Here is a 288,358-nt window from a genome sequence, read left to right as displayed (position 1 = left end):
CACTATTCCTCAGAGATGCGCCAGGCAGAAGGGGAGCTGGTTTTATTCAAGGAGAGCCAGCGGAGTTATTTTGAAGAGCAAGGGTACAATTTAACCAGAGCTTAGTTTAAACATTTCTGAAATGGACGGGGGGGACACAAAGACCCCAAGTGACACCTGCTCTTTAACCCTTCGGCTGCTGATTTCCCGAGCCCTGATTCAGCAGAGCACTCAAGCACATCAAATCAGTGGGTCTCAAGCACGTGTTTAAGCACTTTGCTGAATAGGGGTGGTTTGCTTTAGATTTGAGGCAATGCATTCCCCACCACCAGCACCACCAGTAGCCTCATGCTGTCCACTAGCCTCTCTCTGTTGCTAGCCCTCCCCAATCTCTTCTGCTCCATGCCAGTTCCTCACACACCCCTACCATGACTTCCCAACATGACTTCTCTCCCTACTCTGCTGGCTCCCAGACTAGGGGCAGTTCAGGAAACAGCAGCAAGGAGAAAAAAGGTCACATCAGAAGGGAAGGTGCAGGGAAAAGAGAGGGGCTTCCCAGCAAAGAGAGATGGTGAATAGAATCAGGATTGGGTCCTCCAAAACCCCCCTAGCCACCAGAAATCCACCTCTCCTCCTCTGGCACAATGCCCTCCGATGATTCATAAAGTGACATAGGCCAAGGAATTACCCAGCCCTCAAGGGTTAAAGCAATTCCTGTAGCCAGCCCCAGAGAAATGTTCCTTTAACAGTGGGAAAAGTTTACCAGGCAGTGCCTTGGCTAGAAAGGCCTGAAACAATCTCTTCAAACTCCTGCTGCCATTCTGAAACGGTCCCGCTCTCCCCCTCGATTGTATCTGGGGGCCAGCCACCCCCAGAAACCGGAGCCTGCAGCTGTGAGTTCCAAGCACAAGGACAGACCTTCACCCCCCATCCTCTTCCTGCAGCTTCTTGCTAGGCCTCCTCATTGGCATTTCTGAAGGGCAGATTTCTACCCAAGAGCTATCAAAGGAGCCGCCTAGACACAGTGAAACAACTCGTGCAGCGGGTCTCAGCACCCGGGAAACGGGCGCAGCAAGCCAGCAATCAAACGGCCGTCTCTGCTTGCCAGCTTTTCTCAGGATGTTCCCTAACTGGCCCAGCTGAATAATCTCACATGCCGCTGCACCAATGGCTCAGCCAGAGCGATTATCTCGGCTGTAATTGCCGATCATGAGACTGCGGAGTTTAGTATCTAAAGCCCAAGGAGCAGGAGCCAATAGGGTCTGTTGACTAACAAAGTGACCTTAGGGAAGCCACTCATGGGGGTCCAGGGCTTGATTGTCTACACTGCAATTCGCAGCCCCGCAGCCCAAGCCCGAGCCCGAGTCAGCTTACTCAGGCCAGCCACCAGCCATGGGTCTTTTACTGCAGTGTCTAGTGGTCTCCTTGCACTTCAGTCAATCCCACTGTACAGATGGGCAAAGGCAAGCCTCTCCCTGGAAGACAGATGCTGCCTCCGAGCTGAGCTTTCGTGGGAAAAGAAACAACAAACCTATAAACATGCCTCCCTGTGGCAGCTTTTTAGTCACTTCGCTCACACTCAGGCCAACGGCATCAGTGTGATCCTATGATTTTAGGGCTCACATAGCAAAATCTGATTATGTGGTGAGCTAGTCTGGCCAGACTCCTGTTACGTTGTTCTCTGGGTACCAGGCAAATCATTAAAACCAGAGAGGGCCAAGCACTGTGGTTATTTGCGATCACAATAATCCAGGCTGCCTGAAGCATGGAAAAGTCCACATGTCCCTCTGTTCTGGCCTCAGATTTTGGGACTCGCTCATCTCCATTCAGTGAGCACTCTCTTCTTCTGCTGCACTGAGCACTAAGGAAAAATGCCTTCTCCACACCGACTCACGAAGGAGCTGCACACCCATTTTACTTTGGCTCCTCTGGGACCCCTTCTCCATCATCAGATTTTAATTCGATCTCGGCTAGTATGTATCCAAAACGAGCTTTTATAAATCAAAGTGCAATGCTCTATCACATTTACAACCCCTGGGCCTCCCTGCTCGCAGAGGCAAGTTTGGATGAAGCTGTGTGATCACAGAAGGCACGAGTTTATTAATAACATAAAATGTATTCTTCTGGGATCCAGTGGCATAATCCTGAGCCTGATCCTGCTTCTGTGAAGTCAGTGGCTGAACTCCTGCAAAGGGACCGGGGGCAGGGCCCATTTAACCCGGCCCTGCATAGTCAGCAGCAGTAAAAATAAAGATCTCAAAACCTGAGTGGGTGGTCTCTGCACAGGATTTACATGGCAAAAGTAGGGGTTGTGGCCTTGGCTTGCTGCTAAGAAATGTGAGTTGTTTACCTCACGGTAACGACTACTTGCGATGAGCCATCCTGAGTTAAAAACACAGCACGGACAAGTTTGTGTTTTACCTCAGGTCAACAGCCCTACACCCAGTGTCAGCTTAACGCATAAGCTAACAAAGCTAAAGTTTAGGGCCTCGCAATATGAGGGGCCTCTAAAAAAGAAAAAAAAATGACTTCATTCAAATTTTATCAAAATCGGTTGATAAATAAAGGAGATATGGGAAAAAAATTCTCTCTAAATATAGACATTTTCGTTCAAATATGTCAAAAATATACACATCTGGCTACACAAATACCCTTACCCTACCCTTACCTTTCACTAATTATTCATTATTGACAGGCAGGAGGCCAGGGCTCAGAAAAAAAAGGATAATTGCACTTGTAAAATTAGTATTTCCATGGCAAAGTCTGCTATCAGTCTTCTAAGGCAGCGTTTTGTTGGCCAGCTGCTACTGGTAAAATTCTGACCATGCCTTCAGGACATTTAAATAAATAAATAAATCAAATCAATCAATCATCTCACGGCCGATGAAATCAGGAAAAACGCGAGGTCGGAGACGGCAGTGTTGTGAAGCCATCCTGCCAAGCTCATACTCATATGGGACTCGTCCTTGGAGTGACATCATGTATAGCACCCCCCTTGGCTGATAATAGCCAGAAGGCCGCCATCTTTTGTTTACGGTCTAGCACGCTCAGTCTTTTAGTGCCTTTGCTCCTGTTTTTCTTCATTTTCTTAAGTATCCATGTTTCTTTCTTCTTTTGATCTGTACATACGGACAATTGTGTATTTTAGTGCCCACTCCGCTTTCTGTTTCATGCGCTATCCATGCTTCACATGACTGAGTTTGCAGGTGATCGTCTTACGGACTTGGGTCGAGTGGCTCTTGAGGAGGATAAATTTGTGTTGGCTTCCCTCTGTCAGTTTGTTGTCTCTCTGTGTGCCCAAGATGTTTACTCGAGATTAATTAGTGGTCCTAGGGGAGACAGAGGATAGAGAAGTGAACACAAAGAGAGATGTCTGCCTAGAAAGAAGACTGAGATTTTCTGCTCAGCGGGTTTGGAGCACACAAGATAATATTTTATTATAGGTAATATGCTATGTACAAATTCTTATATATCCTTATAAATCACATATCATATGCATAATACATTGTATTTTTATAGTATGGCAAAAGAAAAATCCCAACAATTCATTGTTCCAAAGCAACAATTAAATAGGAATAAACATTTGTAAATATATTTTATATATCGTCTGGATAAACTTTGTATTTCCCGAACAAAATTAATCAAACAGTTTTTCATTTATTCATATGAAAAGAAGGATAATTTTCCTTATTCATGGTGTAAAAAAACATAATATATCCTCTCTTGTTTTCCTAGACAAAATAGCACTAACTTGCACAGAAATATCCTGGTAACATAACACAGGGTTTCGGCATATTATATTATTTGTTGTTGTATAGAAATATAAAGCTCAATATTTATAATATAAAATTAAATTTTTTGTTGTTTTGTAAAAGCAATTTTGCAGCTTTTTTTTTATCTAATGGTAACAAACTGCTCAGGAGAAAGGTCATTTTCGCCACTGAAATATATCAAGAATGAACTGCGGACAACAATGCTGCCAGAAAAGCTATCTGCCCTAAGCGTTCTGTGCATCAAAAGTGACAAACTCCAGAGCTTATCATTTGAGGACATCATCAATGCCTTTGCTCTCCAAAAATCACAAAAGAAAATGTTTTAAATTTCAGTATTAACATTAATGTGATGGGCAAACAGACATACTGCAGGTTGTACTGCTTCCATTAAAGTAAGCTTGTCTGTGTAACAGTAACTGCTTTTGTGTCGCTGTCGATATAAAGTTTTCATATTTACGAATTAAGAAATCAGATGAAAATCTGTTAATTTGAAGCTATTTTATAATGCAAACAGGCATATTGCAAGATGTGTTTTAGTTAGATTATTATTCTATTTTTACAGCTTTACCTTTGTATATAGGCAAATATAAAGCTTTCGTGTTTATATATTCAGTGTCCTTTCTGTGAAAATAATAAATTCTTTTTTTTAAAGATATGGGGCCTCTTACACTTGACATAGCTTAGGACCTCAGAATGTCATCATCCAGCCCTGTCTACACCACCTGCTGGGGTTGACCCCAGGGAGTTTACCTCTCAGTCAAAGCCTGCTTGTTCTTCACTGGGTGTTTACCTCAGGATAGCTCACTCCAAGGTGACAAGTACAACTTTTTTTAGCAGGGATGACAAGGCCTTAGTGAATCTCACACCCCACCCCACCCCACCCGCCCCGAGCTTCCTGTTTCCTGCCAAACCACAGCAAGCGATTCCGTCAAACTGATCTCAAGTCAGCAGGGCCCAAAGCAGCATTTGGCTCAGCTGCAAACGCTGGAGCAAAGTGCCATGCACATTCCAAGTGTAAATACATGCTCGTCTTCATAGGCATTGCCCAAAGCCCATGTACAGGCACATACTGCCCAGAGGGTCACACTTATCTTAGCCCAGGCTAAATCCTTGCCCATGATCTACCCAGTGCTCTCAGGGAGGGTTTTGAGAAGAGGGTTTAGTGGTTAAGGCACTAGATTGGGACTCAGGAGATCTCAGTGCAGTGCCTGGCTCTGCCAGACTCCCTGTGTGACCGTAAGCAAGTCGCTACAACTCTCTGTGCCTCAGTTTCCCATCTGTAAAAAAGAGAATGATTCTACCTGCATGGATTGTACACTCTTTAGGGCCGGGCCTGTCTCTTACAATACTTAGTACAATAGGGCCATGACCCTGAGCACAATAATACAAATACATTTGAATTAATTTTATAATTAAGCTTTTGCCCAATCTGCTGTCATGAGCTATCCTGCTTGTGGCCCTTGGCAGTCTCTGGAGATTCAGCTCTCTGGGGACATCTGTTCCTAGGAGGAGGCAGAGGTTGAACGGCGGGCCTGAATCACTGCTGATGTCAGGCGTTATTGTCTGTGGATTAACTTATGCTGGAAGAGAAACGAACTTGAATCATGAGTAAGAAATGGTAACGCTCTGAAGAGCTGGCTAGTTCTCCGTGCTCATGGGCTTATTGGGAGCAGTTCCTCACAGCAGGGGAGTGGGGGGAAGGCAGCAGAGAGAAGTCAAAGGCAACGAATGACTAAAGTATTCCCAAAAGGTGCGGAGCTGGATGCCAAAAATGGATTTCTTCCACACGGCGATGATGAACTCCCTCCTCGGGAGGGGATTTAAAAAACGCCCTGTGTGATGTAACACTGCCCTGGACTTTGAGCTCCCCCCATGCAATTAGAGTTATATTCTTGTAATGTCTGGAGTAGTCTTTGCTCTGTGTTTGTACAGCACCTGGCACGTGGGACCCTGGTCCATCATGAGGCGCTAGTGTAATAACAATAAAGAACGCTGCAGTACAAGTGAAAGCCCCAATCCTGCTCCAGGTGGTGCACCCGCGCCAAGCCCCACTGCTGTCCCTGGGGACTCCCTGCAGGACTAAGGCCCCGATTCCAACCCCAATCTCAGAACTCCTCAGCCCCACGTGTTTACAGCAGAAATCTGGGCCCTAGCATTTATTTCTTGCTTGGTTATGGCTCAGGTCAGACGTCACCCTTGGACCCAGATTGCCTTTTAAAATACATTACCACTTAAATATGGCAGGTTCCAACAGAACTTCTCGTACTGCAGGGGGCTGCTTTTCTGGAGGCCTGCGAGTCACGAAAGCAGTGCAATCCTGCCAGCCAGCTCACCTCCATGGCCTGCCGCCAACAAACAGGGCAGAGGCTCCTTTGGGCATGACCATGCAGCCCTCTCGGGGGGAAGGTCCTGCTTAGAACACGCAGCAGGTTAGAACTCAGCCACATGCAGGGGGACACGCCTCGGCTGCTTTCAGAGTTGCCAGGGATTTCTCCCAGCACAGCACACTTGTCTGTTTTCAGAGCCTGCACCATAAACAGCACGGCTGTTCAGCAGCCTGTCTGAACTCTGCAGGCTGCTCACCCACGCCCCTTCCCACAGCTACAGTTCTGTCTCAGGTGCAATTTAACGTTTGCTGTTGGAGACTGCAGAACGTGCCAAGAACAGGAGCTCTGAGCAGAAGATCCAAGGGACTAGAGGCCTGGAGGGGACACGGATCTTCAGGACATTTGCCTTTGTGATGTGAATCAGTTTTCAAATCTTCAAAGGGCAGTGCTGCTCAGCCTCTGGGTCTGCTTGTGTCTCCACGGCTATGTTCACAGCACACAAACAGAGAAGTTAGATGAAAAAAAAACATCAAACACTTTTGCTGGGAGGCTGCAATGTAACACAACTTATTCTCAGAATCCAGAACGATATCACACAGGAATCTAAAAGAGAGAGAGACAAAGCAGGCTGCTCCCTAAGGCAGAGGCACAATTCACTCCACCTTGCTTGAGGCTGGCTCTTTGCAGACTGCTGAAGAAAGACGCAGATCACATGATTACCTCTAGCCTGCAAGCAGGAACAGGAAACACCCCCCATCACACACACACACTTTTAAAATAATAGCTTGTAATTCCATCAGAGTCCTCAGTACGCAACAAGCACAGGGAAGGCTCTCTCACTTTCAAAGCCCTGACACTCCCTGCTATCTGTAAATCAGCATTAGAAGCTTTTTGGATCCATTTAACCTCCAAAGCAAGTGTTTTTCCGAGTCTTTTGTGGCTGATCCAGGCCTTTCTTAGCTGGCTTTTGTGTTTCTTTAGTGTTCCTTGTATAAGGAAATTATAAGGGAAGTTTAAACTAATAAGAGACAAGGATTTTTCATGGGAATATTTACTTGGAACTGTCTTTAGAGAAAGAGAACATCGGGCCAGGAGTTGCTCTAGTCTGCAGCCCAGGGAGGAGACAGGCAGGCATTCTCTGTGCTGGAAGCAGCTGGCATCAACAATTTAAGCATCCAATACATCCCGCACTAGGGCAGAAAATACTAAATGGGAACAAACTCAGAAAAGTGCATCCTAATGCAGCAGGGGCGCAATGATCCTAGACAAACAGAGCTCGGGGACACAGCCCTGGGATGGAGCAACGCTGCAGGACAGCTGGGGGCAAGGGTAGGCAGAGAAATAGACTAGAGTTTGCAATGCAATATGGCTGCCATGAAAAAAAGCCATCATGCTGCAGGGTCATAGTCCTTCTCTACACAGCTGTGAGGGGGACTGCACCTGGAATAGTGCACGCAGCCTGGGGCACCAGGACCTTGGTCCTTGGCTGTGACCCTAAAGCTGGTTTAATTGGACCTGGGGAATCACCCTATTGTACGTGCTCCTCCGGGAGCCCAGAGCTGGTGCGGTCACTCCCATACCAGCCCTATCCCTGGAGCTGCTATGGCGAGACAAAGGTGGATATGACTAGGGTTTCTTTCCACCCACCTATCAGCTGCTGTCCAGGGTCAATTAGAACAGCCTGCAGGTGGCTCTGAGTCTTGCCAGGGGCCCAGCCCAGGATCAAGGGAGCACACCAGTGGTATAAAGCTGCATCACCCCCCGTCTGAGCTGTGGTGTGTGGTGCACTCCTGGGCCACAGCCAAGGAGCAGGGGGCCACGCGGCTAGAAACAGGCTGTCAGGCTTGGGAAGGGTGAGGGGGTTCAGCGAAGAGCAGCAAGAGCAATCAGGGGTTGGGAGCGTTAAAGGAGCGGGGGATGAGTAGATGATGACTGGGCCTGGGGGAAGCGAGGAGGTGACAACCCACAAACCCCTGGAGGGCATCAAGCCCAAGGAGAGAGGAGTTGTCGGGGGCACTACAAGGAGGTGCGTTACTAAGGTGCGAGGACAGAGTTCGGAAAGGGAAACCTAAAGCTGGATATTAAAAGCAGCTTCCTGATGGGAACCAGATGGGGGGAATCATCCCAGGAATCATCCGCCAGGAATCATCCCCCAAGGAAAGGGGGCTGGGAGTCAAGTAAATGTCCTGTAGGGAACATTCCTGTATTGGTCAGGAAGGGGCTTGACGCTCTAAGAGACTTTTCCCTCTGTCTTGTTGGGTTTCTAAGGAAGTTGTTCCGGGGAATCCACCACTGAGATTAACACTGGACGGCCCAATCCTGCCACAGCTCCGGGCCCCATTCACTGTGATAAAGCAATTGCAGTGCAAATGTCTGCAGTCACTCTCATTCATGACTGACCTTTCAGCTCCCAGGGCAAATATGCCTTGTAAACAGCTTAGTGTATACCCCAGCCTTGCACATGAGCTCAGTTAGCAGAACTCCTGGGCTAGAAAGCAGCCACAGGAGTCAGGTGGTCTTGTCATCCATTCGTCTCCTTTCCGACTGCTGGGACGGGGAATCTGAACGAGAAGCATAGCTCTCAGGCAGCAGCGAGGACACAAAGAAAGTGACTGAGGGTAACTTGTTCTCTCTTTGGGTCCACAGCCAGTCCATCCCGCCTCACAGCGATAGTGTGCCTGTGGGAGGATTTCCTAAAGCAATAAAGTAAAGAAACAGCCACATCTCTCTGTGCCAAGCAAGCCAGGGAGGAGCTCTCCGTGCCCTGACAACGGCAGGAGTTATTAAGCACTCAAAGAATGCATCTTCTTTCTGCAACGTTGTATAAACCTGTTTCTGCCTGAGGAAGCACAAGCGAACTGCCCTTTGTGCGAGAAACAGCAGATGGTGAGGGCAGGGGAAGATGCAACAGTCATTTCCTGCTTACCCGGTGGGGTATTGTTAGAGAGCTTATTCCTTCACTCTCCCACTTCACTGGTCCTTCTCGCATGAACAGAGAGCAACAATACCCGAAGTCCGAAGGTGCAAACAATTCGATGTTTATTGGGGTGAACTTCCAGCAAGCTTAAATACAAGTTCCTTTTTCCTTATTTTCGAATCCCAACTTACTTCCTGTTTGCCCTTAATTTATATAGTAATATTCTTAGCTATACCTTAACCAATCATTCTACTGAAATTTAACTAACCAATCCTAACATATTGTAACATGATTAGCTAACCAATTATATCCCACCACAATAATTAGATTACACCCAGCAAAATTAATTATACAGCAGACAGAAACAATCACAGAACCAGACAGAGATTATACAGACAAACAATAGCAAAGTGGGAACTATAATGACAAAACAATACAGAAGTGAGGATTTCACATCCCAGCTATTGATAAGTGAGTTCTTGCCAGACAGGATGCTATCAAACTAAGTTTCCTTTTACATTTTTTAGGCACTTCCCTTTCTCTGGAGGTGATAGGAATACAATCCTGTCCTGATAGTGCCTGACAGCCCAATAGCACCTTATTTCAATGTGACTAGTTTGGAATGTGAGGATGTGACCGGTCGCTTCCTAGCTTATGGCTGCCTCTGCTTCTTAGCCAAAGGCCTTAGCCTAAGAACAGGGCCTCAGACTGTCACAGTAAGAGAAGGACCTTACACTGGCAGACAGTGATTTTGATTCTTTCTTTTATACCTCTAGAACTAGCCAAGTGATAAGAATATCCCTAAATTCTTAAAGTACAGGCCTTTGCAGACAGGCCTGAATATCTATATCCTAACAGGTATTAATTTCTGTTAGCACTGAGGACTAGGGCTATGGGTACGAGACATCCTACAGTGCACATGAAAGCTATTTGCAAAACTGTGTATTAAGACGAGCTCCCAGATCTGTCGGTTACTTTCATTGTCTAGGCGACTTCTCCCATATGCATCACAAGTCAACAATCTAGATACCATCTGACCACTGCATCATCAAGGGTAGTAAGACATCACAGTCCACCCTCTAATCTTCTAATTGTGCACTCCTCCACCACACATCTGACTGGCTGCCTCTCTACCCCGCAGTCATGCTGCAAAGATTGAGCTAAGCCAGTGGTTCCGAAACTGGGGTTCATGAAATGTTACAGGGGGTTCTCGGGAAAAAATTCCCTAATGGCGGACAGAGCTGTCCCTAGGGACCCCAGCACAGGGCCAGCAGCCCAGAGCCCCTGGACTTCCAAGAGCTAAGCAGATCAAAGCAGACACATCTATCACACTGAGGAGATTTAAACTTCAAGACTCAAAAGAAATGGAAAGGGAGGTGGATATTTTTTGCTGTTTTTAAAATTAAACAGGCAGCTGGTATTGTTTTAAAATTATTATGAAGAACAAGTTTAAGCTTTGTTGTAACGTGCGTGGTTTGCCTGGACTGCTCAAGACCTGAATGCGTGTGTAGGAGGAACTCTTTGAGTTGCCTTCTTCAATCCCTTCCTGCTGTTTCACATCTGATACTCCTTGATGAACCATCGGAGCCTTGTCTTATAACAGGCTTCTTCAAAGTGATACAAGCTACAAAAATGAGATCTTGGAAGAGAGTTGCCATTTTCATAATGTAATAAAAATACTGTAATGACAAATAATAATTAATAATAAATAGTGTGTAATAAGCATGTCATAAACAAATTTTGTATTTCCAAGATCACTGTTTTTATAATTTATACTCAGGTAAAGGAGAAAATCCATGGAAATATTCATTTTTAGGAGGGGGTTTGCGAGACTGGACATTTTAGTGAAAGGGGTTCACAGGTTGTTAAAGTTTGGGAACCACGGGCTAAGCCAAACTTCCACACTGGGATGGGCTGGGTCTAGACTCATGGACAGAGACATACTGGGGCAGCACTGAAGGCAAAAGTCACCCTGCAGTCACAGGTGCCTCTTGGCTTTGGAGAGAAGAGACAGTGAAAGACCTTGGGGTGTGGAGCGGTATCTAAAAAGTGACTGGGTTGGCTGACATGCGTCCCAGCTTTGCCATTTTCCTAACAAACTAACAGCTGCACAAATAAATAGAAACTGGCAACATTCTGTCCTGACAATAGCTACATTTCACCTACATCAGAGATTGCCCATTTAGTCCAGGGTGGAAGTTCACCAGTGTTCCCAATGGAAACCTGCCTTTTGGCACTTCACAAGTGTGTCCTAAATGGGTGAATTGTCTTGAAAATTTCTACTTTTGCTTTCAACGTTTCTTGATTGAAAAAAAATCTTTTTTCACCCAAGTGTCTATTCATCTCATGCTTGGGAAGAAAAGGCAATGGGGCTGCCGTCAGATTCTCTAAAAGAAAAGGAGTACTTATGGCACCTTAGAGACTAACCAATTTATTTGAGCATGAGCTTTCGTGAGCTACAGCTCACTTCATCGGATGCATACCGTGGAAACTGCAGCAGACTTTATATATACACAGAGAATATGAAACAATACCTCCTCCCACCCCACTGTCCTGCTGGTAATAGCTTATCTAAAGTGATCATCAGGTTGGGCCATTTCCAGCACAAATCCAGGTTTTCTCACTCTCCACCCCCCCACACAAATTCAGATTCTCTGTCTTTCCTGACCGTCATTCCTAGATGGGTTTGGCGGAGGAGCCAGGATATGCTTTCAGACAGCGTAAAATTAAAATCATTTCATGAGCCATGCTGAATACCTTACCACATCCTCATTCATTGCTACAGTTTGTCAATGCACTTTTGTTGCAGAGGCTAAAATGCATTAATAGCTTTGCATTGGTAACTACTTAGCTAGCTATCACCAGTAGCAAACTGCTCACCATCAATCTGTCAGTGGTGGTTGGATAGTTTCCCGTCAGGAATTCCATACACAGACACAGGCATATCAGCTCAGCTTTGGCATTCAACATTCTCCCTTTCAAGCGAGGCACATAAGCAGTATAGGATGCCGTCCTCATTGGAGAAGCCTGGCTGTAACAGAGCTTTAGACTGCACACAAGCAGCTTGCGATTTCAGTGTCTCTCACTTCATCATTTTGCAAGTTCCATGCTATTCTTCTGCTTCAATTTATTAGGGCTCCCCTCCCTGTTGAAAAACAAACCATGGGATCTTCAGTCAAGTGGCCTGGATTTCGTTTGCATTGATTTGTCAAATTTTTCTTGCCCTCCCCCACCCCCTGGCCCTTAAAAAACACCATAAAGATCAAGTAGTTATGGCAGTGACCTGGGAACTCGGGAAATGTGGGGTCAGTTCCCAGCTCTGTCAGACTCTCTGGGTCACTTTGGGCTAGCCACTCAACCTATTCTGTGCTTCAGTTCTGCATTTGTAAAGTGGGGATAATACTTCCTTCCTCCCACCCTTTGTCTGGTTAGATTGGAAGCTCCTTGGGGAAGTGACTGACTGACAAAAGGAAGAAAGGAGAGCAGCAGAATATGGATCCAGGACTTCAGAAAAGCAGACTTTGACTCCCTCAGGGAACTGATGGGCAGGATCCCCTGGGAGGGGGAAAGGAGTCCAGGAGAGCTGTCTGTATTTTAAAGAAGCCTTATTGAGGGCGCAGGAACAAACCATCCCGATGTGCAGAAAGAACAGCAAATATGGCAGGTGACCAGCTTGGCTTAACAGAGAAATCTTCAGTGAGCTTAAACACAAAAAGGAAGCTTACAAGAAGTGGAAACTTGGACGGATGACTAGGCAGGAGTATAAAAATATTGCTTGAGCATGCAGGGGTGTCATTAGGAAGGCCAAGGCACAATTGGAGTTGCAGCTAGAAAGGGATGTGAAGGGTCACAAGAAGGGTTTCTACAGGTATGTTAGCAACAAGAAGATGATCAGGGAAAGTGTGGGACCCTTACTGAATGGGGGAGGCAACTTAATGACAAATGATATTGAAAAGGCTGAAGTACTCAATGCTTTTTTTGCCTCGGTCTTCACAGACAAGATCAGCTCCCAGACTGCTGCACTGGGCAGCACAGTATGGGGAGGAGGTGAGCAGCCCTCAGTGTTGAAAGAACAGGTTAAGGACTCTTTAGAAAAGCTGGACATGCACAAGTCCATGGGGCCAGATCGAATGCATCCGAGGGTGCTGAGGGAGTTGGCTGATGTGATTGCAGAGCCATTGGCCATTACCTTTGAAAACTTATGGAGATCGGGGAAAGTCCCGGACAATTGGAGAAAGGCAAATATAGTGCCCATCTTTAAAAAAGGAAAGAAGGAGAATCCAGGGAACTACAGCCCGGTCAGCCTCACTTCAGTCCCCAGAAAAATCATGGAGCAGGTCCTCAAGGAATCCATTCTGAAGCACTTGGAGGAGAGGAAGGTGATCAGGAACAGTCAACATGGATTCACCAAGGACAAGTCATGCCTGACAAACCTGATTGCTTTCTATGATGAGATAACTGGCTCTGTGGATATGGGGATGTGATATACCTTGACTTTAGCAAAGCTTTTGATACAGTCTCCCACAGTATTCCTGCCAGCAAATTAAAGAAGTATGGGCTGGATGAACGGACTATAAGGTGGATAGAAAGCTGGCTAGATCATTGGACTCAACAGGTAGTGATCAATGGCTCCATGTCTAGTTGGCAGCCGGTATCAACCGGAGCGCCCCAGGGGCCGGTTTTGTTCAACATCTTCATTAATGATCTGGAGGATGGTGTGGATTTCACCCTCAGCAAGTTTGCATATGACACTAAACTGGGGGGAGAGGTAGATACGCTGGAAGGTAGGGAAAGGGTCCTGAGTGACCTAGACAAATTAGAGGATTGGGCCAAAAGAAATCTGATGAGGTTCAGCAAGGACAAGTGCAGAGTCCTGCACTTAGGACGGAAGAATCCCACGCACCGCTACAGACTGGGGACTGACTGGCTAAGCAGCAGTTCTGCAGAAAAGGACCTGGGGATTACAGTGGACGAGAAGCTGGATAGGAGTCAGCAGTGTGCCCTTGTTGCCAAGAAGGCTAATGGCATATCGGGCTCCATTAGTAGGAGCATTGCCAGCAGATGGAGGGAAGTGATTATTCCCCTCTATTCGGCACTGGTGAGGCCACAGCTGGAGTATTGCATCCAGTTTTGGGTCCCCCACTACAGGAGGTTGTGGACAAATTGGAGAGAGTCCAGTGGAGGCAATGAAAATGATTAGGGGGCTGGGGCACATGACTTACGAAGAGAGGCTGAGGGAACTGCGCTTATTTAGTCTGCAGAAGAGAAGAATGAGGGGGGATTTGATAGCAGCCTTCAACTACCTGAAAGGGGGTTCCAAAGAGGATGGATCTAGACTGTTCTCAGTGGTGGCAGATGACAGAACAAGGAGCAATGGTCTCAAGTTGCAGTGGGGGAGGTTTAGGTTGGATATTAGGAAACACTATTTCACGAGGAGGGTGGTGAAGCACTGGAATGGGTTCCCTAGGGAGGTGGTGGAATCTCCATCCTTAATGGTTTTTAAGGCCTGGCTTGACAAAGCCCTGGCTGGGATGATTTAGTTGGGGATGGGTCCTGCTTTGAGCAGAGGGTGGACTAGATGGCCTCCTGAGGTCTCTTCCAACCCTGATCTTCTATGATTCCATGATTCTTGCTATGTCTTAGTACAGCACCTCGCACAATGGGGCTCTGGCTGGGCTGGAGCTTGTGGGTGGTACCACAACACAAGTTGTATCAATAGTAACCAGTATCTTCACCACATGGTGCTAAACCACCTAGCTGATGAGACGCTATGCTAGCACCCTGCCACGGATATGTATCCCAGCCCTGCCACAAGCAGAATTCACAGCACTAGATCCTCATTTGTGGGTGCTCAGGCAAGGCTGTGTCTGCTGAAAGTAAACCATAAAAACAACTAGCAGGCTCAGTTCATGGTGTGGAACTAAAAGAGCCATTTCTCAGATGACCAAAGTGAAGCCCACAGATTGCATGAACATGTCAATGACGGCCGAGACCATCCACTTCCCACACAGAGACATGGCATGACCATTTTAATTACACACATTTATAAAGTTCCCGTCACCACAGCACAAAGATGCCCGTTACATGATTTAGTATGAAAGCAAATAGCACGTTCCAATCAAGACAGCAAACACGACTGCAATCTGTAGCCTCTCTGAGGCACGCCCCTTTATTAAAAGATAAGCCTGGCTGTATTCGGCTCCATATCATTCGTTATGGCCCTCAGGCTACTGGCAAGTTGTCAGTAAAATTGTCAGATGAACACAGTTCCAAACCCCGTGCTGTGCTGATCTAGCCAAGACAGCCTGACCTAGCGTCACCAATCAGCGGCAGTCACAAATCAGGTCAGGTTAGCACCTCCCAGTTCTATACTTAGTTCTGATCTTTACACAGTGAAGTAAATTGATTTTTAGGAAGCTGATCAAAGATAAGAGACCGGTAAGGAAAAACAAGAGAGATCAGGATTGAGACAGTAACTGACGACTTTCTTCTACTGGAGGGGGAAATCTATGCCCTGGGAAAATGGCTGCAGATACTGTGGTGCAAGCATGAAAGTCACTCCAGTGTTTAATTAATTAGGCTAAGTATATATGAGCAGCAGAGACTCAGAATTCATATTCCAACGAGTGAAGTTAATGGGCAGGGCCAGTGCTCCAACTATCTGAAACGTGATTATTTGCATTTGTATCCAAGCACCATCACAGCACATTACATTGTGTGCTATGCACTTTGTCAGCCTGCTTCAAGCCAGATGAGTCAGAGATTTAATACAACAATTAGAACCACAAGCTCAGCAGGCCCCGCCATGGCGAGGGGCCACTTCCCTGCTTACCTCCTGGGAAAGCTCCCTTTCCTTGCCTGGCACTTTCTATTATTTACTATTTGCTTTGTGGCAGAACCTAGAGGCCCCAGTGTCCCCCGTGTTCTGGGCACTGGACAAACATGACAAAGAGACGGTCCCTGCCCCAAAGAGCTTGCCGCCTAAGTAGTGCTAATATACATCCCCGCGACTAAAGCATTCTCCGAACACGGCGTGGGAGGGTTAGAGCAGGTGTAGAGCACCTCAGTTCACAACCAGAGGCAGCCTCCTCCCCCACAGAGAAGAGGTGGGCGAGGGGAGAGAGGCCAGGAATGCCCAGGCCTGGCCAGGAGGTGAGACAGAGAGAGGTGATGGTCCCGAGGCAGGGCGAGAGAGGGACAGTCACTCAGGAAGGGGGTGCCACCTTCTGTGTTCTCTCATTTCAGGGAGCACAGCCTAGCCTCATGCCATCTCATCGCCTACTGATGAATCAGTGACATCTGTCTTTCTAGATCGGGGTGGCCAAGCTGAGCCTGAGAAGGAGCCAGAATTGACCAATGTACGTGGCCAAAGAGCCCCAGTAATACGTCAGCAGCCCCCCTTCAGCTCCCCCGCCCCACACCTCCCACCCACCGGCAGCCACGCCAATCAGCACCTCCCCCTCCCTCCCTGCACCAACTGATCAGCTGTTTCGAGGCGTGCAGGAGGCTCTGGGGGGGAGGAGCACGGCAGGCTCAGGGGAGGGGGCGAGAAGGGGTGGAGTGGGGGCAGAGCCAGGGGTGGAGCAGTCAGCGCCCCCCGGCACATTGGAAAGCTGGCGCCTGTCGCTCCAGCCCCGGAGTCGGTGACTAGACGAGGAGCCGCCTAGTAACTTCTGAAGAGCCGCACGTGGCTCTGGAGACACAGGTTGGCCACCCCGATCTAGATTCTTACCCTGGTGATAGACACGAAGACTTAAATGAGGCAATGCATCCCAGTGGGGGCTGTCCAAGACTCACTTGACTGGAGTGCCCTAGATCATCACGTGGTGCGGTGCCTAGAACACATCTGGGCTTTTAGAAGAGAACAGCTGGAGAACGAGCACCGGTGGCTGCAGTACCATGGCTAGGAGGCACACGCATTATGAAGCCAGCTGGCCGAGGGCATGAGCAGGGGACATCTGCGAATGGCATTAGGTGCACTCCGTCACGGCCTGGCTCGCATGTTCAGCGGCCCCAGGGTTATGAGCTGTAACAAATTACAGCCTGGTCCGAGCTAGTATTGGGCAGCAATTTAATTCAGTCTGTGACAGCACATCAACGCCAGCCTATCCACCGCCAGAGCTCTCTTTCAAATCTTAAGATGGACAGCGATGCTCTGGGGGAGTTTACGCAAGGCCAGCACCCCGCTTACCTCAGTTTGTGCCTGCATCATCTCCAGGTTCACTCTAGAGCGCCGTGAAATTCAGATCACTTGTACAATCATGCAGCCGGCCTTCCTTCAAACTCTGATTGCCCGGGAATGCCGTGTCCAATTATCTACCACGCAGCCTGCCCACCGGTCACATGGCACAGTTAGACGTGTGGTCAGGGCCTGGGAACCAGGAACTCCTGTGTTTTAGTTCTGGCTCTGCCACTCAAGTCTCAACCTCTCAGGGACTCAGGGAACATCTACACCGTAAAATAAAACAAACAAAAAAACCCCACCGCAGCAAGTCTCAGAGCCTCTCCCCTTACAGGGTCCTAGAGCCCAGGCTGCAGCCCGAGCATCGACACCGCAATTGAACAGCCCAGCTGGCCTGCGCCCCGAAAGCCCCAGTCCACTGGCACAGGCCAGCTGCAGGTTTTTACCTTCAGTGTAGACAGACGCTGTGTCCCCATTGATAAGCTAGGGCTATGGGCACACGGGCCTCCTGCATTTGGGGAGGCTGGCCCGAGTGCGGGAAGCTCCCCCAGCACCCAGACAGTGGCTCCACCCTGAGGCCTCACCCCCACTCAGCCTCCTCCCCCGAAGGCACCGCCTTCTCCCATAGGCTCCCCCGCCCGCCGAGTCCCGCCTCTCCTCCACACCCCTCCCCGGTGAGGCCCCCACCACTCGCATCCCTCCTCTTCTCCACGCCATCTTCTCCCAAGACTCCCGCCACTCACCCTCTCCACCCCTCCCCCGAGCCAAGCACTCCCCCCGCCCAACTTGAACAAGTGCAAAAACTTGGGGGGAGCATTCACTGGGGGAAGGGCCACAGCAGGGACGGGAAGAGGCGGAGCATAGGCGGGGGCACCATGCCCAGGTGTCCACACTGAAAGGTGGTGGGTCGGCAGCTGTGTCACAGGGGAGGCTTAGCCTCCCCGGCCTATTATACCCACTGCCTAGGGGTATGCCTAGGGTAGGACAAGAATACTCACGTCCCTCACAGGGCCCCTGTGGGTTTAACTGATGTACAGAGAACACTGGGAGATTAAAGAGCCATCAGGGTGCTAGGTATTATTATTTACATCTGGCTATTTGTAACAGGCAGGGCTCTCTCTAGCCAAGGCCAGAAGAAATGCATGAGATCAGCACCCTTCCCAAGAACATGGGCATTCTCGGATCTCCTCTCCATTGTGCAAAGAGCATTCGCACACATCTCTCTTTGCACACAGAGTGGTGACACGAGCACTGGTGCTGACATTGTGGTTTATTCACGCAACAGTTATGCAGCTCAGGTTCATAAGGTCACAAACACACGCTCTCATGACAATCAGGAGCCAGCAGGTCCCGGAGTTTCATGCCTCCTGCTGAACTGGGCTACCTCTGGGGGTGCAGCTGAACTGCACTCTGGGCCGCCTGTTGGCCCTCTGCCCTCCCCGCTGCCAGGCCTAGTCTAGGGGCTTGGAAGTGCTCAACGCCCATTGAAAGCCATTCAGAGACTGAGGAGTTGGCCATCCATACGATACTCAATCCCGATTCCATCAAGAAGGTAGTCGCAGATGAGAATCAGGATCACAGCAAGGTAAATGGAGAAGATCGTCGGAGCAATGACACAGCCCTGCTGGACACCCGTGGAATGGTGAATGGTTCTGTCTCTGAGCTGTTGCACAGCATGGTGGCCATCATCCCACCATGGAGTAGTCTGATGATGGAAATGACTTTCTGGGGACAGCGAAACCTACACAGCACCTTCCATAGGGCAGCACGATTGATAGAGTCAAAGGCCTTGGTTAGGTCGATGAATGCCATGAATGAGGTTTAGGTAACGCCACAAGGCAAGCAATAAATTGTGAGCTTTTAAGGATGTCCACTGCATGTAAATTAAACAAGCACATACATACTAACCCATTTTTCTGTTCACAAAGGGCCTGATCTTCTAAGTAAATCACTGAGCGTTTTACCACTGCCTTCAATGGAGCACAATCAAGCCCTTCATGACAAATGGTCTATATTTCTACAACCTTGATGCCCCAGGTAAAAAGCCCTCACTCCTAACATAAAACTGTATCCATCCAAAAGGACATGCCACAGAAAAAAATTAAGCGACAGAAGACAAACCCCCAAATATACAATTATCCCCTGGAGCTGCCTCTTTATTAATGTCTATAAAGCACAGTCCTGTCATGTTAGTATTTTTGATACATTCACACATGGTTCTGAACTGTTAAGTCATGGAATTTGCAAGTTAATTTATCACAGGCAGTCATATGAGCAGAGTCCAATTCCAGCCCTTAGCATATGGGAAAGACACCTCTCTCCATCCATCCTGGCACTAAGTAAAGCAATTGTCACCTATTTTTGTACTCTCCCTGTGTTTCAGCAATGGAAAAAAAAATCACACAGCATGATGAAATGTGGCTTTCCTCATATTTTGTAGTCTAAGCTCCTGAAATTCTTCCCCAAAAGACATATTCCAACCTAACCTGTCACATTTCTGGCATTCACAATTCACTTAAGCCACAGCCATAGTGACAGAAAAGCATCTGGTAAATTCTACAGAATAGTTTGGACTGCATGAGTTTTAGTCTGTATTCCTGAGCTGCCACGTGTAGGGAAATTAAAAGCTCCATTGTGGGCTAAACTGAAAGTCTATGATCTCTTTTCTTTGCTTTAACTGACTGAAAGTGAAAGGGTACATTAACCATAACAGCAGAGATTAACTGCTATGGCAAAGGATCAGAAATATGACATGACAAAGCCATTCAAATTAGCGTCACTAGGAGACAATGCTGCTGTTGCTTGAAGGGAATGTATGTGAATGAGCCACCTGCCAGCGTAGACTTTGATCTGAGTCCAAATGTAACATATTTGCCATTCCTGAAACATTCGCAATAGGTCTCTCAAATACTGTTTGCTCAGTCTTAACACCTGCATCCCACTAAACTAGTTTTTCTTTCATTTTTAATTTCAACTTATACCAAACAAGTGAAGAACGAGAGAGTTCTGGAAGAATTTAAACCAACGTACTGCAGTGAGTTGGGCCACATTTCTCCAATAAGGGCTTGTCAACACTACAAAATTAAGTTAACTTCTGTCAACCTACAGCCCCAGCAGTAATTAAAGCAACTTTTCACGTCCACACTATGCTCCTTCTGTCAGTGGTGCATGTCCTCACCAGAAGCACTTCCAGGAACAGAAGTGGAGCACTGACAGCTGGAGCCCTCCCCACCCTGGGGCTGACAGCCCGACCTGTCAGCCTGGCATGGGGCTCATAGCCGGAGTGTGGGGCTGGCAGGTTACCTGCAACATAGCAGCCAACCTGCAAGTGCCCAGCTGGAGGTAGGATTCTGAGGGCTGACAGGCTCTCCACACCGCAGCAGCAGCCCTAAGAGTCCCATCTGCAGGGGCTGCTAGGTTCCCAGCACCAGGACAGGGAGCCTACAAGCAATGAAATTGACATTCTTGTCAGTTTCATGGTTGCTACTATTCCTTCTCCAGCTCTGGCTGTCAGCCCTGGGGCAGTGGGGCTCCAGCTATGAGCCCCACATGGACTGACAGCTAACAGGCAATATAAGTAATTCAGTGTCTACAGGGACACTGCGTTGCCCTAACTACATTGACATAAATGCTACACCTCTCGCGGAGGTGGAGTTAAGTCGATGTAGTGGGTGACTTACAGTCAGTGGGAGCTACATTTTAGTGTAGACATTTACAGAGTTAGGTCGATGTAAGCTGCCTTACGTCAGCCGAACTCTGCTGTGTAGATCAGGCCTGAAACTTTTAGTAACCCATCCACAAGCTATTTGTCTAGCCCAACAGAGTTGGTGTACAAACAGGTACCAAGACTCGTTTGTCTTGCCCAACAGGTTATTATTTATATCTTTGTTGAGCTCATAGTGTATAGTCATTAAATGATCAACAATCATGCAAAAACCACCCTAAGCTAGAACCATGTATTAATGATAGTATTACTTTCTAATAAAGCCAAAGCACGAGGGACAGGGCCACTTGTTGCCCACAGATAAATATCCAGGCAGTTAGAACCTGCTGCGGCTTCCACTGAAATCAGACACTACGTTCACATTGACATCAGTGATGCGGATCAGGGCCTTAAAGATGGGAAGTGAGTTTTAGTTTCTTTGGAGAAATGATTCATTCATCAATGCATTTGGAGCTAAGTTGTCAGTAAAGAGCAAACTGACAAAACATTCAAAATAAATATGAATCAGACTGTGTTCAAATTCAACCAAATAACTCTCTCAGCATTAAAAGCTAACACCATTTTAAAAATATCCATGCAACAGCCATTTTTGAAGGACAAACACTCTGGCCTCTAAGTCCTTCACCCACCTGCACTACAAATTTTTTCTACATTTTAAAAATAAATCGCAACAATGCTGAAAAGTAATAGTGCCATGTCTTTGCATTGGTGTGCACACCCATATATACATAGAGACACAGTGTTTTTCACTTATATGCATCCTGTTTTATAAATCGTTTTCCAGGAAATCATAGAAATGTAGGAGTGGAAGGGACCTCAAGAGGTCACCTAAAAATGCTATAATTGATTTACGTACAGGGAACAGACGAATGTGAAATCTGCGTTCATTATTAGTGCCTGGTGTAAAGACTATTTTTTATAAAATTCATGACAGTGTAAATGGCAAAGTACTGAACATCATAGAGTTTGCACAGAATGAATTTTACAATTAAGTTTAGTCAATTTAAAAGGGAGGGGGTGAATTTTACAAGTAAATTTAGTCAATATTAACATTACTTGTAAAATTCATTCCCTCCTTGAACTTGACTAACTAAAGTAAACTTTGCTGTTAAAGGTTTTGTTGTGGCCTTTTTCCTTTTTAAAATAAAATATTTAGAAGATCGTGGTTTGTGGGCATTCTCAGGATTTCCCCGCCCTCTGTGAAATCATGATTTACACAGCACCCTATTCATTATAGCTCCCCTTTGTTTCAACACACCAGACCCGAAGACATAGATACAAAGACCAGGTCCACACCCACAAGAGTTTACAATCTCCAAATTAGCCAATACTTGATTAAAGAATCTTGTTTTTCATTTGTGTTTTAGTGGGTCCCTGGGGTCTAAATCAGGGGTCAGCACCCCATTGTGCTAGAGACTGTACAAACATGTAATTAAAATAATGTCCCTGCCCCCCAAAAACTTACCATCGAATATGAGAGGGAACAAACAGATGCAACTGTCAGCTGTGGGAAGCACTAAGGTAACAATGAGACAGATTTCTCTGCATAGCATCCTGCTGCGAGATTTTTATTATGAAGTTGTTGAGCAACTAGTAACAGCAGGCCCCAGCATGGTAAGGAACCATTAAGCCTAAGGAGGACCAGAAGACCCCCTTCCAGGGATGTCGGTGTAAGCACAGGCTTAAAAAGCAGCAGAAAGGGGAAGAAGTGGTGGTAGTCCCAGGAAGTTAGCAGTGGGATGGGATGATCCCAGGATACTGTCACTTTAAGGGCCCAGGATCAGGAGCCTTGTAGTATAGTATAGGGTACGGCAGGGTTCCTAATCCCGGACCCTTAAAGTGAGTGTCCTGGGATCTTCCCATCCCACTGCTAATTCCCGGGGACAACCTCCTTTCTTCCTGGTTCGTCCAGTTTCTGAGCCAACCTGGCCACCCAGCCAATCAGGATCGGCTTTCACAAGGAGGGTAATCTGTACGTCACTTTTCCTCTCAAAACAGGGAGCAGGCTGAAGAGGTAGGAAGCCTAAGCTAAAACTCAGCTAACCTGCTGAGCAGAATAAGGTCTGGGGGGGTGACACCATTGGAGTTAGATATGAACTATGGGCTTAGTATGATGGACCTTGTCTTTGGGATACTGGAGTGTATTTTGAATGACTTTGGGCTACAGACCCAGTTTCAGGGGAGGGCTGAGGATAGCCTACAAGGGATTCCCAAGGGTCCCTGAGGAGAGGGAGTAGAGGGAGCTCTTTGGAAATTCCTCAGGCCCTAAGCAGGTGCCTGGCAAATGGCAACTCCACTATGGCAGTAAAATGTGAAAAATATAAAACCTACCTACTTTAAACACTGCTGGAAATCTACAGAAGAAGGTATTTGATATATTCTATTTTTACATTTTACTTCAAGATTTCACAGTGGGGATTTCATAATGACACTTGAAGCATTGACACCCCCTTCTACCCAACCCACCAGAATAGAAATAAAAGTTACCCTGTGACAATCAACCTTTAAAAAAAAAATTCCTTTTGAAAGATCAGAACCAAAATCCACTCCTGGCAGATCCAGAAAAGAAGGGACTAGAGCAGAGTGGAGGCAGGGTGGGTGGAGTTCCAGCTGGGGTATACGTGACATTGCACTCCATATAAACATATTTTTATAAAGCATAAGTGTGAATATGATGTAACTGGAATATGCTTCATGCAAAAAGTCTCTTGTAAGGTATCATTACAAAGCTTATGATCCCCTGAGTGTGGTCATCCTATTTGTATGAATGTATCATTCTTGACACTAAAACTAGAAATATGAAGTATTACTCTGAAGTCCTATTGTAATTATGCAAAGTGTGGGCCATTAATGGTGGCTTGGAATCTTGAGGCTCCCATTAACTAGGATAATTGGTTGTGAATGGCTCTGTTTACTTGCAAAACTTCCTGGGTACGGGCCAGCCTTGGAAGAATGGAGACTAGGGGTCTCACAGGACATGTGACCATGTCACCTGATACTGGAGTCCATCTTTGTGCTGGAAATGGCCCAACTTGATTATCATACACATTGTAAGGAGAGTGATCACTTTAGATAAGCTATTGCCAGCAGGAGGATGGGGTGGGGGGAGGTATTTTTTCATGTTTTATGTGTATAAAAGATCTTCTACACTTTCCACAGTATGCATCCGATGAAGTGAGCTGTAGCTCACGAAAGCTTATGCTCAAATAAATTGGTTAGTCTCTAAGGTGCCACAAGTCCTCCTTTTCTTTTTGCGAATACAGACTAACATGGCTGTTACTCTGAAACCCATCTTAAACCTGGTGCTTTTCCATGTAGGAGGGGTGAGAACCCAGAAAGAGACAAAGGATTCCCGCCTTGTGCCAAAGCTATAAAAGGGGGTGGAACAGAACAAAGGGGTCCCTGTCATATGGAATCCCCTGCTTTTTACCTAAGATGCCTCCTGAAATTAACAAGGTCTGTACCAGGGGAAAGGATTGGGCCCAGACTAAGGAGGAGTCTAGTCTGTGAAAGAAGTTTATTGGAACATCTGAGTGAGATTTGCCTGTATTCAGTTTCCTGATGTATTAGGCTTAGACTTGCGTGTTTTGTTTTATTTTGCTTGGTAACTTACTTTGTTCTGTCTGTTATTACTTTTTGAACCACTTAAATCCTACTTTTTATACTTTATAAAATCACTTTTGTTTATTAATTAACCCAGAGTAAGTGATTAATACCTGGCGGAGCAAACAGCTGTATATCTCTCTCCATCAGTGTTATAGAGGGCAGACAATTTATGAATTTACCCCACATAAGCTTTATACAGAGTAAAACGGATTTATTTGGGGTTTGGATTTCATTGGGAGCTGGGTGTCTGGGTGCTGGAGACAGGAGTATTTGCTAAGCCATTTTCAGTTTAGTCTGCAGCTTTGGGGAGTGGTTCAGACCCTGGGTCTGTGTTGGAGCTGGCTAATGTGTCTGGCTGAACAAGGCAGGGTTCTGGAAGCCCAAACTGGCAGAGAAAACAGGCTCAGAGGTAGTCTCAGCACATCAGGTGACAGTCCCAAGGGGTCTCTGTGACTGAACCCGTCACAGTTATATTGACTGTGGGTTGTAAAAACACTCATGAAAGTTTGAGACTGCTGGTTGAGGAACAGCGGGGATGTCTGCCTGCTCTGTCATCAGGGCATCTTGGTCTTCATAGTGCTTGGCATTATTTCCAACCTGACAGACAACGTACACAAATGGTTCATGGCACTAACTCCCAGTAAGCCCAATCCTGTGAGGTGCTGAATACTGGAAACTGAGGGTACCTGGCACCTCATATGATTGGCCCCACAACCAACCCCAGGTCAGCAGAGCACTGAAGCACATGTTTAGTTTTAAGCATGTCTTAAGTGCTTTGTTGACTTAAGCATACACACAAGCGCTTTAATGAATCAGTGCCTGTCAATAAAAATGTTGTCAGATTGAATTCATTGTGTGACCCAGAATTGGACCAAGGCTTCCAAAAAACAAAACAAAAACACAACCCAAAAACAAAAGCAGGTCCACCATTTTAATTCCTTCCTCTGCTCTCAGTGTAATTCTTCATTAAACTAAAGTCCAGAAAGTAATCTTGCTAAGCAGACATATTCTTATTGCTTTCACAAGTCACATTGTGTCTTAAGCTTTGCATTTTCTCCAATACCTATTACCAAGATGGCATAAAACCAACAGCATCACCTACTGCATAAAATAAGGGTATTGAAATGAAAGTGAGGGCATTCTCAGTGAGGGCACCCGCCAACTGGAAGTTTATGAAAAGCAACTACAAGCAAGGGCCTTGTACATTCAATTAAACATTGCCATCATGGTTTAGCATTGGAACGAGAAGTTACAAGAACAAGATCATATCCTTTAAAAATAGACACTGCTGTAATTGGATTGGCTGGATTTTAATTTCTTCACTAATCTGGCTGTTGTTGGACTGGACACAGGCACTTAATGGGCAGGCGGCTTCATTAAATGCTGATCGTTTAAAAAGGGAGCCAGAAAAAACAGCAGGGACAACACTCTAAGGCTTGGGGTGGGAAATGGGATTATTCTGGGTGGCAGAATCATGTATGTATTAATTACCATTGGCTGGCGGAAATACTGAGAGTTTTTTAAACATTGCTAATCTTTAGCTGTGACTTCACCTTATAAAGTAAAAACAGCTGATGATCCCAAGTCATTAACAGACCACTCGTATATTTCAGTTACAAATATATTTTAAAGCTGCCCTACAAGTTATTGTGTCTGTTTTGTTTTGTAAAGATTTACCATGACCTAAATTCATTCGTGCATTTGTTCAGCTACTTGTAGCATCAAACGTTGTAGAGGAGCTGCATTGCTGTGTGCTCATGAGGTCAGCAGGTATAGTGAGGGAAATAAAGCCAGAAGGGTCCTGGTAGGTAAATGAAAAAGGAACTAATTTAAAGTAAGCTTAAACATTAAAATGTGTGTTTGTGTTTAAACCTACACAAATACAGTCTGCTGTTAATGATGTGGATTGTTAGGAATTGATTGTAAATTTTTAATATTTCACCTCACCTTTAAATGTAAAGTTTGAACCTGTTTCGAGAGTAGAGTTGTTAAAGCGATATGAACGGATTATAAAATCAAAGACAAGCAATGCCATCTACAGGAGACAGAGGAACAGCCGTGTTAGTCTGTATTCGCAAAAAGAAAAGGAGGACTTGTGGCACCTTAGAGACTAACCAATTTATTTGAGCATGAGCTTTCGTGAGCTACAGCTCACTTCATCGGATGCATACCGTGGAAACTGCAGCAGACTTTATATACACACAGAGAATATGAAACAATACCTCCTCCCACCCCACTGTCCTGCTGGTAATAGCTTATCTAAAGTGATCATCAGGTGGGCCATTTCCAGCACAAATCCAGGTTTTCTCACCCTCCACCCCCCCACACAAATTCACTCTCCTGCTGGTGCTAGCCCATCCAAAGTGACAACTCTTTACATAATCAAGTCGGGCTATTTCCTGCACAAATCCAGGTTTTCTCACATCCCCCCCACCCCCATACACACACAAACTCACTCTCCTGCTGGTAATAGCTCATCCAAACTGACCACTCTCCAAGTTTAAATCCAAGTTAAACCAGAACATCTGGGGGGGGGGTAGGAAAAAACAAGAGGAAACAGGCTACCTTGCATAATGACTTAGCCACTCCCAGTCTCTATTTAAGCCTAAATTAATAGTATCCAATTTGCAAATGAATTCCAATTCAGCAGTTTCTCACTGGAGTCTGGATTTGAACTTTTTTTGTTTTAAGATAGCGACCTTCATGTCTGTGATTGCGTGACCAGAGAGATTGAAGTGTTCTCCGACTGGTTTATGAATGTTATAATTCTTGACATCTGATTTGTGTCCATTTATTCTTTTACGTAGAGACTGTCCAGTTTGACCAATGTACATGGCAGAGGGGCATTGCTGGCACATGATGGCATATATCACATTGGTAGATGTGCAGGTGAACGAGCCTCTGATAGTGTGGCTGATGTTATTAGGCCCTGTGATGGTGTCCCCTGAATAGATATGTGGGCACAATTGGCAACGGGCTTTGTTGCAAGGATAAGTTCCTGGGTTAGTGGTTCTGTTGTGTGGTATGTGGTTGTTGGTGAGTATTTGCTTCAGGTTGCGGGGCTGTCTGTAGGCAAGGACTGGCCTGTCTCCCAAGACTTGTGAGAGTGTTGGGTCATCCTTTAGGATAGGTTGTAGATCCTTAATAATGCGTTGGAGGGGTTTTAGTTGGGGGCTGAAGGTGACTGCTAGTGGCGTTCTGTTATTTTCTTTGTTAGGCCCGTCCTGTAGTAGGTAACTTCTGGGAACTCTTCTGGCTCTATCAATCTGTTTCTTTACTTCTGCAGGTGGGTATTGTAGTTGTAAGCCTCCAGCTTTCACCCTGACCACACCACACGATCCATCGTCTACAGCCAAGCTCTGCGATACAACCGCATTTGCTCCAACCCCTCAGACAGAGACAAACACCTACAAGATCTCTGTCAAGCTTTCTTACAACTACATTGTTTCATATTCTCTGTGTATATATAAAGTCTGCTGCAGTTTCCACGGTATGCATCCGATGAAGTGAGCTGTAGCTCACGAAAGCTCATGCTCAAATAAATTGGTTAGTCTCTAAGGTGCCACAAGTACTCCTTTTCTATCTACAGGAGAAGCATTGTCTTACAGAAAATCACTATCCAATCAGTGGCCCAGTCTCAAAGAAGAGGTGCAGTGCATGTAAAAGGATTGTATTTTGGGTTTACACTTTATTGAAATGCACAGTACCATTCTGAGGGTAAACAAATCAGAGTCTCTCTCCATGACTCAAACATTTACAATCCGATGCATATTATCTTGTTGCAAAGGATGTTGATAGCTACGCTAAAGCTATTGCTTTTACACTGTAAAATTATGCATCCAGCCACTGCTTTAGATCTAAGTATATTAAAGATTTGCCCATCAACAGTAGCTAGAGGCACAATTTTAGGCCAGCCCAGTTGTTTGGCAAGATGCTGAGTGGATGGACACTTGAGTTTGAGCTGTGGGATTTCAGATTAGAGGAAATACTGTACTGGCTCCTATCTGCTGTGGAGCAGACTCTCAGCCTCATGGTGAGTAAAGGATGGAGGTGAGTGTTCACGTTGTCTGCGTTCTTTCATAGGCAGCATAGATGAATGTCTTGCCATCAGTTCAAAAACTAGAGACCAAACTTGACTACTTCACACCAATAAAACATGCAATGGAATGGAGGGGTCAGTAGTAAGCAAGCTCCATGTCAGCAACAATATAAACTCTTCCGCTTCCCACAAAGGTTTAATGTCCTTTCACCCATGTGGAACAGGGGCCAACTTAGACTCTTGATTATGATCATCTACCTTTTTATCCTCTTGGTGTAGGGAAGAATCCATATTTACAAGCACTGTGGGAATCATCCAATAGGCACCTTCCTCTCATCTTACCTGAGATATCACACTTGTTTCCAGCAGATTGAACTGACACTGCACTAGTAAAAATGGGTCCAGCCACTGCAGTCCTGCCTACAGCTGAACTGGTAGACGAGACCTAGAATATACAAGGTGCCCTTGCCAGCAGTGAGACACGTTTTACCATTGTGTCAATTAAACCTGCTGAAAGTGAGTTTCAAGAAAGGGAATGCAGCACAAATGAGTCTGCCTTTCTGGGGAACCAGAAGCAAGAGCCAGCCAACAACAGCAGAGTTACCAGTCTCCCACGCCACAGTTGCCGAAACAAGGCAACAACCAGCTGCCTTTTAGGGGGTATACTTTTCCGCCCCCTCTTGAGAGGTGCCTTTCTGAAAGCATCACCCCCAACTCATCTCTCCAGGAGGCAGGAGTTGGGAATAAAACAGCATTACGTCTAAGACTGGTCATTGACTCCAGATAGGTTAAAAAGTTTCCTCTACACAAAACTGAAGGAGTGTCAAGAAGCCATGCAAAGTAGCTGAGTTTTAACATCTCCCCCTCTTCCTGGGTGGAATCAGCTGTAGGTTACTATTTAAATAGCGTGGGGAGTATGAAAGGGCTTTCCCACTCTCCTTAAAGGAGCACAACTCGGATATTAGAAACACACAGCTAAAAGAGTCCTGGTAGTGAAAAGAAGGTAAGTGGACAGGTGGATTATAATTTACAGTAGCCACCGTAGTTCCTCCTAATAAAATTTTTAAAAAGCTGAACTCTTGTGATAAGAAAAATATTGAAAGTTTAAATCTCAAAGTCAAGAAGTTTGGTTACTTTACAGATACCCATGGTTGTTGGAAATATCGCTCCAAGGCCTACATTAGCAATGGAAACTCATTAGCCTGACAAATTACAGGGTGGCTGTGATGACTGAATACTTCTATGGGAGGCAAGGACACGGAAGAAGCAACTATTCCTTCCCCCAACAATCGCTTCCCCGTTAGCCTAGCCAGAGTAGGGAGGATTTTCACAGTGACTTAATTCTGCCCCCACTCAGCTCAATGGGAGCTTAAGGGTTTGTCTACACAAGAAAAATTTCCAGCATAGTTATTTATACTATAAAACTGCCCATGTCAATGCTTATTCTAGAAAAAGAGCGTTCACACAGAAAGTTATCAGTATAACTATAGTGGTATAATTATGTTGGTAGATTTCCCCATGTAGGTAAAACTGAAAAGTTACGAAATTCCTTGCACTAGAGGTTAACACAACAATTACATCTCAAGGGCAAACTCACAATTGCCTATTAAAACAAGAGTACAATCCATGTGGGCCATGCTTCAGAGCCAAAGACAACAAAGCCACAGTGAAGTGCAAGGTTTACAAGGAATGCTATGAAGGGGCATTAAACAGAAGCCACAGTGCCAGAATTTAACAAACTGACTCAATAAATGCCTTGCCCTGTATTGTTATACCTTAATCCCTACAAAGTAATCCATGGCTGGGGTTTAAGTAATGTTCACTGGCACCAAACATATAAGCTTTTGAAGTTTGAAATATTGCCACATTTTGTAATATGTAACCAATATAAAATTATGGGACACACTCCATACCTTATTCAAGTAGTCCCGCTGATCTCAAAGCAACCCCTCATAGATACAAGATGACACAATCTCGCCATATCTGATTAAACTATGGCACAGATGCAAGAAAAGGTTTTCTACCAAAATTAAATTTCATTAAATATTCATTTAGATGGACTGTAGCAATCAAAGCTGACCTGACTAGGGTATTACAAGGACTATTTTAAACTCACCAGAAAGTCAGATTTTGACATTTCAATTACTAACATTGGAAATAAATATACATACGGAGTTAAGGAGAACAATCTAGCATAGGTCAGGGGCCATCTTGTTGTTTGGGGTTTGCATCGTGCCTAGCACAATGGGGTGCTGGTGTATCACTGGGGCACTCGGAGACACCACTGCCATACAAATAATAATGTACAAACTGTAGCCAAGGATAAAAGGTATCCGGTATATTTAGTATACAGAAGTGAAATAAGTACTAATTAATATTGTAACACAAGGCCTACATGCCTCAGGCCTGTAAAATATTTAGCTTAGCCAAATTAGGCCTTAGGATAAGTTAATAATAAACGTGCTGAGCTTGTGTCTAGGTTTGTGATATGCTGATGTTTTGAAAATAACTGCTGAGTGATAAAGTGAGGTAAATGCTAATGAGTAGGAGAGGAATTTACAAGTTAGCCTCTGCAAAGCAGGGAACCCCAAACACAGTGAGATGTGGAAATGCAAATAAGGAAAAGGGGTTAAAATCTTCATAAATACATCTGAACGCTAGTGGACATCAGCCTATCACGTCAGAAAAGCTGTCTCCTGGCTCATGCGCCTTGGTGGGGGAAGACAACAAAATGATGACCACTAGTGGTGGTGATGATAGCGAGGATGAAGGCTAACACTTCAGACTTTTCCGCAAGGCCTAATGTGGGTAATGCAAATACCATCATTCTGGATTGGTTGGTCTCTCCTTTACCAGACAGCAGTGTGTGTATTGTTTGGTTAGCTAATAGAAGTAATTAGTATAGAAAAATCACTGTTGCATCTCTGTTGTGCACTATGGGGCAGGCTCTCTTCTACGGATAACCACTCTACTATAGTCAATCTTGGGGGCTCAACTATCCAAGATTAAAGTAGGTGTAAACACCCACCTTGAGGTGGGTAATTAGTTAAAGTAACCCATAACTATAGAGAAGGCTTCAAAACTGCATGCAGAACAAAAGCTAACCAAGAACCATCTCAAGTACAAACTCTTTATGAAATATACATAGACATCTGCTCTTAAATTAAGGCGAAATTCAAGGCAAAATAAGGAGTTTCCTCTTCGGGAAAAGTGGGTGACCTTCAGCTTCCTGCATGCCCTTCTGTTCAGACGGGCTTTGTTATGGAACGCTCGGATCTGATTTATTTGACGCTGTGACACTGATTCACCAGTGTGGCCCTCCCATCTATACAGATGGCCCATGCAGATGAATGGAACATGACATCAATCTAGGTTACATTTCAGTCCCATTTTTAGCTCTCTCTTGGTGAGGCTGCTTTGTCAATATTAAAAAATCGAGTTTGTCCTCTAAGGCGGATACTGATTGTGATTCTATAGCGACTGACCCACTTTCTTCTTATGTCTCATCCCCAATCCGCCATCTAGAAGAATTCTGTAGATGAGCCATGAACAGCTTTGGAGACAGGCTCTTTGAGTTAATTGATACTCTCTCTCTTCTCTCCAGAGGATCAGTTAACATGGTCAAAGATCTCACGATGGGAAATTCTGTTAAAAAAAGATTTAAAACCTCAAACACGGGCTTTTAAATGGCCCACTTGTATTTAAACACTAGCTCTGGATATGTTCTGTCACTACTCTCTGCACAATATATTCTCCATATTACATCATATAGAAAGAACATGATCTAGCTAACATGAACAAAGTCTCCAAGGACCTGATCCATAGACCAGTGTCAGTGCTAGGCTGTGCATTAGAATGTTTGTCACTGCAACAAGTTTAACATAAAACTGTATTGAGTTCCTTCCCCTGACTCCTATGCTTCGCAAATGTCAGACAAATGCAGATGGTCTTAAGCATTATTCCTAAAGGGAACATCATGAAACTCATGGTAATGACTAGCTCTAATAGGTAATTCCAAGTTAGAAACCACGTATCCTTAAAGTTTCAAGTTCAATGTTGTTACACCTAAGATATCCAACAGTAACTCAATTGTACCACTGAGCAAAACAACATCCCCATATCAACTATTCGTTTTTCTGTAGTGCTTTTTGGAGATGCACCCTTTTTTGAAGAGTTTAAGCAGTTTGCCCTTTTCCGATCTCCACTTTAAATGCTGGACCTATTGGTGTAAGTGTACAAAAGGCCTAATTTCACACAGCCTTGTGACACTTTTCTGTTTCCAGCACTGAAGAAAGAGCAGGCGGCTAGGGCTCTGTTTCTGTAGGATACTTTTATCAAGTTGGAATTTGCTAGGTTTTGCAGTAAGAGATTACAAGATAGCATTTCAGAGGACAGACATTTTCAGGAGCTATAATGAAACTAGACTGTCTTATAGTTCACCATAAAAGCATCTGTACTATGCTTTTCAAGCTAAGTAAAATGTGGAAGATATTAACTAAAGCATTTTATTCCATGAGCGAACAACTCGGGGTTTGCCAGCTATTTTTTTCTTCCAAACAATAAAGAGACAACTTTACCATAAATCATAGGACTGGAAGGGACCTCTAGAGGCCATCTAGTCAAGTCCCCGGCACTTACGGCTGGACTAAGTATCATCCAGAAGACCATCCCTGACAGGTGTTTGTCTAACCTGCTGCTCTTAAAAATCTCCAGAGGTTAAGAAGAACAATTTTTCTCCCTCTTCTTTGTAACAACCTTGTATGTACTTGAAAAGATATCATGTCCCCTCTCAGTCTTCTCTTCTCCAGACTAAACAAACCCAATTTTTTCAATCTTCCCCCAGAGGTCATGTTTTCTAGACCTTTAATCATTTTTGTTGCTCTTCTCTGGACTTTCTCCAATTTGTCCACATCCTTCCTGAAATGTGGTGCCTAGAACTGGACACAATACTCCAGTTGAGGCCTAATCAGCGCAGAGTAGAGCGGAAGAATTACTTCTTGTGTCTTGCTTATAACACACCTGCTAATACATCCCAGAATGACGTTCGCTTATTTTGCAAGTGTAACACTTTTGACTCATATTTAGCTTGTGGTCCACTATGACCCCCCAGATCCCTTTCCGCAGTACTCCTTCCTACGCAGTCATTTCCCATTTTGTGTATGTGCAACTGACTGTTCCTTCCTAAATGGAATACTCTGCATTTGTCCTTATTGAATTTCATCCTATTTACTTCAGACCATTTCTCCAGTTTATCCAGATCATTTTGAATTTTAATCCTATCCTCCAAAGCACCTGCAACCCCTACCAGCTTGGTATCATCCACAAATTTTGTAAGATGAAGATATTGAACAGAACCGGACCAAGGACAAATCCCTGCAGGACCCCACTGATAAGCCCTTCCAACTTGATTGTGAACCACTGATCAACTACTCTCTGGGAACAGTTTTCCAACCAGTTATGCCTATCATCTTATAGTAGCTCCATCTAGGTTGTATTTCCCTAGTTTGTTTATGAGAAAGTCATGGGAGACAGTATCAAAAGTCAAGCTATAACACATCTATCGCTTCCTCCCATCCACAAGGCTTATTACCCTGTCAAAGAAACCTACTAGGTTGGTTTGACATGATTTGTGCTTGACAAATCCATGCTGTTACTTATCACCTTATTATCTTTTAGGTGTCTGCAAACTGATTGCTTAATTATTTGCTCATTATCTTTCCAGCTGAAGTTAAACTGACTGGCCTGTAATTCCCGGGGTTGTCTTTATTTCCTTTTTATAGAATGGCACTATAACTTCCCTTTTCCAGTCCTCTGGAATCTCTCCTGTCTTCCGTGACTTTTCAAAGATAAAACGCTAATGGCTCAGATATCTCCTCAGTCAGTTCCTTCAGTATTCTAGGATGTATTTCATCAGGCTCTGGTGACTTGAAGACATTTAACTTGTCTAAGTCATTTTTAACTTGTGCTTTCCCTATTTTAACCTCTGATCCTACCTCATTTTCCCCAGCATTCACTGTTAGACATCCAACTGCCACTAATTTGGTTTTTTTTTTTTTTTTTTAAAAGGACTAAATCTGCAATTCTTTTTCTTCATAAATATTTTGAACATCCAAGCTTCCTTTTAAAGCTGGTGTTGTTCAAGTGTATTTGCAAACTTGGGGCCTTATTTGATATCTATTTTAAAAACTTTTTATTTCACATTTAAGCTTAACGTTTTGGAAAGTTAAAGTCCCCGTATCTGGCACAATTAAAACAGCCCATTCAGACCCACCCTACACTACAACATACAACACCAGGGAACCTGGTTCCAGTTAGCTTGTCCCCAGCCCATTTACAAATGTAGGTCCAGTTTAGTTTGCAATGTGGATTGGACGTTAACCTTGTTTCCTAACCAGTCTAAAGTCTTGCTCATGGAATGTATAAATATACTAGTATGTATCTGTAACTGCTGCATACTGTAACGTTGGGAATGGTGGCTGAATATTTCTTCTGTCTCCTCACACTCACCCACCAGCTCAAATTATGCTAGGTAAACCACAGTTTTGTGAATTATTGACAATCTCCAATATGCCAATAAAAAATACCCTGCCATTTTTTTCCTTCGGATGTTCAAGATGTGAATGTCTTCACTCCGATACTCCTCATCATGTTTCTCCAGGGGAACCTTTTCCAACTCAAAGTCCATCTGGAGCAGCTGTTATTAAAATATAAAAGGTAGTAAGCAAAATACTTCTAGCAATGTTGACATTTTAACATACCTTTAAGTGCATTCGTTTCACTGACGGTCCTAAAATATTCTGCATAAAGCAGCTATGCTTCAGGAGGTAAGATAGCCCAAGGGATCCCTCTCTCCCACAAAAGTTTGTTGATTTAGGTAATTAACAATTTTATTTTTAATAACACCACGCAGCACAGTTATTTTAATTTTAACTTATCTGGTGCTAATCCAGAGTCATACACCCGTCCCAGAATTTAAGAACCAACAGGAAAAACCAAAATCAATCAAAATAGTGTTTCAATTCCTCAAATCTCCAGTTCCTAAATTCCAGTTAAAAAGCTCTTCCACAAAAACTAAAGTACTAGGCCAAAGCACATCATATCACCACCCATCCTTCCCCCTACCTCCCTAAATACCAGTGAAAAAAGATGGGCTTTGCAGTGTGCTTGTGAAGTTAACAAATCTGGATTCTGGCAAGCCAAAGAAGGAACCTCATGCGACCACCTGACCCACTCTTGTTTATATTGTGGGAGCACTGGCTCCAGCACCAGCACTGATCTCAACTCTGGCAACACGACAGTATTCCTCAGGTAACCAGGTTCCAAAGCATTCAAGATATTGTTAGGGCCACTAGCACGATATATACCCCAAAGCCAATGCAATTCTCAGAGTATTGGTAATGCTGGCACACACAGGCATTATTCAGAAGTCCTTGCCCTCTTCCCCAGCCCATATTAGGGCATTCTGTAGGTCCCAGTGTTCACGTGGAACGGCTGCGCTTTGCAGATGCAGGGCCAAATTTTGGACTGACTAGCACCTCCACAACTTCGGACTATTTGGCCTTCAGTACCTCAGGAGAATCCATGATTTGTTTTGTTACCCATGATTTGTTTTTTCCACCGGCAAAGAAGTACTATGCTGTGACAATGAGGTTCCCAGACCAAGATATAATTCCTCTATGCCACCTACTCATGCTCTAATATTGACATACGGGGGGAAATTTTGAATGTCTACACAGCAATTAAACACCCACAGCTGGCCCGTGTCAGCTGACTCGGGCTCACAGGGCTCAAGCTGCAAGTCTGTAAAATTACAGTGTAGATTTTCAGGCTTGGGCTAGAGCCCAAGCTCTGGGACCCTCCCACATTGCAGGGTCCCAGAGCTCGGACTCCAGCCCAAGCCCAAACATCTACACTGCCGTTTTACAGCCCCACAGCCCAAGCCCTGTGAGCCCAAGTCAGCTGACACGGGCCAGCCGTGGGTGTTTAACTGCTGTGTAGACATACCCTGAGTGACTTAACAACTTAAACCCAAATTTCTAAGCTCATTTAGGCACTTCAGCTCCTAAATCCCACTGAATTTCAATGAGACTTATGCTCCTAAACCATTTGTGAAAATGGAGCTTAGGCTCCTAAGTCCCACTGACACTTCTGAAAATTGTACTTATATTCTGAATATACCAAAAGTCTATACTTTCAAAAGATCATTTTGAAGAGATTTCTTTAAAAAAACTGAAAGGACTAATTTTGGATCTCTGAGACCCTGTTTGGGAACATCAAGCCAGCTGCAGGGGTGGGGGGGAATCAAAACGCTAATGGACTCATGTCTACAAAAGTGACTGCATTATTCTTTTTGCAGATAGTGACCTATACATGTGGTGCTCTTTCATTAATCTGTAAGATCTTTCAAGCAGCACAGACAACTATTTGACTTTCTTTGTGAGTCTGGTTTACTATGGTCACAATGAATGTGAATTATCAAAAGCATCAATGCAGAACTAAGGTGTTAAAAAAAAATTATTGTCCCCAAAAAGGAGGAGATTATTAAATAAATCAGAAAACACAATTTAAGCAACTGGCGATCAACTCCTTCCCTGCATCTGAAAAAGTGTTCTCATCCAAAGTCACATGAAATTTTCCCACAACAAACGTACTTGACTTGTACTATGCATTGTACTTGTACAGCGACACAGAAGGGAACTGACTCGAGGATTTCAAGTGAACCATTACACAGTCCTCATATACACAAAGCATGCGCGACGGCAAAGGACACTTACCTCAAAGTATTTTCTCTCTATTTCCGGGTTTTTACCCATAGTCCTTTGTTCGTAACAGCATATGATACAGGTATCAGGACCTGACAGTTCTTTCAGGGTCTTCAGTAATGGCTCTAATGACTGCCCAAAAGAGATCAAGTATTCGCCACTTAGACTTCAACGTTCACTTTACTACTACTACATTCCGTAACTAGAGACAGACTTCACTGAACCGGACACTTTCTTATTTTACTTTTCAGACAGCGAGTTATATTTAGTACAGTGACTCGGACAAGTGACTTGTAGTTAGCAGAAAGGATAAATGGAAAAACAAGTTACAATATGAGATTGCTCAGAAAAAATGGCCTTTTACACATTTTCCATGTATAGGTCAGTTTTATCTATAAGCCTCTATGTCTATATCATCCAAGCCAAGGATATACTACACTGCTAAAGTAGCCGTTTCCTTGAAATATGCCAGATTACTTCTTCTTCACAGCAATACATTGGACTTACAGACATCTGTTTTCAAAAATTAAAAAATATTTAACCAGACTTAATTTTAAGATGTGACTTAGGGCTAGAGATTGTCCTTTAGGAAAAAAGGGCTCTAAGTTGTAGGGCCGTGGCTCTGGAGGCTGGTGAGAAAACTAAAAGGAGGGTCAGGAGGACTAGTTCCTAGAGATTGCTTCCCCCAACCCAGATCTTGTACTAGCCTTAGCTCAGGTGTACCACAAGGAGAGAGTTCTGCAGAGGGGGATGGACCAGAAGGGCCACTTTCTGAAGCATGGTTTCTCCTCCCAACAGACCCACGGGGAATCCCTGAGGGAGATAATGCCGAGTCTTTCAGCATCATCTAATACAATGTCCACCGATACACAGTGAAACTCTCCAGTATCAGCTAGCAGTATTTTATTTCCCTACAACTCCAAGGAAAAAAAAAATTGGGCACAATTCTGAACTACTGCTTTCAAAAGACCCGATTCAGGCCTCATACCACATGACCCTAAATGTCAGGTTTCAGAGTAACAGCTGTATTCGTAAAAGGAAAAGGAGTACTTGTGGCACCTTAGAGACTAACCAATTTATTTGAGCATAAGCTTTCATGAGCTACAGCTCACTTCAAAGCGTATGCTCAAATAAACTGGTTAGTCTCTAAGGTGCCACAAGTACTCCTTTTCTTTTTTTGACCCTAAATGTGTTATTTGCTCATTTTTAAAACAACAGCTTTTAAAATTCATCATTCAATACTCAGCCATCAAGTAATGTTCTTCCGAGCCACATAGATTGAAAACTAGTGGCAATATTTATTTAAAGATTTTAATACAAATTGCAGAGTCTCTCACACCAAATCCAAAATTCCCAGGTTCTTTCCAATCAAACTCATTATTTCTACAAAAAGAAAAGGAGTACTTGTGGCACCTTAGAGACTAACAAATTTATTTGAGCTTAAGCTTTCGTGAGCTACAGCTCACTCACAAAAGCTTATGCTCAAATAAATTTGTTAGTCTCTAAGGTGCCACAAGTCCTCCTTTTCTTTTTGCAAATACAGACTAACACGGCTGCTACTCTGAAACCTGTCATTATTTCTACAGTTCTCAAATAGTTACCTCCTCATAGTAAATGCAGTCTGCCATAAGTATATAATCTGGTGCAGGCAGAAATTCTTTTACATCTTCACCCCTAGAAAAAGTGAACAGGTAAATATAAAATGCAAACTTCAATTATACCAAAAAAAAAAAAAGTATGTTTTAAAAGTGTAACATTTAGTGCAAAATCTATATGACTTTGGGCTAAGTCCTCCACTACTTATTTCACTGTATATTTTAGGGGAATTTCCATTTTTACAAGTAATCTATCATACCACAATTTCCAAACATATTTGGCAGTTTAGCATCTGTTATCTCTTGCGTTGAACTTAGACTGTAAGCTCCCTGGGGTAAGGTTCTCCTTTTGTTGTGTTTGTACAGTACCCAGCCCAATGGGGTTCTGGTCTGTGATTAGGGCTCATAGGTGCTCTGATAAAACAAATATTTATTAACATTCTACAGCAATTGCGTATAAGTTAAATATCAAGATTAAAAGATTATACAAACCATTTCAGTACCTTGGCTTGAACTGAGCCTGTGACTAGATGCTTGTTCTTTTCAATATTAACATTCAGCAAATCCTGAAGTTCCTCAAGGTCAGTGACCGTAACATCTGCCCTACAAAAGAAATATTTTTAATTCATACAAAGGAAGCCCCAGAAACACAAATTTAAGACTCCTTATTAATGTTTGAAAATAGACATATCTGTAACCTCTTTCATTCCTTTTAGAAAGCTACTGCAGACTAAAGTCATGACTAAATATGTGCCGAGTTACTTCAGCAATTCTCGCTCCTGTTCTGATGGAAAGACGACTTGGCTCACAAAATGCAACTTGCCATAAGAATTTAAGAGGGTTAGACCAGGAAACAGGATTCTACTACGACTCCTACAAAGTGGGATCCTTGTATAAAAACAGAGCGATATTTCCCCTGAAGGCCCAACCCATATTTTAAACTAAAGCACCCCCAGGTGAGTTCCAGTGTAAATTTGCATAACTTCAGTTAAAGGCCCATCTTTAGAAATTGGCTGGGTTTTTGTTACTCTCTTTGCTGGTGGTCACTCAGCATAGTTTACACTGCCAAAAAGAAAAAAGAAAAAAAAAACAACCCTACAGCATGGCCATGACCAGCCCAAGTCAGCTAACATGGGCTCACGGGGCTCGGGTGCAGGGCTAAAAATTGTACGGGCTTGGGCTGGCACCCAGGCTCTGAGCCCCAGGCCCCTTGCTAGATTTCAGAGCCCAAGCAGGAACGTCTACACTGCAATTTTTAGGCTCAAGTCAGTTGACCCAGGCTCTGAGACTTGCTGCCATGGGTTGGGTTTTTTTACAGCACAGATCTACCTTTTGGGTATGTCTACACTGAACACTAAGCCCAAGTGGGTGGGACCCAGGCTTGCGACTAGGTGTTTCCAGGCCTGTGCTTGAGCCTCCGCACTGCGTGGTAAACCTGGGTTGACAATACCGGACCTGGGTGTCACAGCCGTGCTGCGCACGTCCCCACCGCACGACACAGACCTTCTGACTCGGGTCTGCAGCTTGAGCTGCGTCCACACTCCAGAACAACAGGGCACAGACCCTAGCCACAGCAGGGCCCAGGGGATCCTAGCCCTGGCGGGGGGCTACCCCCCGCCCCGAGACTGACTCCTGCACAGACGGAAGGGGGGGCCGGGCTCAAACCCGACTCACAGCCCCCAGCTGGGTGTGCGGCCTGGACATACCCTGAGGGCAGCGCCGACCTCACGGATCAGCAGCGGGCACCCTCCCCCTCAATTTTTTTTGGGGGGGTTAAGATCTAGCTCCCAGCGTTACAAGTGACCCCCCCTTTAAAGGGACGAGCTAACGCCCCAGATCCGACCCCCAGGACTCGGGGCTCGCTTGAGCTCGGATCCACCGCGGCAGCCCCAAAGCCCGGCCCGCCCCATCTCCCGCCCAGCCGGGCGAGCCCTACCCCAGCGTGGCCGCCATGATGCCCACGGCGCCGGTGCCCGCGCCCAGCTCCAGCACGGCGCGGCGGCGCAGGGCCCGGGCCCCGCTCTCCAGGAACTTGGCCAGCACCAGGGCGGCGTCCCACACCACGCAGCCCACCCCGCCCGCGCCGCGCTGCTGCAGCCGCAGCGCCGAGCCGTCCCGCTTCTCCAGCGTCCGCACGAAGCCCGGCCCCGCCATGGCCCCGGCCCGGCTCCTCACGGCGCAGGCCGCGGCCCGGCCGGGCGAAGCACCGCCCCCCGGGGCCGAGCCGAGCCGAGCCGCCCCCCGCCACAGGGACGGTGCCCCCGGACCCCGCCCATCCCCCTTTTCCCCCACCACAGGGATGGTGCCCCCGGCCCCTTCTCCCTCAGCACAGGGACGGTGCCCCCGGCCCCCCGCCCACCCCCTTCTCCCTCAGCACAGGGACGGTGCCCCCGGCCCCCTGCCCACCCCCTTCTCCCTCAGCACAGGGACGGTGCCCCCGGCCCCCCGCCCACCCCCTTCTCCCTCAGCACAGGGACGGTGCCCCCGGCCCCCCGCCCACCCCCTTCTCCCTCAGCACAGGGACGGTGCCCCCGGCCCCCCGCCCACCCCCACCACAGGGACGGTGCCCCCCGCCCACCCCCTTCTCCCTCAGCACAGGGACGGTGCCCCCCGCCCACCCCCTTCTCCCCCACCACAGGGACGGTGCCCCTGGCCCCCCGCCCACCCCCACCACAGGGACGGTGCCCCCGGCCCCCCGCCCACCCCCTTCTCCCCCACCACAGGGACGGTGCCCCCTGCCCACCCCCTTCTCCTTTTCCTCCACCACAGGGACGGTGGCCCCGGCCCCCGACTGTATCCCGAGGTCGTTCTCCCTCCCCCTGACTGTGCCCATCCTTGATGCCCACATCCCCTCCCCGTTGCTGTACCCCCAGCTGGTGCCCACCTGCCTCCCCCCCCCCCCCCCGCACCTACCCTCCCTGAGCATCCTGTCACCTCCCTGCCCGAGACAGGGTCTCCACCAGTTCCCGCCTCCTCCCCCAACATCAGCCGGCATCCCCACCTCCCCTGCCAGATGGTGCCCAACATCCATCTCCCTCACCCCAGTGGCATCTCTATCCCTGCCAAACCATGCTCCTGTCCCCCCAGCGAATACCATGCCCCAGCCCCTTTACCCCACCGCCCTGCCCTGCACAGCAGCAGAGGCACAGCTGGAGGGGGAGGGAGGGAGGAGGCTGTCGCACCCAGTTTTGAAACCATGGTCCCCCAGAAGACTTGGGAACACACAGCAGCACTAGCCCACACCTGTCATGGATTTGGGCATCTCACAACCCACTTGGTATTTTTCCTTGTACCCTTCACCGTGTGTCCGTCACACTGTGAGGCTTTGCTAGGCTGAAGCTCCTTCCCCTCCATCTTTCCAATTCTCTCCTCCCCTCCAATCTGCTAGCAATTGTTCTGCATGTGAGCATAAAAAGAGAGAGCGGCAAGACCATGCAACATTCAGACTTTATTCCAGTGGTTCTCAACCTGTGGCCCATGGGCCACTTGCAGCCCAGTCAGCACACAGCTGCCGCCCTTTTGACATCAGAGCCATACAGGTGGTATTTACCCACACTGGTAAAAAGGTTGAGAACCGTTGCTTTTGCTGCATATACTGTCCACAATCATCAAATGCTTCCTGAAAGTAGAGTTCTCTGAGGCAGGGGTTCCCAAATTGGTTCCTGAGTTTGATGTTCTATCAATTCTCATGGCACAATAGCTTTTTAAGAAGGTGATAACTGAGGCTCCTACGCATGACCCCGTGCATAACTGTACTAGAAGGCCTCCTTTGGGAAGCTGTGTATCAGAACCTTTTCTCGGCCGACAGCCAAAGATCCAGAGCAGCTGTTACCTGGGGAAGGAGACCCCTGATTGAACCCGGGAGTAACATGACAGCTGGAGCAGAACTGCACCAAGTTAATTGCTATTTCTGGTTCTCCCAATTTGATAGAACTATGTATTGAGCACGGATAGTCTGCTCAGCCCTGTGCAATACAGAACCTACAGTAAACAGGCAAACCACACAATTCAGGAAAGGAAATGCCAAAGGAGGTGCTGACCGTATTGTTTATTTACAATCCCACCAACAATGCCATAGTAGTCTACTCATCAGATTGATAGGTTTCAGAGTAGCAGCCGTGTTAGTCTGTATCCGCAAAAAGAAAAGGAGGACTTGTGGCACCTTAGAGACTAACAAATTTATTTGAGCATAAGCTTTCGTGATTTACAGATTGATGTGGATTTTAAAGACTGACTTGAATGACGAGTGGGTGGATGCTTGGCAGTGCAGGCTTTATAATGATAGCTTACGTCTGTCACGGTAACACACTGCAGTAGTGAAAACAAAATTTCCAAAGGCAATTCTGTGCTGTTACACAGAATTCTGTGCTGTTACTCAGTTACAAGTGACCACTTAATTAAAACATAGGAGTGTCCATCAGAATCTCTTGTTTACTGCAGCAGGTTTACATACTGCATCAAACATGGAATTGGTACCAGTAGTTGGACTCCATAGAACCATGGGAGTGTCGTCCTGCCCCCTCTGAAGTGCAAGGGAGTTTTGCCATTGTCCTCAGTGGAAATAGGTTTGAGCCACAGGCAGTCCACCACTGAGAGGTGTGGAAGGGAAATATATTTATCATCCAGACAAGATAAGCTAGAAATGTGACTGCAGCTTTGTTCTGTATTTTTAGACAGTTTCACATGCATCCTGGAGAAACATAGACAAGCTCACCTTATCACGCAATTCATGCATTTATAGTTACAGTTTGTTAGACAAACCAAGATCAAAAAAAAAAAAAAAGGAGGACTTGTGGCACCTTAGAGACTAACCAATTTATTTAAGCATAAGCTTTCGTGAGCTACAGCTCACTTCATCGGATGCATTCAGTGGAAAATACAGTGAGGAGATTTATATACACACAGAACATGAAAAAATGGGTGTTATCGTACACACCGTAAGAAGAGTGATCACTTAAGATGCGCTATAACCAGCAGGAGGTGGGGGGGGGGGAAGAAAACCTTTTGTAGTGGTAATCAAGGTGGGCCATTTCCAGCAGTTAACAAGAACGTCTGAAGAACAATGGGGGGGGGGAATAAACATGGGGAAATAGTTTTACTTTGTGTAATGACCCATCCACCCCCAGTCTCTATTCAAGCCTGAGTTAATTGTATCCAGTTTGCAAATTAATTCCAATTCAGCAGTCTCTTGTTGGAGTCTGTTTTTGAAGTCTTTTTGTTGTAATATTGCGACCTTTAGGTCTGAAATCAAGTGACCAGAGAGATTGAAGTGTTCTCCGACTGGTTTATGAATGTTCTAATTCTTGACATCTGATTTGTGTCCATTTATTCTTTTACGTAGAGACTGTCCAGTTTGACCAATGTACATGGCAGAGGGGCATTGCTGGCACATGATGGCATATATCACATTGGTAGATGTGCAGGTGAACGAGCCTCTGATAGTGTGGCTGATGTGATTAGGCATTATGATGGTGTCCCCTGAATAGATATGTGGACACAGTTGGCAACGGGCTTTGTTGCAAGGATAGGTTCCTGGGTTAGTGGTTCTGTGGTGTGGTGTGTGATTGCTGGTGAGTATTTGCTTCAGGTTGGGGGGCTGTTTGTAGGCAAGGACTGGCCTGTCTCCCAAGATTTGTGAGAGTGATGGGTCATTCTTCAGGATAGGTTGTAGATCCAAAGCTTATGCTCCAATAAATTGGTTAGTCTCTAAGGTGCCACAAGTACTCCTTTTCTTTTTGCGAATACAGACTAACACGGCTGCTACTCTGAAACCAAGATCAGTAAATAATACATATTTACTTTCTCAGCAGCAGATGTCACTGTCTCAGAAGGAAAATAGAATTGTTCACTAAACGAACTAGAAATATTTAGGGCTGTCAAGCAATTAAAGAAAGGTGGGGTCTTTTGTGGTGTTTGTCCCTCCTTTTTATAGTTTCAGTCCTCCCGTTTGAAAAACATTTCCAGCTGGCTACCAGGAGACAAAAAGTCTATGTGGAAGGATGTTCCCTACTGCATTTTTCTCACCTGTCTGAGCTTCCCTTGTTCCCCCTTCCTGGTTGATTACTCTGTTTACTACTTAAATGCAAAGTAAGCTGAGCACACATTGCTTTGTGTAAGATAGACCTGTTTGCCAGCCACAGTTTGGAACATGTGTTAATAACACCATACAGTGGAATTTGTTGCCACACATATTTTATCAGGACACTATTGACCAGCAAATTATGAATTTTCAGATGATACCTTACAAGATATACTTTGTGCAAAGTAGGGCTGTCAAGCGACTAAAAAAATTAATCACACAATTTAAAAAATTAATTGTGATGAATCGCACTGTTAATAATAGAATACCATTTATGTAAATATTTTTGGATGTTTTCTACATTTTCAAATATATTGATTTCAATTACAACATAGAATACAAAAAGAAAAGGAGTACTTGTGGCTCCAAGTTTGTTAGTCTCTAAGGTGCCACAAGTACTCCTTTTCTTTTTGTGAATACAGACTAACATGGCTGCTACTCTGAAACAGAATACAAAGTGTACAGTGCTCACTTTATTTTTGATTACAAGTATTTGCACTGTAAAAAAACAAAAAAAAAATAGTATTTTCCAACTCACCTAATACAAGTACTGTAGTGCAAGCTCTTTATCATGGAAGTTGAACTTACAAATGTAGAATTATGTACAAAAAAACTGCATTCAAAAATAAAACAATGTAAAATTGTAGAGCCTTCAAGTCCACTCAGTCCTACTTCTTGTGCAGCCAATCGCTCAGACAAACAAGTTTGTTTACATTTGCAGGAGATAATGCTGACTGCTTCTTGTTTACAATGTCACCTGAAAGTGAGAACAGGCGTCCTCATGGCACTGTTATAGCCGGCATTGCAAGATATTTTCATGCCAGATGCGCTAAAGATTCGTATATCCCTTCATACTTCAACCACCATTCCAGGGGACACGCGTCCATGCTGATGACAGGTTCTGCTCAATAACAATTCAAAGCAGTGCGGACTGATGCATGTTCATTTTCATTATCTGAGTCAGATGCCATCAGGAGTAGGTTGATTTTCTTTTTTGGTGGTTCGGGTTCTGTAGTTTCCGCATCAGAGTGTTGCTCTTTTAAGACTTCTTGAAGCATGCACCACACCTCGTCCTGCTCAGATTTTGGAAGGCACTTCAGATTCTTAAACCTTGGGTCGAGTGCTGTAGCTATCTTTAGACATCTCACATTGGTACCTTCTTTGCATTTTGCCAAATCTGCAGTGAAAGTGTTCTTAAAATGAACAACGTGCTGGGTCATCATCCAAGACTGCTACAACATGAAATATATGGCAGAATGCAGGTAAAACAGAGCAGGAGACATGCAATTCTCCCCCAAGGAGTTCAGTCACAAATTTAATTCACTCATTTTTTTAATGAGCATCATCAGCATGGTCCGCATGGAAGGATGTCCTCTGGAATGGTGGCCAAAGCATGAAGGGGCATACAAAAGTTTAGCATATCTGGCACTTGAATACTTGCAATTTTGGCTACAAAATTGCCATTTAAACACTTGTTCTCACTTTCTGGTGACACTGTGAATAAGAAGAGGGAAGCATTATCTCCTGTAAATGTAAACAAACTTGTTTGTCTGAGCGATTGGCTGAACAAGAAGTAGGACTGAGGGGACTTACAGGCTCTAAAACTTTACATTGTTTTAATTTTGAATGCAGTTATGTAACACACACAAAAATCTACATTTGTAAATTGCACTTTCTCAACAAAGAGATTGCACTACAGTACTTGTATGAGGTGAATTGAAAAATACTATTTCTTTTGTTTATCCTTTTTACAGTGCAAATATTTGTAATCAAAAACAACATACACTTTGATTTCAATTACAACACAGAATTCAATATATATGAAAATGTAGAAAAACAAGCGAAATATTTAATAAATCTCAATAGGTATTCTATTGTTTAACAGTGCGATTAAAACCGCAATTAATTGCGACTAATTTTTTTAATCCTGATTAATTTTTTTGAGCTAATTGCGTGAGTTAACTGCAATTAATCGACAGCCCTAGTACAAAGATGATTAAAATAGTGTGTAAGGTGTGGACACAGGTACATTCTGTCACAGAGTGGTACACAATATACAGAGGTAGCGTTATTTGCTTTTTATTTCACTGTAGGGGTCGGCTGTGAAAGGCATGCAGTGTAGTTTGTTTATGTCCATAGGGATGTCCCTTGCATCCTACTGGGAGATCTTGATGAAACTTGCAGGGAGGTACTCCGCAATCCTCTGCTGAAGGTTTCTAGGAATGACTGCCTGACTTATTTCTTTCTCTGTGGTGTGACACTTTCCCATACCACTCTGCAATGACTTTGGCAGGCACCATTGCACTAAACAGGCTAGCGGCATATGGGCCCGGGCAGCTTTGGGATGCCAGTAGAAGCTGTGTTGTCTGTGCCTTTGTGACTCTCAGGAGTGAGGTATCACCTAAAATCACCACTGCCAGTGGAAAATAGTGCCAGTATTCAGTGCCATTGCCCTGTGCTCAGACCCATGGAAACGGGCTGAAATGTTATTGTTTTATGCAACCAATTTCCTGCTTATTTCCTCACCCTCACTCACCCAAGGTGGACAATACTCACCACAGCTGCAGCTGGAGAGCAGTACTGTGCAGAAGCATGCCGAAGCTGAAGTGTCAGGAACAATGTTCCCTCTAATTTTAGACAGGCAGTGTGCACAAAAAAAAAAAAATTCTGTGCAAATTTTTGACAGGCCGTATGCGCAAAAAAATTTCTTCTGTGCAAATTGTTGTACTTCTGTGTAAATTTTTATGCGCGCGGTGTTTTGCCGTGTGCATGGGGTTTAGGATCTGTGTGCACGCACACAGCTCAGAGGGAACAGTGGTCAGGAAGCATGTCTTATTTACAACTCTTTTGGGAATAAGGGAAGGGAGTTCTGAAACGTATCTTTTGCTTTCCTTTGTGACTGTAAATGCAATGAAACATCTGTCTGTTTTATCTGGAGCTGCTGCTGTTGTGGTCTGGAGGGATGCTTCCTCCAACCCATGGAATGCCTGACCCTGATCAGGAGCAGAAAGGAGCGCTGTGCGGATTGTACAAACTTATCAGTTCAGGATGCTTTTGCCTACTTTGTTTACTATAAACACACTCACACTAGTTAGTTTCTTCCTCCCTTGTTTACAAGAAACATTCACATTATTTAGTTCTTTAAGCAATTACTTATTCAGGCTGTCTTGTCTTACCATGAGCCTGCTCATGTCAGCTAACCCAGGCCGACAGGGAGCAGCACAAACCAAGGTGGCAAGCGTCAATGCAGTGGAAAGGAGGCAGACATTGCTGAAATCCCGTGACTCTGGTTTCGGCATAAGCTTGGCCAAAGTGCTTGACTCTCTGGGCTGATACTGAAACAGAAAGCTAGTCAGACTGCAGCAGAGCTGGGGAAGGAGTTCAACCCTTCAGATGGTTGTCAGTCACTGGAAAGCCCCACACAGCGTCGGTCAGTGTAAGGGGAGCATGGTAAGAAACAAACACTGATCTTCTGGCAGGTGCTGAATGGCGTGCAAACACCCTACCAAATATTCTCAAGCAGTTCCAGCAGCGTGACATCTTTAAAGACTGGTCCTCTTTTACTGGGGCTTTCCTGACCAAAGCCTTGGCATGCTGAAAGGTTTGTATTTGGGAAAAAAGCTATGGACTGCATCACTTTGCTGTATTGTACAAACATGGATGGGGCAGAGAAATAGCCTTTTATGGTGATCGGAAAGAGCAAGTTTCCCTAAGGACCACTTAAAGCTGCCCGTGATCTGCAGAAATTCAGCCAATGCATGGATGACAAGTTCACTGTTCGAAGAATGGCTTAAGTATTGGAACAGGGAGCTATGGCTACAAGACCAACACGTGTGCCTGGTGACTGACAATTACCCAGCTCATTCAGCTAACGTAGAGCTGTCGCACATTGTGTTAAAATTCTTACCTCTGAACACCACCCCAGTCATGCAGCCAATGAACACTCATTCATGAGAAACTTCAAAGGTCAGTACTGTGCTTTTCTTCACATGCACGCCATCACCTCTCTGGATGCTGATCCACATCGACGAGCAGTTAACAACAGAAAATATTGGCCTGGTGGACACTAATGTGCTGGCCAATTTTGTGTGCCTGAAATGTAACAGCAGAGGAATTGGAGGCCATTGTTGACAGACAGTCATTTGGAGACAGAAGGTGAGCTTTCTAATGTTGGACTTCTGGAGACAGTATTGTCTGTAAAGCACCAGCAGGCTGGTGAGGCACAAGAGGATAGTGCATTGATTGGATGACGAACCTGAAGATTCTTTGCTCACAGAGCAACTACATGGGGTGGACATTTCTCGCAGGATATGCTGGAGTCATGGATTTAAGAACAGTTACAAGGCTGCACGCAAACCTGAGAAGGATTTACAGGTGGAGATGGCAAACCGTAGAAAACAGACAACACTGGACAAATTGTGTTTTTTAAAATATTATTTATTTATTGATAAAATCTTGTGCTGCTTTAATTTGTGTGACACATAAGGAACACTAACAGTAAATACGGTACTGGTCAGCATACTGACACATTATACTGAAAGTGTTTTATAAGTTTTCTTTGGTACTTTTAAAATGCTTTTTCTTTGTAGAATTGTGTGCTGCTGTAATCCTTTTGACACATAGAATCATAGAAGATTAGGGTTGGAAGAGCCCTCAGGAGGTCATCTAGTGCAACCCCCTGCTCAAAGCAGGACCAACACCAACTAAATCATCCCCGCCAGGGCTTTGTCAAGCCAGGTCTTAAAAACCTCTAAGGATGGAGATTCCACCACCTCCCTAGGTAACCCGTTCCAGTGCTTCACCACCCTCCTAGTGAAATAGTGTTTGCTAATATCCAACCTAGACCTCCCGCACTGCAATTTGAGACCATTGCTCCTTGTTCTGTCATCTGCCACCACTGAGAATAGCCGAGCTCCATCGTCTTTGGAACCCCCTTCAGGTAGTTGAAGGCTGCTATCAAATCCCCCCCTCATCCTTCTCTTCTGCACACTAAATAAGCCAAGTTCCCTCAGCCTCTCCTCGTAAATCATGTGCCCCAGCCCCCTAATAATTTTCGTTGCCCTCCGCTGAACTCTCTCTAATTTGTCCACATCCCTACTGTAATGGGGGGACCAAAACTGGACACAATACTCCAGGTGTGGCCTCACCAGTTTTGAATAGAGGGGAATAATCACTTCCCTCGATCTGCTGGCAGTGCTCCTACTAATACAGACCAATATGCCTTTGGCCTTCTCGGCAACAAGGGCACACTGCTGACTCCTATCCAGTTTCTCGTCCATTGTAACCCCCAGGTCCTTTTCTGCAGAACTGCTGCTTAGCCAGCTGAGACACATAGCAAGCTGAGATTTCCTAAATTTGCTCCAAGGATTGTGGTACACTATACATTGTATCCATTACCGTGTAACATGTTCGGTTCTCTTCCCTAGTTCTGAACGTTATTAAACAGCTTCACAACTGCCGTTCTGTACAATGAATAGTTGTTCCGCTCCGTTTCCTATCCCCTGTGAAAACAGTGCCTTCCTCTTATTGGCATCTTCTGGATAGTAGCAACTATCTTCAGGGACCTGAGAGGCTCCTAGTAAGTGGAATCTACTGTAAATTCATCTTTATTACTTCATAGCTTATACTTCAGAATGACTAGCGCTGCTCAAAACCCACGAACAGGACCACAGAACTCAGGTTCAATGAGAAACATAGTGTAAGAATTATAAATATACAGTAAGCACCACATAATTCATAGATCCATTAAAAGACAGGGTGATATTCATAAAAGTCCACCAAGCACTACAAAATTCCTAATCACCCCAAAACGTCAGGGCCAGACAGAGCACAATCCAGCACAGCACATTACTGTGGCTGACCATTGCATGCTCTTTCATCCTCTGCCACATAGCTACGCGTTGAGGTCTTCTTCACGTCTGGCTGCGAAAGGTCAGACAGACGCACCACTTCTGCCCTCCACCCTGGTGGCAACTTTTCCTCCTTTGTCTCACAGATATTATGCAGTACACAACAGGCAGCTATAACCTTTGGGATATTTTCTCACTCGTATCTAAAATAAAAAGAAAAGGAGTACTTGTGGCACCTTAGAGACTAACGAATTTATTTGAGCATGAGCTTTCGTGAGCTACAGCTCACTTCATCAGATGTTTACCGTGGAAACTGCAGCAGACTTTATATACACACAGAGAATATGAAACAATACCTCCTCCCACCCCACTGTCCTGCTGGTAATAGCTTATCTAAAGTGATCAACAGGTGGGCCATTTCCAGCACAAATCCAGGTTTTCTCACCCTCCACCCCCCACACAAATTCACTCTCCTGCTGGTGCTAGCCCATCCAAAGTGACAACTCTTTGCATAATCAAGTCGGGCTATTTCCTGCATAGATCAAGGTTTTCTCACATCCCCCCCGCCCCCATACACACACAAACTCACTCTCCTGCTGGTAATAGCTCATCTAAACTGACCACTCTCCAAGTTTAAATCCAAGTTTAAATTGGATTTAAACTTGGAGAGTGGTCAGTTTAGATGAGCTATTACCAGCAGGAGAGTGAGTTTGTGTGTGTATGGGGGCGGGGGGGATGTGAGAAAACCTTGATCTATGCAGGAAATAGCCCGACTTGATTATGCAAAGAGTTGTCACTTTGGATGGGCTAGCACCAGCAGGAGAGTGAATTTGTGTGGGGGGTGGAGGGTGAGAAAACCTGGATTTGTGCTGGAAATGGCCCACCTGTTGATCACTTTAGATAAGCTATTACCAGCAGGACAGTGGGGTGGGAGGAGGTATTGTTTCATATTCTCTGTGTGTATATAAAGTCTGCTGCAGTTTCCACGGTAAACATCTGATGAAGTGAGCTGTAGCTCACGAAAGCTCATGCTCAAATAAATTCGTTAGTCTCTAAGGTGCCACAAGTACTCCTTTTCTTTTTGCGAATACAGACTAACACGGCTGTTCCTCTGAAACGTATCTAAAATAGTGAGTAAACAGTGCCTGTGCCCCTTCAATCTACAGAGAGCACATCCAACTGGCATTCTGCACCAGCTAAATAAAGGTGTAACAATTCTGGAATAAGGATGCCATTACAGGATGGAGAAAGTTGCACGATGGGAACTTGACCCCTTGCTCCCAGCCCCCACCAACTCGTGTGTGTCCCACAACACATTGTGAAAATTCCCCAAAAGGCATTGTGCCAGAGTGTGGGTGCATGGCACACTGGTATATCTGCCCCAGGTGCACCGCACTTTGCGGTGACACGAGTACTTCTAGTGAGTACACGAAGCACCGACACAAGCAACCAAGTGTGCATGTGTACAAATGGAATGCTAATTGCAGTGGCCATACACCAATGTAACTTGTGTTGACCAACTTGTAGTGTAGACATGGCCTATCAGAACTACCCTTCAGAACTATCGCTAAGTGTTGGAGTTGTAAGTGGCTTCACCGCTCGCTCTTCCAGTTCTCTATCCCAAACACTTTGTGGTCAGGATAAACCTGGCTAATGACCGACTGCATGTGTTGTTAACAATTGTGCGTGAAACTTGAAACTTTACCAGGCTTCCCTATAGCTTTCACAATTCACTCATACTGGGTTTAGTGCTGTGGGAGCCCTACTGTAGTCAGGCCATGGCAGTTCTATCATCATGCCAATATCATCTGCTCTGAACAGGTCTCCTTTATTTTACTAGAGACCGGTTGGAGTTATCAATCAGTAATTGCCAGGATTGCTTGACTTTTTTTTTTTTTTTTAAATTAGGACCCTACCACTCATTCTTCTGGGTAAATCCCCACTTTCCAGCTTTTTGGGTACAACTAGGAGTTCAATAAGTGTGTTCATTAATCCCAGGATGCACACCACGCAGACCATGGATTTGAATAAATATATTCACATTTTCAAGCAACTATTTACCAATTATTCATTATGAACTAAGGCTGCTATCCTATGAGTATTTATGCACATACACATTTCCATTGAATGTAGTAGGACTACTCATACGTGTAAAGTTACTAACATGCATAAGCAGCCCTAATCCAGCAGTGTTCAAACTTCCAAAGAGGTTTTTTTAAAAGCAGCTCAGTATCAATCGAGCCTTGTCAATTCTCCCTTACTAGACTTCTTTTGCTGGTATTTTTCCTTGGACATTTGTAAAAAGCCATCCTTATTTCCTTTCACCTCTCTGTCTGGTGTTAATGCCTCTCTTTTGCAGTATGCAAGAGCTACCGCATTTATGAAAGATTTTGACACTCAAACTGTGGTGGTATCTTCTTGAAAAATAGAAGTGATTTGGAAACCTTTTAAAGAACTGTAGTAAAGATTGAAGGGGAAAAGTCCAGATGCCAGAAACTATTCCAGGTCAGTCATAGCCAAGTCACAGCCTCAGGAAATCGTTCAGGTTTCAGGAATAACAGGAAAAGCTCAAATCTGTTGATCCAAAATGGGAGCACCAAAGAAGACAGGGATAGATCCTACACTTCTTTTGCTAGTAAAATGCTTTTATCACATTCCATCTGTTTTTCTAACCTTTTCTGGAGGAGGAACTGCCTTTGACCTCAATTTCTCCCACAGAAACCTAGATGTGGGCTTCAAAGCCAGCAGATTCACATTCTTCCTATGGCATCCTTGCTGCTTCTACTCTCCCCTCTAATTATGAGCAATTTGAAATGCTAATTTATTGCTATCTTGGCTTTCCCTTGATCCCTTCTGGCTGAAGCCTAAGCTGCCTTCAACCACATCCATAGCTAAACGGAGCTGCTTTGGGTAACAGCCGCTTCCGTACTCTAACCATCACAATTTCAATCTGTAGACGTCATTGGTGTTACCCTATTTTGGAATGTTTCTTTGTTTTCTAAACGTTCCCTCTCACCTTGTGCTTTGAGAAGAGTTTAATTGTGTAAAGAGTCCTCCAAAAATGAGAGATTTTCTCTTGAATCAGGCTGCAATTTACACACTACATGCGAACACTGGGCCCAATCCTGCAAACATAAACGTAAGTAATTTGTAATTCACGGGTAGTCCCATGTGGGCTTCCCAATGGGACCACAGCACAAGACAGAGCAACCTCAAGGCTACTTGAATCAGTTGCTAGTAGATAAGCAACTGTCAAGGAGCTGCTCACTCAGCCAGAATCATTCCCTTGTGCTCTAGAAAAGCAGTTCTTAATCAGGGGTCCGAGGCCCCCTGCGGAGGCTGTGAGCCGGTTTCAGGGGGTCCATCAAGCAGGGCCAGTGTTAGACTCACTGGAGCCCAGGGCAGAAAGCCAAAGCCCCTCTGTGCAGAGCTGAAGCCTGGGGCCCTGAACTCTGCCACCTGGGGCTGAAGTTGAAGCCCTGAGCTAAGTAGCTTTGCGGGGCCGAGGGAATTGCCCTGCTTGCTACCCCCTAATGTTGGCCCTGGCTTTTATATGCAGACAATTAGCTGTGGTGGCACAGGTGGGCCATGGAGTTTTTACAGCATTTGGGGGGGGAGGTTCTCAGAAAGAAAAAGTTTGAGAAGCCCCGCTTTAGAACATCCTATTACGGGAATCCTTAATTGCTGCAATGGTGACTTACCAAGGGCTAATGATCTCGTTCTTTCTTTATTGTATCAGGATTTCCACCAAAGGTTTTATCTATTTAATTTCCTTTGGGGGGAAGCTCAGCATGATACATTTCAGTCCAAGAGCAGTTTCTTTTTCACAAACAAGCCTAAAAAAATAAATGAAAAATCCCCTCCCTCCACTCCAAGAATTTCCTCCCATATTTTTGCAGGTTGCCAGTACAACATCTGTAGTTGGCATTTCAAATGTATTTTCTCAACCTGTCCAAAAAAACAAAACAAACCAAAAAAACCCCACAAGAAGTCCCAAGTCTATAATTTGAAAGTTAGCTACTATGCATGCACTAAAAAGAAAAGGAATACTTGTGGCACCTTAGAAACAAATTTATTAGCTGTTTTGTGAACTCTGCTTATTGCACAGATTTGTGTTCTTTATGAGTATTGAAAAAGGAGAGTTTACTAAGGCCTTGACTGAACAAAGCATTTAAACATAGGCATGAGTCCATTCCTAGCCAGCAAACCACTTGAGCACCAGCTTAGCTTAAATCCCACTGATTTAAAATTAATACTCAAGTGCTTCACTGAATCAGGGGCTAAACAAAGATGTATGCAGTAGATCATCAAAACTTTAAATGTTGTAAAGTATTCTAAAAACATATTTCCAGGAAAGTCCATAATCCCAAATTTACATATGAACATAAAAATGGCCACTCTTGGTCAGACCAGTGGTCCATCTAGCCCAGTATCCTGTCTTCCAACAGTGGCTGGTGCCAGATGCTTCAGAGGGAATGAACAGAACAGGGCAATTAGCAAGTGATCCATCCCTTGTCATCCTCTCCCAGCTTCTGGCAGTGAGAGGTTTAGGGACACCCAAAGCATGGGGTTGCATCCCTGATCATCTTGGCTAATAGCCATGGATGGACCCATCCTCCCTGAATTTACCTAATTCTTCTTTGAAACCAGTTATATGTTTTGCCTCACAACATCCGCTGGCAATGAGTTCCACAGGTTGACTGTGCATTGCGTGAGGAAGTATACCTTTTTATTTGCTTTAAACCTGCTGCCTATCTATTTCATTGGGTGACCCCTGTTTCTTGTGTTATGTGAAGGTGGTAAATATAAATTCCTTATTCACTTTCTCCATACCATTCATGATTTTAAAGACAGCCATAATATCCTCCCACCCCCAATCATCTCTTTTCCAAGCTGAAAACAGCTTTTTTAATCTCTCCTCATGTGGAGGTTGCTCCATACCCTTAATAATTTTTGTTGCCTTTCTCTGTACCTTTCCCATTTCTAATGCATCTTTTTCTAGACGGGGCAACAAGAACTGCATGCAATATTTAATGTTATTTATATTGTGACATTATGATATTGTGTGTCTTGGTATCTCTCCCTTTGCTAACAGTCCTAACATTTGGTTAGATCTTTTGACTGTTGATGCACATTAAGCGGATGTTTTCAGAGAACAATCCACGATGTCTCCACGATCTCTTTCTTGAGTGGTAACAGCTAATTTAAACTATCATTTTGTATGTATAGTTGGGATTGTGTTTTCTAATGTACATTACTTTGTATTTATCAACATCAAAATTCATCTGCTATTTTGTTACCCAGTCCCCCAGTTTTGTGAGATCCCTTTGTAACTCCTCGCAGTCTGCTTTGGATTTAACTAACTTGAGTAATTTTGTATTGGCTGCAAATTTTGCCACCTCACTGTTTACCCATTTTTGCAAATCTTTTATGAATATGTTGAACAGCACTCATCCCAGTACAGATCCTTAGGGGACCCAGCTATATAACTCTTTCCACTGTGAAAACTGACCATTCTCACCCTTTGTTTCCTGTCTTTTAACAAGTTACTGATCCAAGAGAGAACCTTCCCTCTTATCCCACTGCTGCTACTTTGGGCAAGAGCCTTTGGTGAGGAACCTTGTCAAAGGCTTTCTTAAAGTCTAAGCACACTCTATCAATTGGATTACCCTTGTCCACGTGTCACAAATATAAAGGGAAGGGTAACCACTTTTCTGTATACTGAACTATAAAATCCCTCCTGGCCAGAGGCAAAACCCTTTCACCTGTAAAGGGTTAAGAAGCAAAGATAACCTCTCTGGCACCTGACCAAAATGACCAGTGAGGAGACAAGATACTTTCAAAGCTGGAGGGGGCGGAGGGGGAAACACAAAGGGTCTGTCTGTGTGATGCTTTTGCTGGGAACAGATCAGGAATGCTCTTCAGAACTCCTGTTAAGTTAGTAAGTAATCTAGCTAGAAATGCATTAGATTTCCTTTTGTTTAATGGCTGGTAAAATAGCTGTGCTGAATGGAATGTATATTCCTGTTTTTGTGTCTTTTTTGTAACTTAAGGTTTTGCCTAGAGGGATTCTCTCTGTTTTCAATCTGATTACCCTGTAAGGTATTTACCATCCTGATTTTACAGAGGTGATTCTTTTACTTTTTCTTTAATTAAAATTCTTCTTTTAGGAACCTGATTGCTTTTTCATTGTTCTTAAGATCCAAGCGTTTGGGTCTGTGTTCACCTATGCAAATTGGTGAGGATTTTTATCAAGCCTTCCCCAGAAAAGGGGGTGTAGGACTTGGGGGAATATTTTGGGGGGGAAGACGTCTCCAAGTGGGCTCTTTCCCTGTTCTTTGTTTAACACGCTTGGTGGGTGGCAGCATAGTGTTCAAGGACAAGGCAAAGTTTATACCTTGGGGAAGTTTTTAACCTAAGCCGGTAAGAATAAGCTTAGGGGGTCTTTCATGGAGGTCCCCACATCTGTACCCTACAGTTCGGAGTGGGGAAGGAACCTTGACACCACATTTGTTGACCCCCCTCAATGAATTCTGATAGACTGCTGAGGCATGATTTCCATTTACAAAAGCGGTGTTGACTCTTCCTCAACAAACTGTGTTCATCTAGGTGTCTGATAATTCTATTCTTTACCATAGTTTCTACCAATTTGCCTTACTGGCCTGTAATTGCCATGATCACCCCATTAGACTTCTTAACAAATAGGCTTTACATTAATTATCCACCAGTCATCTGGTACAGAGCATGCTTTACACGATAGGTTACATACCACAATTAGCAATTTTGCAATTTCATGTTTGAATTCTTTCAGAACTCTTGGGTAAATACCCTCTGGTTCTGGTGATTTATTAGTGTTTAATTTATCAATCCGTTTCAAAACCTCCCCTATGAACATCTCAATCTGGGACAGTTCCTCAGATTTGTCAGCTAAAAAGAATGGCTCAGATGTGGGAATCTCCCTCACATCTTCTGCAGTGAAGACCAATGCAAAGAATGCATTCAGCTTCTCTGAAATGGCCTTGTCTTCCTTGAGTACTCCTTTAGCACCTCAATCATCCAATGCCCCCTCTGATTGATTGGCAGGCTTCCTGCCTCTGACGTACTTAAAAAAAAATTTGCTCTTAGTTTTTGTGACTTCTGCTAGTTGATCTTCAATTTTTGCGGGGCCTAATTATACTTTTACACTTGACTTGCCAGAGTTTATGCTCCTTTCTATTTTCCTCAGTCGGATTTGACTTCCAATTTTTGAAAAAGATGTCTTTTTGTCCCTGCCTCTTTTATTCCTTTGTTTAGCCATGGTGGCATTTTTTTTTGACCCTCTTGCTGTTTTTGTTTTATTTGGGGCATACATATAATTTGAGCCTCTATAGTGATGTTTTTAAAAAGTTTCCATGCAGCTTGCAGTCGTTTCACTCTTGTGATGTTCCTTTTCATTTCTGTGTAACTTCCTCCCTCATTTTTGTGTGGTTCCCCTTTTTGAAGTTAAATGCTACTGTGGTGGGTTTCTTTGGTATCCCCCTCCTTCCCCCCAGCATGTTAAATTTAATTACATTATCGTTACTATTACTAAGCACTTCAGCTATATTCACCTCTTGGACCGGATCCTGTGCGACACACAGGACTCAAGGATTGCCTCTCCCCTTGCAGGTTCCAGGACTGGGTGATCAAAGCAGCAGTCATTAATGGCATCTATAAATTTTATCTCTGCCTCCCATCCTGAGGTGACACGTTACCAGTCAATATGGGATAGTTGAAATCCACCATTATTGGGGCTCTCTGTTTTTGTAGCCTTTCTAATCTCCCTGAGCATTTCAATTTACAGAACATATGATCAATAAAGGATTCCAAAATCTGGAAGGATTGTTTAAAAAACGAATATTGTAAATAAACCTGAATAAATGCCTTGAAAACACCACTGGTAATGAGTGGTCTGATGTCGTAACTGCTCAAAGCTCTTTAAATCTGGATTAGTAAAGTGAATTTGACTAGCCATTCTTGTAGAATATCATTATAATCCTTTTCTCCTTTTATGCACCCAAGATCTCTTTAATCTATTCATAAAATAGCAGACTTTGGGATTCAGATGCATTGATAAATCCATAAACTGCTTGTACTTTTGCTTTATTTTCTGAACCTTTAAGCAGTTATATAGCCTATGAGAACCTCAGATTGTTGCTGTAATTATGAAGAGTATATAAGAAGCAACCACTATCAACGTTAATTTACGATTAGTGGTGCTTTATAATGATTAAAAACAAAGGCAGCAAAGAAAATGGAAAATTGTATTACCTGATGTCATAAATATAAAGGGAAGGGTAAACCCCTTTGAAATCCCTCCTGGCCAGGGGAAAGCTCCTCTCACCTGTAAAGGGTTAAGAAGCTAAAGGTAACCTCGCTGGCACCTGACCAAAATGACCAATGAGGAGACAAGATACTTTCAAAAGCTGGGAGGAGGGAGACAAACAAAGGGTTTGTGTCTGTCTGTGTGCTGCTCTTGCCAGGGACAGAACAGGAATGGAGTCTTAGAACTTTTAGTAAGTAATCTAGCTAGGTATGTGTTAGATTATGATTTCTTTAAATGGCTGAGAAAAGAATTGTGCTGAATAGAATAACTATTTCTGTCTGTATATCTTTTTTGTAACTTAAGGTTTTGCCTAGAGGGGTTCTCTATGTTTTGAATCTAATTACCCTGTAAGATATCTACCATCCTGATTTTACAGGGGGGATTTCTTTATTTCTATTTACTTCTATTTTTTATTAAAAGTCTTCTTGTAAAAACTGAATGCTTTTTCATTGTTCTCAGATCCAAGGGTTTGGGTCTGTGGTCACCTATGCAAATTGGTGAGGCTTTTTATCCAACATTTCCCAGGAGAGGGGGGGGTGCAAGTGTTGGGAGGATTGTTCATTGTTCTTAAGATCCAAGGGTCTGGGTCTGTAGTCACCTAGGCAAATTGGTGAGGCTTTTTACCAAACCTTGTCCAGGAAGTGGGGTGCAAGGTTTTGGGGAAGTATTTTGGGGGGAAAGACGCGTCCAAACAGCTCTTCCCCAGTAACCAGTATTAGTTTGGTGGTGGTAGCGGCCATTCCAAGGATAACGGGTGTAATATTTTGTACCTTGGGGAAGTTTTGACCTAAGCTGGTAAAGATAAACTTAGGGGGTTTTTTCATGCAGGTCCCCACATCTGTACCCTAGAGTTCAGAGTGGGGGAGGAACCTTGACATGGTGGCACAGTGGTGGGATTAACCTGAAATCATTTGAGATCCAGTTGAGATTTTTTGAACTAGAAATACAGATTTTAAAAAGGAAATTTTTTTTTCTTTGGAAAGAAAGTCCAGAAAGCAGCTTTGAAATTGAAAGCAGCTTGGTTTCTCTCTGCTTTGTGGCCAAGCAGAGACAAAAGGGGATTATCTTGTGAATTGCAGGTTTTTTTGCCTGGAGGCAGGGTACTTAACTCCTGCAGGGAAATTCACAGTCTTCCAACCCATTGTTTTTTTTTCTTTTCTTCCTAAAAGTAAATAGGGGGTGTGTGTTCTACCCATTTGCGTTTTCTTTGGGCTGGGTAAGCAGGTTTCCAAGCAGTTGGAGGTTTTTTGCTTTAATTGGGGCCCAGAGCAGAGACAAGGGAATTGTCTTTTTCTGTAGGCTGACAATCACTATCAGAGAATAGGTATTCTATTCCAGCACAGCAAAATTTTACAGCCAAGTTTTGTTTGTTTATTTCTAAACCTCGGGTGTAAAGTTAGTTAAAAACAGAGAGGTTAGAATGACCAAATCCTCAGCTCGACTACAGCTGGAATTAGCCAAATTTCAGGCTGAGGAAAGACAAAGGGAACATGAAAGACAGATAGAACTCATGCAGCTGAAGAAGGAACAAGAAATGGAGGCAAGGAAGCATGTGGAGGAGGAGAGGGAAAAAGAGAGGAAGCATGTGGAGGAGATGGAGAGGATAAAGGCCCAGCAGAATATACCAACAAACCCTAGCAATCCTTCTCCAGGTACCACTTCCCATCCCAGAAAGTTCCCCACCTACAAGGCAGGTGATGATACTGAGGCCTTCTTAGAAAACTTCGAAAGGGCCTGCCTTGGGTACAACATCTCTGCTGACCAATACATGGTAGAGCTGAGGCCGCAGCTCAGTGGACCCTTAGCTGAGGTGGCAGCTGAAATGCCTAAAGAACACATGAACAAGTATGAACTGTTTAAATCCAAGGCGAGAGTCAGAATGGGGATAACACCCGAGCAGTCTCGTCGGAGGTTCAGAGCCCTAAGGTGGAAACCAGACATGTCATTTACCCGACATGCCTACCACATTGTGAAACATTGGGATGCCTGGATATCAGGAGCAAGTGTTGAATCTCCAGTAAATTTGCCCTTCCTAATGCAAATGGAACAATTCTTAGAGGGTGTTCCTGAGGAAATAGAAAGATACATCCTAGATGGGAAACCCAAAACTGTAATTGAGGCAGGAGAGATTGGAGCCAGATGGGTGGAGGTGGCAGAGAAGAAGAAAACTGGTCGCAGTTGGAGCGGAGACCAGAAGGGACCACCCCAGACCACACCCTATTACCGGGGGCCGCCCAAAGCCCCACCTACCTCCCAAAGAGCCCTCCAGACCCCTTATCGTCCCACCACCCCGTTCTCCAGCAACCCTCCTCGCCCCAGTGACCCGTCAGCTGGACGATGTTTTAAATGTAACGAGCTGGGGCATGTAAAGGCCAACTGCCCCAAGAACCCCAACAGATTACAGTTCATTGCACCGGAATCACACCAGAGGTCCACAGGCCCAGATACCTCCCAGATACCCTTGGAGCGGAGGGAAACTGTGAGTGTGGGCGGGAAGAAGGTCACCGCGTGGAGGGACACCGGAGCACAAGTGTCAGCTATCCATGCTTCCTTAGTGGACCCCAATTTAATCAACCCAGAGATCCAAGTGACGATTCAACCCTTCAAGTCCAACTCTTTCAATTTGCCTACAGCCAAGTTGCCTGTCCAGTACAAGGGCTGGTCAGGAATGTGGACTTTTGCAGTCTATGATGATTATCCCATCCCCATGTTGTTGGGGGAAGACTTGGCCAATCATGTGAAGCAGGCCAAGAGGGTGGGAATGGTCACCCGCAGCCAGGCTAAACAAGCCGTGAGGCCTAGCTCTGTTCCGGAAACTTCTATCAGGACCCAGTCAGAGGTGATGGACCTGGACCCCAGGCCAATGTCTGCAACAGCAGTAGTGGATCCAGTCCCAGAGACCCAGACGGAACCAGTCCCAGAACCGGAACCAGCCGAACAACCAACACCAGACCCCGTGTCAGCACTGAATCCAGTACTTGCAACCTCAACAACGGAGGGCCCCACCGAACCTGAACTGGCAGCAGCCGATAACCCGACCCAAGAGGCTCAGCCGGAGCCTGAATCCCAACATAGTGCACCAGCGGAGAGCGGTTCACAGTCAACAGAAACAGCTCCATCCCCTATATCGCTTCCAGAGGGACCAAGCCTAGGTCCACAATCCCATGAGGAACTGATGTCTCCAGCATCAAGGGAACAGTTCCAGACCGAACAGGAAGCAGATGAAAGCCTCCAGAGAGCTTGGACGGCGGCACGGAGCAACCCACCGCCTCTCAGCTCTTCTAATCGATCCAGGTTTGTTGTAGAAAGAGGACTTTTATACAAGGAAACTCTTTCTGGTGGACACCAGGAAGACTGGCATCCTCAGAGACAGTTGGTAGTTCCAACTAAATACCGGGCCAAGCTCTTGAGCTTAGCCCATGATCACCCTAGTGGCCATGCTGGGGTGAACAGGACCAAAGACCGTTTGGGGGGGTCATTCCACTGGGAGGGAATGGGCAAGGATGTTTCTACCTATGTCCAGTCTTGTGAGGTGTGCCAAAGAGTGGGAAAACCCCAAGACCAGGTCAAAGCCCCTCTCCAGCCACTCCCCATCATTGAAGTTCCATTTCAGCGAGTAGCTGTGGATATTCTGGGTCCTTTTCCGAAAAAGACACCCAGAGGAAAGCAGTACATACTGACTTTCATGGATTTTGCCACCCGATGGCCGGAAGCAGTAGCTCTAAGCAACACCAGGGCTAAAAGTGTGTGCCAGGCACTAGCAGACATTTTTGCCAGAGTAGGTTGGCCCTCCGACATCCTCACCGATGCAGGGACTAATTTCCTGGCAGGAACTATGAAAAACCTTTGGGAAGCTCATGGGGTAAATCACTTGGTTGCCACTCCTTACCATCATCAAACAAATGGCATGGTGGAGAAGTTTAATGGAACTTTGGGGGCCATGATACGTAAATTCGTAAATGAGCACTCCAATGATTGGGACCTAGTGTTGCAGCAGTTGCTCTTTGCCTACAGAGCTGTACCACATCCCAGTTTAGGGTTTTCCCCATTTGAACTTGTATATGGCCGTGAGGTTAAGGGGCCATTGCAGTTGGTGAAGCAGCAATGGGAGGGATTTACACCTTCTCCAGGAACTAACATTCTGGACTTTGTAACCAACCTACAAAACACCCTCCGAACCTCTTTAGCCCTTGCTAGAGAAAACTTACAGGATGCTCAAAAAGAGCAAAAAGCCTGGTATGATAAACATGCCAGAGAGCGTTCCTTCAAAGTAGGAGACCAGGTCATGGTCTTAAAGGCGCTCCAGGCCCATAAAATGGAAGCATCGTGGGAAGGGCCATTCATGGTCCAGGAGCGCCTGGGAGCTGTTAATTATCTCATAGCGTTCCCCACCTCCAACCGAAAGCCTAAGGTGTACCATATTAATTCTCTAAAGCCCTTTTATTCCAGAGAATTAAAGGTTTGTCAGTTTACAGCCCAGGGAGGAGACGACGCTGAGTGGCCTGAAGGTGTTTACTACGAAGGGAAATGTGCTGGTGGTGTGGAAGAGGTGAACCTCTCCATGACCCTTGGGCGTATGCAGCGACAGCAGATCCAGGAGCTGTGCACTAGCTACGCGCCAACGTTCTCAGCCACCCCAGGACTGACTGAACGGGCATACCACTCCATTGACACAGGTAATGCTCACCCAATCAGGGTCCAACCTTACCGGGTGTCTCCTCAAGCTAAAACTGCTATAGAACGGGAGATCCAGGATATGTTACAGATGGGGGTAATCCGCCCCTCTGAAAGTGCATGGGCATCTCCAGTGGTTCTAGTTCCCAAACCAGATGGGGAAATACGTTTTTGCGTGGACTACCGTAAGATAAATGCTGTAACTCGCCCAGACAACTATCCCATACCACGCACAGATGAACTATTAGAGAAACTGGGACGGGCCCAGTTCATCTCTACCTTGGACTTAACCAAGGGGTACTGGCAGGTACCGCTAGACGAATCTGCCAAGGAAAGGTCAGCCTTCATCACACATCTCGGGCTGTATGAATTTAATGTACTCCCTTTCGGGCTGCGAAATGCACCCGCCACTTTCCAAAGACTTGTAGATGGTCTCCTAGCGGGATTAGGAGAATATGCAGTCGCCTACCTTGACGACGTGGCCATATTTTCGGATTCCTGGGCAGACCACCTGGAACATCTACAAAAAGTCCTTGAGCGCATAAGGGAGGCAGGACTAACTGTTAAGGCTAAGAAGTGTCAAATAGGCCTAAACAGAGTGACTTACCTTGGACACCAGGTGGGTCAAGGAACTATCAGCCCCCTACAGGCCAAAGTGGATGCTATCCAAAAGTGGCCTGTCCCAAAGTCAAAGAAACAGGTTCAATCCTTCTTAGGCTTGGCCGGTTATTACAGACGATTTGTACCGCACTACAGCCAAATCGCTGCCCCACTGACAGACCTAACCAAAAAGAAACAGCCAAATGCTGTTCAGTGGACCGGAAAGTGTCAGAAGGCCTTTAACAAGCTTAAAGCGACACTCATGTCTGACCCTGTACTAAGGGCCCCAGACTTTGACAAACCGTTCCTAGTAACCACAGATGCATCCGAGCGTGGTGTGGGAGCAGTTTTAATGCAGAAAGGACCTGATCAAGAATTCCACCCTGTAGTGTTTCTCAGCAAAAAACTGTCTGAGAGGGAAAGCAACTGGTCAGTCACTGAAAAAGAATGTTATGCCATTGTCTACGCTCTGGAAAAGCTACGCCCATATGTTTGGGGACGGCGTTTCCACCTGCAAACCGACCATGCTGCACTAAAGTGGCTTCACACCGTCAAAGAAACTAACAAAAAACTTCTTCGGTGGAGTTTAGCTCTTCAAGATTTTGATTTCAACGTCCAACACATCTCAGGAGCTTCTAACAAAGTGGCTGATGCACTCTCCCGTGAAAGTTTCCCAGAATCAACTGGTTAAAATCGTCCTTGAGATGTGGAAAATATTGTTAGTCTTTATGTACTTGGTAGTATATTTAGAGATGCATGTGTCTTATTAACTCTGTTTTCCTAGAGCTCCAGGAAGAAATCCCAGCCAGTGTTTCACCCTAGCTGAGATTTGGGGGGCGTGTCATAAATATAAAGGGAAGGGTAAACCCCTTTGAAATCCCTCCTGGCCAGGGGAAAGCTCCTCTCACCTGTAAAGGGTTAAGAAGCTAAAGGTAACCTCGCTGGCACCTGACCAAAATGACCAATGAGGAGACAAGATACTTTCAAAAGCTGGGAGGAGGGAGACAAACAAAGGGTTTGTGTCTGTCTGTGTGCTGCTCTTGCCAGGGACAGAACAGGAATGGAGTCTTAGAACTTTTAGTAAGTAATCTAGCTAGGTATGTGTTAGATTATGATTTCTTTAAATGGCTGAGAAAAGAATTGTGCTGAATAGAATAACTATTTCTGTCTGTATATCTTTTTTGTAACTTAAGGTTTTGCCTAGAGGGGTTCTCTATGTTTTGAATCTAATTACCCTGTAAAATATCTACCATCCTGATTTTACAGGGGGGATTTCTTTATTTCTATTTACTTCTATTTTTTATTAAAAGTCTTCTTGTAAAAACTGAATGCTTTTTCATTGTTCTCAGATCCAAGGGTTTGGGTCTGTGGTCACCTATGCAAATTGGTGAGGCTTTTTATCCAACATTTCCCAGGAGAGGGGGGGGTGCAAGTGTTGGGAGGATTGTTCATTGTTCTTAAGATCCAAGGGTCTGGGTCTGTAGTCACCTAGGCAAATTGGTGAGGCTTTTTACCAAACCTTGTCCAGGAAGTGGGGTGCAAGGTTTTGGGGAAGTATTTTGGGGGGAAAGACGCGTCCAAACAGCTCTTCCCCAGTAACCAGTATTAGTTTGGTGGTGGTAGCGGCCATTCCAAGGATAACGGGTGTAATATTTTGTACCTTGGGGAAGTTTTGACCTAAGCTGGTAAAGATAAGCTTAGGGGGTTTTTTCATGCAGGTCCCCACATCTGTACCCTAGAGTTCAGAGTGGGGGAGGAACCTTGACACCTGATAATTTTATTTTCCAGATTGCTGGGTTTGCTAATCCTGCCAAAAGGGCTGTCTTCTCTGCAGACAGACCATGGACAATTTAACACTATGAGTGACAGCCTCATTTAGGTAAAATTCACCGACCTACCAACCGATAAACTCACCAGAAAAGTTTTTTCCAAGAGTTCAGAAAAGAGCTATTAGAATTATTTGAGTTCAGGAAAACATGACTTACAGTGCAAAGCTAAAGAAATACAATCTATTTAGTTTATCCAAGAGAAGGTTAAGAGACCACTTGATCATGGTCTACAAGTACCAAATAGGGCAGGTTTCTGATAATAGATGGCTCTTTAATCCAGCAGGAAAAAAATCGCATAACTAGATCCAGTGGTTGGAATCTGAAGCGAGACAAATCTTGAAATAAATCTTTCCCGAACTCTCTCTTCTGGCCTTCAGCCCTCCAACCTCAAACTTGCCAGCTCCCCGCACCCAGGAACAACTCAAAGTGGCACCAGACCCTGCCATAACAACAGATGCAAAACCTGCAGACATCTCTCAGCTGCTCTGATGATCAAAACCCGCCCAACATCTTTCAGGATCCATGGGACCTACACATGCCTATCACATGTGGTGTACCTTATCCAGTGCACTGAGAATATGTCTACACAGCAATTAAACACACACAACTGGCCTGGGTCAGCTGACTCGGGCTCACGGGGTAGTAAAGTTGCTGTGTAGACATTCATGCTTGGTCTGGAGTCTGGGCTCTGCGACCCTGTGAGGGGCGAAGAGTCCCAGAGCCCAGACTCCAGCCTGAGTCCAAATGTCTACACAGCAATTTATAGCTCCACAGCCAGAGCCCCACGAGCCCAAGTCAGCAGACCCAGGCCAGCCGTAGCCATGAGTCTTTTATTCCAGTGTAAACATATCCTAAATGCCCCAACTACTACTATGTGGGGAAAACCAAACAATCACTATGCTCCTGAATGAACGGTGACAGAAAAATGATAGAAGACAAAAGACACTATCACCTGTGGGCAAACAGTTTTCACAAAATGATCACTCCACATCTGACCTCTCAGCCCTCATCCTCAAAGGAAACTTGCACAACACCCTCAAAAGACAAGCATATATTCATATCTTTGGTAGACATTAAAAATCATGGTCTTAATAAAGACTCTAGATTTATGGCTTATTACAACAATCTGTAACCCACTGCGAGACGGGCTGTACCCTATGTTCACTCCTTTTTCAAGGCTATAACTTTTGTACCAACTTTGCCTTGTAAGGTATCATCTGAAAACTCATGATCTGCTGATCACTACTGTTCTGGTAAAATATATGTGGCAACACTGTATGTAAAGCTAGAAGATTCTACTGTATAACATTAAGACATATTCCAAATCTGGGGAAGCAGCCACAAACCAGTTCCTCAATGACAAAACGCAAACTGACACCTCAGCCAGGTGTCAACAAAATCAAACGGGCTATCACCTCTGTACGTGGCCATTCTTTGGCTGGAAAAAGGGTGAGAGTGAGAAATTTACATCTTGGCAAAGGAACAGCTGGAGTTCCACATTCCCACAGACTTTGTCCCCTGCAGATGATTCTCGAAGAAAAGGAAAAAGTATAAAGAATGGAGAACAGACACCCCAAATCACCTCTCCCTTCATCTCTATTCACGGCATCAATAACACTTGACGGACAAGGAAGCATTACTGGGCTGGGGAGGGATCCTGACAGAAAGGAATTCAGCCAGTAAGACTGCTAGAACATGGGAGAGAACTTTTGCTTTGAATTCACTTAGCTTGTTAAGTTAGGCGTGAGTAGCACTTAATCTTTTATTTCTTTGTAACCAATGCTGACTTTTATGCCTCATTACTTGTAATCACTTAAATCTTTCTGTAGTTAATAAACTTATTTTATTGTTTTATCTAAACCAGTGTGCTTGGGAAACTCCACTTGAGAACAGGTTTTGTGCATATCATTTTCTATTAATAAAATGGACTTTCTATGAGCTTATGTTGCCTGAGAGGGCTGGGCAGTACAAGAGACATATTTGAGGGAAAACTCTGGGACTGGGAATTTGCTGGTGTTGCTCTGTAGTGTAATTCAAGAGTGGCTGGCTATAGCACTTGTATTGTATAGCTGGAGTGATTTACATGCTGGAGGCTGAGAGAGCAGGCCAGGAACTGGTTGCTCTCACAGCAAAGCAGTGTAAAAGGTACTTCGGGTTGGAGAATTAAGGGGACACAGCTGTTCAACAGTCCAGATTGTACCCTTGGTATGTCACAGCCACTAACTCCCTTTTTTTGTTCTATGGCTGCAGAGGTGTTAACTTGCTACTTCTCCTTGAATGGTCTTTTACAATGTGTTAACTACTTATGCTAAACAACCTGTTCCACCTTGTATTTCGCTGTGACTCTGAGGGCTAGTCTACAGTGGCTTGTGTAGTCACGGCAGAGCACTGGGAGAGAGCTCTCCTAGTGCTCTAAAAAAACCCACCTCCACAAGGGGCGTAGCTCCCAGCGCTGGTGCACTGTCTACACTGGCATGTTACAGCACAGACACTTGCTGTGCTCAGGGGGGTGTTATTTCACACCCTGAGCGAGAAAGTTGCAGCGCTGTAAAGTGCCAGTGTAGACAAGCCCTGAGTACTGTGGTCGAAAATTAACCACGCATTGTGTTTGGTTCAGAACAAGCCTGAGGACAGCTTTATTCAAGCATTTGCCTACAGGGAGAGTCAGCCGGAGCTGCTCTGGCATAAACAGAAATACAGGAGCCTATATAGCTGAAAACCACAATTTGTCAAGCCCACTTCCTTCAACAACATTTTCCTTATTTAGTATGTAGTGCAAGCTTCAACAGCAGCTTTGCCTTACTTGGAGTTTAGCAAAACAAGCTTTACCTGTTATTGACAGGTGTTTCCTTTGCGGTTAACGGTCTTTTCTAACTTCTAGCGGTTATGGTTACATTTCTTAAGCTGTGCTGTTGCAATTGCCCCTCAATGGAATTTTCCCCACTCTCTTCTTATGCTTCATATACACAGTTTGCTTGACCAAAGTTTTAGGCCTATTAGTTTAGGCCTACTAGATTTTTCCTTCACAGTACCTTCCCCTGCCCGAAGAAGAGCTCTGTGTAGCTTGAAAGCTTGTCTCTCTCACCGAAAGAGGATGACGACTGGGAAGTAGCAAGCCATCACACAAAACATAAGGAGGGAAAGAGATGTGGCATTAGGCAGCAAGGTGACAGACAGTTCACTCATGGAGTTCTGACTACCCTTTAAACTATTAGGGACTATTTGTATCAATCTGCTTTTAGGTCTGTTTTCCCCTCCCTTTTACATTATTTATTCAAAATTAGTAACAATGCTGGATTAATATTTATGCAGGATATTTATCACATTAATTTAACCATAAATGCCTTTATTAAATCCAAAGGCCTAATGGTATTTATATAATTTCTCTAAACTTGCCTAAATAATAAGGAATTTACTATATCCAGACAGTAACAAAACCTTTATAAGCTTTTGATCAAGCTACTTATGAATGGAATAAACCCAGGGGTTTTAAGACACATATTGGTCAGCTCCAGCACAGTCAGGCAGGTATTAGCAATGAACCCTTTAAGAGTTTACTTTTTTATATCCTTTAACAAACAAGTGATGCCATTGCTGATTACAGACTTCAGCTAGAACCAATTGGAGACATTTCACCCTTATTTCCAGTCTTCATCCAGATAAGATTTACAACCTCCTATCCCCCAAGGCTTTTCCTCCCTGTCTCTTTCCCCCTCCTTCTTGCTGACCAAGTTTTTCCTTTCCACCTGGGTTCACAAAGGCTCTAATTTTTGACACAACACTGGTAACATGGGGTGGGAAGGGCCACGTTGACTCTTTTGGAGACAGATTCTCTGTCTTATTTAAAACCATCTGCAGTCATCCCTGTTGGTCAGAGGCCTTCTTTTCAGAAACTTCCCGATTTCATTAGCTATTCTTTGACCCAGACATCCTCTACTTCATTTCTTCTAGCTTTATAAGTCACTACTTTCAAAGCCTCTCTTTTACTCGCTAGTTAGGGCCTTTTACAACATGTATTTCTTTAACCTAACTTAAGCTAACTTTAATGATCTGATTTTATATTTAGTCTACAATCAGCTTTATGCCTGTCCAAGAGACAAAGCTTCTGAGTGTAATTTGGTGGTACTCATGCCTCCCACCCCACTTTTACATTATATAAGACACTGTCATAGAACACCATCTTACTGATAATATGATCCTTAACATGGTGGTGAAAGTACAAAAGGGCTAATCTTGCTGCTCTGAACTCTAATAGGATTATGTTTTCTTTTTCTCCTTTTTGGGACAAAGATCACTGGGATGTGAGGTGATCCATGTGAGCTCCACATTGCAAGCCATCAACCATTATAATTATTTAGTAGGTAAGATTGAGACTGATCAACGCAGTATGAACCAGGAATTTGGATTCCTTAAATCGCCAACTGAAGACCACTGGTTTCGAACCTGAGTTTTTTGGTTCCTTGTTTTGAGAGTGCGGTTCATGTTCTCAGTAAGAACCAATGGAGATCTCTCTTATATGCAGCTGCTTTATTAGCCAATGATTTTACATCTATCCCACAAAGAAGCCATTTTCCTTTGAACCTTGAGGAACCCAGGATCTGTACTGGACACATATCTGCCATTTAGGGATGAACTAGCTGAGCTGAATGTCAATCTGAGCAGCAAATCTCATGAGATCCAGGGATTAATCTATTACAAAAGCTGTAGCCTCATGATTGTTAAAATTAATTACTCTCTGCTTGTAAGGTCCAATGACTTGCAAGCATCACATCAAGTAAAACAAATTGTGAAACAGGAAGTTGCTGAAGCTTCAAAATCTATTCTTAGAGTGGCCTCTACTTTTTAAGCCACTGGGTGCTTAAAAGGAAGATCTCCTCCTCTGATGGGATGGATAACCTTCGTGTCTAGAGACACTACTTGGACACCTCTTTTAGGTACACAAAGCAAGGAATTTTGGGGTTCTCATAGCTTGTAGAATTTGAGAGGACTGATTGCCTCTTCAAATTGTCTAGGTAAGTCGTACTTCTAGTAAGATCCTTGAAAGAAAAATGGACTGGCAAACTTGAACTGGAATTGACCTGAGAGGGTAGGGATTTTGCCAGGAGATTTGGAGCCCAGCTTTTCAACAGTATTGATGGCACATCTAGATATGGTGATGAAACAATCCAGAGGGAAAATCTTTTCTAATGTCTCTTTGTCAGAGTATTCAGCCCCAGAAGTTGATAAATGTGCTCTAATTCAGTGGGAAGCTATGGTTTGATTATTGCATGAAATCCTATGGCTTCTGTTATGCATGTCAGAATAAATCATAATGATCTCTTCTGACCCTAATATTTATCCACATCCTTCCTCAGAGGAAGAGTTGGACTAAGAGATAGGAAAGGGAGAGTGTTTTGGGGTTTTTTAGAAGATGTTCTGTCTTCAGTTTGTTTCATTCTTCTTGAACTTAATTTTTTACAGAAACCTTTGATGTAAGGTTCTACCCACAAATGTTGCGACTCCTCTGCTGGAAGGGTTTAAAAACTCCTGGTGGATTGCCAGATGGGTAGGACGTTTCTGCCCGGGGCCCTCTCACAGCATTGAAATGGGCCAGTTAACTGCAGACAGGAACGCAAACCACTTGTCAGGCTTAGCAGAAGTGGCATGAAAGAATATAGGAATCTGGCAGATACTGTATTCCCCTCCCTTCATCCTTACAAGGAACACACGCTGATCAATCTCTTAAAAATTAAGACTGGGGTGATTTATTAATCTTGTTAAGAACTCTGATACAAAGCACAGTAAAAGGCCACAGACCAGTAAATAAAATGTGGCTTTTGGCCACTTTACAAATTCTGCTACAGTACTACCAGTAAAACAGACTCACTCTCACACCAGTTCAAACAACAAGTAGTTCAACTGGCAAAGAAAAGTTCCATTCACTTTTCAGTTTAAAAAGTTTAATAAAGCTTTAAGTGTTTGCTGGTTTAAATGCTACCAATTTCCAAAAGGGAATCTGTAATTAAATGAAGTTAGAGCTAAAGAACGTTATTAGGTTTGGAAGGCAAGACTTTGTTCCTAAGCCATAGGAAATGCTTCTGAATGTATAAGATTGCAAGAGTAGCAGACTGTATTACAGGCCTCAAGTCACTTAAATTTATACAGGTTATTAGCATTATCTGTAAATATACAATATAAACAACTGTACATACATGGCATATAGCTTTGTTCTCCGAAACAGTAGGCAACTCTTTAGCTTAAGACACCTTTGCCTGCCAAAACAAAAAGGCACATCTGAACAAGATGCATGCTAAATACTATGGATTCTTTCCAATAACTGGGTTAGGTAGTCCTAGGTTATACTTTGTCAAAATAATCAAAACTAATAGTGCATTCTGATATCTTCATTTAGATTTTCAACCCATTTTTCTTTTTCATCTTCAGCAGCAAATGACTGGACATTAAGACATGGCATTAAAAATTTGAGAACAGTAGTTGTCATTCACAAACTTCCTAGATTTACATAAAATTAGAAGGCAAGTAGCCAGAGGTTTAAAATCAGTAACACTATCCATCCTCATGCTTGTATAGTAATTCCACTGTTCTGATTGTTTGTTTTTTTTAAAAGGCCACTAGTGCTCAAATTTGAAAAATTCCACAAACGCACCTTTTTTGGCTCAGTGCAATGAACTGATAGTTTAAATTCATGTAGTGTAGTTTACAGTGCAAAATATATAATCTTTATACTGGCATAGCTGTCGGCACTGAGGGTCTGAGACAAGGCAATGCTACTGATCACCTGAGGGTAATGCTGTGGGAGTAGACAAAGAGTAGAGGGTGTGTATTCTTATTTTTCTAATTTTTAACTTTTTTTTTGATCAGCAGCACTTTTGTAAGAGCATTATTTGTGAAAGTACTAAAATACACTGCCTTTTTTTGAATAAATAAAAAGGAACTTTACAAATACTATTCCAGTGTCAATGACTAATATGGCTAAGGTCATGGAGGAATTTCTGCGTTTTCTAGCAAAGACTGTCTGTCCAAAGGAGGATGGGAAAGCTCCCTTTTGTAAGTCTTTGGTGGCAGTTTTGGTAACTGAGGGCTAGAATTTTGCCTTGGTGGGACAGGGGGAGCTGGAGGATGGGCAAGGTTGTTGTGACTCGAGCTGAGCACACAGCAGCGACGCAGGACCCTTGGAGAGGGTGTGCTTGGAGGAGTGTTTGGTGAGCTTGGGCATGTGCTGGCTTCCCTGAACCGATCTGGATCTCTGTGAAAGCGTCCCACTGGCGGTGGCTGGAGGTTAAATGGACAGTTTATGAAGTGTTCTGGAGGCCGAAGTGGTACTGGTGGAGGGGTATCAGGAAGAGGGTCTCTTGGAGGGGGTGGTGGTGGACTATGCAGCAGTTGATCAAATGGATTATTGTAAGCAGGAACTCTAGGTTGTATCTTTGGGGGAGGAGGTTGCCTGGGTGGAATAGCAGGAGGATCATCATCAGATTTTAAACTTCCCTGAAATACAGAAAAAGAAATCATCCAAAGAACCTTACATTTCTTATAAAGTAATATATTTCCTGACATGCACTGAATGAAGGTGTAGAGTGAAGCTTTTGCTAGTTGAAAAAGTGACAAAGTGTAGCCTTTAACGAGCAAAACATCAGGTTGAGAGCACTGACTACGAGAAAATAATTGTTACAAACCTGGTGGTAAGAGTTTTCCCCTAAGATTAAAATCATTCTAATATGTATACACACCCACACAATAAAGAGTAATGCATCATAGTGTACTGTGTTCATATAGTTCATTTGCAGTATAATTATGCTACTTCATCGTGTATTATGACTAGTATTGCCAAGTATTTTGTAACACTAATGAAGTCTTATTAATATGAAACGGCATTTCAGCTCTCTGCTATTAAGTTTTTACTAAGAAGTGGGGAAAACAGAGTAAGGGTGCTGGCTGTTCTGTGAGATTTATTAGGTTTGAAGATTAATAATGTGTACATGTCAAAGACCAATGTTTCATAAAGCTTATCAAATCCATCAACACATTTACTAACAAGATGATTTAACTAACACGAGCACAATCACCTTAGAGTTAGCAGCATCCTGATCAAACTTTTTGCGTGGAGGAAGTGGAGGAGGAACCAGAGGCTCTTCACTTAGTTTATGTATACTACCACATGAACTGAAGAAAGATTCTAAAAAGAGATAAGGAGAGTTTCAGGTGGTGCACAATACAGTAAAGTCAAACATTCTGAAATTTTTTTAGACAAAACTAGAAGTAAACTAACAAACAGATTCTTACGGACACAAGGTGGGCGAAGTAATATCTTTTATTGAACCAACTTCTGTTGGTGAGAGAAGCTGATCCAAAAAGATATGACCTCACCCACCTTGTCTCTCCAATATCCTGGGACCAACATGGCTACAACAACGCTGCATAAAACAGATTCTTGTATTCAGTGGCATCCCTAATTGTTCAGCCCAGCTGAAGGAAGTTACTTTACCAGTCATTTTTGTAATTATACACTGCATTTCACAAAGCAGACTTCTGTATGAAGTACAATATATACTCGTACGGTAGGTAATAAGCAACATTAAATGCCTCAATTTGACAGTCTTCCTATGCTCTCTGTATTTAGAAGATGAAAAAATGAAGGCCTGATAAGAAAAGACAGAAGACAATGAAACCGTTTCAGTTCGAGGCTTTTTCATGAGGAAGAATTCATTGTCTTTAACTGGAAGCATACAGTGGTGTATGTGGTTTTGGCATATGTTTAAATCAAAAACTGGCATGGAAAACATCCTTCTTCTCTCCAAAGAGTGATTACACGTGCACACTGGGAGTTTACAGGGCTACTTATGGAATGTAACAGCAGTTCTGTTGCAATCCCACAGCAGAAAAAATGGCAGAGCAGACAAAAATAGTACATAAGACCCCAACTGTTACAACTTCTTTCATCCCCTTCAAAAGTTTCCAACCTTTTTCCCTTTGGAGGAAAAAAAAGGGATATTTAAGACTTGTTCAGAAAAATATTAAATGTTAGGCATTTAAATAAAAAAAAAACACTGGCTCTTGCTATAGCTTGTTTCTTTTCCATTTATGTGCATGATGCAGATCAGAATATTAAGTGGATTTGTTTTCCCAATTTCTTACTGTATTCTACAATTCTGGATTTTCATAAAATCAAATGGCAAATAAAAACACCTGCTTTTATTCAAGAGGATAGGCCCAGGTGGCAGCACTGTTCTCAGGTGTATATCAGATGTACTAAGAGTGGGGTGGGAGGAGGTATTGTTTCATGGTCTTTGTGTATATAATGTCTTCTGCAGTTTCCACAGTATGCATCCGATGAAGTGAGCTGTAGCTCACGAAAGCTTATGCTCAAACAAATTGGTTAGTCTCTAAGATGCCACAAGTACTCCTTTTCTTTTTGCAAATACAGACTAACACGGCTGCTACTCTGAAACCTGTCATTATGCAAGGCACTGCATTTAGCCATATGGAGTGGAAATCTATCAACTGCATGAAAAAACTTGTACAGATACAGACAGACATCATCTTCCTTTCCAAATGCAAACAGATGGACATCGTACCAAAAGGACTGAAGGTAAAAAATCCATTACAATCTACATACCACACAGACTATGCTGACAGCTTGTGCCACACGCTCTCAAAGAAACTGCGGAATCACCTGATCAACATCCTCTACAGCAAACAGGGAAAGATTAAGAATGAGCTCTCAAAAATGGATACTCTCATAAAAAACCAACCTTCCACACAAACTTCTTCGTGGCTGGAATTTACTAAAACTAGACAAGCCATTTACAACGCACACTTTGCTTCTCTACAAAAGAAAAAGGACACTAAACTTTCTAAATTACTACATGCTACAAGGGGCCACAGCAATGGTTCCCTCAACCCACCCAGCAATATTGTTAACCTATCCAACTATACTCTCAGCCCAGCAGAAGCAGCTGTCCTATCTCGGGGCCTCTCCTTCTGCCCCTCCACCCTCACGAACATGATACAGTTCTGTGGTGACCCAGAATCCTATTTTCGACGTCTCCGATTCAAGGAATATTTCCAAAATACCTCTGAACAACATACTAATCCACAGAGGCCTCCCTACCAACATTACAAAAAGAAGGATTCTAGGTGGACTCCTCCTGAAGCTCGAAACAGCAGACTGGACTTCTACACAGAGTGCTTCCGCCGACGTGCACGGGCTGAAATTGTGGAAAAGCAGCATCACTTGCCCCATAACCTCAGCCGTGCAGAACACAATGCCATCCACAGCCTCAGAAACAACTCTGACATCAAAATCAAAAAGGCTGACAAAGGAGGTGCTGTTGTCATCATGAATAGGTCGGAATATGAACAAGAGGCTGCTCGGCAGCTCTCCAACACCACTTTCTACAAGCCATTACCCACTGAGAGTTACCAAAAGCAACTACAGCATTTGCTCAAGAAACTTCCTGAAAAAGCACAAGATCAAATCTGCACAGACACACCCCTGGAACTCCGACCTGGGATATTCTATCTACTACCCAAGATCCATAAACCTGGAAATCCTGGGAGCACCATCATCTCAGGTATTGGCACCCTGACAGCAGGACTGTCTGGTTATGTAGACTCCCTCCTCAGGCCCTATGCTACCAGCACTCCCAGCTACCTTCGAGACACCACTGACTTCCTGAGGAAACTACAATCCATCGGTGATCTTCCTGATAACACCATCCTGGCCACAATGGATGTAGAAGCCCTGTACACCAACATTCCACACAAAGATGGACTACAAGCCGTCAAGAACACTATTCCCGATCATGTCACGGCTAACCTGGTGGCTGAACTTTGTGACTTTGTCCTTACCCATAACTATTTTACATTTGGGGACAATGTATACCTTCAGATCAGCGGCACTGCTATGGGTACCCGCATGGCCCCACAGTATGCCAACATTTTTATGGCTGACTTAGAACAACGCTTCCTCAGCTCTCGTCCCCTAACGCCCCTACTCTACTTGCGCTATATTGATGACATCTTCATCATCTGGACCCATGGAAAAGAAGCCCTTGAGGAATTCCACCATGATTTCAACAATTTCCATCCCACCATCAACCTCAGCCTGGTCCAGTCCACTCAAGAGATCCACTTCCTGGACACTACAGTGCTAATAAACAATGGTCACATAAACACCACCCTATACCGGAAACCTACTGACCGCTATTCCTACCTGCATGCCTCCAGCTTTCACCCTGACCACACCACACGATCCATCGTCTACAGCCAAGCTCTGCGATACAACCGCATTTGCTCCAACCCCTCAGACAGAGACAAACACCTACAAGATCTCTGTCGAGCTTTCTTACAACTACAATACCCACCTGCGGAAGTGAAGAAACAGATTGACAGAGCCAGAAGAGTACCCAGAAGTCACCTACTACAGGATAGGCCTAACAAAGAAAATAACAGAACGCCACTAGCGGTCACCTTCAGCCCCCAACTAAAACCCCTCCAACGCATTATTAAGGATCTACAACCTATCCTGAAGGACGACCCAACACTCTCACAAATCTTGGGAGACAGGCCAGTCCTTGCCTACAGACAGCCCCGCAACCTGAAGCAAATACTCACCAACAACCACATACCACACAACAGAACCACTAACCCAGGAACCTATCCTTGCAACAAAGCCCGTTGCCAACTGTGCCCACATATCTATTCAGGGGACACCATCACAGGGCCTAATAACATCAGCCACACTATCAGAGGCTCGTTCACCTGCACATCCACCAATGTGATATATGCCATCATGTGCCAGCAATGCCCCCCTGCCATGTACATTGGTCAAACTGGACAGTCTCTACGTAAAAGAATAAATGGACACAAATCAGATGTCAAGAATTATAACATTCATAAACCAGTCAGAGAACACTTCAATCTCTCTGGTCACGCAATTCCAGACATGAAGGTCGCTATCTTACAACAAAAAACTTCAAATCCAGACTCCAGCGAGAAACTGCTGAATTGGAATTCATTTGCAAATTGGATACTATTAATTTAGGCTTAAATAGAGACTGGGAGTGGCTAAGTCATTATGCAAGGTAGCCTATTTCCCCTTGTTTTTTCCTACCTCCCCCCCCCCCACATTCTGGTTAAACTTGGATTTATGCTGGAAATGGCCCACCTTGATTATCATACACATTGTAAGGAGAGTGGTCACTTTGGATAAGCTATTATCAGCAGGAGAGTGAGTTTGTGTGTGTGTGTTGGGTGGGGGGGGTGAGAAAACCTGGATTTGCGCTGGAAATGGCCCACCTTGATCATCATGCACATTGTAGGGAGAGTGGTCACTTTGGATAAGCTATTACCAGCAAGAGAGTGAGTTTGTGTGTGTGTGTTTTGGGGGTGGGTGGGTGGTGAGAAAACCTGGATTTGCGCTGGAAATGGCTCAACTTGATTATCATACACATTGTAAAGAGAGTGGTCACTTTGGATGGGCTATTACCAGCAGGAGAGTGAGTGTGTGTGTGTGTGGGGGGGAGAGAGCGGAGGGTGAGAAAACCTGGATTTGTGCTGGAAATGGCCCAACTTGATTATCATACACATTGTAAGGAGAGTGATCACTTTAGATAAGCTATTACCAGCAGGAGAGTGGGGTGGGAGGAGGTATTGTTTCATGGTCTCTGTGTATATAATGTCTTCTGCAGTTTCCACAGTATGCATCGGATGAAGTGATCTGTAGCTCACGAAAGCTTATGCTCAAATAAATTGGTTAGTCTCTAACATGCCACAAGTACTCCTTTTCTTTTTGCGAATACAGACTAACATGGCTGTTACTCTGAAACACGTGAATACAGTGTCAGATCGCCACACACAGCATGGAAAGCACCTTTTCTCTCCCTAATAGTAGAGCAAATACTTGCATGAGATTTTAATGCCAACCACCATAGTATCTAGTTACTTTATCTGTGCAGTTAGCCAGTCTGTAGGCTCAAACCCAAGCAGTCCTTAGATTTTATGTCTATGCTCTACTTAACGTGAAAAAACTCTTGCATTTTTTTTAATTAGCTAGTCTAACATTTTATACCTTTATTATGAGAGTTTCATTATTCTTAGGCTCATATGGTACACAAGTACATTTAGAAAACGGAAAGAATTTATTGACAAACTGCAGGAGTCAGGGTACTCACTTGACTGAGGCAAATGGACAGGAGCAAAGATGCTATTGTTACCTAATAAAATGAAAAAATCAGAAAAGAAATTTTGCCACCAAAACAGTGTTCCCCCCTCCCTTTATCTAGTTATAAAACATCCCAAAGACCAGTATGTGCTGGGCTGTATCTTTAAAATACTTCTGATGTACTATCAGATCTAGTGTTGAAACAAGGTACATTCTACTATGTAAATATTTTTTGGCCAAAAACTTTGAAAGTTATTTTGAAGAATATATGGCTTTTTAAACAATATTAATAAAATGTTATAGTTAAGAACATACTGCATAGTAGAAACTTAGGAAATTACAACTGAATTTTGACACCAACATCAACCACCCTGAGTCACCTTTTACCTACAGGCTGGACAGCCTCACGATTTTCCACATGAAACACAAGTTTGTCATGTAATCCCCTTTCTCGTGTTTAGCTTTATGGTGATATGCGAACATAACTCTTATCCTTCCATCCCAGTCCATGCAATATGTACTGAGAGGGTATCACAGGGTAGTTGTTGTATCCTTTGGATCCTAGCACCCAAATCTGTCGACAGGTGAACAACCGTGAATGGTCAACTGGCCACTGACAGTGCAACACAGAGCAACCAGATTGAGAGGGGAGGGGAAGCACCAGGGCGGACTTCACTCCAGCGCAGATGACAAACACACAATCTATGCACTACTTAAAAGTCCTACTTTAACCCTCAAAATAAGGCCTAAGTGGTGCATAGGACATGTGCTGACCTTCTGTATAGGAGTTAATTTCACCCGAATGCTCTTCACCCTCATCAGGCAGTCATAGGACTGAACTGAATGGGCAAGTAGCATTCTCCCAGAGACAACCACTTCCGTGGCTGTGCCTGAGACAGCTGGTTTAAGAGGGGGGAGGAAAAGGCAGAGAGCTAACGTTCTTTTGTGAACAACACTAGATGTTGACTTCCATTATGTACTTGGTGCATAGCTTCTACAGGCGAGGAGTGCGGTAGAAACACAGTTCGTTCAATAGTGCTGATGAAGAAGGTACAAGCTCTGCTGGCTGAGCTCGTAACTTCCATGAACACTCACATGTCCTTTTGTGGGAGAAAGGGAAAACATTACAGGCCTGTGTTTGGAACAAGTTTCCCCAAGTGTAACCTCAGCAGCTGGCAACCACCGTATACCATTTTAGGCCTCTCTGAAGTTTTAAGGACCCATCTTCCTGTGCCACTCCCAGCAGTAACAGACTCTGCTGAAAAGGTGCTCGTGGGTTTCAACTTTTTAATGGAATTCAGGGTTGCTCTATTTTCTCAATTGCCCCCATCCCCTCTCTTAAGAAAGCCTTCCAATTTATTTCCAAAGCAAAAAAATATATATATATCCCATCACTATCAAAATCCAGTAGAGTTTCTTCTATAAATGAGACTTGCTTTGGCATTATAATAAAGATGATTGGCCATCTTAAAGAGCAGCACATTCTTGTTGGTGCCCCTTCTTTCAACACCAGCATCCCTCGTGACACCAGTGTCGCCCCTTTGCCAGACAGTACTAGATACCTGGCTATGTCTAAGCAGAAGCAATCAGTGACACAGAGTCTGGATATAACTTGATTTACACACACTCCCTCTCTCTCTCACTCTCCTGGAACAGAAAGACAACACCTTCTTTCAGGAATTACAGCCCAACATCCTTGCTTGGCTCCCAAGAAGCAACTATGCCTCAAGAATTGACCCTATCAAGCCCAAGGCAAAAAGCAAACTCTCCTGTTACTTGTACAGCTCTATACAGGACCTTGTAAAAAACAAGAACTAACACCATCAAGTGCATTTCTTCCAAGACTAAAGGACTGCATGCAACTAGAAAAAGAACATAGAAAGAAGACTCCGTTTAACAGCACCACCTGGTGTCACCTGCCATAGCAAAACATTTTTTAAGGAACAAGAGCCGAGGCAGAGGTGGAGGTGGAATATCAAATGAAAAAACCCCAAGTAAATATAAAATATATTATATACATACCATAAGAACTGTTGAGATCAATATCTAAAAATACACTAAGTTCTGAAGAGGCAGACACGGGTGGAGTAGATGGCGTATTCGGAGAAGTCGGGGCCGATACTGCTGACTCATGCTCTGCTTCAGTAATTCTACTGAAACTTATTTTACATGGTTCCCTTTCCAGTGGCGTTGGGTGACCACGCAAGGTGCCAGAGGTGGAACCATGTCTGCCAGTATTGGGCCTTATTCCAGGAGATTTTAGAGGGTATGTTGTTTTCCTAGGCTAAAGGAAGTAATCATGATTAATATTACAAGTATTTAGTACAGTAAACTGATAGTAAAAATGCCAACCCACTAACCGATATTTGAGGGGGAAAAAAAGGAATTGAGTACAATACTCCGAACAAAAATCATAATTTTGTTTAATGGTAGATGATTTTTCTAACAGGTCTAAGTTTATAACAGGTCTCTCACTGTTTTTTAAAAGTTACTCTTTATGGGGTTTTAATAAAATTGTGAAAACTGGCTCTGCTCAAGAAATCTTCCTTTCAATAATTCCAAAGAATTGTTAGTCTGGAGTTTCAGATGTGTGTCAATCAGGACAAACCATGGGAGTCAGCAAGTGGTTTCCTAAGGGAGCTCTTTTGCAGACTCTAGTCAGAAGGAGCCAGAGTACAGGGGCAGTTAAATCACCTCACAGTAAGGGTGACGTGACATTCCTATTGCTTATACTGTAGAAATTCACCAGGCCCTTACCCACATGCATAGATCCAAGAGTCAGAATCCCATGAGATGGGAATCTTTAAAGAAAAAAACTATTCTTATTCATTTTTATATACTCTGGTGTCTGATTCTGTCTCTGGTATATGATTTAGTCCATATACAATTCTTACGCATAAGAGTGACAGGTGCGGCTGATATGACATTGCAGTCAAAAGAAGCATGAATTAATCTGAATTGCACTTAATTCTAATAAAACACAGATAAACATTGATTATCTGAAAGGTACCTAATGTTCTTATATCATATCCACCAGGGTGGTATCAGAGTGCCTCCAGAACACGTGGCTAACTGGAATTTCAGATAAACAAAACTCAATTCTACAAGAAACGGAGGTTACTGACTTGTAACTGAAGGTTCTTCAAGATGCGTGGTTCCAGTGTGCCTGAGATCAGAGATTGCTAGCAAGTAGTGTCCATTGGTCCGCACCCACACAGATGTTCTCCTTGTGCTCCAACTGAAGGTATAAGAGGCGGGATTTGCAGATGCTTCTTCAGTTCCTCTCTTATCACCAATCAGAAGAATTTGAAGAAGATGGAAAGGGTAGGGTAGGGTAATGGAACAGAGACAGGGACTCCACATCTCACAGCATCACCAGTTACAGGTCAATATACTTTAGTCTTCGAGTGCTGGTCCCTATGTGTATTCCACATGTGAGTGATTGATAAGCAGTAGTTAAACAGGAGGGGTCGGGACGCAGTAGGTATAGATGGTTGTAATCCTGCAGTTCCACCACCTACATCTGCAGAGGAGGCTTGAACTAATGCATAATGTTTCATGAACGTATAGCCACTCTACAGATGTTCCATATAGATACACCTCTCAAAGGGATGCGGCTGTGGTTGCTTGTGCTCTAGTGAAATGGGCTGTCACCTCATCTGGAGGAGGAATAGAATGATGCAGCCGGAGATTCATTCAGTCTCTGAGCAGATAATGTCTGCCCTCATGACTGTTCTGCTACAGCAACAAATAAGCTTGATGATTTTCTAATCGATTTCATCCTTTGCAGGTAGAACGCCAGTGCTCATCTGATGTCCAGAGAGTGAAGTCTTCTCTCCTCACTGGAAGCATAAGCTTTGGGTAACAATACCGTTAAGCGGATAGGTTGATTTATGTGAAACTCAAATTACTTTTGGGACAAATTTTGGGTGAAGGTGAAGGAAAATGAAGTGTCCTACTGGAGGATGGAAGGCACTGATTGCTGCTAGATGAACTGCAGGAAAACTATGAAAAGCCCTGAAGTTTTCAGGGACAGGATAACCCTCCTGTTTTGGACTATCTGCAGATTCTGGAGGACCGATTACATTGTGCCCAGGAAGAGAAGCTTCCATTTATCCAGATAACATGTTCTGCTGTACTCTTTCCTTCTTTGGTTGAGAATAAAGAACAATCTCCAAGCATGAACATTCTAGATCTGATGCCCATCCAAACACCAGGCTGTAAGGTGAAGGGGCCCTGGGTTGGGATACTTGTTGTTGCTGTTCTTCCAAGGTAGTAGATACATGAAGAGTTGGATGCTGATGAGAGGATGGGCCGACATTCACAGAATGACCAGAAATGTCCAGAGCCTCCAAACTTCTCCAAAGAGAGTGCCAGTTCTTGTTCAACTACCAGACCTATCGGAACCAATGGGTGAAAGCTCCTGCCTATGGACTGAGGAGGGGAACGTTCCCATCTCCTCGAGGTAGTTTCCTCCTATGTTATCTCATTTTTCATGTTCAAAAAAGAACAGACTATGAATAAGAAAAGGTGAAGATATCCTCCCATGAAGTGTAAGTTTAGGTTCGTCTCAAGAGTCTGGGGCAATCCAGTAATTGGGACCGATGAATGGAGCACAACCACAGTCATCATGGACAGCAGGTCAGGGACAGGTTGGTAGCACCAAAGTGTCTACTCAGTAGCTCTTAAATGGGGTTGGCAGGTGCCAATTCATATGCTTAAGAATTGGCATTGATGTCAGTACCAGCAGATCCTCTATCTTTTGTGCCTTGCCCTCATGGTCAGAAAGTTTAAGTGAGCTTAAATCTTTAGGAACTGTTTGTGAGGACTCACTGGACTTGGACAGCCAGGGAAGGATCCCTTCTCTCAGAAAAACACCTGGAAGAAAAATCTGTCCTTATGCTTTGAGTGCCCCTGACTCTCATGAGAAGCCCGGTATGGCAACTCTTTGGGCTCAGCAGTTCTGGCTTCCTCTCCTGTGCTTGTTGGGACACTGCTCGTTGGTTGAGGCCAATGTACAGTTGGGTCTCCCTGGCCTGGATCAGATGGCGATCTCATAACATCTTACAGAAAAGTCTCTCTCAGACAGAGCTCTAATGTCTCACAGTTTTGAAGGAAAACAAGCAACAAATACTGCATTTAGCTGAGACGTGTGCCTCTCCCATATAACAGAGGCAGTGTTGGTGCTCATTGCTCACAGAGAAGGAACACGGGGGGGGAGGGGGGGAGGAGATGCAGTTCTTAAATCTAGGACTCTGGGCATAATCTCTGTCCATGAGAAGAGACTCCCTGAGGTGGGGAGAAAGTATATTATCAAATACACTAAGATTAAAACTCTAACTACACTAAAATACTAAAAACTATTTATAATATATTTACAGGTTTGAAGAAGAATGAAGCATGAAGAAAATCTGTGGACAATGAGAATTCAGACTCAGGCCATGTGACGGTAAAAAGGAACTGGAGTGGTGGCAGTTTGCACTGCCCTTTATATCCTCATTTGGAGCGCACGGAGAACCACCGATCAAAACTCTCCAATCTCTGGCACATGGTGCACATGTGTACACACATGTGAAATACCCACAGGGACCATGTTTTTAAGGTGGCATTACTTTAGCAGCACTTCACCTGATTCTCTTGGTGGATGAGAAGTATAACCTTAATCACCCTTAAGACACAAAAACTGTTAACTGCTTTATGGTTCTCTTACCCCAAGAAGAAGAAAAAGGCACTCCTGATTTGCCAAGAGTTACAGCAAAGATAATGACATAATAGTAAGTTTTCTATGAGGCAAAATATCATTGTGAAAAATCACTTCACGCTTCAGCAGCTGTTATTTTAAAAATAAAATGTTAATTAAAATGACAAACTAATCAACACTATCTGGCTTTACAAGAAGATTGTACCTCATTTTAAATTGCATAGTATATTTCAGTTCAGCACTAAAGTGAAGAGTATTTCCATTTAGCTCTGAAAGTGAACTTTATTTTTGAAAATATTCCTCTGAATGTCAGAGAAAAATATACCAATTAACATTTATTTCAAAATGCTCTTACAAAGGTCTCTCCCTTTTATTTTATGCACGTTTTTCCACATTCTGAAATGAAAAGCGTCTCATAATGCTATCAAGCCATTTTACAAGTTCTAAAGAGAAGAACTACACAGCATAAAAATCAAACTTTTAAAGCTATTCTTTCCAATATTTTATTGTAAAAACACAATTTGCCTATAAAGCCAAAAGATGTGTATTTTTAGGAACTAAAATTATCTCTAAAACAAAAAAATTTAACAGTTTTGGAATAAAAAGTCTTGTGACAAAAACGCAAGAAACATCTATAATTTCAAAGGAAGTAAACATACATTATTAATAGTAATATTCATATTCCTTTATTAAAGTATTAGTAGATTTAAAATACTTTAAAAAATTACAAGAAAAAGACTTACAAATCTAGGTGGCTGCTTGCAGTTTCGAGGTTCAATTTCTAATGATTTGTTGAACAAGTAGTCTGTAAACTCTTTTTCTGGTGAATTTCCCATAGGATTGAGATTTTCAAAGAACCGCTAAAATGAGGTAAACAAGTTTCAATAAATAATTTTATATGATCTTAACATATGTATATATAGAAAATACAAAACTGTTCAATGAAATCTTAACATTTCACTGGCTGCATGCAGCGTTTATACTACTGTTAACTCATTCCTGGAAAAATACACCAACAAGTCCTGACGCAAATGACAGTAAAAAACATACAAGTTAATGATAATTAGGCTTGGAAGGATTAGAATTTTACCAGTAAATGTCAATTTCAGCACACTCACACACACACACACAAACCAACACAAAATATTTCCATTGATGATAATCAAAATTTACATCTGATGAAGTGAGCTGTAGCTCACGAAAGCTCATGCTCAAATAAATTGGTTAGTCTCTAAGGTGCTACAAGTACTCCTTTTCTTTTTGAAAATTTACATACAGGCAGAGTAGGAAAAACGCTGCTTGCAAACTTAAAGAGTTTGATTTGAGGATATTTATTTTGTATATTTTGACATGTAACATTGACAATTTGTGTTTTAAGGGTTATAAACTTAACTTTTTGAATCTCAGCAGCTTTCATGACATAATTTTTGTCTGACCTCACCTATTCTGACACTCCACCCATATTTTCCTGCAACTGTGAAAATTTAAAAAGATAAAAGTCTAAAAAAGGCTTAAAATAAACATCAATATTATCTGTCAAAATTATAAAAATTGAATCCTGCCTAGTCTGATAAAATTTACTGACTAAAGGAATTATTTAAAATCACACGAACTGCGTTATTTTAAATGTAACAATATTCTGTAAAATGCTTGTAGTTATGTAGATGATTTACCAAGTATCTCAATGCAGTCACCAAGATCTCCCAGTTCCTTCATTTTCAAACACATTCTTTTTTTTTTTTTTACCATCATCAGTACTTATAACCTATAACTTACGATTACTATATTTCTGTCTTTTCTTGATTTGTTTTCAAAATATTCCAATGCTCCTCTTCAAAATTTTAAAATCACTTAACCATTTTCCAGAATTGTTCTCAATAATGAACAGCACAATACAAAGAATGCTGTCACTCAGCTGCAGCTTTTGGAGTGACCAGAACCGCACACATTATTTCAGGTGAGAGCATATTGTTGATTTAAATAATGGCATTTTGATATTTTCAGTATTGTTCTCATTCCTTATGCAGCCTAACACTGTGTTGCTTCTTTGACTGGTGCTGTAAACTGAGCAGACATATTTATTGAATTGCCCACAAAAGAGCTGAGGAGGTTACAATTAATTAACTGAGTGGTTACAGTTACTTAACAACCCATCACTGAGTATAAGTAGTTTAAATTATTCTTTCCAACAAGCATTGCCTTACATATGACAACAATAATTTAATCTGGTATCACATTGCCCATTCACCTTGCTTTAAGTCTTTCTGGTGTTCTTCAATATTATCGATTGTGAGGCTAATCTAATTCTGTGTCATCTGCAAATCGTGCCACTTAACTGTTCACCCCCTTTACAATTCATGAATATATTACAGACTGCTCGTAGTTAAGAGCCTAGAGAAAACTATTGTTCACCTTTTGCCAGTTGAAAGATGACCATTTATTCCTACTTATTGTTTTCCTTCATTTACTTTCAAATCCATAACTACTTGCCCTATGACTATTTAACTTTAGTAGCCTCTTGTCAGAAACCTTGTCAAATGAGTTTTGGATTAATTGGATACATACAAAGGATTCTAATATATCACACCAGCACAGTTTTTCTTCACAGAAACTGTTAGTTTCTCATCATATATTCATATTGTTTTATAACTCTTTTCTTCCTCTTGCTCTAATCCTATTCACCCCCTCCAGCTAGAGAAGTATAGCAATAGCAAAAACAAGGAGTATCTGTTGTATAGTAGTGAGCAGATGAGATATATGTGATGAACTACATTAAGGATTTGGAATTAACGTATGCTTTGGTGCACCCTCTTTTCTTTGCCAATTATGGTTATTGTGATATTAAGGCAATCACCCCCACATCTACCACTACCCTAGCAAGAATATCAGTAGAGTATCTGCTACATATCTTTTTTTTTTTATATGTATACACATACATGCACGCACATACATAAAGTATACGCCTATTGTATTTGTTTTGATTACCCGTATTTCTGGTTCTATCCGTAAACAGTAAGGTTGGTTTTGATACTGCTGAATTTCGCCTGTAATTTCAGCCACTTTTCTCCTCTTACTGAAGTTGATTAACTCTTTCCCTTGTCTTTTAAGAAAGTCTGGATTCCCTTCTTCTGTCTTCAGAATATTTGTTAGATAGATTCCTAGTATATATATATATATAAAAAAAGAATTTTGATTTTCACATTTCATCCCAACTCCTGTTTTCATTTTTTCTGATAAATGCCAGCAAAGAAATCCTCACCATAAAAAGAGAGCAAATCATTTCCTTCAATGCACCAATACTGAATTAATCAGAAAGAGGAAATAAGCTATGCATTCTCTCTGAAAACTAAATATATTATAGAAGGAACAAGTTTTATCTGCTTATACTGAGGTCATGGTCCGTAGGTCATATGCCAGCATGCTTAGGTCACCCAGAAAGGAACAGTGTCAAGAATGTGAGATAAAATTAAAGTTGAAGAGAAACCCTATTTTATTTTCATTGGAACTTGAGTCTGCATACAACAGCTATATCCATGAAAACCAAATTTATAGAAAATATATTGCAAAGGAATACTAAAGCTTCTGAGGCAAATAACTAGCAAAAAAAGCAGTAATCACAGCCTCTACAAAATTGTTCTTGAAAACACACAAATTTTATAGTGTACCAAGAGAACAACAAACATTTAATATTTACACAAAATGCAAACACTGTGTAACTGAGGTTACTGATTTTAACTATTCACAAACACTAATGTTAAAAATCTAATAAATCAAAAGTTATGCATATCACAAAGACAATTCTTCAGAGTACAGAATGTAATACCTTAAAAAAACTCAAAGCATTTGCGACATCTTAATTTGCTGCTCATTTTAACGTTAAAAGAAAGCCAACATCAAGAACCTTATCTCCAACCCCGTAGTGTAACTTACCAAAGAAAGGCACACAGGGTGGGTTGATTGACTTGAGTTTAGCTAGGTATTTCTTAAAGTGATCTTGACTTAGCTCTACTGCTTCATCCAAAACTTTCTTTTTTCTCTCCTGTAACGCCTAATTTATTGAAGAGGAAACAAAGCAACAATGTGTCTTTTGCATGGTTTGGTTAGTGAAAATATGGTACCTTCATACTTGTATTATCTATCTATAAATTAACAAAACCTTGTTTCTCACAATATTTGAATTTAAGTGTTTTTAAATGGTTTCCAATGTACTACTACATCAACTGTCCCTGACTCTATGGCTTAAAACTTGCCGATGAAACCCCCAGTGGAGACGCAGCTATGCTGACAAAAGGGGGCTTCTGCCAACATAGCTAATGTTGTCTACCAGCAAAAAAAAAAGTTTGTCAGCATATGCTGCTTCTGTACCAGGGGACTATTCCAGCATAAACTCTGTAGTGTATACATAGCCCTAAGAGGCATCACGTGGAAGTGTCAAACTACTGTAAATACAGACCGTTATTTTCACTTCACTTCCATCAATTTACAAAAATAATCCCAACTGTTTTAAGTATGACTTATTTCAAATCTAAACAAATCAAATTTAGTTATGAGCATCTAGCACTGATACTAGTAAAAATATTTTTCTACATACAACACAGACTCCATCCTTACTGTGCAAAACTGTCTTCTGAACTTCAATAGTCTATTTCGGTGGAATTTATTAGTTTACTGAACACTCATTTTCAGTGAAAAAGTAACCATTTACATTTTTTCCTCCTAAACCCACCAATGTTCCCCAATGTTTAAACTTTTCTCCAGAATCTGCTAAAACTGGCCTCCGATTCTTGTACACTTACTCTGACCAAAACACAGGAAAGCATCCCCATTTGGGAAAGCAAAGCTTAAAAACTGCGTTCCTTGATAGCAATGTTCTTAAGTACGTGCTTAAGTTCTTTCCTGAGCATTAAACTCTCTGTAAATGTTCAAACCTATGCATGGATCATCCTTGGTCAGCAAAAGAAGAAAGGGGTCACCCACACCTCTGACAGTTTCTCTTCCCTGCCCGCTAGCTGGAATTCTGCAGCTCCCAGACAGCATTCAAGGTACAGTAAAAGTTTATAACCGGTATGCCAGGGAAACGGGGTGCTGGTAAATAAAAAATGCCGGTTCATTCAGAGGGAGAGCTTTGAAGTGCAGGGTGGGGTGGGGTAGTGGAGTGCAGGGCAGGGGTATGAAGTGCTGCAGGGCAGGGACTCTGGGAGGGAGTTTGGGTTTGGGCATGTGAGGGGGCGCTCATCTCCGGTGGCTCCCTGTCCCTGCTGCTCCTGGACGAGGTGCAGCTAGGTGGCTCTGCAAGCACACGCTGCCTCTGTTTACAGGCGCCGCCTCCCATAGCTCCCATCGGCCATAGTTCCCAAGCTCCTAGTAGGGACCCCCCAGCTCCCTGCCTCCTGGGACAGCGGGGGAACCCCCCAGCTCGTGGCGGGAGGCAGCAGCAAACCCCCAGCTCTCTACCACCACGGGCAGCGGTGGGAGAAACCCCCGAGTTCTCTGCCACCCGGGGCAGCAGGGGACTCCTCCAGCTCCCTGCCACCGGGGATGGCACTGTGGGGAACCCTGAGCTCCCAGCAGGAGGCAGCGGGGAAACTCCTGAGCTCCCTGCTGCTGTGGCAGCTCCTGGTCCCCGTGGGTGGTGGGGAACCCCGAGCTCCCAGCCCAAGCAGGCAGTGGGGGATGCCTGGAGCTGCAGGTGGTACCCCGCAGCCACCAGCTGCTACAGACAGCACCTAGTTCCTGCAGCTGCCCCGCATGAAGTAGTATGGGGATCCGCTGATCCCCATTTTGTCTGGGATATTTTTAGTAAAAGTTAGGGACAGGCCACGGCTTCCATGAATTTTTCTGTTTTGCCCGTGACCTGTCTGTGACTTTTACTAAAGTATCCGTGACAAAATCTTAGCCTTAGTTATGACATTCAATCATTACTGTGCTGGATTTAAGCTGGCAAGCTACAGGTGAAAGACTCCAGATGCCATTACAAATCCACTGTGGCACCCAGGACCCTTAATATGCTACTTATGATAACATTCCTCACGATTGTTTCACATTACACTTATAAAGTAAATAACTGTAAAATAACTGTTTATGCAAAAAAAAAATGGTATAGGATTTGTTTTTCTTGATTCTGGTTAGTCTCTTAAGAAGGATGCACAAGTCACTCAGAAGACTTACCTCAAATGTATGATCTAGTCTGTACACTGACACAGAATTCATCGCACTGACTATCTCCAACACACCATTGAAATTATTCAACTCTTGAAAAACCTGTAGGATTTCGATTATCCTACTTAACACAGCCACTCGCTCCTCAAAATTCTCTGTTTCCACAATGCACCTAGTCAAGAAACGTGGTATTAGGAAATATTGGAATTAAAAAATTCACGTTGCTAGGCACTGAAATCTACTGTTTAGTCATCATAAAGAACAGGAGTTCAAAATGAAGACCATTACCCTACGCTTCTCAGTGTTTTCACCGAAATAGGCAGTTTAAAACTTAAAAGGAGGAGGCTGCCTTGCAGATTTTTGGTTTTGTCCTGTACTGTGCCAAGCACAAAATCAACGCTTAACTAAGGTAGTGATTACTGGAATACACAACAACTATTTTATAATTCAAAATAAAGTAATCTCCTTTAAACTGTAAGAAAACCTGAGCGATCCCTGAACTTCAACTTGATTCCATGGCAGTACGTTAACATCCCCAGTACTTACTTTTCAAACCAAAGAGTAAGATTTGTAGTGTGCCGAATCATTTTTAATAGATTTGGGGAGTTAATTTCCTTATCTTCTTTAGTCCACACACTCCCAACAAGTTCAGACGGCTGCACTGCCCTATTGAAAGAAAATGTTAAGTATGAGGCAAAGGAATGTTTGATACTTAATGTTCATGTGTTCCATGTTTGCAGTAGAAGACTTATTACATATTTCTTCCCCTTACTTGTGACATGACATTTGGTACAGATTATTCAATATAATCCATTATGGAACAGTCATTCAAAATAATCACTGGACTGGTATTTCAACACGCACACTAATGGACTCTGGAAAACGCCAGTCTCTGTTAAAAGAACATCAGTGGTGTATTTTCAGATTAGAAAATTACTAAGGACTCAGTTTTGTCTTCTGAAGGAAGAAATAAGCATCCTGAACAAAGAAAACTTCTCGTTATCTAATGGGTAAACATGAGTAATGTGTTGCTGAAATGGGGATCAACAAACCCTATAAAAGCCTGATGTGCAAAAAGAAATATTTTATTAGAAATCCTTCTGCCATTGTAGCATGCAAACCTTTCAAAAATCCCAGTTTAAATACCTTAGTTTTTATGAGGGCCCCTAGAGAATAAAGTTATTTTTAGAATGCTACAAGCATTTTTTATAAGATACCCCCAAACTTTTATTTTGAGAATTCACATATTATGTCCCAGTTATGTTTTAGTGTTGTCTACTCACTACAGCATTTTAGTGTCCTAATTATTTACTGTACAAGTCTGGTTATGTTGACACAAGTCTAATATGTTGATGGATAAACACTTTGGTATACGACAGAAGGTGAGCAAACCTTACTTGGCATATCATAAAAGAGAAGAATATACTTCAGGCTGATTCTACAAATTAAAGATTTTTTTCTTGCTAAAACTGAATGCAATTTGATTAACTCAACATTTCAATTACAAATGAAAGTCAAATATAGGGGAGGTATTAAAAGTGACTGCAGAGAGCATTATCATTTCCCATTACAAACCCGTAAAATGGGATTACATATGGCAACGAGCCCTTTTTTTATTTTTACAAATAAAAGGAACATACTTTTAGATTTCCATATTAATCCTGCTAGTTTTCTCCTGTCAGAAAAGGAAATTCATGCTTCTGACTAGTGCAAACAGTGTGACTTATGGAGCTAACAAAAAACTAGCTAACTAAGGAACACACACATTTTTTGAATAACTACCTGTAGAGATCAGATTCTAGAAGTGTTAGCTGACGAGCAATTTCTATTGGGTGTAGTGTCATCAGGTCCATCTCAAACTGTCCAAGATGGCAAATATGCCATTCAATTGGGGGAGGCTGGCTCTCAAAGGTAATGTTATGACTAATTCCATTTGCTTGACATTGTTTTTTTCTTTTGATAATTTTAGCAATGGATTCTACCCACTTCTTCATGGATTTGCCTGTAAAAAACAACATTAAAAACGTTCATATTAATGGTTTAACAGCTTTTTCAAATGATAATTTTGTTAGATGTACACTTCTGCTTGTTAACTAGTAGAATGATGTGAAATAAGGATAGCATTCAGTACCTAAAGAAAAGATTAACAAATTTGTTTAAATTTTATAGAATGGGATAGAAAAAATTCAGGTTCATGGGCCAAATTATTTTCTTTAACAAACAATTTGTGCACCACCAAAGGCTACATTTGTGTATGCAAATCAGGAAACTGCATGTGCAAAGAAGTTAGGTGCGCAGTTACCCATTTCCGTATGCAAATACGGGCACAAAGACTGCAGATTTTTGGGTGCATCTGTTTTGTGTTGAATTTTGAGAGTCTGGCCCTACTTGTTCAAGTTTACAGTTTTTAGTTGTATGATGACTTTCCAATATATTGTGTTAGTTGATTAGAGAGACATGGTGGGTGAGGTAAAATCTTTTATTGGGTCAACTTCTGCTGGTGACAGAGACAAGCTTTTGAGCTACACAGAGCTCCTCTTCAGGTCTGGGAAAGGTACTCAGGTCTGGTCTACACTAGGAAATTAGATCAGTACAACCAGGGTGTGAAAAATCCAGATTCCTGAAAGATGCATTTAAACTGACCTAATTTCCTAATCTAGACAGCAGTAGGTTGATGGGAGAATAGCTACTGCCTCTTGGAGAGATGGATTACCTATGCCAATAGGAGAATCCCTCCTGTCGGTGTAGGTAGCATCTTCACTGAACCGTTACAGAGGTGTCACTGCAGCATTTTAAGTGTAGACAGATTCTCAGGGCAGGTCTACACAACAGAGGAAAGTCGATCTAAGCTAAGCAATTTGAGTTACGCTACTAATGTAACTCAAATCGACGTAGCTTAGATCTACTTACCACGGTGTCCACACTACGCTATGTCAACAGAAGACACTCTCCTGTCAACTCCCCTTAAGAAGTATGGGCTGGATGAATGCACTATAAGGTGAGTAGAAAGCTGGCTAGATTGTCGGGCTCAACGGGTAGTGATCAATGGCTCCATGTCCAGTTGGCAGCCAGTATCAAGTGGAGTGCCCCAAGGGTCAGTCCTGGGGCCGGTTTTGTTCAATATCTTCATAAATGATCTGGAGGATGGTGTGGATTGCACTCTCAGCAAATTTGCAGATGATACTAAACTGGGAGGAGTGGTAGATACGCTGGAGGGGAGGGACAGGATACAGAAAGACCTAGACAAATTGGAGGATTGGGCCAAAAGAAATCTGATGAGGTTCAATAAGGATAAGTGCAGGGTCCTGCACTTAGGTTGGAAGAACCCAATGCACAGCTACAGACTAGGGACCGAATGGCTAGGCAGCAGTTCTGCGGAAAAGGACCTGGGGTGACAGTGGACGAGAAGCTGGATATGAGTCAGCAGTGTGCCCTTATTGCCAAGAAGGCCAATGGCATTTTGGGATGTATAAGTAGGGGCATAGCGAGCAGACTGAGGGACGTGATCGTTCCCCTCTATTCGACATTGGTGAGGCCTCATCTGGAGTACTGTGTCCAGTTTTGGGCCCCACACTACAAGAAGGATGTGGATAAATTGGAGAGAGTCCAGCAAAGGGCAACAAAAATGATTAGGGGTCTGGAACACATGACTTATGAGGAGAGGCTGAGGGAACTGGGATTGTTTAGTCTGCAGAAGAGAAGAATGAGGGGGGATTTGATAGCTGCTTTCAACTACCTGAGAGGTGGTTCCAGAGAGGATGGTTCTAGACTATTCTCAGTGGTAGAAGAGGACAGGACAAGGAGTAATGGTCTCAAGTTGCAGTGGGGGAGGTTTAGGTTGGATAGTAGGAAAAACTTTTTCACTAGGAGGGTGGTGAAACACTGGAATGCGTTACCTAGGGAGGTGGTAGAATCTCCTTCCTTAGAAGTTTTTAAGGTCAGGCTTGACAAAGCCCTGGCTGGGATGATTTAATTGGGGATTGGTCCTGCTTTGAGCAGGGGGTTGGACTAGATGACCTCCTGAGGTCCCTTCCAACCCTGATATTCTATGATTCTTCTCATTCCGGTGGAGTAACGGAATCAATGGCAGAGTGATCTGCGGTCGATTTAGCGGGTCTTCACTAGACCTGCGAAATCAACTCCCAGCGGATCCATTGCCGCAGCGTGGATCCACTGGTAAGTGGTGACAAGCCCTCAGTCTGGCAGCTAACTACAAGACTGTTTAGCATAAGTATTTAACACCTATTATAAGAGACCACTCAAGGTGAAGTGGCCTGTTAACAACTCTGCAGCATAAAGACTTGAAAAAATAAACTTTTATAAATGTTTACTTTTGAACACTAAGATTGTTTAATAAATGTAGAGTACATAAAACACGTCCTGGGACCCAGTGAGTCTTTAGATCAGGGATTTCAAACCAAAATCCCTTCAAGGAACTGGCCAAAAATAGTCTATCTTTAATCAGGAAAATCTTACACAGTGACTATCAACCCAACAGGAGATCAACAACTGTTTTTTAAATTTGTAACTCAAAATTGTATTAAAGGATGGCTAATTTGGTAACCTAAAAGTGACATCCAGGCATTGCCAAGAAGTCATCTAGATTCAGCTGACATCAATGTTACTCTCCAAGTGGACTGCAAAGGGAGTTTGCTCATGTCTTTAGGGCAGTGGTTCTCAACCATGGATACATACGCCCCTGGGGATTTGCAGAGGTCTTCCTGGGGATATATCAACTCATCTAGATATTTGCCTAGTTTTACAACAGGTTACATAAAAAGCACTAGCAAAGTCAGTACAAACTAGGGCTGTTGATTAATTGCAGTTAACTCACGCGATTAACTCAAAAAAATTAAAAGCGATTAACGGCAGTTTTAGCTGAACTGTTAAACAATAGAATACCAACTGAAATTTATTAAACATTTTTGAATGTTTTTCTACCTTTTCAAATATATTGATTTCAATTACAACACAATATACAAAGTAGACAATGCTCACTTTATATTGTTATTACAAATATTTGCACTGTAAAAATGGCAAACAAAAGAAATAGTATTTTTCAATTCATCTGATACAAGTACCATAGTGCAATCTCTTTATCGTGAAAGTGCAACTTACAAATGTAGATTTTTTTGTTATATAACTGCACTCAAAACAAAACAATGTAAAACTTTAGAGCCTACAGGTCCCCTCCATCCTACTTCTTGTTCAGCCAATCGCTCAGACAAATGAGTTTGTTTACATTTACAGGAGATAATGCTGCCCACTTCCTATTTACAATGTTGCCAGAAAGTGAGAACAGGTATTGGCATGGCACTTTTGTAGCCATCACTGCAAGGTCTTTACATGCCAGATATGCTAAACAATCGTATGCCCCTTCATGCTTTGGCTACCATTCCAGAGGACATGCTTCCGTGCTGATGATGCTCATTAAAAAAATAATGCATTAATTAAATTTGTGACAAAACTCCTTAGTGGAGAATTGTATGTCTCCCACTCTGATTTACCAGCATTCTGCCATATATTTCATGCTATAGCAGTCTCGGATCATGACCCAGCACATTGTTCGTTTTAAGAACACTTTCACGGCAGATTTGACGAAACACAAAGAAGGTACCAGTGTGAGATTTCTAAAGATAGCTACAGCACTCGGCCCAAGGTTTAAGAATCTGAAGTGCCTTCCAAAATCTGAGAAGGATGAGGTGTGGCGCATGCTTCCAGAAGTCTTAAAAGAGCAACACTCTGATGTGGAAACTACAGAACCCGAATCACCAAAAAAAGAAAATCAACCTGCTGCTGGTGGCATCTGACTCAGATAATGAAAATGAACATGCGTCGGTCCACACTGCTTTGAACTGTTATTGAGCAGAACCTGTCATCAGCATGGATGCGTGTCCCCTGGAATGATGGTTGAAGTATGTAGGGACATATGAATCTTTAGTGCATCTGGCACGAAAATATCTTGCAACGCCGGCTATAACAGTGCCATGAGAACGCCTGTTCTCACTTTCAGGTGACATTGGAAACAAGAAGCGGTCAGCATTATCTCCTGCAAATGTAAACAAACTTGTTTGTCTTAGCAATTGCCTGAACAAGAAGTAGGACTGAGTGAACTTGCAGGCACTAAAGTTTTACATTGTTTTATTTTTGAATGCAGGTTTTTTGGGTACATAATTCTACATTTTTAAGTTCATATTTCATGATAAAGAGATTGCACTACTGTGCTTGTATTAGGTGGATTGAAAAATACTATTTCTTTTGTTTTTTACAGTGAAAATATTTGTAATAAAAAATAAAGTGAGCACCGTACACTTTGTATTCTGTATTGTAAGTGAAATCAATGTTTGAAAATGTAAAAAAATCCAAAACTATTTAAATAAATGGTATCCTATTATTATTTAACAGAGCAATTAATCGTGCAATGAATTGCGATTAATTTTTTTAAATGCTTGACAGCCCTAGTACAAACTAAAATTTCATACAATTACTTGTTCATACTGCTCTATACATGATATACTGAAATTTAAGTACATTTATATTTCAATCAATTTATTTTATAATTATAAGGTAAAAATGAGAAAGTAAGCAATTTCTCAGTAATAGCGTGCTGTGACGCTTTTGTATTTTTATGTCTGATTTTGTAAGCAAGTAGTTTTTAAATGAAGTGAAACTTGGGGGTACACAAGACAAATTGGACTCCTGAAAGGGGTACAGTAGTCTGGAAAGGTTGAGGGCCACTGCTTTAGGGAATGTTATCACCGTGTTCAACTATAAGTAAGGTTATATTTTAGTCACGGGTATTTTTTGTAAAAGTCATGGACAGGTCATGGGCTGTAAAGAAAAATTCACGGCCCGTGACCTGTCCAAGACTTGTACTTTATACCCCTCACTAAATCTTGGGTGTTCTGGGGGGGTGGCCCAGGGGTGCCTCTGGGGAGGGGGAAGGTTGGTGGTGCGTAGCCTGGGACCCCCCCACTGCTGCTGGCGTGTGTGTGTATGACAGGGCTAGCAGGCTCCTTACCTGGCTCTGCGCAGCGACATGTCCCTCAGCTTCTAGGCGGAGGCGCGGCCTGAGGGCTCCACGCATTGCCTCTGCCTCGAGCTGTGGATGCAATGCCTGTGGGAGGAGGCAGCATACCGAGCCGCCTGGCCACACCTCTGCCTAAGATGCGAGGGAGGGACATGTCACCACTTCTGGGGAACCCCCTGAGGTTAGCACTGCCGGAGCCCTCACCCCCGCAGCCCTGAGCCCCCTCCCACACCGAAACTCCTGCTGCTGCTGGGGTGGGGGAAGGGGCACCACAGTGGCCCAAGATTGCCCCAGCAGTGGCCGGTGCAGCCCACCCAGAGGCTGCCTGAGCTGCTCAAGTGGCCCCTGGGCCAGTCGCACTAGCTGCTGCAGAAGTCATGGAGGTCCCAGAAAGTTACGGCATCTGTGGCCTTAGTGACAGACTTGCAGCCTTAACTACAAGACCTACAGGAAGTAACACTAACTGAAGCTAAAAGGTTTTTATATTGTTCAGCTCTCCTCTTCTGGAAGAGTAATGGTTGTTGTGCAGGGTCTTCAGGACAAGGATAGTAAAATGGGAAAGGATCAGTGTTCCAACAGGGAAGAAATTTTCTCCTCTCCCTGAGGAAAGATTTTCTCTAGGAACTTAAAGTGGGGAAGAGGCAGAATTCAATTTTAAAAATTAGACAGATTATACCGGTTTATTTTTATTTATTTAAATTAGTATCACTGTGCAAAATTATGGGTGTTAAGTCTTTTTCCAATTTTTATCAATTCAAATGTTTACAGTTTCAGGAAATTATGGGGGAGTCAGACAATTGATCGCAATAGACACACATTCAAAGAGTTTGTTTTATACCATTAAAACACAAATTGTCAATATCTTGTCAAAATATATAAAGTAAAGATACTTAAATCAAACTCTAATATAATCTCAAGTACCATTTTTCTTGCCTATCTGTAAATTTCGATCATCATCAATGGAAATATTTTTTCGTTGGTTTGTATGTCTGAGGAAATTGATATCTGCCAATAAAAAAAACTAATCCTTCCAAGCCTAAAGTTGTTTTGAATTCGAGAGAGACCATACTGGTTTCAGACAAGGACAACCTTAAATATTTACTACTAAATAAGCTTTAATAGAACAACATAGTAATGTCTGAAATTATTTAGGTTTCTGACTTAATCTTGCAATGTCTATGCATGTGAGATTTGACTTCAACTGGAGTAAAAAGAACTGTTCATGTGAGTAAAGTTACTCATGTATGTAAGAGATGGCAGGATTAGACCCCCAGAATGTATTAGAAAGTAAAAAGAACAAATGGATTGTAACAGTTACTGTACCTCTTACACTTGAAATAAATGTCTCCAGTCTGTCGAGCAACTCCAAATCTCTTTCAAAATCATAAAAATGATGTTCTACCCAGTGTCGAAAAACATTTAATATCCTAAAAAATAAGGGGGGGAGGAGAGGGAGGAAAAAAATCATCTTTTTAATTTTTATGAACCCTCAAGTCCAGCCAACCTGCACATTGATGAAGCATGGGTTCTGCAGAAGTTACAGTATGCAATCATGTAATTAAGGACCATCGCAATGCATCTGCACAACAGGTTGGAGTCAGAAATGAGTGTGAAACCTTAACTTTGGTAATCCTGGAATTTTGAGAATGTAACTTTGCAGCCTTAACAATCATAGTTTTATTTAAAAAGACGAGGGATTAACGTAAGTGTATCCGAAAGAGTAAACCATAAGAACGGCCATACTGAGTCAGACCAAAGGTCCATCTAGCCCACTTCCGATAGGTGCCCCAGAGGGAACAAACAGAACAGGTAATCATCAAGTGCTCCATCCCCTGTCGCCCATTCCCAGCTTCTGGCAAACAGATGCTAGGGACACCATCCCTGCCCATCCTGGCCAATAGCGATTGATGGACCTGTGCTCCATGAATTCATCTAGTTCTTTTTTGAACCCTGTTATAGTCTTGGCCTGCACAACATCCTCTGGCAAGGAGTTCCACAGGTTGACTGTATGTTGTGTGAAAAAAATACTTCCGTTTATTTTAAACCTGCTGCCTATTAATTTCATTTGGTGACCCCTAATTCTTGTGTTATGAAAAGGAGTAAATAATACGTCTTTATTTACTTTCTCCACACCAGTCATGATTTTACAGACCTCTATCATATCCTCCTTTAGTCGTCTTTTTTCCAAGCTCAAAAGTCCCAGTCTTATTAATCTCTCCTCATATGGCAGATGCTCCATACCCCTAATAATTTTTTTTTTGCCCTTTTCTGAAACTTTTCCAATTCCAATATATCTTTTTTGAGATGGGGCAATGATATCTGCACACAGTATTCAAGATGTGGGCGTACCATGGATTTATATAGAGACAGTATGATATTTTCTGTCGTCTTAACTATCCCTTTCTTAATGATTCCCAACATTCTGTTCCCTCTTTTGACTGCCACTGTACATTGAGTGGATGTTTTCAGAGAACTATCCACAATGACTCCAAGACCTTTTTCTTAAGCAGTAACAGCTAATTTAGACCCCATCATTTTATATGTATAGTTGGGATTATGTTTTCCAATGTGCATCACTTTGCATTTATAAACATTGAATTTCAGCTGCCATTTTGTTGTCCAGTCACCCAGTTTTGTGACATCCTTTTGTAGCTCTTCGCAGTCTGCCTGGGACTTAACTATTTTGAGTAGTTTTGTATCATCTGCAAATTTTGCCACCTCACTGTTTACCCCCTTTTCCAGATCATTTATGAATATGCTGAATTAGACTGGATCCAGTACAGACCACTGGACGACACCACTATTTACCTCTCTCCATTCTGAAAACTGACCATTTAGTCCTACCCCTTGTTTCCTATCTTTTAACCAGTTACCAATCCATGAGAGGACCTTCCCCCTTATCCCATGACTGCCTACTTTGCTTAATAGCCTTTGGTGAGGGACCCTGTCAAAGGCTTTCTGAACATCTAAATACACTATATCCACTGGATCCCCCTTGTTCACATGCTTGCTGACCCCCCTCAAAGAATTCTAGTAGATTGGTGAGGCATGATTTCCCTTTACAAAAACCATGTTGACTATTCCCCAACAAATTATGTTCATCTATGTGTCTGACAATTTTGTTCTTTACTATAGTTTCAACCAGTTTGCCCGGTACTGAAGTCAGGCTTACTGGCCTGTAACTGCCGGGGTCACCTCTGGAGCCCTTTTAAAAAATTGGTGTCACATTAGCTATCCTCCAGTCATTTGGTACAGAAGCTGATTTAAATGATAGGTTACAGACTACAGTTAGTAGTCCACTTAACAAAAGAATAAAGTAAAATCCAACATTCTTATATCATTAGCAAATTTCTCAAGTGAAAAAGCTAGTTAACATTTACCATTTATAAAAAGGCATAGGTTTTCTAATGGTTTCTCTTTCCGATTTACATTTTTCATTTTAAAAGCTGATATATCAAAAGTCAGTGTTGTAAAAATAGTAATAGAAATTTTTTATACCCTTTTATTCACATGAAAGGAAAGGAACAGTACAAGATCCACTTTTTTCTCTTAAGATCAGGAAATACAAGTTTTCACCTGCCTTCTCTCTACTTTCTTAAACATTAAGCATCAAATTAACCCTTAGAACCAAAATATGATTACACTTGTCCTTTGAACTCTTAGGATGAGAAACTTTGCTTTTCTCGCCTCTCCTTCACGCAAAAAAAAACAAACCCTGAGCTGATGCCTCAAACTCTATTTGATTTATTTGGGCCTACTGCTTTGTTATCTAGATGCATGACAAATTAAAACTGTCCATATCAACCCACACAAACAAATCTCTCTCCATACCACTCTATAAGACCATAACTTGTAGTGGCCCAGATTAAAGGTGCACTTTGCACCATTCTCTGAAAGTCAATAAACTCAAGCGCTGCTAAGGGACCAGAAAAAGCAGGTGCCGTAGCTGAGGACCCTCCACCAAAATCAACTTACCTCCATTTAAGAATTTCAGGTAGACGTTGTCAACAAAACATCTCAGCTGATTCCAGCAGTTATCAGTTTGCATACAGAAAACATGCACTCCCTAAAACTACCAAATTCAGCACCATAAAGGGATGGATGTATTAGAACTAAAACCTTGAACTACACCCAAAGCAGACCACACCTCACACACAGCATGGATGTAATCTCCTCATGCTGGCCCATTCCAATTAATAGGAAAGCCAGGCATTCCATGCTACCTGAAGCTACCACTTCAAGTAAAGTCCCAAGCAGAACAGTGAAATAGTCCAACCTGAAGGTGACAAAGACACTGATGACTTAGGAGAGTTCAATGTAATTTTTTTTTTAAATTAGTCCGCTAACTACAGATGGGGAAAAAAGTGACATTAACTGCTGAGTAGAGCAATTCGTTTGTTTATCAAAGAGGTTAAGGACAGCTTTACTACAGCTTAGGCAGTGTTGTTGTAGCCATACTGGTCCGAGATGTGAAGAAGAGCTCTGTGTAAGCTTGACAGCTTCTCTCTTTCACCAAAATAAGTTGGTCCATAAAATATATTACCTCATCCAACTGGTTTCTCTTTTGAATCCCAGTAGACAATTCAGTTTCAAGCTATTAGAAGCCACAGACAATTCTAATTTCTCCCAAGAACAAAATTTTAACAATAAGCCACAAGAGAGTAAATGGCTGTTTTAAACTGCCCCTCCCCACAAAGCCTAAATGCTGTTTATGTGGCAGTCTAGGGCCCTTGGATCACTTTCTGTTAAAACCACTCTTAAGGGTATTTCATATCCCCAATGTGGCTTGTATAAGAAGCAGACAAAAGTAGCCATTCAGGCAACTAAGTACTGCTGAAAGGTAGGGCACCAGAAATTCTTTCAATAAAAACTGGATTTCTATCTGAACAGATAGAAATCCGGGCTCATAAAGAAGGACGACAAACTAACTCCAAACAGTTCATCAAGCCATGAAAGAAAGCAATAAGTCACAAAAATGATTTTACAGAAGTCAGTAGCAAGAAACTGCTTATAAATTTCCCACACTATTTCATTTTCTATTACAAATGACTTATCAAAGTAGAAAAATAAATTGCATGAACTCTTGACAAACAAATGTAAAAAGGTTATTTTAATAGCAAACAAAGTTAGGGATCCACACTCTAAAAGCACCATGCCTAATCAGGGTGTACATTGGTAAGCTGCTTACCACCAGACGGGCAAGATGAACAAGGCATTCACCAACAGGATAAATCTTAAATGCAGCTTTAGTTCTTTAAAGTGTTAACCTTAAAAGGCTGAATTAAGAGCCTTAAAGTAGCTCCCAATTCAATTTATTATTGTTAAATAGCCTGGCAGACTCCACAGCACTTGAGTGACTGGAAGTACTAATGGAGAAACAGCAACTTCTCTCTGAAGTATTACCGTAAACATTCCTACAGATTAGACTTCAGAGGGAAACCAATTCTTCTCAGGCCAGTTACGGTGATCAATAGTGCTGCAGAGAACTACGCAGCTATGAGAAGCTACCTGTGTACAAATACATCAACTGGGCTGGAACAGGGAGTGAAAAAAACAATGGAACTGAAGAATGAAAGGAAAGAGGATTACCAGCTTAGGCGGCCTTTGTGGTTATAACCTATAAGAACAGTCATTCAATAGAAGAGGAGTAATTTTAATTGCACATACCTCACCTGCACCCACTTTAACACAATGAGCAACAGGCTTTCTGTAGGGCTTTCAGTTTTCAGGTGTGAGCAGCATGGAACAGACATAAGATTGTAACAACCAACAAAACCCTAAATGACTAAATCATAACGTGTCTTTGGATTATCATTGTCCATAGCCTCGCCACACTAACAACTTAAGACTTGATACCACTCTTCACCGTAAATTGTGTCGTCAGAAACAGGATACACACACTGAACTAAAATTTGGATCTAATGCAGGAAATATAAAGGCACCCAAACCTGAGTTGTACTGGCTGGACATATTCCTTGCGAAATCTTTTCAGGTCTGCACTGATTGGCTGCTCTCCTTTCTCTATTGCCAACCTATCTGCTTCAGTAGGCTCAGGCTCTGGGATTTCAAACCTATGAACAAAAGCACAAAGCTGGTTATTGAACAAAACCTTTTTAAATAAAATCAACTAAGTAAAAACATAATTAAAATGGTTTAAGTAAGGTGAAAACTCCTGAGCAACGCATGAGTGGGTATATGCTGCTCTAATTCCAGGTTTGATTTACTTCAAGACTATCTTAAAAGCCACACCTTTGGTGCATTGATGAAAAGTTAAGGAATGCAGTAATGATCTTTTCAAAGCTTATAATTTCATTGCCCTTCATTTGTGTCCTGACACTAGCCAACAAATTAAAGATCTTTATCTTCAAGGTCCTACAAAATACAATCCACATCTACATCTCAATTCATCTCTTAGCCTCCCTCTCTCCACTATTCCCTTTTGGTCTTGTCAAGCTGTATCATTCATTTTAATTGGTCATTTCATTTCATCCATGAATCCCTCCTAAATTATTGTCACCCTACTGATTTCTCTGCACACTGTGTTACCTGAGAAGTTCCATACCCTGTGTTAGACTGCAAGCTCCTTTTGGTAGGGATCATATCCTCTATATAGCTTTAAAAGCCCTGTGTATGTTTATGGGGCTATACAGTTCATAACAGTAATTTTTATCATCGTTGTTTGGTAGCAGTGTAGCGCCCAGAAGCCTTGCTCAGGATGGGACCATTATCGTACTGCAAACACATTGGCCCATGATCCAAAAAAGCTTATATTAGAAATGCAAAAAGACAAAGGGAGGAGGAGGAGAATACAAGCACATGCCTTGTTTTTTTACCATCTTTATTTTTAATTCTTGTGCCCCGGAAGACAGGCAATGTACTTCAAAAATAGCCAAATGGATCAAACTTTCAAAAATGTAGTCTCAGCACAAACAGGCATGAAGTTTCAGTTTAAAATTGTGGCTGAAAATAAGTGTTAATAACGGCAGTGCTGTTTCAAGCACAAGCATTGTGCTGCCAGTACTATTATGATTTATTTGTATCCCCCCAGCACCGAGGAGCCCTCAGTCATGGACCAGGACCCATTGTGCTAGGTGTTGTACAAACACAGACCAAAAAGACAGTGCAGTTATATTATTGTAGTGAAACTGATGTAGCATCTTTCATTTCAAAGGATCCCAATAAAGCTTCACAGAGACAGCTTCACCACGGGGACAGAGGTAAGCAACCACAGCACAGCACACTGCATAACACTGAGGGTGGAGGAACTGTTGTACCAAGGAGGCACAGACCTGTGCTTGGGGCCCCATTTCTCAGAGTCACACAACAGAGGACAGTAGACATCCGCTTTCATTTTTCAGAAAATCATGCAAGTTTTTAGTCTACATGGCTGCAAGCAAAGAGAAGCTTGAAAAGGTGACCCAAGTGTAATCTATGCTGTGATGTCTGCAAACAATTTAAAACAACAGCCTTGAAAGGTGTGACATCTACACAGATGTTAATGCCAAGATCCACTATCACCACTCTAGCAGAGGACTATGTATGGCAGATGGAAAAAATTGCAGCAGGCCCCACCCTCCCATGTGTATACCTTCCTTGTGCTGGATTAAGAATCGGGCTGCCCTATTACCATCCTGGCCTCTCCATGAAAAAAGGGACCCCTGCTGTTGCTCCTAGGGGAAAGAAGAGAATGACAGGACAGGACCAGTGCCTCTGTTTGGCAGAAGAATGATGCCCCCTGCCTCTGGCACTCCAAGATGGGGGAGTTGTTGAGGTGAAGCCACGGTGGCCCCATGTCATGGCGCACCTAGAACCCTGGATGGTCTTAATCCAGCCCTGCACGTGCCTAATTTTAATAATGTGCTTTACGTATTTACAGGATCAGGGTCTAAAGCTTAGACATCAAAGACATGGTTTGAGCATTGGCCTGCAAATGCCAGGGTTGTGAGTTCAATCTTTGAGGGGACCATTTAGAGATCTGGGGCAAAAATTGTAGATTGGTCCTGCTTTGAGCAGGGGGGTTGGACTAGATGACCTCCTGAGGTCCCTTCCAACCCTGATACTCTATGATTGCACTGCAATCATCAGAAGAGAAGGAGCAAGTAATCTAAACTGAAACACCCCAGTGTCTTCAAAAGAAATGTTTGTTGTTTACCTTTCAATCAACAAGCTCAGCAATTCCTGTGGTTTACAAAAGGAGCGGTAGGTAGTAAGGAACGTGCGAACAAAATTAGGATCTGTGAAGGGAAAACAAGAAAATGAAAACAAGAAATTTCAACTTTCACTGATAAAAAATAGTTGAATCTTGTTTTTTTAAATTGCAGCAAAAAAAGTTAGCCAGAGGCACTCAGCACAGAACATTCCTGCTTAACATTTCAACCAAATGCTTAAAGTTGGGCAAAATTATAAGCAACTGAAAATAGAGTCTTATATAATGGGAAGTATCATGCAACCTTAACTATAGGCATTGCTACTTGTGCCACCTATATTACAAGATATAGCAACTTAAGTTATTTTTACTATTTCAGCTTAACCATAAAGGTTTGGGTTTTTTTTAAACTTATTAGTTGTAATTTTTGTATGCATAAAGATCTTCTAATATGCCTACTATTTTGTGTAAGGCTGCAGCATTGTTTCATCATTCCAAATCATACAAGTCAGACACTTGCAGGATTGCTCCATACAGTATATTTTCTAAGCAGCAGCTTCTAAACTTTATTGCTTCATGTTTCACCTTCTTATCCCTGGTCTACACTAGGAGTTGAGGTCGAATTTAGCAGTGTTAAATCGATTTAACCCTGCACCCATCCACACGATGAAGCCCTTTTTTTCAACTGAAAGGGCTCTTAAAATCGATTTCCTTACTCCACCCCCGACAAGGGGATTAGCGCTGAAATCGGCCTTGCCGGGTCGAATTTGGGGTACTGTGGACGCAATTAGACGGTATTGGCCTCTGGGAACTATCCCAGAGTGCTTCATTGTGACCGCTCTGGACAGCGCTCTCAACTCAGATGCACTGGCCAGGTAGACAGGAAAAGGCCCGCAAACTTTTGAATTTCAGTTTCCTGTTTGGTTTCAGAGTAACAGCCGTGTTAGTCTGTCTTCGCAAAAAGAAAAGGAATACTTGTGACACCTTAGAGACTAACCAATTTATTTGAGCATGAGCTTTCGTGAGCTACAGCTCACTTCATCGGATGCATACCGTGGAAACTGCAGAAGACATTATATACACACAGAGACCATGAAACAATACCTCCTCCCACCCCACTCTCCTGCTGGTAATAGCTTATCTAAAGTGATCATCAAGTTGGGCCATTTCCAGCACAAATCCAGGTTTTCTCACCCTCTGCCCCCCCACACACAAACTCACTCTCCTGCTGGTAATAGCCCATCCAAAGTGACCGCTCTCTTCACAATGTGTATGATAATCAAGGTGGGCCATTTCCTGCACAAATCCAAGTTCTCTCACTCCCTCACCCCCCTCCAAAAACCACACACACAAACTCACTCTCCTGCTGGTAATAGCTCATCCAAAGTGACCACTCTCCCTACAATGTGCATGGTAATCAAGGTGGGCCATTTCAGCACAAATCCAGGCTCTCTCACCCGTGCCTCCCCGCCCCGGGGCGCACACACACACAAACTCACTCTCCTGCTGGCAATAGCTCATCCAAACTGACCACTCTCCAAGTTTAAATTCAAGTTTAACCAGAACGTCGGGGGGGGGGGGGTAGGAAAAAACAAGGGGAAATAGGCTAACTTGCATAATGACTTAGCCACTCCCAGTCTCTATTTAAGCCCTGGCAAGCTGCAGGTGAGTGCAGAGCTCATCAGCAGAGGTGACCATGCAGAGCTCATCAGCAGAGGTGACCACAATGGAGTCCCAGAATCGCAAAAGAGCTCCAGTATGGACCGAACGGGAGGTACGCGATCTGATCGCTGTATGGGGAGAGGAATCCGTGCTATCAGAACTCCATTCCAGTTTTCAAAACGCCAAAACATTTGTCAAAATCTCCCAGGGCATGAAGGATAGAGGCCATAACAGGGACCCGAAGCAGTGCCGCGTGAAACTTAAGGAGCTGAGGCAAGCCTATCAGAAAACCAGAGAGGCGAAGGGCCGCTCCAGGTTTGAGCCCAAAACATGCCGCTTCTATAATGAGCTGCATGCCATTTTAGGGGGTTCAGCCACCACTACCCCAGCCATGTTGTTTGACTCCTTCAATGGAGATGGAGGCAACACGGAAGCAGCTTTTGGGGATGAGGAAGACGATGATGAGGAGGTTGTAGATAGCTCACAGCAGGCAAGTGGAGAAACCGGTTTCCCCGACAGCCAGGAACTGTTTCTCACCCTGGACCTGGAGATAGTACCCCCTGAACCCACCCAAGGCTGCCTCCCAAACCCGCCAGGCGGAGAAGGGACCTCTGGTGAGTGTACCTTTTAAAACACTATGCATGGTTTAAAAGCAAGCATGTTTAATGATTAATTTGCCCTGGCATTCACGGCTCTCCTGGATGTACTCCCAAAGCCTTTGCCAAAGGTTTCTGGGGAGGGCAGCCTTATTCTGTCCACCATGGTAGGACACTTTACCACTCCAGGCCAGTAGCACGTACGTGGGAATCATTGTAGAACAAAGCATTGCAGCGTATGTTTGCTGGTGTTCAAACAACATCCATTCTTTATCTCTCTGTGTTATCCTCAGGAGAGTGATATCATTCATGGTCACCTGGTTGAAATAGGGTGCTTTTCTTAAGGGGACATTCAGAGGTGCCCGTTCCTGCTGGGCTGTTTGCCTGTGGCTGAACAGAAATGTTCCCTGCTGTTAGCCACGGGGAGAGAGGAGGGGCTAGCCACGTGGTGGGGGGGAGGCAAAATGCAACCTTGGAACGAAAGCACATGTGCTATGCATGTAATGTTAACAGCAAGGTTTACCATGAAAGAGTGTACCCATTGTTCTATAAAATGGGTCTTTTTAAATACCACTGTCCCTTTTTTATCTCCACCAGCTGCATGTGTTTCAAGAAGCACAGGATCTTCTCCTTCCCAGAGGCTAGCAAAGATTAGAAGGCGAAAAAAACGCACTCGTGATGAAATGTTCTCTGAGCTCATGCTGTCCTCCCACACTGACAGAGCACAGACGAATGCGTGGAGGCAGACAATGTCAGAGTGCAGGAAAGCACAAAATGACCGGGAGGAGAGGCGGCGGGCTGAAGAGAGGCTGAAGCTGAAAGGTGGCGGCAACGTGATGAGAGGAGGCAGGATTCAATGCTGAGGCTGCTGGAGGATCAAACTAATATGCTCCAGCATATGGATGAGTTGCAGGAAAGGCAGCTGGAGCACAGACCGCCTCTACAGCCCCTGTGTAACCAACTGCCCTCCTCCCCAAGTTCCATAGCCTCCAGCCACCCAGCCACTCCACCCCAGAGAATTGCCCAAGCAACAGAAGGCTGGCATTCAATAAGTTTTAAAGTGCTGTGTGGCCTTGTCCTTCCCTCCTCCACCACCCCACCCAGTGCGTCTCTCTTCCACCACCCCTCCCGGGCTACCTTGGCAGTTATCCCCCTATTTGTGTGATGAATTAATAAAGAATGCATAAATGTGAAGCAACAATAACTTTATTGCCTCTGCAAGTGGTGACTGAAGGGAGGAGGGGAGGGTGGTTAGCTTACAGGGAAGTAGACTGAACCAAGGGGCGGGGGGTTTCATCAAGGAGAAACAAACAGAATTTTCACACCATAGCCTGGCCAATCATGAAACTGGTTTTCAAAGCTTCTCTGATGCGCACCACGCCCTCCTGTGCTCTAACCGCCTTGGGGTCTGGCTGCGCGTAACCAGCGGCCAGGCAATTTGCCTCAACCTCCCACCCCGCCATAAACGTCTCCCCCTTACTCTCACAGATATTGTGGAGCACACAGCAAGCAGTAATAACAGTGGGAATATTGGTTTCGCTGAGGTCTAACCGAGTCAGTAAACTGCGCCAGCACGCTTTTAAACGTCCAAATGCACATTCTACCACCATTCTGCACTTGCTCAGCCTCTAGTTGAACAGCTCCTGACTACTGTCCAGGCTGCCTGTGTATGGCTTCATGAGCCATGGCATTAAGGGGTAGGCTGGGTCCCCAAGGATAACTATAGGAATTTCAACATCCCTGACTGTTATTTTTTGGTCTGGGAATAAAGTCCCTTCCTGCAGCTTTTGAAACAGACCAGAGTTCCTGAAGATGCAAGTGTCATGTACCTTTCACGGCCATCCCATTGATGTTGGTGAAACGTCCCCTGTGATCCACCAGTGCTTGCAGCACTATTGAAAAGTACCCCTTGCGATTTATGTACTTGCCCGCTTAGTGCTCCGGTGCCAAGATAGGGATATGGGTTCCGTCTATGGCCCCACCACAGTTAGGGAATCCCATTGCAGAAAAGCCATCCACTATGACCAGCACATTTCCCAGGGTCACTACCCTTTAATATCAGCAGATCTTTGATTGCATTGGCTACTTGTATCACAGCAGCCCCCACAGGAGATTTGCCCACTCCAAATTGATTCCCGACTGACCGGTAGCTATCTGGCATTGCAAGCTTCCACAGGGCTATTGCCACTCGCTTCTCAACTGTGAGGGCTGCTCTCATCTTGGTATTCATGTGTCCCATGGCAGGGGAAAGCAAGTCACAAAGTTCCATGGAAGTGCCCTTATGCACACGAAAGTTTTGCAGCCACTGGGAATCGTCCCAGACCTGCAACACCATGAGGTCCCACCAGTCTGTGCTTGTTTCCCAGGCCCAGAATCGGCATTCCACGGCATGAACCTGCCCCATTAGCACCACGATGCCCACATTGCCAGGGCCCGTGCTTTGAGAGAAGTCTGTGTCCATGTCCTCATCACACTCGTCACCGCACTGACGTTGCCTACTCACCTGGTTTCGCTTTGCCAGGTTCTGATGCTGCATATACTGCTGGATAATGTGCGTGGTGTTTAATGTGCTCCTAATTGCCAAAGTGATCTGAGCGGGCTCCATGCTTGCCGTGGTATGGCGTCTGCACAGTAAAAAGGCGCGGAACGATTGTCTGCCGTTGCTCTGACGGAGGGAGGGGCAACTGACGACATGGCTTACAGGGAATTAAAATCAACAAAGGGGGTGGCTTTACATCAAGGAGAAACAAAAACAACTGCCACATAGAATGGCCCCCTCAAGGACTGAACTCAAAATCCTGGGTTTAGCAGGCCCATGCTCAACCCACTAAGCTATCCCTCCCTCTGATATTTCAGGCAGGACTGAATCTCCATTAAAGTTTTCAAGGTGCCCCTGACAGACCTCACCAAAACGATTGTCAGCCACTGATTTCACGGAGGGAGGGGGGAGAAAATGAATACAAAACAAATCTGGTTTATTTCTTGTTTTGATCCACTCCATCTATCTTTTACATCTTTGGCTGGCAGCAGACGGTGCAGCAGGACTACAAGTTATCCACATCTCCTGGTTGCTCAGCAGAAGATGGTGCAATAGGACTGCCTGCAGGACTAAAGAGAATGACTTGGTCGAGTCACTGCTAATTTAGTCCCTGCACCCATCTGCCCAGGCGCTCCTGACCGACGTTACCGAAGCGGCCAGGAGCACCTCGGACATGATGAGGATGGTTTTCAGGCCTATGGCACCATCTGCTGCCAAAAGGCAATGGGTTGCTGCTGCTGTGTAGCAATGCAGTACCGCGTCTGCCAGCACCCATGAGACATACGGTGACAGTGAGCTGAGCGGGCTCCATGCTTGCCGCGGTATGGCGTCTGCACAGTTAACTCAGGAAAAAAGGCGCGAAACGATTGTCTGCCATTGCTTTCACGGAGGGAGGGAGGGCCTGATGACATGTACCCAGAAACACCCGCGACAATGTGTTTTTGCCCCATCAAGCATTGGGATCTCAACCCAGAATTCCAATGGGCGGCAGAGACTGCAGGAACTGTGGGATAGCTACCCACAGTGCAACACTCCGGAAGTCGACGCTAGCCTCGGTACTGTGGAAGCACTCCACCGAGTTAATGCACTTAATGCACTTAGAGCATTTTGTGTGGGGACACACACAACTGACTACATAAAAACAATTTCTAAAAAACTGACTTCTATAAATTCAACCTAATTTCGTAGTGTAGACATACCCTTAAAAAAAGCACTGTGAAATCATAGAAGATTAGGGTTGGAAGAGATCTCAGGAGGTCATCTAGTCAAACTCCCTGCTCAAAACAGGACCAACCCCAAGCCGGCCTTAAAAACCTCTAAGGAAGGAGATTCCACCATCTCCCTAGGTAACCCATTCCAGTGCTTCACCACCTTCCCAGTGAAATAGTGTTTCCTAATATCCAACCTAGACCTCTCGAACTGCAACTTGAGACCATTGCTCCTTGTTCTGTCATCTGCCACCACTGAGAACAGCCGAACTTCATCCTCTTTGGAACCCCCTTCAGGTAGTTGAAGGCTGCTATCAAATCCTGCCTCACTCTTCTCTTCTGCAGACTAAATAAGCCCAGTTCTCTCAGCCTCTCCTCGCAAGTCATGTGCCCCAGCCCTCTAATCATTTTCGTTGCCCTCTGCTGAACTATCTCCAATTTGTCCACATCCTTTCTGTATGCAATACTCCAGATGTGGCCTCACCAGTGCTGAATAGAGGGGAATAATCACTTCCCTCAATCTGCTGGGAATGCTCCTACTAATGCAGCCCAATATGCCATTAGCCTTCTTGGCAACAAGGGCACATTGTTGATTCATATCCAGCTTCTCGTCCACTGTAATCCCCAGGTCCTTATCTGCAGAACTGCCGCTTAGCCCATTGGTCCCTAGCCTGTAGCAGTGTATAGGATTCTTCCGTCCTAAGTGCAGGACTCTGCACTTGCTTTGTTGAACTTCATCAGATTTCTTTTGGCCCAATCCTCCAATTTGTCTAGGACACTCTGGATCATATCCCTACCCTCCAGCGTATCTACCTCTTCCCACAGATTAGTGTCATCCAAGAACTTGCTGAAGGTGCAATCCATCCCATCATCCAGATCATTAATGCAGATGTAGAAGAAAACTGGCCCCAGGACTGACCCCTGGGGCACTCCGCTTGATACCAGCTGTCAACTAGACATCGAGCCGTTTATAACTACCCGCTGAGCCCAACTATCTAGCCAGCTTTCTATCCACCTTATAGTCCATTTATCCAATCCTTAGTTTTTTAACTTGCCAACAAGAATATGTATCAAAAGCTTTGCTTAAGATACATCATGTCCACTGCTTTCCCCCTATCCACAGAGACAGTTATCTCATCATAGAAGGCAATCAGGTTGGTCTGGCATGACTTGCCCTTGGGGAATCCATGCTGACTGTTCCTGATCACCTTCCTCTCCTCCCAGTGCTTCAAAATGGATTCCTTGAGGACCTGCTCCATGATTTTTCTAGGGACTATGGGGAGGCTGATCGGTCTGTAGTTCCCCAGATTCTCCTTCTTCCCTCTTTTAAAGATGGGCACTATATTTGCCTTTTTCCAATCGTCTGGGACCTCCCTTGATCACCATGAGTATTCAAAGATAATGGCCAGTGGCGCTGCAATCACATCAGCCAACTCCATGTATGGAACATTGAGCCAAATGAATGCACGGAACAACAACCTAATGTATCACAGTTTGGGAACGCCAATCTAATGGTTTGCTCAGTCTACTTTTAAAAGTCCTAAGCAATGGGACCTTCCATCACTTCCCTTGTGAGATTATTCCATAGGGTAATACATTTGACCGTCAGGTTTTCTCTGACAGTGTACATTTCCAACTACACTTTCCTCTAATTTCATCCTATTATTACTAATTACATGTCAACATGTTCCTAAATAATTTCTTTATATACTTGGGTCATGATCCTATGTCATCTAGCAAGCCCAAAGACTGCTGTGCCTAGACAGAGCTCCACTGACTTCTGTGGGACTCTGAGTGGGCAGTCTGGTCATGAGCTACATATTGCAGGATGCATTGCTTTAGTGTTTACACTCTTCTCTAAATGGCTTTGAATTTGTCAGCATCTTCCAAGCATCAGTAACATGGTGCTTAGGATGGAAAGCAATGTTCTAGGTGCAGTTACCCAGAGCTAGAGAGAGCCTACTGTCTTCCAACACTTTGACCCAATGTCTCTGAGTATGCAGCCCAGTATCACATAAGCCTCTTTTGTTGCCACATTATAATATGGAGATACCTATCTCAGAACTGGAAGGGACCTTGAAAGGTCATCGAGTCCAGTCCCCTGCCTTCACAGCAGGACCAAGTACCGTCCCTTATTTTTGCCCCAGATCCCTAAATGGCCCCCTCAAGGATTGAACTCACATTTAGCAGGCCAAAGAACAAACCACTGAGCTATCCCTCCCCTCATTGCATTGTGAATGTTTCTAATTTCTCTGTTTGCAGAGTTGCAGTAGCCATGTTATGTACTTGAAAACTTATCACATCCCCTCTCAGTCTTCTCTTTTCCAGACTAAACAAACCCAATTTTTTCAATCTTCCTTCATAGGTCATGTTTTCTAGACCTCTGATCCTTTTTGTTGCTCTTCTTGTGGGCGAACATTTTTCACAAAATGATCACTCCATATCTGACCTCTCAGTTCTCATTCTCAAAGGAAACCTGCACAACACCTTCAATGTTTCACCTTGTATTTAGATGTGACATTGAGCTCCTTTCTCAGACCCAAAAAGCTCAGTGTAAACTCAAAATCTTGTCTCTTTCACCAATAGAAGCTAGTCCAATATATTACATCTCACCCAACTCGTTTCTAATTCACTCTTACCTAACACTTAAAATTACTGCTTTTGAGGTTCCCCCTGCCCCACTGAGCATGTGAGTACTATTCACTGGGTACTACTGCCCTTATTTCTAATCCACGTATCTTTGTAATTACTTTTGTCCTGAAGGACAATCCCAATTCTTCCCAATTTAGTGGAGTATACAAACTTTAATGTGCTCTATCATTTCTTACAGCTCAGTGAAGATGTTAATTAAACCTGGACCTACCAATCACCTCCTTTTGTACCCCATGAGACCAGTGTCATTTTGAAAGTTCTTTGGTAACCAGGACTCTGGAATTGAATCCAGAGCCAGTCTGAGAATCTGAACTGCACACTGGAATAAAGCCTACCTAAAACTAATGTAAAACCACAATATCTGTAACAACCTAACCCATAATCTGGCCAACACTCCCAAGATAGAGCACTCTGGGCATCCACAGGTTTCAGAGTAACAGCCGTGTTAGTCTGTATTCGTAAAAAGAAAAGGAGTACTTGTAGGTGTTTGTCTCTGTCTGAGGGGTTGGAGCAAATGCGGTTGTATCGCAGAGCTTGGCTGTAGACGATGGATCGTGTGGTGTGGTCAGGGTGAAAGCTGGAGGCATGTAGGTAGGAATAGCGGTCAGTAGGTTTCCGGTATAGGGTGGTGTGTATGTGACCATCGTTTATTAGCACTGTAGTGTCCAGGAAGTGGATCTCTTGTGTGGACTGGACCAGGCTGACGTTGATGGTGGGATGGAAATTGTTGAAATCATGGTGGAATTCCTCAAGGGCTTCTTTTCCATGGGTCCAGATGATGAAGATGTCATCAATATAGCGCAAGTAGAGTAGGGGCGTTAGGGGACGAGAGCTGAGGAAGCGTTGTTCTAAGTCAGCCATAAAAATGTTGGCATACTGTGGGGCCATGCGGGTACCCATAGCAGTGCCGCTGATCCGAAGGTATACATTGTCCCCAAATGTAAAATAGTTATGGGTAAGGACAAAGTCACAAAGTTCAGCCACCAGGTTAGCCGTGACATTATCAGATTCCTGATGGCTTGTAGTCCATCTTTGTGTGGAATGTTGGTGTACAGGGCTTCTACATCCATTGTGGCCAGGATGGTGTTATCAGGAAGATCACCGATGGATTGTAGTTTCCTCAGGAAGTCAGTGGTGTCTCGAAGGTAGCTCGGAGTGCTGGTAGCGTAGGGCCTGAGGAGGGAGTCTACATAGCCAGACAATCCTGATGTCAGGGTGCTAATGCCTGAGATGATGGGGCGCCCAGGATTTCCAGATTTATGGATCTTGGGTAGTAGATAGAATATCCCAGGTCGGGGTTCCAGGGGTGTGTCTGTGCGGATTTGATCTTGTGCTTTTTCAGGGAGTTTCTTGAGCAAATGCTGTAGTTGCTTTTGGTAACTCTCAGTGGGATCAGAGGGTAATGGCTTGTAGAAAGTGGTGTTGGAGAGCTGCCGAGCAGCCTCTTGTTCATATTCCGACCTATTCATGATGACAACAGCACCTCCTTTGTCAGCCTTTTTGATTATGATGTCAGAGTTGTTTCTGAGGCTGTGGATGGCATTGTGTTCTGCACGACTGAGGTTATGGGGCAAGTGATGCTGCTTTTCCACAATTTCAGCCCATGCACGTCGGCGGAAGCACTCTGTGTAGAAGTCCAGTCTGCTGTTTCGACCTTCAGTATTTCCAACACACCTCTGAACAACATACTAATCCACAGAGACCTCCCTACCAACACTACAAAAAGAAGGATTCTAGGTGGACTCCTCCTGAAGGTCGAGACAGCAGACTGGACTTCTACAGCCCCAAAACCTCAGCCGTGCAGAACACAATGCCATCCACAGCCTCAGAAACAACTCTGACATCATAATCAAAAAGGCTGACAAAGGAGATGCTGTTGTCATCATGAATAGGTCGGAATATGAACAAGAGGCTGCTCGGCAGCTCTCCAACACCACTTTCTACAAGCCATTACCCTCTGATCCCACTGAGAGTTACCAAAAGAAACTACAGCATTTGCCCCCACCCCTCAGACAGAGACAAACACCTACAAGATCTCTATCAAGCATTCTTACAACTACAATACCCACCTGCGGAAGTGAAGAAACAGATTGATAGAGCCAGAAGAGTTCCCAGAAGTCACCTACTACAGGACAGGCCTAACAAAGAAAATAACAGAACGCCACTAGCCGTCACCTTCAGTCCCCAACTAAAACCCCTCCAATGCATTATTAAGGATCTACAACCTATCCTGAAGGATGACCCAACACTCTCACAAATCTTGGGAGACAGGCCAGTCCTTGCCTACAGACAGCCCCCCAACCTGAAGCAAATACTCACCAGCAACCACATACCACACAACAGAACCACTAACCCAGGAACCTATCCTTGCAACAAAGCCCGTTGCCAACTGTGCCGACATATCTATTCAGGGGACACCATCACAGGACCTAATAACATCAGCCACACTATCAGAGGCTCGTTCACCTGCACATCCACCATGTGATATATGCCATCATGTGCCAGCAATGCCCCTCTGCCATGTACATTGGTCAAACTGGACAGTCTCTACGTCAAAGAATAAATGGACACAAATCAGATGTCAAGAATTATAACATTCATAAACCAGTCGGAGAACACTTCGATCTCTCTGGTCACGCAATTACAGACATGAAAGTTGCAATATTACAACAAAAAAACTTCAAAACCAGACTCCAGCGAGAGACTGTTGAATTGGAATTCATTTGCAAATTGGATACAATTAACTTAGGCTTGAATAGAGACTGGGAGTGGCTAAGTCATTATGCAAGGTAACCTATTTCCCCTTGTTTTTTCCTACCCCCTCTCCCCCCCTCAGACATTCTTGTTAAACCCTGGATTTGTGCTGGAAATTGCCCACCTTGATTATCATACACATTGTAAGGAGAATGATCACTTTAGATAAGCTATTACCAGCAGGAGAGTGGGGTGGGGGGAGAGAAAACCTTTTGTACTGGTAAACACCCATTTTTTCATGCTTTGTGTGTATAAAAAGATCTTCTGTACTTTCCACAGTATGCATCCGATGAAGTGAGCTGTAGCTCACGAAAGCTTATGCTCAAATAAATTGGTTAGTTTCTAAGGTGCCACAAGTACTCCTTTTCTTTCTGGGCATCCAGTGAAGGTCCTCCACCAGAGCTAACCACTGCAAGGTCCTGTGGCTCCATACACACAGTGTTATGAAAGGCTGTTTGAGTAGTTCCATGGACACTGCTATTCTTGAAGATCCCTGAAGCTCACTGGCATTGGAAGATGCATTACGCAAATTGGAATATGCAGAGGCCACCTCAAACAACAATTGCCTTAGTATGTCAACAAGACAGTAATTGTAAGGTTTGATTTACTAAACAGCTACTAGCTCAAGGACTAGGTTTACTAGCTATGGTGATAAATGACTGTGCTGCCACAACTCCCACAGCTACCCTGTAAGAACTACTATTAATGCACACCAATCAATTCAGAAAGATGAGTATTTTTGTGAGTCACAGAAACACCACCATATTTTAAAAGCGGGGGTCACTTTGCACTCACACAAATGATACAACGACTAAAGAAAACATGTTTGTCACAGGGTGGTAACTGCCCTTTGGAAGGAAGCGGCCAGCGCACCTGTGACTCATTGGCTGCCTCCTCAAATTGGGGTTAAAAGAAGGCACCTGGGCTACATAAAGGGGGAGAGACAGAGAGAGGGGAAGAGTCAGTCAGGAAAAGGGCAGGTGACAGCTGCCAGAGACCAGGAGACTTGTAAGAGGTCCTTGAAGGAAGCTGTAGGTGGTTCCTGGTGGAAGGCTGAAGGCAGGAGAGCAACAGAAGGATTTGCTGGCTGATCTCCCCAAGCCAGAGAGCAGCAAAGGGAGCTGCCTGCTGACTTCTAAGCCAGAGAGCCAGAGCCAAAGGCTGGGGAGGGCTGAAGGCAAGCCAGCAGCAAAGGTGCTTATCCACTGATGTCTCCACCTACAGAACTGGAGCCAGTGGAACAGTGAATGGCCCATCTGCTTGCCTGTTTGGGACATGAGAGGTTAGTAGTATAGAAGAAGTGATGGATGAACTTCCAGCAGAGAGGCTTTGGGGGAAACAGGGGTGGAAATTGCACCAGCTGAAAGGGCTGGTGTGGCTGTCCTGGAAGAAGGAGAGGACTGATGAAGAACCCAGGTGTGACAGAAGATACCAGAGCAGGATATGTGGGGCATCAGGGACTGGATGTCTTGAGATTTTAAGACACATGCACTGGGGTGATAGATGGACTATATTTCGGGACTTTTGTCACAGACCATTTGGACTATGTTCTTGTTAAAAAAAAAAAAAAAAAAAGAAAGAAAAAAGGTCCAAAGGAGGGGTATTATTGAGGCAAGAAAGCTGACATGGAGTTACTGGAGACTTTGAAGAAGGGAAACTGAGGTAGAGGCATACCATTCTGCTGCAACCTGCTGCTGGAAGATGTACCAGGCAGCACCGTCTTATGACAAGGTTCAGGCAGATTAAAGACATTGGAATTTTAACATATCAACATTAAATACTGCTTTTCTTGTCCACTTCTAAGATGTGTCACTCAACAAGATCTGATTCACAGTTAATTCTAGCTGTAAAAAATAGGGGTGAGTTTTGAAGGCTTACTCTTTGAATTTTGTACCAATCGTTGCTGGAAAAATCTGAGTATTCAGTAATATTTTAAAAGCTGCTAGAATGTGAACACCTAATCAGAACCTACAATCCAAGCTGACCGTCTTATAAAACAGAAAACTTCATATAAATATTTGAAAAATGTTACAAAAATGCCACCAGCATTAAGTTTACCTTCCATTGCATTTCCTATTAATTTCTTTCATTCTTATCCCTTAACTGAAGTGTCACTAAAGTTAACCTAATAAGCTAACTGGTGCTCTTTTTCTGCATGCATTCCAGGAGGGTTTTTTAACATCTCCTTCCTCTGAAACATCAGGGATGGCCACAGCTGGAGTTGGGACATGGGGTGGGCCAGGGTTCTGAGATGCCATCAACCATTCTCTCTCTCAGGTGCGTGGCTGGCTGGTTCTTGCTCAGTCAGGAAGGATAGACAAGTCAGTCTGGAAGTGCTTCTGGGGGTTTGTCATATTCCTCTGCAGCATGTGGGTGTGGGTTGCTTGCAAGGATTATTGGGGTATATCTGACTATCATTTCCCTGCCATCACTATCATTTCTTGAGCACTAATGCACCTCAGTCCCTCCTATTCTCTGCCTCTGGCACTTAACAATCCACTCTCCTGTGAGCTGTAATAATTGGGTCTCATTTTGGTTGTTGGGTTTAGTGTGTGCGTGCTGGTGGCCTGTGATACACAGGAAGTCAGACTATATGATCTAGTGATCCCTCCTGGCCCTATTCTATCACACACATCTTGACTTTAAATAGCTATTCAGTGGGAAAGCAAGCAAGAGACAAAAAGATTAATGTTATTGGCTATACAAACATCACCTAAAGAATTAATAAGATATTACAAAATGTGCCAAATACAGAAAAAATAAATAAAGCATACCTGCATACATATGGTATGTTAGCCTTTCAATTAGTTTCACTACAGTTCCTCCTTTGATGATCGGGATTCCATTCCTACTTTGCAGATTGTCCTCAAAAACAATATTTTCCTCAGAGTCTTCCACTACAAAACGATACACATTTGGGCTGGGCAGCCTCAGTGGCTGTTCATTTTCTTCTTGCAGTAACACTGAGTCAAGCATTCGATCCAGTGTACTGCGATACTGAAGGGAAATCAGAGCTGCCATCCAATTGTTCTTCTCTTCAGCAGACTTGGCAGCAAACACTATGCTGTTTTCGTCTTTAGATGCTAGCTCAAAAGCATGTTTGTATTCACAAGTGTCATCTTTGTCAATGATCTGCATTTTCCTCATGATAATTTTTTCCTTAAGTCTGTACTCTGTATTGCTGTAACCTGGAAGCCGCGATTGTCCATGATTAGTTTTACAGCTGATCAGTAAACCATCAAAGAGAAATATGTGGCGTTCATGTTTGGCTCCTATCCTTGTCAGCACACCTTCCATTATGAATTCATTGCAGCACTGGCCAATATCTTTGCCTTCCCAACCATCAATATTTTTCTGGATCTCATTCATTTTTTTGATGGCCAAGTGCTTGCTTCTTACTTGGCGGTTGTAGAAACGACAAACTGTCTCCCTAGAAACAAACAATTTTATCTGGTTAGCTTCTTCCATATTAATTGCCAGAGACTGAAAAAAACACCACTGAATTTAACACTGTATGCTATTTTTTTCCCCAACCTAAATATGCCCTAATCATGCTTAACCACAAATGTAGAAAGGACAGTGAACTGCCAGGGAAAGACTAAGGGTATGTCTTCTCTGGCAACATTAACGTAGCCGTGTAGTCGTGGCACCAGCACTGGGAGGGCTCTCTGATAGCACTGTAAAAAACCCACCCCCACGAGGAGAGCAGTCACCAGCGCTGGGAGCACGGCTCCCGGTGCTGGTCCACTGTCCACACTGACACTTTACAGCGCTGAAACGTGCGGCGCTCAGGGGGGTCTTTTTTCACATCCCTGAGCAAGAAAGTTGCAGCGCTGTAAAGTGGAGGTGTAGACAAGGCTTTAGACTATTCAAGAAGGGGGTACGGAGGGTTGTAAGTGAATACTCTTGAAACAGCAACAGATTGAAGTCTGCTAGCTTTGATGTTTGGCATGTACAAGGGTCGAACAAAAACATGCTGCTTTTTTACATCAGTCAACGAAGGGGGAAATAGGGAAACACTGCCACCCCTAGAGATCTTCCTTCTAACTTGCTTTGGGGTACAAGAGGCTTCCTTGATTGTATTCTTACCCAGGCCGCCGTCTAGGTGAATGTTTATTGTAAATGCGCTCCATGCTGCATTGGAGATTTAAAAGAGCGGTAATGGCTTGTTTCAAGCACTCCCTGTCTTCTTCATCTTCACTGCATTCCTGCAATTGCTACAATGACAAAACAAATCCATTTCTGTCCAACTTAATCGTTTCTTTAGAGATATATACAGACAAAAACAAATATATTCATATGTAGGGTCTTTTTCAAAAGCACTCAGTGTTCGCCTGACTTTGATCCCACTGAAGTCAATAACCAATGCTGAGTGATTTTGCAATCCTCACCCATAAGACCACCAATGCCTGTCAAAGTAGTTACTGAAATGAAAACACAGCTGTCAGTTATCCTGAAAGATAAATAGCTAGAGAGTGAGCTTGTGTGTGAAAGGGAGAGATTCTGAGATAAAGACAGATTCCCCCATTCTATACTGGATAGCCTGACTGTGAGTTGTCAAAAAACCCTACAGGATATTATTCTTGAAATCCTGTCACTTAAAAATTGTTCTGTTTCATAATGATCATTGGCTTTGAAGTTGGCTGTGCTCACTAGTCTAGAGGCTTGGAACAGTCCTGAAGCTGTATGTCAGTACTACATCAACTGCACCCTTTTTTAGTACTTTAATAGTGTTTCAACTAACTATGCAGCGTAGTTGTAGCCATGCTGGTTCCAGGATATTAGGGAGACAAGGTGGGTGAGGTAATATTGGGCCAACTTCTGTTGGTGAGAGAGAAGCTTTAGAGCAGCACAGAGCTCTTCTTCAGGGCTGGGAAAGGTACTTGGAGCCACAACTAAATGCAAGGTGGAATAGATTGTTTAGCATAAGTAGTTAGCACATAGTCTAAGGAATCATTCCAGGTAAAGTGGCCCATTAACACCTCTGCAGTCATAGGGAGGAAAGAAAGGGGGGAAGAAAGCAGCCGAGGAAGGGTTATTAGGCTATGTCTACACTACAGCCTAGGTCGGCAAAACTTATGTCGCTCAGGGGTGTGAATATTCTGCCCCCTGAGCAACACAGGTGACACCAACATCGGCTGTAGTGTGCACAGTGCTATGCTGGGGAGACAGCTTCTCCTGCTACATAGCTTCTGCTGCTCGCAGAGGTGTTTTTTTTATGCCAACGCAACGGGAGAGCTCTCTCCTGTCAGCATAGAGTGTCTTCACCACACAAACTACAGCTGCACCACTGTACGCATAGACATGCCCTTAGTGGGTTATAGATTACTGTAATAACTTCAACCAAGTCTAGCAGATGGGTAAGAGCAAATGTCAACTTCATATACTATTCTCTCTATTAGCAAAGACAAAGTTTGAAATCCAGATTTAATACTAGCAACAAATGATCAAGTCCAGTGATCATGTTTGCTTCACTTACTAGGGAAAACAAGATTTTTCCTTCTCCACTACTCAGAAGGTCACTGATTTACAAAAATCTAATTAGCTTTCATAGTCAATATTCATCTCAACACTCACTTGTAAGAAAAAAGGGGTTACAGAAAACTTCACATTCTTTAAGGTAAATGGTTCACAAAATATCAACAGCATAAGAATATTATGATGAGTGAGTAACTGAAGAGTCTATACAATTTTACCTGTTAATTCCTCTTGTAAGTTAAGATTGCATGAAAAACTTAGTAGACAAGAAAATTCAGGTAGAATGGTCTATTGGGCAAAATCAAGCCAATTTGCCACCCACTATGGGCTAACTCGTGTTTGCCCTGTATATTTTAAGAGGAATCTTACCCACAATCACTCAGTATGGCAGTAGCCTTCTTTTTCTTTCCCAGTATGCTCTCTCAGCAAGGATATTTAGCTGGCTCTAAAAGTAACTGAGACAATAGGATTGACCAGATGGGCCCTCTCCCTTTATGTAATTCAAAGTACTACCACTTATATTTTCCAGATGGCCAAACATTCTCCAGTCTGTATATCATGGAAATCAAAGAATTTTTAAATCTGAGAATTTGAGAGGATTATGCATGCTGAGAAGAGTATAGGGAAGAGAAAATAAGGCACTTGCCATGGTGAGTATCCCCTCTTTTCCACCTCATCGGCAGAGACTCTAAAACAGCAAAGGGAAAAGGAGGGAGAGCATAAGACTGGGTCTGAAAAAAATGACATGAGGTTTATGAAATCCTAAAACATGCATATAGCTAAGGATTGCGACAATATACTGATTCTGCTCCTCAGATTCCCTGGGAGGATTTCTTCCAAACTCTTCCCAAAATGAGAGATCATCTTTGGCATCATCATTGCTGACAAAAAGGTTGTATTTAGCTTAGTGAAACAGCTCCAGAAAATAGTCTAAAGCTGTAGCTAGTAGACATTACATAGCATCTATTTTCATTTTGTGTAAAGATATAGGGAATCGCTTCCATTTCTGGTTTCCAACATATTGAGTTTTCAGAATCCACTTCAGGCAACTTATTCTGGCAAACTTTACTCTCTCAAGTTCTTGCCCTTTACAGCCAAGCTTTCAGACTAAATCAACACAGGAGTGCAATTTATTTGCTATTCACAGGATAAGAAAAAAGGAACATGTTTTTGCCAAAGATGTGACAGAATATTAATACTGGTAAATTGACAATCACAACAGTTTTGTCAACTTTTTTATTCTTTTCTGAAGAAAATGACCAACAATAGAAATGAAGGGCGTTAGAGTTCTTCTGACCACTGATAAACACAACTATTGCTTGTTAAGAACTGAATTGTGGTATTTAGTTCCTTCCTTCCCTCTGGCATTCTAAAAAGGATGATCTTGTGTGGATCTAATCTCTTGGAACATTCTCTAAAACTGTGCAGAAGTCCCCATGCAATTGTAGAATGAGTTCAATGAATTGTCTTTCTGCTTTTGGTCTCATGTCTTGGCACCTGAACATGCTCTGACGGCAATGTTTGCAGAGTACAGTTTCTGTAGTTCTTGACAAATGTTAAAACACTCTTCCTTACTGATGTAATAGAATGCCAAAAGACAGTACTTCAATAATATTATCTTATTGTGTTGAAGCACTTTTCTGTTGTCTTATGTTTTAGATGAGCTAATCTGCTGGGTACAGATTTACTTAAGGAGCCAATCAACCTGTGGTGGTGAAGGACGAGACTACATTTATCTCCAAAGGTTGTCCCATCACAAGATTAGTATTCTGCTCAAAACAGGTCAGAGACTGGATTAGCAGTGGCGTTTTGTGATTATACCCTCCAACTATGGAGCACGAAAACACACCACGCTCAACGTAAGAAAAATGTTGTGTAATGTGGTGAGGAACTATATTTTTGTTCATATGTATTTCTCACTGGTGACTACAAAAGATAAGGTGCTGAGAGTCTGTAAAATGCTGCTGTTCGTTCTCTGTATCTACTGCTAATGATTAAACAATAGTAAAAGGGATAAAAGACAGAATTTAATATCTTTTGGGTTCTTTGGCAACTATGTAACATGCCATTCTATGCAAGAGATCTCTGAAGTGAGTGGATTTGAAGATAAATATCAACAAAAGGATAATTCATAGTCTGTCCCTCAGTCACAGTTTAAAAGGGTGGAGAATATGCTAGTCCATCAATAAAGGAAAGTCTTCATGGACTCGAGGCTGAGGTCACATTCCTTCCTTACTTGAATGGCTCTCAACCGTCTGAATCTGGTTGGCAGCTTGTCCAGGATTTAGATAAATTCTTTGACCCTGAGTTCCCTGAAATAGATCTAGCTGGTCTGGAAATCTGATAAACAGTATATTTATAGTAGATGTCTTTGAAGCAAGAGAAAGGTTATGATCCTCTTGAATTTGTTATCAAGGAAATCAATCTAATGTGCATCTGATAGTAGAGTTTTTCAATAATTAAAAAAGTTAATCACAGTATTTTGAAACACAGAATATTCTAAGATTGATAACTAGTTGCAGAATTCCTAAGCAGACTATACTTGGCTACCTGTGTTTCTCAGCATTACTGCAAGATCAAACACCTTTATTATTATCATCATTCCTTCTCTTAGAACCTCTATGACAAGCCTGTAGTATCTTTTGAGGGGGGTCCTGAGTGGAATGGCTGTATGGGTGGGCTTGTGAACAACAGTGCAGGGTTCTGCAGCTTAAAGAATGCAGTAGCCCAAAACCTCTGCATGAAAATGGAGCACATGGAAATACAAACATTGCAGTGGGATATAAATCTACCCAGGTTCCCTGGCAGATCTAAGGACTGCAGGGCAGCCTGTCTGTGGTTGATGTTTCAGCCTGTGGACTAGAATAGCAGAGTTCACAGCACATGGATCACACCAAAACAGAAACACAGCAATGGCTTATCTAGTACAATGGTCAGTACCAGATACGTTAGAATAAGATGTAAAATTCCTATTACAGGAAATTATGTACAAATATGCCACAGGGGAAGTTCTCTCCTCACCTCAGTCAGTTAAATGGTTGCCTTATATCCTGAAGCATAAGGCTTAACATCCCTTATATTTTATCTTCATGGAACTGTGGATATGCTTGTTGTTCATAGAAGTGCCCATTCCTTTTCTGAATCCTAGTAAGCTCTTTGACTCACAAACACCTTACGACAGTGAATTTCACAGGGTAATTAGACAATTATGTAAGAAGGGATTTCCTTTTAGCACTTTTGAATTTATCACCTATTTATTTTGTTGTTGTCTCCTAGCTCTCGTATTATATAAGCATAAGAACGGCCACATTGGGTCAGAGCAATGGTCCATCTAGCCCAGTATCCTGTCTTCCAACAGTGGCCAATGCCAGGTGCTTCAGAGGGAATGAACAGAACAGGTAATCATCAAGTGATCAATCCCTTCGCCCATTCCCAGCTTCTGACAAACAGAAGATATAGACACTTCAGAGCGTGGCTTTGCATCCCTGTCCATCCCTGGCTAATAGCTAGTGACGGACCTATCCTCCATGAACTTATCCAGTTTTTTTTTAACCCTGTTATAGTCTTGGCAAAGAGTTCCACAGATTGACTGTGTTGTGTGAAGAAATACTTCCTCTTGTTTGTTTTAAACCTGCTGCCTATTAATTTCAGTTGGTGACCTAGTTCTTGTGTTATGAGTAAACAACACTTCCTTATTTACTTTCTCCCCACCAGTCATGATTTTACAGACCTCTATCATATCCCCCCTTAGTCTTTTTTCCAAGCTGGAAAGTCCCAGTCTTATTAATCTCTCCTCACATGGCAGCTGGTCCATACCCCTAACCATTTTTGTTGCCCTTTTCTGAATCTTTTCCAATTCCAATATGTCTTTTTTGAGATGGGGTGACCAGATCTGCACGCAGATGAAAGGATAAAGAGGAGTGTCTGACTGACCTTCTCTGGAGCATTTGTTGTTTTATATACCATTTTCAGTTGCTTTTTTTATCTTCTCCTCTTGAGGTTAAGTAGTCCTACTCTTTTTAACCTCTCTTCATGCCTTCAGAAACATGAAACCTCTCTTTCATGCCTCTAATAGTTTTGCTGTACTTGTCTAGACTGTTTCCATTTTGCCTACATTCTTTCTGAGATGAAGTTACTACAGCTGAACATAGCATTCAAGGAGAAGGAATACCAACAACTCATGCAATGGCATTAACATATTGTAAGTATTGTTCTCTGTACCTTTCTTAATACACTCCAACACTGGGGATTTTTTTTAAAACCACTGAGCAGAAGTTTTCACAATGTAATATGAAGTTCAAATTTTAACCTTTATTATTCATTGTCACCATTAAAAACACATTTCCCAGAAGAACAGCCATACTGGGTCAGACCAAAGGTCCATCTAGCCCAGTATCCTGTCTTCCGACAGTGCCAATGCCAGGTGCTTCACAGAGAATGAACAGAACAGGCAATCAAGTGATCCATCATAGACTATCAGGGTTGGAAGGGACCTCAGGAGGTCATCTAGTCCAATTCCCTGCACAAAGCAGAACCAATCCCCAATTTTTGCCTCAGATCCCTAAATGGCTCCCTCAAGGATTGAACTCACAACCCTGGGTTTAGTAGACCAATGCTCAAACCACTGAGCTATCCCTCCCCCCATCGCTCAGTCCCAGCTTCTGGCAAACAGAGGTGAGGGACACCATCCCTGCCAATCTTGGCTAATAGCCATTGATGGACCTATCCTCCATGAATTTATCTAGGGTTTTTTTGAACATTTACTATACAATGGTATTCAAGATTTCAGTGTTTCCCTACCTATACTTACAAGGACAAATAACTGGGTAATTGCTGATTTTTTTTTGAGGCAATCACTGTAGCTGAGCTAGAACTCTGCCCCAAAGCCTTGTACTCTGTTCATCTTTGCATGTAAATCAACATACATCACACTTAGTATCCGATGAAGTGAGCTGCAGCTCACGAAAGCTCATGCTCAAATAAATTGGTTAGTCTCTAAAGTGCCACAAGTCCTCCTTTTCTTTTCACACTTAGTAAATAAGCTTTGGATTTTTCCTATAATCAAGAACAAATTTGCCAAAGTATTGCCAAGGTATCATCTTGCGGCTTCATCCATTTTAAAGTTATAAATTAAACAAGATCATTTTATGTAAACTAAAAAAAAAACACAGCAAAATATTTCTGCAGTTATTTACAAGCGTCTACACTTAAAGGTAAAAGACAGTTAATGATACCCAACAGTCTGTTCTTCCATTCATGAGAGGATGTGTGTATGTAGTTCCCACTAGCATTAACAGGAGTTATTGGTGTGTTGAAAGTCTCTACAGACAAAAAGTCTCTTATGAGATTAGAAAGACAAGACTGAGCGTATCTAAAAAAGATTTAAGTACCTTCTCTGTTTTGCATTTTGGAATATAAATAGCAACAAGTCTTCTAGAATCATGAAACAAATAAGATCTAGCAAGTTTGTAAATAAAGCATGTAATCCTCAAATGCACAGAACACCAAAGTGAAAACAACACACTAAATTAAACACTAGATCCTGCAGCTGAAAACTGTCTAAACACTGTAAGGCCCTACTCTTGCAGAGATTTATGTTTGTACTTAGCCTTAAGCACTGTGAGTACTTCCACTGACTTCAAGAGAACATTCAGATAATCAGTTTTACCTCCTGCATCACACAGGCCACTAAATTGGTTAAGATATTCACACTTTAAATAAAAGTACTACAAAAAAGTCAGAGAATTGTCACATTTAAAAAAATGTATTTTGCTGTGAGGGAAAGAACAGCGGTCAATGATTAAGTTCTCCCTATGGTTATTTTTCTTTGAAACAAATGCTGTATTTATACATCTGTTAGCGCTGACCCCATACCAAGGGCTGGCAAAAGAACTGCAAAAGTAGAGCCGAATGAGGCTACTGGTATGAAGACTTAAGTCTTCTGAACTAACTAAAGTAAGTCAGGCTACTCCAAGAATCAAGAATGATCTGTATTTTGTTTACCTTTTAAGTCTCACTCAATAAAATTATAAACTTCATGAAGGCATCCAAAGTGTAAATCACCTTAATTACAGTACATCTTCTAACCACAACAAAGCCCAGGTGTTTGGAACCAAAATTTAGGTGGTTAAAAATGTTGTTTCAAAACTTAGTAACAGCAGAAATATTTTCACAGATTAAAAATACAAGGAAACCACTTGGATTTAAACATTACTCGAGGCTGTTGGCAACCCAAACATTATAGCCCTGTGCTAAAACATGAGACTAAGTAAAACCAATTATGTTTTTGTTATACAAGTTGACTGAACTGCAAAAAGTACACAGCATAAAGAGTGAAAATTAAACTAGCGTTTGCAAATGTTAACATTAACAGAATTAAAGACGTGAAAAACCCAATATTGTTAACCTGAGTCTCTATTCAGTTTTTTCACTGTTAAGTAGATTTTAACTTGTCTGAGTGCTACAATGCGATACACATTTTAGGTTGCAAAGTTTGCTATTTCTTCCCACACATATTAAGTACATCCTTGGAACTGTACACAAAGAGCAGCTAGCAATATAGAACTTAAAGGCTGTACTAGTTGCATGACAATACAAACTGACCGTACGCTGAGGTAAGCCCCATACCACTGCAATATGCACACAATACATTTAGGTAATGTAATTTTTTTAATTGTGCGCTGAATTAAAAAATTCTTAGCAGTCATACAATAATAAAATTTAAGAAATAACCCAATGTCACTTCATTCATTTAAATGAAATATTTATAGTTTAATCAATTATCCACTTGTTCATGTATGTGTTACAAATCTATTTCTTAGCACCACATCCGCTACCCCAAATATGGGCAAACATTTTTGGCACACGGTCTGCAATCATTAAAAATCTCTGAGGCTACAAGTGTCCCAAGATCACTCCCTGTAGCCAAGATAGCGCATTGTCCCTAGTTACATTTCTGTTCTTTAAAAGGAGTACTAGTGGCACCTTAGAGACTAACCAATTTATTTAGTCTCTAAGGTGCCACTAGTACTCCTTTTCTTTTTGCGAATACAGACTAACACGGCTGCTACTCTGATTTCTGTTCTTTTTTACACATTTATGCTTATCTCATACTCACAACAAGAGTTGTATTTCTGCTTTTTGATGGACCGTCTATCCCGCCTGGGTCCCTGTCTCCATTAACTCAACTCAGAGCAAACAAATACAGACAAACGGAGGTATGCACAACTATTATTATGCTATTTATCAGGTGCGATGAACAGGGCTACCTACAAAAACATATGCTGCTGTGTGGACTACCTTGCCAAGGCATAAAAGCAGCACTAGATACACAGGTAATCTTTGGTCATACCTGCAGATTGCTTATTGTATAGTTTGTTTCTCTTGATTTCCCAATACGTAGAATTATTTATAAATCCACATCAGTTCTCAGCCTACGCAATCTTGCTCTTGGTAACAAAACTATTGAAAACAAAATGCTACAGGAATATAATTTAACAACCTACTAAATCAGGATTCCACAAATCCTTGCAAATGCCCTCACTTTTTAAGATACAAACTATTAGAGCCTCTCCAAATTTACTTATTTTTTTTTAAAGGAGTGCTGTGGATGTTTTCTTCTATCCTCATTATGGAGAAAATGTGCCAGGCTTTCAAAGATTCTACTTTATTTCTTGGTCTTGTTCACTTGGAACCCAAAGCAACTACTGAATAGTCAAAATAGATGATTCTGATTTTGCTGAGTGTGAAATACAAGTTTTCCAAAAATTATAAGATGGATTTGCTTGCCTTGAGCTGAGAGGCCCGGATATTGAGTTGAACCATCTATTACTGAATTAGGAAAATGTATGAAATAGAAGTAAACAAAGAATTAAAAGCAATGCACACTGTCAAATTGATGTAAATTTCACTTAAATGCCAGTTCAATTTAATAAAAAAATAGACCTACTATAAAGGTTTAACATGCCACAGCACACAAGCAATAATCAAAGATTTATGGAGGCTTTGAGGCCTGGAATAGTTTGAATTTTGCATGATTTAATATTGATAATAGATTGTTACAATCTGTTTACTTTCTAACCATGCAATCACTGCTGTAAAATTTATGCTTAACTATATTCACATCCTATCTTCATGCACAGTAAATAAAAATTAATTCCCTAGTTAAACTAAAATTACTCATGCTTTAAATGAAACTGCACTAGTGTCTTACCTGCAATAATTCAAAATAGTGCAAACAATGATAAACTGGGATCAGCATAAGTCGTGGAAGGACATATTGTACAGCTTCTTTAAAACCTTCAGCAATAGACTGAAAAGAAAAAAAGCGGCATTATTACCACATATAAGTCAAAAAAAAAGAGGGAAGAAGTTGAGAGGTTTTTCGAGAGTTTTATTAATTTGTTTGTGAGAAATATAGATATAGTGAATCTTTAGAAGGGCTTGAATGAGTACGGTGTGGTGGGATGATGAGCCAGGAGGCAGAGGGCATTGCAAATACTGGAAGCACGCTTTTTTAAAAGCGGGACAGATCAGAGGGTAGTGCACACATACTCTCAGTTTGCTACTAAAAATTCACCCATGGCTTGCAAGATACACCATCCTCAACTCCCTCGGTGAGAATCTGCAGTGGCAACCTCATTAAAATAGACAACTTATCAGTTTCACTGTGATTACCTCTATTTTCACCAGAAACAACAAATCAACAAACAATGTGCTGGAACAAGTTCACTACAAAACAATTTACAAACAGCTCTCAGGTCACACAAAGCCATGTGGACCTTTATCCTTAACAGACCTCATACTTCTGCAATGTCTTCTGTACTAGCCACAAAACTTAAGTTTTTCCTCAATCAAGATTTCCATTGCATTAACAAAATATTCCTCAGGAAAGCCTGTCACCTGGTTTTAATATCTACACAAAAGACTAGTTATGCATTTCCTTTTCTTATTAATTAGCACTAGCTCAAAGAGCCAAAAATTAAGAACATGCAGAATTCTACAGTGAACCCGTATTCATGACTAAGCAGACATAATTCTAAAACACACAGTCATGTCTGGGAAGTTAGAGTATTAAGGCATAAAGCTTGAAAAACATTATGATCAGTCAGATACGCTCAAACCCACTTCTTTAATGGATATTTTACTAGGAGTAACAAAAGAAATTTCAATTTCCTGCAGAATTTGGTGCTGGAATGCAACGGAAGCTTAAAAAGACTACCTGGGACCCAGAGACAATCTGACCAAAGTGCACCCCACAAGAAATTCTAGTACCTCACCTCCTACCACCCCGCAAGAGGGTTTGTGGCACTCACATCTCTCTTCTGTTAATGCTACCTCCTGCTCTCCAGATCTCAAAGTGCACTGTGTCTTTCCCTCCAGATCCTTGGTAGATCCATAGGCCCAGATATTTAGATTCTGCCTTAATCTACCCCTCCGACGCGCCAAAGAAATTAGGAGATCTTATTAAATACACGGGATAATACGATTAGTAATAACTTTGGGATTCACATTTATTTAGTCAACCAAAATGATTCTAAAACTGTTTCACTTTTTGATCAGTTAACTAACGCAGTAACTCAGAAGGCAAGAAGAGGAGAAAGAATTTCCAAGGGATCCTGGGAAAGGAACATGACTTCTTGAAGCATGGATCAGAAAGAAAGCAGAGAGAAATCATGGACACACTTAAAATGAAGTAACTGTGGAATGGAAACTTATTTATCCAGTGTTTTACTTTCTGGAAATAATCTGTCAGTCTAAGACATCTAGACTGGACCTCTCTTTCTGCAATTGCCAGAGGCAGCTCATGGTTGTCCATGGGACTTCAAGGCTTGGCCATACCTCTTCTGCCTTCACTCCGATTTGCTCGGAGACAAAATACTAAGGAACATCCCAAACACAGTCCAACTCTTCCTATTGGGAGGGAGCGTCAAGAGAGGATGCCAGCTTCCTTCCCAAGTGACTCAGTATCCACCTGAGTATCTGGGATAAGACTCCAGAGCTTTTCCCTACAGAAGTGGACCGGCCATGGGTTTGTTTTGTTTTGGTTTTGGGGATTTTTTGATAGGGGGGAGGAAGGGCGGGGAGGGGGTTTACTGCACTGACCAAGGAATCAGGTGCAGGATGATGGTCTTGTTTATTGAGTCCCAAAAGGTGAAGAGGACTGACTCACCCTTGAAGAGATGTCTCGGGAGGAGTCTCAGCTGGCACGATGGGACATAAAGACCCTATCAAGCTGTCCAAACTGAGTCCTTGCCCAAGCAGGGTCTGTGGGATAGGAGCAACTGTGGCAGAGCTCTCCTTCTGTGGCTCCTTTGAGTCTCCTTCCAGATGAAGAACTCTTAGCCATTTGTAGGCACTGTTTAGCAGGATCTGCCATGCTGGGAGGGGAAGGGGAAAATAAACAAGGGAAGGAGCTCAGTGGGTGGTCCTGTTAAGAAATGAATCCCTGAAAAAAGTCAACCATTGGATGAAGGACAAGGTGTAGGTGGGGAAGGAGAGAGAGAGAGAACATTGTTCATTGGCTTGGTATTAAAAACGGGGATGGCAACGGAAAGGGCAGGAATGCCAAGTCACCGCTTTGCTGGAGGCAAAAAATCTAGTACGAGGGCTGAAGGGAAGTGACCAAGACCCACGGACATGTCTGAGCTGCCTCCATTATTTGCAAGAAGAGAGGCACAGCCCAAATACTTTAATCTGAGGAGAAATCATGATCCAGGATACCACTAGGATTTCCCTCAACCCCAAAGAGTGATTGGGAACAGGAATATAGAATGGATCTTATAAAAGAAATGTGGTATTTCTTGAGTGAGATTTCATACTTACCTGAAAATGTAGCGCAACAGCTGGTTTAGCCATCAAGTTATTAAAATGCTCATGAAACCGTGGAGAAAGAATATCCTGGGACAAAGTTTCATATGGATCAAAGGCTTGTTCCTAAAGGAAGGAGGAAATAATTATGTATATACAGAAAAAGGATGTAGGACATCTTTTGTGCTCAGCTGTACGATTTGTTTATTGAGATCTGATGTGTTAATGTGATTTTTCAATAAACTTTCAGTTTACTCAAAAATAATATAACTCAGCATATCCCATAATTCATTAATGTATATTTTAATACATGCACAAATCTTTTGTGAGCATTGCTCGGCATCACCATATTTGTCATTCACACAAATTTTAATGAAATGGTGGCAGCCAAGAGGCAAATTCTTATTTACAGTCCAGTAGTGATCCCACCACCAAGTCATGTTTTGAAAAGGCTTCTCTAACATGTATGAAAACAATGATTACTTACCCTCACAGTAACTTTGGTTCTCTGAGCTGATGTCGGCGTGGATCCCACTGTAGGTGCTCATGTGCCTCACACGTTGCAAGACCTGATTCCCTATGAAATCTCATGTAAGGAAGATCAGCCCTAAGTGTTTGGGGCTCACTCACTCTCCTGGCCAAAGTGCTTGCAGCTAGGAAAACGGTCTTCAGAAAGAGCTTTCTTTTGAGTCCGAGTCTCGACAGGATGACACGGAGTTCTGAGGTAGGAGTCATCTCTTTGACCAGTGGGTAAATATACATCACATCCTTGAGGAGCTTCAATACTGCTCGGTGAGAGAAGATGGAGCACAAACATACAGGCAGATGGCAAACTGAGATCAGAACTGGATGGACCTCAGTGGAGCTGAACAAAAGACCAGAGTGTTTCAGATGCAGCAGTATTCAAAAATCTATGGTACTTGCATAGAAGCCAAGCCTTGTCAGGCCACCAAGATCAAGAACCTTTTCCAAGTTGACAATTAAGTCCTCCTGGTTGTTGGGTTTCTACTCCGTAACCGCATCTCCTGGAGTTATTTAGGGCAGTCCCTGACCGCGGTACTTAGCCAGCCAACATCCAGGCTGTCAGGTGCAGAGACTTACGGTCCAGATGAACTATCTGGCCATGGTGCTGCAAAATCAGGTCCAGGCACTATGGGAGCCGGTTCAGTGGCTGAATGGACACCTATAGCAGATCTGTCATTCAAAACTGTTGCAGCCAATATGATGCTATGAGAAGCATCGTGGCTGTGACTCTTGGATTTGGAAATTACCTTGGAAGATGTGGGAACAGGTGGAAAGACACAAAGGAGGCCTTGGGTTCCACTGCGGAAGGAAGGTGCTGGGCAATGAGCCTGGAACAGAGATGAGAGTGGGCACTGCCCTTGGTGGGGAACAGGTCTGATACAGGAACCCCCCAATGATGGAATACTGGTACTACAGCGTCTCTCTGCAGTGGCCATTCATGACTGGCATGGTTATTTTCTTATAAAGTCTCTAGGTCAATGCTGACTCCTGGGAAGTGAAGAGCCACTGGGGTTACTCGTTGCTAGCACCATATCTAGAATTTGATGGCCTCCAGGCAGAGTGGCGAGAAGCATACATTTCCTTGTTTCTGCAGTGAATCACAGATGTGGCATCCATCAGGTTCTACACTGTGAAATTTCAGAGGACAGGCCAGAACACCACCCAGGCCAGCCTTATGGCCCTGAGTTCCAGGATGTTTATGGGAACTCCCATGTTCTCCAGGAACCAGATCCCTTGCATTTGCAGGTAGTCCAGGTGGGCTCCACAACATTTGCCTGATGCATCTGCGACTGAAGTCTTTGTTGAGTAGGAGGAACAAAAACGGTACCCCCACGGCTTAATTTTTTGGAGTCTAGCACCATGTCAACTCTGCAACAATATGAGGTGGCCCCAAGACCTTACTGTCCATCCGATGTCTTGGAGGGGAATAGATGAACTTGACCCAAAGTAGCAGCAGCCTCAGGTGAAGTCTGGAAGCACCATCACATACATGCCACGCTGGCATATGGCAGAACAATCCACGGCAAGTCTGTAACCACTGTAGTCTGATCTTATCTCAAGTAATAGTAATTGCAATGACAGGAACTTGAACTCTGATAGGTATGCCCACTCTGACCTGGAGTCTATTGTAACCCCGATGGACTCTATCCTCTGCATCACAGTTCACTCGGAGGACCCCCGGGCAAACAGGAAGGGAGAATATTCTAGGTTCATTGCAGTCTCTTGCTGGGATCTGCCTTTGACCAGCCAGTTATCCAGGTAAGCGTAGACATGGATGCCCTGCCTCCTCAGGTACGCTGCAACCTCAGCTAGCCAGGTGGTAGAGACTCTCAGTGCTGTGGAGCGTTTGAATAATAGTACCTTGTGCTGGCAGTGATTTGGTCTCACTGCGAATCTCAAGTACTTCCTATGAGCTGGGTGGATCTTTGACAAGAAGGGAGAGACCCTCTCTCAGGTAAGAAGAAAAGGAGTACTTGTGGCACCTTAGAGACTAACCAATTTATTTGAGCATGAGCTTTCGTGAGCTCATGCTCAAATAAATTGGTTAGTCTCTAAGGTGCCACAAGTACTCCTTTTCTTTTTGCGAATACAGACTAACACGGCTGTTACTCTGAAATCTCTCAGGTAAGGAAATTATATTTCAAGAATAAGGTGTGAGAGTTTGCCACCCAGTGGGGCATCTCAGTTTGGTCGCGGATATCGATATGGGTTCTGAGTTGGTGCCAAGGTCCTTCACCATGCGCCATTCCCACCTTGGCAGACTTGGGGGCTCTCTCCTTGGAATTAAGTTTCACAGTCTCCTTGTGGGATGATCCCATGTGTTGCTTAGAGTGCACACTCTATGCAGGATTGTCTCAGTGTTGTCCTTCTGTTCCTGGGGCACAGGTTCCGATGTTGAAGCTGTCAGCACTGAGGTCGCTGGTGTTGAGGGCATCAAAGCTGATGGTGCCAGTTTTGACAGTGTCCCCTTAGTTGCCTTTTTCACTAACTGCTCTTGGAGTGTGGTGGCTAATGCTGACTCTTTCAGTTCCACTTTGGTAGCTGTCACTTCCTCTGGGTCTGAGGTGACCCACATGGATCACTCAAGCACATGTAACTTGACCCATGAGTCCCTACAGTTACAGATTCTAGAGGAAAACAACTGGTATGCCAAGGACCTTGGGATATGGTTCTCTCCCAGGGAGAACAGGCAAGAGCTAGGTCAATCTTCTGTCAGTAGGGAGGATGAGACCATCATATGATGGGCAGGGTTTGAACCCTGATGGTTTAGAGCGGTGGTTTTCTATCCTTTTTCATTTGTGAGCCACTAAAAAATTTCAAATGGGGGTGCAGATCCCTTTGGAAATCTTAGTCTGCAGACCCCCAGGAGTCCATGGATCATTGGTTGAAAACAACTGGTTTAGAGTCTGTCATGTGGGTGCAAAATACCTTCCCCCGCTTCTGGAGGTACACCAGGGTCTCCTCTCTATTTTTTTTATTGGAATGTCCAAATTAAAGGAAACAAGGGGGAAGAGTGATGAAGACCTTTCTCTTCACTACACTATCCAAGAAAGGGTGAGTTTGAAGCCTTGTAGAAGTAGCTGGTCAGAAAGTGGCTGGGTTCCATCTCACTGTCATGGGTGGTAAAAGCCAACTGAAGGAGGGCCGTGGTTGCTCTGCCCTTTCTGCCATTGCACAAGGCCCAGACAGACACTGCTATTCAAAAGAATCCAGTCTCACGTGCAGGAGGCATACGAGCACCTACGACAGTGGGATCCACACAAACATATTGGAAGATGTTTTTCTATACTTACTGTCTGGTTATGACTGCTCTAGTTAAGGCTGCATTAGGACATTCTGTGTTGATATGCTCATAATTTTCTGAAATTTTCACTGAGGCATTTTCCACTCATGGTCTCTGCCCAAAAGTGATTTTTTTTTAAAAGGTTTGGGCAAAATTCCTTCAACTGTTTTCTGCTAAGAAAACAACCAACATAACTAACTGTTTTACCTCACAATAAAACAACAAAGAAGAACTATATACAAGCGAATGAAAGTGCTCTCGTAACGAAACCACAACTGGGAGGAACATGGATTCCAACTCTGACCATGTGGCGGTAAGAGGGAACTGAAGAGACGTTGACCCACACAAACTAATATAGCCTCACCTGAGACATGAGGCTATGTACAACGGACATGTGGGTCAACGGACACCGCTACAAAAATCGTCTGGCTCTAGCACACATGAAAACCCACGTTTGGAATACATATAGGGAACACCACTTGAACAAGAATCATAAAATGCAAGTGTAAAAAAGCTGCAGGCACTTTTGGAGCCAGGCTACTACAAAACTAATTGATATCTGAAAGCTGCATTCAGCATTACAATGGTCATGGTTATTTTGGAAAAACTGGTTTTGATTTGACATAGTTATGAGAATTTGCAGCTTGTGTACCGAGAATACGCAGCAGAGTTTTACACCATTACATACATGCTCTTAAGGCGTGTTTTATTCAATATCCACGAGGCAGAAATGACCAATTTAAGTTCCACACTCATGCATGCATATTTCAGCCCTTTTTTGCTTTAGACTATTTGAAAATATTAATGTACTGTAATTATTTTAAAATTATGTGGCCAAAAATCAAAAAAGGTTTTCACCAGGATACTAAAATGCCACCTGTCTAGAAACTTTCCATACCAAACCACCAAGATATTAGATCCACAGAAAAAAGACAAACTTTAAATGGAAAGGTTTCAGAGTAACAGCCGTGTTAGTCTGTATTCGCAAAAAGAAAAGGAGTACTTGTGGCACCTTAGAGACTAACCAATTTATTTGAGCATAGGCTTTCGTGCATCCGATGAAGTGAGCTGTAGCTCACGAAAGCTTATGCTCAAATAAATTGGTTAGTCTCTAAGGTGCCACAAGTACTCCTTTTCTTTTTAAATGGAAAAGCTTGTTTCCTCTCTATTCCCTTCATCTCAAAAATGTTACCCCATTTTTGCAGAAGAAAATTTACCTTTGAAAACAGACCAGCCCAAAACGTGATTTAACTTTATGAGCAAATTATAGGGCTTTTATAATGGAAATACTTAAGACAACCTCCTGTTTAAAATTTTGATACCAGAACTGGATGCAGTATTCTAGTATCCATCTCCTCAATGCCGTATATAGAGGTAAAATCACCTCCTTACTCCTACTCACTTGTTTATACATCCAAGGATTGCATTAGCCCTTTTTGTCACATCATTACACTTGGAGCTCATGGTGAGCTGCTTGTCCACTATGACCCTTAAATCATTTTCAGATTCACAGCTTTCCAAGACACAGCCCTCCATTATACACACATGGCCTGTATTCTTTGTTTCTGGATGCATGACCTTGTATCTGTTGGTCTTAAAAAGGCTTGTTTGAATGGGCCCATCTTACCAAGCAATCTAGATTGCTCTGTGTGACTGCCTTATCATCATTCTCTGTTCAGAACCTCATAAAAGCTTTTTTTTTTTTTGGAGGAGCAGAACATGCCCTCTATTGTCCATTCCACAGAGATACAGAATCATGGACACTAGCTTAATATGAAAATAGAAAATATTCCTATGAAGTGATTTTAGAAACTCACCTCTGCCAGATCTTCAAAGCAGCTGCCAGCCAAAGGATGAGGACTACTTTCATCTGTCATTTCAACAGTATCCTCAATCAACCCCAAGAGCTTCACAGTCAGTTCATGAATATCTGAAATGTTGCTAAAGATCATGTCGATATCCTGAGAAAACAAAAACTATGCTTTAGTAATATTTGTTACCATTTCCTTTACTCTTTTGCAGACATCCAAGTGTTTCAAATAAAGTTTGAGCTATCTAAGCCCTGTCTACACTGGCAGCAGGGTGTAGGGCACACGTAGCTTACACGTTGCAGTGAAAATAGGCTGCATCCACCCTGGCAGAGCCTCTCCCCACTGCTGGAGCTTTTTTGTGCTGCCTCCATCATGCCAGAGCCTTTCCCTGCAGCAGGGAAAAGCTCCAGCAGCATGGATGCAGCATGACACTGCACTGTAGACGGAGGAGGTACTGCTTGGGCGTATCGAGAGTCATGTAGGGTATACCCACAGGATTCAGGTCTGTCATTACTCGCCTAAGCAGTGCCTCACTGTCTACACGTCTATGCGGTGCCTCTGCTCTGCACGCTGCCATAAGGAGTGTGCAGTGTAGACATATCCTAAATAGGGACGAGACAACAGAAAGAGGGGAAAGGCAGGAAAGTTCTAGGCATCAATTCAGGCTGAGCAATCATGCTTGGGTATATTCACTTTGATCCAACATGGCACAATTTTTACTTTTAAATGTCCGAGAGCATGGTGCAGTATCCAATCCAGCATTCGAGAGCAGTGTTTCTTGTGAGAGAAGCTATGGGTTATTCACTGGGTAGGACAATAGGGTCTAACGTTTTTAGCCTGTACGCTAACAGGCCACAATCAGCAGGGGAGGAGCAGTTTAAAGCTGTCATTATTTCCCCTCCATCACCCTCCTTGTTCTTTTCTGTCTCTGAACTTAACCTGAAGTGAAAATTTAAAAACGACCCCCAGCTCAGGTCTCAATAACAAAACTGTATGATCAAAGCTATGCAGTCACTTTTTCAGAGTACCAGCTGGGCTTAGAGAGGGAAGTGGCAGCTTCCTTTTTCAAGTCCTGCTTTTAGTGTCCCTTATCTCAGAAACACACCCATCTGGGCAGTCTTCCCCAACCCATCATCTGGAAAGCACCCTTCCCTTGACTCCAACCTATGAATGACATCCATTTCTTCTCCACTTACCTCCAGCCTTGCCCCACTCCATCCTATGCTCAGGAATTCATCCCATCTCTCCCTGCCCACACCCTAGCCCCCAAATGTCTCTCCTCCCCCTAATCAATTTTCCCCTTTCCCTGTCAATCAAGGTAAATTACCAAGATTTCACATCTTCCTCTTTTTGAGGGACATCTGCAGCCCCTCTTCCTAGCACTCTCTTTCCTAGGAACCCCAGCTCCTCCATCTGCTGCTATGCTGCTTGCCTGGTAAAGTGCAGGTGCGTAATTGCATAAGGATCAGGTTTTCTACCCACATGACCATCTGGCACTATAACTATTGTTTGCATCCAAAAAAATCCCTTGCTTTTTAAACCTTGGTCTGAGAATATTCATCTAAGACTGCTATCTGCAGTGCCTCCCTCTTATTTCAGGCACCAATCACCACTTCTGTTATACACTAGGATACTTCAAACCAAATTTCACCTACTCTGCTACAGTCAATGTAAATTTGCTAAGTTATGGTTGAAAACGGATATGCAAGTATTTAAGCATTAAAACAGTAATTAAAAAGGGACTTACATAAGGTGTGAACAACTTTCTGTTAGACAGGAAAGCTTCCCGAAACACTTTTATTATCAGATTCAACTCCCGCAGATACTGTCTTTCTTCTGCAATTTCAGTTCTCACTAGCTCATAGTAATTGAGTTCACCTGAAGAAGAGGGCTCATCTTCACACAGCGAAACCAAACCAATAACATCCTGATCAAACATATCCATCAAAACCTAGCAAAGAGTGAAAGTCAAGTTTTTATACAAGTCTGATTTCTATCCTTCATTCAAACTCAATGGTCTCGATTTGTTCAAAAACTAGTGAACTGTATTTAACACAACACTTTCTGTAACAATCACAAGGTAGTAAACTTGAATCTTTGGCAGGATCAATTGCCAATACTGTGGTTTTTATAATTTAGTGCAGCAGGAAAACAAGTTAGGATTTGAGGAAGAGGGATTCAGAAGAACACAAGGCATCTTGCAAAAGCTTTTGCCTGATAATGAAGATAACTGAAATTCAACAAAAAAGGTTTCTGAACAATTTAATAAAGATGAAACTAGAAAGACAGAGTGGAGAACCTACCATTACAAAGAGGTGTCATAATAATGATAATCATAACAGCATGATGCAGTTGGGAACTAAAGCACAAGGTTTTTAAATAAAGCGATAAGCCATTTAAACATCAGTATAGCAAATCAACTATTTCTTACCTTATCAGCACACATAGACACTTTAATGTCTTGCTGGGAGATTTCAAAGTGTCGTATATTGAAAACATAATTTCCAGCCAGTTTCAAAATGTCAGCTGAGATATATTCCAAAACAGCCACAATATAAAGAGAGACATGATAATCTACTTTATAGCCTAGAACCTCCTGCAAATTAAAAAGAAAACACAGTAAAACTATAGTCATGCCTGAAAGTTATTGACGTTGAGCACCATATTTGAAAACTAAGATATTAGCATTTTTACCAAAAGGATTTTTGCTTTGAGTTACCAGCTCACACACAGCTGCAATAGCCAGAGCACAGAACAGAAAAAGGGAGTCTGTGGCCAGCAATATTTACTAAGGAAGAGCTTAGAAACACGCCACTGTCACATTTTGCCTGCTACAGAAACATGGCTTTTCAAATCCCATTAAAATTAAAGGACTTGAGTGGGACCATTCATGTGCTTAAAATTAAGCAAGCCTAAGTCCTTGCAGGATGAAAATCTACACATGGAAATTGGAGAAAAAAGGATTCTTCCTTTTACATTTTTAATGCAAAATGTATTTGCACCTTTTGCAGAATCAAAAATTGTCTGCTCTTAATCTCTTGCAAGCTGTAATTCACATTGGCCTATCCATTATCCTGGAACATTTGACCACTGTCGAAAGACAGGCTACTGGGCTTGATGGACCATTGGTCTGACCCAGTGTGGCCATTTTATATAACCTTAAATAGGAATTAAGTGAAGTGTTCACACAAAAGGTGTGCAACTGAAGAAATCACATACTTATACTCAAATTAATATGAAGGGGTTAATTAAGCTTTGGGAGAAAAGAAAGTGGAATAGAAGAGAAAAACAGAGAAGACATTGTTCCACTTTCAAAAACATTTCAAACAGGATGATATTTTTCATATTCTGCTGAGGGTTTACTTCACCCCACACCTTTTGCCTGTTAAATATTTGTGATAGGACCATAATGAATAAATACAGATAGGCTTGTGCATTTTAGTAATATTAACCTTGTATCATGCCATCATCTATTTTGGGATGCATCATTTAAAACCAGCTACTATGGTCCTATATACTTGCCCACTAGCTGATTTTACTGGTGTAACGAGTAAGACTATGATTTAGTCATGAAGGTCGCAGAAGTCACAGAATCCGTGACTTCCAGCGACCTCCATGACTTCAGCCTGTGGTGGGCAGGAGCTGTAGGGTCCACCACTGCCCGCAGGGGCAGGGAGCTTCAGGGTACCCGTGGCACCTCTGGCAGCCCCTAGAGCTCCAAGCCGCCATGGGCAGTGAGCAATCCCCCGCTGACACAGGAGGCAGGGGACCCCCGGAGCTGCAGGTGGCAGGGGTACCCTGCAGCCCCCAGCTGCTGCAAATGGCTCCTAGCCCCTGCACAGCTGCCCTGCTTCAGGTGATGTGGGGACCTGCAGATCCCCATTTTGTCAAGTATATTTTTAATAAGTCACAGACAGGTCACGGCTTATGTGAATTTTTCTTTTTTGCCCATGACCTGTCCATGACTTTTACTAAAAATATTCATGAAAAAATCTTAGCCTTAGTAATGAGTAATCTCTAGAAAGAAAAGCATTATTCAGAGCTGCTAGGTTTTTCTTAACAGCCACCCCCAACCACTGTCATAAACTACGATATTATACTCAATAGATAGGAGTCTGAATATTATTATTCCAGAGAGAGATACTGAAAAGGCCTCAAGTCTGCCTGGTATCGAATACATATCTGCTGTTTGTCTTCTTTTTTTATGCTAGTTGCTAACTTTATTCCGCAATGCTACCATCTGACAGAAGGAATTTCCTTTTACATTTTGGAAATATGAAGCATGGAGAGAAACAGACCCCCATTATACCTTAATAGGAAGAAACTTTTGCATTTTTAAAGATTGACTTAAAGATGAAAAATCAGTGGATATTGTAAAACTAATTCAGGATAAACCTATGCTTTAAAAAAATCCCATTTCAAAAATCAACAGTATGCCCAAGAAACTGAACTTCCAGGCTTTCATGGTTTCTTCAAATTTAACCAGTGGCACTCACTACTAGTTAAGAAGTGAAAGCCAAACAAGAATTTTTCCTGCCATTAAGTTTGATGTGAGGATATGTTAGACCAGGGGTTCTCAACAAATTTTTTGGTGGCCACGGTGACAATTTTTCCTAAAATTCTTAGTTAACTTTAGGAAAAACAAATATACATGTCCAAATCATTGTAATTTATTGAATCTTTTTGAAGACTCAATAATAAAAATAATGTACAGTTGTCTCTATTCTTTACTGGACCAGAATAGAAACACAAATAAGCTGCTCTGAAGGTTCTTGTCTTTTTTGTTGTTGTTCCTTTTGCTTTTTTAAAAAGATTTGCTAGCTAGTAAGTCTGCTGCTGTGAAAAGTGATATTAACAAACATACAAATATCACTTTTCACAGTAGTAGACTTACTCAGTCCTAGCAAGCCCAGGGACAAATTAAGCCTTGGATGGGGAGGTCGATAGGGGGGAACTGGGAGACGGGGGGAAATGCATGATGGGCTGGTGGAGGCCAGAGGCGATGGGCGGAGGGGAGCCCCACAGCTGGGGGTTGGAGCTTCATGGCCAGAGCCTGCTGTCTGCCACCCCAGGAAGGTGGGGAACTCAGTAGCTGCCTGTTCCTCCAACATGTGTCTCGGGGGTGGGGAGGGGCAGGTCTAACCCCTGCTGTTGGCCCTGGGGGTGGGACCACTGCTTTGCCGCCACCCCAATCACTGCCCGGAGGCTGTGGCCACAAGAAAAGCCCCTGATGGCCGTATGTGGCCACACTGGCCGTATTTGAGAAATGCTACGTAAGACAAACCATAAGAACTTTACTGTTAATTCTTTCTTAGAACTGTACATATTATAGCACAACAGTCTTAATTTTTTTAAAAACCCTTTGAAGTAATTTGCAGTGCTATAAAAGAATATCACCACACCTTTTTTTAAAGAACGTATCTTCACATGCTGGTACATAATTTTGTATTTAAATAATATTTCCAAGCAGAGATTTCTAACATACATTTCTAAATAAAGGAAAAGGAGAAGCAACTTTAAGACCCATACCTAGAAACTGAGCCAAACCTAGTTCCCTTCAAAGCAAATGAGCACTTTGACACAAATTACAAAAAATAAAAAATAAATTGTTTACTGTGACCTTAAAGAAGCGAACTTACTAAACTGAAGACTAAGCATGTCAATGTTGCAGTACCAGTTATTTCTTTACTTAGAAAAATATGGCCCTTATTCAGGCTAATAACTAAATAACTTAAATAAAGCTACATTTCACTGTATAAATAATATCTTATTATATGTACAGATCAGAAATGCTTCCCAGACCTTGCTGATCTTTAATAGCTCCCTTCTAAAATACATTTGTAAATTACTCATAATGTAAGCCATCCATAAACTACAATGTTCCAAAAGCAACAGGCTTTTATTCCCTGTTTCTGTGGTCTCTTTATTTAGAGCTTCCTGGTCACTTACTGACACTTGGTCACATGGAACAAGTATGAATGAGTAAAGGAATAGCAACTTACTTTCCTTTTCCTAAGGCTATGGGGAGGAAGGTTGAGTGAGCCCTGGTCTACACTAGGACTTTAGGTCGAATTTAGCAGCGTTAAATCGATTTAAACCTGCACCCGTCCACACAATGAAGCCCTTTATTTCGACTTAAAGGGCTCTTAAAATCGATTTCCTTACTCCACCCCTGACAAGTGGATTAGCGCTTAAATCGACGTTGCCGGCTCGAATTTGGGGTACTGTGGACACAATTCGATGGTATTGGCCTCCGGGAGCTATCCCAGAGTGCTCCATTCTGACCGCTCTGGACAGCGCTCTCAACTCAGATGCACTGGCCAGGTAGACAGGAAAAGAACCGCGAACTTTTGAATCTCATTTCCTGTTTGGCCAGCGTGGCAAGCTGCAGGTGACCATGCAGAGCTCATCAGCACAGGTGACCATGATGGAGTCCCAGAATCGCAAAAGAGCTCCAGCATGGACCGAACGGGGGGTACGGGATCTGATCGCTGTTTGGGGAGAGGAATCCGTGCTATCAGAACTCCGTTCCAGTTTTTGAAATGCCAAAACCTTTCTGAAAATCTCCCAGGGCATGAAGGACAGAGGCCATAACAGGGACCCGAAGCAGTGCCGCGTGAAACTGAAGGAGCTGAGGCAAGCCTACCAGAAAACCAGAGAGGCGAACAGCCGCTCTGGGTCAGAGCCCCAAACATGCCGCTTCTATGATGAGCTGCATGCCATTTTAGGGGGTTCAGCCACCACTACCCCAGCCGTGTTGTTTGACTCCTTCAATGGAGATGGAGGCAATACGGAAGTAGGTTTTGGGGACGAAGAAGATGATGATGAGGAGGTTGTAGATAGCTCACAGCAAGCAAGCGGAGAAACCGGTTTTCCCGACAGCCAGGAACTGTTTCTCACCCTAGACCTGGAGCCAGTACCCCCCGAACCCACCCAAGGCTGCCTCCTGGACTCAGCAGGCGGAGAAGGGACCTCTGGTGAGTGTACCTTTTAAAATGCTATACATGGTTTAAAAGCAAGCATGTGAAAGGATTACTTTGCCCTGGCATTTGCGGTTCTGCCTTTGCAAAAGGTTTCTGGGGAGGGCAGCCTTATTTCGTCCTTCATGGTAGGACACTTTACCACTCCAGGCCAGCAACACGTACTGGGGAATCACTGTAGAACAAAGCATTGCAGTGTATGTTTGCTGGCATTCAACCAAAATCTGTTCACGCGGTGGGAGGAGGCAAAATGCGACCTTGTAACGAAAGCACATGTGCTATGTATGTAATGTTAACAGCAAGGTTTACCCTGAAAGAGTGTAGCGACTGTTTTATAAAATGTGTCTTTTTAAATACCGCTGTCCCTTTTTTTTTTCTCCACCAGCTGCATGTGTTTCAATGATCACAGGATCTTCTCCTTCCCAGAGGCTAGTGAAGCTTAGAAAGAAAAAAAAACGCACTTGCGATGAAATGTTCTCCGAGCTCATGCTGTCCTCCCACACTGACAGAGCACAGACGAATGCGTGGAGGCAAATAATGTCAGAGTGCAGGAAAGCACAAAATGACCGGGAGGAGAGGTGGAGGGCTGAAGAGAGTAAGTGGCGGGCTGAAGAGAGTAAGTGGCGGGCTGAAGACAGGGCTGAAGCTCAAAGGTGGCGGCAGCGTGATGAGAGGAGGCAGGACTCAATGCTGAGGCTACTGCAGGACCAAACCAGTATGCTCCAGTGTATGGTTGAGCTGCAGCAAAGGCAGCTGGAGCACAGACTGCCACTGCAGCCCCTCTGTAACCAACCGCCCTCCTCCCCAAGTTCCATAGCCTCCACAGCCAGACACCCAAGAACGCGGTGGGGGGGCCTCCGGCCAACCAGCCACTCCACCACAGAGGATTGCCCAAAAAAAAGAAGGCTGTCATTCAATAAATTTTAAAGTTGTAAACTTTTAAAGTGCTGTGCTTAAAGTGCTGTGTGGCATTTTCCTTCCCTCCTCCACCACCCCTCCTGGGATACCTTGGTAGTCATCCCCCTATTTGTGTGATGAATGAATAACGAATGCATGAATGTGAAGCAACAATGACTTTATTGCCTCTGCAAGCGGTGATTGAAGGGAGGAGGGGCGGGTGGTTAGCTTACAGGGAAGTAGAGTGAACCAAGGGGCAGGGGGGTTCATCAAGGAGAAACAAACAGAACTTTCACACCGTAGCCTGGCCAGTCATGAAACTGTTTTTCAAAGCTTCTCTGATGCGTACCACGCCCTCCTGTGCTCTTCTAACCGCCCTGGTGTCTGGCTGCGCGTAACCAGCGGCCAGGCGATTTGCCTCAACCTCCCACCCCGCCATAAACGTCTCCCCCTTACTCTCACAGATATTGTGGAGCACACAGCAAGCAGTAATAACAGTGGGAATATTGGTTTCGCTGAGGTCTAAGCGAGTCAGTAAACTGCGCCAGCGCGCCTTTAAACGTCCAAATGCACATTCTACCACCATTCTGCACTTGCTCAGCCTCTAGTTGAACAGCTCCTGACCACTGTCCAGGCTGCCTGTGTATGGCTTCATGAGCCATGGCATTAAGGGGTAGGCTGGGTCCCCAAGGATACATATAGGCATTTCAACATCCCCAACAGTTATTTTCTGGTCTGGGAATAAAGTCCCTTCCTGCAGCTTTTGAAACAGACCAGAGTTCCTGAAGATGCGAGCATCATGCACCTTTCCCGGCCATCCCACGTTGATGTTGGTGAAACGTCCCTTGTGATCCACCAGAGCTTGCAGCACTATCGAAAAGTACCCCTTGCAGTTTATGTACTCGGCGGCTTGGTGCTCCGGTGCCAAGATAGGGATATGGGTTCCGTCTATAGCCCCACCACAGTTAAGGAATCCCATTGCAGCAAAGCCATCCACTGTGACCTGCACATTTCCCAGGGTCACTACCCTTGATATCAGCAGATCTTTCATTGCGTGGGCTACTTGCATCACAGCAGCCCCCACAGTAGATTTGCCCACTCCAAATTGATTCCCAACTGACCGGTAGCTGTCTGGCGTTGCAAGCTTCCACAGGGCTATCGCCACTCGCTTCTCAACTGTGAGGGCTGCTCTCATCTTGGTATTCATGCGCTTCAGGACAGGGGAAAGCAAGTCACAAAGTTCCATGAAAGTGCCCTTACGCATGCGAAAGTTTCGTAGCCACTGGGAATCGTCCCAGACCTGCAACACTATGCGGTCCCACCAGTCTGTGCTTGTTTCCCGAGCCCAGAATCGGCGTTCCACAGCATGAACCTGCCCCATTAGCACCATGATGCATGCATTGTCAGGGCCCATGCTTTCAGAGAAATCTGTGTCCATGTCCTGATCACTCACGGGACCTCGCTGACGTCGCCTCCTCGCCCGGTATCGCGTTGCCATGTTCTGGTGCTGCATATACTGCTGAATAATGCGTGTGGTGGTTAATGTGCTCCTAATTGCCAAAGTGAGCTGAGCGGGCTCCATGCTTGCCGTGGTATGGCGTCCGCACAGAAAAAAGGCGCGGAACGATTGTCTGCCGTTGCTCTGACGGAGGGAGGGGCGACTGACGACACGGCTTACAGGGTTGGCTTCAGGGAGCTAAAATCAACAAAGGGGGTGCCTGTACATCAAGGAGTATTTCAGGCAGGACTGCACGGAGGGTTCCAATAAGAAATGGTGCACCTAAGTTATCGTTGTTATTGGAACAAGGAGGTTAGCCTGGCCTCTGATTGATACATGGCTAGATTTACCTCGCTGCACCTTCTCTGTGAGTGACTGCAGTGTGACCTAGAGGAATGAGTCCCCTAGACAGGGGAGGAGGCAAATGAGTACAAAACAAATCTGGTCTATTTCTTGTTTTGACCCACTCCATCTATCTTTTACATCTTTGGCTGGCAGCAGACGGTGCAGAAGGACTGCATGCCATCCACATCTCATGGCTGCTCGGCAGAAGATGGTACAGTACGACTGCTAGCCATCCCCATCTCTTGCCTGCCTGGCAGAAGATGGTGCAATACGACTGCTAGCAATCCTCATCTCTTGCCTGCCTGGCAGAAGATGGTACAGTACGACTGCTAGCAGTCCGTATCGCCTGCCCGCTCACCATAAGACGGTTCAATAGGACTGACTGCAGGACTAAAGAGAATGACCTGGTCAAGTCACTCCAAATTTAGTCCCTGCGCCCATGTCTGCCCAGGCGCTCCCAGCCGATGCGGCCAGGAGCACCTCGGACACGATGAGGACGACTACCAGTCGTATTGCACCGTCTGCTGCCAGAAGGCAAGGGGTTGCTGCTACTGTGCAGCAAAGCCGTACCGCGTCTGCCAGCACCCAGGAGACATAGGGTGACGGTTACCTGAGCGGGCTCCATGCTTGCTGTGGTATGGCGTCTGCACAGGTAAGTCAGGAAAAAAGGCGCGAAATGATTGTCTGCCCTTGCTTTCACGGGGGGAGGGAGGGAACGGGGGGCTGACGATATGTACCCAGAACCCGCGACAATGTTTTAGCTCCATCAGGCATTGGGATCTCAACCCAGAATTCCAATGGGCAGCGGAGACTGCGGGAACTGTGGGATAGCTACCCACAGTGCAACGCTCCGGAAGTCGACGCTTGCCTCGGTACTGTGGAAGCGCTCCGCCGAGTTAATGCACTTAATGCACTTAGAGCATTTTCTGTGGGGACACACACACTCGAATTTATAAAACCGATTTCTAAAAAACCGACTTCTATAAATTCGACCTTATTCCGTAGTGTAGACATACCCTAAGAGATATCTATCCCTCTTCCATTTACACATGCAATGAAGTGAACTTAATTCAGCTATTGCTACAGCTACACTGATCTGAACGTTGGAAATGCTGTTCTGCTAAGAAAAATGACACTAAAAATAGCATCGGGGGATTAAATGTTTGTGACTCAACGATTTCCATATAATTCCAAACTTGCGTAGTTTGAAAGTAAAATTTATCTGCTAGCTCTATACATCTGAGTGTCAAGTTGGCTAGTTTCCTTCTCAACCCCCGCCCCCCATAATAAATGTTTTGTAGTTCAAATTAGGACTTCTGTTTTGTCTTGGAAAACTCACTATTGTCAAATTATGCCTCAGTGACACCTTCTGACTCCAACAGGTCTGCACAAATGTAATTGATTGGAATTCAGTAAACATTTCTGTTGTTAATGTACGAGGAATAGTATCCAGCTCTATCCCTCTTAGCTGTTTTGCCTCCACAGTGCCAACAGAGCAGTAAATGCAGATACTAAAGGCTAAAGGTGACCAGGTAGAACTCTGAATACATAAAGGGAGCAGATATGTGGGGTAAGGTGCCACCATTTTTTACATAGTTAACTTTTCAGAGTAGAACTAAACTTTAATAAATGAAGTCTACAACAAGAGAGATTCAAAAGTTTGGTTTAGTGCTACATTTACATAAATACAGTATACTAAAATGGCTACTTTTACTCTTCCAACCAACATCAGAAATGGATCTGGATTTGTCTTTTCTTTTCTACAATAGTTTACACACAAATTAAAAAAGAAATATTTAAAGATACTATGCTAAACAAGCAAAACATAGCATAAAGTAAAAATTAACTCTGAGACTTATCTAAAATACCTTTAATAGGGGATGTATCTTGTCCACAGGTAATAGGAGAGGGTTTCTTCGTTTTCGTTTCTCTATAGCAGACTGTGCATCAGCTATAGCCCACTTGTCGATTGGATGAGGAAATGTCTTTTGAACTCGCTCCTGCCCAAACATAAGAAATGCAGTTTAACCAGTCATCATACATAAGCTTGCAAAATAGTCACTCACCTAATTTCCCTATTGATGTTTGTACCCCATCGCTTCCTCACTTCTAACTGCTCCATTGCTCTCTCTCTTAGGCTTTTCTCCTTTCATGCAGCCCCACCTCTAAGGCTGGAACAATCTTCTACTCTCCACAGAACAAGCATCCTTTCAAATCTCGCCTCAAAACAGTCCTTCCTGCCCTTTGTTATTTGCATTATGACAGCACTTAGAGGTTCCAGCTGAGATGGGGCCCAATCATACTGAGCACTGTACAAACACAGGAAGAGGGGACACTAAAGAGCTCTCCGTCTAACTGGAAAAGACAAAGGGATATTGTTCCCATTTTACAGATGGGGAATTAAGGGTCTGTCTACAAAGCAAAGTAAAACCTGTGGCTGGCCCATGCCAGTCGACTCAGGTTCATGGGGCTTGGGCTGCAGGGGTGTTTCACTGTGGTGTCAATGTTCAGGCCTGGGCTGCGGGACCCTCCCACCCCGTGGGGTCCTAGAGCCCAGGCTACAGTCCAAGCCCAGAAGTCTATACAGCAATGAAACATCCCTGCAGCATGGGCCCCATGAGCCCAAGTCAGCTAGCACACACCAGCCACAGATGACTAGTTACTGTGTAGACATACCCTACTAATGGCTGATTCATTAGAGTTTTGTCGTCACGTTTACATCATTTTAGTTTACACAAGGAAGTATGCAGAAGCTGTTTGGCCCACACAAGCTTGTGCTTAGGTCAGTGATGCCCAAACTTTTCAGGGTCATTGCCCCCCCGCTTACCCCTGTCCATGCCCCCACCGCCCAAGCCGGGGCTGGGAGCAAGGGGGCGGGGAGGGGGCAGGCGGGGTAAGGAAGCCGAGGCTGGGGCTGCATCTGGGAGTGGGTCTGGGAACGGAGCCATAGCCAGGGACGGATGCTGGGGCCAGGGTGTGGAGCCACAGCAGGGGTAGGAGATGCTCCCTCCCAATCCCTATGGGAGCTGGCCCAGGTCCCACTGCGCCCCCCACAAACGTTCCTCTGCTCCCCTCAATTTGGGGACCTCTGGATTAGGTTTATGTGGCCCTCCTGTGTAATAAGATTGGGCACCACTACCCTAAAGCACAGAGAGAAGATGTAACTTGCCCACAGTCACTGAGAGTCTGTGACAGAAGTAGGAACTGAACCCAGATGAAAAGCTCTGTTCCTTTCTCCGTGGGCCCAGAAGGTAGTCATGGGCAATTGCTCTTCTTCCTCAAAGGCATTCAAGTGGGGTGCTACAAGGTTCTATTCTCATCTCCCTCAACATCAGATGTGACACATGGTTTGGGTGGTGCCATCATACAACTCTACTTTACAACTGTCACCAGAGCTGAATAGTTCAGTTTTCCCAGGGTATAGTCAAGACTGACATCTAGATGAGGGCTAGATGGCTGAAGCTCAATTCAGACAAGACAGAGATTTTACTCATTAGCTGCAGGAATCATCCAGGAGATGACTGAGTTGATGTGTCCCCTCAATAAAGGGCTTTTGCCCACGTTTTGACAGGAAGGTGTATAATCTGGCGGTCTTGCTAGATTCAAAGTTCTTTTAAATGATCACATGGCAATACTAGCTAACAGTCCTTTTTGTCATCCTACACCAAATAAACAGATTGCAACCTTTCCTCTTGGATGCAAGCCTTGCCGCAATTATTCACTGCTTTATGACCTTTACACTGGATTACTGCAATCAACTTCACTTGGGACTGCACCTGAAAGTCACCCAGAAACAAGGTAATGTGGAACATCGCTGTCCACTGACTTATCAGTTCATCTCACAGAGTGCATATGACACTTGGGCTTAAGACTGCACTGGCTTCCTGTTTATAGTTGGAAACAATTCAAAGTGTTGTTTCTAACCTATTAAGCCCTTTATGGTTTGGGTCTTGGGTACCTTAGGCTTGCTCCTGTTCACACTTACGCACATACTTAACTTTACATGCAAATAGTCCATTTACTCCAATGGGAGCTACTGGCATGTGTAGATATTTGCATGAACAGGATCTTAGATCACTGATCTCCTTGTGTTCTATCATGACAACTGAGAACAGCTGAGGTGTACAGCAAACAAACAATCTCCAGATTTAAGCTTCAGGGGTCTGGTGGCAGAGTGATCTCCATGAATAGACCTTGACTCATTCCTACATTCATCTGGTAGAGTTTAAGTCTGTTGACCTTCAAGGTGTACTACTGTTTTTGGGAACTTGCAATTACTCTTTAAACATACTTCCTCATTTTTAATGAAATAATCAAGTCTACTTAGGTTACGTTACTAAGTGCTTTTATCAATATTGTTTCACTACCGAAAAAAAGCAATTTTTTTAAAAGATACAACTAAAACTAAATCCTGTGTATAGCTAAAATCTTATGTGCTGAGATATCTCTTTGCTCAGATAAAGTATTGGCAGTTTTATAAAAGGTTAGCATCTCTCTTTTCTCTAAGAAACAATGTGTGAGGACTTGGGAATCTTACAGACAAAGTTTCTTACATAAATCAGTACTGGTGTAATTGTTTAATAAAATACATACCTAAAATCTTTAGCTCATACATGTGGAGTATAATTATACCCAATGGGAAATTAATACGCACAAACTTATTTTAGCATTCCTTTTGTATTAGAAGACAGAAATTACAGAGCTGGCGAGCAGGTGACAGTCTCTGACATGACAAAGCATTGCTCTATATTCTAGAGGACTGGATAGCTTGGGGACTGGAGATAGAACACACAGCTTTTCACCTCTACATATAAAGTTTAAATCCAGACTCCGCTGGTGGTAGCTAGAAGTAATAAAGGCTATTAAGGGACATCTACAAAATAAGCTTATTTAGTTTTATACAAATCTTTGTACAACAACAATCATAAACCAATATTAAGAATTAATCAATTGACTCAATGTCAAGTAATGTATTTAAAAACACTATACACACTAAGAATCTCAAACCCTCCAGGAGATCAGTTTTGTAAATAAACATATTTTACATTTTATAAGTACTCTCAAATTATTCATTTCCATAACAAATCTGTAGAATATTAGATGAGACCATCAGCTTGTAGTGGACTGAAAGTGCCTTACATACAAAGCTGTAATTTGTCTAATATGCTACAAAACCAGTCAGGCTGGTTTTTTAACGCCGCCCCCCCCACCCCTTTTTTTTTTAGGCAGTCAATTTTTCTAATGTGAAAGATAACAGCTATTTAAAACTACGACATAACTCTGGATGTGTCTGTTAAAAAGTGCAGCCCATTAAGGCCCCAATTCTATAACTGACAGTGCATAGACAGACAGCTGCAAGAATACAGAGCCTCACTGAGTTCAATATATTTCCATACACTTAACAGCAACCTGCCCACTCTCTATCAGTTGCAAGATCATGACCTAAATCGGTAGTTTAAATTCATTACATTAAAATGTTTACGTTTTGCTTTTGGGGATTAACTAAAAAGGAAGATTAAATCCCTGCAAGCTTTGAATTCTAAAGTTCAAGGTCTATTTTAACTAAAGCAATACAAAACATTCGCAGCTAGCTATGCTTTTCTGCACTTTTTAAATACAGAATAGATTTTGTTTTAAACATGACCAGACAGTTATGAGACTTCTGAACAGAAACTAATTGCAGCTCAAATATAACTCCTTTTCTGAAAGCAGAACACTGACTAATCTTTTAGAATAATGCCCTATTTATATTCTACCTTGTTATAAATTAACATTAGATCACTTACAAGAGTTGAGTACAGTCATTTTGTAAGCAAGCACCCGGTTTCCGGTATTAGATAAGTCAGCTTTGCCATTCTCACCTCAACATCTTGGACAGTCCGTGGCTGTGCAATGCACAGTTTGTTCAGCAGCTGAAGTATCAGCTCTTCAATATAATAGAGGGAATCTCCTTTTGCTGAAAAACTGGGGTGAACCTGTTGCTGCACCTGCACAGTAGAATTATTTTCTTCAATCAGAAGCTGCATTGAAGGATGTGTGGAGGAGCATATGGTAGCACAAACAGATTAAAAATACTACATATTTTATCGTCTTGCAAATTCCCATGCACATGGGCTTTCCTATGTAGTACATATAACGGCGTCAACCCATGCCATTATAATGCTTTCGTTTCATGATCAAACGAAATACAGCTGCAAAGACGACTTTAAAAATGTGAATCAAAAGCAGACTAATGGCACAGCTGCCTGGACAGTGAGAAAGCAACTGTAGAGGTAAGCTCCCCATACCCTACCACGGGTTCAGCAGCAGAATGAGTGAAGGAATGGCCTCCATTAAAAATAGCAGTATTGATCAGTTTAGCTGCGGGGGGGGGGGGGGGGGGGAAGGGCGGAGATAGAATTAACAGACTGGAGAAAGAGACCCGAGGAGCTGGGATGGTGAGAAAAGAGAACTGATGAATTTGACAGGGAACAAAATTAATTGCTTGGAGAAAAGGCCAGGGGTGAATGGATGTGAGAATGGGGTGAAGTAGCTCGTGAATTGCTGTCCAGTATGTGAGAAAAACAAATGTGAAGTGTATATTTGTGAGAGAAGGAAAGGAAAGAGAAGGAGAGTGAAGTGTGCATGGATGAGCAAGAGAATAAATGAGTAAGTGTCACTGCACTTGTCTAGATTAGGCACAAATTGAGGGTAGCTAACCCCAACCTTTTGCCTAGCATAGTCAAAAATTAACACCACCTTTTACCTCAATTTAGCTCGGTGAGATCAACTGTAGGCTTCCTCTCCCAAAGGTCAACCTCAACCAGCTACACTGAGGTAAAATACACTAAACTGTGTCTAAACTAATGGAAAGGTCGTGGTTAGCTAACACGGTTTAGCAACTCTGATTTATCCTGGATCTCTTTTCTCAAATTTCACAAACACTGAGGGTATGGCTACACTTGTAGATGTAGAGCACTTTGAGTTAAACCAGCCTTCGTAGAGCGCAGTAGGGAAAGCGCTGCAATCTGTCCACACTGACAGCTACAAGTGCACTGGCATGGCCACATTTGCAGCAGCATTGGGAGCGGTGCATTATGGGCAGCTATCCCAGCATGCAATTAACTGCAACGTGCTTTTCAAATGGGGGGCGTGGAGTGTGACAGGAAGTGTGTTGTGTGTATGTGGGGGGAGAGAGTGTGTTTTTGGAGGGCTGAAAGCATGTCAGCGTGCTGTCTTGTAAGTTCAGACAGCAGCAGATCTCCCCCTCCCTCTCTCTCTCCCACACAGCATTCCACAGTAACGGCTTGCTTTGTCTTGGAGCAGCTGTCAGACACGGAGCTTTCAAAGGGCATATCCGCATTCCTAGGTGAGTTCAAAACAATGAGAAGAGCAGCCACTTGACTTAAGGGGATTATGGGACGTTCTGGAGGCTGATCAGAGCGCAGTAATGCAACACCTCATTCACACTGACGCCGGGCATTTCAGCCACTATGCAACAAGCATTAATCTTCTTGCCGAGGTGGAGTACCAGGATTGCTCTAGCTGTGGAGTCAGAGCGCTCTACGTGCCTTGCCAGTGTGGACGGGAGTGAGCTAGGGCACCTGGGGCTGCTTTAATGTGCTCTAACTCGCAAGTGTAGCCAAGCCCTGAGAGACCATCCAGATTCCCCATTCATCTCAGCAGGATACGAATCCGGAAAAAGCAATACTTAGATTTAAATTATAGCCTCCCCATAAAAAAGCCACACAGTACACAATCAACAAGGGAAATTCCCCGTTTTCCCATGCAAATTATAGATTAAGTCAACTCAACAAGTGACTTTACATGTTTCAGAGTAACAGCTGTGTTAGTCTGTATTCGCAAAAAGAAAAGGAGTACTTGTGGCACCTTAGAGACTAACCAATTTATTTGAGCATGAGCTTTCGTGAGCTACAGCTCACTTCATCGGATGCATCCGATGAAGTGAGCTGTAGCTCACGAAAGCTCATGCTCAAATAAATTGGTTAGTCTCTAAGGTGCCACAAGTACTCCTTGACTTTACATGGTTATTTATTGATGGCAATAGTCACTAGGTGCTTTCTAGACACAAAAGACAGATAGTCCTTGATCTCAAGAGCTCACAGTCTAAAGATTACATCCGTGAGGTCAAGTTCTGTTCCTCTGATCCATGCAGGTTGCTCCTTCTGAAGACAAAGGGAGCTCCCTGTTCACATTGAAAGATTCTGACCTTCAAAAGGGTTTCTTTCAAACAATACCTTCTAAGATGGATCACTAATACTTAATCATTCCATATTAACATGGACTTTTCAGAGGAGGGATAGTAACGAAAGATGTACTCCATGGCCTGGGCCCAGGATATCTAAAATACCATCAAGCTCCAGGACAAAGACCATGGTTAGAGAGACAAGGTGGGTGAGGTAATATATTTTATCGGACCAACTTCTGTTGGTGAGAAAGACAAGCTTTTGCGCTACACAGATCTCTTCCTTCGGGGACAGTTCGAGACTGGGGAATGAATTCTCCCAAGAACTAAGGACAATCAGAAACCTCACCACTTTCCACTCCAAGTGCAAGGTGCATTTCTTTGACCTGGACTTCTCTAGTATAAACACATTACAATAAAAGAACATTTATAAAAATCCTGCCAAAACAAGATACTCCACTGCGCATGTTTCTCCCTTTGAGAGGTTGAGAGAACAAACATCACCTGACAGATTGGCGGTCACATAGCTTAGTGCAGGACTTGAAGTCGCTCAGATCACAGGTGCAGACTTTTCAAACTGCCGAAGGGTGCTCAACCCCTGGCTTTGCCCCAGGCCCCGCCCCTTCCCACCCAGCTCCGCCCTTTCCCCCAAGCACACCGCATCCTCGCTCCTCCCTGCACCCCGTGAAACTTCTGTTTGTGGCAGGGGGGAGGTGCTGAGCACTCATCTCACTACGGTAGAACTCTATTATCACCATGAAAAGGTATCTCAGTTGAGACTACATTATCCTTGTCAAATCTAGTATAAAGGTGCACCAGTCCCTAGTGTTAAGATCTCTTACTTTATGAACTGAATGCATAGCTCAAACAGAGCTTTCACCTGCTTTGTCAAGACCACACGGATATCCCATGACACAGAAGACTAAGGCAGAGGGTCTCTGAATGCATCATGCTCCCCATTAACCTGATCACATAGGGCTGCAGGCACTGATACTTTTGACAGCTCAGAATAAACGTGCAAGTAATCAGTTCGGGGGCGAAGTAAAAGGGCTCCCATGGCCTTGTTTCCATTATGACACAACCCTTTTCAATTTACAGTTTGAAGTCTATTCAGTGGATGATTCTCAAGAGGCCAGGACACAAACCATCTGTTCAGATACACCATACTACAGAGCTCTCACCTGTCAGCAGCCAAGCTGTCAGAGAGAGGAACCTGGGCTGGGATAGAGCAAGCTACCCTAGTTATGGGTGAGTAGCTAACGCCAGATACTCAGCTTGATGGATAAGATGTGGTTCTCAACTGTTGCAGATGGCAAAACTTGATGGGACTAGGAGAGTCACTGAACCTTTGGTCTCTCCTGACTTGGAGTCCAAGCAGCATTTTTAGTCAAGAGATCCTCTCCCTGCCAATACAGGATAAGAGAAATGACTTGAAACTGGTACTGTGAGGCTACCATGAGGCCTACAGAGGACTGGAGGTGAACAAGCCAGGTTGCTACATGAGTCCAGTATGGAAAAACCCAGCTCAGATTCTGAATTGCCTGTATAGTAGGAAGCTTTGACAGAGACAAATCATGGAGCCAGCCCGCCCAGCACCTCCTGTCCCAATCCTTTGTAACAGGGGCTCCCCCCGCCCACCATATCCCATGAGCCTGAGCTCAAGACTTCAAGGCACTTGGGACTCCAGCACTTGGAGCAAACGACTTAGTGGAGACCTCAGGTTCATTGCTCATGGGGCAAGGACTCTGGTGCAGCAGGAGCCCTGCTGGGGTACATGGGGCGGGGCTGGGTTTGCACCAACGAGCACTGCTGGCACTGAGGCCTACCACTCACGTCTTGAACAACTCAGACTTCGCTTCCACGGTTTACCTTCCCTTCAAAGCCCTCCCCAGGCCAGCCTCCTACTGGAGTTCTGGAAGTCAGCCTGTGATGTCTCAAGGAGGGCTCTGAGGGGTTGCCAGACCAACAAAAGAGCCAAGGTGAGACGGTACTGATGCACTGAGAACAGTGAACAATGCCAAGGCACGGGCACAAACAAAAACCGGACTAAAGCCGACTGAAGGCTAGCAATGCCTGAGCATAAAAGCAGCAAACAAAATTAGATGCGGAGGCATTATAAAAGTACGCACAAGCACCAAAGACCAAGATCTCAACATTTTAAATAACCAGTTAGGTTTGACTGAAAGGAAGGGTATAAATAAGGAAAGGATAGTGACGAGGCTCTGTAGGAAAGTGGAGTGATGGTTGAAGGTAAATTTTTTTCCTGTGCAAAGCTCCTTCACTGACATCAGTCAAAAAGGAACTGACTGGATTGCTTGGAGGGCAGCATTTCTGATCAGCAGGGGATAGCATGCGCTGGTCAAGAGGAGGCTAGACTCGTGTTCTAGCCCACTACTGCTGCCGTTAAGGGTCAGAAATATTTTAAAACCAGGGGGAGTTGTCAGTCTTGCACTAGCAAGCTACCACGTTATAAGACAGGACATACCTGGCGGTTTTTCGCCTTCCTCTGTAGCATGGGGCACGGGTCACTTGCTGGAGCATTCTCTGCACCTTTAAGTCTTTAAACCATGATTTGAGGACTTCAATAGCTCAGACATAGGTGAGAGGTTTATTGCAGGAGTGGGTGGGTGAGATTCTGTGGCCTGCATTGTGCAGGAGGTCAGATGATCATGATGGTCCCTTCTGACCTTAATATCTATGAATCTATGAATACAAACCATGCATTGGACAAGAGGGGGTTGAAGAGCTTTATGGTTATGCAGTCAAGCATAAACATAAGTCAAGCTGAAAAAACAGATATACCTTGAACCTGGCCTGAAGTCCTTTCTTGGGCTGGAAGGCCATGCTTTTCTTTTTCATAGGGTGTTTCTGAACAGCTCTTTTTCCCCTTCTAATGCCTCCTCAGGAGTTTATCACTTGCAAATTTGAGTGAGTCCAGTACCCCCTTCACATGGATAGTTCCTTTCAAGGGAGTAGTCTTTAGTTAACTACAGGCTGCCTCATAGATTGCGAGGGTTCTGGTTAAGATTTTCACTGCATCCATGGAAGCACTAGCTAGGAAAGGATTGCTATAGAGCTTAGAGATGAATGTAGACATTTTATCCCTAACTCTGCCTGATAGGTCACTACACCATGCAAGGATTACTCTGGAGAAGTAAATCAAGGAAATGGGCAGCTGCCTAGATGAAGCAAAGCTTCAGAATTCCTTCTTGATGACACTAACATTTCTGCTGCTAAATGCTTGGAAAAGAAGTCACCTCAGAGAAAATCACGGTGCACCTATTCCAAGGATGAAACTGATGGTATCAAGTTTGGGGACAAATTGGGTTTCTCTTTTGGGATTATGTCCAATTAAATCCTGAATATAGAACAAGAGGCAACAATTGCCTCTAAAACAACAACAAAATTTAAGTAACAACTACTAAGAGTAAAAGAAGAACTGAAAATAATTTTCTTTTTAGCCTGGATTATTAAAATGAGCCTGTATTTTGTTTGCACTGCATAGATATATCTCACATCACAACAAGGTCTGGCAAGACAAGGTCCATAACCACTTGCTACAAGGGACCCTTTCCAAAACTAACATATCACTGACAAAAAAAACTAGCCTTGTAATGAGAACAAACAAACAAAACAGGAGTTTATTGTTTATAACAAACTAAAAAATGCTATCCAAAGATCCAATATTAAACACAAGTGTTTTATAAAGAAATTATGCTAAAAACATGAATTTATTTTCTTGGAAGGTTAGACTGAAATATCCCACTTCTCTATTTGCATTCAAACCATCACTTGCTTTTTCAGAAAATTGCATCCCTCTGTTCATCTGAGATACTGGAGAATTATTTTCCTGTTTCAAAGGAAAACGAATGCCTACCACAAACCTGTTAGTACAATGGCAAAAAGTTCACACACCTGTTTATGGAAAAATATTTAAATAAAACACCTTTGTTAAATTTTACAGCCTTGCAAGATTGTCACAAAAGTTTACCAGACCAGGCACAGGAATTCTACTCGCTCACCTTTTCCAATACGGACGGATTATAATTGAGAAATGAATGATATTTTACTTCTTTCACAAAGAAGTTACTCGCCCTAAATAAGTGGGTGAATAAAATTTTGCAGTGCTACTTTAATGCTTTTTGATTAACTTCAAGAACCGACTTTATAAATTTGGGAGCCAGCAAAGTGATTAAAATATTCAAGTTACATATTTACTAGTTCAAGCAGCGTAAGGTCTTGCCAACACTCGTCAGTATTTCCATGCACTGTGTACGAGTCAAAAATAAATAAATCACTGCCAATAAAAGAAGCTCTTGACCTGCCTGATACCAAAATGTTAAAACCCAGGAAACAGAGCTCTAAAGCAGATTCATTCTCTCTCTCTCATTTTAGAGTGTGTTTTCCCATCTCTTCATAAGGAAAAGAAAGATAATGGTGCCCTTTAATGTACAGGAAACTCTACCTCCCAACCCATAATGTCTCTCTCTCTCTCCACGTGATTTAAACTTACACTTTGGGAGGGAAGGTGGGGGGAAATAAAGCAGTCAGGTGCTGCCATATTAGTGACTGTCTTTCACTGAACAAGGTCTAACAAGTCTGCAATGCACCAGTTGCCCAGTTTAGCTGGAAAATGGTCACGCCTAATAGCCAACGAAAAAGGAGATTTGGACAGTTAAGGAGTTAGGTATATAAACGAGTTAAAGACATTGTCAACTTGATTTTTTTTTTAATGTGACAATGCTAATTTTTAAATGCAGTTTCTAACACAGCATCTTTTAAAGAAAATGTCCCTTTACAAAATTTAACTATTTTGCTGCTCCCCTGTTAGCATGTGTAAGGGGCTTTTCAGCAAAAAAATTTAAGTAACAGATGATCTGCCTATACAACAATTTTTTAAATTTATTTTTAAATGTCTTTAAATGGCTTGAGACAAGGTTAGCTAAAAACAGTTAATATCCACAAAACACATGGTTAGTCAGTTAACAGGAGAATCTTAACAGTATGCCAAACCTCCTACCTGCCTGGTCTGACAGTTTGATTCCTGCAAGTAGCTATGCATAGTGGTATTATGCTGCACGAACAGGAACCCTTAACCATACTAACTGTACCCCATAGGTAAGTCTACTCCTCCTTCAGCTCATAACTGTGCAGGCAGACACCCAAGACACACGGTGGGTGAGATAATATCTTGTACTGGACCAACTTCTGCTGGTGAGAGAGACAAGCTTTTGAGCCACATGAGCTCTTTTTCAAATCTCTACAACTACACTGCATTCAGGCAGACATCCCACGTTTTGCATTGTAGAGATTTTTTAAAATATCCATAGAATGTGGTGCAGAGACCCTGAGGCCTGGTCTACACTACAGGGTCAGGTCGAATTTATCTGCATTAGGTCCATTTAAAAATGACTGCATCCACACAACCAACCCCGTTCTGTTGACCTAAAGGGCTCTTAAAATCGACTTCTGTACTCCTCCCTGACGAGGGGAGTAGCGCTAAAATCGACCTTGCTGGGTCAAATTTGGGATAGTGCGGATGCAAATCGATGGTATTGGCCTCCGGGAGCTATCCCAGAGTGCTCCATTGTGACCGCTCTAGACAGCGCTTTGAACTTCGATGCACTAGCCAGGTACACAGGAAAAGCCCCAGGAACTTTTGAATTTCATTTCCTGTTTGGTCAGTGTGGCGAACTCAGCAGCACTGACCACCATGCAGTCCCCCCAGAATTGCAAACGAGCTCCAGCATGGACCGAAAGGGAGACACTGGATCCGACTGCTGTATGGGGAGGAGCATATGTGCAGGCCAAACTCCGATCAAAAAGAAGAAATGCAAATATATTTGCCAAAGCTCACAGGGCATGTTGGACAGAGGCTACAACAGGGACACACAGCAGTGCCGCATAAAAGTTAAGGAGCTCAGGCAAGCCTACCAAAAGACAAAGGAGTCAAACGGTCGCTCCGGGTCAGAGCCCCATACATGCTGCTTCTATGATCAGCTGCATGGCATTCTAGGGGGGAACCCTACCACTATCCCACCACTGTGTGGACACCTGCAAGGGGGGAGTCTCACAGAACATGGAGAAGGAAGAGGAGGAGAATGCACAGCAGGCAAGCAGTGAATCCGTTCTCCCCGGCAGCCAGGACCTTTTCATCATCCTGGAGCCAATACCCTCCCAAGGCAGGATCCCCGCCCCTAAAGCTGGAGAAGGCACCTCTGGTGAATGCACATTTGTAACGACAGTACAGGGTTTAAGGGAACAGAAAAAGGACCCTGTTCATGCTGGGCTGTTTGCACTTGGCTAAAAGGGGTCACCCCAGAGAACAGCCACGTGGCGGGGAGGGAGGGGTGAAGGGATCATCCCGGAGAATAGCCATGCAGCAGGGAGGGGGTAGGTGTATGCTGCACATCCACCCGAAAACCGCAGCCCCTCCTTTTAAATGTAAAACCCAAACCATTGCTTGCTCTGGGAAAGGAGGGCACTGCAGTTTGAAAACATTCCTACATGTTATGAAGGCGTAAGAAGCCAACCCCACGTACCAAAAGGCTTACCATGGCTGCCTGGAAACCGAATTCTGTTGCCCAGCCGTGTGTGATGTGTCAACATACCGGCAGGCGCTCAATATAAAAGGCAAAATGTGACCTTGTACCTAAAGCACATGTCCTGTCTGCTGTGAATTGCTTGATTCACTGTGAAAGAGTCTCCCTTTTGTTCTCAGAAATGTATCATCTTAAATTTTACTCTCCCTTTCTATCTCCCCCCAGGTGCAAATGTTTCTACACTCTCCCTATCATCTCCGTCCCTGAGGTTATTGCAGATTAGAAGGCGAAAAAAAACGTACTCGCGATGACATGTTTTCTGAGCTCATGCAGTCCTCCCGCACTGATAGGGCACAGCTTAACGCATGGAGGCATTCAGTGGCAGAGGCCAGGAAAGAATTAAGTGAGCGCGAAGAGCGGAGAAAGGACACAATGCTGAGGCTAATGGGGGAGCAAACTGACATGATGAAGCGTCCGATGGAGCTGCAGGAAAGCCAACAAGAGCACAGACCCCCCACTGCATCGACTGTATAACCGCCTACCCTCCTCCCCATGTTCCATAGCCTCCTCACCCAGACGCCCAAGAACGCCGGGGGGAGGGGAGGGCGCGCGGGGAGAAGAGAGGCTCCAGGCACCCAGCCACTCCATTCCAGGGGATGGCCCAAGCAACAGAAGACTGTCATTCAAATCAGAAGTTTGATTTTTAGTGTGGCTACAATAAACAATGTGGCCTTGTCCTTCCCTCCTCCCCCACCCCACCCGGGCTACCTTGTCCACTATCTCTCTCTTTTTTTTTTTTTTTAATTAATAAAGAAAGACTGCATGGTTTCAAAACAATAGTTACTTTATTTCGAAGGGGGGAGGGTGGTTGGCTTATGGGGAATTAAAATCAACAAAGGGGGCAGGTTTGTATCAAGGAGAAACACACACAACGGTCACACCGAACCCTGGCCAGTCATGAAACTGGCTTTCAAAGCCTCTCTGACGCGCAGTGCGTCTTGCTGTGTTCTTCTAATCGCCCTGGTGTCTGGCTGCTCAAAATCGGTCGCCAGGCAATTTGCCTCAACCTCCCACTCCGCCCGAAACGTCTCCCCCTTACTCTCACAGATATTATGGAGCACACAGCAAGCAGCAATAACAATGGGAATGTTGGTTGCGCTGAGGTCTGACCTAGTTACCAAACAGCACCAGCATGGTTTTAGAAGTCCAAAGGCACATTCTACCACCAGTCTGCACTTGCTCAGCCTATAGTTGAACTGCTCCTTACTACTCTCCAGGCTGCCTGTGTAAGGCTTCATGAACCATGGCATTAAGGGGTAGGCTGGGTCCCAAAGGATAACTATTGGCATTTCAACATCCCCAATGATAATTTTCTCGTCTGGGAAGTAAGTCCCTTCTTGCAGCTGCTAGAACAGCCTGGAGTTCCTAAATATGAGAGCATCTTGCACCTTTCCCGGCCATCCCAAGTTGATGTCGGTGAAACGTCCCTTGTGATCCACCAGTGCTTGTAGCACCATTCAGAAGTACCCCTTGCGGTTCATGTACTGGTTGGCAAGGTGGTCCAGTGCCAAGATGGGGATATGTGTTCCATCTATTGCCCCACCACAGTCAGGGCCGGTGCAACAATATTTTGCACCCTAAGCGAAACTTCCACCTTGCGCTCCACCCCCCTCCCCTCCCCCGACAACCTCCAAAAACTAGTAAACTTAGCATTATAAACAGCCTGTCAGAACAGGTAACGGCTGTTGTAATGTTTCTTTTTTTACCTTTAAGGCATTTCAATTGTTTGCCATTGCCTCTGATGTGTCCCATTCAAAGTCTTACTATTGTGCAAAGCTAAATAATTGAGCCTTGCATTGCATCACCATCCAGGTTAGGCAGGGTGACAAATCCTCCTTGCCCCAAAGGGCCATTACCCCCTGGTGACTAATTTCTACTCCAAGTCTATAAAGCAGACTTTTAGGGTAAATACATGATTCCTTCAATATTACCCATGCACACATCTCACAAGGATTCTCACTCTTGACAAGTTACCAGCCTTGGGTAGATCCCTTCCATGTTCCTCTTTGTGGGTAAGTGCCCTGTAAGACATGTGGCGTGCAGTGAGTTTGTCAGGCCTGCGGTGACAGCTGTTTGTGAAGATCAGGGGGCCCTTTGCCAAGGGGAGCTGGTGTCACAGTGAGCTTGGGGTGGCTGACAGTATGGGGCAGGGCACTGAGGCTGGTGGGGCAGGTAACAGGAGAGGCCGCGCGGCAGGGCCGGGAAACAGCAGCAGCAGTGTGGTCTCTCCCGCCCCAGGGCGGGCTACGCTCCCCGCCTGCCCCTGCTGCTGCGGAGGCTGCCGCCACCAAGCTGGGCTCGGGCCACCCGGCTTCCCCCGAGCGGCACCCGGTTCCTGCTGCTCTCAGCCGGCAGGTGCAGGGCCCCAGCCGAGCCCGGCCCCTTGCATCTCCTCCGCGGTGGTGCCCTCCCCCCCCGCATCCTCCTGGGCAGCCACGGTCGGGGAGCCTGAGAGGAGGAGTAGCCCCCGGGCAAGCAGGGGAGACTCCGAGGTGAAGAGGCTGCTGGCCCTGGCACAGCCCGACCGCTGGAGACTGACACGTACCTGCCCCTAAGCAATAGTGTAAAAAAAAAAATTGGGGGGCACCGCTTTTCAGCGCCCCCAAATCTTGGCACCCTAGGCAGCCACCTAGTTCGCCTAGTGGTTACACCGGCCCTGAGCACAGTTAGGGAACCCCATTGCAGGAAAGCCATCCACTATGACCTGCACATTTCCAAGCGTCACTACCCTCGATAACAGAACGCCAATGATTGTATTGGCTACTTGCATCACAGCAGCCCCCATTGTAGACTTGCTCGCTCCAAAATGATTCCCGACTGACCTGTAGCAGTCAGGCGTTGCAAGCTTCCACAGGGCTATCGCCACTCGCTTCTCAACTGCCAGGGCAGCTCTCATCTTGGTATTCCTGCACTTCAGGGTGGGGAAAAGCAACTCACAGAGTTCCAGGAAAGTGGCCTTACGCATGTGAAAGTTTCACAATCACTGTGAATCATCCCATACCTGCAACACTATGCGGTCCCCCCAGTCTGTGCTTGTTTGCCTGGCCCAGAATCGGCGTTCCACTGTATCAACCAGCCCCACTGCCACCATGATGTCCCAATTGCCACAGCCTATGCTTTCAGGAACGTCTGTGTCCACGTCCTCATCAAAACCCTCCTCGTGCTGGCATCTCTTAACCCAGTTCTGTATATAATCCAGGATAATGTGCGAGGTGTTTACAATGCTCACAACAGACTGGACTTCAACACAGAGTGCTTCCGCCAACGTGCACAGGCTGAAATTGTGGAAAAGCAGCATCACTTGCCCCATAACCTCAGCCGTGCAGAACACAATGCCATCCACAGCCTCAGAAACAACTCTGACATCATAATCAAAAAGGCTGACAAAGGAGGTGCTGTCGTCATCATGAATAGGTTGGAATATGAACAAGAGGCTGCTCGGCAGCTCTCCAACACCACTTTCTACAAGCCATTACCCTCTGATCCCACTGAGGGTTACCAAAAGCAACTACAGCATTTGCTCAAGAAACTTCCTGAAAAAGCACAAGACCAAATCCGCACAGACACACCCCTGGAGCCCCGACCTGGGACATTCTATCTACTACCCAAGATCCATAAACCTGGAAATCCTGGACGCCCCATCATCTCAGGCATTGGCACCCTGACAGCAGGATTGTCTGGCTATGTAGACTCCCTCCTGAGGCCCTACGCTACCAGCACTCCCAGCTATCTTCGAGACACCACTGACTTCCTGAAGAAACTACAATCCATCGGTGATCTTCCTGATAACACCATCCTGGCCACAATGGATGTAGAAGCCCTCTACACCAACATTCCACACAAAGATGGACTACAAGCCGTCAGGAACAGTATCCCCAATAATGTCACGGCAAACCTGGTGGCTGAACTTTGTGACTTTGTCCTCACCCATGACTATTTCACATTTGGGGACAATGTATACCTTCAAATCAGCGGCACTGCTATGGGTACCCGCATGGCCCCACAGTATGCCAACATTTTTATGGCTGACTTAGAACAACACTTCCTCAGCTCCACACAAGAGATCCACTTCCTGGACACTACCAGGCAAATAAGTGATGGACACAAACACCACTCTTCACCAGAAACGTACTGACCGCTATACTTACCTATATGCCTCCAGCTTTCATCCAGAACACACCACACGATCCATTGTCTAAAACCAACAATTTCCATCCCACCATCAACCTCAGCCTTGACCAGTCCACACAAGAGATCCACTTCCTGGACACTACAGTGCTAATAAGCGATGGTCACATAAACACCACCCTATACCGGAAACCTACTGACCGCTATTCCTACCTACATGCCTCCCGCTGTCACCAGACCACACCACATGATCCATTGTCTACAGCCAAGCTCTACGATACAACCGCATTTGCTCCAACCCCTCAGACAGAGACAAACACCTACAAGATCTCTATCAAGCACTCTTACAACTACAATACCTACCTGCGGAAGTGAAGAAACAGACTGACAGAGCCAGAAGAGTACCCAGAAGTCACCTACTACAGGACAGGCCCAACAAAGATAATAACAGAACGCCACTATCCATCACCTTCAGCCCCCAACTAAAACTTCTCCAACGCATCATCAAAGATCTAGAACCTATCCTGAAGGACGACCCATCACTCTCACAAATCTTGGGAGACAGGCCAGTCCTTGCTTACAGATAGCCCCCCAACCTGAATCAAATACTCACCAGCAACCACACACAACACCACAGAACCACTAACCCAGGAACCTCTCCTTGCAACAAAGCCCGTTGCCAACTGTGTCCACATATCTATTGAGGGGACACCATCATAGGGCCTAATCACATCAGCCACACTATCGGAGGCTTGTTCACCTGCACATCTACCAATGTGATATATGCCATCATGTGCCAGCAATGCCCCTCTGCCATGTACACTGGTCAAACTGGACAGTCTCTACGTAAAAGAATAAATGGACACAAATCAGATGTCAAGAATTAGAACATTCATAAACCAGTCGGAGAACACTTCGATCTCTCTGGTCACTCGATTACAGACCTAAAGGTCGCAATATTACAACAAAAAGACTTCAAAAACAGACTCCAACGAGAGACTGCTGAATTGGAATTAATTTGCAAACTGGATACAATTAACTTAGGCTTGAACAGAGACTGGGAGTGGATGTGTCATTACACAAAGTAAAACTATTTCCCCATGTTTATTCCCCCCCCCACCGCTCCTCGGACGTTCCTGTTAACTGCTGGAAATGGCCCACCTTGATTAACACTACAAAAGGTTTTCTCCCCCCAGCTCTCCTGCTGGTAATAGCTCATCTTAAGTGATCACGCTCCTTACAGGGTGTATGATAACACCCATTTTTTCAGGTTTCAGAGTAACAGCCGTGTTAGTCTGTATTCTCAAAAAGAAAAGGAATACTTGTGGCACCTTAGAGACTAACCAATTTATTTGAGCATGAGCTTTCGTGAGCTACAGCTCACTTCATGTTCTGTGTGTATATAAATCTCCTCCCTGTATTTTCCACTTTATGCATCAGATGAAGTGAGCTGTAGCTCACGAAAGCTTATGCTCAAATAAATTGGTTAGTCTCTAAGGTGCCACTAGTACTCCTTTTCTTCTAACAGCAGTGGTGACGGTAAGCTGAGCGGGCTCCATGCTTGCTATAGTATGGCATCTGCACGTATAACCCAGGAAAAAAGGTGCAAAACGATTGTCTGCCGTTGCTTTCACGGAGGGAGGGGTGACTGACTACATATACCCAAAACCACCCACGACAATGTTTTTGCCCCATCAGGCATTGGGAGCTTAACCCAGAATTCCAATGGACAGCGGAGACTGCGGGAATTGTGGGATAGCTACCCACAGTGCACCGCTCTGTAAGTCGATGCTAGCCATGGTAGTGAGGATGTACTCCGCCGACTTAATGCTCTTAGTGGGGACATACGCAATCGACTGTATAAAATCAATTTCTAAAAACCGACTTCTATAAAATTGACCTAATTTCATAGTGTAGACATACCTTGAGTCACCATGGGACAGAGTCCCAGAAATCATTCCTACAAATACAATTAGGCAGAGGGCTAGGTGTGAATGTAAACGTGAGGATAGAAAATCTACTATATGGACACAAGCCAAGCTGTATAACTTGTTACCATTTAGGTTGATTGTGCTTCTAACTAGTGATAAAATCCTGTGTAGCTGTAGCATGAATGCTAGCTGGCTCTGCAGGGTTTAAGGAAACTGACTCCCTAGACTATTGGTATTGCAGCTCTGGAGGAACTAGGGCACCAGGGATGACCACTCCTCCCTCATTGGGATTCACCCTCTCCCAGACTGTTCCCCAAGACTTTCATGGGCTCGTTTCCCCAAATAGTGGCATGCCTCTTTCCCTCATGCACATGCCACTTTCCCTTTACCCACTCATCTTCCTCCCCGTGTTTTGTAATCCATCATTCACCAACACCCCTCCTGGCTTCTCCCCTGCCACAGTCCCAAGCACACTTATTTATACCCACTACTCACATTTACAAAACAAAAAATAGCTTCTTTTAAAAAGGAGGGAAAAAACACTTAAAAGTTCTGGAACCATATAGTTGCGCAGTTACCTAGGTTATGTACATAATATTATTACTGTTGCCCTTGTCTGCCCTCCAATTGTTTTTCATACTCACTTGTTTATGCCACATCTTAAATTAAGCCTCAAGCCTGCAAACTGGATCCACATGTACAGCATTTTATGAGCCCACAAAATCCTACTGTACTCAACTGTGCTTCATATAAGCACAGAGGTCCACCTGAACTTATCAGCTTGAGGGATCAGAACCTCTGATTGTAAGATCTATATGACAAGCAATGTGCTTCCCTATACATTTGTAACACTGGATTCTGACTGGGGATTTGGGCCCTACTGCAATTAAATGATGATGGACAAAGTTCTGTCAAATGCAAACTGAAGATACAGGAAAAAAAATCCACCAAATTCTTTCAGTTATAGCAATCTTAGGTGTTATCTGTAAATACAGTAGTCAAATCTGTAAATACAGTAGTCAAACATAACTGTGATTTTTCAGCTAATTGTATTGAATTAAACAGGAGATCCAGAAGACACTCAACAAAAGCCAGGCACCTTAAGAGTGGCTAGAAAAGTAAACATCCAGAAATGTTAAAAGAATTTATATAATGTCTTATAACCTATGGTAGTGCCAAACTGTTCTAGGCACAGACCCTGCTCCAATGTAAAAATAAACAGAAGGGTGAGAAACAACATACAAGCAAAAAGAACAGGAGTACTTGTGGCACCTTAGAGACTAACAAATTTATTTGAGCATAAGCTTTCGTGGGCTACAGCCCATTTCATTGGATGCATGGATACAAGAACAGTGAGCATAATGATAGGCACACACCTTAACTGCTTTTTAGAAAAACATAGCAAGTTCCTCCCGCCACTTCATCCCACTCTGCTTCCCCAACAGCAATCCTTAACTCCAAATTCAGCATATTCAAACTCCTCCCTCCCAATATCTGACTCCCTCCCTGCCACATAAATGAACAATTCACTCAGAAAATAAATTAAATAAATAAGTAGTCAGGTAGTTTTTTGTGGATGCTGTAGAAGAAATGGGTCTTAAATAAGAGTAGGGCTTTGCAAACCAGCTTAGAAAGGACATTCCATGCATAAAGTATGGAAGGTAGCAGAGAGTTATGAGACAAGCACACAAAACAGGCTGGAGGTTATGATGACTGATAGCGCAAAGGGCACAGAGGCGGGGGATGTAATAAGAAACAATAGTGGATAAGCAGGGAAAAGCAGAGTTACATACTGCCTTAAATACAACCACAAAAAATCTGAACTTGATGCAGTGAAGAAAGGGAAGCCAGTGAAGGGTTACAAAGAAGTGAGTGCTGTGGCTGGAAAGGTAACAGTGTCAAACACTACTGGGAGAATGAGGAGGCTAAGGATGAAGTAGAGGCTCTGAGATATGCCAAGGACGAGGTCATTAGTTATTTTGATGAATGTGGTATTAATGGAGTGGAGGGTGAAGCCAGGGTGGAAGCCAGGCCGGAAGGGCAGAACTCAAGGCAATGACTTGATGTATCTGGAGACAAAGGAAGCTAGGGTGGTAGTTACAACAGGCACACAGTGGGGAATCAAGGGACACCGTTTCCAAAATGGGGGAGACTACGGAATGCTTGTACTATGAGGGAGACAGAGATGTAAGATTAAGGAGAATGAAGGAGAGGGTGAGACAGGGAGAAAAAGAAGCCAGGAGGGAATTTGGGATACTTTGGCAGGTGACATGGTAGGAAACCTGTGAGAATGACAAGAAAGGAGGGAGATTACCACAGATCCTGCCAATCTTCATTGTGAAATCAGCAAGATCCTACAAAGTGAAGAATAAGGACATAGGAGGGAGTGGGGATTAAGGTTATTTTTGAAAAAATCAAGGGTTGCTAGTGAGCCATGGAGGTTGTGGAAAAGTGACTCAATGAGGGTGAAGAAGCAGTATTGTGGCGGCAGGAAAATGGTAGAACTAAGAAGGGAAGAGAATGCACTGTAGTGAGGGAAGCTGGTGTGGTTATGGGACTTCTTTCCCCAAGTCATTCAGTGGTTCAGGAGAAGAAGAATCAGATGTGGGGAGGTGAAAAAAGTTTGGGGTTAGTAATGTGGATTACACGGTGTGACAGAAGCAAAAGGATCAAGAGGGGAGGAAACAGACAAAACAGCAGAGAAGAGAGGACAGAAAGTGGCAGAAAAGTCATGGAAGAATCAAGTGAAGGAGCATTTTTGTTTCACTGTCAATAACTATAACTCTACAAATTTGACCTGGCACTTCTCTACAGAAATTAACATTCATGTATGCGTATTTTAACAAAACAAATAGGAAATGTTTCTTGTACTCACACTGTCAAGTATTCAAAATAACTTCTTCCTACCATTTCCAAATACCTCAAATCCAAGTATAGTCTTAGTTTCATGTTAACGATTGAAGATAAAATAGTCAATCAAGTAAAAAATTATGCTTTCATTACCAAGTTATTTGCCCATCTGAGCAACAGTTTGAGTTAAATAAACTATTACTAACACAAAGCACAACAGCTTAAACAACACAATGAAAACTGGCAGATGAAAAAACACTGAGACTAATCCCTTAGTAAATATTAATAATAGTATATAGTAAATATTAATCAGCGGATAAATGATTTTTATGCCCCAAAAAGTAAATTTCAGGAAGGTTATAAGTAAAGCAGAAAACTACTTGCAAAGATAACTTAATACCAGTGTGGGAAAGAGGAAATGTAGAAAAATTACTTAACAGTTTAAAGGGGACAATCTTCACATTAATTTACAAGAGCCTAGAGTTTCCCATCCCACCTCTGTCCAGAGACTTCACACTTTCACTATGGGTGCAGAAAAAAACATGCTGTAGTGCAACACCTGAAGCTTTGCTAAGAACTTCCTTGTAAATTTATTAGCAATACATTTCTTGGGTAATTTCAAGTTAAAGTATTCTGATCACTTCCCATGTTCTATGCATCATTAAGGGCAGGTCTACACTACGGCAGGGATCAACACTCTGAGATTGATCCACTGGTTGATTTAGCGGGTCCAGTAAAGACTCGCCAAATTGACTGCAGTTCGCTCTTCAGTCGATCCCTGTACTCTACCCACAATGAGAAGAGTAAGGTAAGTTGACGGGAGATTTTCTCCCATCGACCCCCCGCGGTAACTCGACGTAAGGTACATAAACTCCAGCTATGTTATTCACGTAGATGGAGTTGCGTAGCGTAGGTCGACTTACCGCGGTAGTGTAGGCATAGCTTTAGGCTCCTCCCGCCGACATAGCTACTGCTGCTTATAGGGGCTGAAGTAATTATGTTGATGTGAGAGCTCTCTCCCACTGGCTTAGAGCATCCGCACTAACAGCACGACAGGCGTGCTGCTGTAAACTCTGCAGTGTGGCTGTAGCCTAAGCAGCATCCAGTAGTTTTGTTGCAAGAGCACCAGTTTATTTATCTTCATGCTTCAAATTGGTAAAGATTTAGAGGTTTCAGATTTGTTTGTAACCAAGGATGCCTCAGAACTTATTCAAAACACAAGAACTGCAGAATTATCATTTTAAAATTTTGTGAAACAATTCCAACTGTTAAATATTTGTTCACCATAATGCTCTCAAACCCATAAAATTAACCACAGGCCCTGATCCTGAAAACGCCCTGACCCACCACCGAGCCCACAATGCAGTTACTGGGGTTTCACCTGCACCCATCCCATTGCAGATTTAGGGCCATGGTTAATATCCTTAAACAAAGTATCTGCTACATAGTTTTTCCCTTGGTATGTTTTTTCTTACATGAAGTAGCATTAATATATGAACTTTCAATACTTCTTCAAATTTGCCATTTATACTTCTGAATGGAGTAGAAGAGTTTCCAAGAATAATCCCTTTAGGCATACTCTAGAAATCTGATGAGTCATCCAGAGCCACAGTGGACTTGTTTTGGAAAATGCAATTCAAATATTGTGCAGTACTATGTAGTGCTTATACTGCATGGGTCTCCTACCTGCTGACACACCAGTACCAATAGTTTAAAGATAATGGCAATCCTCATAAGTGAAAAGACTAAAACATCTACAATTATATAAAATGCTTTTCATTTTGAAAAACTTGTCACCAGAGGAAAGTTCAAAGCTTTTGATTACAGATATGCATTTAAATACATCTTTATAGGTAGCCAATGAACTCTGCAAACTTGATATCTGCTAGGTGACCATTTAAATGCATGAGAGATTTGTTTTTTTTAGATGAAGAAATCAAATATGTATGGCCAACTGCACACTGTTTCCTCTTCCAATGTTTATTTCTCCTACATAAAAACATAAAAATGGCTATATCAGGTCAGACCAAAGGTCCATTTAGCCCAGTATCCTGTCTTCTGACAGTGGCCAATACCAAGTGCCCAGAGGGAATGAACAGAACAGGTAACCATCAAGTGATTCATCCTGTCGCCCATTTCCAGCTTCTGGCAAACACCATCCCTGCCCATCCTGGCTAACAGCCACTGATCGACCTATCCTCCCCTACATTTATCTAGGTCTTTTTTGAACCCTCTTATAGTCTTGGCCTTCACAACATCCTCTGGCAAAGAGTTCCACAGGTTGACTGTGTGTTGTGTGAAGAAATACTTCCTTTTGTTTGTTTTAAACCTGCTGCCTGTTAATTTCATTTGGTAAGCCCTAGTCCTTGTGTTATGAGCAGTAATTAGCATTTCCTTATTTACTTTCTCCAAACCAGTCATGATGTTATAGACCTCTATCATATCCTGCCTTAGTCATCTCTTTCCAAGCTGAAAAGTCCCAGTCTTATAAATCACTCCTCATACAGAAGCCATTCCATACCCCTAATCTTTTTTTTTTTTTTTGCCCTTTTCTGAACCTTTTCTAAATTTATCTTTTTTGAGATGGGGCGACCACATCAGCATGCAGTGTTCAAGATGTGGGTGTACCATGGATTTATATAGAGGCAATACAATATTTTCTTTCTTAATGATTCCCAACATTCTGTTTGCTTTTTTGACAGCTGCTGCACATTGAGTGGATGTTGTCAGAGAACTATCCACAGTGACTCCAAGATCTCCTTCTTGAGTGATAACAGCTCATTTAGACCCCTTCATTTTATACATATAGTTGGGATTATGTTTTCCAATGTGCATCACTTTGCATTTATCAATACTGAATTTCATCTGCCATTTTGTTGCCCAGTCACGCAGTTTTGTAACATCCTTTTGTAGCTCTTCGCAGTCTGCCTGGGACTAAACTATCTTGAGTAGTTTTGTATCCTCTGCAAATTTTGCCACCTCACTGTTTACCCCCTTTTCCAGATCATTTATGAATATGTTGAATAGGACTGGTCTCAGTACAGACCTTTGGGGAACACCACTATTTACCCCTCTCCATTCTGAAAACTGACCATTTATTCTTACCCTTTGTTTCCTATCTTTTAACCAGTTACCAATCCATGAGAGGACCTTCCCTCTTATCCCATGACAGTTTACTTTAAGAACCTTTGGCGAGGGACCTTGTCAAAGGTTTTCTGAAAGTCCAAGTGCACTATATCCACTGGATCCCCCTTGTCCTCATGACTGTTGACCCCCTCAAAGAATTCTAGTAGATTGGTGAGGCATGATTTCCCTTTACAAAAACCATGTTGATTATTCCTCAACAAATTATGTTCATCTATGTGTCTGACAATTTTGTTCTTTACTATAGTTTCAACCAGTTTGCCCAGTACTGAAGTCAGGCTTACCGGCCTGTAATTGCCAGAATCACCTCTGGAGCCCTTTTTAAAAGTTGGCATCACATTAGTTATCCTCCAGTCATTTGGTACAGAAGCTGATTTAAATGATGGTTACAAACTACAGTTAGTAGTTCTGCAATTTCACATTTGAGTTCTTTCAGAACTCTGGGGTGAATACCATCTGGTCCTGGTGACTTATTACTGTTTAGTTTATCAATTTGTTCCAAAACCTCCTCTACTGACACCTCAATCTGGGACAGTTCCTCAGATCTGTCACCTGAAAAGAATGGCTCAGGTTTAGGAATCTCCCTCACATCCTCAGTCGTGAAGACCACTGCAAAGAATTTGTGTAGTTTCTCCACAATGGCCTTATCGTCCTTGAGAGCTCCTTTAGCATCTCGATCATCCAGTGACCCCACTGGTAGTTTAGCAGGCTTCCTGCTTCTGATATACTTTTAAAAAAAAACTATTACTCTTTGGGTCTTTGTCTAGCTGTTCAAAACATTTTTTGGCCTTCCTAATTATATTTTTACACTTCATTTGCCAGAGTTTATGCTACTTTCTATTTTCCACACTAGGATTTAACTTCCACTTTTTAAAGGATGCCTTTTTGTCTCGTACCGCTTCTTTTACTTTGTTGTTTAGCCATGGTGGCACTTTTTTGGTTCTCTTATGATGTTTTTTAATAATGGGTATACATGTAAGTTGAGGCTCTATTATAGGTGTCTTTAAAAAGTTTCCATGCAGCTTGCAGGGATTTCATTTTTGGCACTGTACCTTTTAATTTGTTTACTAACTTCCTCATTTTTGTGTAGTTCCCCTTTCTGAAATTAAATGCTACAGTGTTGGGCTGCTGCGGTGTTTTCCGCACCACAGGAATGTTCAATTTAATTATATTATGGTCACTATTACCAAGTGGTGCAGCAATATTCACCTCTTGGACCAGATCCTGTACTGATCTTAGGACTAAATCAAGAATTGCCTCTCCTCTTGTGGGTTCCAGGACAAGCTGCTCAAGAAGTAGTCATTTAAGGTGCCAGGAAACTTTATCTCTACATTTTTGGGGGGGGGAGGGATAGCTCAGTGGTTTGAGCATTGGCCTGCTAAACCCAGGGTTGTGAGTTCAATCCTTGAGGGGGCCATTTAGGGATGTGGGGCAAAAATTGAGGATTGGTCCTGCTTTGAGCAGGGGTTTGGGCTAGATGACCTCCTGAGGTCCCTTCCAATCCTGATATTCTATGATTCTATGATCCCCATCCTGAGATGACATGTACCCAGTCAATATAAGGATAGTTGAAATCCCCCATTATTACTGAGTTTTTTATTTTTATAGCCATTCTAATCTCCCTAAGCATTTCACAGTCACTATCGCCTTCCTGGTCACGTGGTCGGTAGTACATCCCGACTGCAATATTCTTACTATTAGAGCATGGAATTACTATCCACAGAGATTCTATGGTACAGTTTGGTTCATTTAAGATTTTTACTTCATTTGATTCTACACTCTTTCACATATAGTGCCACATCCCCACCAGCACAACCTGTTCTGTCCTTCCCGATATATTTTATACCCCTGGTATTACTGTGTCCCATTGTTTTATCTTCATTCCACCAAGTTTGTGTGATGCCTATTGTATCGATATCCTCATTTAATACAAGGCACTCTAGTTCACCCATCTTATCATTTAGACTTTCAGCATTTGTATATAAGCACTTTAAATACTATTTACTTTTTAGCTGTCTGCCATTACATGATGTAATTGAATGGGACACTTTTTGATTTGACTGTTTCTCATCAGACCCTACCCATATTTTATCATCTTCCATCCTCTCCTCTTTACTAGGACATAGAGAATTTCCTTAATAGATCCTCCCCTAAGGGATGTCTCTGTCCAAACCACATGCCCCTCCGCACCTGTCAGTTTTCCCCCAGCGCTTATTTTAAAAACCACTCTATGATCTTTTTAAGTGCCAGCAATCTGGTTCCATTTTGGTTGCAGTTAAATGCTTTAGTTAGGAAGCTTTCTGTGAATATCAGAAAAGAAACAGATTCCTGATAACATTCAAAAATAAATTCAGTATCAATGGGAGTTTTCAACTACAGCTCCAAACAGCTGTATACTACAACGCATTTATTATGAATGCATTAATAATGGGATTTGTGGAGGGGCCTGACTGAGCTAGGCCCCCAACTGTCACTGAAAATCAATGAGATTCAGGTACCTAACTCCCACAGTCTCCTTTCAAAATCAGGGCCTAAAACGTTAAATTGATGTTATATTAAAGCACTGATAACTTGGAAAATAATCTCAGTACTGCAAGATTTCATTCCAGAAAGGGGTGACTATCAGTACGAATGGGAGCTCTGCAGTCATAATGATGCACACCAGCAAATTCACTTAGAGGACTTGGACCTTAGTTTTAGAGTGTGCTTCTTAACGAGACACCTTCCTTACAAAGGTAAAAGGGGAGACTTTGAAATACACAGGATCATTCATAGAATCCAAGGCCTGAAGGGACCATAGTGATCAACAGGTCTGACCTCTTATATAACACCTGCCATAGCACTTCCCCGAAATAACTCCTAGAGCAGATCTTTTAGAAAAACATCCAATCTCGATTTAAAAATTGTCAGGGATGGAGAATCTACCACAACCCTTGGTAAGCTGTTCCAACGGTTAATTACTCTCACTTATTTATGCCTTATTTTCAGTCTGAATTTGTGTAGCTTCAACTTCCAGCCATTGGATCCTTTTTCTGCTAGACTGAAAAGCCCACTATTAAATATTGTTCCCCATGTAAGAACTTACAGACTGTATTCAAGTCACCCTTTAATCTTCACTTTGTTAGGCTAAATAGACTCAAGCACTATAAAACATGTTTTCTAATCCTTTCATCATTTTCATGGCCCTTTTCTGAATCCTCTCCAATTTATCAACATCCTTCTTGAATTGTGGGCACCAGAACGGGACACCATATTCCAGCAACAATTGCACCAATGCCAAATACAGCAGTAACATAACCTCTCTACTTCGACTGGAGAGTCCTGTATATACGGGCAAGAACTACGTTAGCCCAACTGTGGATACAGACTAACATGGCTACACCTCTGATCCTTGGTAATTAGCCCTTATGCCACAGCATCACACTGGGAGCGCTGATTGTTCACAACAATCCCCAAATCTTTTTCAGTCACTGCTTCCCAGGATAGAGTCCCCCAGCCTATAAGTATGGCCTATATTCTTTGTTCCGAGATGTCATAAATATAAAGGGAAGGGTAAACCCCTTTGAAATCCCTCCTGGCCAGGGGAAAGCTCCTCTCACCTGTAAAGGGTTAAGAAGCTAAAGGTAACCTCGCTGGCACCTGACCAAAATGACCAATGAGGAGACAAGATACTTTCAAAAGCTGGGAGGAGGGAGAGAAACAAAGGGTCTGTGTCTGTCTGTATGCTGCTTCTTGCCAGGGACAGAACAGGAATGGAGTCTTAGAACTTTTAGTAAGTAATCTAGCTAGGTATGTGTTAGATTATGATTTCTTTAAATGGCTGAGAAAAGCATTGTGCTGAATAGAATAACTATTTCTGTCTGTGTATCTTTTTTGTAACTTAAGGTTTTGCCTAGAGGGGTTCTCTATGTTTTGGAATCTAATTACCCTGTAAGATATCTACCATCCTGATTTTACAGGGGGGATTTCTTTATTTCTATTTACTTCTATTTTTTATTAAAAGTCTTCTTGTAAAAAACTGAATGCTTTTTCATTGTTCTCAGATCCAAGGGTTTGGGTCTGTGGTCACCTATGCAAATTGGTGAGGCTTTTTATCCAACATTTCCCAGGAGAGGGGGGGTGCAAGTGTTGGGAGGATTGTTCATTGTTCTTAAGATCCAAGGGTCTGGGTCTGTAGTCACCTAGGCAAATTGGTGAGGCTTTTTACCAAACCTTGTCCAGGAAGTGGGGTGCAAGGTTTTGGGAAGTATTTTGGGGGGAAAGACGCGTCCAAACAGCTCTTCCCCAGTAACCAGTATTAGTTTGGTGGTGGTAGCGGCCATTCCAAGGATAACGGGTGTAATATTTTGTACCTTGGGGAAGTTTTGACCTAAGCTGGTAAAGATAAGCTTAGGAGGTTTTTCATGCAGGTCCCCACATCTGTACCCTAGAGTTCAGAGTGGGGGAGGAACCTTGACACGAGATATATACATTTACATTTAGCCATACTAAAACACATACTGTATACTTGCACCCAGTTTATCAAGTGATCCAGCTCACTCTGTATCAGTGACCAGTCCTCTTCGTTATTTATCACTCTCCCAATTTTTCTGTCATGTGCAAACTTTATCAGTGATGATTTTATGTCCAGGTCATTAATAAAATTAAATGTTAAATAGTATAGAGTCAAGAAGCGATCCCTGCAGAAAGAACCCCACTAGAAACACATCCATTCCATGATGATTCCCCATTTACAATTATATTTTGAGATCCATCAGCCAACTTTAAATCCATTTAAAAAATATAAAATTAAGATGGCTCACATTAATTTTTAATCAAAATGTCATGCAGTAACAAGCCAAATGCCTTACAGAAGTCTAAGTATATTACATTAACTCTATTACCTTTACCAAACTTGTAATCTTATAAAAGAAATTACTTATTTTCCATAAAGTCCCATTGATTGGCATTATTTATATTACCCTCCTTTTACTCTTTATTAATCAAGTCCTATCAAGCCACTCCTTTGTCTTGCCTAATAGAACTGCTGGTGAAGGAGCTTCAAAAACTGTTTAAAAAGTGATATTGTGGTCAAATTTAGCTCTAGATTTAGCGGGAGGTGGGGTTTAAAAAATCTTTTACTAAACATAAAGAGCCTTGTCAATTTAAAAGAACACACTTCTCTTTGAAATGTTTTACTTATTAAAAGTAACACTTAAGATTGTTATAACTGAAATCAGCATGCTGGAAACCTTTATTTAAATCTTCTATTTTAATCTTGTTTTGCATTTGTACTTCAATTATTTTCCTAAAGAAAGGTGGATACTCATTGGTAGATATAATTTTGTATTGTTTGCTAACCAGAAGGATACACTGCCTCTCTATTCATTTAAACAATTATATAGTTTAACACACATTTATTCAAATGCTTGATTTTTAACATTTGTTTATGTTAGAAAATGGTGAACATTTATTCCTAGATATTTTTTTATTTATGATTCGTGTCAAGCTGCATGTGGATGGAATTCAAATAAAATGCACAAAATATTTAAAATTGTTTAAATAAAATTACCTTAAGTGTGCTGATATGTAAGAAAAATGTTTATCAAAACATATGTTGCATTTAAAACTAACTGATATATTAAGCAAAGGAAATGTCTTTTGTTAGTGAATTTTACTGATTGTTTCTGGTCACGATGTCCTGCTAGTTCTAAAAGATCTAAGATCTCTTTCTCTCACAGCTTATTTTTATTCAACAACAGGAAGAGAAAAACAAGCTTTCCTGCTTTTTCAACTTTGAATGAACTAGTAATAGATATGAACTTGATCAATAAACTGAAATGAAGAAAATATTCTCTTTACACCTGCCAAAGTGGCTATTGCTGTCAAAAGTTGGCTTAGCACTTCAGTAAACTCTGGTTCCATGCGATTAGCCAGGGACTTCCACCAGTTCAGTGGTTTGACTGTCTTTAAAACGCCAACAGCAAATATGTACTGTTGATTTTTTTTATTTAAATTATTTATTAATAGATTTAGGCCTTAAAGTCAGAATTTTAAATTTTAAACAGAATTATTTTTAAGAAAAATGTATTTACATAAAAAAATCCAGGTTTTAATTTTTATCCATTTTTTTCAATTATCAATTTCTATCCCCCTTGATAGCTTCTTTTGGGACCAACAAAGTTTTAATGCATTTGCATTTAGTTTCAGTGGAAGCTTTTTAAAAAAAAAACAAACACTCTGCTTTAAGTATTTGGAACCCAAGCCTGGAAGAATTCCAAAAGCTGTCTGTTTTCATAGTTTAAAGTGAAATAAGTTCAATATGTAAACAGCACAGTGAAACATTACAGTTTTAAAATGTTCTGTTTTAAACACCTTCATTGCTGTGGTTTTAAACCTGACATTGCCCCTTAATATCTTGTCTGGGATTACAATAATTGGAACACTGATACAATTTTACTTTGACTCATTGACATTTCATGCTTATTAAACAAATGCACAACACAATAGGATTGCTTCATATTAAGGGTGAGTACTCCAGACCAGGAACTTTCCCTGGAGGGGCTGGGGGGGGGGGAATCCTTTACAAAAATTCACACATTCTCTCTCTTTTAGAGAAATTCAAATACCAGTTCTGTTTCCTCATAACAAAACCAAGACTATAGCAGTAAATTGGCAACAACAGCATTAACCGACTACAGACTGTATCACTATTTTTTGTTTTAGGATCCCAAGAAGAAAATTTCAACTTAACGAAATTTGAAATTAAAATACATCCTATCCTTCTGGATCAAGCTGGTAAAGCTGCACCATATGTCATTTTCATCCAGGGGGAGGGGACAGAGGTTTATCATCTTTAAGTGTAATCCTGAAACTGGAGAGATACAGAAAGAACAACATGCATGGAGAGATGCTGCATGCTTTAAACCCCTGGCAAGCATCTGGGGGTGAAAGCTGGGCAGCGTGGCACACTCCAAACTTCTGACTGACCCAAAGAGGAAATTCAGGGGCAAAGAGCAAAGCACCCAGGATTCTTACTACAGACAAGAGGTCAGCCACAGGAGCATTTATCTGAGTTTGGTGGCCTTTGATAACGAGAAACACCACCCCAGATATACACAAGGGTGTGTATCCCACATTTACATAGTCTACTGATCTGATGCCACTCTTAAAACTGCTTTTGGAAAAAAGAAACACAGTCTCCCCCCTTCCTTCCTTAAAACACACACTAGCATCTCTCTAATTATGATGATTCATTATTTGTATGGTAGTATCTACGGATGCCAATCCTAGACCAGAACCCCATTGTGCTAGGCACTACACAAACTCCTATCCAAATGACAGACCCCTCCCCAAGAAAATTACAATTAAAGCAGTTTCCCATATACAGCTTCTTTCCCATTTATGCACTGGGGCAATTGTGGGAGTATATAGTGGATAGGTAGATGCATATGTGGTGGAGAGTATATAGGAGATGGGTAGACCTGTAGAGCAGGGTAGATGCAGGGGTGTATAGCAGCTGGCTGGCTGGTGTGCACGTAGTGGATGGGTAGGTGTAGAGCAAGGTAGATGGGGGGGTGTATAGCAGCTGGCTGGCTGGTCTGCACGTAATGGATAGGTAGGTGTGAATATGGTGGTGGGGTGTACAGGGATGGCTGGATGTATTATAAGTGGAGGGCCGGTAGGTGGGGGGTACACTAGGGAGGAGGATGAGGGGACAGGGACATGGGGGGGGCTGCACCAGGGATTGGGGGAGGGGACGTAGTGGGAGGAAGTGCAAAGGCGTGTGGATGTGATAGGTGATGTAGAGGGGATTTAGACATGGTGGGGGGGGGCGCAGAGGGGATGTGGTGGAGGTGTGCAGAGAATGTGTTGAGGGGTGTACCAGGGATGAGGGTGCACAGCAGATATGGTCACGGGTGAGGGGTGTAGCGGGGATGCGGTGGGAGGTGCAGGGGGGATGCGGTTGTACAGGGGACAAGGTGAGGGGTGTAATGGGGACGAGGTAGGAGGTGCACAGGGGATGCGGTCGGGGCATGCACAGCAGATGTACACAGGATGGGGGCACGTGGGGGTAAGTGCCTGCAGAGGGTAGCAGAGGAGGGAGGTGCACAAGGGATGAGGTGGGCGGTGCACAGGGGATGTGGCCAGGGGATGTACATGGGGTGGGGGCACGCAGGGGATAGCGGAGGATGGGGGTACACAGGGGTTGCGGTCGGGATAGTGGGGGTGCAGCGGGGATGGAGGTGAGGAGTGTAGTAAGGATGCAGTCAGGGGGTGCACAGCAGATGTACACAGGATGGGGCTGTGCAGGGGGTAAGAGTCTATGGGGGGTAGTGGAGGATTGAGGTGCCCAGGGGATGCAGTTGGGGAGGCAGTAGCGGGGATGTACACAGGATGTGGGTGCGCAGGGGACAGCAGAGAATGGAGGCACGCGGGGGACAGCAGAGAATGGAGGCGTGCATAGGGGAGGAGAGTAAACAGGGGATGAAGAGAGGGGGGCGCGCACAGGGGAGAAGGGTGCCCAGGCGATGAAGGGAGTGCACGGGGGGAGGGGGGCGCACAGGCGAGAAGTGTGCACAGGCGATGACAGGAGTGCACGGGGGCGCGCACAGGGGAGGAGGGGAGGGGGCGCGCACAGGGGAGGAGGGGAGGGGGCGCGCACAGGGGAGGAGGGTGCACAGGGGATGAAGGGAGTGCACAGGGGGAGGGGGGTGCACAGGCGAGGAGGGTGCACAGGTGATGAAGGGAGTGCACGGGGAGGAGGGGGGCGCACAGGGGAGGAGGGGGAGGAGGGTGCACAGGGGATGAAGGGAGTGCACGGGGTGGAGGGGGGTGCACAGGCGAGAAGGATGCACAGGCGATGACGGGAGTGCACGGGGGCGCACAGGCGGGGAGGGGGGTGCGCACAGAGGATGAGGGGAGAGGGCGCGCACAGAGGAGGAGGGTGCACAGGCGATGAAGAGAGTGCACGGGGGGGTGGGGGGTGCGCACAGGGGAGGAGGGTGCACAGGCGATTAAGGGAGTGCACGGGGGGGAGGGGGGCACACAGGCGAGGAGGGGGAGGGGGCGCGCACAGGCGAGGAGGGGGAGGGGGCGCGATGACGGGAGTGCACGGGGTGGAGGGGGGCACACAGGCGGGGAGGGGGGCGCGCACAGGGGATGAGAGGAGGAGAGTAAACAGGGGATGAGGAGAGGGGGGCACGCACAGGGGAGAAGGGTGCACAGGCGATGAAGGGAGTGCACGGGGGGAGGGGGGCGCACAGGCGAGAAGGATGCACAGGCAATGACGGGAGTGCACGGGGTGGAGGGGAGGGGGGTACGCACAGAGGATGAGGGGAGAAGGCGAGCACAGAGGAGGAGGGTCCACAGGCGATGAAGAGAGTGCACGGGGGGGGGTGCGCACAGGGGAGGAGGGTGCACAGGTGATTAAGGGAGTGCACAGGGGGAGGGGGGCGCACAGGAGAGGAGGGGGCGCGCACAGGGGAGGTGGGCGCCCAGGGGAGTACACAGGGAAGGAGAAGGGTAAACGGGGAGGGGGTCGCACAGGCGAAGAGGGGGAGGGGGGCGCACAGGGGATGAGGGGAGTGCACGGGGGGAGGGGGGCGCCCAGGGGAGTACACAGGGAAGGAGAAGGGTAAACGGGGAGGGGGTCGCACAGGCGAAGAGGGGGAGGGGGGCGCACAGGGGATGAGGGGAGTGCACGGGGGGAGGGGGGCGCCCGGGGGAGGGGGGCGCCCGGGGGAGTACACAGGGAAGGAGAAGGGTAAACGGGGAGGGGGGCGCACAGGCGAAGAGGGGGAGGGGGGCGCACAGGGGATGAGGGGAGTGCACGGGGGGAGGGGGGCGCCCGGGGGAGTACACAGGGAAGGAGAAGGGTAAACGGGGAGGGGGGCGCACAGGCGAAGAGGGGGAGGGGGGCGCACAGGGGATGAGGGGAGTGCACGGGGGGAGGGGGGCGCCCGGGGGAGGGGGGCGCCCGGGGGAGTACACAGGGAAGGAGAAGGGTAAACGGGGAGGGGGGCGCACAGGCGAAGAGGGGGAGGGGGGCGCACAGGGGATGAGGGGAGTGCACGGGGGGAGGGGGGCGCCCAGGGGAGTACACAGGGAAGGAGAAGGGTAAACGGGGAGGGGGTCGCACAGGCGAAGAGGGGGAGGGGGGCGCACAGGGGATGAGGGGAGTGCACGGGGGGAGGGGGGCGCCCGGGGGAGGGGGGCGCCCGGGGGAGTACACAGGGAAGGAGAAGGGTAAACGGGGAGGGGGGCGCACAGGCGAAGAGGGGGAGGGGGGCGCACAGGGGATGAGGGGAGTGCACGGGGGGAGGGGGGCGCCCGGGGGAGTACACAGGGAAGGAGAAGGGTAAACGGGGAGGGGGGCGCACAGGCGAAGAGGGGGAGGGGGGCGCACAGGGGATGAGGGGAGTGCACGGGGGGAGGGGGGCGCCCAGGGGAGTACACAGGGAAGGAGAAGGGTAAACGGGGAGGGGGGCGCACAGGCGACGAAGGGGGAGCGAGGTGCAGGGGGCGGAGAGGAGGGGCGCGCACGGGAGGGGGGCCCGCGGGGGGCAGCGGAGGCCCGAGCCTCGCCTCGCCTCGCCCCGCCAGCCCGCCCCGCAGCCGGCGGCCGGCCTGACCTTGCGCAGCGCGGGCACGAAGAGCCCCCGCCATTTGGGGCCGTTCTCCTCGCTGAAGAACTCGTAGGGCTGCGGCGGCGGCTGCATGGCCCCGGCGGCGGCTGCCCCGCATCGGGGGCGGCGGGGCCCGGACGGCGGCGCGCGGGCGCGGCTAGGGCGCGGGGCGGGGCGGCGCGGCAGGGACAGGCCGGCCCGGGCCCGGAGGCGGCCGCCGCTTGCCCTCGGCTCGGCCCGGCCGGCGCTGGCCGCTCCTCATGCGGGCCGGGCTCCGCGGGCCGCGCTGCGCAGGCAGGGGGCGGCGCTCTGCCCCCGCCCGGCCAGCGATCACATCCGGAGGGGCCGGGGCTGGGCTCCCGGCCGGGTGCGGGGGGGGGGCGGGCGGCTGCCGGCCCCGCTGCCTGGGCCCGGCCACTCGCGCGACCTCGCTCTGCCCGCCGGGGCCGCCTCACGCCGCCCTTCGCTCCCTCCCTCCCTCCGGCGCGGCACCGCGCAGGCGCCCGGCCCCCAGCCCGCGTGCCCGCGGCGCCCCCTAGCGGCTGCCGCTGGAGGCCCGCGCGCCCCCCGCGGCCCCCAGGCCCGGCTCCTCAGGCGCGAGAGGCGGGCACCCCGCGGGTGGAGCGTTCCCCGGGCCGGGGGGGTGGAAAGCAAACATAGCGGTTGCCCCTCCGCGCGTGAGAATTTTTTAAATTCCCAAATTTTAAACCGCCTCTGAACCCCTTTCACTAAAATGTCCCGTCTCGCGACCCCCCCCTCCTAAAAATGAATATTTCCCAGGATGTTCTCCTGTGCCTGAGAATACATGATAAAAGCAGTGATCTCTGGAAATATAAAATTTGTTTTGTATGACATGCTTATGACACACTATTCATTGTTATTTATCATTACAGTGTATTTAGTACATTAGGAAAACAGCCACACTCTTCCAAGAGCTCGCTTTCGCGGCTTGTATCACTTCGAAGAAGCCGGTTATAAGACCAGGCTCCTGTGGGGCATCAAGGAGTATCAGATGTGAAACAGCATGAAGGGACTGAAGAAGCCAATTCAAATCGTTCCTCCTACACACGCATTCAGGGCCTTGAGCAGTCCAGGCAAACCACGCACGTTACAACAAAGCTTAAACTTGTTCTTCATAATAATTTTAAAACAATACTAGCTGCCTATTTAATTTTAAAGGCAGCAAAAATATCCACCTCCCTTTCCATTTCTTATAAGGAGTCTTGAAGTTTAAATCTCCTCAGCGTGATAGATATGCTCGCGTTGATCTGCTGAGCTCTTGGAAGTCCAGGGGCTCCGGGCTGCTGGCCCCGTGCTGCCTGGGGTCCCTAGGGACAGCTCTGTCTGCCATTAGGGAATTTTTGTCCCTAAAGCCCCCGGTAACATTTTGCGAACCCCAGTTTGGGAACCACTGATTTAGGGTAAGTTGGCCATTAGAAAATACAATCCATCAGGGAAGTATTTCAGTTACTTTCCTGACTGTGCTTCTCATCCGCACTCCAGCTCCTCTCTCCTGGTATAGCTGATGTCCGGTGATGTGTTCTAGGTAGACGTCCCTCAACCACCTGATGGCGTCCAACACCATGAGTTGCCGCATCAGCCGAGCGTAGGGTTGACCAATTCCGCATTCCCACAACACTTGCTCGTTACTGGGGTCCCATGCGCCCAGGGCTCCGACGATCAGTTTGTGTCTGAACCCAGTAACCCTTAGCTGGAAAGTCAGTCCCAGTTGTGCCCTACTGCAACGGAGCCTGATTCCTGTCCTGTATCAGCTGAGCCCGAGTCTCAGTTAGCAACCCAGGCCAAGACTGACAAGTCAGATTCCCCGGATGGAAAATGGGCATTTAAGTACCTATCCTTACAATTATTTATTATTATTGTGCTACACTGCCGTTATGGCTTCAGTTCTGGGTGCCCCATGGCTGCAGCCTTTCGAGGTGAACGTGAGCTAGGAGCCCTTCCAAGTATCCAGCCCCACCTCTCTCAGCCCACCCTGTTTGTTCAGCCTGTACATGTTTCCAAAATGGCAGCCGCTCTGCCTGTGCAATCGGCCTCTGCGACATGCTAAAGCCATGGCTAGCAACCGCTCAAAGGACCACGGCATGGAGAGCACTTGCCCACATGCCTACTGTCAGTGATGAGCTGCCAAAATCTTAACAACGGGTTCCCTTCTCACCCCACGAGGGGGTCGTTGCCCACCCTTGCCCCCCGGGACTCCTGCCCCATCCAACGCCCCCGCGTTCCTTGATGCCCCCCCCCAGGACCCCTGCCCCATCCACCCCCCTCCCATGAAAAAACCATGAAAAAATGGGTGTTTATAGATAAGCTATTACCAACAGGAGAGTGGGTTTGTGTGTGGGGGAGGGAGGGTGGGGAGAAAACCTGGATTTGTGCTGGAAATGGCCCACCTTGATTATCATACACATTGTAAGGAGTGTGATCACTTTACATAAGCTATTACCAGCAGGAGAGTGGGGTGGGGGGAGAGAAAACCTTTTGTAGTGATAAACACCCATTTTTTCATGGTTTGTGTGCATGAAAACATCTTCTGTATTTTCCACAGTATGCATCCGATGAAGTGAGCTGTAGCTCACGAAAGCTTATGCTCAAATAAATTGTTTTGTCTCTAAGGTGCCACAAGTCCTCCTTTTCTTTTTGATTAGCATGTTGCTCAGACTGTAAATAGGTGGTCGCTGTGAAGTGTACAATACTCCCTCTACATATAGCCAGACAGGTAGATAAGCATCTCCTGCCTGAACGAAATCTGCTTATCACCTTCTTACCAGCCCCCAACTCACAGACACTGAGAACATAATTTTCAGTATATGTACATAACTCCTTACATATTATCCATGCAGACATTTCACAATTATTATGATGACCAGTGTGACACAGGCTTTACATGACACTCTTTGGCAAACTAGTATGTATATACCAGACTGTGGGATCCTTGTAACCCTTATCTAGCCCTGTGCCTTCCGCCTGTTGGATCAGGATCACACCTCCCTCAACCCAAAATTGTTCTATTTGCCCTGTTCTTACTGTTCAACTTACAGTTTTGTTTTGCATTGTTGCTTCAATGAAAGGTTTGTCTATAGTTGTTCGCTTAGCACATTGTTTAGCTAAATGTAAATTTGCATATATGAAACTATTATTATTTTTCCATTGGTTCCATACAAAACTTTACTTTTAGCTTTTTATTGTTCTTCCATAATAAGAACAGTTTATAAAGCATCAGTTATGAGTGATCAGTGCATTTATCTCAGCCATTCCTTTAAATAAAGCTGAAAACGTTCATAGGGTTCACAAAAGTACAGAGGGAATGTTCCATTTCCTACCCAGTACCCCAGTGCTCACCCTGTATCTTTCCCAACTCCCTTTCCATGGGCTAACAGCTGCACATATTCAGGCCTAAGATTCAAAATACGAACAATGGACCCCCCTGAGCACATTCCCACTGTTTTCTGTGGGACTCCTTCTGGCTGCTCGAAGCACCAAGCAAGCCTCTGCCGGCCACTTATCATTAAGGCTTTCTCCCCTGCTCTCGCAAACATTGTGCAGAACACAACATGTAGTTATAACGGTCAGAATGTTTGTTTCTGCTGCTTCCCACCTTTTCCCTAAACAGTGCCATCTGCCTTTCAAACAGCCAAATGCAACCAGCATTCTGCAACTACTCAGGCAGAGGCGACACATGGGGGGAGGCATGCAGGGTCACATCCTCCCCCTGCCAGATTGCTCGGTCACATGAAGTGGCTGGGCTCCTCCCTGTGGAGCAGCTGAGCCACGAGCTGCACCAGGCAGGGAGAGGCAGAAGCAGAGGAGCAGCTGGGAGCTGCACAGAGAGGCTGCTGCTTTCTGGGAGCGGGGGTTGCTGGAGGGAGGGCATGGCTCGAGCTGTTCCAGGGTTGGGCTCCCGCACCAGCACCAGGCACAGGTCGTCAATGCCCTCAGGCAACAGTTGAAATGTTCCTTCCTTCTGTCCAAGTGGGCTGTGTATGGCTTCGTAGGCCAGGGCGTCAGAGGATAAGCCAGGACTCCCAGAATAAGCAGACCGACGTCCACACCAATGTCCACAGTGGTCTTGAGGGCAAACAGTTCCTTGTCCATTATTCTAAAAAGAACTGAGTTCCGAAAGATCCTAGCACTGTAGACCCCTCCCGACCACTCTGCATTTATGTCTGTTAATCTGCCACAGTGGCCGACCAGTCATTGGAGCACCCGGGAGAAATACCCCTTTCTGTTTATGAGTTCTGCACCTGGGTGGGGATGTGAGAATGATAGGCACATGGGGTCCATCAATAGCCCCCAAGTGGTTTGGGAACCCCTGGCATGCAAATCTATCAATAATCTCCTGAGCACTATGCATTTTGACAACTCAGTTGGACAGCACCTTATCAGTGGCATAGCAGACCTGCATGACAGCGGGCCCCCAACGGTTGATGGCCCCACAACAAATTGGTTAGTTATGGACCCGTAGCATTCTGTGGTGACCAGCTTCCAGATGGCAATGGTGACCCCGTTACTCCATCGGTATGGGGCACTGCACGTTGATACGCTGTCACGGCAGCTCCAGCGTCCGTTCTGCACAGATCTCAAAAAAGGTAACCCTCCCCATCCTAAAGTTCTCTTGCCACTGCTGGTCATCCTATGTCTGCAAAACCGTCCTCTCCCACCACTGCTTTTTTGGGTCCGGAATCGGTGCTGAATGCTGAGCAGGTGATCCTGGAACTGGGCCTCTTGTTCCAACAGCTCAACATCGTCCCCTTCCTTCTGGCTGCCACCGCTTCAGAGTATTCTCCTGCCAACGCAGGAGCTGCAGCTGCTGGCCTAGGACATTTTCCTGCTTCTGCACAATCCACATCATCTGCTCAGTGGTGTGCCGGATGAAGACCAGCATCAAATTCGTCCAGCTTTGACTACTGTAACTTAGCCCAAGCAGCCGGTGCTTATTCACACTCCTCACCATAGCGGTGCGGAGCAGTTGGGTCCATGACGGCCAACAGCAATTCAAAAACGGCACAAGCTCACCCCAAAGGGAAACGTATGGGACAGAGATGGTGGAAATGTTGGATCATATTAAAGAAGTTCTGTATTAAAATCACAAATGAGTTTGATTCCCCATCGTTTAAATTCCAGGGTATTACTAATTAAGAGGTCTCTTGGTTTTTGGTACTGTTTCTCTCCCTCTCTGTGTGAAACTTGCAAGGTACTAATTGTGTTAGTACATTCTAAGACAGAGTCTGTTCTCAAAGCAATACTTCATAACAACAGAAACAGCACACAGAGACTCCCTGCCCTTTTGTCGTATTTATCTTGCTTTGTTAACAATTGTGATTAAAATAGAGATAGAGGATGTATGTGGATGGATGCTTGGTGCGGATAATAACTGAATGATCAGGGAGGTGCCAGCCTTAGAATCCAGTGTCCATTGGCCGAAGAAGGCGTCAAGTGGAAACAACCAGAAGACCCCCGGAGGGAAGACTGGAATCCACCCAACAGCCTCAAGGATGGGAGAACCGAAAAACAACATGGTGCCGTCAGGAATGTGCCATCTGCTGATTGATTCAGCAACAGCATGATGAAGCAATTCCCATAGACTGGCGTAGGAATAAATTCCTATAAAAATGGACTCTAGAAAGTGAGAACTTTGGGGTCTGATTCTGCAAACCAACTTCCAGGAGTCTCAGATGAGCATCTGACAAGGCCCTGCCCCCTCCTCGTGTCCAGGCCACCTGGCCTGTGGCTTGGCATGAGCAACTCTAAGGCTGGTAACAATGATAACAACCTTGCAGAACCTGTGTGCGTGTTTGTGTGAATGAATGAATGTGTGAATAAATATGAAATTGAACGGAATGTTATAGCGATAACTAACTGCTTACGAGGATTCTTTCTGTATTCACAATAAATGTGGCATTTTGCCTTTTCCCCTTTAATAAGATCCTGCTGGTTTTTATTTTATTGGTATAACAGAAACATGGAATTAAAAAAATCTGCCTGGTTTCCCACAATTCACAGCAAAAACAATCCCAAGATGCACATTGCTCAGCCATGAAACGAAAGACCCCGGGATACCTCCCCCCCGCCAAGACCACTACAGCCTCTCTCTGCAGCACCGTGGCAGAACGCTCACATGCTGCAAATTGAAAACGCATCAGCTGTTCCGTGTGCATGCTGTTGGAGTGAGTTACCGGACCTGCATCAAACAATTTTGGATTAAACTCCCCCCACCCCCATAACCACACCCTGAATCAGAAAAAAAACCACTCGTTGCAGAATCAGAGTGTCCACAGGGGGAGCTATGGTGGAATAAATAGTCTGGGCAATTTCCATGTATAGACAAGCCCTCACATATGCCGTTTCTTCTGCTCCTTTGGACCCACATAACTTTAGGAGGGCACCCCTGGCAATTGCTACTTCCCTTTCACTGCTGCCAAAATATGGCAAAGTGTCAGTAGTCTACACTGGGAGCAGCTGACCACAGCAGTCTGGATACTTTATCCTGGGCGATGGGCACAGCAGCAGACAATATAGTTTCATCATGTGGTGAGAGTACTCATTCCATTCCACTAGTATCTCTAGAGGATGTTAAACAGAAGTTACTAAAGTTAAACATTTTACAATCAGCAGGTCCATATAACATCCAAGAGTTTTAAAAGAGCTGACTGAGGCACTTGCTGGACTGTTATTGTTGATTTTCAGTAAGTCTTGGAGCACCGGGGACATTCCAGGAGACTGGAAGAAAGCTAATGTACCAATTTTTAAAAGGGTAAACAGCATGATGGGGGTAATTATAGGCCTGTCAGACTGACATCGATCCCAGGCAAGATAATGGAGCAGCTGATACAGGACTGATGAATAAAGAATTTATTAATTTTATTAATTTATTAAATTTGATTAATAAAGAATTTAAGGAGCGTAAAGTAATACATGCCAATCAACAGGGGTTTATTCAAACAAGACTCTGTCAGACTAACTTGATATCTCTTTTTGATGCGATTACAAATGTGGTTGATAAAGGTATTAGTGTCGATTTAATCTACTGACCTCTGTATGGCGTCTGACTTGGTGCTGCATGACATTCTGATTAAAAACTGACAATATAAAATTAACATGGTACACATTAAATGTATTAAAAACTGGCTAAATGATAGGTCTTGGAATGTAAGTGTAAGCAGGGAATTATCATCAAGCAGGTGTATTTCCAGTGGACATCAGTTCTTGACCCTATGTTATTTAACATTTTTAATCAATGACCTGGTAGAAAACCTTAAACCATCTGTGATAAAACTTGCAGATAACACAAAAATTGGGAGAGTGGTAAATAATGAAAGGACAGGTCACTGATTCAGAGCAAGCTTGATTGCTTGGTAAAATGGGTGCAAGCAAGCAAGATGTGTTTTAATACAGCTCAATGTAAATGTATGTATCTAGGAGCAAAGAATGTAGGCCATATTTATAGGCTGGGAGACTCTATCCTGGGAAGTAGTGACTGAAAAAGTGGGTCATAGTAGCTAATTAGCTGAACATGAGAGCCCAATGTGACTCTGTGGCCAAAAGGGCTAATGCAGTTCTTTACATGCATAAACAGGGGAATCTCCAGAAGTAGAGAAGTTATTTTGCCTCTGTATTTGGTATTGGTGCGACCACTGCTGGGATAGTGTGTCCAGTTCTGATGCCCACAATTCAAGAAGGATGTTAATAAATTGGAGAGGGTTAAGAGAAGAGCCACAAGAATGATTCAAGGATTAGAAAACCTGCCATATCGAGAGTTTGCTCCTTGAGTCTATCTATTTAGCTTAACAAAGAGACGGTTAAAGGGAGATTTGATTACAGTTTATAAGTATCTACACAGGGAACAAATATTTAATAATGGGCTCGTCAATCTAGCAGAGAAAGGCATGACATGACCCAATGGCTGGAAGTTGAAGCGAGACAAATTCAGACTAGAAATAAAGCACAATTTTTAATGGCAAGAGTAAGTAACTATTAGAACAACTTACCGAGGGTCCTGGTGGGTTCTCCATCACTGAAAATTTTAAAATCAAGATTGGATGTTCACTCTAGGAATTATTCTGGGGGAAGTTCTCTGGCCTGTGTTACACAGGAGGTCAGACGAGCTGATCACAATGGTTCCTTCTGGCCGTGGCATATATGAATCTCTGAACCCTGCCCACAAATGCATAGCAGGAAATATCCAGGACCTCATGTTTCTAGGATACTTGCCAATTCCAGGTAAATCATGACTTTTTCAATCCCTTTTAATAGGGTTTGACAGTTGGTTTGTGTATAGTCTAGCTGATATCAGAGTCATTATGCTGGCCTATTTAAAGACTTGGAATTTAACTAACAGAGGCACTGCAGAAGGATAAGCAGTTTCCATTTTGTTGTCCTTGCTGTGCAGTATGTTCCTGGGCTTCAAGCTTCTGGGTGATCCTGAGAGGAAAGTGAGTGCATTTAACCAGAGCCTCCTCAGAAGAGACATTTAGCTCATTCTTATAGGTGGTTCTGGGTAATCCTGCTGATCACACACTTTCCTATGTGGGAAAGAAAGAACTCCCTCTTTAAGCAAATTTAGGTATTTCTATGCACAGAGCCACTGACTGCCCGAGGTCGGTGTTTAATGCTACAGGCCATCCACAGGAGCTTTCCTGCAAATCAAGAACAATTTGTATGCCTAGTGGGATGGGGGGAAGGGTTAATGTAATATTTTTAACCACAAAATACAAAAGGACATGATATTGGAACAATACAAGTGAACTGGACATTTTATTCTTTTCACACTTCTTGGACAAAGCTTCACTTACGTGCGAACACCACTATTGTAGCAATTTACAGAATTTTAAAATGTTTCCTTTTAAAAAAAAGTTGTTTACAACTCAACAGAAATAAAGACTATTTTACAGAATTTGATAAAAGATTCAGAGCTAAAAAAAATATCTAATAAGCTTTAGCCTAAACAGTTATCACCCTGAAATTTAATTAAAAGAGAATTCCTTATAAAACTATCAGGCTGTACATTCAAACTCCCTGATTTAAGAATCAAAGTGCATGACTGGTTTACTTTTTAACATTCTTTATTCTGTTAATACACGTTAGAGCCACACCTCATGTAGGAGGAAGTTACTTTGCAATCTTCTTGTATTTACTGTTGATAGGCAACACTTGGTGAGCGGACGTATTTTAGCTGTGCAGCTACGACTCTTGCTCAACTAGTTTGCGTTAGTGTTTGAAGCATCTGGAATCCCATTCTAGCTTTATTTCGGCTAAAACTAACGTGCATAAAGATTTCTCTTCAAGAGGCGAATTATTTGGGTTTATAAATTGACATATTAAGTTTAGTAGGAGTTCGCAAATATTTTTCTGATAAAGTACATTTCATCAGAAAAGCCAAGTAAGTGTTTAAGCCCCCCTGCACTGAGAACTTCTAGCCTACTGTATACCAGAGATGTAGAATCTGTTTATGTACCCGAACTCCCGTGCTCACACAATGCAGTGTACGTATATAACAGAAATCTATAAGGTAATCCTTTAAAAAAAAAAAAAGAAAAAAAAAAGCGGCCAAATTGTCTGGTAGGCAGCTAACCACCCTTAATTATCTACATTTCCCAACATCTCCTGCACACATGCTTTTAAAGTGTACTTTGCAGCACTACGTCCCTGGGGCCATACAATTATCTTTTTTGTAGTAATTATGCTGTACATACTACGACACTCATAGTTCAGTTAGGAAAGAGCTTGTTTTAAGTCCCAAGATTTTAATGAACATTCTCTGCATTCCAGGGAACGGTTTCACTTCCAGGCACACTTCTGAAAACATTTCATAGTGTTTGAAGCAGCAAGTGTCAGAGGAAATACCAAGTTCACAAGTGTGTCTTTCAGTGATACCAATCAGTAGTCTCGAAGGTCCCCTCCGACCAACAGATGATTGGAAGTGGGAAACTTTCATGACTCACTGCTATTTGGACTCAAAGTGAAAGTAGTGTACAAAATGACTGAACTAAAGACAGATTTCTGTAATTTCCTCCCTTTCACATTGTTTTTACGAAGTAGATTTTCATCCGATTGCTCAATATGCTGCACAAAAGCAAGTTCATTTTGCATTATCTGTCTTTAAGAATAATTATTTGCTCTTCACTGACCCCCATGTTTTGCTTTTATGAAAAATGGCATTTATTTCTCTCTGATCTCAGTAGGAAGACAGTGCTTGTCTAGATCATCTGGACAATGAATGACTGTGTGCATATGTAAATCAAGTAAGACATCCAAAGGAAATATAAAACCAATTGTTGGGCTTGGGCCTATCTCAGGTACTGTGCATTAATGGAGAAAGCAATGAATGTCAACTAACATTTTCAGCGGCTCCCCAATGATGCAATGACAAAGGATTGTTTACAGTACTTCCATATTTACATTCCTTAAAGGGTGTTCACCAGTTTTTCTCATTTTGTTCATTAGTGAGGAGGTGAATTCCCCAATCTCTTGAAAGAGGGAGGGACCATCACAGCCTCTCCCTGGCCATGATGCCTCAAGGGGCCACCTTGCTGCAGTGGAGATGCTGGGAGGTCCTGTTTAAACCAGAGAACATGGGAAATCAGAGTGCGGGAAGCCCATTTGGCAATAGCTCTTTCTGTTCCTCCTACAGCCCTCTAGTGACCACCGAGCACCAGTTAGTGCAGCACCATGCACAGAGAGGCAGCTCTTTGGGGGGGGAAGGAGATGTCACTGACTCTGCAGTTGAAGGTGGCTCTTTTCTCTCTTCCAGCTGGGCACTCACTGATTCCTGTCCCCCCATCAATACAGTATTTTGGGGGTGCTCTCCATTCCCCCAGGACTTATCTGATCTCACAATGCCTGGTTAGTAAGTAGAGAAGTAAAGGCTTATGGAGGCAAACAACCGACATGCTAGTTTTTTATTCTACAGACTAAATGCCTGTGTTCATCTGCTGAACAAGACGACTTCCAGTTTATCTTCACTCTGACAAACTGCAGACTTCATTCAGTGCAGTCCCACAGCTAACCAAGAGTGGATACAAACAGTGCGGTGCCGGTTCATTTCACAAGCCAAATCTTCGCTCCGCTTCATCTGCGATCATTTTTGCAATGGCAAGGGAGGAGGTAGCGGCAGGAGATGGGGCATTTCTGACATGAAGAACTCTGCTTCCAATATCGCCAGTGCCTCCATCGAATACGAAGTCATCTACCAAATTTCCATCCCGGTCCAAGGCCTGGGCTCTTACTCCAGCTGGACCCCTGCAAAAACAAAGGAAGACTTGGTAATTAGAAAGAAAACAGCATGGGCTAATGTTATCTAATAAACCACGCCAAGTTGTGAGAGATGCTAAACAAAATACTGGCAATTCCTTTTAGGGCATTTAAAAGTGAAGCAGGACCTAGGAATAAACACCGATCAGTTACAAAACATGCAGGTTTATAACAGTGTTAACTTGTGAATCCCCTTGAGGTGAGATGGGGAACCCTAGAAGCTTGTACATCTAGCAGGCCACAGAAACAAGGAAGCAGACTAGAGCTAGTCTATTTCACCTGAGAGAGATGTGGTCTAAAAATACAGCTACACTAGATCTAATCCAAGCTCTGACACTTACCCACCCCCTGAGATCTGGGCAAGTCATTTAGCATAAACACCACTAAAATACCTCTGCCACAAATATCCATATTTTCTCCAATTTTCTCTTGTCAATAAGGGAGACGGATATTAGCTCACAGCCACCATTATACTTACCCTACATACATACTGTTGTATAGAGATTTTGTTACTGAAGAATATTTGTACCATTTGGGGCACCCTTCCTAGGGAAACCGCAAGTCAGATGTGACATGGGGGAAATATTCTGCAGCTGTGCAATGTGTGTAGGCTGTAGTCATAGATAGCTATTCCATGCTGACATCCCAGCAGTGAAACATGACTATGAGGTTCAGTTATTGTATTTCCCTCTCAGTGGAGCTTCCTGGAGGGCAGTGCAGGCAGACGCATACCTGCTTACTGGATTGATCACATCTATCACCGGTATTTGTATGGCCTCTTTTACCACTGTATCCAATGTCTCACACTCTTCATGTGTTCACCCTCACAGCACTCCGTGAGATGGGGATAATAGGAGCTTCCCTATTTTACAGATGGGGAATTGAGGCATGGAAAATCTAAGGGCTTGTCAACACAAAGAATTTTACTGGTATAATTATATTGCTGTAACTCACGGTTATTCCAGAATAAAAGTGCCTTTTCCCAGTTTGGTTTATGTCACTAAATGGGAAAAGGGCACCCTTAGTCCATAAGAAGTGTGTCTACACAGGGAGTAATTCTGGTATGAATACAGCAGTATAATTATACAAGGATGGTTATGTCAGTAAGTTTCCCCGTGTAGACGAGCCCTCAGTGACTTGCCCTAGGTCACACAGGCAGAGCAGGGAACTGAACCGGGACTCCCAAGTCCCAGCCTAGAATCCTAATCCTTGCACCACCCTTAGGCTTGCCCTGCAGTTTTCGCACTGGATACTGATGTGGAAGAATGACTGTAAGCCAGCTATGTTCATTTGAAAACTCTTTGAACAGGGAGAAGGCTACATGCAAGACTTCCATCTTGAGTTTACCCTGATGATTCTCTGCATGCCAGTAATATTAGCCATTTAAGAATTCTTCACTCAAGCCTCAGGGTTTGTCTATACATGACAGTTAATCTGGAATAAAGTAGGGTGTGAATTTACAGCGGATTAGCTATTCCTGATTAACTCCATGTGTGGACGCTCATACTCCTGAAGAAGAGTGTCTTATTCCAAATTAGCTTCATCCACTGTTATAATCAGCATAGCTATTCCAGAATAATTTGCTTTCGACAGCCCTTAGACTGGGAGTGGACCACACTTTTCTGTAGCCGCCCTTAACGAGGCATACAAACTGTTCTATATCATCATGGTAATTGAAAACCAAGGCAAAGTATTCGTTTAGTTTTTGGGCTGTACGCCTGCATCTAGATTATCTTTAATCTCCTTCCCATTCACTCTGAGTAGTGACTCAACCTAATCCTTCCTTATTCTCTCTTTATTTATATAACTAAAACCCCTCTTATTTATTTTAATTTCCTTGGCAAGAGCTAATTCAGATTGACTTTTAGCAATTCTCACTTTATTCCAACATTTTCTAATCAACCCCTTTTTCCATTCGCTATAGGCTCTCTGCTTACTCCTAATAACCTTTCTGAGGTGGTTATTCATCGAGCTGGGTCTGGAGCTTTTCCCTGCAAGTTTCTTCCTCTTGGGATGCAAATTTCAGATAGTTTTGGTATAGCTGATCTGAAGAAGTTCCAAGCCTCCTCTGTATTTAAGTCCTTGTGCTATTCAAGCCAGCTGACTTTTTAAACTAAATTCCTTTAATTTCCCAAAGTCTGGAATTAAAAATAATAGTTGATGACCTGGTTTTGATTATCCAATCTCCAAAATATACTGGAGTACAGTAGGAGGAGTTCTTGAAAGGTCCTCAAACTCAAAAACCCTCTTGTGGCAAAAAGTAATTACTACATCTTTCCGATTGCAAATCAGCCTAGGAATTGCTTTTGTATTGGACCAACTTCTGTTGGTGAGAAAGACAAGCTTTCGAGCTTACACAGGTTGTCCCCCTCACCAACAGAAGTTGGGCCAATAAAAGATATTACCTCACCCACTTTCTCTCTCTAATATCCTGGATCCTATGGCTACAACACTGCATATAGGAATTGCTTTGCCTGCCTACCCTTTCAATACAAATCAATAATGATTTGGTTCTCTCTTTTGGAGCTCTCTAAGGATATGTCTACACTGCAGTTAAACCCACAACTAACCCGTGTCAGTTGACTCAGGCTTGTAGGGCTTGGGGCTACGGGGCCTCTTGACCTGCAGTGTAGCTGTTTGGGTTTGGGCTGGAGCCTGGCCTGTGGGACCCGCCCTCCTTGCAGGGTCCCAGAGCCCTGACTCCAAGCAGAGCATCTGCATAGCAATTAAACAGCCCTGTAACCCGAGCCAAAGTCAGCTGACACTGGCCAACCACAGCAGGGGTTCTCACAACAAATTTTTTGGTGGCCTCAGAGTGTGGATGATGGTGTGGGTAGTGAGCCTGGGACCAGAGCCTGCTATCGCGTGGATGGAACCCAAAGCCCCGTAGCCAAAGACTGCCTACCTGCCCTCGGGAAAGTGGGGCATTCACCACCTGCCTGCACCTCCAGCGTTTGTGTCTCCATAGGGGGGCAGGGCTGAACCCCCACTGGTGGCCCTGGGAGAGGGACCACTGTCCCCACCCTCCAAATCACAACCCAGGAGGATGTGGCCACAAGAAAAGCCCCTGGTGGCCGCATTTGAGAAACACTGCATTAGGGTATGTCTACACTGCAGTGTAAACCCAGGGTTAGTAGAACTCAAGTTAAAAGACCTTGGGTTTGTTAACCTAGGGCTTGAGTGTCTACACTCATTTGTAACCTCCATGAATTACTGAAACCTTAGGGCTTTGGCATCTGCATTATGCTGGCCCAAGTCCAACCACCTATGTCCCAGACTTCCTAGGGCCCTCCCAAAACATGGCTGCTCTAGCCCTTTGTTTGTGGTGCAGTGTGGGAAAATTTGACTGTCCAAAGGTCAAAGAAAAGTTGGCCCATGGGACTGTGGAATACTTTTGGCAGACTTCGAGAGCACAAGTCCAGTGGGGCTGCATCTACACTGGCAAGCATTAGGGCTTGAATGCCTGACTCAGGCTTGGACCCTGCACCTCTGTGGGATCCTGCGTCCAAGCCCCGAGTTAGTATGATTTGTGTGTAGATGGGAGGGGGTTAGGCTTGAGCCTGAGTTTGAATCCTAGGCTTTCATTGCAGTGTCGTGTACCCTAACATTCTTCCCCGGGGCTACCAGAAAATCAGAAGATTGTTACTGGTTTCGTGTCAGAGACGAGAACCACTAAAGCTGCTTCACTAGGTGGAAACAAGCCTAAGTCACAAAGAGGAGATTTCCTCTTCCATCTTGCACCTCAGGGTTCTTCCTCTAGGATCCTCTGACCCCTCACATTTTCCAACCATCCCCCATTGTCATCTCCCTGCAAAAGCCCCACGTTCCCACAACATTCTTCCCCATACAGAGGGCAGGCTGTTGCTCCCAGACCCCCATCAATGCTGCTCCCAACAGAACAGGTTGTTAAAAGCCAGAGCAGTTCTCCCCAGCAGGGTCTCTTCTGTGCAGTGTCTGCAGCATTCCCGCTACTTGGGATTGTAGACTCTACCAACTGAAGAGACCTGTCAGGGTCTCTAGTCCGTCTCTTGCCAGTTGCCGTGTATGGCTTGCTTCCTGGGGCACATGCCACTTCCCCTAGAGAAATTATTTCTTGGCCATCCTAACAGACGGCCCTCTGAGGAAGGTTATCCTGATATTTAACCTCAATTCTCCCCAAACACTTTCACCTCATTACTCCTAGTCAGACCTTGTGACAGAGTACAGAGGCCAACCAGATTTCCAAGCACACTCTGCTCATACCTCACGCAGGTGCTCTGCGGGAGCAAGACTGAGGACGTGAGGCTCAATCAGGTTCTTGAAGGAAAGCAGGAACCTTCAGATCTGCTTGCGAGCCAGAAGGGGAGGACGCTTGGGGAAGGCTGGGTTCCACAGCCAGTGGGGCATGACTGGGGTGATTATCCAGGCAGAGGATTTTCTGTTTTGTTTCTGGTTATATAAGAGTATATTGTTTCATTTTTTCTCCTTATAAGAAAAAACATGGTCCGGGAAAAAAAGGAAACTCTGTCACACAGACAACTTTTGGACAGAGTGCTATGGCAGCTATCTATTCCACCAGTTTGGAGCGCTCACTTTTCTTGTGCTAGATTTCTTTCCTTTCCTTCTTGATTTTTACACCCTTCAAATATTGAGAAGCGTATGTCCCCTTCAGCCAAATTGGGCATATTTTAGCTACCTTAATTTTCCTCCTATCAGTCTCTGCTGCTTCCTAATAATTTCTGTTGCTACTCTCTAAGCTCCTCCCAACTTGTCCATCTTTCTCACAATGAAGGACAATGAACTGAACAGGATTTTGTAGATGTGATCAGACTGGTCATACAGAGGGACTATTATCTCCTCCTGTGAAACGAAGCTTTTGAGTATACAGGCCAAATGGCATTGGCCTTTTTCACTTCTCTATCACATTGCAAACACTCACCTATAGCCCCTGTCAACCCTAGTTCTCGTCCAACTTTACTACCTCCCAGATTTCTCCCTCTCTGAGTATCAGTGTCGAATTTGCTCCCTCCCCAGGATATATTAGCAGTTTTCCAAGCTAAATCTCAGTTGGGAAGGAGGGAACTAATGTCAGATGTATGAATCTGTACAATAAGGTTTAACAAACAAACAGTGTTTTTACCTGAGTATATCACTGATGGTAACTTCAGGGATGAACTTTTGAAGTTGCTTCACCTGTGCACTAAGGAAACATGCTCTGTACATTTCACTCATTCCGTAAGAGATGTTTCTGAACACCAGTTTCCATAAACCACTAGAGAGTGAGACAAAACAACATCTGCAGATAACAGAATGGCATCCTGCATACTAAGTGCAGATTTACACCTCTGATAACGTACTATATGAAATCATTACAATCTACACACAGTATTAAATATGGATTGTGCAATCAGCTTCCCATCCCCACCATCCAATGACCTTCTCGTATTGGCCAAGAGAATTACCACATGGCTCCTGCTTCTAAGGACATCACCCTTTCCTCCAGTGTAGGATTCCTTCTCTGTAACAGGTTGGACCACAGAAACCCCCTTGGGACTGCCAACTGATGTGCCGAGACTACCTCTGAGCCCGTTTTCCCTGCCAGCCTGGGACTCCGACACCCTGCCTGGCTGTGCCAGACACGCTAGCCTGCTACAAACACAGACCAGGTCTGAACTACGTCCCACAAATTGCAGGCTTAACTGAAAACAGCTTAAGAAGTGTTCCTGTCTCCAGCGCTCAGATGCCCAGCTCCCAATGGGGTCCAACCCCAAATAAATCCGTTTTACCCTGTATAAAGCTTATACAGGGTAAACTCATAAATTGTTCGCCCTCTATAACACTGATAGAGAGAGATGCACAGCTGTTCCTCTCCCCCCTCCCCCCAGGTATTAATACATACTCTGGGTTAATTAATAAGGAAAAAGTGATTTTATTAAATACAGAAAGTAGGATTTAAGTGAATTACCAAGCAAAATAAAATAAAACACGCAAGTCTAAGCCTAATACAGTAAGAAAACAGAATACAGATAAAATCTCACCCTCAGAGACATTTCAATAAGTTTCTTTCACAGACTAGACGCCTTCCTAGTCTGGGCACAACCCTTTCCCTGGTACGATCAGTAGTGTAGCTGGGGGGGAGCGGGGCAGCGGCTGCTCCCCCACCGAGCAGAAGTGCCGTCTTTTTAATTCTTTGGCGCCTTTTAAATTTTTACTCACCTGGCGGCGCTCCGGGTCTTCAGCAGCACTTTGGCATCGGGTCCTCCACTCGCCCCGGACTTCGGAGGCATTGCGGTGGCGGGGAAGGGGGGTGGGGGAAAGATCCGGAGCGAGTGATGGACCTGACGCCAAAGTGCTGCTGAACACCCGGAGCGCTGCTGGGTGAGTACCAGGGGTTGATGCCTTTATCTCCACTCCCCCTTTTTCCACCTGGCTACGCCACTGGGTACAGTTCTTGTTCCAACTCAGGTGGTAGCTTGGGGGTTTCTCATGGGGGGAGGGATAGCTCAGTGGTTTGAACATTGGCCTGCTAAACCCAGGGTTGTGAGTTCAATCCTTGAGGGGGCCATTTAGGGATGTGAGGCAAAAATTGGGGATTGGTCCTGCTTTGAGCAGGGAGTTGGACTAGATGACCTCCTGAGGTCCCTTCCAACCCTGATATTCTATGATTCTATGACTGCCACTCCCTTTGTTCTGTTCCACCCCCTTATATATATATTTTTTGCACAAGGCAGGAATCCTTTGTCCTCTCTGGGTTCCCACCCCTCCTTCTCAATGGAAAAGCACCAGGTTAAAGATGGATTCCAGTTCAGGTGACATGTTCACATGTCACTGTAAGACTCCAAGCCCTCATTCCTCCCAGTCTGACACACAGGAAGGCCTGCAACCAGAGCCATCCACAGTCAACTGTCCTGGCTGATGGGAGCCATCAAGATTCCAAACCACCATTAACAGCCCACACTTTGCATAGCTACAATAGGACCTCAGGGTTATATTTCATATTTCTAGTTTCAGATACAAGAGTGATACATTTATACAAATAGGATGACCACACTCAGTAGATTATAAGCTTTGTAATGATACCTTACAAGAGACCTTTTGTACGAAGCGTATTCCAGTTACATTATATTCACACTCATTAGCATATTTTCATAAAATCGCATAGAGCGAAACGTCACAATCACTCTTTCCTCCAGTGAAGGACACCTTCCCTACACTAGTCAGACTGGTTTTTAGAGCTCTGTGATGGGCTTCACAGACCCCACTCCAAGGTCCCAGGAGTGGTGGAACATATTGGGCCAAGAAAGCTCTGCCCCTCAGCAGCTGCCAGGCATGCTCCCGGTGGAGGATCTGCTTAAAAGAGAGCTCTGGCCGTCCAGCATGGGGGAAGGTGGAGAAGAGACTGGCTGCAAGAAGACAGGCAGGCTGCAGCTGCTGAGGCAGAGAAGTCTACAGGGGAAGGACTGGGACTGTGAGTAAGGCTCAGCCAGGAACCCCCTTCCCCCGACTAAGTGAGGGGACAACTGGACTTTGAGGGTGACCTAGGAAGCATCCCCTCCCTCAGCTGATGCCCTGAACTACTAAGGCTGTAAGAAGGCGGCTGGGGCCACGTCCCATACTGAAGGGAAACAGGGAAGGTAGGAAATAGCTCAGGGGAGGCTGATCTGGAGTGGTGGCCAGACAGGACTGAGCCACTCCTAGCCTCTCTCCCTTTGGGCCCTGAGCCGGAGCCGGTGGAGAACATGGGCCCGGGTCCCCCTATCCTTCCCTCTTCCCCCAGCCCCCTGGGAGTTCCCAGAGGACTCTGTGAGGGTGACGGACTGTGGCTTGGCTGACAGGCCCCTGGACTGCTGAGAAACTGTCTGCAGGCTTGGAGAAACTGTTTGGCTGAGGCCTGACCGCTAGGGCAGCTGGCCCCTAAGTGAAGCCTGCTACAAGCTCATGTAAGTTTTAAAAATGAAGCTATTTCTGCGGATGTTAGGAGGAACTAGCATCCAGAGATAACTTCGGGATTCTTCTTTGGGAGATCAGAGGACAAAGGATTGAAAACTCTACACACATTTAGAGGAGGAGACAGAAACCACTCCAGAGACATCTTCCACAACCATTAGGAAAAGAGCAATGAGCTTCTGAGGAGGGGGAAGGTGCCTATCCTCTGCCTGATTTGTGTGCATGAGAGAGAATTATTAACCATTCCACACAGCTAAAATCCCTCTGGTCACCTATACAGGCATGTTGCAAACTGTATCCTTAAAGAAAGGAAAATTAGTCACATTTGGACTTTCTGCTGAGCTCCCTCAGGGATAATGAATCATAGAATATTAGGATTGGAAGAGACCTCAGGAGATCATCTAGTCCAATCCCTGCTCAAAGCAGGACCAATCCCCAACTGAATCATCCCAGCCAAGGCTTTGTCAAGCCTGACCTTAAAAACTTCAAAGGAAGGAGATTCCACCACCTCCCTAGGTAACGCATTCCAGTGCTTCACCACCCTCCTAGTGAAAAAGTTTTTCCTAATATCCAACCTAAACCTCTCCCACCACAATTTGGGACCATTACTCCTCGTTCTATCATCTGCTACCATTGAGAACAGTCTAGATCCATCCTCTTTGGAACCCCCTTTCAGGTAGTTGAAGGCTGCTATCAAATCCCCCCTCACTCTTCTTTTCTGCAAACTAAATAACCCCAGTTCCCGCAGCCTCTCCTCATAAGTCATGTGCCCCAGCCCCTAATAATTTTCATTGCCCTCCGCTGGACTCTCTCCAATTTGTTCACATCCCTTCCCTTTAGTGCAAACACAATCAGGTACTGTTTGGGTGTGTGGAATGGAAAACAAGTGCCTTGTGTCACTCAACACTGACCTCCTCTACACAGAGACAGTCTCATTCCTGCCTCCTCCAAAGGACGCAAATGAGATACAGGGCACTCAGAGTGGGGGTGTGACAAAAGTGGGGAGCTTCTGACAGAGAAGTGGTGGACCCCTTCATTCAGCAAAAAACAACCACCACCCACTGAAATGAAGATATTACCTGTATACAACTGCATCTATAAAGTCTCTGGCACTGAAGTCATACAGTTTATAACCCTCTCGCTTAAAGGCTAGCACTGCATTAGGACCAAGCCAAACATTGCCATCCATCCTCGGTGTGAAATGAACTCCCAGAAAGGGAAACCGAGGATCAGGAACCTGCAGCAGAAAATGAGAACTGTAACCCCGTACAAAACAGATTCAGAGACAACAATGTAATTGTTTGATCCAATAACATTCTGAGGAATGCGAAAGTCAGCTACTTTGCAGGAGACACAGAGAAAACATATATGATTTACTGTGGACTTAGACGTTAGTCGAAAGATAATAACAGAAGAAAAAAAAATGTTTATTACAGCCTTTCAAGATTATTCTCACACTGGCCAAGTAATTACTATCCTCACACTGGCCAAGATATCACTTTGGTGGGTGATAATAACTATCGTTTGTTGTTTTGTCTTCAGCTATCCTGGTAAAAGTCAAGTGAATATATTGTGTACCTGGGCATCTCTACTGAAAGTTGACTGCCATAATTCTAATTTAAACAATTCAATACTTAATATATTTTAAAAAAAGACTACCCAAAACCATGAAGTTGTCTCAGCAGCACTTGGTTCACATTGTGAAATGCACAGAATATTACGTACTGGATAAATGTTTCCTTTAACCATATAGCATTTTTCTGGCTTTAACACCAAGTAGTCTCCACGGAAGGGCACAATGCGAGGCTCATGGCTGCATCCACTGATTTCGGACAGGCGGTCTGAGTAAAGTCCTGCACAGGTCACGATATGTTGACAGCGGATTTCCTCTCCCTGCCAAAAAAACAAACCCCACAACTACAAATTCAACACATTAAGAAGAAGAAGAAAAATTAACCTATAAACCACAAAAAACAAGCCAGGATCACAAAGAACAACAATCATGCCTTTGAAAGATCAGGTATTTTGCATGCTGGAAGCGGATAACATTTTTGTAGTTTATTTTTATTTAACTCTTGAAAATATTCTTTCTTCCTTCCCCACATTGAAAGAGAGGGCAGTGCATCTACATCTGGCTTCCTAAAACGGTAATACAGCAAGTAGTTTACAAAAGTTGGAACAATTCTTATAGGAAAAACATAACTAATGTATCAGTTGTTGGATTGCCTTCCTCAAGTGCAATGCATGGAACACAGCGGTTTGCCCTGTAAAATAAATGTGCGTGTGTATAATACACAAAGACCCATCATGCCTAAATCAGAGATTTAGATCCTCCAGGTAATTGAACTTTTCCCCTTGGAATTTTCCTATTTCACTCAAACATCAGGAACACTGGTGCCATTCCAGCATGCAACTCCCTGACAGGTTTTTGTTGCTGGAATCTATTATAGCGGTGGTGTATCTAACTGACCACCAAAGAGTATGCAAAATATTTTAATATCATTACCAAACTACAGTAAAATCTTAACATGATCCTGCCATCTGTGTGCCATGTCAGTTTGCCTTCATAAACAGCTGTTGTATTATCTAGCACAGCACGTCCAATGTTACCAATGTTTTAATGGGTTTTGAATTATAGGATTCGTTTGTCATACCATGCTAGTAACTCCCAAGAAGAAAAGCAGCAGAGTTTTCCCTATTAATCAATTCAATATTAGGCTTAGCTCTTACCTTCGAGTTTCTAACAATAACTGGATATTTCATCCCTGCAATAGAATTAGATGTAAAGAGGTTAATAGAATCCATGCTAGAAAAAGAAAACCAATAGTACAGCCAACTTTTCAGGATTGGAGTCCAACTGGGGAACCCCAGACTATGGAGCAAGCATTGTTCTGATGGGATTCATAAATAGAAACCTAACCGTTTTCGGTTTCCTTCATGTATTGTATTACCTCTTTCCACATTCTGAGGGCTTGGCTACACCTGCGAGTTACAGCACAATAAAGGAGCCCCGGGCGCACTAGCTCACTCCCCGTCCACACTGGCAAGGCCCGTAGAGCGCTCTGACCCCGCGGCTACAGCGCTGCTGGTCTCCACCTCGGCAAGTGGAAGAACGTTTGCTGCACCCCCCTGGAGCGCCACGGCGTCAGTGTGAACGAGGTGTTGCATTACTGCGCTCTGACCAGCCTCCGGAAACGTCCCATAGTCCCCTTAAGTCAAGTGGCCGCTCTTGTCATTGTTTTGGAATCGCTGTAGGAATGCAGATATGCCCTTTGAAAGCTCCGTTTCTGACAGCCGGCTGCTTATCTGCTCCGAGACAAAGCAACCATTAGTGTGGAATGCTGTGTGAGAGAGAGGCGGGGAGGGAGGAAAGGGGGGGGTGGGTTCTGCTGCTGTCTGAACTTACAAGACAGCATGCTGACATGCTCTCAGCTCCCCAAAAATCCACTCTCTCTCCCCCCACATACACACAACACACTCCCTGTCACACTCCACTCCACCCCCACCATTTGAAAAGCACGTTGCAGTCAACTGCATGCTGGGATAGCTGCCCATAATGCACCGTGCCCAATGCCACTGCAAGTGCCCCAAATGTGGCCATGCCAGTGTGCTTGCAGCTGTCAGTGTGGACAGATTGCAGCGCTTTCCCTACTGTGCTCTACAAACGTGGGTTTGCCTCAAAGCGCTCTACATCTGCAAGTGTAGCCATGTCCTGAGATCTGTATCTGAAGTAGACCCAGTTTTCTCTCCAAGACAGAAGCAAAGAGCACTGTTATAAGCATGTGCACCCAATATTCAGCTGCCGGAAACTATCCTGAGAGAATAACTTGTTTCACCTAAGGGAGAGTCCTATTTTACTGGACATTTTTTCTATGTTCACTTGAAAATTATAACTTTTCTTCCTAAAGGTGATCTGCCTTTAGGAAAAAGTGGGTTGTTCAGTTTGATGACCTATCCCAGCTGACATAATTTTGTCACTGGGCTAAACAGATCTTTACTAAAAAGAGAGTTTCAAAAATATGCAAGAGAAAAGTAGCTACAGCCCTTTCAAGTACTTTTAGTTACAACAGAGGCCTTAGGGCAAAACTTGTTATGAAAATAGATTGCAATGTTATAAGGAAGAGAGAAGAGGGAGTGCTTACCGTCTTCACTTTCTGAAGGACTTTCTTTAGCCATCTCCATGTCTGTTACTTCAAAGTCAGTCAAGACTGCGCCACCCACTTCCTGGAAATCTTCCGCATAGGACAGGGCCACTTGTCTATAATTCACAATGCCAGTGTGTGGGGAGTCAAGGGCCATCACACCCTGAAATGGTATTCGATGAATTACAGGAAAAAAATACAGTTGGGTGGGTACCTAAGATGTGTGCCTCTAAATGGCTCTGAGTCATAAATCAAGTTATACAACCCTTGCTTTTAGGGTTGTATAATCCTGCACCACAGACAGTGCACTATAATGTGCATATGGCCACCCTGGGCGTTTTCCCTAAAGTGCAGTTGTTTCTAGTGCTTCCTGTCACTAAAAGCCAATTACATCACCTCTGCTGTGAGTTACTCCCTGAACTGGATGTCAGAAATACTAGTCTGTTCCCAAAACTGGTCTTTCCTAAACCAGAGAATAACTAGCCGCTACTCTGTCACGAGCCCAGGCAAGGCGGGTGAAATTCTTATGTCACTCACTGGCACACTTATCTTTGGATCGAAGGGACTCAGTTTCCTGTATGACTGATTTCTTTCAGCGCACTGGTAAGGAACACATCCATGCCTTAGCTCCCCAACTGTAAAATGGGGAGAATAGCACTTCCTACCTCACAGAGCTGTTGGGATAAATATATTAAAAATTGTGAAGTGCTCAGAAACCTCAGATAGATAAATAGAATAAGATTCAAAACCATAATGCAGTTTTAAGTTCTTTTTGATGAATTTTGTTCATATATTTAATACACAGTGCAATGCGCTCTTTATAATGAATGTACTGTGCCAGTTCTCTTCTATTCAGGATATTGGGAATCAGCTCAGGACAATGGAAGTCAATTCAGGTTACCAGGGTGCACTGAATCAGACCCACTTGATTTTAGTTATTTGCAGAGCTAAATGCTTAGCCAGATTATTAATGCACACATATATTTCTATACATTTTACACAATAGCCACAAAAGCTAAATTAAGGTAATACTAAGAGTCCCTTTCAGACAGGTTTTTGTCTGTCTTTTTTTACCACATAAATCTAGATGGCTACAGTAACTTCTAAGCAATCACCCACACAAACCACTTCAACAGCAGAAAACTTTCAGATGAAACTATACAGAGATGTTTCCCTCCCAATTTTCCTTCCAACAAAAGAAACAGTAATAAAAAGTCTTGAAACTAACAGGCTGACCACATTTCTGATCTCCTCCTACAGTAAAGAAATACATGAGAGAGCAAAGTGTTATGTAACGATTCTAGCACAAAAACTGACTACATTCAAACTGGTCTGAATCAGAACTGCGTGCTTCCAGCCGAATAGAGATTTGCACTTGCTACCCAACATTCACTGATATTGCACATGATTAAGGCCCTACTTGAATTGCAGGACGACTGTCAAATAATTGCAGCTGAGTTCTGGACAAGACATGGAAAATCACGGAAAAGTAAAAATGGATCCTTATTATTTGTGGTAATTTGGAAAAGCTGACAGCAGGAGCCCCCGCTGTCAGTCCCAGGGCAGCTGGCACTCCCGCTGTCAAAACTGTGATGGAAGCTAAATATTGCAGGATCTGTAACATCGCAAATTAAGTAGGGCTTTAAACAGGACTATTATATAGAGAAAAGATCCTATCAGCAAAAATTCACACATGGGAGCTCTGAACGGGGGAGAGGAAAGCCTAACTACTGATTGGTAACCATTCCCACTCCCCAGAGAAAGCTTTCTAATCCCCATTGGTGATTAGAATCTGTCCAACCCTGGGTACATCAATATTACAGAAGATTCTATTTTGTCTCAAGTCACTATTTGAGACTCACAGTTTTAGGCTCTAGGTGTATGACCCAGGGATTGCTTGGTGTCAACATGGACAGGGGCAGCTATGCTTTGCTGAGTGAGGATGCAGGGGGACAGGGGAAAGTGGGGGGGCAGTATGGGGACATATGCAGATATGCCTGGCTGAATGGGGAGTGGAGGAGCAGGGACACACGGGGACAGTGGCAGATGTGCCTGACTGAATGGAAGAGGCTAGATATCAGCCACGGTCTGCATGGATGAGGCTCCCTAACAATCCCTTCCCCGCCAAAAGCCTGTTCCATACTTCTCCAACCTACACCCAACAACCCTCCAAGTTCACTCCCAGGCTCCTTCCCAACAATTACTTCCCTCTTCCTCAGCTCTTCTGTTACCCCTGACTCCCCCAAGCCTTTGCACTGCTTCTGAGGGGTGCGGGAAACACGGTTCTGTATTGTAGGTTAAAAGAATTGTTACTCAAAAGTTCTGTATTAATAGGTCTAGTAAGAAATCAATTTGTCAAAAACATTTCCTGAATCTTTTTTGTTTTCTGTATTGTTACAGACATACTTGCTGACAGGTATTTTGAAATAAATTACCAAAATAATTGAAACTGGTGTGATTATATTGTTATTTTGACAAATAAAATATGCAGAATTTTAAAATATTGTGTGCAGAATTTTTAATTTTTTGGTGCAGAATTCCCCCAGGAGCTGAGGCAGGCAACATGCTTTGGACAGATTCTTTCATATGGGGGTAACTGACACCCGGTCTGGCCATATGTGTATTGTCTGCTTCACAATGGAGGCTTATTTGCATACTGAGCTACAAGGTAATTAAGATTGTGAAATCAAAAAGAGACCGCAAACTCTAGGATGGAACAAGGAACAGGAGGGTGTCTGGTTTATGAATAAAGATCAAAGCACTGTGTTGATATATCTGGGGTTGGAAAGAGACACCCAGGATTCTTCACCTAGGAAGCAAGCTGACAGTGTGTTCGCCTTCTGAATGGAAGGTCACAGGCAACCTGGCTGTAAAATGCTGTAAGGATCTTTGGGTGAACAATACTTAGACATGAGAGCACCTTGTTAAATAAGTGTAGGCTCTAGAATGCAGGTTATGATTTTATTTTACACGTAGCCATTTGTTTCCAATAATTATATTTGCTATTATTTGAACCTCTACTCTTCGTTAAAATAAACCTTTTCTTGTTTTCACTAGAGCCATATCTAAATGCTATATATTAATTGGAGTGATGATCTGAGGTAAAACTGGTAAGCTGGGGTGTATTGCCTCCTTGGGAGCAGTGAATATTATGACTGTCCAGTGGAGAAGGGCTCGAAACTCCCGGGGCATGCTCGGAGGTTCTAGTGTGCCCATCGCTAACCTGGAAAGCGGGCCTGCGGATGCCTGGAGGGGGGTGCTTGTGTTCCCCATGGCTGGTGGAGCCTTGAACTGATCCACAGCAGGCACAGCCAAGCCATCCTCCCGCTAAGGACAGATGGGAGTGAGGTGCCTCACAACCCTGGGTACCCCCGGGAAGCATCACAAGGTGAAATGATACTTGCTTTCTGTAATGTAAAGATATTGTCTGGTGTGACAGAACAGGTCTATCACTTATAATTAGAACAGCAGCAGGTCCATATCATCGCTCAAAATATAGTTGGAAAGAAAGCAGCCTACTAGGTAAGCACCCTAACTTTTTTCATCACTCGCTAGTGGTTTTGGTTTTTTATTGCCCCCTCTCATCCTTGCTTGGCAGATGTGTTTGGAGTCACCGAAGGTAGAGCAGAAAGTCCAGGTTTCCTCACAGGGACAACATGGACCACCAGTTTGGAGCAGCTGGGAGGCACCATGTTGGCAGGACGAATAGAGAGATGATAGGATGTGTGGTAACAGATCATTCAAACTGGAACCCCAGAAATAACTTTCTCAACTGGGATCTAACCCCTTCAAATGTCACCTAAAGAAAGAAATAAAGCTGATCTCTGGACTGAAGAAGGCACCCGGGGAAAGGTTTTGATTTTTTTACCCAAGGAAGAAGGAAATATTATGAGAGGCAGGATAAGAATAGGTATCACAAGGACTGGTGTAGAAGGTGGTGGGAGAAGTCAGGTCCCCTTCTCTACTCCACTCAAATCCATCTATCTTAGGGGTTTATACTGCCACCCATCACCACAGTATCTGACATCCTTCACATAAACTCAATAGCCATAGCGAAGTCCCAAGAAGACTTCATGGAATTTCTGGCACTTTTCCCTTTTTGGGGCGAAAGCTCTACTTAGGGAAGGGTTTTTTGGGCAGAGTTTTGTAGGGGGGGGTTGGGTGCAAGAAGGTGTCAATGGTGGAGGTTTCAAGGAGGAAGGTTTTGCAGCATCTCCTAAAATTGGGTTAGGAGAACATTTCCTAAAAATACGGCTAGTATCATTTCTTTAAAGAGGTATACATAAGCAGGGTTGGTTTTGTGCTAAATATTTCTGTACTATAAATTAATTCCTTTTTGCTGGCAGTTTTTATACCATTGGGATTTCAGGCAGGCTTTCCTTTGAACATATAACCCATTGAGACTGCCACAGGGGCAGCATCATCTAGGATTTGTGTTTAAAATAATGTAACAGATCACTTAGATAAACTACCGCTTTTCATTCCATTTAACAATAATAAGCAACTTACCCTGCAAAAGGGCTCCTTTGCTTGTATTTCTTTTGCACTTATCAGTTTCAGATCTCTGACGTTGTTCAGCAGCCCTCTCTCATACAGTGCTCTGAGTCTTGGAATTTCTTCTTGTTCAACAGCTACTATTAGCTTCAGAAGGGATGACAAAGTTCAAGAGAGACATCAACATGGTAATAAATACATTTGCAGTGCACGAAAATGCGAAGGAAAAGCTAGTGTTCATCAATGCACTGAACAGAAGACCTTACTAAACACATACAGTAACTCCTCGCTTAACATTGCAGTTATGTTCCTGAAAAATGCTACTTTAAGTGAAATGATGTTAAGCACATCCAATTTCCCCATAAGAATTAATGTAAATGGGGGGGTTAGGTTCCAGGGAAATTTTTTTCACCAAAAAAAGACATTATACGTGTATGCGTATATATATGGTGACAGGGTCGGGCCAGATGGCTATAGGAGAGTAATTTTTTTGCAAAAAAAAAAAAAAAAAGGTGTTTTTTTATTTGCATAACACACTTACAAAACAAAACAACAGCATATGCAATGTGTAACACAGCAACCAATCACAATTGTTTTCTCATTAGCTTCAGGGGAGGGAAGTGTTCAAGCTTGCCTGGGCCCAGAGCGGGGGGCTTCCTCGACTCTCGTGGTCTTCCACCCTTCCGAGTTACCTGGTGGTCTAGAGCGAGGGGGCTTCATCGACTCTCAAGGTCTGCCACCCCATCGAGTTACCCGTCAAGTCACCTGGTGCCATGCTTGAGTGTCACCAACAATTCCCTCCTCTGAAAGCACCCAACAAAAGGGGCAGGCTGTGGGGTGGACAACCCGGAGGGGGGAGGGGGCACGTGCACCCACGTGTGAAAGGACCCCTCTGAGGTGGTGGTGTCCGCAGCAGCAATGGCTGGGGCTAGGGTCCCTTACTCTCTCCCCCAATCAAAGGGTCAAAACAAAGGGAGCCGGACAGGGACACCGAGCAGAGAGCCTCGGACAGCGCCCATTGCTCCTCAAAAGCGTCAAGGGAGTCAGTGGACGCCGCCCAGAGGAACTCCGCCCGGATACGTGAATGGACCGAGGATCGGAAAACGGCCCCACAGTCACAGGAAACTCCATCAGCCAACCTCCTCTCTCTGGTTTTATAGATGGCCGTTTTAGCCAGGGCCAGGAGGAGGTTAACTAGGAGATCCCGCGACTTTGTGAGGCCATGGATGGGGAGTACATAAATAAAAAGGTGAGGGGAAAAATGCAACCAAAAACATAATAAAAGATTTGTGAGGAGCCGGAACAGGGGCTGCAGCCTGGTGCACTCCAAATATATGTGCGCCAGGGTTTCCCTCACACTGCAAGAGGGACAAGTATCTGGGAAGGGGTTGAACCGCATCATTTTTCAGGAACCGTGCCCGTGCTCACAGCTCCGTGAAGGAGCCGCCAACTGATGTCCGCAACGGGCCTTGGAACCAAGGTGGAATACAGGCTGGCCCACCGGGGCTGCTCACCCTCCAAAGGTGGCAGAAGGTCTTGCCACTTTGTGTCGGGGTGGGACAATAGGGTGAGGGCGTGAAGGGTGTGGAGCACGAGCGTGTATAGATGTTTCCTTGGTGTGGTTTGGAAGCATACCGGCTGCAGTTCATGCAGCCGGCTCGCCGTAAAGGGGTGAGGGGGTTGATTGGGTCTATGGGGCAGAGGTCCAATTATAAGGTCCAGCAGGCCTGGGGTGGAGGGTGGGTGGGGCGTGCCCTCGAGCAGGACCTGATCGAGGTAAGCTCGAGCAATGGGTGGCAAAGCGGCCTTCACCTCCTGAAGTACGCGCTGGGGAGTACGAGGTCTGGAGAGCCCCGTGCGCCGAGCGAGCGTCAGGGGATCCAGCCAGTCTCCCCGGTCGTAGTCCAGGAGGTCTCCGACTCTCGTGACTTCTGCCAGGATTAAGCTCTGGCGCACCAAGCGGGACTCCACCACCTGCACACGGAGCTGGGGGTTGTGTAGCAGGGGCTCCGCGAGGAGATCTGCCCCCTCGGTGGCCGCCACGGACCTGGTCGTTAAAAACAGTTTCCAAGTCCGGAGGAGGTCCTGGTAGAAGACCGGCAGCCCGGAGAGGTCTCGCGGAAGACCTCCCGGACAGAGATAAAAAAGCTGCCGGTCATATCGGAGCCCTCGGATGCGGCGCAGGATGGCATGCGCCAGTATGCTCCACGCCGAACTGCCTGCACCATAAAGGAGCTTCTGTAGGGCCTGGAGGCGGAAGACGCAGACCTGAGTGTGCAGACACTTCAAGCCCTGTCCTCCTTCCTTCAGGGGTAGATGAAGAACCCCAACAGGGGCCCAGTGCATTCCTGACCAAAAGAACCCCAGAATCGATGTCCGGAGGTTGGTCAGGAAACCCGGGGCTGGGACCAGGGTGTTGAGCCGGTACCAGAGCTTGGACAGGACTAGTTGATTAAGCACCAGTGCTCTCCCACGAAGGGAGAGACATCGGAGTAGTCCCGTCCATTTCTGCAGCCGCTCTATCACCCCGCCCTCTAAATTTTCCCAGTTCTCCGGCGGAGGGGGATGCGTGGCAGAAAGATAAATGCCGAGGTAGAGCAGCGAACCCGCGCTCCACCGGATGGTCTGAAGCGCGGGTGGGAGGGAGCTCGCCTGCCGCCAGTCCCCTACCGCCAAGCCAGAGCTCTTGACCCAGTTGACCCAGGCAGAGGAGGCTGCCAAATAGATGGGCTGGCAAGCCTCCACCCGCGCCAAGTCGCTTGGGTCCTGGACCACGAGGAGCATGTCATCAGCGTACGCTGACAGGACCAGCCGCAGCTCTGGCTCCTGCATCACCAACCCTGTCAACCTCCTGCGGAGGAGGCAGAGGAATGGCTCAATCGCCAGAGCGTACAGCTGGCCCAAGAGGGGGCACCCCTGCCACACTCCTCGCCCGAAGCTGACTGGTTCGGTCAGGGTCCAGTTGAGCTTAACCAGACACTCTGCAGAGGCGTACAGCGCCCGGAGAAAACCCACAAACTGGGGTCTGAAGCCAAACGCCCGCAGAGTGCTCAGGAGGTACCCGTGTTCCACCCTATCGAATGCCTTCTCCTGATCTAGGGACAGGAGGGCGAACGACAGACCGTCTCTACGCCCAAGTTCCAAAAGGTCCCGAACCAGAAATAGGTTATCAAAGATACTGCTGTCTGGGACGGTGTAGGTCTGGTCTGGGTGGATCACGTCCGCCAGCACAGACCCTAGCCACAGCGAGATTGCTTTCGCTACGATTTTGTAGTCCGTGCTGAGGAGCGAGACGGGACGCCAATTTCGTAAATCGCGGAGGTCCCCCTTCTTCGGCAATAAGGCAAGCACGGCTGGCCTGCACGAAAGAAGGAGGACCCCGCTCTGCAGAGAGACTTGGCCCAGGACGTCCCAAAACACACAGTAGAACTCCACGGTCAGCCCATCCATGCCTGGAGACTTATTAGTGGGCATATGACGGAGAGCTTCCGAGAACTCAGCCAGAGTGAGAGGCAACTCTAGCCGATCTCGGTCGCTCGCTTGCGCTGACCGTAGGGAGCTCCTCCCAGAGCACTCTGCAAGTGCCAGGGTCGGTCGGATCCAGGGAGAAAAGACTTGCATAGAAGGCTCGGGCCCTCCCGCACATCTCCACCGGTTCTGTGAGGGGAGTGCCGTCTTCTGCCAGGAGGCAGGTGACGTGTTTCTTGGCCCCCCTCGTTTTCTCCAGGGCATAAAAGAAGTGGGAGCAGCAATCCATCTCCCGAAGGAGGCAGATGCGGGATCAAACAAAGGCGCCCCGGGCCCGATGGTCCTCGAGGGCCCGGAGCTCCTCCCACTTCTCCCAGCACGCTCCGCAGAGGAGCGGGTCCTCGGGGCTGGCGGCCAGACGCCTCTCCAGCTCTAAGACCTCCCGTTCCAACTGCTCTATCGCCACATTTCTCCATCGGCTGGTGCCCCAGGTGTAGTTGTGGCAGAAAAGCTGGGCATGCACCTTCCCCAGGTCCCACCATCGCCGTGCCAAGGGAAAGGCACGCCGTTGCCCTCGCCAGGCCAGCCAGAATTCCCGGAAGGATGTCACAAAGCCCTCATCCTCCAGTAGGCTGTTGTTAAAATGCCAGTAGGCCGGCCCTGGCCTCTCCGCACAAAGGGAGGCTGTCATGGTGGATAGATGATGGTCAGAAAATGGGGCCAGCCGAATGCTGGAGGAGTGGGCTCGTGAGAGATGGAATCGTGATAAATAAATGCGGTCCAACCGGGAGTGGCTCGACCGATGGGCCTCCACCCAGACAAAGGTGAACGTGGAAGTGTCATCCGGGTAGTGGTCGTGCCAGATGTCCACTAGGGAGTGATGTTCAACTATCTCCTCGAGGGCATCCGTGGCGTCCGGGCTCTACTAGGTCCCCGAGCGGTCCTGCTCCTCGAGGGTGGTATTAAAATCCCCTCCCAGGACCAGGCACTCGTGAGAATCTAAGGTGCCGAGGAAGGCGGACGCCTGCTGGTAGAATTGCAGCCGCTCTGGGCCAGATGTCGGGGCATAGACGTTAACGAGGTTAACCACGAGCCTCTCCATACGGACCCGGAGATGCAGCAAGCGACCCGGCACGGCCTCGGCGACCCCTAGCACCTCAGGCCATAGGTCAGGGGAGAACAGGGTCGCCACTCCAGCCTGTCGAACCGTGGCATGCCTAAAGTAGACCCTGTTCCCCCACTCCAGCCGCCAACTGTCTTCGGCGGTCGAATCCGTATGGGTCTCCTGCAGGAAAACCACAGAGTACCTTCCCTCCCGAAGGAAGGAGACCACCTGGGACCTGCGGAGAGCCATCCTACAACCCCGGGTGTTCTAACGTTGCAATGGTGAGAGGTGTCATGGGGAGGGCCGGGGGGGGATCCTCACTGGCAGGGACACTCGCATCTGCCAGCGGGCCGCGCAGCAGTCCGTGACCCATCCCGTAGGTGAGTAATTGTTCACAGAAGATGCAGACCCGCCAGTAGGCCGTGGCATCCTGCTTCTCTGTCCCTTTACCTTCCCCCATCAGGGCCCTTGTGGCTGGGAGGATTTGAGAAAAGTCCCTCCATTGCTGGAGAGCAAGTTGTACCTTGTTGCGGGAGCCATGGACATCCTCTAAAAACTTCCGCAGCTCTCCTCACAGCTCATGGGGGGGTGGGGTTACGGTTTCCCGGTTGTTCCCTGGCGGGGCCCTTGGTACAGCCCCGTGGTCCACTAAAACGGACAAGCAGGGTGCGGATCTCTGACGGGGTGCCTGATGGGCTGGAGCTTCTAGGCCCACCTCAAGCTCTGGGGCGATAGGGGGCGGTGGAGGGAAGATAGCAGCTCCTAATGGGTCGGGGCAGGAGAACACAAAGGCCGCTCCCTGGGGGTCATCAGTTGGGAAGGGGAAGGAGACAGCCCCGGGGGGCGGCAATGACATTGCAGGAGGTAAATTGGATAGGGGTAGGGGCAGGGGCTGAGGCGAGGTTCTGGGTTTCGGGAGGCAAGCAGCTGGATGGTGGCGCCTCCCGATCAGACTCGAGGATTAAGGGGGTGGGGAGGGAGCTCTCAGTGACACTGGGTGCGCGCTCTATGGTGGATTTAGCGGCCACAGCATCAGGAGGTGGATTATCTTCTGTAGGGCCCCCACCCAGGAAAGAAGTCGATTGCTCCGCACCAACGGGGGGTGCCCCGGCGACTTGTGCTCTGGCCTCGTGGCGCCGGCTGTCACCTGAGCAGGCTTGGTGGTTGTCAGCGGGGTGCCATCAGCAGCTGGGTCGGTGGAGGAGTCCAGGGGCTCCTCGGAGGTGGGAGCGGAAGCAGCAGTTAAGGGGAGGGAGCATGGGGAAAAGAGGGGTGGACTGAGGTCACCCAGATCGAGATTTGCTGGCAAAAGGTCGTCCTCCCTCTGGGCGACCGGGGTCAGATCTAAGGCCTCGATCTCCTCGAACATGGAAGAGAGGACACTTTCCGCCGCCCCGGGGTTCTCCCCGCCGGCACCCACCACGACGGTTGCCTCAGGGTTCACTGGGGCTTCGGGTAGCGTCAGGACAGAAGGGGCTTCCTCGAGGGTCTCGGAGGGGAGGGTCTCCCGTGGAGGGGAGACACTACCCTCCGGTGCTGCCACGTCTTTCCTGGATGACACCGGTGGATGGGACACACTCGTGGGCAAAGTGGAAGGTTCAGCATCGGTGCCCCCCTTCCTGGTCTTCTGGGGGGCCTCCGCTTCGGGTGGATGAGGCGGAGCTCGAGCCTTCCGCTTACCTCGCTTCCCCTGGACTAGGGCCCAGCCCTCCATGGCAGCATCTGGGGGCTGGTTAGCAGGGGTCATGTCAAGGGGTAAAGGGGATGGCTCAGGGACTTGGGGGGGTGGGGGGGAAACGGTGGGGCAGCATTAGGGAGGGAGGATTCTCCCTGGGGCAGGCTCTCTCCCATGCCTGGTGGTATCTCTGCCACACCCTCCTCCATAGGCCCCGCTAGATTGTCAGCCATGAGGGCGGGGCTGTCCCGCTCGTCTGGGCGTTGTAGGGGAGGTGCCCCTTGGGCCTGAGCGGGAGTAGCGGTGGTCCGAAGAGGACAGGGGGTGGGTTCGGGTACCGGGCGGCCAGGGCCGTCGGCAATGACGGGGCCGATGTCCTGCCGGGTCTCGGGGATCCCAGGTGCCCCTCCTTTCCAGGCTAAGGGGCAGTCCTTCCAGACATGCCCCGACGCCCGGCAGAGGTAGCACCGGGCTTCCCCTGTGGAAAAGTACACCCGGTAACGGGCCCCCTGGTGGGGGACTAGGAAGGACCCTTCGAGCACCACTCCATCACGCGCCGCCGCCGGCAGTAAAAGTTGCACTTGCGGGCGGAAGGAAAAAATGTGACTGAGGGTGGGGTCCTTGCAGCCCAACGGGAGAGGGCTGATAACAGAAACAGGTTTTCCCAGGGTGGAAAGGGCGGGTAGCAGGGCAGCACTGGAGAGAAAAGGAGGGAAAGAAGTCAGGACCAGGCGGACGCCCAGGTCCTCTACCGGCTCTAGGGGTACAAACACCCCCCCTACCACCAGGCCCCTCTCCACCACTTCCTGGGCGGCAGCCTCCGATGCTAAGAAGAAAACGACCTTTCCGTACATTTTGGAGGCCGCCACAATGGCCGAGGGCCCTACCTCGCCAACGTCGGCACGTAGGTCTCCACATGGGGCGAGGCAGGCACCAGGAGGCATTGGACACCATGCTTCCTTGTCATGGTGGGAAAGGGCGCCGGCCACTATTGATGGTGGCAGAGGCGGTGGGCGGGAGAGATGACGAGGCAGCAGGCGGGGGGGCTGCTGCCGCCCAGGCATACATCCTGGGGGCTGAGGGACATCCGCAGAGCTGGTGGAGAGGGCAGCGGGTGAGGACGCCGTGGTCAGTGGCGGGGCTGCAGCAGTGAGGGTGGCCCCTGCCATGGAGGGCCTGGTTGTTTTAGCGGGGCCCTTCCCCTTCTTCTTGCCCTGGCCTTTCCCGCCGGCTGGGGAGGTTTCCCTAGAGTCTGGGGAGGCGATGGGCATGGCAACAGCGGAGGTCACCCCGGTGCCCTCCATTGCCGATGCCCCAGCGGGGGCGGTGGCAGGTGTTTAACAGGAGTTGGGGTCAGGTAGAAAGGGACAAGCTGTTGGGTGGACAATTCGGGGGGGCGGGGAGGGGGGCACATGAACACCGTACGCTTGTCCAGAGAGTCCAGTTTGGTTGGCTGGTGCTTCTGGCCCACACAGTGGAATCAAGGCGAACAGCTGAGTCCAGAGGCAGATGTTAAACAGCCAGCAAAGACGGTGGAGGGACCAGTGGTGAAGATCGTAGTGTGGGGGTTGGGAGGACACAGATGAATCGGGGGGCAGCTCCGTGCCACACCCCGTGTCCCTACAAACACAGTTAAGACACAGTCAAGGCCTCCCCCCACACAAGAGCACAGTTTGAAAGTTACTCAGTCTTAGGCCTCCTCCATGGCGATTTGTAGATTCCCCGGGCGGTGTTCCTCCGGTGGACGGCTTTTTCTCTGTCTGTTCCGGGCTCTCTTTTTTACATTCCAGAAATGCCGGAGCAAGGTGATAAGGATCCTCTCGACCGGAGACGGGTCCACAGACAAACAGCAAGCGGCTGGGTCTGGGGGCTGGGTCCTTCCACTCCCCCCCTCTGGGGAAGCGGCCAGCAGGCCCCCCCTCTCTCGGGGGGGGGGGGGGGGGTTCAGCTGGAGCGGCAGCTGCATCCGAGGGCGGGCGGCGGGGGGGCTAACAGCCGGCCAGCACTCTAGCAACAGCAGAGAAAGAAAAAAAAACAACAAAAAGAAAAGAAAGGGGGGGAGAGCGTCTGGCCCAGTCCGGGTGGGAAGCCGAAAGCAGGGGCAAAAAGCAAGGAAAGCCCAGGCCAGAGGGCAGCAGCAGGAGAGCAGGCTAAGTAGGTCCCTTTTCCCTGGGTAAGGTAACAAGGAAGGTTTTTTTTTTTTTCTGAAACAGAAAAGAAGTTTATTTGTAACACTTACAAGAATTACCAAAGGAAACAAAACAAAACAACGCAAACAGAAGGTATAACACAGCAGCTTTCAGGAGGGAGAAGTGTTCAGGCTAGCCTGGGCCCAAAGCGGGGGGGCTTCCTCGACACTCGTGGTCTTCCACCCTCCTGAGTTACCTGGTGGCCTAGAGCGGGGGGGCTTCCTCGACACTCGTGGTCTTCCACCCCCTCGAGTTACCTAGTGCCGCGCCCAGTGTCACCGATCCTCCCTCTCCTGAGAGTGCCCGGTAAGATGGGCACGGCTGCGGGGTGGGCGGTTTACGGGTGGGGGGGGTAGACACCCATGTATTATAGGACCCCTCCTAGATGACAGGAATGATGGTATCCACAGCGGCAACGGATGGGGCTGGCGTCTCTCGCTCTTCCCCTCAATCAAAGGGTCAGACAGAGGGAACCGGACGGGGTCACCGAGCAGAGAACCCTGGACAGCGCCCACCGCTCCTCGAAGGCATCAAGGGAGTCGGTGGACGCCGCCCAGAGGAACTCCGCCCGGATACGTGAATGTACTGAGGATCGGAAAAAGGCCCTACAATCGCAGGACGCTTCATGGGCCAACCTCCCCTCTCTGATTTTATAAATGGCTGTTTTAGCCAAGGCTACGAGGAGGTTAACCAGGAGGTCTCGCGATTTTGTGGCCACGGATGGGGAGTGTATAGATAAAAAGGTGAGGGGAGAAATGAAGCCAAAAGCGCAACAGAATATTTGTGAGGAGCCGGAAAAGGGGCTGCAATCTGGCACACTCTAAATATACGTGCGCTAGGGTTTCCCTCACATTACAAAAAGGGCAAGTATCCGGGATGGGGGTAAACCGTGTCAGAAACACGCCCGTGCTCACAGCTCCATGAAGGAGCCGCCAACTGATGTCCCCGACGGGCCAAGGGAGCAGGAGGTCCCGCCACTTTGTATCGGGGCGGGACACCAGGGTGTGGGCGTGAAGGGTGTGAAGCGTGAGTGTGTATAAATAATTCCATGGTGCGATTTGAAAACTGACCGGCTTGCAGTGAATGCAGCCGGCTTGCAGTGAAAGGGTGAGGGGTTTGTTGGGATCAGCAAGGTAGGGGCCCAATGGAAAGGTCTGGCGGGCCTGGGGTAGAGGATGGGCGGGGTGCGCCCTCGCGCAAGGCTCGGTTGACATAAGCCCGAACAGTGGGGGTCAAGGCGGCCTTCACCTCCTGAAGTACGTGCCGGGGGATACGAGGGCTGGAGAGCCCCATGCGCCAAGCGAGCGTCAGGGGATCCAGCCAGTCTCTCCGGTCGTAGTCCAGGAGGTCTCCGACCCTCGTGACTTCCGCCAGGACCAACCTCTGGCGCACCAAGCGGGACTCCGCCACCTGCACATGGAGCTGGGGGTTGTGTAGCAGGGGCTCCGTGAGGAGATCTGCTCCCACTGTGGCCGCCACGGACCTGGTCGTTAGAAACAGTTTCCAGGTCCGGAGGTGGTCCTGGTAGAAGACCGGCAGCCCGGAGAGGTCTCGCGGAAAACCTCTCGGACAAAGATAAAAGAGTTGCCGGTCGTATCGGAGCCCTTGGAAGCGGCGCAGGAAGGCGTGCACCAATATGCTCCACGCCGAACTACTTGCACTATAAAAGAGCCTCTGCAGGGCCTCGAGGCGGAAAACGCGGACCTGAGTGTACAGACACTTCAGACCCTGCCCTCCTTCCTTCAGGGGTAAATGAAGAACTCCAACAGGGGCCCAGTGCATTCCTGACCAAAAGAACTCTAGAATCAATCTCCGGAGGTGGGTCAGGAAACCCGGGGCCGGGGCCAGGGTGTTGAGCCGGTACCAGAGGGTGGACAGGACTAGTTGGTTAAGCACCAGTGCTCTCCCTCGGAGGGAGAGACATTGGAGTAGCCTCGTCCATTTCCGGATCCGCTCTATCACCCCGCCCTCTAAATTTTGCCAGTTCTCTGGCGGGGAAGTGTGAGTGGCGGAAAGGTAAACGCCGAGATAGAGCAGTGGATCCGCACTCCACTGGATGGTCTCAAGCGCAGGTGGGAGGGAGCTTACCTGCCGCCAATCCCCCATGCCAGAGCTCTTGACCCAGTTGACTCGGGCGGAGGAGGCTGCCGAATAGATGGCTTGGCATGCCTCCACTCGCGCCAACTCGCCCGGGTCCTGGACCACGAGGAGTACGTCATCGGCGTACGCCGACAGGACCAGCCGCAGCTCCGGCTCCCGCAGCACCAACCCTGTCATCCTCCTGCGGAGAAGACAGAGGAAAGGCTCCATCGCCAGAGTGTACAACTGGCCCGAGAGGGGGCACCCCTGCCGCACTCCTCGCCCGAAACTGACTGTTTCGGTCAGGGTCCAGTTGAGCCTAACCAAACACTCCGCGGAGGCATACAGCACCGGAGAAAACTCACAAACTGAGGTCCGAATCCAAACGCCTGCAGAGTGCTCAGGAGGTACCCATGGTCTACTCTATCGAACGCCTTCTCCTGATCAAGAGACAGGAGGGCGAACGATAGACCATCTCTCCGCCCGAGTTCCAAAAGGTCTCGGACTAGAAAGAGGTTGTCAAAAATGCTGCGACCCGGACCAGTATAGGTCTGGTCTGGGTGGATCACGTCCGCCATCACGGACCCTAGCCGCAGTGAGATTGCTTTCGCTACGATTTTGTAATCCGTGCTAAGGAGTGAGATGGGACGCCAGTTTCGTAGATCGCGGAGGTCCCCCTTCTTCGGCAGCAAAGCGAGCACCGCTCGCCTGCACGACAGAGGGAGGACCCCACTCTGCAAGGACTCAGCCCAGACGGTGACTAGGTCTGGGCCGAGAATGTCCCAGAACACGCGGTAAAACTCCACGGTCAGCCCGTCCATGCCCGGAGATTTATTGGTGGGCATGCGACGGAGGGCTTCCGAGAACTCGGCCAGGGTGAGAGGCAGCTCTAGTCGGTCTCGGTCGCCCACGCTGACCGTGGGGAGTTCCTCCCAGAGCACCCCGCAAGCGCCAGGATCGGTTGGATCCGGGGAGAAAAGGCTTGTGTAGAAGTCACGGGCCCTCCCACACATCTCCTCCGGATCCGTGAGGGGGGTGCCGTCTTCCGCAAGAAGGCAGGTGACGTGTTTCTTGGCCCCCCTCGTTTTCTCCAGGGCATAGAAGAAGCGGGAGCCGCGGTCCATCTCCCGAAGGAGGTGGATGCGGGACCGAACGAAGGCACCTCGGGCCCGCGGTCCTCGAGGGCCCGGAGCTCCTCCCGCTGCTCCCGGCACGCTCCGCAGAGGGACGGGTCCTCGGGATCGGCGGCCAGGCGCCTCTCCATCTCTAAGACCTCCCGTTCCAACTGCTCTATCGCCGCATTTCGCCGTCGGCTGGTGCCCCGAGTGTAGTCACAGCAGAAGAGCTTGGCGCGCACCTTCCCGAGATCCCACCATCGCCGCACCGAGGGAAGGCACGTCACTGCTCTCGCCAGGCCAGCCAAAACTCCCGGAAGGACATCACAAAGCTCTCGTCCTCCAACAGGCTGTTATTAAAGTGCCAATAGGCCGGCCCCGGTCTCTCTGCACGGAGGGAGACCGTTACGGTGACTAAATGATGATCGGAGAATGGGGCCGGCCGAATGGCGGAGGAGTGGGCCTGTGAAAGATGGAAACAGGATAAGTAAATACGGTCCAACCGAGAGTGGTGTGACCGATGGGCCTCCACCCGGACAAAGGTGAACGTGGAGGTGTCATCTGGGTGATGGTCACGCCAGACGTCCACTAGGGAGTGATGTTCAACTATCCCTTGGAGAATATTCGCAGCGGCCGGGCTCGGTTCGGCCCCTGAGCGGTCCCGTTCCTCGAGGGTGGTGTTAAAGTCCCCTCCCAGGACCAGGCACTCGTGCGAATCCAGGGTGCCGAGAAAGTCGGACACCTGCTGATAAAATTGTGGCCGCCTGGAGCTCATTTGCGGGGCATAGATATTAACAAGATTAACCACGAGCCCCTCCATACGGACTCAAAGGTGCAGCAGGTGGCCCGGCACGGCCTCATTGACCCCTAGCACCTCAGGCCGTAGGTTGGGGGAGAACAGGGTCGCCACTCCAGCTTGCCAGGTCGCGAAGTGGCTAAAGTATACCCCGTCCCCCCACTCCAGCCGCCACCTGTCCTCGGCGGCCGGGTCTGTATGGGTCTCCTGCAGGAAAACTACAGAGTACCTCCCTTCCCGAAGGTAAGAGAGCACCTGGGACCTGCGGAGAGCCATCCTACAGCCCCTGGTATTCAGGGTCGCAATAATAAGAGGCGTCATGCGGAGGGCTGGGGGCTTCGTGTTGGTGGGGGTGTTCAGGGCCCCTGGCGAGTTGCACAGCAACCCGTGACCCATCCCGTGGGTGAGTAGATCGCGTTGGAAGCTGCGGGCTCGCTCGTAGGCCGCAGCACCGCGCCTTCCTTGCCCCCTGCCCTCCTTTATAAGGGCCCTTGTGGCTTGGAGGATTTGATCAAAGTCCCCCCATAGCTGAAGAGCCAGCTGTGCCCTATCGCAGGCGCCACGGGTGTGCTCTAGGAACTTCCGTAGTGCATGCCGCAGCTCATGGGGGGGTGGGGTTACAATTCCCGAGGTGTTCCCTGGTGGGACTCTTAATACAGCCTCGTGGTCCGCTAAGGCGGGTAGACAGGGTGCGGACCACCGACGGGGCGTCTGACAGGCTGGGGTTATTAAATTCATTTCACGCCTTGGGGTGGAGGGGGATGGCAGGGGAAAAATTGCCACTCCTAATGGGTCGCGGCTAGAAAGTGCCAAGACTGCTCCCTGGGGGGAATCTGCAAAAGGCGGACAGGAAATAACCCCAGGGGCGGCATTAGCATTGCAGGAGGAGGGGACTTGGGCAGGGACAGGGGCAAGGCTCTGGGGTTCAGGAGGCAAGCAGCTAAAAGGAAAGTGCCTCCTGAGCAGAGGCAAGGGTAAGGGGTAAGGGAGGGGGCTCCCAATAATGCTAGGCGCTGGCTCCATGGTGGTCTTAGCGGCCATGGCATCAGGTGGTGGACCACCTTCTGCAGGGTGCTCACCCAGGAAGGCAATTAGAGGGAGGGAGCATGGGGAAAGGGAGAGCTGGGCAACCTTACCCCAGCCGAGGCCAGCCGGCAGCAGATCATCCCCTCCCTGGGTGACCGGGGTCAAATCTAGGTCCTCAATCTCCGCGTACACGGGGGAGAGGCCGGCTCCTGCCACCCCGGGGGCCTCTCCTCTAGGGCCCGCCTCAACGATCGCCTCGGGGTTCGCGGGGGGTTCGGGTGGTATCCAGGCAGAAGGGGCGTCCTCAGAAGTCTCGGAGGGGAGGGTCTCCCGTGGAGGGGGGGATTCTGCCCTCCAATGCCAGTCCGTCTTCCCCTCCCGACACCAGCGGATGGATCTCACTCGTGGCCGTGGCGGGAGGCTTGATAGCAGTGCCTCCTTTCCTGGTCTTCCGGGGGGCTTCCGCGTCGGATGGATGCAGTGGAGCTCGAGCCTTCCGCTTGCCTCGCTTCCCCTGGACTAGGGTCCAGCCCTCCATAGCGTCATCTGGGGGTTGGTTAGCAGGGGTCGTGTCGGGAGGCGGAGGCGATGGTTCAGGGGTTCGGGGAGGTAGCGGTGAGGCAACATGAGGGGCGGGGGTTTCTCCTTGGGGCGGGCCCTCTCCTATACCCGGTAATATCCTTGCCACACCCTCCTCCATGGGCTCTGTTGGATTGGTACTAGCAAGGGTGGAACCCCCTTGCTCGCCCGGGCGTTGTAGGGAAGGTATCTCTTGGGCCCGGACGGGAACAGCGATGGGTCGAGTAGGAGGAGGGTTGGTTTCAGGTGCCGGGCAGCCAGGGGCGTCGGCAGCGACGGGGCCGATGTCCTGCCGGGTCTCGGGGGTTTCGGATGCCCCTCCCCCCGGGCTAAAGGGCAGTCTCTGCGGACATGCCCTACTGAACGGCAGAGGTAGCACCGGGCCTCTCCGGTAGAGTAAAAGACCCGATAGCGGGCTCCCTGGTAGGGGACTAGAAAAGACCCCTCGAGCGCCTCTTCGTCACGCGCCCCTGCCGGCAGTAGAAGCTGCACTTGCCGGCGGAACGAAAAAATGTGACGGAGGTTGGGGTCCTTGCAGCCCAACGGCAGAGGGCTGATGACAGAAACAAGTTTCCCCAGGGTGGAAAGAGCGGGTAACAGGGCAGCATTGGGTAAGAAGGGAGGAACGGAGGTAAGGACGAGGCGAACGCCCAGGTCTTCTAACGGTTCTAGGGGGACAAACACCCCCCCCACCGTCAGGCCCCTCTCTACCGCCTCCTGGGCGGCATCCTCCGAGGCTAAGAAAAAAACGACCTTCCCATACATCTTGGAGGCCGCCACAATAGCCGTGGGTCCTACCACCTTCGCCAACGCCTGCACGTATGTCTCCACGTGGGGTGAGGCGGGCACCAGGAGGCAACGGACGCCGTGCTTCCTGGTCAAGGCGGGGAAAGGGTCCCGGCCGCTGGTGATGGTGGCGGAGGCGGGGGGGGGGCGAGATGACGAGGTGGCAGGCAGGGGGGAGCCCGCTGCCGCCCGGGCATACGTCCTGGGGGCCGGGGGAGGGACAATCGCAGAGCTGGTGGAGGGAAACGCAGGGAGGGGCGCCAAGGTTCATGACGAGGCCACAGCGGTGGGGGCAGCCCCTGCCATGGAGGGCTTAGTGGTTTTAGCGGGGCCCTTTCCTTTCCACCCGCCCTGGCCCTTCCGGCTAACCGGGGGGGTTTCCTAGAATCTGGGTGGGCGGTGGGTGCAGCAGCAGCAGCAATCACCCTGGTGCCTCCTGCTACCGGTGCCCCAGCAGGGGGGGTGGCAAGTATCTTGACAATAATGGTGGGGGGGGACCTTGGGGGTCGGGCAGGGGTGGTGGTGGGACAACTAATTTTGTTGACGCAGTCTTGCCCCTCTCGTTCCCCGCCATTGTGAGCAGGGAGAGACAGGGAGACACCGGAAGGAGAAGGGGGGGGGGGGGGACAGGAAAAAAACCACTCCTCCCCGCTAGGCTGCAGGCGGGGAGGGGGGAGAATGCCGAGGGGGTTGGACTGGGAGGGGGGGAAGAAACAAAATCGGGGTCCGGTAATAGGGGCAAGCTGTGGGATAAGCAATCCGGGGGGGGGGGTGCAGACCCACACACGTTTGTCCAAAGAGTCTCGGTTGGTCGGCTGTTATGTCCAGTCCGGAAGGCAAAGTTCAAAGCGAACAGCTGGATCCGAAGAGAGATGGCAGATTGCCAGCAGGGACAGACGGCGGGGGGGCCGTGACAGTTGTAATAACGATGGGGGGGTAGGGGCACCGATGGATCGGGGGTGGGGGTCTCCACGCCACACCCCCTGTGCCGCCACAAACGCAAGTAACCACAGTCAAACTCCCCCCCACGAGAGTATAATTCAGAAAATTACTCAGTCTTACGGCCCCCTTCACGATGATTTATAGCTCTCCTGGATTATTTCTCCTGTCTGCTGAAATCTTCTTCTCCGGCTGTGTTGGTTGTGTTCCAAGGCTTCCGGCATGCTAAGAATGTTGTAAAGTCCGAGCTGCTGGCAAAACGGCTGGGTCTGGGGGTTTCCACTCCCCCCTCCGGACAGCAAAATCGGCAATCTTCCCCCCCCTCCTCCGGGGGCTCAGCTGAGGCAAATAGCTGCGCCCGAAAGCAGGCGTGGGGGGGGCGGGTGCTGGCGAACTAAGGGCCGAAGCACGTAGATGGGGAAAAAAAACCAAAGAATTAAAAAAAAAAAAAAAAGCGTCTGGCCCGGTCGGGGGGGGACTAAGGCAGGTGCAAAAAGTAAGAAAAATCCGGGCCAGGGGGCTTTAGGGAAGAATAGAAAGCAAATAGCTGAGGAGCAAGCAAAGGACGTCCCGTTTCCCAACAGGGAAGGCTCCAGAACAATCAGGAACCTTCTGGAGACAATTAAGGCAGGCTGATTAGAACACCTGCAGCCACTCAAGAAGCTGCTAGAATCAATTAAGGCAGGCTAATCAGGGCACCTGGATTTTAAAAAGGAGCTCACTTCAGTTTGTGGTGTGCGTGTGAGGAGCTGGGAGGAAGAGGCACAAGGAGCAGAGAGTGAGAACGCGGACTTGGAGGACTGAGATGTACAAGCATTATCAGACACCAGGAGGAAGGTCCTATGGGGAGGATAAAGAAGGGGTTGGGAGGAGGCCGTGGGGAAGTAGCCCAGGGAGTTGTAGCTGTCACACAGCTGTGCCAGGAGGTGCTCTAGACAACATTCCACAGGGCCCTGGGCTGGAACCCGGAGCAGAGGGTGGGCCCGGGTTCCCCCCAAATCCTCCCAACTCTTGGTCAGACACAGGAGTCGTCGACCTGGACTGTGGGTTCAGAAAAACGGCCAAGCTGAGGGCTGCCGTGAAGCTCCAAGGTGAGCAAATCTGCCAATAAGCGCAAGACCAGCCAAGGTAGAGCAGGAATTTTGTCACTATATACACACACACACACACACACAGAATAAGTTTTAAACGAACAATTTAATACTGTACACAGCAGTGATGATTGTGAAGCTTGGTTGAGGTGGTGGAGTCAGAGGGTGGAAGAGGGTGGGACACTTCCCAGGGAATACCTTACTGCTAAATGATGAACCAGCACTCGGCTGAGCCCTCAAGGGTTAACACGTTGTTAATGTAGCCTCACACTCTACAAGGCAGCACAAATGGAGGGAGGACACACAACAGATGCATGGCAGTGGCCGCAAACATTCCCTGCGGAAACTGAACGTGATGATGAACCCACGCTATCCAACGGGAGCGCATCACTCCCTCCACTTTCTAAAGTGCCAGGGGGTGCACGTGTGTTTGTGTGTGTGAGAGAGAGACACACACGAGTATTGCCCCTTTAAGTACACTGACCCCACTCTAAGTACACTGCCTTTTTAAGTTGATCAGCAAGTTGAGACAGCAGCTGCTGCCAGCAAGCTCCCTGCATCCAGAGCCCTGTCGTGTCCCCCCCCCACCGCACTCTGTGGAGATGGGGTACAGGAGCAGGGGGAGGAGGACACCCTGACATTAGCACCCCTCTTCCCCCCTGCCCCTGCACAGCAAGCAGGAGGCTCCCAGGAGCAGCTCCAAGGCAGAGGGCAGGAGCAGCACACGGCAGTGGGGGAGGGACAGCTGAACTGCCCAGCAATTCATAGCCTGCTGGGTGGCTGCTGCACAGGAATCTTAGTGGAGCTGATGGGGGGCTGCCGGCCCTCCCTGGTTCCAAGCCCCCACCAGCTCGCTCCGACGGGCTGCTCTTCCTACAAGCAGTGGACCAAGCAGGCGGCTGCCAAACAATGTTAGAAGGGAGCATTGCGCACCTCTAAACAAGGCTGATCTAGTCGAGAACATGGACATAACAACCAAACAACATTAACCAGGCCAGTGTTAAGTGAGGAATTACTGTACCAATACTCAGGCTTTGTCAACACCAGCACTTTTGTCAGTAAAACTTTTGTCGATCAGAGGTGTGAAAAACAACAATCCCTGACCGACGTAAGTTTCGCTGACAAAAGTGCCGGCGTGGACAGTGCTATGTCGATGGGAGACACTCTCCCGATGGCATAGCTTCTGCCGCTCATTGGGGGCGGTTATATTATGCCGGTGGGAGAGCTCTCTCCCTTCGGCATAGAGCGACGACATGGGTGTGACACAGAGTGACGCAGCTGCGCCACTGTAAGGTCTGTAGTGTAGACACAGCCTCAGAGACCACTGCCACGCTTAAAGGAAGCGTGAAAAAGAGGTGTTTAGAAACAATTTCACTGGCCCTCCATGGAAGACATTTGCAATCAGTGCCATAACGCCAAAGCTTAGAGTGTGAAGGAGGCAGGGGAATGTGGTTTTAAATCCTGTTGGGACGCTTTTAAAAATAACGTTTAACTTAACCCAGCAGCAAGAGAGTTTGAGACGTATGTGGAAGGGAAGGAAGAAAGAGACCCAGTGGGGTGTCCTAATACGGAGTCTAAACTACAGACATTGTCACCTCACCTCAGTAGATCATTCCCTTGCAGTGTATGGGCCCAAGGGAGGAATTAATCTGAATTCCTGCAAAAAGATGGCAAGGGCACGCTCATCCTGCAGGATTTAACCATGGCCGTGTACACTTATGTTCACCCCAGAATATTCCCTTGGTGAAATTACCACAACAGCGTGTGTGGTACTGTTACGCTGTATACATCAGATAGTCACAGTTTCCAAAGTCAGAGAGAGAGAGAAGATGCAGCAGCTACTGTACCTTGCCACACTGTTTGTATGGAATTCCCTTTCGGTCACAGTACTCATAGCATAGGGCTGCACCCTGCACGCACAATTTAGCTTTCAGAGATCCAGGTGTGTAGTAAATTCCACTATGAATAACACCACTGTTATGTCCACTCTGGTGGCAGGCTAAATAAAGAGAGAAGTTATGCTATTAAAATACATGCTCCACATATCTTAGATTTATACACTACCTTCATTCTTTCAGTCATCAGAAAAATGATCAATTTAAGCCTGTGCCCTAGTTAGATTCTACAGTAATAAATATCTGAATGCAGTAACATACCACTCCAGGAGATTCCTCTCTTTATTCTCCTCCAAGCTGTTTAGATGGCTGTGTAGGACACAGTCAATGAGAGGGGCTGCAGGGAGCAGTCAATCAGGGCCCAGCAGGCTCATATAAAAAGGAGCTGAAAGGGCTGGACAGATGAGTCTGCTTGCAGGGTCCAGGGGAGCAAGAAGAGGTGCTCCTGGCTGGCTGAAGGGGCTACAATGGCTAAGGCAGGTAGTTGCTGGCAGGGAACCAGGGAACAGCTTCTGGCCGGCTATCAAGACTCAATTAAGATGGACTACAGGGAAATGGCCCAAGGAATTGCAGTTAGTTAGAGACATGGCACGTAGCTGCTACTTAGAAGATCCATGGCTGGGACCTAGAGTAGTGGGTGGGCTCGGGTCCCCCACTCCCACAGCAGCCAGTGAGGAAGTGGTTGTAGACAGGCCCAGGGAAGGGACTGTACGTGGAACTGTTACTCCCTGGAAGGGAGCTGAACTGAGACTGAGCCAGCTGGACAGTCGTGCTCAGAGGACTAAAGGGCAGGTGAAGAGCCTCAAGCGAGGAAGCCCTGGGGGTGCAGTGCCATCCCAGAGTAGGAACCTTCACACATAAGCTGACCAGCTAGGGTACTGAGATAGGCCCTGTTGGTCAGACTGAAGACTGGAGCCTGGGGAGGGCTACAGAGACATTGCCAACGGAGGGGTACCGTGATAGCCCTCCCTGGACTCTGTCCTTTCACAGTCCAGCAGAGCCTACAGGACATTACTGAGGGCTTTGAGACACACCCGGTTGGACAGTGTACTGCAAAAGGGGTTTGTTGTGTTTGTTTGCACATAGATTGTGGGTGACTTGGCTGAAGGGCTGAGTCACCAAAGACCCTCCTGACAAGTGCAGAGGTGGATAGGGGGCACTGTGAGCCAAGAAACTGAGAAAACTGCAGGCACTCATACACTGAACCAGGGGGCGCTCACAAGAGATGGGTGCAACCCCCTTACAAACCCCAATTGTGTACACATTAGTCCAGACTTTCTAAATGTTAACAAAAAGAAAAGGAGAACTTGTGGCACCTTAGAGACTAACAAATTTATTTGAGCATAAGCTTTCGTGAGCTACAGCTCACTTCATCAGATGCATTCAGTGGCTGCTACTCTGAAATCTGATAAATGTTAACACTAATTCTTAAAATGAAATGATCCTATAAAGCCTCACTGTACTCCACTATCAGTATGATCCTGAATATCTCACATACTGGCAGCCCTGCTTGTCTCTGCAAAAGGCTTTCAAGCATTTATGAGCTAGGCCTGAGTGTTACTTTCTCTCTCTTTGGAAATGAAATGGAGGAGAGAGAGAGGCAGGTTCCAAGAGTACTTTTACTGATCAAATTTAATTTCTTATTCAAAAAAGGTTATATAATCTCCCCCTTAAAATGTTGGTGTCCATATCTTATGCCCATTCACTTACCCACACAACTGATACCATGAGTCTTAAGAGAGGAGGCTAAGACAAGGGCATTAAATCCTTTAATATCTAAATTGCCTATATAGCAACAATGACCCAGCTGACGTGTCTATTTAAGGCATTCAGCTGTTTCAGCATTATCCACACACATTAGGTCACACTATTCTAAGTCAGCAGTTTGATTTACTCTCTTTGGAGTCCTCAGGCCCTATGCTACGTGTTTGGGGGTTTGATCATTAGCAATGCAGCTGTATTTGCAAGTTCTTCTTACTTAGCTGAAGAACAATCAGCAAAACAAGGGTGCTTAGTCTTTCTTGTTTCAAAGTCTGGATAGAAAACAGGCCCTGGCGTGTCTCAAGGTTCCAAGTGTCCTTTTTTACCAGCTGTGGTGTAAACAGGCACAAGTCCCATTGGCAGCACTAACCAAACCCTGCAAGTAGTCACTGGAATAATTATTTTAGCTCTTGACTTTCAAAGTGAGACTACTGCATGGACCACCTATGTTAAGAGCCAAGAAATTGGTGAAAATTACTAAAGAGTTATCACTCCCAGCTGTTTGAGGAGGTGCCATAGGTATGGCTGTACATTTGTCGTAGCATTTCTTTTAATCAAAAATCATTTCCCATGATTTTTTATTAAAAATGCCATGACTAAGAGAGGGGTCCCAGGCAGGGGAAGGAGGCTGAGAGTGAGCCTGTCCTGCATTCACCCGTGGGACGGAGGGACCCGAGTGGTACAACAACACAGTATGCCAAGTTGCAACGCCACTCACCCAAATTTGGCCTGGCTGGCCCCCCATCGTGATGGCAGGGCAGCTGGGCCAAACCTGAGTGGTGCTGCGACCCAATACACCAGGTCAAAATTCCTGGGCCCTACCCTGTGGGACAGGGGCCACAGAAGCTGCCACTGCAGGGTGACTTTATTAAAATCACAAACACAAGTCACGGACAAACAGGGAAATCATGGTATCCATGACATTTTTCCCACCGTGACAAACCTGCAGACCTAGCCATAGGCCTTCCTAGACTTATGATTTTCCAGTTACGGTGGTACATCACAGGGGTAGGCTCCACAGATACAAACAGCAACTTTACCTTTTGCATCGATTCAGCTGCACTGATGTCATTTACCCCTGCACATAACACAAGAACTAGGCAGCAGGTTTAAAACAAACAAAAGGATGTATTTCTTCACACAACACACAGACAACCCATGGAACTCATTGCCAGGGTATGTTGTGAAGGCCAAAAGTATAACTGGGTTAAAAAAAGAATTAGTTAAGTTCATGGAGAACAGGTTCATCAATGGCTATAAGCGAAGACGGTCAGGGATGCTCAAATATCCCTAAATCTCTAACTGCTGCAAGCAGAGACTGGATGACAAGGGATGTATCACTCAGAATTGCCCTGTTCTGTTCCTTCTCTCTGAATCATCTGGCACTGGCCACTCTCGGAAGACAGGATACTGGGATAGATGGACCATTTGTCTGACCCAGCATAGTCATTCTTATGTTCTTCTGACTAGCTGGGGCAAATCCCCAGTCAAGACAAGGCCAAAGACTCATCCAAGGGAACTATTATGCTCTTCCTCCCTATATTTGCATAGTCCCTTGACAGGACTGCATTGTGAAATTATTCCAAAGGGGAACCCTTCATTCATTTCAGATAGATGGGCAGATAGATACTGTTTCCCTCTCATTAAAAAAGAGAGTCTCCCACTTTTTTTGTTAATTTTTTCTCAATTCAATACCCTAAAAATTGCTATTTTAGTGTGTATGTGTTTTTAATTAAAATATCTTACAGACTGACACCAGGAAACCAGAAATAAGCAAGGGAAGAAAATGCAAACTTCTTTGTCACTCTCTGATCCAGCAGATATCATGGATAACATGGATATCATACCTAACTCCTTCTCCTTTTCCAGTACACTGAACGTGAGTGATGGGTGTCGCAGAACGAGCTCTCTGGCAGACGCAAGCCCCACAATTCCACCGCCAACAACCACCACGTCAAAAGTGCTATTTAAAAAAAAAAAAAGGGGCGGGGGGTCATGTTGTAAATGCTCGCTAGCTACATGCTTCACATTTACATGGAAAGAAGCTTCATTTTAGCAAATGAACGTTGGACCCCTTTACAAATGTCTTCTTGAAGACCCACTTCTTCTGAAATGCATCCAAGAAGCCAACTGACTAAGTCATCCGCTGATTTACCTTTGATTTACCTCAGCTCGTTTATGCCGAGGAAAGGTGCGGAAGGTTAGGAGGAAAGAGGGGTGTGTTTTAAAAAAAAAAACAAAACAAAACAAAAAAACCCACCTGGAAGTGAAGCTGGAAATTGCTGTGTGAGGAAGAGTAGGGAGTTAAAGGGTAACAGAATACGCAGAGAAAATGTATAGTTCAGTGTAAAAAAAAAGAAAAGAATAAACATCTGTAACTAACAAGGCATATGTCTATATTCACCCTGATCACAATACTTGTCTCATTTTGTCCAAGCTTCATCTGTCTTAGTGTTTTAGATTTTATGTTCTCCAGGACAGGGCCTGTAGGTGGAAAAGCACCGAGCACATTTTGAGTACTAGCACAATAACTAATAATTAAGAGTACAGCAGACTGTCAAACTGTTTGCTCCTCCCTATTTTGATAGATGCAATTTTCCCTTCAGTGACCTGGAATCAGCAAGTCCAAGGCTCCAACTTGACAGTGTCAAGTCATTCTTCATGAGCATTTAGGACATCCAGATTCTCGGTTCATGAAATAGCTACCATTTAGCCAGGCAGGAACTGTAGAGCAGACTCACAGATGAAGCCACACCACAGATCTTGATCCAATTCTGAGACCATCTGAATTTAATATTGTCATCTGAATTTAATATTGTTTCTTTGTACCCCCCCCATCTGTGTGTACTCACCTGTGGTCTCATCTTATACTAAAGATTGTAAGATTTTCAGGACACTGTCTTTTTGTTTGGTGTTTGTACAGTGCCTTGCTCAAAGGAGCCCTAAACATGTACTAGGGCCCCAAGGCTCTACAATAATACACATAATAAATAATAATAATTTTAGGACTATGTTCATAATGAACTCAATTAACAAGGTTACTCTACTCTGACTCACAACTCTCCTGAACGCTCTCATAATTCTCTCAGGCAGCAGAATACAGTATAACCATTTCTTAAATTACATACAAAGTATATGCAATACAAGTAGTAAATTCTTCAGAGGAAAGAAATGTCCTGATCAAATATTTGTTTAGAGTTTTCAATGTTGATAAGTGCCAAGTGATGCACATTGGAAAACATAATCCCAACTATACGTATAAAATGATAGGGTCTAAATTAGCTGTTATCACTCAAGAAAGAGATCTTAGAGTCATTGTGGATAGCTCTCTGAAAACATCCACTAAATGTGCAGCGCTGTCAAAAAAGCAAACAGAATGTTGGAAATCATTAAGAAAGGGCTAAATAAGATGACAGAAAATATCATATTGACTTTATATAAATCCATGGTATGCCCACATCTTGAATACTGTGTGCAGATGTGGCCGCCCCATCTCAAAAAAGGTATATTGGAATTGGAAAAAGTTCAGAAAAGGGCAACAAAAATTATCAGAGGTATGGAATGGCTTCCGTATGAGGAGAGATTAATAAGACTGGGACTTTTCAGCTTGGAAAAGAGACGACTAAGGGGGGGGATATGATATAGGTCTATAAAATCATGACTGGTGTGGAGAAAGTAAATAAGGAAGTGTTATTTACTCCTTCTCATAACACAAGAACTAGGGGTCACCAAATGAAATTAATAGGCAGCAGGTTTAAAACAAACAAAAGGAAGTATTTTTTTCACACAACGCACAGTCAACCTGTGCAACTCTTTGCCAGAGGATGTTGTGAAGGCCAAGACTATAACAGGGTTCAAAAAAGACCTAGATAAATGTAGGAAGGATAGGTCCATCAATGGCTATTAGTCAGGATGGGCAGCAATAGTGTCCTTAGGCTATGTTTGCCAGAAGCTGAGAATGGGTGACAGGGAATGGATCATTTGATGATGACCTGTTCTGTTAATTCTCTCTGGGCCACCCGGCATTGGCCACTGTAGGAAGACAGGATACTGGGCTAGATGGACCTCTGGTCTGACCCAGTATGGACGTTCTTATGTTCTTAGAGCCATTCGAGTTTACAGTGTAAACCCTTACTGACACTGAACTCTTTAAATCAAGATTAGCTTTCTTTCAAGAAGAGATGCTGTAGCTAAACCAACAGGTACGGTCTTGATGCAGGAATTACTGGGTGACCTAAAAAGAAAAGGAGTACTTGTGGCACCTTAGAGACTAACCAATTTATTTGAGCATGAGCTTTCGTGAGCCACAGCTCACTTATGTTATGCAAGTGGTCAGACTAGATGACCAAGATGGTCTCTTTTGGCTTGAAATCTATGAATCAGCACTTAAGTGGAGCACACAGGATAATGTGATTTAAGCAAACTGATGTACTGTAAAGGGGATACTGTGGTGGGAATAGACCTCATTCTAAAATACTGTACCTACTTTTCCTTTTCAAAATCCACTCAGTTGTCAAAAAATTGTAAGAAATCCCAACCAAAGCTACTATTTTTGTAGGACCCGTACAAACAGGTTTTGTGCTTCTGTACTTACTTTGCAGCATCAATTGAATAATAAACACCATCCCCACAGCTACAAACGTACCTGCTGACACTGACAAAGCCAATCAATATATAAGCAAATAATGTCCTTTTGGAATCTACCACATTAGAAACAGGAAGACAAATGGTATCTGAGGTGAGCCAAGATGAAAATAATTTCGTTCAATGTATTTTTATTTTATTTAAAAATACTGTCTCCTGTAATGCTGTCAAGGTTCCTCCCCCACTCTGAACTCTAGGGTACAGATGTGAGGACCTGCATGAAAACCTCCTAAGCTTACTTTTACCAGCTTAGGTTAAAACTTCCCCAAGGTACAAATTAATTTTATCCTTTGTCCTTGGAATATCCACTGCCACCACCAAACACCAACTGGGTTTACTGGGAAACGTAGTTTGGACACGTCTTTCCCCCCAAAATCCTCCCAACCCTTGCATCCCGCTTCCTGGGAAACGTTTGGTAAAAATCCTCACCAAATTTGCATAGGTGACCACAGACCCAAACCCTTGGACCTGAGAACAATGAAAAAGCATTCAATTTTCTTATAAGACGACTTTTAATAGAAGTAGAAGTAAATAGAAATAAAGGAATCACCTATGGAAAAATCAGGATGGTAGATACCTTACAGGGTAATTAGATTCAAAACATAGAGAATCCCTCTAGGCAAAACCTTAAGTTACAAAAAAGACACACAGACAGGAATAGTCATTCTATTCAGCACAATTCTTTTCTCAGCCATTTAAAGAAATCATAATCTAACACATACCTAGCTAGATTACTTACTAAAGTTCTAAGACTCCATTCCTGGTCTATCCCCGGCAAAGCAGCATACCAACAGACACAGACCCTTTGTTTCTCTCCCTCCTCCCAGCTTTTGAAAGTATCTTGTCTCCTCATTGGTCATTTTGGTCAGGTGCCAGCGTGGTTACCTTTAGCTTCTTAACCCTTTACAGGTGAGAGGATTTTTCCTCTGGCCAGGAGGGATTTTAAAGGGGTTTACCCTTCCCTTTAAATTTATGACAGATGCTATGAAGCTCACTGCTGCTCATCACCACAGGATCCATTTCCTACCTAGGCAAAGACACTTCCTGTGTTCACGTGTAGGCACTTGGGAGTTCTGGGGAAGACTATTTGAAAAGGAACTTAAAAACTGAGAAGGTGTCTGGATATTTTCATAGTGGAGCATGAGTACCTTTATCTTACGCATTTTGGGGAGAAGACTATGGACACGGTCCTATCAGCAGCTAACGTAAATGCATTATTGGATTAAATGGAAGGCCCTCTCCTGCTGTCTCTGGACTGGTGGCCCCTGTTACTGAAATATATACAATGTGAAAAGTGCCTCACATTAAACAAGGATGAGTTGAAATTCAGATCTAACCTCGAGATATGGACACTGGGACATAAAAATGTTTCATGTTTCTGTACTGCATGTCCATGGACCAACAGTAGGTATTACTTTACAGCAGTGGTTCCCAAACTTGGCTTGCAGCTTGTTCAGGGAGGGCCGTGAGATGCTTGGTTTACCTGAGCGTCCGCAGGTACGCCACTCGCAGCTCCCAGTGGCCGCGGTTCGCTGTTCCTGGCCAATGGGAACTACGGGAAGCAGCGTGGGCCGGGCTACCGCTTCCTGCAGCTCCCATTGGCCAGGAACTGCGAACCGCAGCCACCAGGAGCTGCGAGCTGCCATACCTATGGACGCTCAAGTAAACAAAGTGTCTCACGGCCTGCCAGGGGCTTACCCTGAACAAGCTACGAACCAAGTTTGGGAACCAATGCTTTACAATAAAATCCTATTATGTGAATATGATAGAGTGAGATATACCTGTATCAAATTGTGACCCCATTTATTTTGAGAACATAAGTTTGATGCAGAGTCACTTTGTATCGTAAACCTTCATGTTATATTGCAATCCACATTGTGGATTAGAATGTGGTGTACTGAGGACAGCGCTGGAATTGCAAGCTATCAATTTAAGAGTGGGGAGGGTTTCTGAATCCAGCTTGCAGCCTAGAGCCTGGATGGCTCTGTAGCAAAGCATGAGCACAGCAGACAGAGAATCTGAAAAGAGCCAGGTGGGGTGAGCTGTGCCTCAGTGACTTAGAGAGCAGCCTGTTTTCTCTCTGTGTGTTTTGAGGTTCTTGTGTGTTTCTTGTTCTGAATTCTAAGAAATAAAATAGTGTTACATTGCAACCGTCTAGCAACAGTATTTATGTTTTCTATCTCACTTCTGGTTGCATTCTGTGAACATAACAAAGCATCCATTTTGTAGTACAGGCTTGATGCCTAATGGAGTGACCATTTCTGAGAAGCTAAGACTAGAGCCCTGTACCCGCATCCATCTGGGATCCGCAAACATGGCCCACGGATACCTTCAGATGTGGATATAAAGCAGATAGCTGTGAATTTGCAGGGCTCTAGCTATGACAGAGTAATCTAGAGCCATCAACTCCAGGTATACCTGATCCCCTGCAACAACGATGCAATATTCTACGCAGTAGCCTGGCCGGGAGCAGGGACTGGAGTTACTCAGCCTACAGCAAACGGCTGGGAGAGCTGCAGCTTCTGTCACTAGCCAACACGACCAACGGAGCCAGTGACCAAAATTAGCAAGGCGCAAGATCACGAACACAAACCGCCCCGCGGCCCCCGGCCGGCCTCTGCACCAGGGGCGAAGGGGAGCAGCAGAGGCAGGCCCCAGCTCGGACTTGCACCGTCCCCGTCCCGCCAGCGGGCGAACGGGAGCCAGCTCGGCTCCGCGGGCGCCGCCCCCCGGCAGGCTCGCCTGGTTCGGGCCAACCCTGACCGAATCCACTTCGGCTCCGTCTACTCCGAAGTCAGCGCGTCCACACGCGGCCCGGTTCCAGTCCCACCCCTACCCCCCGCCCAGGTTAGCGCCGGGCCGGGCGCGGCCGAGCTCCGTCCCCGGCGCTCCCGCGGGAAGGGCCCGACCCCGGCGGCCTCACCTACTGCGGCGGCGCGGGTGCCCCGCGGCCCGGCCCAGCCCGGGCAGGCGCGCCCAGGCCCGGCCCGCCCGCAGCAGCGGCGGCGGCGGCATCCTGGGCTCGTCCCGGCGGCGGCTCTCGGAGCCCGGGCCCGCCCCGCTCCTCCCACAGCCCCGCTAGCCATGGCGGGGCCCCGGGCTCCTCCTCCAGCCCCCGGGGCAGGGCCCGCGCTGCCTCAGGGGGGCGGGAAGGCCGTGCCCGGCCAGGGCGAGCTCAGGCCAGCCCGCCGCCTCGCCGGGCCAGCCCGCCGCCGACCACTAGCCCGGGCCGGCCGGGCCGCCTGCCGTGGGCGGGAGGTGGGAGGCGCTCAGGGTGGTCTCCAGCCCGCCGCGGGGCCCCCAGAGGAGCCGATTCGGCTCGAGCAGGGGTGGGCCGAGGGCCGCGCCTGGGAATCCTCGTTGAATGGCGGGCCGTGAGCGCTGGCAGAATGGGGCTGGGGGTGCGGGCCCGGGGTGGGGGGCCAGAAATGAGGCGTGTGGGAGGGGGCTCCGGGCTGGGGTGGGAGAGCGGGGCGAGGGATCCGGCTGGGGGGTGCGGGCGCTGGGGAGGAGGAGTTTGGGGTGTAGGAGGGGGCTCTGGGCTGGGACTGAGGGGTTCAGATGGCAGGAGGGGGATCGGGGCAGGGGATTGGGGTGTGGGCTCTGGGGTGGGGCTAAGGATGAGAGGGTTAGGGTGCAGGAGGGTGCTCTGGGCTGGGATCGATGGGTTTGGAGGGCGGGAGGGGGATCAGGGCTGAGGCAGGGGGTTGGGGCATAGGGAGAGGCTCAGGGGTGCAGGCTCTGAGTGGCACTTACCTCAAGTGGCTCTCAGAAGCAGCGGCATGTCCCTTCTCCAGCTCCTACGCAGAGGTGCGGCCAGGCGGCTCTGCACGCTGCCCTGTCCGCAGGCACCGCCCCTGCGGCTCCCATTGGAGTACCAGAGGGGGCCATTGGAGCATGTAGGAGCCGGAGCGGGGCCATGCTGCAGCTTCCAGTAGCCATGTGGTGCGGCCCTTGACCCCGTGTCCCGGCTGGAACACTGGAGCGGGGCAAACCCCAGACACTGCTCTCCAGCGGGAGCTTGTAGGCCGGCTTAAAACAGCTCACGGGCCGTAGTTTGTCCACCCCTGTGCTAGAGAGCCCATTTAGGAGACTTCTCCAACCTGCACTAGCTCTTCTTAGTGGTGTGGCCTGACTAAATTAGATCAACAACAGGTGGTGTGGCTGTGAATATAAACTACTTAGCATTTATTTACATGCAGATGCCATGTGTTTAAAATTTGAAAACAAAATTGATCTTTGATTCCAAGTTGCAGATTTAACTATAACATTTCTTTCTTAGCACTTCAGCATTTTTCAGGCTGCCAGTCAATGGGATGCATCTGATGACATACATTCCTATCTGTAATTGCTAAAACATTAAAAATATCCTCCAATTAAGTGACATAGTGTTATTTAAACAAAACAAAATACCTGTAATATATGTTTTCTTTGTATGTGACTAGTGGCAAGAGGACAGAGGCACCAAACTGAAATTTCAGTAAACCTCTCTTTCAGTTCTACGATGCTGTTGGGAAAGTTGATACAACCAGTGCACAGCTTAAAGAAACTGTCAGCCCCAGGTGCATGCAGGCACTTATGGGGATGGCTGAATGCAGTTTTTAACAAGTAAGAAAAACAGATGTGTTTAATAGTTCATGTGCTAGTTAAAAGCTCTGATGCACATCGCTATGTAGCGTGGATAATCAATTAATACAAAAGCAACAGTAGCCAGTTACAAGTCACAGAACAGGAGAGAGTTTTCTCTTTTAAAAGTGTTTTTCTTTTCAAATAGTATGCTGTTGTCAGATATTGGTTGTTTCTTACATTTTCCAGTAACAAAATCACTGATTTACAAAGGAAAGTGTGTGCTTTAATCAGTATGTTGTGGGGTAATTTTATTTATCTTGGTTGAGACTAGTTAGAATTTAAATTCTAGCTTCATAAATCCCCATCTTCCTTTGGCCTTGATTCCATTAGCATTTAAATTCTGGTTCTAGCATTCTAAATTTCCTTTATGTATTCAGAAGGTGCTCTAAAGAGTTATCTTTCCTAATGTAATTTAGTTGACATTTGTTATTGGTAGAGAAATAATTACATTTTAACTTTTTTTAAAACAAAAAACCTGTTAGTTCAGACATTCATAGTCTGCATTCAGTCTTCTTCAGCATTCTCCACCAAGTCCTAAGAAGCATCCTCACAGAATAGATCCCAGGATTTTAACTAATTTCTGGGGTGTGTCCCTTTGTAGTACCAGTAAATCTTGAGGAAAGAGATGTCAGGAATGACACATATGTAGCAATCTGTGATGGACTCAAAACTGACTCGGGAGGCAAAATCCCAAACACTGTTGTAAAGCCTTATCCTGGGCTGATGCTGGATATCTCCTGCATACACACTTCTCTGCTTATTTCATGCTTTCGCAATACTTGTGTAGCATTTTCATGCCTACCACGTAGTTTTGAATTAATAAGGTAGAGCAACTTAATGAGTACATGGGTTGGCAGAGGTAGAATGCTGAGCACAGAGAGAAGGAGAGGATTAGTTCAAGAGAAATACAAGTGACAAATCAGCTAGCAATATTTTTCTTCGTTACATTACCAAAATTTATTTTTCATTTAAAATATAAATTAACACAGGTTACCAGATTTAAAAAAAAAAAAAAATAGGGCAGACTTAATAAGTTGGTGTAAACCACTGCCCTGGGACTCAATCCTATCTTTCTCTTTTTCTTTCATCATACACTTAAAAATATTTATTGTGCAGTAATAGGGCTGCAAATGTGATAAAGCTGTACGTTCGTATAGGAAGATCTAAATGTTTGTTCTACGTTGACAGGGTAGACTATGAACGTATACAGGCTGTTGGCCCTGATAGAGCAGCTTCTGAATGGCTTCTGCGGTGTGGAGCGCTGGTTCGTTTCCAAGGCTATGATAAATGGCAGCATGACTACAATGGTCTCCCAACAGGGCCTTTAGGAAAATACAAGATACAAGCAATCGATGCCACAGAGTCCTGCATCATGTACAGAGGATTTGATTATTTGGGTAACCAAGACGCAGCTTTGCAAATTATATATTGTCCTTAAAATTCATCCATTTGCATCAAAGACTGAGCGGTTGTGTCTTTTTTTCGTTTCTTTGTGAATCATAGAGAAGGCTTGATTTTTAAAAGAAAAATGTTTGTGTTTTAATTGAGAAATATCAGATTGTACCTCTGTTTTTGCTGGAGGTCTCCTTTTAGGATACAGATGGATTGGGAGCTTTGTCAGCCATTACTTGAAGAGGGAAGAGCATTAAATAATTGGAACAAAGCTTTAATAGTTAAATAAGTTCATAGGTCAATATGCATTAATGCAAACCAGGGTTTTACATTTTCTGTATAAAAAACTTACTCTAAATCATGTGTCAGTTTTTGGTATTTGTGAAGCCATAGTCTTTTCTAGGAAAAGCCAGATAAGTAAGCTCTGCATTTCTAATTTAAAAGAAGCAGAATTTTTAAAAACTTGTTGCCTTTCAGTCATCTTTTACTCAACAAAGAACAAACATGGGACACACACTCTTCTTTTTTCTTTGCAAGTCCTCTTAAATTTCTTGCATAATTGCATTGTTAGTTCAGCACTTATCAGTCATGCTGGGCATGCTGATTTTCTGTCATTTGCCTACTTCCGTATAAAAGCCCTTAGAACCTTAGTCATGCTTTTGTGATTGTGAAGCCAACAGTGGGATTGCTGCAAAGTACAGTACAATAATTCATGATGCATTATGGCTCTTCCATATGCAGGCGTCTGTTGCCACCAGTTTATGGAAGCATGAGAATAAGAACTACAAACTCGTTGGCAGCATCTTATACAGTTTGCTCCTTGTATTATGATTTTTTCTCTTTTCCAGATGGTCTCAGACACGTTGAGGAAATTAAGCTGAGCAACTGTATTTATATCCAGGATGAATGTCTGCAGAGGATCAGTGAGACTGAGAGTTTACAGAAAAGTCTCCTGCGTCTGATGATAATTTCCTGTGGGAATGTCACAGATAAAGGCATCATAGCACTCCACAAACTAACGTGAGCCATTGAGGGAATGTCTTGTAGAACACGGCTTTTCTAGCTGTTGCCATATTTGTCTGTTTAGAATAGTATTGGATTACCGACATTCGTTTGTTTGTTTACATTAGATTTCAATAGTCTTTGACGTACAATGAAAGCAAAAACGGTGCGGGCTGTTCTGAGAAATCAATTTTAGTAGTTTGAATTAACACACAAAAATCTAACAAACCCATTAACCTAACAGCAATTCAGTAAGTAGAACTGTAGGCTATGGTGCTGAAAGTAGGAAGCCTAAGAGTATGTGAATCCTCAGCTGCATCATGTCCTCAGAGTTAACCTTTTTTCACGTCCCCTTTTGTAGGTGAGATTCAGAAATGTTGGTTGCTCAACAGATTACAGCAGACCATGCTGTCCCTGTGCTGAGGCATTGCAAGTGCAGTGGATTAGTACATTTACCTGCCACCTTTGGACTACTAGGAACTAACCACGCACTTTCACCTTGCTTTCTGCCATTGAGCACCCCATCCCTTTCTCCTCAATGTAAAACAAAAACAAACAAAAATATCAACCCTGGCATTTACAACACACTGTACCTCCTATTATCTTTGTTTTCTTTAACCACTTTCCTTTAGCTGTGTCTGATGTAGCTCCTAAGGTCTTTGGGATAGAGGCCTCGTTTGTTTTTCAAACCCTGCATGGAAGGCAGTATGCCAGTGAAGCCCCTATTCAACAGTGCACTCTTTGTTTATTATACTGGAGTATAAATATTGACAAAGTCCTTGCTAATGGTGAAGAGGAACTAGTTTGGCTTTCACGGCCTTAGTAAGTTACTAGGAGGACTTCTGATAGTAATAAAAAGTAAGATAAAAAGAGCAGGATGGTATGTGGGGCAGGGGTCTTGTCTTCATTTTTGTCAGCAAAGCACCTTGTTCACTTTAAGAAATGAATCAATGGAAGCTTGTAGCTACTAAGCACCTCTGAAAACTTTAGGTAACCAATCTTGAAAATGTTGGCTCCCTATTAAAAATTCTTTGAAACACCTACACCCCCCCAGAATCTCATCGTATGTATAATTAATTTAAGCGTGAAAGTATCTGTGCTTTTGAAATTAATCACTCTGTCTTGTAAAGTAGCCTCTGACTGACTTTTTATATATTTATAGGAACCTTGAATATTTATTTCTGAGTGACCTTCCTGGGATAAGAGAGAAAGAAACTACTGTTCAGATCCTTAAGAAATCAAAGCCATCACTGGAGCTGGAATTAGATTTAGAATAAAGGCATCTTTACGTAATTCTGAGGTGTCTTATTTCATAATATTCAATCTCCTTGAACTATGTGGGTTATATAGTTGTCACGATGCTTATAGTTCCTCATGGAAGAAGATCTCTCATCCATAGCTTTGAAGCTATTTAAAAAAAAAATCAATCTCAATGAAATGTAGTTGAACTTAATTTGTGCTTTCACTTAACTACAGTGAATGCAATTCTGTAAACATGTTACCAATGTGTATTGTGAAGTTTTAGTAAACACTCTTGAAAACCAATTTCAGTCAAATCCAAATGGAAAGAAATTCGGGGTAGTTTTTTCAAAGACAGGCTCTGACTTTTCCAAGGGACTGCAGCTGGTAGGCCGAGCACGGTTGTCCTGTGAAGAAGCAGGTTTTCTTGTGGATGCCCTTGCACCAGCTATTGCTTTAAACCACTTTGGGCTTAATTAGGCCTAGTACCTACCACTGAACAGGTTTGGGTGCACTTCATGAAATGACTTAATTAGTAACAAATAGTTTATACTTGTGCCAAGTTGAGAGAGGTGGTCTGCCTTCAAAAGGGTTATAGTGCTTTTATGAATCCCTTCCAGGCTTCTGTGGGGAGGGCAAAGAAGGGCTTGCAGGGAATTGCCAGGACAGGGGAGCAAGGTTCTTGCTAACTCCACAGTTGTATGTTGAGAGTTCCCAGAAGGGGAGAGTGAAAACTTCTATTCAGTCTCTTACATGACAGCCCTGAATGTTTCTTTTTTTCTCTTCCACTCGGGGAATCTTTTCTGGGTTGTACCTGTTGCTTTTTCTCTCTCCTTTAAATCCTTTCTCCCTCAAATTTAATGCAGAGCAGAATGGAGAACATCCCTTGTTTGTCCCATTTGAACAACTTGTCCATTCTGAAAGACTCACTGACCTGTATCTTGGAGGGTATATGCTCAGCAATTTGGGGACAGTAAAGCTGAGCTGATATTTATTTTAGGATCAATATGAAATGAAAGAATTAAAGTTAGCTTAAAGAACAGCCCTGACTAGTAAGTAGAAGGAAGGGCCTTGAAAATAGTGAATTATAAGGCTAGAAGGAATGAAGTAGAGAGGATGTCTGGTTCAAAGAATAACTAAAACATAAGGAAAGGTTTCTAAAAAGGCTTCTGACCAACAGGGATGATTGTGGATGGTTTTAAATAAGACTGAGATTGTGTCTTAAAATGACCTGCATGGTCCTTCCCACCCCACATATCAGTGTCATCTCAAAAATTAGGGCCTGTATGAACCCAGATGCAAAAGAAATACTATTGATCAGCAAGGAGAAGGGGGCAGAGAGAGGGAGGAAAGGCCTTGGGGAGAAATACAGTCTGATCTGGAATTAAGGATGAATTGTCTCAAATTGTTTTTTTAGCTAAAGTCAGTACTTGGCCATGCCATCACTTGTTTGTTAAAGTGCATAAAAAGTAAACTCTGAAAAGATTCATTGGCCGACCACGCTGGAGCTGACCAAGATGGGTCTAAGCACCCTGGGGTTTAGCCCATTCGTAAGTATCCTGATCAAATGATAAGTGTTGTGTTACTGTCTGGATATAGTAAATTGTTTACTATTTACGCTTTAGGCATGTTTAGAGCAATTGTATAAATACCATTTGGCCTTTGGATTTAACAAAGGAATGAATGGTTACTTTAGTGGTGTGGTAATACTCTTCGTAAATAATAATAATTCCAACATTGGGTGCCTCTATTAGTGAACTCTGCTACTCAACTAGAAGGCTCTTCAGGAAGAAATATGGCCACAGAGGAGCGCTGAGTGGGAAGGGGGAATCTTTGAGGAAAAAATATAATCAGTGTAATTTTTTTAAACAGGCTATCATGTAGCCCCCTACAGCTGCTGCTCTCCCAGAATCCACAGATGGCAGGAGATAGTTTTAGTCTCTGCACTCTAGCTTTTTCCTTACCAGTGAGTGGGCTTTTCTACTGGAACAGGCCTTGGGATTTAATTAAGTGACGTATAGTAATGAGGGAAAATTAGAGAGACTGTTAGGGAAAGCAACAGCCTAAAACACTTTCAAGAAGACGCAAATGGAAGTGTCCCACTAATCTACTGTTAGGTGAAGTGTACTAGCAATTCCACCTACTTACAAGAGCGCTGGTGAAGGAGCCTTAGGACCCTGCTAGTATCAGCGGACCTGGTTTTTGATCTTACATACATAGATGTAACTTGACTTTCACAGATTACTCATACTTCGTCAGTACAAATGAGAGCAGAATCAAGCTCTGTGAGTTCCCTTGGGGTTTGTACTATTGGGTTTAGGCCAATCTCTGACTATTAGAGATCAGGATGAGGTAGGGGCAGATTATCTCACATCTGCCTTCTATGGAGTGCTCACATCTTCCTCTGAAGCATCTGACACAAGATTCTGGACTAGATGGACCTCAAGGGCTGATCCCGTGGCAATACCAATATTCCTACTCTTCAGAGGGTGGCCATGGCAGGAATTGTGCTTGGAATATGGAACTCCAGTACAGCCTACAGTTCACAAGATCAGGTCCATGATCTGACACACAGCCTACGAGCTACTTAACTATACAGCATAATTGCTCTGTTCTATCACAAAAATGCAAGGCTGGATGATTTATTCCTATATAAAACACTGAAATTTAATTTTTCCCCCTGAAAAAGGACATAACCAAGCAAATACATAGGGGACAATGCTTGAGATTAAATGATATAAAATGTATTAGTCCACTTATCTGAACGTTAAAGTATAAAACAAATCCGTTAATCTGTCCTCACAAGACTATGTCTGGCTATCTGCCCCACTAAAACAATGTCAAGTTTTTGAACTGCATTAGACCTCTGATAGTATTCAGAAGAATACTACTTTCTCTGGACTTCAAACAGCTGTGAATACTTCTGAGGTTGTACTACCGATATTAAAGACATACAAATAGAAAGGTGAGCTACATTAATTTTTATTCAGAACCAATAAAGTATTACATCCTGAGATTACACAAAGAAATGAGATTTATCCTAGTATAGATATTTAGGAGGCCTTCCTGCCCATTCCTTTCTAGTACTATAAACCACAGGTGAGCGGTTTCTGGTACTGATCAAACAACAAGTGAAATCTCTTGGTAATGCCAGAAAGGGAAAGGCAGGGGAAACCTAAAAGCAACAGCAAAGTTTTACTAAAAGAATGTGTATCTATTTTATTGTCCCCGCCATCAGTGACAATGCTGTAGTCCACTGGGCATCCATTACATTTACCTGAGGCTTTTCTAATGTTCCTAACACGTTATTTGCACTTAAAAAAATATATTTTACCATGTTCAGCCAATTGAGTGAATGCTCCAATTAGCTGAACAGTCTCCAGCCCCATTCTTACAAACTCACACAAGTAACTTTACTCACACTGTGAGTCCCACTGTTGGTCCTGCTCATGTGAATTAAATTATGCATATGCATAAGTGTTTCATCTATCTAGTGCTGTGTAATATATAGTATATTTTTTCATTATTTTTAATGCTTTGACACAATGGGACTTTCTGAAACGAATGTATTTGGCATGCTTTTGACTTTACTGCAAAGTCTGGAATACAGGCACTCAATGTGGTTTATTAAAGTCACATGCTGTAAGCAGTGGTTCTTGGTAATGCTGAACCACAAGATAATCACAAAACAAAAACAAAACACTTACGTTCTCCTTTATACATAGAATACTGATTAGCATGCAGCTCTGAACTCCCTATGGTGACACACCATAAACTAACTTCAGAGATCACTTATGTGCCTATTGTAAAATTTCCATTAATTTAGTTTTTCACAGTAAGTCTTCCTTTTAGAAACTGTTGAAGGCTTGCGCTTTGAACAATAAATAGCTCTCTCTTAGTAGTGACTTGCCGTCTTGTTAGATGTTGGGGAAATGGTAGTTTAATTTTCTTGTGTTGCTATACAACTTCTTGTTATCCAAAGCTGGTAAAATGTTACTGCTGGTTAACTGAGGCAGGTACTGTAACTAAAGCAGAAATCACAGTTTATACTTTCACAGGAATTTGAAGTAATTTTATGCATTTCATTTTCTATATGATACTGTAAGCCATTTGAAAATATTTGCACTACATAAAACAGTTTTGCACTTCGCACATTTAGAGACCCAGAATAGATATGCATTTGTTCATGGGATTATACAACTTGCCTTGCAACAGCTCTTCAAAATTTTACTCAACCCATTTATCTTGAGCAAATAATTTATGTTCATATTGGGTTCTGGGGAGGTGGATGGGTGCAAGCCTGCCCATGGCAAAAGGACCCTCCCCCAGCCTAAGGGGAGGATCCACTGGGCCCAGGACTCACATAATTACGGGTGGCAACAGAAAAAACAAGGACAGATGTGAGGGTCAAAAGTGGGGAACCTGAAGGGGACACAGAGCAGAGTTGACAGGCAGGTAAAAGACTAGTATCATTATCAGTCAGTCACATGACAAAGGGGCATTGATTTGATCCATGAATTGTTTCCATCAGTCTTAACTTCATCAGATGTGTGGGAAATTCCCACATCTGAGCCATTCTTTTTTAGGTGACAAATCTGAGGAACTGTCCCAGATTGAAGTGTCAGTAGAAGAAGTTTTGGAACAAACTGATACATTAAACAGTAGTAAGTAGGGCTGACAGTGCAATTGAAACTGCGATGAATCACGATTAATTTTTTTGAGTGAATTGTATGAGTTAACTGTGATTAATCAACAGCCCTAGTAATAAGTCACCAGGACTAGATGGTATTCACCCAAGAGTTCTGAAGGAACTCAGATATGAAATCGAAGAACTACTAAGTGTGGTATGTAACCTGTCACTTAAATCAGATTCTGTACCAGAGGACTGGAGGACAGCTAATATGACACCAATTTTTAAAAAATGCTCCAGAGGTGATCCTGCCAATTACAGGCCAGTAAGTCTGACTTCAGTAACAGACAAATGGGTTAAAACTGTAGCAAAGAACAGAACAGATCAGCACATAGATGAACAAGATTTGTTGGGTGAAGAGTCAACACGGCTTTTGTAAAGGGAAATCATGCCTCACCAATCTATTAGAATTCTTCGAGGGAGTCAACAAACATGTTGACAAGGGTGATCCAGTGGATATAGTGTGCTTGGACTTTAAGAAGGTCCCTCACCAAATGGTCTAGACTTAAGCAAAGTAAGCAAGTCATGGATAAGAGGGAACATACTCTCATGGATCAGTAACTGGTTAAAAGACAGGAAATAAAGGGTTGGAATAGCTGGTCAGTTTTCAGAATGGAGAGAGGTAAATAGTGGTGTCCCCCAGGGATCTGTATTGGGACCAGTGTTTCTCAACATATTCACAAATGATCTGGAAAAAGGGGTAAACAGTGAGGAAGAAAAATTTCCAGATGATACAAAATTACTCAAGATAGTTAAGTCCAAAGAAGACTGAAGAGTTACAAAGGGATCTCACAAAACTGGTTGACTGGGCAACAAATTGTTGATAAATGTAAAGTAATGCACAAGTGAAAAAATAATCCCAACTATACATACAAAATGATGGGATCTAAGTTAGCCATTACCACTCAAGAAAGCGATCTCAGAGGAGGGATAGCTCAGTGGTTTGTGCATTGGCCTGCTAAACCCAGGGTTATGAGTTCAATCCTTGAGGGGGCCATTTAGGGATCTGGGGCAAAAATTGGTGATTGGTCCTGCTTTGAGCAGGGGGTTGGACTAGATGACCTCCTGAGATTCTATGATCTTGGAGTCATTGTGAATCGTTCTCTGAAAACATCTGCTCACGTGGCAGTCAAAAAAGCGAACAGAATGTTTGGCACCATTAGGAAGGGACTAGGTAATAAAACAGAAAATGTCATAATGCCACTGTATAAACCCCTGGTACATCCACGTCCTGAATATTGCATGCAGATCTGGTTGCCCCATCTCAAAAAAGATACAGTACAAATGGCAGAGATATAGAGACGGGCAACAAAAATGTTTAAAGGTATGGAACAGCTTCCATATGAGGAGAGATTAATAAGACTGGGACTTTTCAGCTTGGAAAAGAGACGATTATATGATAAAGGTCTATAAAATCATGACTCGTGTGGAGAAAGTAAATAAGGAAGTTTATTTACTCCTTCACATAACAGAGGAATCAGGTGTCACCCAATGAAATTAATAGGCCACAAGTTAAAAACAAACAAAAGCAAGTACTTCACACAATTCACAGTCAACCTGTGAAACTAGTTGCCAGGGGATGTTGTGAAGGCCAAAACTATAATGGGGTTCAAAAGAGAATTAGATACATTCATGAAGGATCGGTCTAGCAATGGCTATGAGCCAAAATGGTCAGGGATGCAACCCAATCCTCTGGGTATCCATAGCCTCTCACTGCCAGAAGTTGGGAGTGGACGACAGGGAATCATTTGATGATTGCCCTGTTCTGTTCATTCCTTCTGGATCATTTGGCATTGGCCACTGTCGGAAGACAGGATACTGGGCTAGATGGGCCCTTGGTGTAACCCAGTGTGGCTGTTTCAGTGTTCCAGTGGAATGCAGCTGTTGTGGAAGGTCAGAAGGAAAGATGAACTCACAGATGGCTAGTGCAAATCCCTTGGAGGACTGAGAGCATCAATATTAGAGACCTTGGGCTGTACTGCAGGACAACAGGAAGCCAGTGTAGTGACCAGAACGCCTGGGTGATGTGTTCATGGCAACCTGTGTTGCCAAGCAGAGAGGCGGCTGCATTTGGTACGTCAGCGTTTATTCAGGGTGTGCAGTTTTATTGGCCGAGCGAAGCAAAGATCCAGACACTTGGCTTGACGGCATTTCTCTCTGTGTGTGTATGTATTGCATGCCCTTTGGAATGCCACATCTGACGATTTCCAAAATGTCAGCGAATGGTCTAGGCACCAAGGGGCAGAACACTAGTGATTTTGGTAAAAATCAGAAACTGGAAGGAGGAAAGGGAAGCGGGGAGAGCGGACTCGGAGCCCTGGCATCTAGTTAGTAGAGTCAGCAGTTTCAATCATCTCTGCAATTGTCTATAGAGAGACAAGCCAGCTGATGGCAGCTCTTACACCTACCAGCATCACCACCATCCCCATCTCAGCTCTGCCCGGCCTCCAGTACAGTTTCAAATGCTGACACCTTGAATGACTTATCTCCCAGGCAGAAAGAAATGAGTATGATGGTAGGGAGGGCACAGAGCCTCTGTTCTGGGGGCAGGAGGGGGTGGGAATAGTTTCAGGGAGTCCCTGAAACAGAGGAGGGTGGCACACAGGAAGCTTGTGGGGGAGGGATGCAAGGAGCCGCTGGGTTGTGCAAAGAGCTTACCCCGCAAAGCAAGAGAGCATGAGCTAGTCTGAATCTAATAACTCTCATGACAGCGTTCTGTCAGGCATTTTCATTTCTAACTGGCTCTGGCTAATTACACTTGTCTCCTGTTCACCCCTCAGTGTCTCAATGAAGATCTGGCCTAAAGTTCAGATTGCACGGGGCTGGCTTGTTAGCAAGGCAGGTAATTGTCTTCTTGGGTTACAAGTCAGAACCACCCATTTCTGCAGCCCACTGCTGGTCTGATCTGGGGGGATCCTCATCTCCCCGAAAACTGCAGGTGTAAGAACTCCAGCTCCACCTGCTGGAAGCTACAAAAGGGAAACAAGCTCCTACCTGAGGCTATGGGGCACTGAACACTACGAAGTAAATCTTACCCCTGGCATGTGCTTTCGAGTTGTCCGGGTTGGTTTCCGAGTGGCTTTTTCATGTTCCCTTCCCAAATCTCCTGTTTCTCTCATGCCGTCAAAGTATGGATGTTGCAGTAACTGTTCACATGTGAGCCTCTCAGCAGGGTCCATATGAAGGCAGCCCTAAGCAAACGTCATACAGCTAAGGATCACACAGGTGGTCTTTTTGTGTTCAGTGGCATTACAACATTACAGATGTTAAAGCAGCTGGTTTTAATGAACATCTGTGGGCTCTGGGGTTTCTTTAATGGATCCTTGGAGTCCGCGTTTTCCAGGGTTAAGAGTCAACACAGAATTCCCCAAGCCATGTCACACACGCAGGTGGCTAACACTGAATTATCCTTCTCTTGGATAATCTACCTAGAGATTAAGTGTGAACTCAGTACTTCACCACAGACTGTACTTCGCTTACCTTCATTAGTCCTAGCGCAGGATATGAAATGTTAGGGAATTTCAATTCTAGTGGCTCCTGGGGGGGGAAAAGTATATTTACATTAGTAACTGTTTCAATTATCAGGGTGTCATCACGAACGTGCTTTCCACACCACATGATTAGGGCCCTACCAAATTCATGGTCCATTTCGGTCAAATTCACAGTCATCGGATTTTAAAAATCATAAATGTCACGAGTTCAGCTATTTAAATCTGAAATTTCACAGTGTTGTAATTGTAGGAGTCCTGACCCAAAAAGGAGTTGGGGGGGGGGTCACAAGGTTATTGTGGGGGGGGTTGCGGTATTGCTACCCTTGCTTCTGGCTGCTGGGGGCGGTGGCGCTGCCTTCAGAGCTGGGCAACTGGAGAGCGGCAGCTGCTGGCCCTGGGAGCCCAGCTCTGAAGGCAGAGCCGCGGCCAGCAGCAGCGCAGAAGTTAGGATGGCCAGATAGGATATCGCCACCCTTACTTCTGCCCTGCTGCCTGCAGAGCTGGGCCCTTAGTCAGCAGCCGCCGCTCTCCGGCCGCCCATCCCGGAAGGGAGACCAGATTTCACGGTCTGTAATGCATTTTTCATGGCCAGGAATTTGGTAGGGCCCTACATATGATGCATTCATCATCTCTTTTCACTTCCAACTCAGCCTATTTCACAATCAACGGCATTTTAAAGATACTTGAGTACACAGTTACCGAATAAACACACACTGATTGAATAACAATTTGCTTATTGTTTTGTTCTGTTTGCTCCTGGCACCCACATTTTTCTGCAGTCATGGCTCATGATGATCTGAATCCAGTATATCCAGTGTTAGATAAACTGAAAGGAATTTTATAGAGGATTAAAGACAAGGAACAACAAAATAACAAAGGTCTCTGAGGATTAAACCACGAGAAAATATTAAAGTAATTACACATGTATTGATCATATAACAATAACTAAGATGGAATAAGAACCATCTGCAAGTATCAGATGCAAGTAAACACCAAGAAGAGGAATTGTTTAGAAGTCTGAGTGAATCAGATTAGGGGTGAGAGGATAAAAATGATCAAAGGAAAGTTTAAACCGATCAGATTAGAAAACCAACCAAACAAGACATGACTGAGCTAAAGTAACCTAAAAAACAGTCTCCAAGTGGATATGGCAAGAGCCCTCTTTGGGTCACTGAACACTGGACTGGACAGACTTTCAAGTACATACTGCAGGGAACAATCCCAAACAAGCAGAGGGACAAGCAGAGCTGGTAACAAGGGGCTTTTCCATCTCTGGTTTCTGTTGGCCTGACCCTACAAAGTAGAGTTCTGCAACCCAACCCAACCCAAATCTGATGGGACCCCACTGCAAACACCAGGTTGTGGTCGGGTTGGGTCAGAAAACAACCTGACCCTCTCGGGCTCAGGCTGGGTCGGGTTCCCTCCCCCTGCCTGTGGGGTCGGCACAGCAGCGGCTGTGTGTCCTGCTCCTGCCGGCCGCCGCCACCTCGCCATGCAGCACACCCTGCAGGGTGAGCATGCCAAGGAGTCGGGGCACCTCTTGCTCGGCAATGCACACACAGTGCAGCAGAGGGCAGCAGCTGGCCGGAGCGGGGCGCGCAGCTGGGGGTGCTGCCAACCCCATGGGCAGAAGGTGGCAGCAACACTGACTCAAGTTTGGGGGAAGAACCAGACCTGGGTCAGAAAACGACTTGGCCCTCTTGGGCCCACATTGGGTGGGTTTGGGTCCAGTCGGGTTTAAAAATTAAGCCCACGCAGACCTCTCCTACAAAGACTCATGCTCATGAGTTGAATGGAACTACTCACATGCTTAAAGTGAAGCACGTGTTTCAGTTTTTGCAGGATCGGGGCCTACGACGTGTCCGCATTTGGCGTTTGCTGTGTCCAATAGCAATGATCGCCTCAGTGTAGCACTTTTCATGCGGAATACTGACGGGTCAGGATCAATGGCTTTTAGCTGTGCCACAGGCCATCAGTTCCTTCCATCAGGTCATTAATCCCTAGGAAATGCCTTGAATCTCAATCAGTTATCGCTTAATTGGAGCCCTGTACGCAGCTCTGTGAACAACCACCTAACTACACACCCCAGGAGAGTCAAAGCAAGAACACTTCTCTATCCAGAACACAACCATCTCATTTGCATAGCATACAAATTGCTAATTAGTGTTGGACTCAAGTCAAGTGTGTAGGGCACTCTCACCTTGTTCTCTGGATCTGGAATTCGCACCCCACTGAAGAACTGATTAGTGCTGAATACTTGCTGATGCCTGGGAATAAGATCCCCTTGAATCAAAAATAAAAAGCCAAGTCAGGTGAATTAGATATTTTACTAGCCCACATTTTCCAAGCTTACCCGGTAGCAAGGCTGAAACTACACTCGAGAAGATTTTTAAATAGATATCCTGGCATCAAGAGAACGAATACAACATTCACTTACAAAAACTAATCATTCATCTTGACCTCACTGATTAAAAGTCTTGATCACTTTTAAAACTATCACTATGTTGCAATGAATTGGCTAGTTCATGCTACTTTACTAGATGGAATCAGAACTGCTCAACTGTGTGTCATTGGCCTTATACCGATAATAGCTAATGGAGAGTCTTTTGTAGCAGAAGTGATAGAAGCCTGTGCTTTTGGAGCAGGAGAGCCAACCTTCAATCTCCACTGCTACCACCAGGGTCTGAATTTCCACGCTTTGTGCGTAGTGACAATCAAGCCATGGTTGCCTTGGGGATTTATTTTTCAATATTAATGCCTGGTTAGTTTTTTTCCTTCACTGTTTGGCAGTTTACATCACGCTGGCAAATTGTGAGTCCCACAGCCTAAAAGGCACTTCACTATAGCAGCAAGGAGCATATCGTGCAAGGGCAAAGGCGTGCCCATAAATAAAGCACCTATACTGGTATCACGGCCTGGCAGTACTCTAAAGGGCAAGTCTTTGGTTGGTTGACCATAAACAGAGATGCGTGTCCACGTGCGAGAGCTAGAGGGTGCTGCATGAACAGCTGTGAGATCAGGCTGCAGGACTCAAAGCCAAGCCGTGCTGTCCTGATGTGTACGGGGTACTCTAACACAAGGCAACACTGGAGATGCTGCGTATACATTTATTAGGAAAACAAATCAACCAGTAACTCCCCTGCTCAAACCTAAGATGATGGAACAGTCCCCTGCTGTAATGAATGACTGGCAAGAGCTACTGCTTGTTTTGGGCTTTCCTGCATCGTTGGCGTAAGACGTGCTTTGTTCACAATGGGGGCTAGAAAGGTTATGCCGGCCCAGCGCTCAGATGAATGCTGTGTTTCAACACTTTCAAAGACAGGGGCTTTGCTCATGCTGTTCGTGACAATGGGCCCTTCCTTTATGAACACTGGAAGGGGGACAGGCTAGGGAAGATGGTCACTCTCTTATTAAAATGTGATTTTATATTTATAACCTTCCTTTTGGATAGCCCTGAACAGACAATCATTGGGCAAGAATGGGCTGAAATGCAGTAACAGGCATATGTTAGAGCCACGCTCTCCCCAAGAGGGTTTCATAAGCCCTGTCTGCAGCCCCTGTACTTATGAAAGAGCAGCTGGGATTGATCTAGCTGTTAAAATCGAACCACTAACCCAGGGTTAACATAGTAATGAAACCACCATAAGAACATAGCTTTGATCAAGTAGCTCTCCAAGGCAAATCATTCCTTAACCTGCCTTCTTTCCACAGCCTGGATCAAAAGGAAAGCTTTCTGAGCCGAAAGCCCATTCTTACAAGAAATTGTAACTTTCCTAAAGCTTAAGAGGGAGCATTCCAGAAACTGTAGCAATCAAATCATGACTATGATTGGTTTTACCTATATTGGATAACATGTATTTTATCTATTAAAAGGACTAATGGACTTTTACATGATTTTCTAAGTTACTCAATAAGAAAATATGAATCTTGATCTACTCAAGAATCACATATGAAAAAGCAGGTTTGTTTTTTCCTGGAGCTGAGAATCCACTCCATATATTACACACCAATGTGAAACAAAAGCAGTAAGAGCTGGTTAATTCCCACCTAAAACTTTTAGGTGTCCCTAATGACACACATGAATACTGATCTATTAAAATCCCAAATTCTAAATCCAAACCAGACTAATGATGCCTTTGTCGCTAAGTAATCGACAGCTGCGAGAATCACAATCATTCACTGTTTGCAGTGTCTTCCTCTGGATATTCTGACCCTTTTACAAAATACATTTTACTGAGACTTCTCCCTAACTGTAATTAGCCAAGTCCAATTAGTCCTTACACAGAGGCACGGAGATGCCACAACTGCTGGGAAATAGTACGGCTGTTTCCAATCTTCATACAGTCCAGACGGGATGATGAAAACAGGGGAGAGATTCACATTTTCCGGAGAGTTTGAGGTGCAGAAGGAATACGTTGTTGGTTTTTTTAAATAAATTTTAAAAGGCTTCTATAAAAAAAGCTTTCCCTGGATAAAAACAAAGAATCGAAAGGATGGCAAAGGCTACAGCTACTGCAGATGCAGCTCAAGGGGAGAGCAGGGGTGTCCAGGGAACAGACACCAAAATAACTATAAAAAGAACAGGAGGACTTGTGGCACCTTAGAGACTAACAAATTTATTTGAGCATAAGCTTCTGTGAGCTAGCTGTAGCTCACGAAAGCTTATGCTCAAATAAATTTGTTAGTCTCTAAGGTGCCACAAGTCCTTCTGTTCTTTTTGCGGGTACAGACTAACACGGCTGCTACTCTGAAACCTGTCAAAATAACTATGGCTCACATCAAACTGCAGCAACACCTATCAAAGGAAATCCTCCCAGTGGACTCTCAATCAGGTCCACGGTGCTCAGATGCCATGGAGATGGGCTTACAAATCTACATGGACTAGAACACAGGGAGTCTCATCCAGGGCCCTGGGAAGACCAGACACAGTGGCATGAGGCCTGTTCTAAACCTGGGGGAATGGCAGTGGGAGGGCTCCTTGGAGAGGAGAGAGGAAGATAAGGCCTTAAGCAAATAATTCACAACAAATAATCTGCCTCATTTCACCTCTTTATTCCTGTTCAGGAACAGATGGCAAAATTCTCAGCTCTACTCGTTCCAAGTCAGGCCCAGGTTTTGCCCGAAAATACGGTTCTGCCGATGGCTAGTAAGCGCTCCCTGGAGTCTGCAGCACTAGTCATTTACACAAATCACACTCTACTGTTTCTGTCCCCAAAACTGGGCCACGTAGCTAACTGAACCTCGCCCTCTAAGGGGCAGATCCTGCAGCAGGCTCCATGCAGGCAAACCCCTGTGCCCATGTGGGGCCAGCTGCTGGTTTGGGGGCCTGACATACTAATGTGTGCTCGGAGCATACAGCTGAACTTAAAATTCACTGTCGGTGAGTATTTGCTTCGGGAAAGTTGGATCTCTTGAGAATGACTGGGAGGTAAATATGAAAGACTCACAAATGCAATGGAATCAGAATTGGCTATCTTCCGGTTATTCCACTATTCACGTAGCTCATTAAAAACCACCACCACCTCCGTATCCCTAGTCCATGGAAGTGTCCTAGAATGACTTAACAAGTGGGTGACCAACTTAAATCCTGGAGAAAGACTGCAGGAGCCCCTGGGCAGCACCTGCGACCTCGAGTGTATGTTCTTGCAAACACATGCATGGGGACAGGGCCCGTTCCCCAAGAAATGCTGGGTAAACCTAACTGCCACCGAAGTCAACAAGAATACAAGCAACCCTAGTAACATTCTTCTTCTTCGGAGGTTCACCCGTGCTCCCATTCACTCCAGGGGGAGTTGTGGGGATCAGGCCCATCGTGACCAAGACAAAGTTAGACAGCTGAAAAGTTATTTACTTTCTCTTTATTTGCATACGCATTGCTGCAGTTCAGTTGGGATTCTAAAGTGCAATTTGCTGCTAAGCTCAGGACTGCTAAGTGTGTTTGCACAGTGATCATTGTGCTGTACTCCGACATACCATTTCCTGCTGTGACTCAAAACAGACCAGTGACCATTGCATGAGTGTGAAATAAAGCAACACACCTGGAGGAGGACTTTGATCTGCGCTCTGAACTGATAATCGGAGGCTTTCCTAAGATACAAGTGTTGGCTGGATTCTGATTTGCATAATAATCAGGTTTGTCCGGTACTTGCACTCTTTCCATTATTGGTTAAACAGGATGATTAGAGAGGAACGTGGCTGAAACCTCATTGCACGGGGACAACTTACCCAAGGTTCTCCTTATTAGGTACAGCTGGTCCACATCTGATTTTCCAGGCCACAAGGGGACACCTGACAACAACTCTGCAAAGACGCAGCCTATTGCCCAGACATCCACGGGAGGGCCATATTGAGTATCTCCTACAAGTAACTCAGGAGAACGGTACCATCTGGTAGCCACGTAGTCTGTGTAATAATCACTAGGTCCAGCTAGATTGTGGCCAGGAAGGATAGAAATAAATAGAAATCTGGGATCAGAATTATTAAAGGAAAGGTAATGAGCATGTTGCTTATCATCTCTCTCAGACACTGCTACAGTAATGGTCCTGAAGGTCATCCTTGCAGCACCGCATGGTAGAAACCAACATGGGCTACTGCACTTATTCAGAACCCAACTTTGCAATGCTCATGACCCGGTGCAATCAAAACAATATTTTCCTGAAATCAGGCTACGCACCACTCCTCCGAGAGGGCGCTGCCAGTTCTCAGCTCTCAAACCCCAGGTCGCTTGTCTGGAGAAACAGGCAAACCGAAGGGTCACAAGATTATTATTATTATTATGGGACAAGCGAAGCCGCCATTCCCAGGGCGAGGTCCTTTTGCAAACCAAGCCCCTCCTGCGATAACAAGACTCCGTCTTAAGTGGAGGTTCTCTGTGAAACAAACAACACCGCAAGAGGGTTTTCATGTGTGTGTGGGTATCCCAAAGACAAAGTGCGCCTGTCACAAGGTGGCACTGGCCCTTCAAGAGGAAAAAGGCTCGTGCCCTTGCGACTCATCAGCTGACCCCAGCTGGGCTCCAAAGAGAACACCTGGCCCCAGGCAAGAGGTCCCTGAAGGAAGTCAGGAGGGGCAGGTGAGAGCTGCCTGAGGAGGACAGGAGACCCAGGAAGAAACTGTACCGGCTCTTCACGGCTGCTCCCGAGAGCCATTGGGAAGAGCCAAAAGTTGATGGCGGGGCCTGGCCAGAGCTGGGGATCCCCTGCCGTGTTGCAGGAGAGCTCGTGAGAAGGCTTGTGGGAAGAACCAGCCCGACTAGGAGAAGCTGAGGCGAAAACAAGAGGGCCGGTGCTGGAGGGTGGATACCGGGAATGAGGGCAGAGAGGCCTGGGTGAGTGTAGCCTTGTTTTGCTGGGGGAGGTTTGTGAAGAATTGCTTTTACTATGAGGGATTTGTGGACCTTGGAACTTTATATGAGTAAAACGGCTTGAATTTGCTGCATGAGAGAATATTCCTTTGCATGGGTTGTATAGAGGGGAAATGGAGGCAGGGAAACTGAGGCAAGTGCACTTGTGCCATCGCCTGCCACAAGAGGGCATTCCAGGCAGGACTGCCCTCAGACAGAGTCCTTAACAAAATGTAAATAGCAGGTCAAACACTTTGTGTTTTAAAAGCACATACTACATGGAAGAAGTTAACTGCACTTACTTAATATGCGAGCAAATCCAAAGTCACAAAGTTTAATGACAGCATGCTTAGTTATTAGGATGTTTTCTGGCTTCACATCCCGATGTATGCACTGGAAACACAAACAAGTGAATCAGGAGCAAGTATCTAAATCTGGAACAGGTTAATTCTGCCACATTCCCATTGCTGAGCACTCCATCAGCTTTAACCCAACACGCATCCTTAACAGAAGATGATAAGATTCTTCAACTGGTAAAGCAGCATCCTGCTGGGTCCTACAATAACCTGGTCTTTCACTTCACACTTGGGATAAGATACTATGCACATCCACAATTTCAGCTGCATAGTTCTGCATCGCTAGACAACCCCCATGCGACTCAAGTGGCCCAGTGTGAAATAATGGAGTGGCATGATGGACATTCCCAGAGCTCTTTACATGTGCAAGGTTTACTGTGCAGACTAGCACCAAATACAATCCATCAATTTAATGGTGGAGGGATGAAAGGAAGAGAGAGAAAAAGAGACAAAACAACAAATTCTGCAAGCCAGCTAGGCAGGCTGCCAAGTTCCTGTGGCTCCACGGTTCTACTAGTGGAAACAAAATGTTTGTTCCAAAGAAGTCTCCCTCCCACCTCTTAGATCAGCCCTCTGCAGATAAATAAAAACAAAGAAAATACCAGCTAAGCTCGCAGTAAGAAGCACCTCTGATAAGCAACTCTCTCACTGAACCAGGCTGCAAATGAGGAGCTAAAAGCATGCCTTAGGTTTCCTGTACAATTTTTATTCAGCCTAACACTACGATCCACCTCCCGAAAGCAGAGGTTAGCTGGTCCCTTAGCACAGATCTTAGCGCGTGTAACTTTTGTAACTTTTCATTAGGGGCCTGATCCAACACCCACTAGAGTCAATAGAAAGACTTTCATTGAATCCAGTAGGTGCTGAATCAGGCCTTGAATGACTAGATATCAGGTCTGTTCTCTGCACATGGCTACGATTGGTGACAGTTCTCACAGAAGGACACACTGCTACAAGCTATTGTTTAGGTGGGAAGCTCACCTGAAGTTATTAGCATAAAATCATTCTGACAATGAACCTCAGGGATCTAAATAATGAATAAAATATTCCGGAGCTTGTGGCAACATCTATAAAAAGAAGACAAAAATCTTGTCGACTCCCCTGCACAGAGTATACCAGACCTGGGAGATTGTAACAGAATCTGTACCTGCTTCAAAGCAACACTCTGATATACAGTGCTAGTGTTTATGGGACTTACATTGTGTTTATGGCAAAAGTTTACAGCTTGGAGGGTCTGCCAAGTTATGCTCTTCACGAGATGCTCTGGGACCCTGTTTTAAAAAGCACACAGAGAAAATTTATTTTTAAAATGACATTAGGAGAAAGGACTTAAACTTAAATGCCAGCAAAATTTAATGCCATCTACATCCAAAGCAGTCAGGAAGTACAGTTCCCCCAGCCCAACACTTTGGGACCATTTACACTACAGACTTCACTTAATAGAGACAAGTTACAAGAAATACAGATTTAATGCTCAGCCTAGCCACTCTATAAGTACGGGAACTCGGAGGAAAGTCCACCCACGTTACTGACAACTGAAGCTTTTTCTATCTGTTGCCCGTCTACTCTCCCCACATTTCTATGCTGCAGACAGAAACTCTTTATGGAGTTCTACAGAGACCCCTTTTGGCATGTAAACCTCTTTTATAACATGAGGTTACAAATACAGCTGTTAAGTCTATAACAGATTCAAGATCTGTCCTGAGGGGCACTATGTACTTTCTAGCGCTATTCCAAGCGCTGAACAGATTCAGACGAGCGCTGAGGGGCCTTGTGATTTCAGTTTACAGTGACAAGACACAAAGATTTATACCAGCTGAGCCCGATCCAAGGTTTTTGTGCCATTCACATCTAGCCGACATCGCGTCTGCCCCCTGGCAACCAGACACTGATGCGGGCTGGTTACTGGCGCCTCCTGTCCTGTGACTAGTCTCATCATTCACATGTCCTGCACCATTAACTCTTCTGACATCCTACGAACAATGCCAACGGCCAGTCTACAGTGGCTCTCCCCTGCCGGTGCCGGAGACAGAGAGACAAATCACAACACGGAGGCCACCTCTGACTTGTGATACTGTCAGATCACTAGGTCACCCACGCCAAGAGAGTGAACGTTGAGCAAAGGAGAGAGGAAGGGTTTGCTCTGTTCCCTCCCATCTCTTTAACTTGAATGGCAAGCCAACATTTTAGAGAGGGGACATTTTTGTTAAAGATTCAGCACCCGCCTCCCCGCAGTTATGGGGCCGACAGTCCGTACACAGTTATGGGGCCGACAGTCCGCATCCAGACATTCATGAGGTCCCCCAGCCACACCAGGCAGGGCAGAGCTGACAGTCCTGAGGTTTCAAAGGCCCAACACAAACGTTTTATGCCTTTCAAGCCTTTTTCATCCATCCTAAAGAAGCCAGAAAAGAGGGGGGACAGCCCCAATTTTGCACAAATCCTTTGCATGCCACCTTTATGGCTCTCCTGCAATCCTGCTGTATCAGGGCTCGAGTCGTGCTCAGGAAACGGGCTCGGAATGACATGACAGAGTGCTGCCCTCCGACTGCAGTACGAGCGGACATCAGGTTAACATTTGGCAGCGTTATAATTAGCTAAAAACAGGGTTTGAATACGGAATGCCAGGCAGCTTTAACGAGAGGCAGTTCCACCAGTCCTGCCTGCAATGGGGCATTCAAGTGCGAGATGTTGTTGTTTAATTCTTGTTTCCTTCCGCATAAACCCTTCGCCATTACAAATAACCGTTCCCTTTATACTCCTGCTCTGGAGGACTGAAGCTTCAGCTCAGATTCCTGGAAACATCCATAAAAAGTACTTTCAAGTGAACAAACACTAAGGAACTCAGCAGTGACAGATCATCTCATTTATTTCAGTGCTGGCTATTTTGAAAAGCATTACATTGTTCTGGATGATTCAGAGACTTTAAGGGCAGAAGGGACCAATAGATCATCTAGTCTGACCTCCTGGATACCACACAGCCCTTAAATGTCACCCCGTTACCCCGTGTATTGAGACCTCTCACTTGTGTTTGGCTAATGCAGGTCATCCAGAAAGGCATCAAGTCTTGACTTCAAGACACCAAGGGATGGAGAATCCACCACCTCCCTTGGTAGCTTGTTCCAGGGGTTAATCACCCTCATGGTTAAAAAGTTGTGCCTTATTTCAAATTTGAATTTGTCTGGATTTAAAGTCCAGCCACTGGTTCCTGTTCTGCCTTGCTCTGCTAGAATAAAGAGCCCTTTGGTATGTGGGATTTTCTCCCCATGAAGGTACGGATATTCTCTGATCAAGTCACCTCTCAATCTCCTTTTGGAAAACTAAACAGAATGGGCTCGCAGTCAGTCACTGCGAGGCATTTTCTCCCGCTTTCAAATAACGTCTGTGGCTCTTCTCGGCACCCTCTCCAATTTTTCAAAAACGAGGACACGGTGTTCTGGTGTCACTCTCACCGATGCCACATGCAGAGGTAACGTCCCCTCCCCTGCCCTACTCCCCTTTGTGCACCCAAGGGTCACATTAGCCCTTTTTGCCACATCACCACGCAGGGAGCTCACCAGGAGCTGCCCGTCTGCTATGCTCCCAAAATCCCTTCCAGAGTCATTGCTTTCCACGACAGTTCCCCACTTTGTAGGCAGGGCCCGAATTCTTTGTTCCTAGGTGTATAACCTGGCATCTGGCTGTATTAAAAAGCCCAGCTTACCAATCAATCCAGACAACTCTGTGTAACTGCCCTGCCATTGCTTATTCTGCCAGTCTTTGTGTCACCTGCAAATTTCCATCAGCAGTGACTTTATATTTACTTGCTGAGCATTGATGAAAATGTGGAACAGGGTCAGGCCTAGAACCAATCCTTGTGGAACCCCACTAGGGACAGGCCATTTGATGGTAATTCACTATTGACAGCTACTTTTTGAGATACACCTTAATCCATTCTTCTTAGTGGATGCGCAATGTGTCTCAGGCCGCATGTGACCAGCATTCATAGAATAGAATCGAATCTCAGGGTTGGAAGGGACCTCAGGAGGTCATCTAGTCCAACCCCCTGCTCAAAGCAGGACCAACCCCCAATTTTTGCCCCCGATCCCTAAATGACCCCCTCAAGGATTGAACTCACGACCCTGGGTTTAGCAGGCCAATGCTCAAACCACTGAGCTATCCCTCCCCCACTCATCACTGAACTGGGGCCGCTGGTTGGCTCATTAGCTTTCCCAGCCCGACCCGGGTACTGACGGGCAGTGTGACGTGAATGCTGATCCATGCCCCCTAATCTATTCAAAATATTAGCACTATCCAATATCAAAGCACATGTTAATCCATTTAACCTGTGGTTTGTTGATGTTGGATAGTGCTAATTTTTTAATCAGACCAGTGTGTGGTCCTAAGTCAAGTCTATCACATATAGGTATTTACTTTTATCAACCAAACCTGTAATCTCCTCAAAGAAGGAAATCAGGTTCGACAAGACCGATTTTCAATAAAGCCATGTTGACTGGCATTAATTATATTCCTAGCCCTTAGCCCTTCTCCAATGAGGATCTATGTACTGGAACTTATTTGTATTGCAGAATAGGTCCCAATCACAGACCAGGGCTCCATTTTGCTAGGCCCTGAACGCACGGAGAACAGGTTCGATTATCGGAGCACATGGATGCTCCAGTCAGGCTCCATCGTGCTAAGTGCAGTATGAACACATACCTACGGTCTGTACAAACGCAGCCCCCGTTCTCAGGAGAACTCTCCGTTCAGAGTAACAGAGACCAAGATTATTCTAAATAAAGCATCCGATCTATTTAGCCTACAGTAAACTTATTAGTTCAAACTGGAGTTGTCTGGAAGGAAGAGACAGTGAAATCAGGGTCTTCCCTGACGGGGACAATGCATCCCCTTTCCTGACTCCAAGTTCACAGACTCTAGCTAGCGTGCTAGGGAAGCTGCTGCCTAGCTTACAAACCTTATCTCCCACCAGCATGTCCAATTCTTCTGCTGAAGCCACGCACCCATGAGAACAACGGCTTTTGTTCCGCCAACCCCTCAATCAATTAGCTTCCTACCCAACCATTCATCTAACGTGAGGCCTGCAAAATGATTTATAAACTTATGCTGAGTATTTCCATAGCACCAAATCACCAGGAATAACTCCCAGTCATACATTTCAGTAGAGCATCGTTTATATGACGTCACAAACCAGACAGACACCAGAAAGGAGAATGTTTACTTTCCTCTGTACACACCACTCCTGCTTTGTGCAGATGGCTGCTAGAAGGGAAGCGCTGAGAGCTCTCGGGGGCACGCACATAAACACAGCGGCGCATGCATGGTACATGCCAGGGTAACTCTCTGCCAAAGCCGCGCCCGATTCTGTTTGTTCGGCAAGCGAGCCAGACCGCAGAAAGCCATGAGTTCTGCCCGACCGATCATGCCCGTCACATTATTAATAACTGCTCATGGGTTGGGTAACTGGCCTTACAGGCTACAGATTGAGCCGAGTCAACGTGCTCTGCTCAGTAGAACTGGGGGGTCAGGAGAAGAGACAATAGCAAAACCACTGCGAGTTCTCATAATCCAGTCTAAGCAATCAATAAGAGCCCAGCCGGGACAGGCTAGAGGGAGATTTTATTGGACCCAGCGAAAGTAAAGTTGAGCGCAATCACCTGGGCCTGAGATTATTTTAATCTCTAAACAGGAATTGGATGCTGGGTTTATCACAGGAGCTAGAGTGAATATAGTCCCGGACAGCAAAGCCCTCTAGACTCTCCATCAACCACAAACAGGCAGGCTGCCTTCCCCCTTAGCTCAAACCCAGACCCGGAGCATCCACCTTGGTGAGGGTGGGAGAGAGAATTTCAGCCTGATGCTCACTCCACATCAGACTGGCTGGCAAGCCAGGCCAGACTGGGTTATTATTTCTTCTCATCTAAACAGTGTGGCTGCAGGCCAAGTTCATCTCACGCCTGGGCACCTATCCCCTAAAGGGGGACACACAAAATAATACAGACAGGCGGCCGGAAAGGTGGGCTTTGCAGGGTGGCTGATGGACACCTGTCTGGTAGGAAGCCAGCAGCCACTTCTTGAGCCACCCACAAGTTGATTTCATTGCTAATCACAAGCAATCATGGAGGTGGACATGGAAGGCGACTACTGCTGCCCCAAGTGAAAGCTGCAGGCTCTGGGCCTGGGGGCTGTTTGCAGCATTAGGATTTCAGGTCTCTCAAGCCCTTCTCTCCGCTTCAGTTTGCTCCTGTCAAGCAGGCGAGCTATTACTCTGAATGCTCAGGCTGAGCGACATTATCTCCTTGGTGAGCAGCTCTGTGCAGCACCACTCCCAGGCTCTTTGGGCAATTCTTTCGGACAGCATTGCTAAGCCACAGTAACCGAGAGGGTCAAGTGCACTGTGCCGGGCAGCCTTCACGTCGCCCCGACAGTTATTAATGAGACCCTCCCGAGAGCATTCTGGGGCAGTAAGTGACTCCCACGAACTTTCCTTTCTAAGACAGAAAGTATCATATTGCCTCTATATAAATCAATGGTACGCCCACATCTTGAATACTGCGTGCAGATGTGGCCGTCCCATCTCAAAAAAGGTATATTGGAATTGGAAAAGGTTCAGAAAAGGGCAACAAAAATTATTAGGGGTATGGAACGGCTTCTGTATGAGGAGAGATTAATAAGACTGGGACTTTTCAGCTGGGAAAAGAGACAACTAAGGGGAGATATGAGACAACTAAGGGAGGTCTATAAATTCATGACTGGTGTGGAGAAAGTAAATAAGGAAGTGTTATTTACACCTTCTCATAACACAAGAACAAGGGGCCACCAACTGAAATTAATAGGTAGCAGGTTTAAAACAAACACAAGAAAGTATTTTTTTCACGCAACGCACGGTCAACCTCTGGAACCTGATGATGACCTGTTCTGTTCATTCCCTTTGGGGCACCTGCCATTGGCCACTGTCAGAGAACAGGGTACTGGGTTTGACGGACCTTTGGTCTGACCCAGTATGGCCGTTCTTATGTTCTCCCTCGCTCTCCCACAAGCCCCACCACAGCCCAGAGGTCGACTACTCACCCCCGCGGGTACTTGTCCAGCTCATGGAGAACTGTGTGGTCACAGTATTCAAAGACCAAGTGGAGCTTCCGTTTCCTCCTGAAGACTTCCAGCAGGTTGACCAGGTTGGAGTGCTTCAGTTGCTGTGAACACACAAGGGAGTGGTCTACTTAGTAACGCAGCCTAGACGGCTCACCGCCCCGTCCCGCAGCTTGGAACGGAAAAGCGGGGTGCGGGGTAGGGGGGGAATGAAAGTTTTCATGGGATGAAAGTTCTGGTTCTTTGGGGCAAAGAACACGTCTTACACAAAACACCTTGAATCAGCCAGCTTGTACAATAGTGGGACCAAGCGGCCACAACTAGGGCTGGAAGAGGCTAGTGGTTAGTTATTTCTGGAGACAGCTGGGGCCACAGATAAACTGGACTTAAACAGCCACCTACTAGAGAAGATGTTGGTATGCAAAAAATAATTTCTATGCATCACAGGTATTTCTGCACCACCCTTCACATAGTATCTAGCCTCTGATTGTACCACAGTGAAAGAAGAGAGTCTCCTTAGATAATGGCTTGGAAATACACAAAGTAAGACCTTAGAGCTGCTGAAAAACCTTTCATATAAATGTTAGAAGCTTTTTGGGACTAAGACATTGAGAATCTCCACCAATGACAGTGAAACCTCCCGCTCCTTTCTTTGCTAATTCACTGTCTCAACTTTTGAGGGGATCATTTGGAAACGATTTTTTGTTTTTGTTTTGCATGGTATCAGGGGCTTCCTTATCAAAGGACTTCAGACCAAGATTCTTAATGTGCGTATTAAGATGTGGCACATCTGGATCTTTTAGGCCGTCTGTTGCAATATGAAATTGTTATTCCACTTCCTGGTATCGTCAACATTTGATTTGTATTTTGGTTGTTTTTTTAAGGAAGGTGCATGGACGAGTAAGTGGTAAAGGAATAGAAAACAGAGCTGGACTCCGATCCAGCAGCACACTTAGGCACATGGGTAATTTTAATCAGATGAGTAGTCCCATTACTCGCATGCTTACAAAGACAGGCATCCTTAAATTTTGTGCTGGATTGAGTTTTAGAATAAACAATGAATTTTCAACATAGGAAACTGACAACAAGGCATCTCCAAGGTTCTGTACTAGGCCACCTTTTAATACGTGAACAAACTATTCAGAAAAGGGAACGAGCAGCAAGACAGTGGAGAAAAATGATTTAAATTAGCCAGCATTGGAGAAGACTGTAAGGAGGGTCTTGGCTGACCAGACAAATCAGTTGCGGATTAAATAGAGAAGTGCAAGGTAAATACGAGTGTGAATAGTTCTTTCCAGCGTGATGGATTCTATATAACCATGCAGGTTAAAAGCCGCACTGTGGACAGCTCAGTAAAAACATCTGCTCTAAGCACAACAGCACTAGAAGAGATGCTAGATTATGTTAAGAAAGGATACAGAATGATACTGATACCACCACTAGATAGGTCAATGACTTGCTCTCACCTTGAATACTATGGTGAGTTTGCTCATCTCCTCTCACAAAGGAGGTAGCCTTGTTAGAAAAGGGCCACAGCCAAAGGGCAGGAAAAGCGATGCAAGGCATGAAAAGTGAGAGGGGTGTGTGTGTGTGTGTATGTAGAGGTTGAGAAGATCGGGGCTGTTTAGGTTACAGGCAGGGGTGGAGGGAGACAAGGTAGAAGTATCCAAGATAATGAGCGATGTAGCAAAGCTCCTATTCACCTGCATCAGGGGTTCTCAAATTTCATTGCACCGCGACCCCCTTCTGACAACAAAAATTACTACACAAGCCCAGGACGGGGGGACCGAAGCCTGAGCCCACCCAAGCCCTGCTGCCGCAGGTCAGGGGTCCAAAGCCAAAGCCTAAGCTGAACCACCCCGGGCGTGGAGGGGGGGCCAAAGTCAAAGCCCTGGCGGAGGGCCTGGGACCTGAGCCCTGGTGCCCCGGGCGGCTTCAGCCCCGGGCGGTGGGGCTTGGGCTTCGGCCTTGGGCTCCAGCAAGTCTAACACCAGCCCTGGCGACCCACTTTGGGGTCCCAACCCACAGTTTGAGAACCTCCGACCTACATCATAATACACGAGCCAGGGGCCACCCAAATGAATTACAGAGGTGACAGATGAAACTCAGGAGCTTGGATGAGACCTTCCAGTTTTAACCATCCCCACGCAAATATACGTCCTTTATCAAAACACAGGTATACACCCACCGCCCCCCCCCCCATATTTAGTTCTATTTCTGTCCCTGGGGCAAAAGATGGAATCTGGCTGGCTGAAAGCAAGAGAACTGAAAACATCCCCCGCCCGGCAGGCTGTGAGTTCTTAAGGAGAAGAGCAGACGTGAGCTCCAGCCTATTCAAATCAGTACTGTCTGTGTGCTCCACAGACAAGACATAGCGTAGCAGAGGGCAGCAGTAAGTACCATTCATCTTTCAGGCCTTGAAACAGCTTCACTTACACCATACAGACAGTTACCCTTCAAGAGCCACAAACTGGGTCCCCACCCTGCCCAATGCAGATGGCAGCGCACGACGCTGAAATGCAATTGGTTCTGCCCATCAGAGCGCAGGGGTGCAGGGCAGTTACTAATGGACACACAGCTGACTCCGGTTATGCAAAACTGCTGCACTCTGAATGGCTGTGGAAAGCCAATTTGCCTAACGATTACCCTGTGAAGTTGCAAGTCTCTCTCACTGGTCCCTCTGCTGTGACTGGGGCCCCTGTAACACAGACTCTGGCCACCCTCAGATTATTAGTCCCTCCATGTGAAGTAACACCACCAAAACGTACATGAAAGAGAAAGGGAGGGATGGGGAAAGTGTCACAATGCGGCTGTCAAACCACAGGAAGAACAGGCATGTATATCCCAAGGTAAATCCATCCATTCTCCTTTCCCCAACCTCACACCTTCCCCACTCCACCAGCATCCCTATTCTTGTCTCTAAAATAGCTCCCACATGGACCATGATGCCGCTGGGTGGGTTGTCAGCAGTGGGCACTGAACTCATTATCTTCGGATCTAGGAGCACGAACCTTTATTGCTAGAGCTGAAAGGCCCAGCTCTGTGAGCAGGTGGAGGTTTCTGGGGCTGCTGCAGCCTAGATGGTCCAGCCACCAGAAGGAGCCAGAGAGCCCTGAGTTTACTGGGGTGAGCCTAGATGGCAAGAACTGTGGACCCTCGCTCCCAGCTTGGTTCTGAAACCCACTTTAAACAAAGCCATATTACAGCCCTTCCAACAGCAAGATCCTCGCTGGCCAGTAGGTGGGAAGGGGAATACAGTGGGGAACAGGAATGAAAGGGGCAGGCAGGGTGGCTGGAGAAAGCACAGAATGGCCAAACATTGAAAAATATGTATTCACCTTTCAGGAATTTTTCTTCCCAGTCATGTGAATGTTAGCCCGGGCTAAGATTTCAGAGGTACATTACTACCAACAGGAAACACCCTCAAAATAGCTGGGAGGTTTAAATTCAGTCACTCAGCCTCTGGATGCAAGGGTTGCACAGACAGATAACAACCCACGGGATTCCTGGAATAAGTCCAAGTCTTGCCCAGCGATTAGAAGTCTTCCTATAAGACTAACTGGCTAGGATTTCTCCCAATCATAGGGTCAGATCATTGAAATGCAGCAGGCTTTAAAAACCCGAGCAGCTTGCATGTGTCAGACTGGCCTGTGCCCACATATCCAATGTCGCAGTAAAACACAGACCCAAGGCGAGACTCTCCCAAATACATATATATATATTTTATAAGTGACAATTGTGTTAACGCAGCACACGCAGGAGAGAACAAACAGGCCATGGTCGCCACTGTTTAGAAAAACTCAAACCTATTCAAAGTTTCAAAGGTGCTTATCCGTACACAGTCCTTAATGCAGAACAGTCACGGTGTGTGTTTGAACTGGAGCTTGAAATAAAAGTTGGGATATTTTTAATATCACGTATCCAGATTTACTTTCCCCATGGAAAGCACCACAAGAACAATGCTCTGAAAGCCGGTGCTGCAGGTATTTGATTACTCTCCTAAGCTCTACAGACTCCACCAGGGAGACCAAGGAGAGGGATGCGTGGTTAAACTCGGCTAGTAAATTACAGCTTATGTGCAGAATTTTAGTAGGCTGCAGCTAAGATCATTAATTTCTAGTTGAACAATACAGCTCTGGGCAAAGAACGTTCAGATCTTTAATGCATCAGTCAGTCCCCAGCCACAATTGTGAACTCAAAGGCCCCATAAATCTGCCATTACCTCTCACAGTGCCTTTGTGCGTTGCTGTAGATGGGGTCTAGCTAAAGAAAGCTGTGTTCAGCTTTTTAGTGCCACCACTGGGTGTTGTCAGGCAGCAGCAGGGAAGACTTCCCCCTCCTAATCCCAACCCACTTAGTACTGTTTGTGGTCACCTGTTGCAGCTACATATACTATATTGAGTAAGTTGGTGGCATGGATGACAGCTTTCGGTTATAGCTACACAATCCTCTACTAACCTGATCGGGAAAAGATCTTATTTTTCCTTCAGTTTCTGAGAAATAGTTGCACTGAATTTTTTTTCTCACTCCCTTTGCAATGCCAGAGCTGAGGTGCCCGGCGGGTTCAGTAATTGTTCCCTAGGGAAAGGAGTAATGTTCATGCACTGCGTTGCTGTGTGGTTCATAAACTGGAACTCTATTCTTCACCTTACGGTGCAGGTTGGACCCTACATCAGGACATTTCTGAACACTGCAGCGGCTTGTAGCCGGCGTTACAGGGCACGAGTTCTAAAGCAGGTGACGTTAGCCACACAAGAGGTGCACTGTCTGGAGCAGAGGTGGGCAAACTAAGGCCTGGGGGCCACATCCAGCCCGCGGGACCCTCCTGCCCGGCTCCTGAGCTCCTGGCCCGGGAGGCTGTCCCCCGGTCCCTCCCCTGTGCTAACCCAAGCTCTCTGCAGCGTGGACGCGGCTAGTGCCGTTCGAGCACCGCTAGCTCTCCAATGCCAACCCAGGTTTTCCCCTGTGCACCCAGGAAGCGAGAGAACTTGGCTGCCCAATTCACTGGGAAACAACTCAGAGCGGTTCAGCTCACTGCAATGCTATGGACCATATGACGTGCCTGCCCCCAGAAGCCTTAGCCCTCCACGAGTGCGGCTCCAGCACCAGAGGGCTATTTTGCAATGTGGCCACTCCCACCCAAGCTGGGCTAGCTAACTTGAGTGTAGATAACTTGCTTTATCCCTGCAGTACAGACATCCCCTTGATCACCCTTGGGAAGGCTCGGATTGGTAGGTGACAGGCACTAGAGAAAACTCCCAAGACCGCGTTGAAGCTAAAGTTCAGCGTTTCTGGGGTTGGTCACTTACCCCAGGTGGGATACACAGGCTCATGGGGGAGTGACGATGAGGACTATCGTTCCTAATAAGGGCCAATTACTACACAACTGGAAGGAAACAGTCAGCAGCAGGCACAGACAGTCGCGTGATGTCAGTCGCAGCCAACCACTTCCACTTTGTTCAGCGGTCGTCATTTCACACGCAAACCCACCTCATTTCAGTGGAGCCCTGGAGAGGTCCATGAGTCAAGATTATTTTCAGTCACAATGTAGCACTAATGAGACATGACTATTAGAATCGCCAACTATAGACAGGTCTTTTGGCCTCCACCCCAGCACCCGCTGCATCACCTCCTCTGCAGAGCAAACAGGGGTTCATCAGTCACCCCAGATCACTGGCAATGGGGGAAATCCAGCCTTCCTGGCAGCTGGGACAAACCTGGCAGCTGCTTGCGGTTGTGGTTTTCCCTTGCCACTTGGCCAGATCAACAAATTAGAAGCGGGTCGGCTCTCGCTGCCATATCGATGTCAGAGCAGGAAACGAGGTGCCAGGCTGGGTGCCAGGCCCTTTGTCTGAGCTCCTAACAGGGCTGCAATTAGGCTCAACCCTCCACCTGCAGCCCAGACGGTCTTAGCAGGGGCCGGAGATGGGGGTGACAAGGGGCCACTGCCCCCCACTTTTGAGAACCTGAACTTGGCAAGGGAGCAACGAGAGAGGGCCCCTCCCCCCAGCCCCAGTCCGGAGCTGGGTGGCCTAATGGCTGGGCCCCTTTCCCTGCTGACACGACGGAGGGGCAGCCAGGCCAAATCCGAGCGGCACCACCATCCTGTGCATCAGGTCACGACGCCGTGACGGGGCAGCAAATCTGAGTGAGCGGCCTCGCATCCTGGCGCATGGGGTCACACCACCACTCAAGTTTGGCCTGTTTTGGTCGCTTCCCCAGCTCCAGTTCTGCAGCCCTAGGACGGTCTCCAGGCTGTAGGGAAGGGCTCGGTTCACTGCTGACAGAAGAGATGAGGGGTCGTCTTCTGGTGTCCAGGGTCCTGGCCTGCACTTACAGGTGTTGGGGAGGGGATGGGGAGAGTTCTCTCTTTACCCTTCGGCCTAGGCTCCACTGTTCCCTTGCTGGGAACGGCCATTGAGAAGGAGACGGGATGCAGAGCTAATCCTACCTGAAACGCTGGCAGCTCTCTCTGGGAATTCAGATCAGCTTGCGACCTGACCAGTGTGAATTGCCTGAGGAAATCGGTTCTTACTAATGATTTAGAGCTGTCAGCAGCTCTTGGGAGCCGAGTGGCATTTGGGGGCTGGTGGTGGCCCCCGGTGGAACTGGGCTCCTTTGGCAACTGAGCTCACTCATTGAAGGGGATGTGTCAAAGCCAGTTCCCGCACGTCCTAGTCAGCCTTTACCAGGGAATTTGGTGTTTCACTTTCCAAGGGAAGAGCGAACAGGAGACATGCTAGCACCGAATTCACCTGTAGTTTGTGTAGTCAAGTTCTCAGAGGGTTGGTTGCTCTGCTATTTTCTCTGATCTGATAACAGCACATTCAAAAGGGTGTCACGTTAGACCTCTCCCCCACGTACATACCTCGTTGGTCCTTAGCATACCAAACAAACGCTGCCCAGGAGTGGAGAAACAGGATACACTTGCTCTTAACTCTGACAGAAAAGGCTATGGGCTATGTCAGAGGCTCACAGAGGGAAAACTAAAACAGGAGTTGAGCCATAAAACAAAAAGCAAAAACTTTGTTCAGGACAATTCTTCAGCAATTCCACACAAACAGATCACGAACTAGGGGTCGCCCAATGAAATTAATAGACAGCAGGTTTAAAACAAACAAAAGGAAGTATTTCTTCACACAACGCACAGTCAACCTGTGGAACTCCTTGCCAGAGGATGTTGTGAAGGCCAAGACTATAACGGGGTTCAAAAAAGAACTAGATAAATTCATGGAGGATAGGTCCATCGATGTCTATTAGCCAGGGTGGGCAGTGATGGTGTTCCTAGCCTCTGTTTGCCAGAAGCTGGGAATGGGCGGCATGGGATGGATCACTTGATGATTACCTGTTCTATTCATTTCCTCTGGGGCACCTGGCATTGGCCACTGTTGGAAGACAGGATACTGGGATAAATGGACCTTTGGTCTGACCCAGTATGCCGTTCTTATGTTAGCTATACCTGATAGCCAAGGCTTAGCTCACCCAAGAGATCTTCTCTTAGCAACTTCAGGCACTTTGGGGAAGTTTTTCACCCCTTTAAACTCTCAGACCATTCTTCTGATGCAGTGGGGAGAGGGTGAGCTGAAGGTTAGAGGCCCCAGCTTCTCCCTCTTTACCTCACTGCTGCCTCAACGAGTCTGAGCAGCCTCCCCCCCGGTCCAATGTGGTTTCCAGTTCCCAGCTGGACTCTTTAAGCAGTTGGCATCTTTTCACTGGAGCCTTAAACTGTCCATCTCTGGGCTGCTTTGGAGATACCCATGCAAACATCGCTCCAGAATTTTCAGTACACCAGCACTCATTCTTATAACAGAGGTCGCAGCAGAGGGCGGCACTTGCCCGTCATTGGCCAAGAATCTTTCACCCAACACAGCAGGGTCCTAGCGCAGCTCAAGGCTGAAGCAGCCTTTCAGCCGGCTGTGGGTTTGAATGAGATACAAGTGGCTTATGCCCAGCCTGCAGGAGGGTCCCTGAACCAAGACAGCTGAGCCCATGAGCATTTTCACAAATTCACTGAGCAGCACGACTGCCACGAGCCAAACGGAGAAAATTTAGGGACATCCCTGGATTTGTCCTTCAACATGGAAGGCCACATTGTAGCAGTATCCCAGTGGCTCATCCCACCTCCTGATCTCTGGAAAATTGGCACTTTTCGCCAGTGGGGACTGTACTATGGTCATTCCCGTCTTCATCTCCAAAGCTCAACTATCATAATTCACTTCTACTTGGGCTTCCTTTAAGTTAGCCAGCTTCTGCCAGGCTGTCTGTCTGCAACTTGGTACAGGAACACGGGGTTGGTGCCAGCCTCTCTCCACGAACTGCACCACTTGCCGGAAAGCAAAGTGAGCCAGCTGACAGCTTTTTATCCCAAAGGGTCCAATTCTGCAGGCAGCCTCCACTTCCATTAGTCAGTCAGAGTCGACCTCTCAGCACCTTATAGGATCAGGTCCAAAGTCTTCAGTGACCCTTTTTTCCTATGTCCACCCAAGCCAAATGAAATCAGCAGAGATGACATAAGAACGGCCCTACTGGGTCAGACCAAGAGTCCATCTAGCCCAGTATCCCGTCTTCCAAAAGTGGCCAATGCCAGGTGCCCCAGAGGGAATGAACAGAACAGGTCATCATCAAATGATCCATCCTGTCGCCCATTCCCAGCTTCTGGCAAACAAAGGCTAGGGACACCATCCCTGCCCATCCTGGCTAATAGCCATTGATGGACCTATCCTCCATGGCTATCCTTCTTGCTGTACATGCCACCATTCCAGCCAGGGCAGGGTCTTCTTGACTCGAGGGTCATTCCAGTGGAACTCCCCAGCCCCGAGTAAGTCTAACCAAGTGGACACCGAGCCCAAACTGCTTGGTCAATTCATTGCCGTGCTTTCCCACAGCTCTTCCTTCGAGCATGATTTAAGCTCTACTCAGTTTGTTGGCTTCGCATGAGTGCAGTACTATTGGGAACACGTGTTGGGCGAGGTTCCCTGGGATCGAGGTTTTCCTAAGACTAAGTCCCACACGCCTGCTACAGGCACTTTCCAAAGCAACCAAACACAATTTCCCAGGCAGCCCTGTTGCTGTGTGAAGACTCAGTAAAGGTTCTGGAGCCTTGAGCACTGCACACAAATCTCTGTGGGATCAGCAGCAGTGGGGCTGGTTGTACATGATGAGATGACAGCTGCCCTGCTGTCTGACCTTTGGCAACTCCCGACCCCTCTAATCCCTCATCTGTCTTGTTGATTTAGGCTGTAATCTCTTTGGGGCAGGACTGTCGCAGACAATGTATTTTAAAGTGCTTAGCGCAAACAGGTCCTGATCTCCACCAGGGCCTCTGTAACGCAGAATAATAATAATGAATGTGTGTGTTTGCAATCTGCTAGTAGCTCTTTGTCAAAGGCCCGTTCTCCATCTGAAGCGTGCGTCTCCAGAAGCCATACACCTTACAGAGCGGGATTTTTTTATAAAGCCACGCCCACCTTTTATGGTTTTGTAATATATGCCTTTGAGCGTTTTGTGAATTGAGGCCCCACGCACAGCACTATATCAGCTGGCAACATTAAAATTCATCCTTCTAGAAACAGCAAGTATCGGGTTTCTATTGTCGGGGATACAGTTTATACAAAGACTGACCCTGTTTTCACAGTAGTACCTTTTGTATATTTCAAAGCCATCACTCTCTGCCTACTCTGGCTATCTTTCTGAGCCAGCTACCATAGCTTGTTAGTTACACAAACCTTTGTCCATAAAATATTTACTCTGCAGAACAAATATTTATGGGGGGGGGGAACGGACGTTTTTCACTGATGAAACATAATCTCATTGGATCTTAGACAAACAGTGTGTTGCCTAAGCCAAGAAATACCTTAATTAATAAGCAAACAAACAATCTGTTACTATTTACAAAGAAAAAGTTTAAAAGATAGTGGAGCAGGTCTCCACTTGTTAAATCAACATCACTCCAAACACAGATATTTTCCACTGAATGCATCCGATGAAGTGGGCTGTAGCTCATGAAAGCTCATGCTCAAATAAATTGGTGAGTCTCTAAGGTGCCACAAGTCCTCCTGTTCTTTTTGCGGATACAGACTAACACGGCTGCTACTCTGAAACAGATCTTTTGGTGATGACCTGCAGTTTGTTGGGTTCTTTATTATTATGGGCGTGGGGAAGACGCATTTATCATCCATGCTTCTGACAAGCAGCTTCTGTAACTATTATGTTCGTTTGCAAATCTTTCATATTCACATAAAGCTTCGTGCAGTTTGTTAGGAAGAATTATGCATCTAAACAGATAGAACTGCAGTTTCCCAGTTTGTTCCTGGCAGGGCAACAAACCCATATTCTCCATCAAGCCTGACCCTGTGCCAATGGTGCTTTTATCCTAAAATGGTTCTGGAGTCACTACCATGACTGTAAACAGGGATCGGATCCTGCTTCAGATGAAACAAATGGGTCTTCTACCATTGACTGTGACGGAAGCAGGAGGAAGCCTCAGCTTCGTTTATCACAACCTCTCTCGCGTCAGGACCCCACACATTTATATGAAAACAGGTCATAAAATACCAGAACGGACCATGGTTTATAACAAGAGCAGCTCTGGGGACATTTTCAAAACTATTGTGTCACACTGAAATCTCATACTTACAGCAACAGAAACGTTGTTTGGTTCCCAACAAGCAAATTAAGATAATGGAAAAGAACAGTGATAGCGGATAATGGTCTCTTACTGCTCCATAAATGCCAAGCAGAAAGTGGAGTCTGGGAAAAATGCCAGGTAGAAACCAGAGACTGGGGGAAATGCTAATACTGGGGAAGAAATCTCTAAACATTGATCTTTAAATAAAGAAATTTTTTAAAAAGACCCTTCAGAAAATATTTCCGTGTTTTCTGTCAGGCTTTTTGTGCTAAAACATCCTAAATTCTTGACTTTCAGCTTATATAAAGGACAACGTTCCAGAATGTCGATTTTCAGCCTTAGCAGTCTGAATAGGAGGCGAGTTTTTGGGCCCGTGGTGCCCGGGCTCCACCAATATTTAAGAAGGTGGACCCGGCTCCACCAATGTTTGGGCTTACCACGCTTTGGGGGCCCCCGCGCTTCAGTGGGACGCGGGATCCAGGGCGGCCTGGGGGAGTTAGCGGGGGGGCCTGGAGCCAGCAGCAGCCAGCGACCTGGCCCAGCCCACCCCACTCCACTCCGCTGGCTCCCAGCGTCACTCTGGGGAGGGGGCGGAAGCCAGGAAGAGGCGGGGTGGGAGCGGGGGCTTGGGGGAAGGGTTGGGATGGGGGCGGGGCGGAGCGGGCTGAGGCCGGGTTGCTCAGCGTTGCTGGTGCCAGGCCCCCTGCTAGCCCCCAAGGCCACTCTGGACTCCGTGTCCCCCTGAAGCGTGGGGCCCGGGGTGGTTGGCCCGGTCTGCCCTATAGATGGGTCGGCTCTGCTTGGACCCATTCTGGGCACCACCAAAAGTTATATAAACCTGGCGCCTATGTGAATAGGAACGGGTTTGGTTGTCTCGGAGTTTCCCTCGGGGTTTTTGTTTTTTAATGTGTGCCAAATTTAAGTGCACTAACGAGCACCGTTTCTGATGATTCCTTACACTGTTTTAAAGTATTTATTGTATTTTATTGTGAAACGTACAGAGATAAATAAACCTTATTAATTTACATACACGGATTTAACACATGCACACGGGTAGCCCAGAGCAGGATCGACAGAGCAACGAGTTTCTCACCCAGGAGACTTGAGGAGCAGAAGCTACAAGGCCTCTTCTCACTCCCTCACTGGGTGTCTCCAAACGAAGAGCCCAACGCCGCCAGCCCTTACGCAAACAGGCAATTTCAAACACGAGCTGAAGCTGAATGTTACTCAGATGGGCAGGTCTGCAGGGTCGAGGCCCAAGACAGCAGTACGTCCACAACTGAAGTGGTGGACGGGGGGCCTGGTCTGCACATGCTCCACAACCCAGCTTTGCCGCCTGCCACGATCATTGCTCCTCTAGGAAGAGACAACCTGGGTGGGGAAAAGAAGCCTGCTGCCGACCAGCCTGTGCAACTCTGGTGGGCTTGTAGCGAGGTATCTTGTGCACACGCTCAGGGCCGAAAGTCTGGCTTCCCTGCCAACGAGGCCACTCGCAGAATAAGGTCCTACTCCAGACAAGTAAGCACAGCTCCATCTGGCCTCGGAGCTAGATTTGAGAAAGCAGTGACGTTCTTGCAATGCCCAGTGCATTGACATAGCGAATCTGTTCCTCTCTGGGCCAGGCTGGTTGTGAGAACAAGGTCAATTTACATTTTAAGCGAGACGTGTATTCGCGCTGGATTGAGACGACACATTCTCCCCATCACACGCGAATTTCAAGTTCCTCCAAGTCTTAACTCTCAGACCTCCCTTAACGTGAGCAAGACTGTGCGTTTCCCTACTGCACACAATCGCTCGTAAGGATGACCCAGCGGCATGGGTATACAATCGCATCCATCAAATGGCTATTTAGCAAATCTTACTACCAAAGGTACTCTCTGAAATCAACCACACAACCTCCATGTAACTATCTCAGCAGGGGCTTTGTTGGCTACCCCCGTCGATTTACCCTCTGTAAAGACTGCTTAGGAAAAACGAATGTTTGGAACATTAAGCCATTGTATATTCAAGAGTAATGTAATCATCATCTAAAGCCACAGGATTATATACATCCCCCCCCCCAATAAAAACTCCTGACAAAGGAAGAGATTGTTGTTGCACTTTTCTCCCCAGAATTCAAATCAGCTCTGTTGGGATATTTATACAGAACAATTATAATCCCCCCCAAAACCAGCAGAAGTGGAAACAGCTGCTAGATCTTCAAAATCAGGAAGGCTAGCATTTTCAAAGAGCAGAGGGGAATTGGCCCCTCAAATCCCACTGAAAGCCAAGGTTTCAGAGTAACAGCCGTGTTAGTCTGTATTCGCAAAAAGAAAAGGAGGACTTGTGGCACCTTAGAGACTAACCAATTTATTTGAGCATGAGCTTCTGTGAGCTACAGCTCACTTCATCAGATGCATACCGTGGAAACTGCAGCAGACTTTATATACACACAGAGAATATGAAACAATACCTCCTCCCACCCCACTGTCCTGCTGGTAATAGCTTATCTAAAGTGATCATCAGGTTGGGCCATTTCCAGCACAAATCCAGGTTTTCTGAAAGCCAAGGGGGTTCCTTAGGATGCTTTGGGAAATCCCAGGCTAAATACAGGTTTCAGAGTAGCAGCCGTGTTAGTCTGTATTCGTAAAAGGAAAAGGAGTACTTGTGGCACCTTAGAGACTAGCCAATTTATTTGAGCATGAGCTTTCGTGAGCTACAGCTCACTTAAATTAGAGACACCTAATATTTGCATCTGGGTTAGGAGGTTTGGGGAAATTACCCCCGCAAGATGTTATTTGGCTCAGAATAAGCAAAACCTTGGAGAGTTGAAACCCCAGCCAGGCTACCCGCCGTCACAATGTGGCAAGGTCAGGTCCTAGAGGGCTAACAGCCAGCCAGGCAATTACCTTTAACATCCGGATCTCTCGAAGGGCGATTTTCTTTATAACCGGATCCTCCTCCGATTCTAGGAACTTCTTAATCGCCACGATCTGGCCGGTGTCTCGGTTCCGGCATTTGAACACCACCCCGTAGGAGCCTTCTCCGATCTTGCCGAGCTTCTCATACTTCTCCATGGCCCGCGGAGAACCTTCTCCAAGGGCGGCTCTCAACTCGGGCCGAGCTGGGACCTTGCGCGGCACCCGACCAAATGGCCCGGGCGCCCCGGGGCCGGGAGAGCCGCCCGAGCGCCGCCAGCCCCGTCCCGGTCCCCGTCCCCCCGCGGGAGCTAACGCCCGAGCCGCACGCCGGGGCAGGGAAGCGGCCGGTCGCCCCGGTCTCCCTCCAGCCGCTGGCCCCGCAGCTCTCCCCCGGTTCGCGTCCTGCCCTAGCTCGCCGGCCGCGCTTGGAAATTAAAATGTAATGCCCCGCTTGCCGGCGGCGCGGGTTGCCGGGGGAGGCGCGGCCGCGCGGGGAGGAGCCGACACTGGATACTCCCGCGCCCGGCCGCCGGCTCCAAGGGCCGGGTCCTGCCCCTGCCCCGCAGCTCCAGCCCTGCGGGGAGAACCTGGCGCCGGGCAGAGGCTGGGCCCCCTCCCCCGGGACCCCCAGGGCAGGAGCGTTTCGCTCCCCGCTGGCCGAACGTGGCAAGGCGGGTGGGGCTCGGAGCCCCCGCACCAGGAGGCTGCTAAACTCTTGGCTTCAGTGGCATCATGCAGCCAGGAGTTCCGCAGGCGAACGGTGCAGGGGGAGGAAGCACCGTATTTCCTTTCATCGTTTTAAAAACTCGCCCCCCTTTTATTGCCATGAAAACTCCGCGTGTTCTGGGTGCTGGAGAGAGAACAGACGTCCCTGCCCTGCCCACGCTGGCCCCGGGGTGCGGAGGCCGGCCCCAGCCCCTCCAGAGTCCCTGCTCTGCAAAGACAAGACCCAGCCCCCTGCACCCTCAGCAGCTGCGACTGTGGGCGCCGTGGATCCTCTCCGGCCCATGGAAATAGCTCACCCCGCACACTAGACCTTCAGGGGATGTCTACACAGCATTTTGGAGTAAGCCCCCCCACCCCAGTTTACAGACTTGGGTTAAAGCTCTCAAACTAGTCGTGTAGACAGGGCTCTGAATGTGCAGCCTAGGGAGGGGGAGGGAGGATTCAACTTCAAAGTGCTGCCCGCCCAGCTATTTCCAGAGTGTCACCCCCACTGACTGGGTCTAGGGCTGCAGGCTGGCTCTGAAAGCCCGGGGAGAGGTACCACTAGAGACTCATGTTCAAAAAGCAGCAGCTCCTATATGCTGTGGCTCCAGGCACACGGCGCTCCCCCTCTCCTTACACCCACATTGGCCTACATCTCCAGACAAGAGGCCTCCACTGCCCTTGCCTTCAGGCAAGAAAGCGAGGCCCACCTCCTGCCTTCCCTAAAGTCAGTTATCAATTTACCTCCCACTGTTCCAAACCAACCTCGAACAGGGCTTCTAGGTATCAAATGAAGTGCATGGGGCCAGGAGGCTGAAAAGGAAGAAAATCACACTACAAATGCAGTGTTGTTGTAGCTTTGTTGGTCTCAGGATGTCGGAGACACAAGGTGGGTGAGATAATATGGTGCGACAAGATTTGGAACGTACCCAGAGCTCTTCTTCAGAGCTCAAGAGCAGCTCTGCGTAAGCTGGAAAGCTTGTCTCTCCCCAGCAGAAGCTGGTCCAATAAAAGATATTACCTTACCCACCGTTCTCAAACATAAACGAACATGCAGGAAAGTCTAGCTAAGCCATCTACATGTCCAGTCTCAGTTGCAACCTCGTGGAAATGCAAGAGTTTAAAAGCCAGCATCCACATCAGAAAGTTTCCTCAGTAGCCAGCTGCCATCCTTTGGCTGTTTCTGGATGCTACAATGGCATCCTTCTAGGGCCCACATCTCTACTTGGAAGCACCTTCGGGCTTCATTGATGTGTTGCACCCTTCCTCCTTGACTAACTCAGATGTCAATCTCATTACGGCTGTTTCTCAGGTTACAATACATTTGATCACATTAATTAACCCCTTTTGCTTGCGGAATCTGCTGTTTGCATTTCAAAGAACTTGGGGAGCCTGTTTAAGTCTTAAATTGAATACACAAAAACTTGTTCACAATAATTAATACTTCGGCACCTTTCAAAGGTACTGAGCGTGTGAGCGAACCTCATATTTAGTGCTAATAATTGCACCCTAGGGTATTTTATCCTGGTTGAAATGTTACAGAACATACAAGGTATTGACAATATTAGACTCAAATGTCTATAGCAGCTACAAGTCATGGGGGAAGAGACCATTTATGTCAAAGTGATGTTTGCTGTACGGCATTTCTAGAGCTGTACTTTTCTTTTGCTCTTTTAAAGCATGCCATACTAACAGATATGTCCTACTTCTAATACAGTTAAAATAAGATTACACTAAAGCCCCTGCATCACAGAAGATTTCTTCTGACAATCTAGTCATGTTGACACTAGGGGGTTAGGTTCACCTGACTACAGCACTCAGGATATGAAATTTTGCACAGTCCTGAGTGATGTACCTTGGTAGATCTCATTTTTAAGTGTAGAGCAGGCCTTAGTAATAAATCACCTTTACATATGGCATTTCTATACTAGAAAATATAGGTAACTACCATTGAAAGTTTGTGACTTATTTTACCTCAACAAACCAAGTGATAATACAAGGACATACTGACACCATCATTTATTAAGACTTTTCATTTGAAAAGTCAGCCCAAAAGTATCTTAAATGAATCCCCTCTCGCTCAAATACATAACACAGCTGAAAAAATATCTGCAGAAACAAAATATTTTTATCTAGTTTGCTTTGCCATTTGGGATTCTGTTAAAAATCTCAATAGCCACAGACTTTTTGTACAGTCAGTTATTGGATGACTGGAGAACCTCCCACTCCTAGAGAAGACTACTTTAGAATAGTGTTTCTCAACAACCAGACCATGGACTAGCACCAGTTCCTGTGATTTCCCTGCCACAGCTTAGGAAGAAATCAGCTGGGCCCTAGTATCCAAAACACTGCTTTAGAAAACAAAATAATGGACTTTCAGAATGACACAAACTTCTTTCCAATTCTTCAAAAATACAAAACTTGGGCTCTACTCTTGTAATATTTCTGGTACAATTATAATTAGCCACATTATTTCAATGTTATCCAATCTTCAGTGTACTGTTTGGGAATATTTTTAAGGTCTTTATAAACTTCAATAAAATTTCTGAACTACAAACAGTGACTTGATTTAACTGTCAAATCAATACTACAGAACTAGGTTTGAATGACAACTTAAGTGGACAAAGCATTTAAATTTATGCAGTTCAATCTTCCTGCCAAGACATCAGAACAATATGAACTCTAGATGCACCAAACAAGACCCGACACTCCTGATTCCTCAGATTCACCAACTACCCATTGTTAATTTCAGCAATATTAATTGTGAATCAAGACGTTTGATTTCCAAAAGGAAAATGAGGCTCTTCATTCTCTCAGCGGATCAGAGGACATCAAACCACCCACGTTTGCCTTAGAATCTGTCACCACAGCTTAGCGACAAAGCCTTTTGGTATTGTTACATTTACTCTGTTCTGTTATTGAAATGAATTGTGAAGGTTTGAACCTATTTCCCCCCT

General features: G+C 45.4%; 5 protein-coding genes across 18 annotated transcripts; 1 reads left to right on the top strand and 4 right to left on the bottom strand.

Moving 5' to 3' along the window:
- Positions 1 to 30,870: 30,870 nt before the first annotated feature.
- On the bottom strand, positions 30,871 to 41,100 carry VCPKMT (valosin containing protein lysine methyltransferase). 3 transcript variants are annotated; one of them, XM_048854571.2, is made up of 6 exons: positions 40,841 to 41,100; positions 39,397 to 39,507; positions 38,911 to 38,983; positions 37,322 to 37,441; positions 35,141 to 35,241; positions 30,871 to 32,197 (listed from the first exon to the last, which is right to left on the bottom strand). In XM_048854571.2, the coding sequence occupies exons 1-6, from the start codon at positions 41,056 to 41,058 to the stop codon at positions 32,044 to 32,046; spliced, it is 777 nt and encodes a 258-aa protein (XP_048710528.1). In that variant the 5' UTR covers positions 41,059 to 41,100; the 3' UTR covers positions 30,871 to 32,043. The 3 variants fall into 3 exon arrangements, with proteins under 3 accessions (XP_048710528.1, XP_048710527.1, XP_048710526.1); XM_048854570.2 differs by having other exon boundaries at positions 30,871 to 32,192; positions 35,137 to 35,241; positions 40,841 to 41,099; XM_048854569.2 differs by having other exon boundaries at positions 30,871 to 32,192; positions 35,132 to 35,241; positions 40,841 to 41,097.
- A 30,900-nt stretch (positions 41,101 to 72,000) lies between these two features.
- On the bottom strand, positions 72,001 to 187,116 carry SOS2 (SOS Ras/Rho guanine nucleotide exchange factor 2). The gene is made up of 23 exons (XM_048852831.2): positions 186,971 to 187,116; positions 155,379 to 155,504; positions 151,386 to 151,517; positions 142,229 to 142,393; positions 141,545 to 141,748; positions 139,804 to 139,947; positions 134,194 to 134,304; positions 131,582 to 131,680; positions 121,981 to 122,108; positions 120,666 to 121,321; positions 106,487 to 106,568; positions 104,283 to 104,405; positions 99,658 to 99,761; positions 93,087 to 93,306; positions 91,851 to 91,970; positions 91,314 to 91,476; positions 89,076 to 89,193; positions 88,131 to 88,303; positions 85,889 to 86,005; positions 81,467 to 81,728; positions 79,455 to 79,496; positions 74,346 to 74,455; positions 72,001 to 73,767 (listed from the first exon to the last, which is right to left on the bottom strand). The coding sequence occupies exons 1-23, from the start codon at positions 187,055 to 187,057 to the stop codon at positions 73,258 to 73,260; spliced, it is 3,996 nt and encodes a 1,331-aa protein (XP_048708788.1). The 5' UTR covers positions 187,058 to 187,116; the 3' UTR covers positions 72,001 to 73,257.
- An 8,589-nt stretch (positions 187,117 to 195,705) lies between these two features.
- Positions 195,706 to 243,025, bottom strand: L2HGDH (L-2-hydroxyglutarate dehydrogenase). 4 transcript variants are annotated; one of them, XM_048852453.2, is made up of 10 exons: positions 242,863 to 242,970; positions 237,143 to 237,258; positions 233,487 to 233,638; positions 214,807 to 214,938; positions 210,298 to 210,460; positions 208,886 to 208,920; positions 207,881 to 208,048; positions 207,235 to 207,392; positions 203,349 to 203,480; positions 195,706 to 198,217 (listed from the first exon to the last, which is right to left on the bottom strand). In XM_048852453.2, the coding sequence occupies exons 1-10, from the start codon at positions 242,952 to 242,954 to the stop codon at positions 198,022 to 198,024; spliced, it is 1,344 nt and encodes a 447-aa protein (XP_048708410.2). In that variant the 5' UTR covers positions 242,955 to 242,970; the 3' UTR covers positions 195,706 to 198,021. The 4 variants fall into 4 exon arrangements, with proteins under 4 accessions (XP_048708410.2, XP_048708412.2, XP_074986123.1 ...); XM_048852455.2 differs by lacking the exon at positions 237,143 to 237,258 and having other exon boundaries at positions 242,863 to 243,025; XM_075130022.1 differs by lacking the exons at positions 233,487 to 233,638; positions 237,143 to 237,258 and having other exon boundaries at positions 242,863 to 242,951.
- DMAC2L (distal membrane arm assembly component 2 like) lies at positions 242,420 to 248,255 on the top strand. Of its 8 annotated transcripts, none has more exons than XM_048852462.2 (5): positions 242,420 to 242,786; positions 244,437 to 244,547; positions 245,757 to 245,965; positions 246,809 to 246,980; positions 248,125 to 248,255. In XM_048852462.2, exons 2-5 carry the CDS (start codon positions 244,444 to 244,446, stop codon positions 248,237 to 248,239), a joined length of 600 nt encoding a protein of 199 aa, XP_048708419.1. In that variant the 5' UTR covers positions 242,420 to 242,786; positions 244,437 to 244,443; the 3' UTR covers positions 248,240 to 248,255. The 8 variants fall into 8 exon arrangements, with proteins under 8 accessions (XP_048708419.1, XP_048708420.1, XP_048708416.2 ...); XM_048852463.2 differs by having other exon boundaries at positions 244,385 to 244,547; XM_048852459.2 differs by lacking the exon at positions 242,420 to 242,786 and adding an exon at positions 243,024 to 243,268.
- A 2,912-nt stretch (positions 248,256 to 251,167) lies between these two features.
- On the bottom strand, positions 251,168 to 285,185 carry CDKL1 (cyclin dependent kinase like 1). Of its 2 annotated transcripts, none has more exons than XM_048852458.2 (9): positions 284,682 to 285,185; positions 271,149 to 271,270; positions 265,279 to 265,351; positions 264,027 to 264,117; positions 262,608 to 262,808; positions 258,583 to 258,665; positions 256,372 to 256,428; positions 255,927 to 256,082; positions 251,168 to 252,220 (listed from the first exon to the last, which is right to left on the bottom strand). In XM_048852458.2, exons 1-9 carry the CDS (start codon positions 284,847 to 284,849, stop codon positions 252,119 to 252,121), a joined length of 1,053 nt encoding a protein of 350 aa, XP_048708415.1. In that variant the 5' UTR covers positions 284,850 to 285,185; the 3' UTR covers positions 251,168 to 252,118. The 2 variants fall into 2 exon arrangements, with proteins under 2 accessions (XP_048708415.1, XP_048708414.1); XM_048852457.2 differs by having other exon boundaries at positions 251,168 to 252,226; positions 284,682 to 285,180.
- Positions 285,186 to 288,358: the final 3,173 nt, after the last annotated feature.

The sequence above is a fragment of the Caretta caretta genome, chromosome 6, assembly GCF_965140235.1.
Source record: "Caretta caretta isolate rCarCar2 chromosome 6, rCarCar1.hap1, whole genome shotgun sequence".
Taxonomy (NCBI): Eukaryota; Metazoa; Chordata; order Testudines; family Cheloniidae; genus Caretta; species Caretta caretta.
Note: the sequence above shows the minus strand (reverse complement) of the source record. Positions and strands in the feature narration are given on the sequence as shown.

Bases quoted from the DNA above. Each gene is read 5' to 3' on its own strand.
- VCPKMT (XM_048854571.2), bottom strand. From the start codon at position 41,058: ATGGCGGGGCCGGGCTTCGTGCGGACGCTGGAGAAGCGGGACGGCTCG. The intron at 39,508-40,840 runs GTAGGGCTCGCC...TTTCTTTTGTAG, and splicing joins ATCATGGCGGCCACGCTGGG to GGCAGATGTTACGGTCACTG. The intron at 35,242-37,321 runs GTAAGTGTCCTT...TTTTAATAACAG, and splicing joins TAGAGAGAAAATACTTTGAG to CTGCTCCAGATGGACTTTGA.
- L2HGDH (XM_048852453.2), bottom strand. From the start codon at position 242,954: ATGCCGCCGCCGCCGCTGCTGCGGGCGGGCCGGGCCTGGGCGCGCCTG. The intron at 233,639-237,142 runs GTATGATATCCA...CTCTTTATTTAG, and splicing joins GGAAAAGGAGAAGGAGTTAG to CCTGCCACCAGAGTGGACAT. The intron at 208,921-210,297 runs GTAAGCACTCCC...ATTCTATTGCAG, and splicing joins TCCTTCAGAAAGTGAAGACG to GGATGAAATATCCAGTTATT.
- SOS2 (XM_048852831.2), bottom strand. From the start codon at position 187,057: ATGCAGCCGCCGCCGCAGCCCTACGAGTTCTTCAGCGAGGAGAACGGC. The intron at 139,948-141,544 runs GTAAGTCCCTTT...TTGTTTTCTCAG, and splicing joins GAAAGTTGTTCACACCTTAT to GATATCGACATGATCTTTAG. The intron at 99,762-104,282 runs GTTTGGGTGCCT...CTTATTTTTTAG, and splicing joins GTCCAGCCAGTACAACTCAG to GATATTAAATGTTTTTCGAC.
- DMAC2L (XM_048852459.2), top strand. From the start codon at position 243,024: ATGGCGGGGCCCCGGGCTCCTCCTCCAGCCCCCGGGGCAGGGCCCGCG. The intron at 243,269-244,436 runs GTGGGCCGAGGG...CCTCTCTTTCAG, and splicing joins CCGATTCGGCTCGAGCAGGG to TTCTACGATGCTGTTGGGAA. The intron at 244,548-245,756 runs GTAAGAAAAACA...CTACGTTGACAG, and splicing joins CTGAATGCAGTTTTTAACAA to GGTAGACTATGAACGTATAC.
- CDKL1 (XM_048852457.2), bottom strand. From the start codon at position 284,849: ATGGAGAAGTATGAGAAGCTCGGCAAGATCGGAGAAGGCTCCTACGGG. The intron at 256,429-258,582 runs GTGAGAGTGCCC...TTCCCCCCCCAG, and splicing joins TTCCAGATCCAGAGAACAAG to GAGCCACTAGAATTGAAATT. The intron at 256,083-256,371 runs GTAAGCGAAGTA...ACGTTTGCTTAG, and splicing joins CTGCGCTAGGACTAATGAAG to GGCTGCCTTCATATGGACCC.